This window comes from Cyprinus carpio, chromosome B4, assembly GCF_018340385.1.
Source record: "Cyprinus carpio isolate SPL01 chromosome B4, ASM1834038v1, whole genome shotgun sequence".
Taxonomy (NCBI): Eukaryota; Metazoa; Chordata; class Actinopteri; order Cypriniformes; family Cyprinidae; genus Cyprinus; species Cyprinus carpio.
The window spans coordinates 19,009,527-19,297,884 of record NC_056600.1 but is presented as its reverse complement, the minus strand read 5'-3'; the positions used below and the strand labels follow the sequence as shown (position 1 = coordinate 19,297,884).

The 288,358-nt window shown below is 36.8% G+C and overlaps 11 protein-coding genes and 1 long non-coding RNA gene across 17 annotated transcripts in view; 8 read left to right on the top strand and 4 right to left on the bottom strand.

Moving 5' to 3' along the window:
- LOC109096602 (solute carrier organic anion transporter family member 1C1-like) overlaps positions 1-12,821 on the top strand; it is a 13,562-nt gene extending 741 nt beyond the window's left edge. The window contains exons 2-15 of one of the 2 annotated variants that reach the window (XM_042722338.1): positions 367-423; positions 1,849-1,989; positions 2,161-2,294; positions 2,425-2,546; positions 3,183-3,329; positions 5,148-5,246; positions 5,884-6,138; positions 6,247-6,411; positions 8,821-9,016; positions 9,235-9,400; positions 10,277-10,461; positions 10,816-10,880; positions 10,967-11,084; positions 12,200-12,821. In XM_042722338.1, coding sequence (XP_042578272.1) covers positions 373-423; positions 1,849-1,989; positions 2,161-2,294; positions 2,425-2,546; positions 3,183-3,329; positions 5,148-5,246; positions 5,884-6,138; positions 6,247-6,411; positions 8,821-9,016; positions 9,235-9,400; positions 10,277-10,461; positions 10,816-10,880; positions 10,967-11,084; positions 12,200-12,419 — 2,064 coding nt within the window. In that variant the 5' untranslated portion in view covers positions 367-372 and the 3' untranslated portion in view covers positions 12,420-12,821. Of the gene's footprint in view, positions 1-174; positions 424-1,848; positions 1,990-2,160; positions 2,295-2,424; positions 2,547-3,182; positions 3,330-5,147; positions 5,247-5,883; positions 6,139-6,246; positions 6,412-8,820; positions 9,017-9,234; positions 9,401-10,276; positions 10,462-10,815; positions 10,881-10,966; positions 11,085-12,199 lie in introns of both variants that reach the window. The other variant, XM_042722339.1, reaches the window with a different exon arrangement.
- Positions 12,822-29,085: 16,264 nt separating this feature from the next.
- LOC109097834 (solute carrier organic anion transporter family member 1C1-like) lies at positions 29,086-42,496 on the top strand. The gene is given in 16 exon segments (XM_042722334.1): positions 29,086-29,213; positions 29,302-29,375; positions 29,988-30,096; positions 30,328-30,469; positions 33,046-33,178; positions 33,284-33,411; positions 33,646-33,792; positions 37,612-37,710; positions 37,910-38,139; positions 38,362-38,527; positions 39,040-39,235; positions 40,107-40,272; positions 40,656-40,840; positions 41,279-41,343; positions 41,443-41,560; positions 41,753-42,496. Coding segments are annotated over 14 exon segments (2,115 nt in total). The 5' UTR covers positions 29,086-29,213; positions 29,302-29,375; positions 29,988-29,991; the 3' UTR covers positions 41,988-42,496.
- A 6,032-nt stretch (positions 42,497-48,528) lies between these two features.
- LOC109047531 (solute carrier organic anion transporter family member 1C1-like) lies at positions 48,529-61,619 on the top strand. Its single transcript, XM_042722332.1, is given in 14 exon segments — positions 48,529-49,421; positions 49,622-49,763; positions 49,961-50,093; positions 50,504-50,610; positions 50,706-50,858; positions 52,637-52,753; positions 55,493-55,696; positions 57,234-57,398; positions 57,840-58,035; positions 58,369-58,534; positions 58,673-58,857; positions 59,188-59,252; positions 61,233-61,350; positions 61,446-61,619. Coding segments are annotated over 14 exon segments (2,031 nt in total). The 5' UTR covers positions 48,529-49,313; the 3' UTR covers positions 61,618-61,619.
- A 15,180-nt stretch (positions 61,620-76,799) lies between these two features.
- LOC109073525 (calcitonin gene-related peptide 2) lies at positions 76,800-79,919 on the top strand. The gene is made up of 4 exons (XM_019089631.2): positions 76,800-76,999; positions 77,315-77,420; positions 78,929-79,063; positions 79,423-79,919. Exons 2-4 carry the CDS (start codon positions 77,341-77,343, stop codon positions 79,595-79,597), a joined length of 390 nt encoding a protein of 129 aa, XP_018945176.1. The 5' UTR covers positions 76,800-76,999; positions 77,315-77,340; the 3' UTR covers positions 79,598-79,919.
- Positions 79,920-88,864: 8,945 nt separating this feature from the next.
- On the top strand, positions 88,865-94,800 carry pyroxd1 (pyridine nucleotide-disulphide oxidoreductase domain 1). Of its 2 annotated transcripts, none has more exons than XM_042722329.1 (12): positions 88,865-88,948; positions 89,027-89,107; positions 89,405-89,524; positions 89,604-89,732; positions 89,808-89,881; positions 90,521-90,690; positions 91,791-91,873; positions 91,975-92,077; positions 92,182-92,294; positions 92,774-92,896; positions 92,984-93,121; positions 93,936-94,800. In XM_042722329.1, the coding sequence occupies exons 1-12, from the start codon at positions 88,877-88,879 to the stop codon at positions 94,182-94,184; spliced, it is 1,455 nt and encodes a 484-aa protein (XP_042578263.1). In that variant the 5' UTR covers positions 88,865-88,876; the 3' UTR covers positions 94,185-94,800. The 2 variants fall into 2 exon arrangements, with proteins under 2 accessions (XP_042578263.1, XP_042578262.1); XM_042722328.1 differs by having other exon boundaries at positions 91,788-91,873.
- A 293-nt stretch (positions 94,801-95,093) lies between these two features.
- Positions 95,094-100,150, bottom strand: LOC109098158 (protein mono-ADP-ribosyltransferase PARP11-like). 2 transcript variants are annotated; one of them, XM_042722331.1, is made up of 8 exons: positions 99,542-100,150; positions 99,353-99,467; positions 99,064-99,139; positions 98,579-98,651; positions 98,369-98,502; positions 97,497-97,654; positions 97,133-97,361; positions 95,094-95,333 (listed from the first exon to the last, which is right to left on the bottom strand). In XM_042722331.1, exons 1-8 carry the CDS (start codon positions 99,659-99,661, stop codon positions 95,318-95,320), a joined length of 921 nt encoding a protein of 306 aa, XP_042578265.1. In that variant the 5' UTR covers positions 99,662-100,150; the 3' UTR covers positions 95,094-95,317. The 2 variants fall into 2 exon arrangements, with proteins under 2 accessions (XP_042578265.1, XP_042578264.1); XM_042722330.1 differs by lacking the exon at positions 95,094-95,333 and having other exon boundaries at positions 97,072-97,361; positions 99,542-100,149.
- A 2,927-nt stretch (positions 100,151-103,077) lies between these two features.
- Positions 103,078-107,483, bottom strand: LOC109098155 (protein mono-ADP-ribosyltransferase PARP11). The gene is made up of 8 exons (XM_042722327.1): positions 107,337-107,483; positions 106,840-106,993; positions 106,606-106,726; positions 106,406-106,481; positions 106,227-106,299; positions 106,018-106,145; positions 105,680-105,831; positions 103,078-104,977 (listed from the first exon to the last, which is right to left on the bottom strand). Exons 2-8 carry the CDS (start codon positions 106,990-106,992, stop codon positions 104,661-104,663), a joined length of 1,020 nt encoding a protein of 339 aa, XP_042578261.1. The 5' UTR covers position 106,993; positions 107,337-107,483; the 3' UTR covers positions 103,078-104,660.
- Positions 107,484-108,304: 821 nt separating this feature from the next.
- LOC109091842 (sodium- and chloride-dependent GABA transporter 1-like) lies at positions 108,305-142,229 on the top strand. Its single transcript, XM_042722645.1, has 27 exons — positions 108,305-108,522; positions 108,870-109,100; positions 110,005-110,139; positions 110,256-110,396; positions 111,593-111,701; positions 112,245-112,307; positions 112,995-113,124; positions 114,417-114,551; positions 117,738-117,841; positions 117,947-118,071; positions 118,900-119,034; positions 119,939-120,039; positions 120,563-120,709; positions 129,718-129,964; positions 130,548-130,679; positions 132,483-132,583; positions 134,122-134,231; positions 134,433-134,565; positions 135,406-135,540; positions 136,339-136,442; positions 136,618-136,742; positions 137,265-137,377; positions 137,959-138,090; positions 138,184-138,286; positions 138,838-138,938; positions 139,249-139,416; positions 140,748-142,229. The coding sequence occupies exons 2-27, from the start codon at positions 108,902-108,904 to the stop codon at positions 140,850-140,852; spliced, it is 3,333 nt and encodes a 1,110-aa protein (XP_042578579.1). The 5' UTR covers positions 108,305-108,522; positions 108,870-108,901; the 3' UTR covers positions 140,853-142,229.
- LOC109098152 (sodium- and chloride-dependent GABA transporter 2-like) lies at positions 119,053-122,298 on the top strand. The gene is made up of 5 exons (XM_019111774.2): positions 119,053-119,252; positions 119,325-119,427; positions 119,939-120,039; positions 120,563-120,709; positions 121,567-122,298. Exons 2-5 carry the CDS (start codon positions 119,349-119,351, stop codon positions 121,726-121,728), a joined length of 489 nt encoding a protein of 162 aa, XP_018967319.2. The 5' UTR covers positions 119,053-119,252; positions 119,325-119,348; the 3' UTR covers positions 121,729-122,298.
- Positions 142,230-142,799: 570 nt separating the features above from the next.
- LOC109095692 (IQ motif and SEC7 domain-containing protein 3-like) lies at positions 142,800-268,375 on the bottom strand. 3 transcript variants are annotated; one of them, XM_042722323.1, is made up of 14 exons: positions 267,735-268,375; positions 242,549-242,626; positions 209,312-209,771; positions 197,716-198,914; positions 190,150-190,311; positions 182,262-182,384; positions 174,849-175,015; positions 173,390-173,547; positions 168,206-168,331; positions 164,683-164,782; positions 161,365-161,526; positions 157,647-157,739; positions 155,137-155,183; positions 142,800-148,514 (listed from the first exon to the last, which is right to left on the bottom strand). In XM_042722323.1, exons 1-14 carry the CDS (start codon positions 268,235-268,237, stop codon positions 148,044-148,046), a joined length of 3,849 nt encoding a protein of 1,282 aa, XP_042578257.1. In that variant the 5' UTR covers positions 268,238-268,375; the 3' UTR covers positions 142,800-148,043. The 3 variants fall into 3 exon arrangements, with proteins under 3 accessions (XP_042578257.1, XP_042578258.1, XP_042578259.1); XM_042722324.1 differs by having other exon boundaries at positions 173,390-173,529; XM_042722325.1 differs by having other exon boundaries at positions 148,314-148,497.
- On the top strand, positions 268,275-271,409 carry LOC122137049. Its single transcript, XR_006154551.1, has 3 exons — positions 268,275-268,412; positions 270,107-270,250; positions 270,980-271,409. It is a non-coding gene; the product is annotated as an uncharacterized LOC122137049 (long non-coding RNA).
- A 15,030-nt stretch (positions 271,410-286,439) lies between these two features.
- Positions 286,440-288,358, bottom strand: part of LOC109051157 (peroxisomal succinyl-coenzyme A thioesterase-like) — a 16,787-nt gene continuing 14,868 nt past the window's right edge. The window contains exons 9-10 of the mRNA XM_042722322.1: positions 287,186-287,327; positions 286,440-287,057 (exon numbers count right to left, since the gene is read on the bottom strand). Coding sequence (XP_042578256.1) covers positions 286,954-287,057; positions 287,186-287,327 — 246 coding nt within the window. The 3' untranslated portion in view covers positions 286,440-286,953. The remainder of the gene's footprint in view (positions 287,058-287,185; positions 287,328-288,358) is intronic.

The following is a 288,358-nucleotide window of genomic DNA, read 5'->3' as shown; positions in this document are numbered from 1 at the left end:
TTTTAATCTTTTCTTTTGTTACTTTCTTAAAAAAAAAAAAAAAAACATTCCCCACATTACGTTTCATTGTCTTCAGCATCAAACCAACATCATCAAAGTTTGCCTTGCTGTCCATGATTCTTGAAAACTTTGATTTTTTTTTTTTTTTTTTTTCAAACACCCTTCCTCTTGCAGGAAATGTGGTGCAATTTCTGAATCCACTCTCAGCTCCACCCTCAGGGGTCTTTCCCCTCAGATGATGTTTTCTTACTCCCATGAACAATGGACCCTGCTGTTTGCACGACAATAACGTGATGCTGTACATAATGATCCTGGAGTTAACACGCTCTGCACTGCTCTGTCATCTGTCATTCATATTGTTTCCAGGGCATCATGAGTGTGGAAAAGAAGACGCCACAAGAGCCATGCTGCTCCAAATTAAAGGTAATTTTGACTTATCTTCTCCTGCTTTTAAGTTTCTTGTTTACATTGGCCCATTATAATCAAAGACATGAACTTGATAACAGCTCATTTAATCCCATCACTATGCAATTACTTTCTATTGGCTTTCTATATATATATATATATATATATATATCACCATTTACTTACCTTCATGTTATTCCAAGGTTTGACCTTCTTCAGTTCCATTTTTGGTCTTCTTTCTTCTGTGGAAAACAAAAGAAGATATTTAGAAGAATATTCCCGCACAATGAAAATCAATGGGGTTAAAAAAAAAAAACCTTAATTAACTGCACAAATATTAGTCAATCCATGGGGATCTTCCCATTCCAAAACAATATTCTACTAGGAATTTTCCTGACCTTATCGCCTAAAGAAAATGAGTCTCTAGAAGGTCAAGGTTTGGAGCAGAGTCACAGTTTTAGTGGCAGTTGATGATTAGTGTACTTCCTTTTATGTAAACAAATCAATTGCACGGCTTCTGACCCAAACTACAACTTTAATAGTTAACTCATGTAACGTGAACATACAATGGCAATCTGATGGTAGTACAAATAGTGAGAAAATGGTTTTACTACTCAGCAAAATGTGGGTTAAACATCTGTGTAATGTGTCACTGCTAAGCCTATCTGTCTAGTGTTGAATAAGTAGTGAATTCAGTATTTTCACTTATATTATGATAAGAACAATGATAAGGACACATCTCTTCATTAACAAAGTCATTTGTATTTTTTTTAATGGGCAACCTGTGAGTGATTGTCATTGGTTCCACAAAACTATTTATAAAAAAATACTTCAGTTTGATTCAGTTTTGGTATACAGCCATAGGATAAGATTATTATGTCATCACTGGTCAAACTGGTTTGTTGGCTTGTTTTAGGGGGCACTTTCAGGTGGTCAGCTGAAGATCAGACTGGAAAGACCAACCTACACCAACTCAGTCCATCTTAAATTATCTAAGAACTAGTTTAGACTTGTTTAAGATTAATAGGATTTAACAAAGTTCAAAAAATGTCCTAATGGAACACAAAATAACATACAAAATAACACTAATGGAAATTCATATCTATTTCACAATTTGGTGAATTGGTACATTCGTATGTAAATCTCATTAGTATGTTTTCATATGATCTACTCAAGCTTCGCATACAGAGATTGGGTTGAAATACCATAACAAGCCATTAATATAGCATGTCTCAAAACAGCATATAAAAAATTAGCGACCACTCTGAATACCCTAAAAACAGCTTAGCAACATGTTAGGGACCACTCAAAATAGCATTAAAATGGTGACTTTGTGAAAAATATAGTTTTGTGTATAAAATCATTTTGGGTTTTAGTTACATGTATTGTTAACCACATGTTTGTTTGTTTGTGTGTGTGCGTGTGTGTGTGTGTGTTCTTCAGATGTTTTTGGCTGCCATGTGTTTTGTGTACTTTGCCAAAGCATTTCAGGGCAGCTACATGAAGAGCTCTATCACACAGATTGAGAGACGTTTTGACATTCCAAGCTCACTGATTGGATTAATTGATGGAAGTTTTGAAGTTGGTGAGAAAAAAAAAAAAAAAAACATACACCTTCATACATTTTATTTTCTAAAAATCATACTTTTACATCTAAATCATGTATTTTCATATGAAATCACATTGCAATTCATATGAAATAATCATCTTCTCAAAATCTGTGATTTCAATAAGATACCATTTTTTGTTCGTTTCGGTAATCTTTTGGTAATAGCTTTTGTGAGTTACTTTGGTGCAAAGCTTCATAGACCACGACTCATAGGAGCTGGATGTTTAATTATGGCCATGGGATCCTTCATTACTGCGGCACCACATTTCTTCCAAGGACTGTAAGTTTAACTGGTCATCTACTCTTTAAACCCCTTTAGTTACCATATTTATGTCAACAAGGATATGTTTCTAGATTCAAATAATAAGACAAATAATAATATGTGCCAAATACGCGTTTGTTTTCCACAGGTACAAATACGAGACAACAGTGTCACATTTCTCTGCCTCTAATGGTACAGAGAGTATTCTACCATGCTTAACCAATGGGAGTCTTGCACAAGATGAAATTCCCACAGTGGAAATTCAAGCAGGTAAGTTGTTCAACCCTTAACCTGACCCTGAGAATTACCTCAGATAAGATATTAAACCAAAGGGCTACTGCAACCCTGTTTTTTTTTAATAAACCGATGGCCTTCATAGGATTTGATAAATATCCTCTCCAATTAAGTTTCTTCTTCCAAAAAATCCAATATAAAATCTAATAACAGAAATGTGAGATAATGGGTGAATGTTTGGGAGATATTTCACCTCATATATCATTTTTAATTTTGCACAATAGAAGTTTCCCATTTACTCTTCTCATTTTTTGGGTGATAACCCAGATATATACATTTTGTTGTAAGATTTACTATAAAACTGTCATGCACATTAGTAAGAAATGACAAATGAAAACTTTTTCAACTTAGAGAAAGTTGAAAAAGTTGAGTTGTGGAATCATTTGTCATGTTTGGCTTGTAATATGATTGTGCTACCCCCTGCACCATTGATCTGTCACTCTAGTTTGCTTATTTAGCTTCTCATTTCTGAACTTTGAACTTTGGGAAGCTTAAATCATACACTTGAAATTTACAAAAGTAGACTTTGTTCTGTTATTGAGATGGTGATATTGTAGTGTATTACACAGTCGTGTGTGGAGTTGTTCATTTGTGGTGCTTTTGTTTTTGTAGAATGTGAGAAAGCAGCCAGTTCCTCCTTGTGGCTCTATGTGTTTCTTGGGAACATGCTTCGTGGGGTAGGAGAGACACCTGTCATGCCCCTTGGGTTGTCTTATCTAGATGATTTTTCAAGGGAGGAAAACACTGCTCTTTACATGGGTATGATTGATTATCAGTTTTAATAATTATATTACCAATTCTGGCATACATTCAAGCCTATTACTGTCCTACTAGTTACACTTCAACCCCATTAGATGTCAAAACGCACCAGTTTCACTTTTACAATTTTATCTTGATTGCTTATTTTACTTACTGATTGTTATTATATTATATATTTGCAGATAATATTATATTATATATATATATATATATATATATATATATATATATATATATATATATATATATATATATATATATATATATATATATATAAAGAGCCACTTGTATTCATTTAAAGAGTGCACTTTCATAACTGTTTCTTAAGACACTGAAGTACACTTTTAAAATGCTTTAAGTGTACTTTAAAGTGCACTCTTTTAACATACTTAAAAGGATAGTTCATCCAAAAATGAAAATTTTATGTTTATCTGCTTAAACCTAGGGCATCCAAGATGAAGGTGACTTTGTTTCTTCAGTAGAACACAAACTAAGATTTTTAACTCAATCAGTTGCAGTCTTTCAGTCGTATAATGTAAGTGGATGGGAATCACGGCTTTGAGAGTCATAAAACATACACAAACAAAACCAAATTAAACCCTGCGGCTCGTGACGATACACTGATGTGTAAAGACACAAAAAAATCAGTCCGTGCAAGAAACTGAACAGTATTTATATAGTTTTTTACCTCTGATTTTCACCGCAATGTCTGAACTGTCCTCAGTGCATTCACGTCTTTTTCTTCAGCCTGCGCATGTGGCCATATAATGTAAGTGGATGGGAATCACGGCTTTGAGAGACATAAAACATACACAAACAAAACCAAATTAAACCCTGCAGCTTGTGACAATACACTGATGTATAAAGACACAAGATGATAGTTTATTTCCTCTGATTTTCACCTCAATGTCTGAACTGTCCTGAGCACGTTAGGGTCTTTTTCTTCTTCTTGCTTTACAGCAGATCGCAGACTTATAAGTGCATTACCGCCACCTATCTTAATGGACCATTGACACTCCTAATTGAGACTGTAGATAGAGTGTCAATGGTCCATTTGAGAAATAGGTGCCGGAAATGCACTTATAAGTCTGCGATCTGCTGTAAAGCAAGAAGAAGAAAAAGACCCTAACGTGCTCAGGACAGTTCAGACATTGAGGTGAAAATCAGAGGAAAAAAAAATATAATTTTGTGTCTTTATACATCAATGTATCATCACAAGCTGCAGGGTTTAATTTTGTTTTGTTTGTGTATGTTTTATGTCTCTCAAAGCCGTGATTCCCACCACTTACATTATATGGCTGACAGACTGCAACGGTTTGAGTTAAAAATCTCTATTTGTGTTCTACTGAAGAAACAAAGTCACCTACATCTTGGATGCCCCGGGGGTAAGCAGATAAACATCAAATTTAAATTTTTGAGTGAACTATCCCTTTAAGCATTTGTAAAGTACTTGATTATAATTTTAACAGTAGTGTGTTATTTGATATTAAATTTAAAGTTGATATATTTTGAATGTTACAAAAGTGTCATTAAATTTATTTATTTACATTTTTCATCATGTTAATAAGAAATTGAAAATTAGGATGTGTGTAGGGGGAGGTGGGGTTTAACTGTCATGAATATAATGTCATGCAAAAATAAAAAAAAGAAAAGAAAATGTGAGAAATATTATGCAAAAATTTATTTTTATTTTATTTTATTTTATTTTATTTTGGAACGAAATATGATTTGGGCATGTTCTCTCCTACTCTTTCTCTTATTAAGATGATGTCAGTGTGCATTTTTGTAGTGATTGTTTTTTATTGATTTTTTTCTCAGCTCTCATACAGACTGTGGGAATAATGGGGCCTATGTTTGGATTCATGTTAGGATCTTTCTGTGCCAAGCTCTACGTGGACATAGGAGCAGTGGACTTAGGTATTCACCTGTTTAACCAGTGTACTGTACTGTATATTGCAAACCTATTTTTGTAGCCATTAACTGATAATGGCTCTTTGCTCTAGACTGATCTTACATATGATTATCCCTAGGCTCATGGTCAGAAAATATGGGAAGAAAATATATAAAACACAAAATTATGTTATTTTGTAAATTTCTAGAAAACATTCCCAGCAACCTTTCTTAACGTGTTTGATGTATACAAAGTAGCCTTTGTACCTTCAGTTTTACCATATCATAGTTACTTGTTGCATGTGAATTATGTGAAAAGTGGATGTTTGTCTTATACTCTAATCGACTGGCTCAGTTCACTTGACTTCTACTAAGTAGGTTCAAAAGTTAAACTTTGAAAAAGCACTCTGTTTAACAAAGAAGATTTCAGATAATATGTCTGCAGTAACATATCATTACCTGAAGTTAGTGTAGATCATCACTGTTAATGAATGACATGACTTTATGATAACTAGTCCTTTGTTTAACTGGCTGACTCAGTTACCCTTTGACATAAGGGGTCTTCGTTCATACTGTTTGTTGGAATTTCAAATTATAAATTATTTTGCTGTGGCTGATTAATGAACAGAATGTGGATGTCTGTTTGTTTTTTTTTGTTTTTTAGATACCATTTCCATCAACCACAAAGATTCACGTTGGGTTGGTGCCTGGTGGCTTGGCTTTTTGTTAACTGGTGGAGTGATGTTACTGGCTGGAATTCCATTTTGGTTCCTTCCCAAGTCTCTTCCTAAGCAGGGTGAGACTGAATCTGAGAAAAAATTTAATGAGGGCGAGCAGGACTGTTTCATTCCCGACAACAACAAGCACAGTAATGCTCCTGACAAACCAGCTCCGGTCACCATGGCAGCTCTGGCTAAAGGTGTGCATTTCATCAAATATTTGATTTTTCACTCATAACATTTGGTCAAGATATTGAGCATACATGACCCTTGAACTTACTTACAATCATCTTCTTGATATTTTCTAGATTTTCTGCCATCACTGAAAAAACTCTTCAGCAACCAGATTTACCTGCTCCTTGTATGCACTGCATTTGTGCAAGTCAATGGTTTTATAGGAATGATCACATTTAAGCCAAAGTTTATGGAGCAAATTTATGGCCAGTCAGCATCAAAGGCCATTTTTTTTATAGGTAGGTTTACATTTATTGCATTTATTTTTGTCTGTTTAATATAAATTTTCAGATTGTTTAAAGACACATAGCGATGTCATTCTACAAAACTAGTGTCAGTTGTGTCCCTCTTATTCATGTATATAAAATAATAATTTTCACAAAAAATTAGCTGATGTCAAAAAAAAAAAAAAAAAAAAAAAAAAAAGCTTGTCCACAGCCCGAGTTTGTAAATATCCATCACTACTGTATATTTTTGCTTTGCCAAAGTGATGGCATCCACTAGCGAGCAGGTTAACCTTGTTTGGAGACAGCCTTTCCCTTCTGCTGACCCCCAATGCTGACAAAAGGCTGCTCAGAGCTTCTAAAGTTCTACGTGTGGTCTCTGTAAATGCATTTCTGTGTCATGGTCACACTCTGTGCAAGGGATGGGTCTGCCTCCTCCAAAGGTAGCACTTGCAAGTTCAAGAAAGGAATAGTGGGAACTCCAGGCTGGGGTCTCAAGATTATGAGGTGATCATGGTAAGGAGTGCTGTCCTCAGAGACAGGAATTTAAACTAAACTGACTTTAGTAACTCAAAGTGAGCTCTATCCAGAAAGGAGATCCCAAATTGAGATCCTAAGAGAGGACAAGGCACAGCCTAGGAGGATTTAACCTTTTTGTACCTCTCAGGAACCTGATGATCAGGTCGTTTCTACAGACCTGCCATCCACTGCATTGTGATGTGCTGTTTATAGCAGCAACATGCATTTACAAGGTGGAGTGGGACAACACTGATTGGGCATCTCCGGGGGTCTTCTCAGCAAGAAGAACACCACTCAGGGAACAGATTCCACTTTCAGGGCATAAGCCTGCCAAGTAGAGGGGGCTCTGGCATAAGTGATAGTGGCTATCCCTGCTTGTGACAATCCACTTAAGTCTTCCGTGTCCCATCCAGGAGCCCACTGACTGGGCATGCTTTTTCATGAGACACACAATCATGTTGACAGAGTCCAACTCCATACTGAAAAAAAGAGATGCTCTGCATTGAGGAGAGCTTGCTCTTCTTCCAGTTGACCCAAAGATTACAACAGATCCCAAGAGTGAGCTAGAATGAGCCAGTTGTCAAAATAGTTGAAAATATGAATGCTCACTGCCCTTAATGGGGCAAGGGCACCCATAGCTACTTTGGTGAAGATGAGGAAAGAAAGGGACAATGCAAAGGACTATTTGAGGACTATTTGAGGACTCTGTATGCATGACCCTCAAAAGCAAACCGAAGTAAGGGTCTGTATTGAGGCAAGATCGAGAAGTACGCATGTTTCAGGCCGAACACTGCAAACCAATCTTGGGGCAGTATGCATGTGAGAATGTGCTTCTGCATTAACATCTTGAAAGGGAGCTTGTGTGGTGCAGGCTCTATTGCGTCGTTAAACTCCTAGACCCCTTACGAGCAGGACCAAAGGGACAATCGATGCAACCGACAGCAAGGGGGAGCACTGGGGCCTAACTCGGGAGACAATACATCCCAAAGTAGAGGGGGTGTGTGGGAGGTAGCACTTTCCTGGCTTCCTGGACCCATGAGGGACTGGCTAGAGACACATGAGGAAACAGTGTTTCCTTGAGGTGTGAGCTTTTGGCTTATTGGAAATAGGGAGGACAAGGCTGGGAGTAAGGAAGTGTAACATTGCTGACTGCCAGACAGCATTGAGTACAACAAAGGCAACAAAAGGCCTCTTCTGTGGCAAGGAGCATTGTTGTCACCACCTCCTGGGAAAGATCAATCCCTTCCATCTCTGGATTGCCCCTATCTGGACTGCTTTTCCATCTGTCTGGCTTAGTGTGAGAGAACACTGCAGGTTTGGTGGAGACTCAAGCCTGATGTTCTCAGCTGCCTGGGAAAGCATGGCTTTCAACTCAGGGTCAGACTCTGATTTTGCAACCACCCCAGAAGGGGGAAGCTTAGCCAAGTTGTCATCTTGTTAGGACTCTTGTCCCTTCTTCCTTTGGAAATCTACAAACATTGTTTCAGCATGTTTAGGGCCCAAACCTAAAAGACCGCGATCTTGACCATCAGAGAAGGTCAGGAAACAACTGCATCCAGAAACACACAGACAAAACAACATCTTTAAAATGATGCACTCCCCATCTTCCTCTCTTAGGGAAACTGCTCTTTTGTGCCAAAGCCCCCAGGGGTATCGCAGCACTAAACTATGCTCTGTCAACCCTGTTACTGTTCAGAAGGCAGAATCATGTTCAATACAATTTATGAATTTACGGAATGTTTCCATGGAATGTTTCAAATCTTTTAAAGTGTATTTAAAAGTGAAATAAAATGTGTTATGTTGTGACATAAATCAACATAAATCAAAATATCTAAATAAAAAAATTATCTAATAAAAAAAATTATATAAATAAATAAAAAAGGTAACCATCTTTGGTCTTTCCAGGCATTATGAATCTACCAGCTGTGGCTTTGGGAATTGTCACCGGTGGGTTTATAATGAAGAAGTTCAAACTGAATGTTCTCGGAGCAACTAAGATCTGCATTGGAACATCTCTTCTGGCTTTCTTTACGATGCTTATTCAGTATTTCCTGCAGTGTGACAACACACAAGTGCCAGGACTTACATTGTCATATCAAGGGTAAACACTCCAAAAAACAGTAATACAGTTTATTGTGTTGTTTATCATATATGTAATTTTTTTCTGGCATCTTTTTAATGGAATTGTATCTTTTTTTTCCTTTTTTTTAATGGAACTATGTTCTGTTTGGGTCTTAGATGCCACATTCATTTTTAATGCCAATAAGTGTAATTAAACTGAATTTTAAGTGGTTTAATTATTCAGTGTATTTCTAATAGGGTTCCACAGGTGTCCTATCAGCAGAATACGCTAATTTCTCCATGTAACATGGGTTGCTCCTGCTCTCTGAAACATTGGGATCCCATATGTGCCAGCAATGGCTTGACCTATGCCTCCCCCTGCCTTGCTGGCTGCCAAAGCTCCACTGGTGATGGCAAGAATATGGTAAGCTATTCTTTCCAGACATCTACATGCCTGCTGCTAAATCAGTTTTGCCAACAGACTTCTTTGCATATATAGTTTTTTCTTTTTATTTATTTATTTTTATTTTGTTATTGTGATAAACAAAATCTCTCTGTATAAGCAGAGATACATTTGAGTAGACAAAACATAAGAAACCAATGTGAAACTGCAGTCATGTAACATATGTTTGCTTGTAAAACAGATTTTAGCCATCAAGATTTGTTTGGATTATAGACCATGGGCTTAGAAATAGTTGTATTTTGTATGTTTCTGGTTAATGGCATTTGTTTCATCAATAAAAAAGCCAGCTCAGAAGCAGAGAAAATAATTATATTTAGATTTTTGTTTTCTTCTTGAATCCTTAGGGTCCAAAAATCTGAGACCACCAGTGATGCTGTTCACCAAAAAAAAAAAAAAAAAAATAAAATAAAAAAAAAAAATATATAATATAATAAAAATTAGAATAAAAATGTACTAAAAAAAAAATATATTTCATTTTAAATATGTTTAGGTATTTACTATGTGCCCCTTTTGACAGTAGCTCTCGAGCTGCCTTGGATCAGTTTAAGTAAACCTGATGATCAATGTAATGCCAGCATAATTTGTGAACGTTCCAAAGAGCATGTTGTGTGCTTCAATGAAATCTGACCTTTTGTACAAAAAAAAAAAAAAAAAAAAAACCTTGTGACCATGGTTTGCTTACATTTGATTACTGACCTGCAGTCAGTGTTAAATATTTGTTTAACCTAAAGTTCTTCATTTAAATATCCAAAATCCTAAAACTTTTTAGTCAGACCTTTAAACCCTACTGCATTTGCTGGTGTTTTAGTAGTTGACACAATCTGACTCTTTTCAAAGGTATTCCACAACTGCACCTGTGTTGGAGATTCGCCTTTCCCATATGCAAACATGTCAGCAGTGCTGGGCCAGTGCCCTCGCAAGAGTGATTGTGACTACATGTTTAAGGTCTACATGGCGGTGACAGTTATTGGTGCCTTTCTCTCGGCTTGTGGGGCCACACCAGGTTACATTATTCTACTCAGGTAATGCATCTCCCCAAAAGTGCAAATAATAATAATAATAATAATAATAATAAAAAAAAAAAATACCTTTGAGAGACTTAAATGTCTTTAAGGAATTTTATGTAATACAGTATGCTGGTCATTTTTTGTGCCTACAGTATTTATCCTCATGACACAATAACATGTTTCTTTATTGGTATATGCAGTGGTATTGACTTAAGTCAAGTACTAATATACTTCCACACTAATAGAATCAGGGACACAAAACAAAATTAAATTCTGTCTTATGGTGTGAGAAGCTGGTTTAATATTGGGTTTAAAAATGTATATATATATATATGTAAATATATGTCCTCATGACTGCTCTTTTCTTAGATCCATAAATCCAGAACTAAAATCTTTGGCTCTTGGTATTTATACTTTGATTGTTCGGACTCTGGGTAAGAAGATATCTTTCTTTCTCAACACAAGATTATTAAACAACAGAAAAAAAGCTATCTTTAGTTGATCTGAGAAACTTTTCTAGGTGGCATTCCCCCTCCAGTTTATTTTGGAGCCTTTATTGACAGGACCTGTCTGAAATGGGGCACAAAACAATGTGGAGGGAGAGGAGCGTGTCGTATCTATGATTCTGGTGCCTTCAGGTTAGTAAACTTACACTGGCACTTGCACATATTCAACATTTTCATTCACACTTTTCCAAAATAATGCCGTTAGTCATAAAAAAAAAAAAAAAAATAATTTGTTAGATAGTCCAATATGTCTAAGTAATGTCTGTATAAAGGCCCATTCACACCAAGATCGATAAGTATAAAGATAACAATAAAGATATAGTTGTAAAAATCGTTCTCAATATAAAAGAATAGCAGAGTCAACACCACAACTACAACGACAAAGGTACAGAGAAAAGTTATCATTTGAATCACTTTCAATTTTTTTTTCTAGCTGAAGAACTATAAAAACATAGACAGCCAATCAGAATCAATCTTGCAGTAACAAGCTCAAGAATTTAAAGCGGCAGACGCGCATGCGCTTAGAATAAACAGACGATATTGTTCGCTGGTGTGGATGCTAATCTTTATAGTTATCTATATAGTTATCGTTCTTGGTGTGAATGACCCACAGAGCCTCAGTAATTATGTAATGTAACAATTAAACATTTATATGTACTTAAATTTAATTTGATGTAAAGCTACTGTGACAAACAATAATCCTTGATCTTATTTGTTTGTGTTTGAAGAAAAATATAGGATAGGTACATGATGGCAAAGGTTATCTGAAGTCTTTCTCTGATTACATGCACGTTGCCACATGGACATTCGTCATAACTTTTTAAGGGGCAAAACACCAAAGTTGTATCATACCTTGATACAACTTGAGTGTTTTTGTTGTTGCAAAACTGCTTTGTTAATGAATGACCAGAATAATTCTCAGAATCGTTTGAAGGTCTCTTGTTCAAGTCCACTTGTGCCTCCATCAGCTCAAAATTTAACTTTTCTGCAACTCTATAACATTTGGTGATACAAACACTGGTGGTGGTTGAGGAGAGACTGCCTCATGATTGTAAAGCGCTTTGGGTGTACAGCAATATACAATAAAGCGCTACAGTATATTTAAAAAAATGCCTTATTTAAAACCCTTTGTACTAGAAAAGATTTAATTACTGTCATGCTGACATTTTGTAGCCATGAAGTCTACAAAACTACATGCAAAACTTTCATATATATAGAGATTCTTTCTTTCTTTTTTTGTCCTACAGAAACGCTTTCTTGGGTCTTATTTATGGCCTATATTCCTTATCCTACATATTGTGGGGAGTCGTGTACATTAGACTGTCTCATCGTGAAAAGAAGCTTGCACTGAAGAACCAGTTAAAAACTCCAGAACAAGATGGCAATGGTGTTTCTGCAGGGAATGGCAATGCATCTTCAGCTATTGTAAAATGCGGTGAAAACGCAGACCAGGAGACCACTATCTGAAGTTATGCTTCCAAAGTCAAATGTGTGAATTGCAACAAAAAGTGTTAAAGCAGATTTCCATATTCATGTAAAATGTAAAGGTTTTGGCCATGAAACTGTGATAATTTGTACATTTATTGATTAGATATGCATATATTTGTATTTGTTATTTTTTACACATTTAAAGAACAACATTTAAGTAGTATCAGAACTAGAAAGTAATGTATAATAAAAAAAGAAAACATTAGTTATGGTTAATATGGTTCATCAGACCAGAACATCGTTACATAGAATTATCTGTTATCATGTCAGAACATTGTAAGCTCACTGTTTCATAAGAGTTACTTGTCATGTCATGATGATATACTTTGTGGTCACATATATCATCAAACTTTGTCATGTTTTGTATGTACAGTATATATATATATATATATACAGAGCTGAGTAGATTACTTATGAATTGTAATCAGTTACTGATTACAGATTACATGACAAAATTTGTAGTCAGTAATATAATCTCTTAGATTACACATTTTTTTGTAACGTAATCTGATTACTTTTGGATTACATTTAGATTACATTTGTGCTAACCCTTATTTGATATCACAAATAATGAATTAGCCTAATCTTGTGCTATTTTGACAGATAAAAATATATATATATATTCCAAAAAAATATATTTAATTCACCAACAAGAGCCACAATAGCTTCTTTTTCAAGTGCAGTGTATGGAAAGTTAATACTTAAAAAAATACTAACACTAATGTACCTTGCTGTTAGTGCTTGCTAGTAACACTGAATAAAACAAAATCACATCTTATGATTTTAAAGCATATTTACTTAGAATTAAGTAAATTTAGAAAACAGCTACATTACAAAAAAACAATATTGAAAAACATTAAATTAACAGCAATATCCCTGCTAGGTCAAATATAAAAAAAAAAAAAAAAAAAAAAAAAAAAAACACTGGAAGTGTATACGAATGTATCAATGAAAAAACATCAAACAATAGCTACATTGCAAACATGAATTCTGAAAAAGACTAAATTCACACAGAAATGACATTTCTATCCATCTCAAAACATTTTAAGTGCATAGTAACAATGAGGAAAGACACAAAACGATGTAGTACACATGCCAGACCAGCATGTGGCGCTGTAATTCTGCCGTAGAGACACATTAAGAATGGAGAAAACATGGACTATGCGCATAAACCTTGCGCTCGGTATACAAACGAACATGGAACAATACATTTATTAATTTGTGTTAATGTTAGTTAAAAAAAGACAATCGTTCAGTGTTTGTTAATGTTTTTGTGCTCTTACGTGACGTAGCGGTGTTTGACTAGGGGCGAGACGTGGGCTGATGACGTCATCGTTTCAGAAAATATACGGATTTGTGGTCCACATGAAAACGCAAAGGCGGCATTTTAGAATTTATCCACTCTGGGACCCAGTTTAAAAAATATCGGTTTCACTCTCCCAAAACGCCGGATCTGTGTGGACGAAAACAACTATACGATACAAAATTTATGCGTATACAGTGAAACGCGTCTCCGTGTGTGGATGGGGCCTTGAAGTGCATAAGGCAGTAGCAATGAGAAAATGAAATGAAAATCCCAGCAATAACTTTGCTAGTCAAAGATTTCCGTGGACAGCAAATTATCCGTGGTAGGCAGATCTTACACTGAACAGAGACATTGACTTTCTTTAAAAATGAAATTATGTCTGTACATCCAGTGATTAAAGGCTGCTTTACCCGCTATTTTCCATTATCTTTTTGCATATTTTTCTGAGCGCGATTCTGACATCCCTCCCCCTCTCCGCCGAAAAACTTGAAGAATCACGAACGTATATAAGCGGCAGGTTTTTAGGAAAAAAATATAAACGTTAAAAAAAGGAAATTTAGGAGAATCAATTAATTTGTGAACAACTTATTACCATTGTGTAAATAATATGTAATCATGTAATCCATAAAAAAGTACAGTAGTCTGATTACGAGTATTTTAAAAAGTAGTTTACTCTAATTACAAGTACTTGAGATTTGGAATCTGATTACGTAATCCAGATTACATGTAATCCGTTACTACCCAGCTCTGTATATATATATATACATATGTTGTTTTGTAAAACCTAGTGAATTTCTGGATGGAACTAAATGCAACTGCAAGTAACAGTATGTAAAGTACATGGAACAATTGAGTGTTTGGCAAAATTACTTATGAACTGTGATTTATAATACTTAAAACCCTTATGAAGTAAACAAAGTAAAGGATTAGTAAAAACTTTATTTTTAATAGGAATATCGGCCAATTTGTATGAGCACACCATTACTTTATACAAATTTAAGCATTCATTTTTGTTACATTTTGTTGGAAAAAAAAATATTAAAGTCTTTTACATGTAGAGTAATAGAACTTGTCTGTTGTCTTTCTTCATTATCGTTATGCAGTAATATCCCTTTTTTAAAATAGTGGTCTTTCTACCAAGTGATATTTTCTACACATAGTTTAACGGAGGTCTTTATTGTTCATATTTCAGAATCCTTTGATTACAAAGCACAAAACTGACTATACATTATATGGAGTTAGGCAATTTTGACCTGATCTTCAACCTCATAATATTCAACCTGGAACATTCAAAAAGTAACAGGACTAGCATTAAACATATTTAAAAACAAATAGTTTATTAACTATTGCAAGTGTCCCCACTGTGATGGGGTTGACAGCTTTTGGGTTTACTATATAAAACTGAAACATTAACATTTTAGGAATAGTGACAAAAAGTGTAGTGACAAAAAGTGATGTGATGTGACATACAGCCAAGTATGATGTGACATACAGACCCATATTCGGAATTCATGCTCTGCATTTAACCATTCCAAAGTGCACACACACAGCAGTGAACACACACACACCGTGAACACACACCTGGAGCAGTTGTCAGTCATTTATGCTGCGGCGCCCGGGGAGCAGTTGGGGGTTCAGTGCCTTGCTCAAGGGCACCTCAGTCATGGTATTGACGGCCCGAGACTCGAACCCACAACTTCAGGGTTAGGAGTTAAACTCTCTAACCACTAGGCTTCCCGAATTATAGTTGAGTAATTTAAAAATGGGCATAAAAAAGCTTCATGGTAACACTTTTCATGAACCTATATAGTCTATACATATAATATATAGTGTAAGAGCTCCGAACTGCTACTGACCTTGCACTCCGAACGAAGAAGGTCACCGCGAGTTCTCTGGGTCGTGCGATGTCCACACTTGTGGTCCAGGAATGCCATCCCTGGCCGTGTCTGGTTCATTTGAGAGATGCCGACAAGTTTGGTTCCTTAATGCCCCTGTGTCCCGGACCGGCCTCTTCGGTGACGCAGTCGAGATCCTGGCCCAGGAAGGTGCACACCCTGCCCCGGCAGGCAGCTGCTGCCTCCACCCATCCGCTTGCCGCAGCAACCCAGCATGCTCATTGCCGAGTGCGGCCCCCTGCGTCCGACCCCGTGCCGCATCCGCAGCATCCAGCAAGCGGTGCCATGGAGCTGGGTGTAGGCAGGCTGCCCCACCCGTCCTGGCCCACGGTGAGAGGAAGAGCAAGAGGCCCCGGTACGGACGACCCAGAGAGGGAGGAAGCTGCTCTTTGGGGGATGGTGAAGGCACCTCTCCTTACCCTGGAGGAGGGCCGGGTGGAGAATCTGGAAAATCTCGACGAGAGAGTGGTTTTCTCTATCTCTCTGGGTTTTTCAGCCCTTACTTCATTGTACCCAAGAAAGGTGGTTGGCCAATCTTGGACCTGCGTGTCTTGAACTGGGACCTTCATTGGTTACCGTTCAAGATGTTAATGCAGATACGATTGGTTTGCACGCGTACTTTCATGTGTCGATCGTTCCGCCCCACAGACCATTTCTGGGGTTTGCGTTCGAAGAACAGGCATAAAAGTACAAGGTCCTGCCCTTCAGGCTGTCCTGTCTCACCGTGTCTTCACGAAAATCATGGATGCGGCTCTTGTTACCCTCAGAGAGCAGGGTGTTTGCATCCTCTGTCTCGAAGATTGCCTTATACTAGCACAGTCTCGTGATCATTTGTGCGAGCACAGGGGCCTGGTGCTCTGGTACCTCAGCCTGTTGGGTCTTCGGGTCAACTGGGAAAAGAGCAAACTCTCCCCAACACAGAGGACCTCTTTTCTCAGTATGGAGTTGGATTTGATTGAACAGACAGCACGCCTCACAGAGGAACATGCGCGGTCGGTGCCGGCCTGCTTGAATTCATTCAAGGGCAGGACGACAGTCCCACTGAAACTATTTCAGAGGTCCTGGGGTATATGGCAGCTGTAGTGGCACTTACAACACTAGGGCTATTGCATGTGAGACTGCTTCAGCACTGGCTTCATGGCCGAGTCCTGAGGTGAGCGTGGCAGTGTGGCACACAACGTAGACCTCTCCAGGGACCTCTCACTGCCAGTTGTTCTAATCCCTGACCGAGGGATAACTTGGCATGGACACACTGGCACACAGCTGGCTGTGTGGCCTGTGCAAGTATGCATTTCCTCCAGTGAGCCTTCTCACACAGACGCTGTCCAAGGTCAGGGAAGACGAGGAGCAGGTCTTGCTTGTGGTGCCATATTGGCCCACTCGGACCTGGTTCCCCGAACTAGTGCTCCTCGCTACAGCCCCTCCCTGGCGGATTCCTCTGAGGAAGGATCTCCTGACTCAGAGATGGGGCACCCTGTGGCACCCACGTCCAGACCTCTGGAAACTTCATGTCTGGTCCCTGGATGGGATGCGGAGGTTCTTGGTGACCTACCCCTAGAGGTGGTGGACACCATCACTTAGCCGAAAGCACCGTCTACGAGACACACTTATGCCTTGAAGTGGAACCTGTTCATTGAGCGGTGTTCTTCTTGTCGAGAAGACCCCTGGAGATGCCAGATCAGGGTCGTGCTTTCCTTTTTGCAGCAAGTGCTGGAGCGAAGGCTGTCTCCCTCCACCCTCAAAGTCCAGGTTGCTGCGATTTTTGCGGTCCATGACCCTGTAGAAGGACAGTCGGCAGGTAAGCATGACCTGGTCATCAGGTTCCTTGTGGGCCCAGAAGGTTAAATCCTCCCCGCCCCCCCTCCATACCTTCTTGGGACCTGTCTCTAGTGCTTAACCCTCTGGGGTCTAAGGGGTTTTGGGGGCCTGGAGAAGTTTTGACATACCCTGACTTTTGTGCGTTTTTCAGTTGCTTATAAAAATATACATGGCTAAAGTCTAATAACACTGTAATCAGTACAAACTTGGCTACAATAATATGTAAATAGCATGTATGTACATGATTGTGTTTTTGAGAAAACAACATTTATGCGTTGTTAGTGAAAAACTAAAATTTTGAAGTCACTAAAAAATAAGGTCATAAAACACATACAGAACATCTGTTCACAAGACTTTCAAACATGGACCTTGTAGCCTAGAATTTTTGCTTCAAAATTATGTGAAAATCATCTTGTTTACTCACTCACAGAAAACAACAGATTGATTTAAATTTTCTAAGACACTTTTTGTTTCGAAAGGACATATGCATGTAGAGGTGATTGACCATGAATATTTGTGTGATTTACACCTGAGAAGACAAAGACCCGCATAATGAGCTGCATTATGAGCCTTTCAGTTAGGCATGTGACTGAGAGGGAAGAGTTACAATAAAGAATGCGAGGACAAAATAAATTTTTATATTTTTATGTTTGTAGTTTATTTAAAATACATTTAATTATCCCACAAAATAAGTTGAGATTCACTTGCGAGTGCAGTTAAACAGTTTATTAGGAACAATCAAAGCTGACTTTCAAAGCTTAATTTTTAGCATCATTACTCCAGTCACACGAGTCACACGATCCTTCAGAGATCATTCTAATATTCTGATTTGCTACTCAAAAAACATTTATTATTATTATTATTATATTATTTTTTATTTATTTATTGAAAGAACAGCATCGTTTGTAACATGATTATTGTATTTATCATCACTTGTGTGCTAAATAAAAGTTTTAATTTCTATATATACTGACTCCCAGCTTTTGAATGGTATAGTGTATGTTGTTACACTTGGAGTAAGACTGGAGTAATGATGCTGAAAATTTAGCTTTGATCACAGGAATAAATTAAATTTTAAAATATATTAAAATAGAAAGCAGTTATTTAAAATAGTAAAAATATTTCACAATATTACTGCTTTAGCAAATGCAACTTTCTGTATTTTGGATAAAATAAATGCAGGCTTGGTAAGCAGAAGAGAATTCTTTACAAAATTATTAAAAATCTTAATGTTCAAAAGTTTTGACTGGTATTGTGTCATGTTGAAATATATAAATGAACATCACATACTGTACCTGGCACATACCTCATATTACTTTCATATACAAACACACACAAAGACACACGTCAGAACACACACACACACACACACACACACACACACACACAAAAACATCCTGGCATCGTCAGACATTGAAATGATTTAAATGAAACTTTATAATGTTTCACTTGATTATACATTTAGTCAGGAATTATATTTTGGAAAAAGTCTAACTAGTAAAATGTGTACAAGTTATATGAAAATTAATACAAGTAGATTAATAATAAAAAAGACTTATTCATGTTTATCTCTGCTGGGTCAAGCCACTTCATTCTTCTTTTTGAGGTAATCCAAATCTTATTCCTCTCAGAGGTCTTATTGAGGTGAATTATGTCTTATTCTTCTCAGCGCGACGCGAACAGTAACATTTAAAAAATGTGAAGTACAGTATTGTTAATTGTTTGCTGTGAAGTGGGCGTTTAACCGCTACAAGCTTTACATAGACGATTGTTATATCAATAGCACGCTCGGCGTGTGGGCGTGGTCACATTAGATATAATGAAGGGAGACGTGAAAGACTGGACATCGCATTGTTTTCATATGGATTACTTTATCACAGAATATTTGGTTTTGATAAGACTTGCTCAGTTTCACGAGTTCACACTTACATACAATTGAGGGGGTAAAGTTTAATGCGTATTTGGCGTGCTGTCCGGAGGGAGGGCTCCGAGCTTGGAGTTCGGCCCGAACCCAGAGTACTCCCCCCTATGTAAGTGGCTTAGGACTAGAAGTGTGGATAAGGGGTGGTGGGGGGGATGCTGCGAGACTGTCAAATGAATTGAGGTGAGACTTCTGTATATATACCTCTTACCATTGATTGCTGAGTGCTCTCCACCTGTGTTAATTATCTGCACGTGCTCCTCCCGAACTTTGTTAATAAAAACCTCATTTCACGAGTTTACACTTACATACAATTGAGGGGGTAAAGTTTAATGCGTATTTGGCGTGCTGTCCGGAGGGAGGGCTCCGAGCTCGGAGTACTCCCCCCAAAAAGCTAAAGAGCAGAGGACAGCCGCCGAACTAAAGACCCCCCCAAATGAGTGCTGCATTTGGCGGGCTGGCATCTCAAGAAAGGGTCTGGATGTTTGGCCAGGGGGCCCATGATGGCGGCTCACTGTACCTGGACTGACGGGCCCTCCTGGCCTGCAACGGGGAGCAGTTGTAATTTGGAGCGACCGATCAGGCGAGTTTGTGCCTTTCTCCTCTGTGAGACCAATGCTCGCTGGACAGAAAGAGAAAACAGGAAAGAGGAAAATGAGAGCTTGCCCGGGAGATTTTCTCACACTGCGTCCGCTGTGAGACCAAATGCTCGCTGGATGAAAGAGAAAACGATAAGTGCTCTACCGGGAAAGTTCTCGCTGCGTCTGCTGTGAGACCAAAAAAACTTGCTGGACAGATAGAGAAAACAGGAAAGAGGGAAATGAGAGCTTGACCAGGAGATTTTCTCACACTGCGTCCGTTGTGAGACCCAATGCTCGCTGGACGAAAAAGAAAAAGTAAGTGCTCTACCGGGAAAGTTCTCACTGCGTCCGCTGTGAGACCAAATGCTCGCTGGACAGAAAGAAAAACTGGAAAGAGGAAAATGAGAGCTTGACCGGGAGATTTTCTCACACTGCGTCCGTTGTGAGACCAAATGCTCGCTGGACGAAAGAGAAAATGTAAGTGCTCTACCGGGAAAGTTCTTGCTGCGTCTGTTGTGAGACCAAAAACTCGCTGGACAGAAAGAAAAAACGGAAAGAGGAAAAAATGAGAGCTTGACCGGGAGATTTTCTCACACTGCGTCCGATGTAAGACTCAATGCTCGCTGGACGAAAGAGAAAACGTAAGTGCTCTTCCGGGAAAGTTCTCGCTGCGTCTGCTGTGAGACCTAATGCTCGCTGGACAGGAAAGAGAAAATGAGAGCCTGACTGGGAGATTTTCTCACACTGCGTCCGCTGTGAGACCCAATGCTTGTTGGACGAAAGAGAAAACGTAAGTGCTCTACCGGGAAAGTTCTCGCTGCGTCCGCTGTGAGACCAAATGCTCGCTGGACAAAAAGAGAAAACAGGAAAGAGGAAAATGAGATCTTGACCGGGAGACCAGATGCTCACTGGATGAAAGAGAAAATGTAAGAGCTCTACCGGGAAAGTTCTCACTGCGAGACCAAATGCGTTTTTTTTTTTTCCCTTCTCATTCAATAAGGGTTTGGTGAGCTTTTTTAATGTGGAATCGGTTGGTCCTGATATAGCTATGGAAAGCATCTGAGGACCATCTCCCAAGGGCTTGGATCTGCTGTTGGGAGAGGCCTTTTTGGGCTGCTGAAGTTGCTGCCCCAATACGGAATGAGTGACTTAATGGAATGCCTGACTGTTGGGGAACAGCTTTGAGGTGTTTCTGGAACCAAAAACGTGTCACAGGTTTTTTGAATTCATCTATGAATAGGGGTTCCAGAGGAGATTTGGCCTGAGAGCTTCTCCATTGCGAATATGCCAGAATTGACTGGTATGGTTGGATTGGCGATGAGAGATTAAAAATGTAGATGAAATGACTTTTTTTGGTTTGGTCGGTCTTACTTTGTTTAATCAAATAAGAAATTGATTCACCATCTAGTACTGATAAGTCTGAGATGGTGGGGTGGATTTTTGGGTCGAATTTGGAAGTGATGGCGAGTTCCGAGCATCTGAGAAAACCAAAGGCTAGGATAAACATAGCGTAGAGTGTGCGAGTGGTACTGATGGGCTGGTAGCCTGTGCAGAGGGCGTGAATACATGCTTTTGCATCCGAAAGTTAAATGCACTGCGAAATAATATTACAGGTGGGCTGGGTTCTTTGAATCCCTGAGGTTTGTGAGTTGTTTATCTCAGGGGAAGGAGCACTTTACATCAATTTATGGAAAAACTGGATGCCGCTCAAGTAACCTTTGATGGACCCGACTTGAAGGCCCTTAATGCTATTAAGGTAGGAAATAAAAGAGGTGACTGAAAGAAGAGAAAAATCAGAGAAATGCATGTTATAAGAGACATGGAATGTTTTAAAACATCTCCAAGCAGTCACGTAGGATTGGAGGGTTCTGGGAGAAACTGCTTGGAGGATAGTGTCGAGCGATGCATCAAGTAGGGGTTTTAACAGGTGGGTTATGGAAATATTAGTTCTGAATAGCGAGGTACTGGAGTTGGGAATTGATCTGCCTCTGGAGCCAGCGTCCTGAATTTCTGAAACAGAAAACGAGACAGGGAGTCAGCGATTTGGTTTTCTGACCCAGGGATGTGTTTAGCAATTATGATGAATTGGTTGCAAGCCGAAATCCAGGTGAGACACCTTAACAGTGGCATCAGAGCAGGTGAATGGGAACGGCCTTTGTTAATGCAATGCACTGTTGCGTCATTGTCACAATGCACTAAAATGCTACTAGCGGCCCATTCTTTCCCCCACAGAAAAGCTGCTACTACGAGAGGGTAAAGCTCGAGTAGAGCTGAGGATTGAGATATGTCCTGGAATTGCGGTGGCCATGGAGCCGTGAACCAACGACCTTAAAAAAAAAAAAAACCCCGAAACCAATTGAGGGGGCGGCATCTGTGTACAGTTGGATATCGATCGGGGACGAAACCAAGTTGTTATAGAAAAAGGATAGGCCGTTCCACTGGTTTAGAAATGTTAACCATAGCCTGAGTTCGTCGCGACATGCTTGAGTTATGGAAATTAGTTCCTCTAGCAAGTGAACGGAGGACGCGAGTGAGAGGGGATGCGATATGACGGGGCAGCCCTGCGGACTGATGCGCATTGCAAAGTTTAAATGTCCGAGCAGGGATAGGAGTTGGGGAATGGCGTAGTTGTTCGCCAAAATCAAACATAAATCCACTGATAAAAAATATTTCCCGAGCCGGCTGCTTTTGCATCCGAAAGTTAAATGCACTGCGAAATAATATTTCCCGAGCCAGCGAACTCCAAATAGGTGCCATGAATCTGGATGGATGGGCATTACTTTGAAAGCAGATGTAATGTCAATTTTTGCAAGCCAAGCACCCCGACCTATGATTTTGATTATGTCGATAGCCTGATCTATGTCGTGGTATTTAAGCGAAAATTCATCGAGAGGGATCAAGCTGTTTATGCTTGGGAACAGGGAATTGTGCGGGGCTGACAGATCGATTATTAGGCGTTTTTTTACCCGAGAATTTTCTTGTAGCCACTCCAATGGGGCTAATACGAAACAGATCAAATGGAGGATTGTCAAACGGGCCGATCATGAAGCCTGACTCAACTTCTTTTTTGATCAGTTTGTTTACAACTTCAGGTTCTATGAGGGCGGACTGAAGATTATTACATGTGATGTTTTGGGAGAGCGGGCATTCTAAGCCAGGTTTTAAAGCCATTTTTTAGGCCTGACAGCAGATAATGAGTGAATTCAGCGTCCGGATGATGAGCTAGTTAGAAGTGCATGCGCGAAATATTTACAGGAGTTGCCAAATAATTTTTGGATTTTTTTATTTACAGATTTGTAAACTGGACATACTGGCATGAGCGCCGCCACAAAAGCTACAGATGTGCATAAACTGGCAGCGCACTCTGTTACATTTACCATTGTTAAAATGATTACAGGGCTGTCGGCTTTCATCAAAAGGAGAGTCCTGGTTTGTGTTGGTGGTTGCTGCCCGAGGCACGTAGCTGGTGGATTTAGCGGTGTTTGTTCCCACGTAGGGAAGAGAGGAAGGGTTAACCTGCGGGCACGATGCAGTTGAGTGCGTCACTGACCTGCAATCTGCGCAAGTAATGTTTTTGCAACCTAAAAACACTCTGCTGTGGAGATCTGAGTCGAGTGCGCCCCAGTATGTGCGCTGATTCCACTGTGCGACTCGCACTGCACTTTTGGCTTGTTTATGGTACGTGTAGAAGTGCCCACCCGGATAGGACAGTGCGAGCTCGGCTATGATTGCTTGATAATCATTCAGTTCGCGCCACCTGTAGGGGAAAGCTGAACAGATGATTTCAGTGAAACGGGAAAAAGCAATTGCAAATTCAGAAAATGAAAGAACACGAGATAAGTGAGTGTTTGTGTTTTTCAGGGTAACTGAGAAATCACCGCAATCTATTCAGCGGTCTGGTTCCGCTGCGGGGAGTAGAGGGAGAAGAGAGGAAAGGTCTACATCTGCACCTGATAGGATCTGTGCGCGGATACTTTGGGATACTGGTGGTGGTTCCATGGCGACTGCGTTGGACAGAACAGACATCAGAGTTGCTGTGAAGAGAGAATATGGTGATTTAGTTTGTATGAGAGAGCTGGGAAGGGTATAATCCAGGGCTGCGAATGTCGGCGGCAGCTTCACGCTTAGATGACCCGCTGTGGCTTGAAAAGGAAAGTTAGTTGGAGGATATGACGAAAAGGAAGGATTATAGGATGAAGTCTGGGCCTAAGCTGCAAGCGGAGGTGGGCCTGTGCTTGTTTGAGCTACTGGAGCCACAGGCCACTGGAAGTGGGCGGGGTTATAACCTGGTGGATAGAATTGTTGATATTCTTGGGCCTGTGCTGCTAGTAGCGATGGCCTCGCGCTAGTGTCTCCAACGGGGGCTGTAGACCACTGAAAAGAAAAAGGGTTATGAACAGCGGGATTATAAAACTGAGTGGCTGTGGGGAGGCCGCTGGGCCCGGCTGCATGCGGCACTGCGGCAGCAGAAACCGTGGTGGAGGGCTGGGCCTCATCGAGAGGGGGATGTGGACCTGCCATGGCGGAATCTGGGGCACGGCCCAGGCTCACTGAAGGCCTGTTGCTGCGGCTCGATGGGAGAAGCGAGCCGGATCCTGTGCGGGAACACGATGGAGGTGGCTGGGCAGACGAATTTTGGGCCCTGCAGGCTTTGCTCTGCCTGTGGGTAGTTTTGGGAGTTGACTGTAGGGAAACATACAGATCATACAGCTCCCCTTTGTTCATTTTTCACGAAGCCTGTATGTCTGAGTTGCCCAGCGCTTCCCTCAATCCAGCTACGGTCCATTTCCCGATAGGTGGGATCGTCGGGACGGCCGCAAAGAAGGAGGCCGGGGAAGAAGGTGAAAGCCTTGCCGGGGGTGGTGAAGACTGGCCTCGGCGTCTTGGTGAGCGTAGGACTGTTCGGGCCGGTGTGCGGCCGCGTGAAGAAGCCTGGGGCTCAGGTGCAACGTCTGGCGTTGGAGGGATGGTCGTGGGACCGGCGGAATGCGAAGGTGCATCCTTGGTGATGTTTACGTCCTCATCGGATGAAGAGCTTAGTTTACCCTTATGAAAAAGAAGTTTATTCAAGTGTGCTATTAGTATACTTCTTTTAAACTAAAAATAGGAAAGCATGCTTTTAGTTTACTTTTTATGTACTTCTCAGAAACGGGCTTTATGTACTTCTCAGAAATATACTTAAAATGACATTTAAGTATACTTGACTTATACTTACAAAAAGTCTAAATATACTTGAACTATACTTAAGTATACTTAATAAAATAAACTTGAAGTATACTACTTTTTGGTAAGGGTAGACATGGTAGCAGAGCTGAGACCAAGAAGCTACTAACTGCTGCGAGACTGTCAAATGAATTGAGGTGAGACTGCTGTATATATACCTCTTACCATTGATTGCTGAGTGCTCTCCACCTGTGTTAATTATCTGCACGTGCTCCTCCCGAACTTTGTTAATAAAACCTAATTTAAAAGTAGACATGTCAAGCTTTCTACAGATCTATCTCTCATGTCTCTGTGTTGAGTATTTGCTGAGTTAGAGTTCATTTTAATGACGCATTTCTAAATGAAGATCACGCAGAACCAAGGTGGCAGACAGTGCACTCTGTTTGTTTTGTTGTTATTATGTGTGTATACAAATAAAAGTAGACTCTTTACAGATTCGATTGATGTATTGCTTTTATCTGTACGATCAAAACTGAAAATGTAATATAAGTTCTTTTCGGTCGTATCAGGAGAATATGCCACAAAACGCGTATCTGCGTTAGTCGACACCAGAGGGTTAAAACACTACAGCAGGGCCCATTTGAGGCTTTGCTCAGTTGAGCTAAAGATTCTTTAATTGAAAACTCTGCTCCTGCTTGCATTGGTCTCCATCAAGAGGGTAGGGGACCTGCACACATTTTTGGTCAATGATTCGTGCCTAGAGTTTGGGCCGGCTGACTCCCAGGTAATCCTGAGGCCCCGGCCCGGCTATGTGCCCAAGATTCCCACTACTCCCTTTTGGGATCAGGTAGTTAACCTGCAAGTACTGCCACCGGAGGAGGCAGACCCAACCCTAGCTTTACTCTGTCCCGTCTGAGCCTTGAGATGCTACGTAGACCAGACTGGCTCGCTGAAAGATATTTGTAGAGCTGCTTGCTTTGCAATCCCCAACACATTCGCTAGATTCTATAGCCTTCGTGTTGAGCTGGTATCCTCCTGTGTTCTCACCTCAAATTGGCAAGTGGCACTGAGAGGCCCCAGTTAGTGTTGGCTTGCTAAAACTACTCGGAACTACCCATGCGGCGGAACGTCCGGTATCAGGCCCTCACTCGTTGAATTCCATATGTGAGACCTAAGTGGATTCCATACAGTAAGTGTAAAGTCCACAGTATAGCCTCAGAGCCTGTGTTTCCCCTGCAAACTTCTGCCATTTCCAAGAGGGTTACAATTACCTCCAAATTTCCATATGCACCTAAATGGATGTTCATATGCGTATTTGCTTCGGGAAAGATGGGGCTTCCGCAAGGTCCCTGTTCCAAGTGGAACGGGTTCATTTTCCCAGTGTTATCCAATTTCACTGAGCGGGTAGTGCTACGACAACGATGAGTGGTCTTCTTGTTGCGAGCCCCGGCCTACACCAAAAAGGGGAGCAGGTGGCTCGCACAGGGCACTGGAAGGGGCAGCATCCATGGTGCTTTGGTAGGGAATCCCAGTTCGTCGGTCACCGACGTGACGTCTAGAGTGACTGACTGAAAGGGAATGTCTCGGTTACATATGGTAACCCTCGTTCCCTGAAGGACGTCATGTCGCGTCGCCACGGCTGCTGTACCGCCTCTGAGCAGCCGAGTCACCAGCTCGGCTCCTCAGCAAAAACCTGGTATGCATTGCACCTGCTGCCTCTTTATGCTCACACAGTGATCAGCTGCAGCTGCATTGGCTTGTTTAGTTTACACTCAAAGTAGATTGGTCTCTCGAAGTGAGATCCCACTTCGTCGGTCACCGACGTGACGTCTCCGTTCCCTCCTTAGGGAGTGAGGGTTACCATAAGTATCCAAGACGTTTGTCTTGTTTCCTATGTCTTGAGTGCGTTTCCATGGTAATTAATTTCTGAATAATTTCATACACCTGTGCTTCTTTTCATTGATTAGTTTGCTCTGTAATATAGCCCTAAGTTTGTTCTATTGTTTTTTTTCTCATCTACTCATATACTTTTCTCAGGTTCTGTTTGTGTTTTCCCAGTTTCAGTATTCAAAGTGGTTTTTTTTGTTGTTGTTGTTGTTGTTTTTTTGTCTCAAATTAACTGCAGTCAGTAGGCCCTGCTGACCTGATTTCTGCTGTTGCTGCAACTTGTGTTACATTGCATTGTTATTTTTATTTTTTTAAAAAGTAATCTTTCCACAATCTCCAAAAAATGAATTATAATTCAAAAATAGAAATGATGATGTTTGCGGACACTAAAAGGTTAAACAGCCTATAAAATAATCAAACAGAACAAAATAAAATAAATAAATAAAAATATTCCTATTTTTGTTCAGGAATGCGTCCATTGTTAAATCTTAATCCTCAGTTGTATGAGAGCAAAGCTGCTTGGGTGAATGGGCTGTCTGCAGTCACACACCGCCCAGGATTATTATGGTTTAACTAAAACCGTAAAAAATAAATAAATAAATAAAACAATTTGAACTAGTTGTAAATGAAGCATTTCCCATTTTCACAGGTCTATATTGAACTAAAATAACTGACACTGTATATAAATATATAAATGAACAAATAAATAAAATCTCATGCTAAAGCACTAAAATAACGCCAATTCTGCTAAATATAATAATACGACATTCCTCTGGCTTCAGCCCATAACTGCAGCAGGGCCACAACCTGACTAGACGTAGTGGGGTTTACCTGCTGTTTCAGACCATTCTCAAAGCTTTTTAATGAGGACCCAATATCACAGTTCCTGCTGCTTTGGAGCAAAATCCAAAAATCAAGCGTGTTTAGAATGTTTTAACGAAGTATTAAAAAGGCTTCATGGTAACACTTTCAGTGAACCTTGAATATACAGTAATTTATAATGCACTCTCTATTAATTATCTTAATTAATGTCAAATGAGTTGATCCAGATGGAAATCTAAAGCGGCCAAAAAATGAAAATAATCTTAAAGGGATAATTCACCCCAAAATGAAAATTTTGTTTTTAATCACTTACCCCCATGTCGTTCCAAACCTGTAACAGCTTCGTTCGTCTTCAGAACACAATTTCAGATATTTTGGATGAAAACCAGGAGGCCTGTTACTGTCCCATAGACTGCCAAGTAAGTTACACTGTCAAGGTCCAGAAAAGTATGAAAGACATCATCAGAATAGTCCATCTGCCATCAGTGGTTCAACCGTAACGTTATGAAGTGACGAGAATACTTTTTGTAAGTGAAGAAAACAAAAATAACAACTTTATTCAAAAATTTTGTCAACAGTCCCCTCTGTGTCTCTCCATATCACTGTGTGCTGTATGCTCTTCTGTATCAGCCGCGCCACAAGGATGTGTTGTTTCTACGTGTATTTAGCTTTGATTTGAAAGAAAACAGCGCATCCTTGTGGCGTTACATTAAGCATAACGTTATGGTTTAACCACTGATGGCAGATGGACTATTCTGACAATGTCTTTCATTGTCAGACCTGGACCTTCACAGTGCAACTTACTTGGCAGTCTATGTGACAGTCACAAGTTTTTCATCCAGAATATCTTAAATTGTGTTCCAAAGACGAACAAAGCTTTTACGGGTTTGGAACGACATGGTGGTAAGTGATTAATGACAAAATGTTCATTTTGGGGTGATGTATCCCTTTAAGAATACACTTTTGTTTATTTCCAGCTATATTGTGGTATATTTTGTTAATCATCCACTATGTATATAGAGCACCGAGTGATTCAAAACTTCCACTGGTACCCCCTATTTTTTGAAAATAAACAAACAAACAAACAAACAAAAAAAAAAAATAAATAAATAAATAAATAATACACTATGTAAAATATAAATATGTATATGAGAATGAAGCCTGTAAAATATCAGAATCTGAGCTTTTCTTGGAGCAAAAACAGCCTCTTTCATCTGCATGCATTGAGCTATGGGTGTCCCTTGAGCTGGCACGTTGTTGGAATAGAAATGTGCCGAGCTTTTGTGTGCATGAGCTTTGAGAATAAACCACAGGCTTATGCAGAGAGCAAGAAACATGTCTTCTCTCCAAGAGGGAGGATACTCCTTCTGCCCGTGTCAGGTACAGCACACTTTGGCACATGATTTGCTTCTCTTGGTTCCTTTGTTTTCCCAGAACCACCTATAATGGTATTTTTCTTCTGCCTTAGATGAATGCCTGCTTGAAGAGTTTCTGACTGGGAGGGGACAATTAAACCAAACTAAATCTGAGAGGATTATCGGAGTAAGTCATGAAAACACACGAAAAAGGCTTTCTCTGTTTCATGAGGTTTGCTTTTCTTAGTTTCTTTTTCGCATAACTATTTTTTAAGTCTTACATATTTAATTATTTATCTATGTATTTTCATTAAGATTTTTGCATTTGTTATCCCATTTGACTATTCTGGATATGGGGCAATAAAACAGAAGCTAACCTTTGCCTGCAGCAAGGATTGGAAGATTTCAGTCTTTCTGATTTTTAATTACTTACATATATATATATATATATATAAGGTGAGTTAGTTTTTATGCATTTATGTATGTATGTAAGTGTGAATCTATCTATCTATCTATCTATCTATCTATCTATCTATCTATCTATCTATCTATCTATCAAAGATAGAGTAACAAACTCATTCTAAATGTGATGTCTGGAAAAATTTAGTTGTGACTTGTGTTTTTAAATTTTTACGTTTTTTACTTTTGATAACACAAAGTTAATCAACTATATAATTAAATATGGAAAACATTATTAATGTTGTTATTGTTGTTATCAGAGTTGATAAATTATCCCTTTTTGTATTGAATAATTTATCAGAACACACACACACACATTTTTTTTATAATATCATGACAGCAAAATGTCTGAACCTACTGCAGAGGACAATAGAAAGCCGACCAGCCAACAAAATCTTTGCATTCCAGGAAAAGAGGCCCAAAAGGACCCCTGCTGGTCCAATTTAAAGGTAAGTTTGCTTTACTTAATGCAAGTGTGTATGTTTTTTTTGTTTTTGTTTTTTTTATCATTATATCATGGTATAATTATCATTAAACACTATTATCATTATATCATGATATCATTATTATAAAAACACCATTGTTTGATTGCTGTATATAGTGTTTTGTTTGTTTGTTTGTTTGTTTTATTTTTTACTAATTTGAATTATTGCTTCTCTTTCCATTGTAACTTTTCTTCAATTTTTATTGTGGCCCTTTCCTTCGCCTACTTCTCCAAAACTCTGTGTGGGACCTACATGAAAAGCACCATTACTCAGATTGAGAGGAGATTTGACCTTTCCAGCTCTGTTGTGGGCCTCATTGATGGAAGTTTTGAGATGGGTTTGTATATAGGTCCAAAAATGCCTCAACAAAAATTCCCTCCTAACTGCAAAAATGGTTTATTGGCAAAGTTCTCATAGACTTTGGTGTTTTGTCCCTTAAAAAGTTATGACGAAAGTCCATGTGGCAACATGCATGTAATCAGAGAAAGACTTCAGATAACCTTTGCCATCATGTACCTATCCTATATTTTTCCTCAAACACTAAGAAATAACATAGAGCTATTTACTAATTTTATTGCAATTGCTAGCTGCTAACAGTTCACACATGGCAAGTTAGAATGTGAATGTTTTCAGAAGGATCTTCTGTGTAAGAAAATATCCATATTTAAAACTTTAAAACTCTCTAGCTTTTACTAACTGTTGTACACGTTCATGAGAAAGTGGCGTTCCAGCAGATGACATAGGATATAGACGCTGTGAAAGCTCCGGTGAGAATATGCTAGTCTCACGGGAACCAAGTTTTGTTTACAGCAGAGTAAAACCAGTTTCCTCTAGGCTTATATAAAAATATATGACATTTTTCGTTGCAAATCCTAGTTTAATGCCTGTATTTTGTGACTGGTGTTTTGTTTTGCTCTCTCCTTTATGCTTCCTGATTTGTCACTTCTCACCATACCTTCCCTTACGAAAAAGAAGTTTATTCAAGTGTGCTATTAGTATACTTCTTTTAAACTAAAAATAGGAAAGTATGCTTTTAGTTTACTTTTTATGTACTTCTCAGAAATGGGCTTTATGTACTTATCAGAAATATACTTAAAATTACATTCAAGTATACTTGACTTATACTTACAAAAGTCTAAATATACTTGAACTATACTTAAGTATACTTAGGTAAACAAACATAAAGTATAATACAAAAATACAACAAATAACTTCCATTCATATACATTCTAATGTGGGAAAGCGGTAACATAAGCTCATGCGGTGTTGTTTTGCATTTCGTCCCAGAGTTCAAGTTTGGTCAATTCTGACCTGCAAAGTCATATCACTTGAAACTGTTAGACCAATAGAAGATTGAAACATCATGGCATGACCCCATAGCTGAGTCAGCTGGTCAGAGTGGGCATCTGACAAACCCTACACAAGAAACAGTCTACAAGGGAGAGTTAAGCTCCAACCCTATTCAAAAACAACTGAACAAGCTAATCAGTGTCTTCAGAATTACTAACACTACAGGCAGGTACGTTTTTTTTAATTGTTTCATATCTACTCTACAAAACACAAACATAAAAGTTTCTGGGATATAGGATACACGTAAACCTTCAGGGTAGCAGGGGTCAGCCCTACTGAGAGATGCTCTTGTAGGAATTCCAGCATTGAACCAACCAGGCAGCAGACTGGATTCATATCCTACCCTGAAGGTTTACGTTTATCCTGTATCCCAGAAGACACTGATCTGCAGGTTATGGAATAGCTCCAACCCTTAAAAAACTCACCTACCTGTAGCGTTAGCAATCCTGAAGACACTGATTAGCTTGTTAAGGTGTTTGATTAGGGTTGGAGCTAAACTCTGCAGGACAAGCAACACTCCAGGATGCTTTCTATCCCTGCTGTATCCCTTGTATCCCTTCACACCAAGATGCAAAGAGACACTACTTAAGAGCATACTGTCTCATGGTGGAATGGTATCAACGACCTCAGTCGAGAGACCAGAATAAATGAGCAGGTACCCCTCAGGGGCCAGGCCCAGACTTTCCATATCTCTGGTTGGAATTGAAATATTGACCCCCAGGAATGGGTCAGGAGGTCCCTCCTGGTTGGAATTTCCCAAGAAGAGCCTTCCAGGATAGACACTAGATCTGCAAACTAAACCCGTCTGGCCAAAAGTAGCTACTAGTAGCAGGCATACTCCATCTTGATGAATCCTAGTTAGAACTCCCAGGATCAAAGCAATCGGGGCGTACAGATGTAGCCTCGGCCACCATGGTTTCCACCCCTAACAGAGGTGACATTGGGTCAAAAGATCCATATCTTCTTGCCCATACTTCTGCCACATGGACTCCACTACTTGTGAAGAAAACCCACCAAGTATTTTTAACATTTTTAAGATGTTTTATTTGGGTTGCATTATTTTAGATGTAGTTTTACTGCAACATTATCTAACTGCAACCAAAACTGCAGTTGACTAGAGCATTTTTTTGTTTTCATATAGTAAGTTTTTGTCCAAATTACCAACATAGGCTTATATTTTGCAAAACTCCAAAAAATGTCTGTATGTATACTATACAATTTGCTGTAAAGAACACTAGTGGCAGAGAAAAAACACAAACTTTTATCCCTTTTCTCATAAATTATGATTACAGAGGCAGATAACCAGATACACTGCACTTGCAATGCAGAGCACTCTGGTACGAATCCTGTGGCACACGAGTAATAATAAAAGAGCTCCAAATTTGCAGAAGCCAGATAAAATCGAAATGTCACCACAGACATGATTTTCCAGTGAGCCTGGGTTGCAATGAATAATCAGTGAATGGACCATGGTTTGTTTGTTCCATGTTAACATCCCACACTTGCATTTTTTGTGTATTTTCATTTCCTAATTGACTTAATTCTCTGAATGACTTTCTGTAGGTAACTTGCTCTTTCTGGCAGTGGTAAGTCATTTTGGGGCAAGACTACACAGGCCGCGACTCATAGGGATGGGTTGTTTCATCATGGCCATTGGCTCAGCTGTTACTGGGCTGCCACACTTTTTCATGGGGCGGTAGGTTCATATATGCATATTATCTCTCTACATTTAGCTAGTTTCTCATTTGTTGCAAAGTTGCTCAAGTTTCTTTCTCTCTCTGTGTTGGTTTTACTCCTTCAGGTACAAGTATGACACAGTAATACAAGGCTCTCTAAACAAGACAGTCAGTATATCTCCTTGTCAGTATCCCATGGTTTCAAAGGACTACTCAAATGCGCACATTCAGCCTTCTAATAACATTGGAACAGGTAACTACTCCTCATTTAAAGTACCCCATTGCCTGATAGGCTTTTAGGAAAAAGAACATGTTTAGATTTCAGGATTTGACAAGTGTTAAACTTCAGTGTGTAACTCACTACTCACAGTGAAAATATAATTTCTTTCAACAGTCTTTCCAAACATAATTGTCCAAGATAATCAAAAATGCATACTGAAAGTTCTAAGTGCTTCATAGACATGAATTCTGCCACTTTAACCCCTAGATTGTGTGAAGGACCCTGGATCTAATATGTGGATCTATGTGTTCTTGGGTAATGCTCTCAGAGGAATCGGAGAGACACCAGTCACACCTCTTGGCATATCTTATATCGATGACTTTGCAAAAGCAGAAAACTCAGCATTTTATATTTGTAAGTCAAATTTGGATACCTTTTTAATCCCCTAGACTCTAGTACTTTAGGTCAGAAACTCTAGTGAATTACAGCATGTAGTATAATTTACATCAGCACAAAAAAAAAAAAAAAAAATAATGATAATAACAATAATAATGTTACCCACATCAACTTTATAGCTCTAAGTGAATACCAGCTATTGTGTTGATACATACAGTAAATAAAACAAGAGTCTCCAGTATGTCTAATGTGCTTTGCAACCCTTGTGGAAAAGAAGTGTGCTTAACTGTGTTGCAGTGTACTTCAAATATTACAAATACTTTAAAATGTACCTTCAGATAATATAATATTAATGAAATGAAAGCCAACTTAAAGGCACAATATGTAAGTTTTTTTATTAAAATACCCAAAAACCACTAGAACAGTGTTATATATTTTGCTGACTTGTGTACAATATCCCAAATGTTTCAAAGAATGTTTAAATTCAGAGAAATTAGCAATTTTAACTCCTCGATTTCCAACATATGGAAACACCAAAGATGAAAATTTTGTCATTAATCACTTACCCCCATGTCGTTCCAAACCCGTAAAAGCTCAGTACGTCTTCGGAACACAATTTAAATATTTTGGATGAAAACCTGGAGGCTTGAGACTGTCCCTGCCAAGTAAATAACAGTGTCAAGGTCCATAAAAGTTATGAAAGTCATCGTCAGAATACATCATCTGCCATCAGACGTGCAATCTGGGTTATATGAAGCGACGGGAACACTTTTTGTAAGCAAAAAACAAACAAAAAAAACGAAACAACGACTTTATTCAATAATTCTTTTGTCAACGTTCTCTTCTGTGTCTCTCCATATCACCGTATGCTGTGTATGCTCTTCTGTGTCATCTGCGCCACGATGCGCTGTTTCTACATGTATTTAGCTTTGATTTGAAATAAAACAGCGCATCCGTGCAGACACAGAGGAGACCGTTGACAAAGGAATTACTGAATAAAGTCATTATTTTTGTTTTCTTTCATTACAAAAAGTGTTCCCGTCACTTCATATAACCCAGATTGCACATCTGATGACAGATGATGTATTCTGACGACGACTTTCATACCTTTTATGGACCTTGACACTGTTATTTATTTGGCAGTCTATGGGACAGTAACAGGACTCCCGGTTTTCATCCAAAATATCTTAAATTGTGTTCTGAAGATGAACGGAGCTTTTACAGGTTTGAAATGACATGGGGGTAAGTGATTAATGACAAAATTTTAATTTTGGAGTATCCATTTAATATGTTGTGCGTTTTAAAAGACTGGTGACGGCCGCACAGAGTAGCATTATAACAAAACTTTCGAACGTATCTACTATGATAAAACAGTGCTACTTTTTTTTCCCACATACACACGACCGGAAGGAGCAGGTTATGACATACCTGGGTATGTTTGAGGATAAGTGAGAGGATAACCTCAGCTTTCGGTTCCAAATTCAGAGGTTACTTTCAGGGTATGTAAGTAACCATAGTAACTTGCTCTCTGAAGATAACCTGCTCCAGAGCAGGTTATGTTCCAGGGTTAGTTCACTTCAGCGCACGTGTGATCTACTGACGAGCCTTCAGTATGTGTGACAGATAGCGCACATTATTACAATATGTAATATATAGTTTTCTATCTATATATATATATATATATATATATATATATACCATATATAACAGTTATCCGTATAAATAAAAAAACAATATTAAAATATAAGTAATAATTAAGGTAATATATTATTCTAATATGGATATTTTTTTATTTTATTAGCATATATAACAGTTATCCGTATAAATTATAAAACACTATGACAAGGTGATGTTAAATTTATTATATTATATATATTTATTACATTTTAAATTATCTCACACATGGATCTGCATTTTCTATAATGTCTAAATTCTAAATCAAAATGCATATCTGAAAGAACTTAATATATAATTAGTACCAAACAAACAATATAATTTATATTCTCAGGGATGAAAGATTAAATGGGGGGAAAAAATTAAAATGATTGCACAACCATCAATTAGGTGGTGATATGCACTAAGCTTGTAAATGACCATTGAACAAAAGAAGAAGAAAGAAACAGCATGGGGCACTTTTTCGTGACTCGTCGATTCGTCGCTTTGAGTTGAGTTGAATGAACTTACTCCCGGACGTGTTTTTGGAACCACATACCTCGAGTAAGCAAGGTTTGGGGTTAATCAACCGAAAGTTCAGGGTTTAGCTGATGGTAAGTTAACCGTGCTTTCTGGAATACAGCCCAGAAGCGATTGACTGTGGCATAATAAACACTCCGCTGCTTTCGAGCCGTGTGTCACACTTGTTTAGCAGCCTCGTTTTGCTTCGATGGCTTCAGCCTCACCCTGCTTCATTCTACTACGTTAATAAATCATAAGCTCATCCATAAACATGATTTCTCCCCGAGTCCCGTCGGATTGCATCGGCTGTGGGGATGAAGACGACAAGTCAACAACTCCCATGATTCCACACTCAGTCACGGCGTCATCAAACAGCCCTGCCTGGTCTTTGTTTATTTTGAATACGCGCCCTCTCTTGGGAAAAAATTACATAGTGTGCCTTTAAGTGCATTTTCAGACAATACATAATACTTAATACACTTCAGTAAACTTTTCACTTTTCACTTTGTAATAATATCAAAGTAAAAGTTTTAATACATTTGAAATCATTGTTTTAATAGTATTTTGTCATGCTTTGAAGAAGCACTTGTTAACTTACATGTATTACTTGATTATGATTTTAACTCTAGTATGTTATTGAATGTTAATATATTTTAAGTTAATTAATATCAGTTAATATTTATTATAATGCAACTTTATAATTACAAATTTGTCATGAACAGCAAGTTTCAGTAGAAATAACATGAAAGTCTATTTTAGTTTACTATAAATGTAAGTACACTTGGCAGTACACTTACCATATGCTATACTAACTATATTTTAAAGATGAAGAATTATGAAATTTCAAATGAAATTCAGATAACTGGATTTTATGTAAATATAAAATATAAAGTAAATGTACCTAAAATGTTTAGTAACATTTTAAATGTTTTGAATGAGATTTATGGCCTTTTTCAGTAACTTCTGTTTGTTTTTTCAATAACAATACATAACTGTTTTTCCATTTTCCTCCAAATAAATTTATACATGTATGCTGCTCACATATTATTGTAGTCCATTTGTGCTGATTACAGTGCAATCAGACTTTAGCCATGTAATGTTCTGTGTCGATGAGAACACAGATGAAGGCTGACAGTCCACACAGATAAATCCAGAAAGGGAAGGCTGGTGACACATACACATCAAAGTTAACTCAAGACCCGACAAACTCAAACTGCACAGACACCATTATAAATAGATAGACCAAACAAGGATAATTAACAAGACACAGCTGAACTTAATGACGAAATTAAGTCAATAACCATGAAAACGGAAAAAGGAAGCAAAGAGAAAATCCAAACTAACCAAACCGTGACAAGCCATTTGTTTTTTATAAGCAAATGAAAAATACACCAATGTCAAGGCATATCAAAATTTCCCCAGGGCCTCAAAACACCCTCAGACCCTAGAGGATTTACTTGTAATTTTGTATGAAAACATTACATTCTATTTTCACTCCTATACGTTATTTTAAAGTATATAAGTACACTTATTTAAATAAATAAATAAATAAACATGTAAACACACACACACACACACACACATAGGAAGAGCAACCCCAGAGCAACAAATTGCAATTTTCATTTTGGAACGTTTAATGAAAATCTTTCTTGTGATGTTTAGCGTGTCTTCAGACCATTATGCTGCTGGGTCCCATGTTTGGATTCCTACTGGGTTCTTTGTGTGCTAAACTGTATGTGGATATTGGCTTTGTCAGTGTTGGTAAGCATCTGAAAACTGAAAGTATCTGAATTCCAAACTTGCACAGGGTTGAAATATTATATACTTAAGGGATAAGCTTATGGTTAGCAGCTATAAAATACTATATACTGTACATATTGTGGTGGTATTTGCTAGGTATGACCTATAATGTAGTTTAAATGTTGTATCATTTATGTATTTTTTTCTCTTTCCCCCGCAGATAGTGTGACCATCACTCCACAGGATGCACGCTGGGTGGGCGCTTGGTGGCTGGGCTTCTTTGTGTCATCTGCCATCTTAGTACTTGCTGGTGTTCCTTTTTGGTTCCTACCCAGGTCTTTACCCAAACAAGGAGAGGAAGGGAATGAAAACTCTAATGTAGATCAGGACAAAAAGGAGCAATCTGTCCTCCCAAACACACACTCAGTGAAACTGGCCGACCTTGCAAAAGGCAACTTCTTTCCCACTTTTTAACAAATCCATTATTGTTTGAACTTTCTTTCTATCCCCATTCCTTTTTCTCTTTAAAACTAACGAAGTCACTCCAATTTGTAACACAGGTAGCTTTTATAGAAGTCTTAAAGATGATTACATGCTTTACATGAAGTTAACATCTAGCAAATCTTTACGAAAAAGCTCACTTCATTCTCTGTATTCTGTTATGTAAATGTTGGATTCCTGCCTTCCCTGAAAAAACTCCTGTGCACTCCTGCATACTTCCTGTTGCTGTGTGGGATTGTTTTGAAGTTCAACTCTTTCATCGGCTTGCTCACCTTCAAAGCCAAATACATGGAGCAACAGTTTGGCCAGTCTGCATCAAGAGCAAACTTCCTTATTGGTAAGAACCCTTCCAAGTAAATGTTGAGGCAGTTGATTGTTTCATTTAATGTCTAGTCTTCAGCTGTGCTTATGAACAAACCCTACAATTTTGAAATCTATAGTATTTGTGTAAAAGTAATATTTGTAAATATACCAAAATAACAAAATGGCAATATTTTGTGTCAATAAAAACAATTATTTTACATACTTACAAAATTAAATTAAATAAAATTAAATTAAATTAAATTAAATTAAATTAAATTTTAGCAACAATTATTTTACATACTTACAACTTTTTTTTCTCAATGTTATTCCAGTTAATTCCTTGTGAAAAAGGTCCTATCGACTTATCGACCATATTTTTGTTTTTGATGTGATAGGCCATAGGCATACATAAAATTCAGCCACATTTAGTTCAAATACATCTGTCACACTGAACCCAAGAACATCCCAACCATACAGCGTAACACAATCCGAGAAGCGTGTCAGGTTTGACATTAATTGAAACTAAAGACATGTCATGTCCCGCAGGTGTCCTGATCCTGCCTGTGGTTGCTGTGGGAATATTCTTGGGTGGTTTGTTAATGAAAAGATACAAGTTAAGCGTTGTAGCAGGGGCTCAGCTCTCCTTCATCACCTCCTTCACGGCCTTCCTTCTCCTCCTCCTCCATTTCGGCACAAAGTGCGACAATGTGCCTGTGGCAGGGCTCACTGTGTCCTACAATGGGTAAAGCATTTGTATACTTGCAAGTCAGCAGTTCTCAAAATGTAGGACATATTGTAAAGAGAAATCTCATTAATTTCCTTACTTTTAAATCTCTCAAGCTTTCTTTCTTTCTTTATTTCTTCTCAAGAGTGTTTGTTATACAGTTGTATGCCTCACTTTTATGATAATTCATGTATTTTTTTTTTAAGTTTTGTTACAATAACTATCCTCTCAAGCATATCCTTATGTGTTACATGAATAAAAATGGGCATGAGGGTAAATAATAAACAATACATTAATATATAGTTTTAATTAAATGTAGTGTGTTGTGTTATAGATATTATGAAATACTAGTTTTCTTTCGAGTCTACTTGTTTTCTTTTTATTCATTATAAAGATGACCCTCTAACACTAGCGTTCTCTATTCTTTTTCAATTCTAGCTACTCGTTTTCTTTTTATTTATTATTTATTATTAAAAATATATATATATATATATATGTATATGTGTGTATATATATGTGTATATATATATAGTGTGTACCGAATATTATATATGTACCGAGAATAACCAAGACTTTTCACAATAATTACATGTTACTGTTCTTTTGTTAATTTGATTGTTCTCACTTGTTAGTCGCTTTGGATAAAAGCGTCTGTTAAATGACTAAATGTTAATATATTTATAGTATATTTATAATGACCGTGAAAATCAGTGTTGCTATTTAATAATTTATTGTGGATTAAAAAAAAAAAAATCTAGTTTCAAAGGGGGATTTGATAAAACAAAAAACAAAACAACTGAGAAGACCTGCTATAAATGAACACTGGCTCTTAGCCAGAATATTGTGTCTCCAACTGGAAACAATCCCCAATCTCTGAATTCCTCCTCAGGACCCCTGAAATATCACATGATGAGGGCTCACTCATGTCTCAGTGTAACCAGGACTGTTCCTGCTCTACATCTGAATGGGATCCCGTGTGCTCTGACAGTGGCATTACATATGTGTCACCTTGTTGGGCAGGATGCACCGCCTCCACTGGACAAGGCAAAAATACGGTATAATCTGATCTATCTAAAACTGCACTTTTCAAAACCCTAGGCACACAAGGTGTATTATAAGTATGGTCACACTTCATTTTAAGGTCAAATTCTCGCCAGTAACAAACCATTAACTACAACATTTGCCTCAATAAACTCCTAATTTGCTGTTTATAGTTAGCAAGGTAATTGTTAACTTTAGGTAGTAGGTGGGATTAGGGATGTAGAATATGTTCATGCAACATATGTGCTTTGTAAGTATTAATAAACAGCCAATATAGACATGCTAATAAGCAACTAGTTAATAATGAGGATTGGTCCCTATACTATAGTGTCACTGTAAGTATATGTTACGTACTATAATTTGCAATAATAATTTAATTTTATTTGAATGGTGGCAGGTTTTTCACAACTGCAGCTGTGTGTTAACCCCCTCACCAGTAGAGGGCAGCAGATCCCAGTACACAGTAAACTTTCACCATGATCCACCATGAACCCCAACTCTCACATCTCACAATCCGTCATCAGCCCCCACATCAACCATCAACTCTCTGGGCACTACTCCTGGATACATGATCATTATACGGTCAGTTACCTTCAGGACAGAATAGTTACTAGTCTTTTGTTAAGCAAGAATTGTGGCAGTAGCAGAGTTTTGGCAGGCAAGTACTCTCACATTTTCTTATGTATATTATTACATTTGATAACACTGTATTTGGTGGTTTCCCGAAAGTCATTTTACTGGCTATAAGTAACTTTGCAAGTACATGTCCACTCATTCTACTAACATAACATAACAGTCAACTAATACTCTACTAATACTCTAATGAGAGTTAATTGGCATGTAATTGCATGTAGAATTTCTAAAAGGGACCATCAAAATAAAGTGCAACCTTTATTTAAATATATAATTTTAGTTATTACATTTAACTTTTAACACATCGAAACTACTTTCAGATGCATTTTCAGATGTAAATAATGAAAGATGAAAAATATTTACTGTATATTACATATTTTTTTTTAGATGCATTACACCTGAGCTTAAGTCACTGGCGTTGGGTATTCAAACTCTTGTGATGCGAACACTAGGTACAAGCAATACAGTAAACAATTATTCATAAGCTAGGCAATATGTAAGTGTATATTATGTATTAAAAAACTGCATTCATTTCTAATATTTTTCTGGAGGTGGTATTCCTGCTCCTGTATATTTTGGAGCTCTCATTGACTCAACGTGTTTAAAATGGGGAATAAGGAGTTGCGGGGGCAGAGGAGCCTGTCGTATGTACGACTCAAATATGTACAGGTGTGTATGTGTGCTTTTAATTATACACCATTGTCTTTATTAGAATACAAAAATGGAGGAAAAAGCCACTTATAATTACAGTATAAAGTCTTTAAGTACCCATGTAAAATTATTGTCAGAGTCCTAATCTCACATTTGAAAAACAAATAGGATTGTATGTGTAGCATGTAATTCTTAATGTTCTGTTTTCAGAGTGATCTTCTTGAGCCTGACTACATGTTTAAGTGGGTGTTCCTACTTCTTCATCATTGCTGTCATTGTGCTTCTGCGGAAGCAGTTTAGAAAAGAAGAAATCAAAGCATTGCAGCAAACAGACAGCAAGCAAAATGAAACTGAACTCCAGTCTCCAGAGATGTGCCATCCTGACGCATCCAATACTGAGACCAGTCCCAGAGAAAAAACAGAAAGCGCCAATACTGAATGCTAGCAATGAGCTATCATCTTTGTAGCTCTTTCAGGGAATTTAGGAGACAGTGCTGACACTGTAAATCAATGGCTGAAGAACTACTAATAAAATCAATGACCAGGGCTGGGTTTCCCAAAAGCATCTTAAGCCTAAGCTGATCGTAGCTCCATTGGTTTCAATGGGTCTATGATGTACTAAAGCTTCCAATGCTTTTGGGAAACACAGTCCAGGACCATAAGGAAACTAGTGCAAGCCATGACATTCTTTCTGCTCTGCTGTATTATGTGTTTCATGATCCAGAGTTTGTACTTCTTAATAAATATATTCGAAAAAAGAAATCTCAGTCCTTTTATAGCGAATTTGCTTTCGCCAACCTAGGGAGGTGAAAGAATGTAGTGATGGGTACTCACGTCACCAATGACGTTATGATTTTTGGATCACGTGTCACTGACGGTGTGGTTATGAGTACATCACATAAGAAAGATTGGTGGGATCTCTAACTTGTAGGACCTCTTTCTGTATCATCAACACAAGGAAGACACAAGTGTAATAAAACAGATTTTATTAACAAAAGATAGAAAAGAGTAATCAACAACAGCTAAAGGAATACCATAAACGAAAAGGGAATGAAGTGAATAAGATGCATAAAATGCAAATAATTATGTTGGGCGTTGCTATGTCAGAGCTACATTATCTGGAAAGATAATCTGTTGCTACTCTGAAACAATTAAGGTGAAGAACCTTATTATGCATCAAACAAATACATGAAAGATTATTTGTTATCAACTGTAATCAGCTATATAAAATCTCATGTATATTAGAAAATCATATACTGAAAATATACAACAATAGTTACCTTCTCTGTGGTTGAGCGAGCAGTCCGGTAGTGGGGACTTCATTTCAACAGCCTTGAACACGAGCCCAGCCCACCCTTCTTTCCTGCTGGGGAACTTATTTGCATAGTCCAAACACACATTTAGAAAAGTGTCATTAAAGTTTTACCAATGTATCATTCACTTACCAAACCACAACCAGAATGCATTTCGAATGCATTAACTCCAGACATGATGGAAGAAGATTGAACTGTCATGCATGCATGCATTTGTCCATTAACAGCTGATTTTGTGCAAGATGTTGCACTACACGTCGCTGTCACTGAGAATACTTATTTCTCTGAATAAGTATAAGATGTGTGTGTTGTAGTACTCTCTGTTTCACTCACTGTTATTTATTGTTTTTGTTGTGGCCTGTTCAAATTAACTATAATGATAAACATATTAGCATCTAACTGACGATAACATTGTTAACCCTCTGGTTGTGGGTCGGTTCGGGTCAATTTGACTCAAATTGGACTCAAACTTACTGACTTTATTTACACAGGGTGTAAGTACTTCTTTTTTTGGGAATTTTATTTCAACTTGTCACACTTGTGGTATTCCCGGTCAAAATTGGCCGGACTACAAACAATTGCTTTTAAATCTCTCATTGTGCTATATTATCACTGAATATTGGATTGAATCTTTTAGTCAGCTTGTTTTCTTTCATTTTAGACTGGTTTTGTGTTTCTGTTTGCATCTGGTTAATCGTAGGCCTCATTTATCTGAGAGAAAACACATTTTTTGAGTGAAAAAAAAAGCATTATTTATGAATTATTCTCACAATATGAGTAAAAAAAAATAAAGAAATAAAAATTCAGAAAATTTGCGTTGTTTATCACACTCGTGTGCTTTAATGTTTAATCAGGAAGTTTGCTTGGAACTGCTTTTATTTTTTTTTTTAAATGGCACAAAGTCACACTTGTAGTGTTCCACAGCCATTCAAAATGAACGAGGAAGAATGAAAGTAAGAGAAACAACCAGTGTTCAGGACGCATGTCGATTATGCTCACATTTGTACATGTGTGCTTACAAACATAAAGGTCTTGGACCTGTGCATGTGTGTATGCATGCATACTCACGCTACTACACACACAAACTATTGCGGATATTACATGCTTTTGTATTTCATCCTACCCTAAACGGCATCCAATATCCTTTCATCAATCTGACATTTAAAAATCTCTGAATAAAAAAAGATAAAAAATTAAATGTGACTTCTTACTATTCTAACTTTTAAAAAAGAATGGCGCGATAAACTCACAACACAAAAATAAAGGCAAAAATTTTGTCTTTAATCAACCTATCTGGGACACAAAACGTTTGATCTCTCTCAATCAAAAACTGTAAACAATGCTTCATTCTATTCGCCAGGCATTTTGAAAGTATCTTATAGTCCAGACATAATGAGGACACTGGTCTCCAGTTTTTAAATAAACATAAATCCCCTTTCTTTGGTAACAATGAGAGGACTGCACATACACAATTTAAAGGGAGTGACTCTTCTTTAAAACAACTTAAAAATACTTAATATAAATCCATTCAAATTACATTCCAAAATTGTTGATAAAATTCAACTGGAAGTCCATCTATCCCTGGAGACCTACCAGAGAACAACTGCTGCATTGCCTCTGTGAGTTCCTTAAAAGTGATGTCATTGTCCAGCAATTGTTTTCTGGTCATTTGCTAATTTTGGTAAATCATTGAGAAATTCCTCAGTACTCTTAGTGTCACATGATTCTTTACTATATAATGTTGCATAAAAATCTACTGCCATTTTTCGTATTTCCACTGGATCAGAAGTTATAGTTTCCATTTGCACGCCGAAGATGATACATCTGTTTTTGTTGAACATTTTTTTTTCTAAATTAAAAAAAATAAGAGCTAGGTGCATCCATATCTTTAATAAAAAAAATAAAAAAAAACTTTGCTCTTATCATCGCTTCTTTTGTCCTCTCCTGTAAGAAAGATCAAAGTTCCATTCTCTTCTTTTACAAAAAGTCTTTACAGTTCCAGGGTTATCCATAATCATTTTTCTAACTGCACAATGTCTTTTTCCAGTCTTTGTATTGTTATTTTTATTTGTGATGAAGAATTGAAGGTATAGTTCTGACAAAAAAACTCTTATTTGTGCTTTACCCACCTCCCACCACTGATTAAGTTTGTCAAAAAAAAAAAAAAAAACTATTTTTCATTTTCCATTCATTCCAAAACAATTTAAATCTTTCACAGAACAAAACATCTTATAACAGCTTTACATTAAAATGCCATTCTTTCATATTAAGGTCTAAACCAACCATACGGTGATCCGAAAAAGCATTAGGTGAATGAAAAACATTCATGACTCTATCATTCCATATTTTTCCAAGATAAAACCGATCCAGTCTTGCCCCACAGACCACATTATCAGTCACTTTGACCCATGTATACTGTCTTTCCCATTTATTCCTTACTCTCCAAACATCTACCAACCCATTTTTGTTCATTATTTTAGATAATACTGAACTAGATTGATTATGAGGTTCTTCACCATTTCGATCAACAGTAAAATCTGTTGTACAGTTCCAGTCTCCCCCTAAAATAATACATATACCATCATCAATTTTTTTTTTTTTTTTTTTAAAGTCATTCAGTTTCATAAAAAAACCTCACCCTTTCTGACCCATTACTTGGGGCATAAACATAAACAAAAGCAAACAAAAAACATCAAATTCTACCTTTGTTAATAAATCCTTACTTTCTAAATGTTCTCCACAGTTAAAATATTAACATTCATGTTTTTTTGAAAATAAAATAGCAACCCCAGCACTATTACTTGAACCATGACTCAAAACAACCTTTCCACCCCACCACATGCCCCATTCTATTTCATTATTATTATCAGTATCTGTTTCCTGTAAAAAGGCAACATTAATCTGTTTTATTTTAAACAATTCTGAAACCACTGCCAATTTCTTCCTATCTCTACCCCCATTCATATTTAAGGAGCCAACCCTCAGATGCTCTATAAAAAAATAAAATAAATTAATAATAATAATAAAAGGGATAGAAACAGAACCAGAAACCAAATTAACAGAGACACCCTGTGCAGCTTAATCATTTCTTTACTTATATGATGTACGAGATTTACCCTGATGTAATTTCGTTAAAAATTTCTTCAAACAAAATCTCTTCTTCTTAATTAACTCATCATAGCTTACAGTTTTCTACTGCAATGTATACACATCACCCATAACTTGGGAACCAATTTCAGAAATATCCAAACAGGCATCGTAATCTCATTATTATTGCTCATTGCAAAGGCCTGTGATGTTTCAGGTTGTTGCTCAATTCCATTCCCACCAACCACACCAATCATTACTTCTGCACCTACTCCACTTACTTCTGCTGTGACTGCATCTTCCTCATCCCTCATCATTCCTTCTGTATTATTGCTCTGGTTTACAGTAACCATAGGCTCATCACTATAGGCCTCACATTGTCATCAACGGCAACACTGCTATCACATATTTCACTTACAGCCTGAGGTTGTACTTCCCCGACATTTGAACTGTTATCACGATCTACATCATCAACGCACTGTTGTGTATTCTCACTATTCTGAACCTTATGTGGACATGCAACCTTCTTGTGCCCTATGTCTCCGCATTCAAAACATTTCATACTTCCAGTACTCGCATATACTAAAAATGATTTCCCTTCATGCCACAGTCTGAAAGAAACATTCAACTCTGTTTCATTCAGAAACATAAACACTTGTCTTCTAAATGATAATACGTGCTTCAAAGCTTCATTACATCCAAGATAAATCATTTTAATTGGACTAGCAAAAGTTCCGTAATTCGCAAGAGCTCGTTCAATTTCACTATTCTTAATGAATGGCGGCACATTTGAAATTGTTACTCTAGTGGTTGGTGTAACCAGTGGTGAAGCGGTAATATAAGCGCCACTTACCTTAACACCGGTGCTTAAACGATTAACCAAGTTTTCTACTTTTACAAAAATAACCACTGCCTTATTCATGCGGGATGCAGAGGAAATATTCTCATACCCGATTTGCTCCCTAGCCGTCAACAGTACATCTTCCACAGTTACTACAGGTTCAGCCATACACCTGATGCCATGACGGAGAGAGAGAGATGCTGCACCCTCCTCAGGAAGGGATGCCATCTCATCTCCGTCACACCTTCTAACTCACAAAAATAACTTTTAACTCACCTCTCCAATCCAATAAATACACTTACTTCTCCATTATCACTCGAAAAGGAGAAAAAAAAAAAAAAGAAAAAACAAACAATCAGATGCACTCTCACTGTGTCAGATGCACTCTCACACGCACCCACACATTCCCAGCACTCGCAGAGAGAGAGAGAGAGAGAGAGAGAGAGAGAGAGAGAGAGAGAGGGAGAGAATTTTCAATCATCTTTATTTAACAAAAATCAAACAACAAAAAACAAACAAACAAACAAAAAAATTGGTCACATAACACATTAATCATTTTTTCACAATTTTAAACCATTTTACGAAGAGAGTGCTGCAAAATAAAGTTCATTTTCAATAACAGAACACAAAGCTCCTCTATGACACCACATTCTTTCAAAAATATTTAAGGAGTCCATAGCTTTGTAAAAACGAAAATCAATTAAAAGCCTTGATTTGATCATAGCTGTAAACACCCTTTCAACATTATAATCAATTATTTGCTCAATTTTATCTCTTCTGCTTATGTAAATGACCCTTTTGGCTTTACCCAAAATAAAATTAAGTAACTGACACTCATTCTTTCGTTTTTTAACATATTTGAAGCCCAAAATAAAAGTTTGCACAGAAAACTTCTCATTAAAACAATTAAAAAGATCTTGCAAACCATCAAATAAAGGCTTTAGTCTTGAACAATACAAAAAGGTATGAAAAACAGTCTCTCTCTGAAAACAAAAAGGACATTCATTGCTAACATCTGGATTTAAAAGCATTAACAGCAATAATGCCATGCAGAATTCGTCATTGTAGATCTCCAGCTCTTTTAGTTAACGGTGGCTTGTACAGTGCTCGCCACTCTGGTCTAACATTATTATTCATCTTAAAAACAGTACGCCACGGTGTGTCAACTCTTTCATGTAATCCCTTTTGGTTAAAAGATTTTACAAAAGCGTTATACAATTTTTTCATTATTTTCATAAAAATCCATTACTGTCACCTTATCAGCTTCCAAAAAAACCTGTACAGTAACCTAAATTTTGTGAAAGAAGCAGATTTGGAAACTGGTCATCTCCGTCACACCTTCTAACTCACAAAAATAACTTTTAACTCACCTCTCCAATCCAATAAATAGACTTACTTCTCCATTATCACTCAAAAAGAAGAGAAGAAAAAAAGGAAAAAAAAAAAAAAAAAAAAAAAAAAATCAGATCCACTCTCACGCACCCACACACTCCCAGCACTCGCAGAGAGAGAGATAGAGAGAGAGAGAGAGAGAGATAGAGTTATAATGGCAGGTTGACAAAATGATAATGGTTGCTGTTTAGGGTAGGATGAAATAGAGAGCATGTAATACTCACAATAGTTTGTATACATGAATGTGTGTGTGTGTGTGTGTGTGTGTGTGTGTGTGTGTGTGTGTGTGTGTGTGTGTGTGTGTGTGTGTGTGTGTGTGTGTGTGTGTGTGTGCTGCCTGTAGAGATAAAAAATGGTCAGGTCTGTCAGTTTCAGAAAACTGTTCATTATTGCTAAAGGTTTTTTGCTGGTTGACCAGTAAGAAAGTGATTTCTTGGCCAACATTTACCACATATTAACTGCAAGTTTATCCTAAGTTTACTTTTTAAGGCAAAAAAATTCACACATGAATGCACACACATCACTAAAACAGAGAGACTGCCAGCATACGTATTGCACCATAAATAAGTAGATATGTGTTGGTTGGTGGTGTCAATCTGTGTTCTTGTTGGTTGGTGTTTGTTAAATGTTGTTAATGTCTCATCTTATTTTAATTGTCTCTGTTTTAAAATTTCTTCAGTTTTATACATTTCGCCATATAAACACGACACAATTGGGCACATTACAAACTGTACTGTACTGGTTGATCTACAACTGGGTTAAAGGTTTACTCAGTGCTAGTTAACGACAAAATGCAAATATAAATATAAAGTCACATTTAGAGATTGCTCATTTGGGAATATTTCTGCATTTTAGTGCCTTCTCTCTTTGTGAAGGAACCTGTGGACATGTGAGTGTTTTAATATCATTAAAATATTATATTTTAATGTTTGTTTGCATTTGATTACAATGTATTTTTCTTTTGGACCACCTCTGAAGTGAATACATTGGCATATTGGGATATATATAAAGAGAGAGAGATAGAGAGAGAGAGAGATCAAAATTTAGACATATTACATTAGATACCAAGGTTTAACACAGTAACAAAATTGTTAATGCTTTCATGATTTTACACCTCTTTCATGGCCCATAGTTCATCATGACAGTGGAGGGCAGTCCGGAGAGGTTCAGTGAGCCCAGAACAATTGAGTACTCAGGTCGCAATCAGAAAACACCTCAAACTAAATGCTGTTCTCCAACTCTAAAGGCAAGAGACATTGTTTTTGACAAAACGCCACAATCTAAGTTTAACTAAACCACTATTAGCTGATAATTTGTTTTAATGGTGAATAATAATGGCTATAGCTAAATATTTCTGACAAATACTATGATAGGTTCTGATGTATCACCAACAACAAGACTATAAAATACTGACTCAAACTCTCTTTTGCCTTTGTGTCTGCAAAGATCTTTATTGGTTTACTTGCCTTCTGTTATTTCACAAAATCCCTGACGGGGGCTTACACCAAAAGTACCATCACTCAGATTGAGAGGCGGTTTGAGATCCCAAGCTCTACTGCTGGCATCATTGATGTCAGCTTTGAAATGGGTGAGTGGTGATGTGTTGAGCTCCAGTGAGAAATGAGGGAAGGGGTTCAGACATTAGAACACTTATACCAGTGAGTCACACCACTGATGCTTTAATGTGACGGAAAGGCTGTTCATACTTTAAAAATGTGATATTTTATTGATGGTATGCTGTGAAACAAAATTTAATTTGTTAAATAACCTAACACTTGCTTGCAGGTAATCTGTTGGTCATTACTGTTGTTAGCTACTTTGGCGCTAAGTTTCACAGGCCCAAGATCATTGGAGCAGGGGTCCTGTTGATGGGTATAGGGACACTATTAATGGCTTTACCTCACTTCATCATGAGCCAGTGAGTAACATTAATCAGTCAATGACAAAATGAGTGTCCGCAATGAAGAATAGGAAAGATCCCTAAAACATCTTCCTTAAAACATGTGCAAATCCTTAGAAATGCTCTATTTTTATTTATGTTCAGTTTCACATGGTTTTGAAAATCTTTTATAAAGTTTGCAAGAAAAGTTCCTGCTTAATGACTAAAAAAAGTAATCTGTAGATGCTGTAGACCCTCATGATCATTCTATCACCCTTGCATTTTGACTATATGCCACCCAAATTAACTTTAATTCAGATGCTAAAAACATTTCCATCATAAAAGAGATGTATTTAAGCCATTGTATTCATTCAAAGTTGCTGTTTTTAGGCAATAAGTATAGATAATATGTAATTTTGTATTTTCTTTTCTTTCTGTTTTTCTGACAGATACAAGTATGATACAGCTGCCGCCCACAGTAATGATGCTGATAATTTCACAGTGAGCTCCACATGCTCATCTGACAACCAGAGTACGGTTCAACAGCTTGTTTCTGGTAATATGTGGTGAATTTGTGAGAAAGCACGTGGGATACTTTAATTGTAAAATGCAGTAAAATACCTAACAGAGCACACTTTATGGATTGTATAGGATGTCTAAAAGGGGAATCAGAAAGCTCACCCATGTGGGTAATTGCACTGTTTGGAAACATTTTGCGTGGCATTGGGGAAGCCAGCATCGGCCCTCTGGGAATGTCATTCATTGATGATTATGCACGCCCAGAAAACTCTGCTTTTTACATCGGTGAGAAAATGATTGTTTTTCTTTTATATATACAGGTCCTTCTCAAAAAATTAGCATATTGTGAAAAAGTTCATTATTTTCCATAATGTAATGATAAAAATTAAACTTTAATATATTTTAGATTCATTGCACACCAACTGAAATATTTCAGGTCTTTTATTGGATTTAATACTGATGATTTTGGCATACAGCTCATGAAAACCCAAAATTCCCATCTCAAAAAATTAGCATATCATGAAAAGGTTCTCTTAACGAACTATTAACCTAATCATCTGAATCAACTAATTAACTCTAAACACCTGCAAAAGATTCCTGAGGCTTTTAAAAACTCCCAGCCTGGTTCATTACTCAAACCGCAATCATGGGTAAGACTGCCGACCTGACTGCTGTCCAGAAGGCCATCATTGACACCCTCAAGCGAGAGGGTAAGACACAAAAAGAAATTTCTGATCGAATAGGCTGTTCCCAGAGTGCTGTATCAAGGCACCTCAGTGGGAAGTCTGTGGGAAGGAAAAAGTGTGGCAAAAAACACTGCACAACGAGAAGAGGTGACCGGACCCTGAGGAAGATTGTGGAGAAGGACCGATTCCAGACCTTGGGGGACCTGCGGAAGCAGTGGACTGAGTCTGGAGTAGAAACATCCAGAGCCACCGTGCACAGGCGTGTGCTTTTGAACCAGAAACAGCGGCAGAAGCGCCTGACCTGGGCTACAGAGAAGCAGCACTGGACTGTTGCTCAGTGGTCCAAAGTACTTTTTTTTCGATGAAAGCAAATTTTGCATGTCATTCGGAAATCAAGGTGCCAGAGTCTGGAGGAAGACTGGGGAGAAGGAAATGCCAAAATGCCTGAAGTCCAGTGTCAAGTACCCACAGTCAGTGATGGTCTGGGGTGCCATGTCAGCTGCTGGTGTTGGTCCACTGTGTTTTATCAAGGGCAGGGTCATTGCAGCTAGCTATCAGGAGAATTTGGAGCACTTCATGCTTCCATTTGCTGAAAAGCTTTATGGAGATGAAGATTTCGTTTTTCAGCACGACCTGGCACCTGCTCACAGTGCCAAAACCACTGGTAAAATGGGTTTACTGACCATGGTATTACTGTGCTCAATTGGCCTGCCAACTCTCCTGACCTGAACCCCATAGAGAATCTGTGGGATATTGTGAAGAGAAAGTTGAGAGACGCAAGACCCAACACTCTGGATGAGCTTAAGGCCGCTATCGAAGCATCCTGGGCCTCCATAACATCTCAGCAGTGCCACAGGCTGATTGCCTCCATGCCACGCCGCATTGAAGCAGTCATTTCTGCAAAAGGATTCCCGACCAAGTATTGAGTGCATAACTGAACATAAGTATTTGAAGGTTGACTTTTTTTGTATTAAAAACACTTTCTCTTTTATTGGTCCTACTGAAATATGCTATTTTTGAGATGGAAGGTTGGGTTTTCATGAGCTGTATGCCAAAATTTGTATTAAAACACTTTTCTTTCATTGGTCGGATGAAAAATATATGATGCATTACATTATGGAAAATAATGAACTTTTTGAAGAAGGAAAAAATTAGCATAATTGTGATATATTTTCCATATATGATAAAATTATATCATATATTTAGATATATATAACAGCTCAATGAATCAAAAAAGTCAACCTTCAAATAATTATATGTTCAGTTATGCACTCAATACTTGGTCGGGAATCCTTTTGGCAGAGACCCATGCCATGAGCACAGTATACCATGGCAATTCTCATGTGATTTAGTTTTTATTGGATCGCTGTGTGCTAGTCTCTATGTGGACATTGGGTTGTCTGCACACACTCGGAGTGATTGGGCCAATTTTTGGTTACTCACTTGGATCGCTGTGTGCTAGTCTCTATGTGGACATTGGCTTAGTGGATCAAGGTGAGTTAAAATTGGTATAATGCCAACTTAAATTTGGTATACACGCACCTTAGTAGTCACTCACTGACAAATAAAAAAAAAAGTATCAAAAAGAAGAAAAACATCTTTAACTTTCTTTGCTATGACATGCACCATGGTAGTACTTACTCTTTAAAGTACCAGAGTACTATGTAAATACCATGGTACATGAATGTAGCAATGGAGCAGGGTAGGGTCAAAGAGTCTGTTGGGTCTGGAGCAGAGTACCACACTGTTTAGTAGTGGTCGACCGATAATGTTTTTTTTTTTTGACAGCCGATGCCGATATCTTGGAAAGCAGGAGGGCAGTTAGCCGATAAAAAAAAATAAAAAAATAATAATAATAATATTTAAGAAATTTTAAATCATTTGACAATGTATTCAAAAATAAATGTGTAAAATAAACATACTTCAGATGACAAAGTATTTTTTCCAAATTAATAAATATTGAATAAAAATATAATTAAAAAGGGAGTAAACACTGTAACCAACAGGGCACTCAGTATTCTGGGAAGTTTGTGTGCATTGGGAATCATATTTTTCAGGGTAACACTCATTTTACATACAGCACACTGAGAAAATGACATGAATATGACAGTGGGCAAATGCATAAAGCGCAGCATAATCTGAAATCACGAGTTTAAATTTTAAAGCATTCAATTCACACGGACTGACCATTACGCAGAGCACACGCGATCATGCTGGATAAAAATGCACACTTCACAAGATCTCACAGTTGGATTCGACTAAGTTTGCAAAGCTTGTGAAAATAAATGTTCATTAGTCATTCAAAGATTTTTTTTAATGATATAAATGCATATTTGCTTAATGCTGACGGCAAATGAGAAAGTATTATGTTTTCCTATTACTAATAATATAAAAGCAATCGTTATAATACTTTCTGTGTACATTAATTCCTTTGTTTAACTGTTCTATCTAATTATTAGACAGACTTCTATCCGTATTAGACAGAAGGCAGAATGTGAGCACTGTGTGCTCTGCCGCTGCTGCTCTCAGCGTCTCTAATACATCGGCCAAGTAGAAAAACTTATCGGCAGATTCCGATATTTGCAAAATGCCAAATATCGACCGATATATCGTCCTTGGCGATATATCGGTCGACCACTACTGTTTAGCACCGGTGGGGCAGAAGACCCTGGGGAGCAAGAGGCCTATGGAGATATGATGGAACCAGAAGACTTTCAGGTGGCTTAGGTAAACCCACTGGAACAAGCAAACCCAGATAGGCCATCAAACTAGGATGACTCAGGGATTTTGGCTGAGTGGGCAATGAAAGAGAAGACTTGGGAAGATTTGAACAGGAGAGTAAGACTGCTCTGGTAGCTCTGGGAAAACAGGATTCTCTCTGTTGTGAGCAGAAACCGAATTAGCGAAGTATAGCACATGAGGCCATGGAGCTGATGGAACTTGGAGTCTGGATGGAACCAGTGCAAAGAGGGAACTAGGTGAAAGCAGAGGGAAGAGTGACCCAAAGAGAGCCAATGAAAAGAGGGACCCTTGAGGAGATGATGGATGAAATGTCATAGAGGAGTTGGTGGAATAATTCAGCTTTGGTCTTTGTGGCCGAAATGAAAGGTTCAATGGAATCTCCTGTTACCAGAAAGAATATCCCACAAGTCGCTTCAATGGCTGGAAAAGGGGATTAAGGAAGACCTCACTGGCAGAAAAGAAGGAAAGATGGTTGGTTTCAGAGAAAGAGATGGTCAGGACAAAGATCAGGAGACTATATGTGTTTGAGATGAAGGAGGAAGTGTTGTTTAGATCCTGCTGATTTCTTGTCTTCATACAGTTTGATGGTAAACCCAAGTGCAGTTGGGTTTATTAATAATTGCAAGTTATTGATAGTGAACACGTATGTATAATAACAAAAGAACCTGAAAGAACTAATGGAATTAGAGGACAGCCAGTATTGGAGCCAGACATACAGACAACAGATGAAGATAAAGAGTCGCTTTCAAAGAAGGAAGACTGAGATGAATAGAAGGTAAGTAATTCTACTAAGAGCAGAGAGGTTCATGTGTTCTTTGATCAGAGATCTAATTCTAACTGTGGTGAGTAAACACGTTCTTAATAGCAGGTGTAACGAGACGTCACTCGAAGTGGGATCCATGAGCAGGCTTAATTAACAATAATCAGGGTCGGACAGGCAGTGGTCAGGATCAGCAAACACAACAGCGTGGAACAGGCAGAATCGTGGTCGTTTAACAGGCAGAGTGTCGGGGTATCAAGCAGTGTATCAAAGTCCAATAATCAATAGCAATAGTCAGAAGGCAGGCAGCAACAATCGAAGTCGGGGAACAGACAATATCAGCAACAGGTAATCAAACAGGATATGAACGCTCAGAAATGTACACTATAGTAGATACAAGACCTTGCGATGAACACAAGGAAACTGGCATCTTTATACTGAAGTCCAATAAGCTACAGCTGTAGCATAATCAGAGTCCAAGGACGGGGCTTGTGGCAAATGTAGTGTGAGTCTGTGAGTGAATGGATGCGTGTGTGCTAGTATTCGGGTGATGGAGCCCTCTGCTGGCCAGAGGAGGGAATCATTGGGTTCGTCTCCGTGACAGCAGGTGTGATTGAATAGTGGTATGAGTGATCTGTAGTTTGGGGAAAGTGGGAGAAGGGTGAAATGAAGTGTAGGTGTAATATATAACAAATATGTTGTTTATTTGACTATTTTCTTCTCATTATCAGAGAGTGTGACCATCACCCCTCAGGACTCTCGCTGGGTTGGGGCCTGGTGGTTGGGTTATGTGGTTTCTGGGCTGTTGACTCTTCTTGCTGCTTTGCCTCTCTGGTTCCTGCCAAGAGCTCTACCTGAAAACCCCCAAACCTCTAAATTAGACAACGCCTCAAACCAACACAAACACACACTCAGCATTACAGAGATAGCTAAAGGTATGTCAACCATCCACTGACCAGAAGGGTTAGATACATTTAGAATTTAGGTGTAATTAAATTACTTATATAGTGCAGGAGTTGTATGGACTACTTTGATACACTTATGGATTTTTGTGACATTTTGGAGCTTTACAGTGTCAGTATCTTTTACATAACATTTATATGTAATGATTATATAGTGGTATGGTGAGCGTAATTTAACCAAGTACAACATGTTCCTGGATCAACATCCTTGTTGATCCTGGAACAACATTCCAGCTAACCAATCAGAATTGAGGGATAACTTTTCAGGAAATGTCTGTTTTAGTCTTATGATCATGGTTAGGTGCTTCTATACCCATGTTAATCAGCTATCATTTTACACTAATTTCAGTAATAAATTATGAGGAGGGCTAGGTTTAGGGGTAGGAATTGGGTTTAGTCTGTATTTTTTTGGACAGTAATGTTGATCCAGGATCAACAAAAGATGTTAATCCAGGAACATATCTTACTTGGCAAACTCTGGGTTCGGGCCATTCCCGAGCTTGGAGCCCTTCCCCTGACAGCATGGCAAATATGCATTACTATACTTCAGCTAATTATATGTAAGTGTGAACTCGTGAAAGAAGATTGGTATGATGATGATTATGATGATGATCATTAATTATTAACTGTGCGTTCACACCGCCGCCGTCGAGAGCATCAAAAATCGCTCTGGCCGCCCTGCTCACAATGCTGCAGAAAGATTCGTGAGCACTCTGACGCTCTGACCTAGATCAAAAGCTCATCTTGTATTTAAAGTGGCCGCAAATCAAACAATCGTGTTGATCTTGTGCAGACTAACCACAAGGAGGGTAACGTTATAAGTTAACCTCATTAAATATTGTTGTGGAAGAAAAATTAAGATCCTTTAGCTAATAATGCATAAAGCCCTGTAAAAATACTCTGATGCAAGTAAAAGTCCTGCATTGAAAATGTTACTTAAGTAACTATAATCAAGTATAAACATTACTTAATGCAAGTATAATCAAGGAAATTTGTTTAAAAGTAAACTGGGACTACTGTACTATTATTTATTATTATTCTTATATCGTTACTGCACATCAGCAACTCAACAGGAACATGAACAATCTCAGGCACCTTGGTCCACGTATCATTTTTATTTTATTTTTTATGTCCCTGTACACAAACAGGGACACATCATAGATTATTGCAAACCCGCCACAGCAATAATCAACCTGTCCTCTATTGTGTTTGAGAACTAATGTGGTCGGAGCTGCTGTCTCTGGAATCCTTTCAAGCGGTGGACTTCTACGTTCCAATTGGTTGCCGCCGAACTGCGTCATAGCTCATTACCATAAAGTTGCCCTGATTTCAACTCTCCTCGATGCTCTCAACGTCCAAGTCTCACTGCGCCGCTCCTCGCCGCTGCTCGACGCCGGCTCACATTGAAAATGAATGACTTCCGGCCACTTTGATGCTCTCGACAGTGGCGGTGTGAACACACAGTGAGTGTTATGTTTGTTTTAAAATGACAATAATGCTTGTTTTCTAGATTTTGGTCCATCTCTGAAGCGTCTGCTCACCAATGGGATCTATCTCCTGTACCTGGTTTACAGTGTATTGGCACTCAATGCCTTTACCATTGTCATAACATACACGCCAAAATATTTGGAGCAACAGTTTGGGCAAAGTGCATCTAAGACCAATTTTCTCATAGGTAACATCTGCCATATATTATATATATATATATATGAAGAGTTCCAATGCAAAAGCGTCTAAAAACCATCTTGGTCACAAATGAGATAATGATACTGTGAATGCTCTCGACATAGTATATGTTCACTTTAAATACACTAAATCCCAGCCTCAGCCCATTGAGAAGTACCAGTACTTAATAGAAACCTATACATAGTAGCCAGAATTAAATGCTAATTTTAAAGAAAAACGTCAGTCATACTTTTGCATCTGAACTCTTCACACACACACACACATATATATATTATATATATATACATATATATATTTTTTTCATATATATAATATATTCAAGTTATATATATGTATATGTATATATATATATATTTACAAATACACTTATTATCTAACTAATTTTAGATTTTTTGCTGGCTGTTTAAACTAGCTGTGCTTATATGTACAGGAGTGACGTCTATTCCAGCAGCGACTCTGGGTATGTTCCTAAGTGGTTGGATTATGAAGAGGTTTAAACTGAGTTTGCTGGGATCTACAAGACTGATGTTCTTCTCCTCTGTAACCACATTGGTTTGCACCATACCTTATTTTGCTCTCAGCTGTGAAAACATAGATGTCGCTGGGGTCACAGTGCCCTATCAAGGGTATTTTGTATTTCTAATTATACTCATATAAATCTTATTGCATCATGGAAAATATACCGTCCCCTTGGAATTATAAGGTTCTATCTGCATTCCGAGTAGTTTTGAGATTTTGAGCTTCAAAGTTTTTGCATTCCATTCGACTGTATAGATACAACTTTGTTGTTTATTTAAATAAAAAAGTCCAAAATGAAAAAAAAATGTCAGATGGAACCTTATAATTCCAAGGGGACGATACACTTTCTGTCCATTCAGTCTGTCCATTTTTCAAATCGGTTGTCCTACTTAGGGTCACAGGTATATATAGTATGATAAAATAAATTATGTATGCGGCAGATCTGTTGAAGTTCAAGATATAAGCCATGGTTTACTCACTTCATGCAATGCTGATTGTGGGTGTCCTGACTTTCAATGGGATCCAGTGTGTGGACAGAACGGAGTGACCTACATCTCTCCATGTCATGCTGGCTGCAATTCCATTCGGGGGGCAGGGCAGAATATGGTGAATAACTACTTTTAACTCTTGAATATATATATATAGTCACACACACACACACACACACACACACACACATATATATATATATATATATATATATATATATATATATACTTAATTACTTTTACACATGTTTGTCAGACATTCCATGGCTGTACATGTATCCAGAGCTGGGGACTGACTTCTGGGACCTCCACGGCAGTGCTTGGACAGTGTTCACGAGAGACTAGCTGCACTAAAATGTTCTACATCTATCTGGCACTGCAGTCTCTCGCCTTCTTTGTGTACTCTCTGGGCACTGTTCCCTTCTTCCTCATCTCATTGAGGTTCTGTTTAATTTGTTTCCATCATATTGTCAGGCAGATGCTTCATTTGCTTGTTCCATATTTTCAGTTGCATTTATTGTATTTGATACAGTTTCACATATTGTACAACCTTTAATGTTTAAACAAGCAAAAAACAAACAAGCTGTGAGTTGGTTCATCGTAAGAGTCAAGATTGGCAAACCTATACACAATACATTGAGGCCAGAAACGTCATACAAAATTTATAGATTTGGAATGGGTTGTGAGATAGTATTTTATTTAAAGATAAAAATTGGGAATTGTATGGATGTTTTTTTTTTTTTTAATGTTGTATAAAATATGTTCTTGCAGGATTGTGGATCCTGCGTTGAAGTCTCTCTCAGTGGGTGTATTTCTGTTAGTTTTAAGAGTTTTTGGTAAGTTTATGTTTGGAATTGATAATGGTGCAAAGCATTGTTTTTATGAGGAGAAAGTAAAAATTATTTCACAGATTTAGATTTTTCTTGTCTTAGACACACATTAAGCCACAGCATTGTTTTTAATGGAATTTCCCTCTTTTTAACCCTCTGGAGTCGATTAACGCGTATACGCGTTTTGGGGTATTTTCTCCTGATAACCCCGAAAATAACTTAAATTACACTTTCAGTTTTGATCGTACAGATAAGTGCAATACATCAATCGAATCTGTAAAGGGTCTACTTTTTTTTGTATACAGACATATAACAAACAAAACTTTGTGCACTTATAAAATAAAGATAACAAACAAGGAGTGCTGTCTGCAGCCTTTGTCTGCGCTGATCTTCAGATACAAATGCGTCATTAAAATGAACTGTAACTCAGTGAATACTCAACGAAGAGACATGAGACAGATATCTATAGAAAGCCTGACATGTCTACTTTTAAACTAAACAAGTGCTGCTGAAAACAAATATTCTGTGATAAAGTAATCCATATGAAAACAACGCGATGTCCGTTTTTTCACGTCTCCCTTCATTATCTTATATTGCGACCACGCCCCCGCGCCGAGCGCGCTTTTGAGATTCAAATGTTTCACTGAAGCGCGCGGCTTTTGAATACGCCCACACAACAGAAGACAACACAGCGAGATTGTTCTTCAAGTTTTTATTATTTTTACTGTTTGCTTCGCGATGAGAGGAATAAGACATAATTCACCCCAAAAAGATGTGATGTGGTTGAGGATTTGAGATTTGGATTTCCTCAGAAAAAAGAATGAAGCACTTTATTCAGCAGAGATCATAAAAATGAGTAAGTCTCTTTTTATTGATTTATATACTTGTACTAGTTTTCACATAACGTGTAAACATTTTACTAGTTAGACTTTTCCCAAAGACTTTTTCCAAACTATAATTCCTGACTAAATGTATAATCAAGTGAAATATTATGAAGTTTCAATAACAATATACACTACTATACCATTCAAAAGCTTGATGTAAATAATATAAATGTACCAATAAATGTAACTGTAACAAATGTAACAATCATTGCTGTTCTTTCAATTTATCCCCCCTAAAAAACCTAAAAAAAAATATTCTCAGCTCTTTTCAACATTAATAATAATAATAATAATAATAATAATAATAATAATAATAATGATGATGATGATAATAATAACAATAATGTGTTTTTTGTAGAAAATAAGATTGTTAAAAGGATTTCTGAAGGATTGTGTGACTGGAGTAATGATGCAAAAAATTCAGTTTGAAAGTCAGCTTTGATTTTCCCTAATATAAACTGTTTTAACTGCACTCACAAGTGAATATTAAATTATGTTGTGGGATAATTAAATATATTCTAAATAAACTACAAACATAAAATTATATAGATTTATTTTGTCCTCACATTCTTTCTTGTAACTCATCCCTCTCAGTGACACAGCTGACTGAATGGCTCATTATGCAGCTCATATGCAGGCCTTTGTCTTCTCAGGTGTGAATTCATGATAGTTGACGCCTACTCGCATATGACTTTTACCAACAAAAAAAGTGTCTTAGAAAATTTAAATCAATATATTGTTTCTGTAAGTGAGTAAACAAGATGATTTTCACATCATTTAGAAAAAAAAAAAATTCTAGGCTACAAGCTCCAGTTCTCAAAATATCTGGGAACCAATTTTCTGTATGTGTTTTATTGCCTTATTGAAGTGATTTACATTTTTAGTTTTTTCACTAACCACGCATAACATTTTTTTTCTCAAAAACACAATCATGTACATACATGCTGCTCACATATTATTATAGCCTAGTTTATGCTGATTACAGTGAGATTAGACTTTAGCCATTTAGATATTTATAAGAAACTGAAAAAAGCACAAATGTCAGGGCATGACAAAACTTCTCCAGGCCCCAAAAATACCCCTTAGACTCCAGAGGGTTAAGGTGGTATTCCTGCTCCCATTTGCTTTGGTGCTCTTATTGACTCGACCTGTCTGAAATGGGGCCAGAAGAAATGCGGTGGAAGTGGCGCATGCAGAATGTATGACACTGAAACTTTCAGGTGAGCAGATCTGGCAGGACTATTCTATGTAGCCCTAATTTGAATGGAAAGAAACCCTTATTAATGTATAATTAACTGTAATTTGACTCCATCAGGTACCTATTTCTGGGACTGGTCAGCTCTCTGCGGACAATTAGCTATACCCTGTTATGGATTGTCACCATACAGATTAAGAGGAAAGTACAGAACGATAATCAAATGTCCAAGGACGGATAACTCCAACACCCCGTGCTATGTGATACAGAACAGGAAAAAATTCTAAAATAATGTTCTGCATTATACACTGAACAAAATTATAAACGCAACACTTTTGTTTTTGCCCCATTTTTCATAAGCTGAACTCAAAGATCTAAGACTTTTTCTATGTACACAAAAGGCCTATTTCTCTCAAATATTGTTCACAAATCTGTCTAAATCTGTGTGAGTGAGCACTTCTCCTTTGCCGAGATAATCCATTCACCTCACAGGTGTGGCATATCAAGATGCTGAATAGACAGCATGATTATTGCACAGGTGTGCCTTAGGCTGGCCACAATAAAAGGCCACTCTAAAATGTGCAGTTTTATCACACAGCACAATGCCAGGAGCGTGCAATTGGCAGGCTGACTGCAGGAATGTCCACCAGAGCTGCTGCCTGTGAACTGAATGTTCATTTCTCTACCATAAGCCATCTCCAAAGGCGTTTCAGAGAATTTGGCAGTACATCCAACTGGCCTCACAACCCCAGACCACGTGTCACCACACCAGCCCAGGACCTCCACATCCAGCATCTTTACCTTCAAGATCGTCTGAAACCAACCACCCGGACAGCTTCTGAAACAATTGGTTCGCATAACCAAAGAATTTCTGCACAATCTGTCAGAAACCATCTCAAGGAAGCTCATCTGCATGCTCGTCGTCCTCATCTGGGTCTCGACCTGACTGCAGTTCGTCGTCGTAACCGAATTGAGTGGGCAAATGCTCACGTTCGATGGCGTCTTGCACTTTGGAGATGTGTTCTCTTCACGGATGAATCCCAGTTTTCACTGTACAGGGCAGATGGCAGACAGCGTGTATGGCGTTGTGTGGGTGAGCGGTTTGCTGATGTCAACGTTGTGGATGGAGTGGCCCATGGTGGCCATTCATCCACAACCATCACTTTATGTTGCAGCATGATAATGCACAGCCCAATGTTGCACGGATTTCTACACAATTCCTGGAAGCTGAAAACATCCCAGTTCTTGCATGGCCAGCATACTCACCAGACATGTCACCCATTGAGCATGTTTGGGATGCTCTGGATCGTTTACGACAGCGTGTTCCAGTTCCTGCCAATATCCAGCAACTTCGCAAAGCCATTGAATAGGAGTGGACCAACATCCCACAGGCCACAATCAACAACCTGATCAACTCTATGCAAAGGAGATGTGTTGCACTGCATGAGGCAAATGGTAGTCACACAAGATACTGACTGGTTTTCAGACCCCCCAGACCTCCCCAATACAGTAAAACTGCACATTTTTGAGTGGGGTTTTATTGTGGACAGCCTAAGGTACACCTGTGCAATAATCATGCTGTCTAATCAACATCTTGATATGGCACACCTGTGAGGTGGATGGATTATCTCGGCAAAGGAGAAGTGCTCACTAACACAGATTTAGAAAGATTTGTGAACAATATTTGAGAGAAATAGGCCTTTTGTGTACATAGAAAAAGTCTTAGATCTTTGAGTTCAGCTTATGAAAAAGGGGGCAAAAACAAAAGAGTTGTGTTTATAATTTTGTTCAGTGTATCTATATCTATATCTATATCTATCTATCTATCTATATCTATCTATATATATATATATATATATATATATATATATATATATATATATTTAAAGTTATCACTTGATTACTCATGGCATTACTGTGTTGCACTGATTAATATTCATAATAAAATAAAAAAATAATAATTTAATGTATTAGTGTGATCAGTTGCTTCATTGATGCGTCATGAATTAAATAATGATCAAAAGTTTTGTTGTTGTTGTTGTTGTTAAGTGTGGTGTTTTTAACTTTGTACTCAGAATTGGGATTTTTGCAGTTCTCATACAATTTCTTGTAGCATTGAAACTGACATCAACATTTGTCACAAAAATTGGTTGTGTGAAACATACTGTTTTGTGCAACAGTATAAAAAAGGCAAACACACTGTACAATTGCAAGTTCTAATGCATTTTATAGATATTTACAAACAGTACCTCACATATTGATAAAATATATTGTTGTTATTGATAAATTGTAGGTGTGATGATGTGTGGTAAATTATGCAGTTTAGTGATTCTGTTAGTGTGTTATTATTGACACACTATTTTCCTATTTAATACTGTAAAGTGCTTTGACACAATCTGTATTGTTAAAACCACTATATAAGTAAAGGTGACTTGACTGCGGTGCCAGGCTCTGTGGAGACAGAAATTGGAGAATGGTAAGGTTTAAGGAGAGACACGTGGAAGGTGGAGTGAATTCTCTAGTGAAGAGGCAATTGGAGTTGGTAAATTACAGGATTGATCTGGTTGGTGATGGTGAAGGGGCCAATGTATCTGGGACTAAGCTTCTTGCAGGGCAAGCGTATCTCTGGTTGACAGCCAAACCTTCTGACCCGGTTGGCAGGATGGAGCTGTGGAACGTCTCAGGTCAGCTGTCATCCTGTGTCAGCATAAAGCCCTCTGAAGCTGGTGGTGAGCTGTGTCCCAAACCCTCTTGCTCTCCCGGAAAAAGTAGTTGACCGATGGAACATCAGATGTCTCTCTGGACCATGAGAAGTGCCGGGGCTGGTAACCGAGTATGCACTGGAATGGAGTGAGAACAGTGGTGGGCTGACGAAGGGAGTTCTGCGTGTATTCGGCCCAACCCAGGAACTGGTACCAAGAGTTCTGGTGGCCATGGCAGAAGGTTCGATTGGAAGCGACCTATCTATTTGATCTTTCTCTCTGTTTGCCCATTTGACTGAGGATGGTAACCAAAGGAGAGACTGACGGTCAAACCTAGGAGGGCAGAGAAGGCTTTCCAAACTTTTGAGATGAACTGGGGTCCGAGGTCAGACACAATGTCCTCTGGAATTCCGTAGAAATGGAAAATGTGGTTAAACATGGGTTCTGCTGTTTGCATGGCCGTGTGAAGGCTTTTTAGGAAGAGAAGACAACGTGATTTGGAAAAATGGTCAACAATCATCAGGATGCATGTTTTGCCATCTGAGAGAGGTGGTCCGTAATGAAGTCCACTCCTAGGTGTGACCAAAGTTGGTTGGTGAGGTTGCCTGATGGTAGATTGTGAGGACTCTTCGGGATAGAGCAGTCTGGACATCCCTGTACGAGCCTTCTCACATCCCTGGCCATGCTGGGCCACCAGAAGCGATCTCTTAGCAATGAGAGGGTACAATTGGCCCCTGGGTGGCCAGTGTGCAGAGTGAATGAGGGGAGTGCGCTGTGCTCTGGTGACATATTGCAATCCTGGTGGACAGCCCGGCGGATGCGGTGGTGGAGGCATTGGTGGAGGGAACAAAATCTGAGGACCATTGGATGGGGCTCAGAATCATCTCCTTGGGTAAGAAGGGTTCGGGTTCATCACTGATCTCATCTGGAGTATATAGGCGGGATAGAGTATCCATTTTAACATTCTTTGGACCTGGGCAATAGGAAATGGAGAAGTTGAAATGGGTAAAAAATAGCACCCAGCGAGCTTGACATGGATTGAGTCTCTTTGCCTGTCGTAGGTACTGTCGTAGGTGTTTGTAGTCAGTGAGTACAGTAAATTGATGTTTGGCACCCTCCAACAACTGCCTCCACTCCTCAAGGGCCAGCTTGATGGTGAGAAGTTCCCTGTTGCCAATATCATAATTCCTTTCCGCCGGGCTGAGTTTGCGGGAGAAGAAGCACATGGATGGAGTCTGGCTGGAGTCCTCTGCTGCTGAGATAGCACTGCTCCAACCCCAGTGGTAGAGGCATCGACCTCGACGATGAATGGTTTGTTGGGGTTAGGGTAGACGAGGAACAGTGCACTGATGAAGGCCTTCTTGAGTTGGTTGAATGCTTCTATGGCTGATGGTGTCCAGGACAGAGATTTGTTTTTCAGGAGGCTGGTGAGAGGGCAGGTGATCGAGCTGTAATTATGGATGAATCTCCTGTAGACGTTTGAGAAGCAGAGAAAGCGCTGGAGCTCTTTGATGTTTGTGGGTATGGGCCAATTCTTAATTGCAGTTATCTTCCCCTTGTCCGTCTGGATACCACTGCAGTTGATGTTGTATCCAAGGAAGTGCACTGAGGTTGGGTGGAAAGAGCACTTTTTCACTTTGAGGAACAGGTGGTATTCTCTCAGGCATTTCAGGACCTCTGCAAACTTGGTGGCGATGTTCGGCCATACTCCAGGAGTAGACTAGGATGTCATCAATGTAGACGAGTACGAACGTGTGGAGGAACTCCCGGAGAACCTTGTGCATGAGAAACTCAAAGCAGCAGGGGACGTTGAAGGGTGGCTGTAGCCTCGATGTAGAGCCTCTTCAATGTACTCCTCCATAGCCTTCTGTTCGGGGATGGATAATAGATGTATATCCTCCCACGGGGCACTGACTCAGTGAAGCAGATCAATGGCGCAGTCCCATGGCTAATGTGGAGGCAGCTTGGAGGTTCTCTTAGAGCAGAATATGTTACTGAAGGGGGCATAGCAGGATGGGATGTCAAATGACTGCTTCTCTACAGGGCTCTCAAAGGAGGTGAAACATACTGGAAGGGACTTGGAGTCTCGAGCAGGAGGATGAGGAGTTTGTCGGAAGCAGTCAGGAAAGCACTTCTCGCCCCACTTCAGGATTTCACCATATTTCCAGGAAAGGACGAGATTATGCTGCACTAACCATGGGTGCCCTAAGATCACATCAGCAGTGGAATCCTCCAGAACCAGGAAATGGAGAGTCTCTTCATGTAATAGGACGACTTGGAGCTGGGGAGGTCCGACACTATGGCGTACGTGTCTACGGCTGAGGGGTTTGCCTGTTACCGATTGGACCTGGTAGATGGTCTTGGTGGTGGTGTCCGAGAGGTTGAGCTGACGGCAGAGGGCGCCTGAGATGAAGTTCCCGGCTGACCCAGAGTTGAAAAGGGCATTGACTGGGAAGGAAACACTGGAAGCAGCATAACTACAGTGGTGAGTGGTTTCATATTGACAATGGACGGTTTTATAAAATTCACCATGGGTCTGGGAGGACGGATTGGGCACACCAAGATGACGTGCCCCGATGCATCACAGTGTAGACATAAGCCCTGGGTCAGCCGCCTCTGCCGCTCAGCAAGTGAGAGTCTGGTGGTTTACAATTGCATGGGTTCGTTGCCTGGTTATGGAGTTGTGACTCTAACTGACAACTAGATGAAGTGCTTGAGCCCAATGGTGTCATCGTATGCAGCAAGATGCAGCCGCACTCTAGGTTCTAATCCCTGCCGATAGGTGGTTTAGAGCGAGCGATTATTCCAGCCACTGGCTGAAGCGAAAGTCCTAAACTTGGAACCTTGACAAAGATATTAGAGCTGCTCACCCATTGAGGTATCTCCCACTGGTTTACCAAAGGCCTCCCGGAAATGAGTGGTGAAATTATTTAGGGACTGAGTTACTGTGCCTGCTTCAGTCCAAATGGTTTCGGCCCATTGGAGCACTCGCCCAGTCAGCCGGGAGATGATGAAAGCTATTTTTGCTCTGTGGAGTATAACTACGGCTGCATCTCCAGTGCCAGCGAACACAGAAGAAGAAATCCATTGTACTTCTCCGCCGCACGAGAGAAAGGTGCTGGTTTGGCCATGGGACTGGCGATTACCGATGGAGAAGAAGTTGCGGCTGTTGTGACGGAGGTGGTAATGGGTGGTGTGGTGGTGAGGATCCGTCGGGGGAAATCCATGATCTCCTGGAACGGATCGGGAGTATTCATGTTGTCATCAGAATTACGGAAGTACACTCAGAACACAGAGGCAGCACAGGATGTTTATTGAGAACACCGTAAGCACAGCAGGCAATAAATAACTGAAGCAAAATACTGATACTGAGAGGATACTGATGTCAGTCTTTGCCTTAGAGAGCAGCTGGAGGAGTAAAGCACACACATGTAAACACTTGCAGGTTGATAATGGAGGCACAGAGACGATGGAGGACAAGAAGAACATGATGGAAAATCACAGGAGGTAGGTAACGAGTTGACACAGGAGAATAATCTTGGAATAATCATTGGAGAGGTAGGGAATGAGTCCTCTACATGTAAACGAGACCGGACGCTGGAGTGAGGTGATGTGTGTGCTTTTGAAGCCAGTGTGATGAGTGTGAAGATGAGTGGCATATGTGTGTAGTTAATACTCTGGTGTGGAGGTGCACTGGGATTGGCTGGCATGGAAACATGACTGTTCTGTGACAGTAAGAATATAATTTACAAATCTTCAGGCAATTAACATTTGTCATTAATAATAATAATAATAAGAAGAAGAACAGAAGAAGAATTTAACCCCCGAGGGGAAAAACATACATATTTCAAGTTATCTAATAAGCTTTACATGAGGAACAAGAGATTGTAAGTGATCAGGGGTTCAGGGCATTCAATTTAAACCAGCTGCACAAGTTCTGGCTGAAGTGGCCACTCACACAAAATAAGCAGTGACGTACATCCATTAGATGAAGCAAAGTTAGAGAGGGAAGGCCATATAAACTTTGAAGTGGAACACAGCCATGAGTGCTGCGTATTTAGGGCTAATTGCTTGTTAAGTCTACTTGTTGCTGTTAATTGCTGTTAATTGCTGTAAAGCCTGCCTCTTTAATTACCAGCTCAAAGCCTAAATGTTTGATTTGAAACTCCCCTTCAATGTGTTCTGTAAAAAAAAAAATACATAGACTACATGTTTAGAAACAACATGAGGGTGAGAAAATGTTGGAAGGTTTTTCATTTTGAGATGAATTATCCCTTTATTGAGTTTCATTATAGCTGGAAGCCATTTTTGTCATAACACAACACAACAATACAGCTCTCAGTCATTACAACATGTATTTAGGACAGTCTAGGAATGCTATATTCAGTCCATGTGTCTATTTCTGATTAAAAATTACATATATGACCTTGACTGACTCATCAGTGAGAGTTGTTGAGGTAATGAAGAGGATGTGTTCATCATCACAAGTACAAATTTTATTAGCAGAGGCCAAGGCCCTATTAGCTTTTTGGGTAACATTTCACTGAGCGGACAGACTAGGGTCAAAGTTGATAATTTGGATTTAACTGTCACACAGAGGAGCACTGTGAGCAACTGATTGGGACCCTTAAAATATATAGTGTTCTGGCAATTCCCTCTTGTGAGCTATTCAACAGTACAATTCTATAAACAAATTCCCCAAGGCACATGGTGATGGAGAGGAAAAGGAAAACAAAAGTGTTGTGTTCCCCTGAAGTGAGTGAATCCGATGTGCAAGAGAATTCAAATTTCTTGGAGGAACAGAAAACGCATTGGGTGAATCAACCAAAATTATTTTTCCATCTCTCTCTGTCTCTTTTTTTAGCTGTTTATTACCATTCTTTTATTGACATATTGGCTGTTTATTAGTACTTTTAAAGCACATATTCTGCATGACCATATTCTACATGCCTAATCCTACCCAATATCTAAACTTACCAATTAGCTTACCATTAATAAGCAGCCAATTAGGAGTTTATTAAGGCAAAAGTCGTGGTTAATGGTTTTTTAATAGCGAGAATTGCACCTTAAAATAAAGTGTGACCAAAAACTCTAATCTTTCTTCTGTTCTTGTGTGTGGAAAGATCTTTATTGGTGTATTTGCCTTCTGTTATTTCTATCAATTGCTGACAAGGAGTTACACCAAAAGCACCATAACTCAGATTGAGAGGCACTTTGAAATTCAAAGTTCTTCCGCTGGTATCATCAATGGCAGCTATGAAATGGATGAGCAGGGATGTGTTGAGCTCCAGTGAGAAATGAGGGCCGAGGTTCACCCATTAGATGAGCACTTATACCAGTGAGTCACACCATTGATGCTGTAATGTGACTCAATTACTGTTGATACTTTAGAAATGGCACAGAGACTGATGATTTATTATGATTTATTGTATTACCGTTCTGTAAAACTTAATAAAACATGTTAAATAATAATAGTTGAATTATATGCAAGGTTATGTACTTTAATTCCACAGTCCCAAAATATACCTGTTGAAACACTTAGACAAAAAAATAATAAAAAAGTAATAGCTTTCTCCTTAATGCATTAATTTTTTCCCCCTCTGACAGGTACAAGTACTATACAGCTGCCACCCACACTGATGATGCTGATAATTTCACAGTGAGCTCCACATGCTCATCTGACACGCAGAATATTGTTCAACAGCTACTTTCTAGTAATGCGTGGTTAAATGTAGAAAAGCATGTGGGATATTTTAATGTACAATTCGGAAAAATACCTAACAGAGCATATAATATGATAAAAAGGGGAAAACTTGCCCACGTGGGTGATCGTGTTGTTGGAAAGCCACCATCGACCCTCTGGGAATGGCATACATAGATTATTATGCTTGCCCAGAAATCTCTGCTTTTTATGTTGATGAGAAAATGAATACTTGAAGAATGTATCAAATACAGGTACTAGCTCAGTCGAGCTTCCTCTCATAATACTCTGCGTAAGTATTATACAAGTAAGGAATAATTGATGACAGCTCTTTGAATTATTAGAAAAAATAATGTCCTGAGGGTGTATAAGGGTGCATAATTTTTCTAATAAGATACGGAATTGACTGCTGAAGCAGCAGTCTGTAGTTTTCTGGCAGTTAATCCTGTGGCTTCCAACAGCCACCCAAGGCCTAGTCTCAGCCTCAGACGTCAAGCCCACGAACTGCTGGCTGAACGTCTGATGCATACGGCACACTTAGCTGGATACACTTCAGGAGTTTTGAAGTCGTCCTTTGACTGGTTGAAGTGTACAGGATTTCCGGGAGATGTGCGTGTCGTGTTCTTTAACGTTCCACCTGGAAACAAAGAGGCTGTGACGCCAATGGTGTTTTCACCTACAACGGTATACAAGTGCCATGGCAAGTCTCAGTTAGTCTAGCACATTACATTTCAAGTTCGCAGCACAGAACCCTTAAAATACATCCAAGAGTTTTACACACCTTTCTGTTATTGTTGCGACAATTCCACGCACCAAAACGTGATGCTGAACGAAACAAGCTGTGACTGGTTGTTTGACATGTCAGTCAAATTGCCTCATGGGTGGGAATTGGTCAATAAAAGCTGCCATGGATACGCAAGGCCTGTCTCTCCAGCATCACTGAGTGGAGCAGAGGTTTAGTGTCGTTGCCTGAGCCCAAAATCTTAGTGAACTCAGCGTTGTAGCCATCTCACCAAGGTCAAGCTGGATTTAAAATTTATCCTCTTGGGTGGCCAGACAAGCTCTGCCCCACATCATTTAGATAGATGAGAGTGAGCACTTGATACATTTCTCCAGTCATTTGGCAGTGGGGTGACGTCTGCCAAATGTGTCGACCTGAGTCCTGGAGACTGTAGAAAAGGACTTCTACTTTCTTAGTTTCCACTCACCTCCTTCAGGCCATTTCCTCTTTATTTATACCTGCACTTACTCACATAATCAACACCTCTCTTCACACTGGTACATTTCCCTCAGCATTTAAGCAGGCTCGGGTATACCCACTTCCGGTATCCCTTCTTCCACTCATTGCAAAGACACTTGAGTGAGTTATGTTCAACTCTTACACTCTATGTTTCTTGCATAGAACAACCGCCTTGACAACAACCAATCTGGCTTCAAAAGCAGCCACCCAACTGAGACTTGTCTACTCTCAGTAACTGAAGCCCTGAGACTGGTAAGAGCAGCTTCCAAATTCTCAGTACTCATCTTGCTGAATCTGTCTGCTGCTTTTGACAAAGTCAACCACCAGATTCTCCTGTGTACCCTCATAAAGGCGGGCATCTCAGGATCCGCTCTTCTGTATTTAAAGCCTTACCTCTCAGGAAGGTCCTTCAGGGTGTCTTGGAGGGGTGAGGTTTCTAAGTCACAACTTCTTGCTACTGGGGTTCCGCAAGGCTCGGTGATTGGACCACTTCTCTTCTCCGTCTGCATGTCATCATTAGGATCTGTCATTCAGAAGCATGGCATTTCTTATTACTGCTATGCTGATGAGACTCAACTCTACTTCTCATGAAGCGTGATGCAGCACACTAGACACGTTGCATCCTTGAGTTCGAGGCTAAAATAAATGCTTATTTCATTACAATGAAAAAGAGAAAATGAAATAGTAACATATTAACCTCTTTGCGTTTATGGATCGTCAGCGATCCCAGATTATTGTTGTTTCACTTTCACAGCACGTTAAACATCACACTCTGGACAAACTGTGCAATCAGTAGAAAGATTAAAGACCCTAGTTTCGATATTTTACCACTTAATAAAACATTGTTGATAAAACATTGTTGCAGTAACAGTAATTTAGTAATTTATGTCAGGAATGCAAAATAATAAATCCGTATTATGTCAAATTTTGAATAGAAATTCACCACGCATTCATATTCAGTCACGTCAGCAGCGGTTTATTTGTGTTCACATAGATTCACTGAACAGCGTCAATAAGGGATTATAGTCCAAAGATGCATGTAAATGGAGATATATGGATATATTTACTAATTTTTACTTCATATTTCTTCAGACAGAATCATAATTTCTATTCATTTTCCACTGATTTACGTGATCTGATGATAATCAGATGTGTGTGTACTCCTCCGTGTTCGTGCTGTGACTCAGACAAACTCTGATTCATCCTTCGCCTTGTCAATCTTTTGTGTCTCATAACAAGTCGACATCTCATTGTGTCACATGCTTCCTTCACTCTTCAGCATTGATATCTGACCACAACAACACAGAGAAACCTCTGTACCCACGAAATATCCAAATAATAAACACACAATTACGATAGTACTGTATATGGTTTGTATGTGATTTTCTGATGGTTTATATGTGATTTTGGGGTGGCACCCTGGCCACCCCTCTGGCTCTGCTACTTGTTCTTGCTTACTTAAGATTTCTAGGTCTCAGAATTAACTTCAAAAGTGTGCTCTCAGCAAGGCAGAAGACAATTTTTCTGTGGTACAATGCGATTCACCCATGATGCAGTCACCCCGGCTGAACCCCTGCTCATGTTCAGCTGATTCTTGCTTCTGTGGACAGCTTTATGCTCATGGAAGAACAATCCCAGAAATTCTGCTGGGTCTGCTCCATATGAAGCCAATACTTTAGCTTTCACACTGTTTGCAAGAAATAAGGGTCTTGCACAGTTGCACAGTTGCTTTTGTACCCTTCTTTTGTGGATTTTTACATTTACATTTAATCATTTAGCAGACGCTTTTATCCAAAAAGTCTTACAAATGAGAACAATAGAAGCACACATTACCTCTTTGGGATAACAACGGTATACAAGTGCCATGGCAAGTCTCAGTTAGTCTAGCACATTACCTCTTTAGCATCTGGAGGGCGCACAAGTTTGAAGAGGGCGCACAAGTTTGAACAGGAGGGCCAGGGGCGGACTTACCCATTAGGCAAAGGTGGGCGACTGCCTTGGGCCCCCAAAAGCCAAGGGCCCCCCTAATGCTTTTCATATAGGAGATGCGCATTAAGCGCGGACACGCGAACGGTTGCTGTTTACGGTGTTTATGCACGTCAATCGTCTGCGCGTCCGAGTTGAACGTGCTTTTTGTGTATCCAGCTTGTAGCAAAATAAAATTTTATGCATCTACAGCTGACTGCCGCACGAGCGCGAGGTCCCTCTTTCCCAGCGCGCGCACACTTCTCTCTCTGCGTTCAGCGGCTGAAAGGAGCTGCGCTTTCAGTTAAAACACTGATATGTTGCTTCTCTAATTTTACATATAAGTATAGCTGAAATCACAGCACAGCTATTGTCTTCAAGCTTTTCTGTAGCCTATTTGATTTTTATTAGACGACGGCACGAGTATATATTTTTGTGCAGATTAACTTCTCGGAAGGGAGAGCTAGTCTTAATGGGTCGCGTTTAAGTCACTATTTCATATTCTTCCCGTTGTCTGACAACAAACAGTCAAATGTATCAATGAAAACAGTTTTGAGAATTTAGCTGCATCAAAATACAGTATGTGGCATAGAGAGGCAAACAAATGTAATAATAAATAATAAATGTACATTTTGCATGTTCAGAAGTGAGCTGCCATGTCATGCGAAAATGCAAACAGGTTTGTGTAAAGTGCTCAGTGCAAAGAAAGAGAAGTAATAGGAAGCTAGTATTTCTGTTTTTTTTTTTCATGTGTCTAATAGACATGAACAAGTTCTTTGAAAAACATCTATGACCTATGAAACATGTCTACTCTTCATGCTCTGTTAACTGGTTTCACTAATAATAAACATTTATTGCATAAATTAATTTTTGCATTACAAAAATGCCCTTAAAAGAAAGTGTTACAGGTGTGCATATTGACACAGAACAGTTTTAAGATATGTCAGAGCAAGATATTTTCAGTTGAGACAGCTCAAAACATGCATTTTTAGTCTGGGACTAGCTTAAGCCTTGTCTGTGAAACCATGGCTAAAATATTCATTTAAGGTACATTTAGAACAGATAAAAATGTGCAATTAAGTTGCGATTATTCACAAGTTTACTCATGACAATCATGCCATTAATTGTGATTATATATTTTAATTGATTGACAGCCCTAAGTTAAAATGACTAAAATAAAAATGTAGGCTTACGCTGGTAACTCACATTTTCATTTTACCTGATAAAGTACCATTTATGAGCTGAGCTGTTTTTGTTTAGAGCTGTTACCGGGGAAACCACTATATTTCTGACTCCAAAAGCACCTCCTACTGGCAGAGAATGAATGTGCATTTTCAATAATCCAGTCTGCAGTTTTTGTTCAGACCAATGCGAATATTCACTCACATAAATCTGTTTTAAATAATATAATAATTTATACTTCTGACTCATCCCAGAAATATAAAGTTTCAGTTGTGAGGTTTATCATTTTATAATTTATTTTGTTTTATGTTAAAACTAAAAAAACGGTAAATCAATTGCTATTTCGTGGTCTACAACATGAAATAATAAAAGTATCTGCTAAATTAATAAATGTAAATTAAAGAATCCCATTAGAACATGTACATAAAAAATGTAGAAACACTGGACACAACAATCTGGCAGGTAAATGTGTGCAAATGTATCATGACAAAAAAAGGACCTCGAGGGTTGATCTAGGTAAATGTGTGCAAATGTATAGGGCCCCATTCCTATATTGCCACAGGGCAGGCTACACTAACTACATCATACCATACTTTAATAACAGAGCAGACTACCCTCTTATTTATGTCATACCCTACTTTGGGCACAGGGCAGGCTACTCTCACTACATTCTAGGATGTTTGAATATGGGAGCAGACTTTCTGTTGAGACAGGAAGTTAAGACAGGCTTGGGGAATGGAGACTACGTTCATTAAGACTTCATCCTCTCTTCACAAGAAAATTTTACGCTCTTTAGTAGCTGCTCCCCATTGGTTAAAATTGAATGGAATTTCAGATGGGCCCCCCACTGGTCTAGTGCTGTGGACACATGCCCAGTAGGCCTGTGCATCAACCTGGCCCTGACTCTACAAACTGTATTTTCTATACCCTAAACCTACCCCTCACAAAAAAAAACTACTGCCATTCTTCGATCTAAAATAACATCACCTAGTATGATTTATAATCTGTTTTCCTCATGGGGACCGAATTTTATTTTTTATTTATTTTTATTTTTTTCCCATGAGGGATATTTTGTCACCATAACATACAATATACCTTAACCACACGCATGCGCACACACACACACACACACACACAAAGTTGTGTCCTTATATGTCACAAACACACACACACACACACACACAAAAAAATACCCATGTGTATAGCATAAATAAATAAATAAATAAATAAATAAATACGCCCTATATACAGTAGATACATATGTATGCCCCTAAATACATCGGTTGATTTTTTTTTTTTTTTTTTTTTTTTAGTATGCAATGGATGCTTTCTAACACGTGGTGGCAGTATATTCCAAAAATGATATTAAAGAAAAATATATTATCTTAATGTGTCTATAGTAAATGTTTTCAATTAACAATTATATATTAAAACTATCTTAACTTTTAACAAGTTTATTGAAACCTCTTTTAAATAGTGTAACCTTTTTTTCTAAAATAAGCGTCTGAAAAAATAATTAGCCAGTCCTGCAGTCCTGAGCATTGTGATTTTATACAATAGTGTTATGTTTGCAATTATACTGTAGACTAACTGCAGTGTTTGTACTAAGATCATAATAATCACTGGTAAAAATCATACATAGCACATTATTTTTGGTTGGAACAATCTAAGTAACATTTATTTATTTATTTATTTGTTCTTTCTTCATTATTTATTTATTTATTTATTTTTGGAAAATGAAATTATGTAAGGTATTGATTTTAGGCTGGTGTGTTTTGTGATGTGCCACTTTAAAATGCCTTTTGAACAAGAAAAAACACTAAATAAATCTGCACATTGGAAATCTCTTTAAACATATACATTTAAAATGCTAAGAGTAAAAACAAGAAAAAACACTAAATAAATCTGCACATTGGAAATGTCTTTAAACATATACAGTTATGAATTAGTGGGAAAAGTCTGGTGATTTTTTTTTAAAGTTGTGATTTAAAGTCACTATAATAAACTTGATAAATTTTTAAGAACAACAACAAAAAAAAATAAAACATTACATGTTATTCTAAACCCATCTTTCTTTCTTCTGTGAAACTGAATGGAGGCTTTCAAGCTTCAAAAAGCTCCATCTCCAAGAGAAAATTTCAAGAATTTTAATTTCTGTGTAAATTTGTAAGTTTTCCACCTTTTCCATTCTGTTACAACACAGAATGATTTCATGTGTGATACATTTCAATGCCTGTGGATGTTGTTAGCTTCTGGGATTTTTTTTTTTTTCTGATTTAAAATAAAGAGTGAGTCATTGCTTCTTGAATCCCTGGGAAGGGGAAAGTATTGAGCTACAAGAAGAGAAAAGAGATTCTGGCACTTTTTAGAGCATTTTGAATGGAAAAATTAATAAATAAAAATATATACAAAGAAACAAGGCCTTACTCAAGGCCTGACCTTGACCTTTATAATATTTTGAAGAAGTTGTTCCAGGTACAGCACTGATTTTTCTTCAGAAATGATAATTAAAATGAGCCAAATGTGCTCATGAATGTAGAAAATATGCCCCCCTCCCCGCCATTGTAGGAAGGCTTTACTCAAAGTCATCTGAAACATTGTGACGTAAAGGCAGTCGATAATGATGTCCACAGCAAATGTCATAATAAGCGTCAACGCAGCTTTTGACCCTCACTGTGAGTTTGAAATCTTCAAGCTAACCCCCCTCTCGATCTCTACTGGAAATGGAGGGCTATATTTGGAGGAGTGTGGTGATGTCACAAGTGGATGAGGGTAGGAGCCTATAACAGAGAGGATGGAGTGAGTGTGTGAGTGTTTGTGTGAAAAACAGAGACAACGCCGGCACCTCCAGGAGCTGCTGTCCACTGGTTTGAAACCGCTGGAAGTGAGTACTCTTACCTTTTCAGTAACATATCTGAAGAATTTTGGATTATCATTAGGCTCAGCATAATTTATAAGAGTTTGTTTTTAGTTTTGAAAGTTTAAAAATAATAATAAAAACATTTTAATAATATTAATGATGCTAAATGTCGACAAATGTAAAAGAACACTATAATTTGTCCAATGTAATACGAGTTAAAAACACCTTGAGCTTTACAGATGGAGATGTGGTGGTGCAAAACTCCAAAAATGTTACTGAAATGTCCACAAAATGCTAATGCTCATGCTAATGCTCTTTTTAAATTTTCTTTTGCACAAGAACAAATACAAGTATTCCTGTCTGCCATGTATCATCTGAAACTGCCCTCCCAGATCCTGATCTTCCTTGTGATGCTGCAATGTGTTGCCACAGTCCCTTACAACAGGCAAGTCTTTTAACTCATTGTAAAAAGTACAAATGTTCTTTTTTAGGGTGTTTTTTACAAAAAAAAAAAAAAAAAAAATCTGATTAATGATCATTATTTTTCATGCCCCTAATCCGATACTTAAAACTAAGATTTTTGTTTATTATTATTTCTTTTTTATTATTATTTGTTTAACATAATGTATTTAGGCTGATTAGGACAAAATATATATATATATATATGTTTTTTTTTCACAATTTTTTTTCATTTAGAATAAGTTAATCCAGATGGTATCATAAGTTTAGGTTACACACTTTAGGTTACCTGTCATATTGTCTATTACACTGTTTCATAAAATACAAAACGTATTGTCTATTTAATGTTTTATTTTATATTTTAAATAAGAAAGAATGATTGAATATTTAGATTTATAGAAATTCAAATAGACTTGTCTAATATCTGTGTGACTGTAGACTTGTCTAATGAGTACACTGAAAACAATGGTCACTTATAAATAGTTGTTTCATATGATGATAACATTCTACTATGCAGTCTAAGGTTAAGACAAACTTTACTAAATTTATGTTCATTTCATTATTTTAAAAGGTTTTGACATCGAAATCTTATGCCTTAAGAACATGAATGTATACTGTGCATAATTATTGCAGAGCTGTAAAAACGTTGCTAAAGCATAAAACAACCTTTATTAATGTTTCTTCCTTTATTATTATTATACAGACTTCATTTTTCAAAAAGTATACTTTTTAAAGCAGATTTCTCCTATGAAAATATTTTTTCATGTTTTATATTGTACATTATAATAACAGTGTTTTATAAATTCACTCATAGCATGCAAACTTTTTTTTGTTGTTGTTGTTATTATTTTATCTTTAAGAAAACAGTATAATATTTATTAGTTATCATTTATTAAAATGAATTACCCCCTTATCACTACCAGCCAGAAATTAAATACTGCACATCCCTTATTTAAATTAAGATTACCTGCAATATATAAAACATGTCTACTAAATAATTCCCATACCTCCATTTGTGTTATTTTCTTTTGATGACTTCACTATTATTATAAAATGTAGAAACCGGTCATAAGAAAGCATCTGTGTGTTGATAGGTACTGTAAATACAATAAAAAATAAAACTGTGCAGCTATTTCTAGTTTCAACTTTAAATATGACTCTTGCTGGTGTAATCTAATGTATTCAGATTTTTTATTTTGTTTTATTTTAGTTTAGTTTAGTTTAATATAACCAATTAATAATGTAGTGTTAACACTTCAAATAACTATTTTAGGTCACCTAACAAAAAAGTTCATATGAGGTAGTGGATTATTTAGTATCCTTGCAACAAGATGTAACAAGTGTGGAGAAGTGTGTGTAAGTGATATGACCAGCGGGCGCAAATGATCCACTTGCAACACGTCTCCACTTCAGAAGATCGTCACAGTCAGGGAAAGTGGCACTTTCTAAGCAGCTCTGGATGAGATGGTGCTTTGTGGCCTCTTTTGTCGACAGGTACTCCCTTCCCTCTGACGAAAAGCCAGATGACTCGCAAGAGGTCGATGGATGGCTGGTTACAGATCTATCTGACAATCCATTTGTGAGTTTTACAAGGCCACGGCCTCCAAGGGGCCTCACTGCAGTGAACAGGTACTTGTGCAAAACAATTAACAAGTTTAAGATGTTGCCATTTTGGTAGGTCATAGTACCATTGAAGTAGATTTGTAATTGTGTTTCTGAAGGGGAATAAATTAAGGACTGAAATTGAACATTTTGTTATAAATTATCAAAAGACAATCCACAGCGATCTCACACACACACAGAAAAAAGTTATTAAGGCCTCCTACAGTTAAATTAATCTATTATTAACTATTATGGAGTCTTTGAATTTGAATCGGTTCATTTCAAATTGTACAATTGCGATATTACAAACAACATCACTTTCAGGTTGTTTTAATTTATTGAGGCACATGAGTAATGCTTAAATATTCTCCTGAACTTCCCCACAGTCATCACATGGAAAAGCGGAAGTGTAACACAGCCACCTGCGTGACTCAGAGATTAGCAGACTTTCTCATCCGATCCAGCAACACCCTCGGCACCGTCTACGCGCCGACCAACGTAGGAGCCAACACTTACGGGAAGAGAGACTTGCTGCAGTCGCCCATTTATCTGCCCCTATAGTTCAAATGCAAACACAGTGGAAAATACAGGCAAATAAATGTAAGATGTATACTAATGATGGAAATTATTCTGTTTGTTTTATTTTTATTATTATTTATTATCATGATTATGTTTCCCCCTGAGTATAAAAGAGCCAGTGCCTTTTGGTGTAAACAACTGTTTGCAGCATTTTCAGTTTTGGGTAAACCTTGCATGTCAATAAGTGTTTTGCAACATGTTATCATGATGGCATATGAATAAAATGTATTATAAAAATGACATGGATGGCAAAGAAGAATGGACCTTTTGTTTAGATTTATTTTGGTTTCTAATAAAAGAAAGATAAAAATCCACTTCTCTGCTCAATGTTATTATAATAAGGTCAATAAACCCATTGAAGATTTTACGTACAGGTAGAAAGAAGTTCAATAGCAATGTAGTAAGAAAGGCTTACTTTTTAAACCAAGAAGAAAATAAATAATACATTACCCTCAACAGAAACTGATCTAAAAAGTGAAAGTATCCCACAACCATTAGAAAAGACCCTGCCTGACACCATCTGATTGGATGCAGCACCTCACTATATGATTTTTGATGAACACACAGATATGTTAATGCACCAACATGAAGTGGTTGCATACATCGATTATAGCCATAAAAACCACTCAATTTATGCAACATACTAGTTCATTATAGACCTCTGACAATGACTGGTCCTTGCTAAGGACCCCTGCAATACATACAAAAACACATGTACTATTTATAAAATTGAGGAGGTACAAAAATGGCAGAGAAAACAGACAATAGTACACTCGTAACAATTTAGAATAGGGACCACTTCTCACTATTAATCAGTTGCTTATTAGTATGCCTAATATTAACATATTGGCTGTTTATTAACACTTAAAAATCACATATTCTGCATGAGCATATTCTACATCACTAATCCCAATACTTAAACTGAAGTACCTTACTAAATATTAATAAGCAGAAGTCATAGTTAATGGTTTGTTAATAGCGTGAATTGGACCTTAAAATATAGTGTGACCAGTACATTCAAATCCTTTTTTCATTGACTCTTGCACTTTAACAGAAATTTACCTCAGCTCAAAGTGAAAGATAAAGATCTAGAACCAAACTTTGACCTGATTAACTTTCAGATTCTGAACTATAACTGGTAAAATATTGGAACCAGCAGATAGCTTTAACCCGACTGACCAGTTAATAGAATTCAGAATTTGAGAATGCTTGCATTCTTGTAAATATTTTGAGTGAATTGGATCAAATATTTTGCATATTGTGCTGTTTCTGCAATAAATTTAATATAAGCAACTCCCATATGATAATGATAATGATGATGATGATGATGATGATGATAATGATAATAATAACAATAATAATAATAATAATCCAGCCAACAGCAGTTATTATGCCTATTATTAGAACTGTGGCACAATTTTGTTTAATTGAAAATATATTTTTTTATATTTTTATTGTTTAGTAAACAACAGCGATGCCATAGAAGAATTATTTTTGGTTCCACAAAGATCCATTCAGTCAAAGGTTCTTTAAAGAACCATCTCTTTCTTACCTTTTTAAAATCTGAAGAACCTTCTTTCGCCACAAAGGACCTTTAGTGAAAGATAAAGGTTCTTCAGACGTTAAAGGTTCTTTATGGAACCATTTAGACAAAAAAAAAAAAAAGGTTCTTCTATGGCATCGTGAAGCACCTTTATTTTTAAAGGGGTGCTATTATGCTTTTTTACTTTTTCATCTTTAGTTAGTCTGTAATGTTGCTGTTTGAGCATAAAAAAGATCTGCAAAGTTACAAAGCACAAAGTCCAATTCAAAAGGAGATATTTTATCGAACAGAAATCACTTTTCAAAAACTAAAAATGAATGACTCGTTTTGACTACAATGCATAATTTCCGTGATTTGTGATATCACAAATATCGATGAATGGGACGAGACCCGGTTGAGCTGCACTAGAGAAGGCAACGAGTGTTATCACTATGTCGGAGACATGCTAACTTTCAATCAGTGGTTACAATCATCCGGGTTTAAATCACGCTCAAACTGATTTGATTTTGACGCAATATTTACACTAAAGCTCACAGCAGGTAGCTATGGTAAGGGGCATGATATTTCCCGACCAGGCGCTGAGTGCTGTCAATCACAACACACACTGGCCCAGCTAACCAATCACAGCACATACTGGCCCAGCTAACTAATCACAGCACATCTTGTATTTCAGAAGGCGGGCCTTCATTTGATACAGGAACTATTCCACCCGTTTATGCTAGAGTGGGGAGAGAGGTGTTGTAATAATGTAAAATATGTGAAAAGTAATGTGTTTTTTGAACAACCTAGTATGAGAGCCTGTTCTAGTACAACCCCAAAACAAAATCAAGACCTTGTAAAAGAGCATAATAGGACCCCTTTAAGAGTGTATGATACCTTACTATTGCTAAATTTTCATTGTGACTTCATTGTGACATTGTGACTAAAATGATGAGGAGGAAATCATTTTGTTGGACTGTTGGTTTATGTTCTTATGCTGAGGAATACAGTATGTGTAAAGGTTTTAAAAACTTTTATTTGATTTAGATAGTATATTGCACTGTACTGTGTACAGTGTACTGTGTAAACTATGCAAAAAAAACTATAAATGCATAACAGTGATTTCAGGTCACAGAAAAATAGTGTGAAAAAAAACAAAACAAACAAACAAAAAACAATAGTGGCACAAAAAAGTTATGTGAAAATGTATTGTCTTTTGACACCTGTTTCAATTTACAGTTATATTTTGGCCAACTCTAAAAACATCTCTGTCATCAAAAGGTGCTTTCATTTTGTCCACATTTGAACTGTCAAACACATGAACATATTCTATTCATTTTTCTTCTTCCCTCTGACGGTGAACATCCACCGGATGTTCTAATGTGGTTGCTCTAATCAAAAGATGTTATAGAGCCAGAAATAGATGTGATATATAAACGTGGAGGGGCCAGAACATGAATCAATCAAGCACAAAAACAGATGTCAGTGCCATTTCAAATAATGACATGAATGAGAGATGGACAGGTAAGACCTAATAAAAAGTTTCAGACATAAATTTTCACAAGACGGGCATCTGTATTGATAAATTAAACATCATGCACATAATTTCTGAAAAAAAAAAAAAATGTTTTGTAGTCATTTACTATTGTAGCATGTGGTGTCAAAATAAACATGCACAATTGTCCTTAAAATAATATCTGAAGCAATCTTAAATATTTTCATATTTTATGTACAAAATATATTATTTAAAAATTTTATGTAGATTTTGAGGTAAAATATGGCCTGAGCAAATACAACACTAAGCACTTCATATCATTTGATGTATCAAATATACATCCTAATTATCCTGACTTTGTACTAAACTTGTTTTTACCCTGGTGTGACATCACTTCTACTCTGATCTAAGCGTATCAAACAGCCAGGGTGTTTCTTGTATTAATATAACAGGAAATAGTAGGATTGACTGCGGTCACGGATAATTTGGCGGTTGATATATCTGTCATAATGACGTGGGTATGCATGAAGAGGTTAAAGGCTACAGCCGCTGTTCAGTGCAGTTAATATGGCTGACATACAGAGCCATCAGATCCATTACGTACACAGACTAGACAGAGAGGAGAGGATAGCTTGAGTTCAAGTGTGACTCATTTCATGTGAATAATTAACTGGTACTTTTAATTAGTGTAATGCAAACTTAGTTAATAGTGTCATTTTGTCCTATGCAACTGATGTTCCATATCTCATGCCTGACTATGTAGGTTTTTTTTTTTTTTACACTGTACTTACCTAAGAAAGTACTTATAATATAACGTAACTACATATTGGGTTAAGATTAGGTTTATGGGTAGGTTCAGAGTTATTACAGTTATTAAAATATTATCCATTGTAATTACTATATATATATATATATATAGTATATTATAATATAATCATAAATAAATCATATCCCTGTTAAAAAGACCAGTTTTGCTGATTGTTGGTATGTTGTGTTCTGGATTCAGTTGTCTTAACCAGAATTCTAGTTTAACCAGTAATTTTTGCAGGTGAACACCCCTGTTAAAAATAAGTATACTTTAACATAGTTTCTGGGTTCTGGTCCTTTTCTGTTTTTCTCCTCCACATGCTCCATGTCCTAGTTTTCCCCAGGTTTGATTTAACTGAGTAGTGAATTTAAGATTTTTATACATTTAATTGCATATTATTGCAATTAAATTAAACTGCATGTAGTTTGAATTTAAATTCAATTATCTTACATTTACAGTGTCAGACTCTGGACTTGTGTGTGTTTTGCTCCTCATGTGCCTTCCTTGCCCTTATTTGGTCCTTCCTGTTTCTGTCCGTATGCTCATTTAGTCCAGGTTTTCCCCATTTAGTTCGTATTGTTCCCAGGTGTGTCCCATTTGTTCTGTGTATTTAAAGCATCATCACGGCTGCATCCGAAAACTGAAAAATGCTGCCTTCGGAGGACGCATTCCAAGGTAGGAAGGCATCAAGGCACATCCGAATTCAAAGTTATTTTCAGTTCCTGTCTCCTGAGATGCCTTCATCTGGCCGATTTTTGAAGGCAGCATAAATGTATCCTTCACTGCCTTTGATATCCTACAATCCTGTGTGTTCCATTCTGTGACAGTTAAGCCAAAAAATAAAGATGGCGTCTGAAAGTTGCGGTCGATGGTCAGTTTGTGTGTAAATGTATGTTCCCTTTCAAGCGAACTTCGAACTGCATCCTCTAGGGGTCGCTATGGGGAACACCTCATCATGACCCGTGTCTGAAGCATACATTGAAAAAACACCAACGAGTTGGTCGGCGACAGCCCCTGACGTCACTACCGGCGCGACTATGGAAAAATAGGCGCCGGGAGAACAATTCACTCCCTCCTCCTCACTCACTGACTTTTTTAAATTGAAGCATGCATCTGAAAGAACTGGTAAGAGAGATCTTTCTCTGTCTATCATGGCAACTACTAGCAAGCTTTTAGACAGTATGTGCATCTGTGTCTGCTTTATTTGACACCTGATGACACACACAGTGTGTCATTTGTTTGGGTGAAGAGCACGCACACGATGTCTTTGAGGGGACAATCTGCGTGCATTGTGAGCATTTTTTCAATGAAAAAGCACCGCTCTCATTCGTCTCTCTTTTCGAGGAAAGAAGGGCAGCCATCTGCTTCTCACGGTTCAGGACCCACCGCTGCTGAGGCACGGAGGAGAATGAGCTTATGGGGATCACAGGTGGATCTCGCTGAGGAGTTTAGAAAGGGACTTTCCCTTTCGCGCTCGTCGGCGGTGGACAAAAGAGAGCCTTAGGAGGATGATGTTATATCTTTAACACTTTCTGACCATAGCCCTCCAGCTCAGGTGAGCCTTCCATTCCTGCCTGATCTCCATGCAGAGATCGAAAAGGAATGGAAGAGGCAGTTTTCTTCTTGCATCATCGGTTTTAGCATAAGAGTTATGTCAACATCGAGGCGATGCTTTCTTTCTGTGGGGGAGACGTCCTCTCTTAGTCTCCCTCCATGCCATCTAAGCCCCTTCAGGATACATCTCGCTTAAATGTCAAGGGATACGCAGCAGGTCAGGCTGTGACTTCATCACACGCGATGGCGGTGCTTCAAGCATATCAGGCTGATCTGCTAAAAGACCTGGATAAAGGCGAGGGCCTTTCTCCTGATCAGGTAGCCAAGCTGCGCCACACCACTGATCCCTCTCTCCATGCTATCAAGCAGTCCACATCCCCAATGCGCACATCTATGTAACAAATAGTGACAACAAAGAGACATCTGTGGGTGAACCTGGCAGACATTGGGCAGAATGAAAAGGCTTTCTTCTCGATGCTCAGGTTTCATCTTCCGAACTTTTCGGTACCTCCATTGAGACAGCATTGGTCAAAAAGTTCAGGGAGGCAAAGGCTCGCTCAGCTGCCTTCAGATCCTTCATTCCACGAAGGTCCAGGTCTGAGCCCAAACCACATGGGGGTCCTGGTCCGTCTCGGTCTGAGGATCAGAGACCGGCACAGAAGGCTAGTGTCGTGACTCACGCTCCTCCCCCACCTGCGGGTAGGGGTAAAAGGAATCGTGGGTCACAGGGAGGTAGGCAAGACCTAAGGGATGTGATCCAGACGAGGCATCAGCATTCTTGTCCGAATCAGAGCGATAATTAAATACCTACTCGTTCCTTTTGGGGGTTTTTACATCTGCCCTTATCCTCCCCTTCCTAATTCCCATGTAACCACCTGCTCTTCACCTGACCAAGGTTAGGTGGGAACTTCGTCTCGTTCCCTACTCAGGGAACCATGGTTACATTCGTAACCTGAGACGTTTTTGATCAGCATTTTGTCATTTCTAGCGAGAAATTAATATTGCAGTAATTAAATATCCACTTAGTTATCAAAGCTCTCTATATTTTGCTGTAGATCATTAAACCATTACTCTGCCTCAGAAGCCTGTCCAAAATCAGTTTCATGAGGTGCCTTTGTGTAAAACCGCTGCCTGCAAAGTCATTGCCTGATAGGGCAGCGAGGCAGCAAGTCACCTGCCTAAGTTTTCAGATGCAGCCCACATGTATGTTCCTATTAAGTTCCTGTTTGCCCTTATTTGGTTCTTACTGTTTCCTGTTGTCATTGGTTATCATTAGTTTCCACCTGTGTTGTATTAATCATCTTGTTTGTTCCTTAGTTTGCCAGTCTTTATAAGCCCTCAGTTTCTGTCTATTCTTGGTCCTGGATTAATGTTATTTTGAATGGTCAGTGTGTGTTGATGTTTATTAAAAACCTCCTTTATTTCTATTCCTTTGCTACTTCTACAACCACGACCGTGTGACTAGTATGTTCTGCCTCATGTCTGCTGTTAAATGTCATTTTGTTAGCCTGATGTCTCCCGTGTTCCCTGTTATCCCCAGCATGCCTTTATTAAAACCTTTTGGATTTACTTTATTCCTCGTCTTCTCGCTCGTTCCTGTGCTCCCAGTGTGTGTGTCGTGACAGAGTTCATGATGTACCTCTTTATATGCAATTTCATAATTACTTCTATCGCCTTGGTACTGCTATGACAAAATACATAACAATAAAAATACTGTAATGTCACTTCTATTGAGAAAAAATTTGTAATTAAATATATTTGTAATTTGCAATTTATTACATCTTTATATTATCATATTAACTTTTTGTAATAGCTAATAGCACACTTAAAATTCAAGTCCTTTATATGTGCTATGCCTATGTGTTAGTCAAAACATCAGAGCATAATGATTTAAAACACATTTTAACATAAAATGTAACTTTCGATTAATAAAAAAAGGTAACTTTTTAAAAGTGTACTTAAATGTGTCATTAAACCTAAGTCACAATTTAGTTTGGGGACCAATTCTCACTATTAACTAGCTATTAACTATGACTTTTGCCTCAATATTCTCCCAATTTGCGGCTTAATAATGGTATTTGTTAAGTTTAAGGGATCTGAAAGATGGTCATGCAGAATAAGGCATTTTGATATGTGAATATACAAGCAAAAAAGCAACTAGTAAATAGTAAGAATTGGTCCCTAAACAAAAATTAAAAAAAAGTCCCTAAACTAAAATATAAATAAATATATATAATGTATCACTTCTTTATTTCAAAAAACCAGCATAAACATATATATATATATATATACACTTCTTTATTTCACAATGGCAGCTCATGTCCAGACCAGTAACAAACCAGTATAAACCACCTTTTCAGCAGTCCCCCCCTTTCCCCTTTTCCTGAAAAGTGTTTCTATCTGTGAGTGATGTTTGAATTTAAAGTTGGGGAAAATGACACATGCTGTATGTGCCGCTAAGATTAGCCTAAAGAATTAAAAACAGCATGACACACATGTAGTTCATTAGGTTTGAATCACCCAGGCATATTCTGAGAAGAGAATATTACCATATGAACTCTCCTGTCCAATGAACTTAAGCTATCCTCATGTCCACGGGCTGCCCTTTCTGTGTGGATCAAATAAGGGGGTTGACGTGTCACATTTGGGGCAATGTTTTAACATGTCTACAGGGCATATCAACATTTTTGCCACTGATGCAGTAATTCAGATAACACTTCCACGTCTGTGTATGTTATCCTGATATATATATATATTTTTCACTTATTTTGACACATTTGACACTCTTGGTTTATTTTCATCCTGTGACTCATAAAAGCAACACTCTTCAGACATAAAATCAGAGGGCATTACATATACACCATTTCATACAGCTGTAATTACCTGCAGCACTGATATTTGGAACAACTCTTTTTTTCATATGTTATTCATTCAAGCTGCATAATTTATTGCAGGCTTAAAATGTAACCAAAGATAAATTTAGAATACATTTTAATCTAATATGTTAATTTCATTTAATTTGTTAGTCATATAGCTACATATAATATAATTAGTGTAGACTGTAGGTTGTGGATGACAGATCTTGACCTTTTAATATTTTTATATAAGTAACCCAATTAGATTGTGATATGGTTGATATATCATACATACATTAGCATAATACAACACATATATATAGATATATATATCTATATATATATATATATATATAATATAGACAGACAGACAGACAGACAGAAGACAGACAATACAACTTTATTCACTGTGGTACATTCTTTAAAAGCCCAAATTTTGTTAAGAACAAGAAAGCCCTTAAATTGACTTCTCTCTTGGATTTCTATAATTTGATTTAAAAGCCCAATTTGTTGTATTTTATTTTCGAAGCATATTTTTGTATTTATTTTCTTTGCATTTTTCTTTCTTCTGTGGTTGGGTTTATTTTAACGTTTTATTATTATTATTATTTATTTATTTTATCTGTTTTTGGTCATGCTCAACCAAGGCTGAATAAGATGTGTTATATTCTGGAATGTGATTTTGTATCTTAACAATAATAACTTTGGATAGAATCTCCTAGTCAGTAATCAGACTAAATATAGTCGGGTTTATTTTTGATAGAATCTCCTATTATAGCAAAGCGCATAAATATTGACACTTTACGCTTTCCGTAGTCCGCAGAGAAAGGTAAACACGGAAGTCCAATCAGACTAAATATAGTCGGGTTGAGGTTGCTCTTAATACGTGTCTTTTTTAGTGATTAATATGGTTATGAATCTTTAAAGAACAACAAAAAACATCAAAAAAAAATCACAAAAAAAATCATCCCAATAATGCTGACATAAAGTCTAAAAAAAAGTACATACAAAGGACTTTACTGTCTCAATGGCTTCAGATAAGCAAGTCACATTTGTGATCGTCGGAGGAGGAATCGCAGGTGTAACTTGTGCTGAACAGGTACGAACAAATCGATAACTGATCTATAATGACTGGTCTGATAACTGTCTGGTCTTAAAATTTTGAAAACTTTTGCAGATCGCATCGCAGTTCGCATCAGATGACGTTTGTCTTCTGACAGCCTCACCCTTAGTAAAGACGGTTACAAATTTCAAACAGGTTTGCTATTTAACGTTGAAATTCTGTCTTTCTTTAATTAGGAGCACTTTGGCTATTTATTGTGGAAAATTAAACTATTTTAAAACCTTTATTGTACGTCCTTAATAATCTATTTGGTTTATTAAAAATACAAATTGTACACAGATTCCAAATTAGTTAGGTAAATGAGGTCAAATGTAATAAATATAGTACAGTATGCTCAAAAATCTGGATATTGAATTTAAAAAGAAAAAAAGAAAAAAGTGAATTAAAAAAAAAAAAAAAAAACTTTTTTGTCAACAACCTTTCTTCATCCAGGTGTCGAAGACGTTGGAAGAATTCGATGTCGAGGAGCAGCCCTCCAGTGTTTTAGAAGAAAAGTATCCCAATCTGAAAGTCATACAATCTGCAGTCAAACTCCTGCGAGCTAAAGAACATGTATGTTAAGACAAACACTTTGTTTCTTTTCCCTAAAATATTCTAAATTGAATTATAATCACTCACTGAATTTCTGCAGCTTTTACAAGCAGAGAATGGTCAGACGTTTCATTATAAAAAGCTGTGTATCTGCAGCGGAGCCAGACCCAAGCTTCTCACCCAGGATAACCCTCATGTGCTGGGCATACGGGACACGGACAGCGCTCAGGTACACTCGTTAATAATGAATATTATGTGTTGAACATAACAAACATGAATGTGATGATTGATGCTATTTTCACAGGAGTTTCAAAAGCGATTATCAAAGGCTAAAAGGATAGTTGTCATTGGCAATGGAGGAATCGCATTAGAACTGGTGTAAGTATCTGAATCGTTAATACTGATAATACGGTATCTGCACAGTAAACACACACACACCAAAAAACAACAAAAACACACTATTAGTCACTTAAATGCTTGGAATTAATTTTGTATAGAAATATAATTGTGTATAAATTGATTGTTTGTTTATTTTTTTACCAAATTAAAAATGCAATTAAATGAAAGTAATATAATTTCCATACGTTTCTGCTTTATAATTCTTCTACTCCCATTTATTTCAAAATTAATCTTTGTTATTTGGTATTAAGATTATTTTACTATTATCAGTAATGTGAAAAATAATTGAAATTATGTTGGCAAGCCAAAGTAAAGAAGAAAAAAAACATTATAATATAATATAATAATGTTATCGGTTTAACATTTCCACTACATAATTCCAATTGCTCCCATTTGTGTTATTTCAAAATTCATTTGTGTTATGTTTTTTCATATTTTGATGATTTTCCTACAGATTGATGATTTTATTTATGTAATAATTAAAGCATGTGCATCCAAATGTTTGTTTGGAAGTCTAGGTCCAAATGCAAACAGAACAATGTTTTAAAAAAAAAAAAAAAAAAAGTGAGAGAGAGATGTATTGTGATATTTTATAAAGCCTGCTGTGTGCTCCTGTAGGTATGAAGTAGAAGGTTGTGAAGTGATCTGGGCTGTAAAGGATAGAGCCATAGGAAACACATTCTTTGATGCAGGAGCTGCTCAGTTTCTCATTCCCTCACTGGAGGTTGACAAAAAAGAAAGATCTTTGCCCTGCAAGAGAGCACGCTACACTACTGACAAGACTGGAGGTATGAATTCAGCTTACACACTGGTTTACACACTCACACACAGTGAGCACTGCTGCCCTCTTCTGGCAGTTTTGATGGAAAGTAAGTATATGAGTGCAACTGTAATGAAGTAAAAAGGGTAAACCTGTTTTCTCACTAATAAATTATAAATACAGTTTTGCTTAAAGGGTTAGTTCACCCAAAAATGAAAATTAGGCTGTGTTTTACTTATCCGGGGCATCCTAGGTGTATACGACTTTCTTCTTTCTTTATATTAAGAATTGTCTATGATCTTTCAAGCTCTATCATTGCAGTGAAGCAGTTCCGGGAGCATGACGTATGAGGTTTAGCATTGCGCATGCGCCAGTGAGTCTTGTGAAAAGCAACGTTTGTTTACAGGATCACAAAGGAAAACCAGTCTCCTCTTGGCTTATATCTGAAATTCTTCTTTACAAATCCTCATTTTGTACTTCTAATTAGTGACCATTGTTTTATTTTGATCTCTCTGCTGCGTTTCAGTGTGCATCACTTCTGAGCAGCGTACGTAATTCCCCCGGAACTGCTTCCGTTTACAACACTGAGCGCAAGCCAGATTCAAGTGATTATAACGTTTTGAATATGGATATTTTTCTTACAAAAATGCATCGATTCGCTACAGGAGGCCGTTGTTCTCCCCCCGGAGCCGTGTGAGACACTTTCTTTTTATGGAAGGGCGCTTTTTATTTCATGTCTTTTGGACTGAAGCGATGCAACACCCGCTGACTGCAATGATAGAGCTTGAAAGATCTAAGACAATTTTTTTATATAACTCCAACTGGATTCGTCTGAATCAAGAAAGTCATATACACCTAGGATGCCTCGGGGGTGAGTAAAACAGCCTAATTTTCATTTTTGGGTGAACTAACCTTTTAAAGGATCATAATATGTATTATGTACCAGTCCTTGTTTGGACACTTGCACTTCTTATTGCTTTTTTTGTAATAATAATACCATTTACACTGTTCTATTTCTGTAAGTCTTACAAACTACAATATTTTGTTTCATTACGAGCTGATTAAAAAAAAATAAATAAAAAATAATCAATTCTGTCAAGTGTGTCACATGTGTATGTTTCATAGCAGGCCAGAGTGGGGCTACAGGGGAGCTTGGCAGTGCCTTGGGCCCAGATTGGCATGAGGGGATTGAACTAAGGGGAACAGAGCAGGTTTGTATCCAGTATGTTTTCACAGTTGTACATTAGTCACCATACAATGGTGGATGATTGTCAGTTTTCACTTATTCCGATTGTTTTCCTTCATTTCACAGAATTCCAGTGGAGTCCATATAGAATATGAGTGTGAGGTTGACAAGATCTACACCCAGCAGGAGTTCTTGCAGTCCCAACTCGACACAAATAAATCTGAATTAGGTTTAATAATAATAATAATCATCATCATCATCATTTAAATAATAATTAATCTGCAGTATTTTACAGCTGAAACAAAATAACTAAATTTGTTTTTCTTTTTTTAGGACTGTGGCCAGCTTATGTTCAGTTAACCAATGGGAAGATTTATGGCTGTGATTTCGTTGTTAGCGCAACAGGCGTCGTGCCAAACACTGATCCTTTTCTCAGTGGCAACAATGTAAAACAATATGCATTTTAATTGGCCCATTTATTTCACTTTCATGTTTATTTATTTATGTATTTATTTAAAATATAATTTTGGTTATAATTGTATGGATAAATATGGATATGTAATATTAGAAGGATATCTGTCAATATTATATGTCCAGTGGTGCTTTTTTTCTGAATTTATTTTTTCAGTGATTCAAAAAATTATAATATATAGATATATATATATATATATATATATATATAGATATATATATATATATATATATATACATATATACAATTTTAATTACTGAAATTTTTTTTATAGCTTATCAGTATTGTCAGAGCATAACTTATAAAGTTTTAAACATATTATACATGTATTTTTTTTCTGGGTTTGTCAGGTAAATTTAGAAAAATGTAGCTACTTTCATCAATGAAATGAACAGCAAGTCGGACAATACACCAGAATTCAAGGCTTTTTTCATTTTATGTGTCCCATTTCAGTTTGAATTGGCAGGAGATCATGGTCTGAGAGTGGACGATCATATGCGGACGTCTGAACAGGATGTGTATGCGGCTGGAGATGTGTGTACCGCAGGCTGGGAGCCCAGTGCTCTCTGGCAACAGGTACAGCTGCACCTCTGTAACTGTGTTAATGTATAAATCATGTACTGAGGGTTGATTTTGTAAAACTTCTCTCCTGTTATGTGTAAGATGCGATTGTGGACTCAGGCGCGTCAGATGGGCTGGTACGCAGCACGTTGTATGGCTGCAGATGTTCTGGAGGAGCCTATAGAGCTGGACTTCTGCTTTGAGCTGTTCTCACACATCACCAAATTCTTCAACTACAAGGTGAGTCCTTTTGTTTGTGTCTGTTTCTTTAAAAAAATATATATGCTCTTCTTGTTGGTACCACACTTTCTGAAGAAATTTCAGATATTGTTTTATTCTCGAATTTACTGCCAGAGAATCCAGAATTTAAAAAAATGGGTTCCCTTTTTGTTCATGAGTCATGACTGGAATGACTGAATTTGCTGAATTGCAGTTCAAAGTAGTTTATTCAATAGAAACATTATGAACATTAATATGAGAGATGCTTCTTTAGGAGTGAAAGTGGTGAAAAAGATGTGAGGTTTAAAAAAAGGGCATTCAATTGTCTCTGGCCACATTAACACAATAATTCACACAATAATACAATAATATCTTCACACAATTCACATAATAATAACAATAATAATAATATATATGTGTGTGTGTATATGTGTATATATATGTGTGTGTGTGTGTGTGTGTGTGTGTGTGTGTGTGTGTGTAAAAAAAAAAAATTATAAAATTAATGTGTGCCGTTATGTTTCATAGATTTTTTTATAAAATAAAATAAAAATCATAATAATAAATTATAAGATTAAAATAAAATAAAATAATTTTTGTAAGTACTCCATATGTTGTATGATAACATGTTTATGGCTCGTTTTTGTTTGTTTGTTTTGTTTAATTTTTATTGTAAAATAATAAGCCTACTTGCAACCTTAATTAAAATTCATAACAAGGAATTGAAGAATAATTTTAAGAGCATTCTCAGTGGATGGCACAAAAGTAGTTTTCACATTTTGTAATACATTTTGCAACCATTTAATTTCTTTTTTTTTTTTCTTTTGTTTTTTAGGTGGTTTTGCTTGGGAAGTTTAATGCTCAAGGTTTGGGTCAGGACCATGAGCTTCTTGTGCGCTGTACAAAAGGCCAGGAGTATGTAAAGGTGGTTCTGACTGGGGGCCGAATGGTGGGAGCCGTTCTTATCGGAGAGACGGACCTGGAGGAAACTTTCGAGAACCTCATTCTGAACCAAATGGACTTATCCCGATATGGCGAGGAGCTTCTAAATCCTAACATTGACATTGAAGACTACTTTGACTGAATCGTTCTGGTTAGTCAGTGACAAAGAGATGATTAATTTATTTTAATGCTGCGTCGTGTAATTTATGCTCTATGAAACAGTTGTTTAAAAAAATAATAATGGTTTTCAAACACTTCACCAATTTTGCTCAGAAACAGGAAGTTCTACCTCAATCTGTTGCCTTTGGTCGAGGCAATATTGTCATGCTGAGCACGCAAATAAACAGATTACAGTTTTGTTTGTCACAACTAGGGGTGCAGAAATTGCACATTGTATTTTATAAAAGAGTACACCCACAAATGGAATAAATTATTCACTCACCCTCATGTTGCTACAAGCTTGGATGACTGTCATGTTTGGTACACGAAAGCCACATTGTCCATGAGCTATATTTCAAGTCATTTACATTTCATTTCTTCGTCAAGTTTTCTAAAAGCATAGCTGTCTGCAAAGAGTAGACCAAAAGGTGTTATTATTCACCAAAAATCTTTCTGTAACGCATTGTGAGCAGATCATAGAATCAGAGCATTTATTTTGAGAATCTGATCAATCTGATTCATGAGCGAGTTATTCTGATTGGTTTTGTGATTAACTGATTTATTGAAAAGATTCGATTAAAATGAACGGTGTATTCGGACGCATCTGCATCTCTCATGAATATGTCAAGGAGAACTAGGGTGGATGTCAAGATTTTCAGTAAATAATGACTTGGATTTTGGTTGGCTCCTCAATGTGACTGGTACTTTGTTCCAAATTTCTCCTTTTGTGTTCCAAGTCATATGGTTTTGGAATGATGGTGAAGGTGCATAAATGATTACGCTAAACTTTCATTTTTGGGTGAATTATTCCTTTAAGGAACTATGAGCTATTGGAAGTAACCAATGGATAACGCACATTGAGAAACCAAGTAAGAAACACACGACTACTGAGTTGCTAAGAAATAGATATATTTATTGAATCTTTATTTAGAAGGGCCCCGTTTTCACATCATGAGGCAAATAATGAAGTCCATGTATACTGTAGCGACACAAAGTATTGTGTTTAGTTTTAACATGCCACCTTTATGGGTTTTTTTGGGATACGTGTCTGTTGAGTTCCAACTCCCATAATGATCCTTTGGTGATCAATTCTCTGATCTCAACTTGTATGAATTCTTATTTTGAAATGATTCTGGAGGGGAAAGCACAACTTCAAGTGAGCTTCCGATGGTCTTTACTGTCTCTGGGTGAAAATAAATGTTACATTCATACAGTATAACAATAAATGTCCCCCAAAAAGCATTAAATACCAACCTTTTGCAAAAATATTTTCCCAAAGCAGGGCTCTAGAGTGCGACCTAATTTCTCAATGATGCGACTGAAAATAATCAGAGGTCGCACCGGTGCGACCAGCCGTTCGAGGAAAAAAAAAAATCTCCGCGACTCTGAAAGTCTCCCTGTGGTTCAACAACAGACGCTAGAGCCCTGCATTTCAGCCCAGGCCCGACGGGCCCCGACTTTTTTATGCCCCTAGAGCAGGGATTCAGGATAATTTTCATGTCATAGTTCACATGCAGGCTGGGCCTCGGGCCTGTTTTAGACTTCTCCTTACTTTTATATTTTAGACATCCATCAATTAGTGATGAAAAAAAAAGTTGCCGCACTGGTGGAAACAACACGAGACCGTGCTACCGCGAAAAAGTTTTCTATAGATATATTTATCATGTCTGTGAAGCATGTTTTAACTGAGTTTCGGTCTCTTTTTTGTACTCCTGTTAAAGACGAGAAGCTGAAAGCGCATTGTGTTTGTTTACTTTATTTCATAAAAGCACAACGTTTTGTTGATATTGTGAGTGCACACAAATAAAAGACCCTTTGCAGTTAAGAATGTTGTATTACTCTTACCTTTATGTGCAAAAATGACGGTGTATCTAATGAAAAAAAATGCAAGTGATCACGCTGGCTTCTCCATGTCCTGAAGCGTCTCCGCACAAACTATTGGATATAGTGCACATTTATCTGGGTCTAACGTTTAAACATTGTTATATGCTTGAACTTTTATACCTGAACTTTTTATATCTATAGATTTTATTTTAGACGAGTCGTGATGATTTGAGAAGGCTAAATTGATCCCTGTCTAACGTTGGCCGCTTGGTCGTTACTTAAAAAAAAAATGCTACAAACTTTTTTCTAAATTAACTTAATAAAAAAAAAAAAATGAAATATAATCCCTTTGCTATTACATACAAAACTGTACTATTGTAATAGCTGAGACAGTAGTATAAGCTGTTTAGGGACTGTTTAGCTGTACAAATCAGACAGAGCATCCCTTCATTCAGACACAGTGGATAAGAATCAGTGTAGAGGGGCCAAGTCTGGAAGATTTTGCTGCTAGAGAGAGTGTGGCCAGCTGGTTTAGCCAAGGCCAAAGATCAAGAAGGTCAAACTACAGGAGTTGGCCATCCGATGGGCATGTGACTTCAATGGAGGATAGTCCATAAGACATTGAGCCATGAGATGTTCAGTTTGAAACCCTTAAAACACTTAACTTAGATTTTCTTTTTATTTAATTTATCTTGGGATGTTTTAAGTTTAAATTTCAGCTCAGTGAAGCACTTTAAGCACCAACACTTTTTCAGTAAGTTACCTTTCTTGTAGAATTGTGTTTCAAATAAAGAACTTTATGTACAAGTCAATATTGCCTATATGGACAGCGATTTAAAAAAAAAAAAAAAAAAAAAAAAAAAAGTGAATTTGTAAAACTGCGGTGTTAAATGCAATGCGGTCGAAAATTTGGGTGCACCTAACTTTTGTGCTGGTGCACCTAAGAAAAAAAGTTAGGCGCACCAGTGCAACCAGTGCAAAAAGTTAGTCTAGAGCCCTGCAATTAACCTGTAATATATAAACATTCTGCCATTTTACACACATTCTCTAGTTCTCCCAGCATTTATTATTGCAATAAATTAGTTGCTGCGATATTCAAGCACGTACTCTGGATATATCTGATTGGAATCAAAGATAACAAAAATCTTTGGATAGAGGGCGTCATCTACACAACTATCATGTATGTTTTCATCCTGGTCATCATTAGGTGTACAGTCATCACTATGGCCTCTTTTGTACTTCCCAACAATAACACGGGCAAGCAGCAAGACTTTGGTTCCCTGCCTGGTGTTACTGTATTTAATAGCATGGGATGCATGTTTTGCAAAGTATGTTCCTGCAAAAAAACAAACAAACAAAAAAACAGTTGTTACTACATATACTATGTTACATGTTAAGTTAAACATTCATACTACGTGTTACTACATATTCATATGTGAAAACACCAAAGAAAAACTTAGTCACAGCCCACCTTTGCCATATACGTGTGCCTTTCTTTTCTTTTCTGATAGTCTGCAGTTAAAATTAAATGTGCAAATAGAGTGCACGTTTTTTGCATCTGTGCCATGAAACAGCATTTGCTCTTTAATATCCGATTGTCCTCTTATCCTCATCAACTGGACTTTTTTCCTAAGGATTCAAGACAAGTATTTAGGTAATATATTTTTAATGTCATTTTTATCATTTCACATGCAAGTAAAATTACTATTATAATGTGTAAAAACATGCATCTGGATTACACATTTTTCATTAAATGATTAATGGGAATAAGCATGAATTAGTTTGTAAAGAAATATTATTTAAAAAAAAATTGCCAACTATAATGACAATGCGTATTATCCACATCGTTTTTTTTTTGTTTGTTTTTTTAATTAAATTATTAATGGGAATTTATATAGATAATGAAAATAACCATTTGATAGTAATGGGAATAATAATAATTAAAAAAATAAAAAATAAAATATGGTCTTACAAACAGATGTAATTTTTGGTATACACATTATTATTATTATTATTATTATTATTATTACTACTATTCGTTTTATTTTAAGTTGCGTGTTCATAAGATTCTTCCAAATCACAAGACAAATTAATTGGAATACAGTATGAAAACATTGAGAATAATAGGAATGAGAAAGTGAGAGAGAATTTGGCTTTATAAACTGGCGTCCTTTTCTTTATATACAAAATAATAATAACAATCTGTATTATTAGTATTATTAATAATGATGATAGTAATAATAATATATACATACATACATGAGTTCATTTTATTTTAAAGTAAAACATGTTTTCGTGAGATTCACCAAAATGATTCTAGATGGAGCAAGACATTCTCATTACCTACAAAACAGTTCCCAAAGGTCCAGGTTCTGTATTCTTTTGATGGATATGATGGGATCATGCAGTAAGCCATCACCCCTGACAAATCTCTCCACTATCTGATATTCACTGCTATCTTTTCTCAGAGAGAATATCTGATTGAGATAAGAAAACATTTTCAGAGACTGTCCAAATATGAATGTAACACTATGGATAAGCACTTTCTGTTACCTGATAAGGCGTTTCGGAGTCAAAATCATTCCAGTGTGCTGGTGGAGATTGCGAAATCTCATCACATTTGCATCTGTTACACAAAACATGTGCACGGTTGGTTTCACTTGTGTTTCATCGAAAAAGAAATGGACTGGAATGCAGGTACTTGACTGTACTCGATGTCGATACTTCTATGTATTGTGTATAGACCTAAAACATATTTACACAAACTAACACCAATTGATTTTTAATGAATTTATTTATTTTTTGACTCATTTTGGAAGTGACTTGGTTTGAGGGTGTTTTTAGTAAATGTATGAAGTACGTTTCCTACAAATGTTCACACAGTTGTATTACAGTAACTATGTATGAGTTCCAAATCCTTCCTTTTTTGTTCTTTCTTTCTTATTCAATCTCAGAAAAGGTTTAGAAGGATAGATAGATAGATAGATAGATAGATAGATAGATAGATAGATAGATAGATAGATAGATAGATATCTCACCTGAATCCAGTGTCAGTCTGAAATGAGCGTTTAATCCGTTTTTCTTTCCCAGTTTTTAAATGAATTTGTGTGCTTGCTAAATTTGAACATAATAAAAAAAAAAAAAAATAATAATAATAACAGAACAGTGACTGATAATGACATGAACACAGATGTTGGTATTATTCTGTTATGGGTTTGTACAACATCGCTGCTTATATTTATTTTATGTTATATGTAGCTACTTCAAAATGCAAATTAAAGTATTCCTAAATGATGTTATGATTGTAAGGGTATTATCAGTGTTTACCTGCAAAGTTAATCTGGATCTCACCTCCAGCAGTATTCATGATTATAACACCTTGTGGGTTTCTGTGGTAATATCTCTCCAGATCATCACTGGACATAAAACTCTTTGGGTCATCCTAAAAAAAAGCATTTTTAATAAATTCTAGAACAAACGGTTGAAAGTGAATATATTAGAAAACTAAGGATTTACCTCAACCCTGTGCCAGACACCACACTTTGCCTTGTAGTACCAGTACCAAGGAGTCTCAGATGTGTCCATATATTCCACTTCATCCTCCAGCGCCAAAGCAGCCAACTCCTCACACAGCATTTTAACAGGTAAAACAATTACTCCAATGGGAAAACTTTCAAATAAAAACTCAACTAGAAACCCATATTTCTAAGCTAGTAAAAAAGGGTAAACAAATAAGAGTTGCATTTTGACAGACAAACTGAAAGTTGCTAAGCGTAGACGATTGAAAGTCGCACCCAAGAAAACCTCAGGATCATAAATTCGCTGACGCAGAAGTGGGAGAGAAAAGGAAACTCAAGGTTGTATATACAGTATTAGTCATGAAAAGGAGAGACGTCAAACATGACAGCAGATACTGTAGTACATACACAAACGCGTCATACCTGGGACGAGTGAATGAAAGATTGGCAAGCGCTCAAGGGGCGTGGTCTCGGTTTTCTTGTTTGTATGAAAAGCCATACTAAATCGTAATTAAAAGATGATGTCAATATTAAGTTAAAACGTCCAAATACACAATTTTTTTATTTTATGAATCATGACTTAGTATATGATGATTATTATCAATCAAAGGCCCCCTATGTGGCAGAAATGTGTTTCCATAGAAGTTTATAGAGAGGAGGTTCAGTGAAAAATCGGCAGCTGTGAGGAGGAAGTGGCAGCCCACAGTTACTTGCAAACCGGACATCAGCTGCCGCTTGACAAGAAGACAAATTAAATGATGTATCAATTTATAACAACTGTTAAATCTAAATGTATTAGTCAGTAGCCTTGTTTTTTAAAAAGGTTTATGAAATATGAAGAAGAAAATTATAATTTGACTAAACAGTATTCCAAATGAATATGTTTATGTAGCACACACACACACACAGAGAGAGAGAGAGAGAGAGAGAGAGAGAGAGAGAATCATATTTTGCTGTAGTTCAGTTTTACATTTGTAGTGTTTCAAGAAACAAGATTGTGGTGTTTTTGTTTAATAAAATAGTATTTAAATTGGGTTGGCATGTTGTCAAAGTCAAAATGCTTCTGACGCTGATGTGCAACACACTAAAATGTAACTAATTTCCAAATATTACTTGTTTAAAGTGGATTTTATTCATATGTTCACATACACTTTCCACGTGTCATAAGAACAGATTCACCCACCAGCTCCTATGGGTCATAGGCAATCTTGCTGAAAAGCAAAAGTTAGATTTGGAAATGAATGTTTAAATGCCCAAATACTTTTTATCAATATGGAAAAGGAAATTATGCTTTGCTTAGCTGGGGGAAGTCAAACTCCCTGTTAAGTGCCGGATACAGTACTGTCAATCACATTTTTAATAATTTTGAATATAAAACTGTTAATTTCACAAGACCTGAAAATTTATAATATCACTATCTGTAGAGTTAACAGTATTTATATCATACAAGCACAGGCAGAAGTAGGAAATGGTGTTTGAGGCTCGGAAATGGTGTCTGTAGACTGCTCTGCATTCTTACACTTTCACTTTCTCAATAACTGAAACCGGAAACTCTTCAGTTCACGGGAACCCACATAAAAAATACTATAGTAAATTTACCATAGTTACTCAATTACCATAGAAAATGTAGCAAAATCAGTCACAGGGAACCCTACATGTAGAATGGTAATACTGTAGTTCACTGAATATAGACACCCTAAAGAATCAGAATCAGGAATTTATTGCCAAGTATGCAAAATGTCTTCCAGTACACAAAAGACAAACAAACACACATACTACAGTAAAGAATTTTAGAACCATAATGGAATTGGATTGAGTAAAGGTGTACTACCTGAAGGGGTAACAAATAAAATATAAGGATATTGCAATTGTTATTGTATATGGTTTAATTCACTGTTCCTGTGGGAGGAGTACTTCTACTGACTGTCCTGGTATTGCGGCTATAAGAGTTTCAAAGATGGGTAATTGAGGTATCCCAGAGTTTCTCTGAGCCCTTTTTCCGTCACTCTATGTATACAGTGAAGGTTAGTAAATTTTCTAACATTCCTGTAGTATGTCGAGGAGTGACGAACCAAACTACAACATGACAGTCATAACAGCAGCTCCTGTGGCAGGCTTCATCAGTAGTAGGACATAACAATGTAGAGAGAGATGCACAGACTCAGATCTCTCTCTCTGGATGACAAACAATATCTTATCAATCCCAATTATGTACAGTTCAGATAAAGATGAGGAACAGAATCACATATCACTCCCATCACGAATTAAGGTCACACTTTATTTTACTGCTTATTAATAGTTAGTAAGGTATTTGTTCATTCAAGGTCCTACACTTGATATTTTACTGCTTGCAATCCCATTACATCATCCCCAGACACTGTATAAGCAAGTAAGGTATTTGTTAGGTTTAGGTATACAATAACATTACTAACAAAGAATATAATAATTCAAAATATGGCACTCTAAAAATAAACTAGCTAAAAAAGAGAAAAGGTCCATATAAAAAACATCCAAATAATCATCTTTATAATCTGAAGCTGTTTGATTCTGTTATTGCATATGCTTTTCCTTTCTTTTGGTTCTTCCTTACTACCTTCGCACACATCTTCCGAATTATCTTTCTTGATCCTCTTTATAATCTGAAGCTGTTTGATTCTGTTATTGCATATGAAAGTTCCTCACTATTTCAGCTTGTTTTTCAATGTTGATTAATTACAATAATTTTTAAGAAGTTTTTTTCAAGAATTTGAATTATTTTTGAGCGTTTTCTTTTTAACAATCTTAAGAAAAAAAAAAACATTCATGATTTCTTTCATTTATTTAGGTTACATAAAATATTCAGTGTCATGTACAAACAGTCAATTTCCATCAGCAAACATCGCAAATAATTGGTAAATGATAAATTTCAAAGTATATATTTTGTAATATATCTTTCATTTCCTCCAGATTCCCGTCAGTTCAGTCTGGATCCAAACGCAGTGAATAAACGCCTCCGTCTGTCTGAAGGAAACAAAATGGATTCTGACGCTCGCATGATCCAGTTGATCGTACTCTTCAGGTGTTGTGTGTGTGAAGAGTGTGTGTGTGTGTGTGTGGTGAGCGCTGTGTGTATGTTTGTTACAAATGTGTGTGGACAATGGTCATGAGTGTATCATAAAACAACAACATAACATAAAAAAAAAAACATTTGTGTTTGTTCAGGTTCACACAGAAAAAATCCTCTCTCCTAGATGATGTAGGTTTGTTCAGTCCCATCCCATTCCAGCTGTTAGTAAGGTATTTGTTAGGTTTAGGGTTTTGGGAGGCTAAAAAACAAGTGATTAATATGTTCATGCTAATACCACCCAGCTGCTCTAGAATAGGATGAAGTTCTTCAGGTTGTCTTTCTGATATATTACACAAGAATTTGAATTATTTTTGCACCTCTTTTATCCATTCATGATCTTCTTTCAGACCAAAATATCTGCTCAAACAGTATCCTGGGAAAATTGCTCTTGTGAAAAGTGTACTAAAAGTGTACAAAATAACATCACAATCAACTGTAAAATTGTTCTTGTGAAAAGTGTTCTAAAAGTGTACACAAGAATAGTAGAAGTTTTAAAGCTGATATATCATACATACTTAACTAATACTTAACATCACAGAAATGTTAAAAACTCTGAATCCTTACTAACACTTAAAAAATGTATTTCTATTAATCTTGAATATGTTGCATACCTGTATATACTTCCGTTCTACTTATTGGCAACTGTATATCAATACGTTTGAGATTGCATTTTAATGTCATTAGTATTTTAACAAGAATGAAAACAGTATTGAGTGCATGAATATCTAGTTATATACTAAAGCTATAGCTTTTTATGTTGTCTGAGTAAATCAAAGAGCTCTGATTTTCTTTATATCAGCCATGAGGAGATCACAAGAAAAAGTACTGTCATAAAAATTATGAAGTGGTAAATCAGGTCTGAAGCTAACAAATAAACCCTTTGGAAATACATGGATCAGCATATTGGACTATGCATAAATTCATTTTGATTTTAATATTATTTATTCATTTTTTTCCATGTCAGAAGATCTGAAAAATTGATTTGGCAAAAGGATATTAAACATAGTTGCGAGGATCACACTGTTAATGCTGGTTTGAACTAAATTAGGCAAATTAGGCAAAATGTGTAATCAATGAATGGGCAGAGGATATACTTTTTATTTTTATTTTTTTTATAGTAGCATACTTTTTAAATGTGTAGTGCTAGAATTTCATGATGTGGTTTTTTTTTTTTTTTTAATGCATGTTATTCATCTAATTTTGAATGACTCATCCATGCATGTTTCATTTATTTGTTTTAAATATTTTTAATTATTTATTTTGACATTGTATTAAAGAAACAAATAAATAAATCTTATTTAGATCTGCCTCCATCCAATCAACAACCAATGGATAGAACCAAGTCCCACCCAACATTTTTTTCTTTTCCAATAATCCGCTTCACTCTGATGTACGTCAGAATATGGAAGAAATGATCTGTCGCTATGTCCATTCCATCACAATTTAAAGACATAATTCAATTTCCATTTTAAATTATGGGTGTTTAAAAACTCTTGGCGATCAGTTTCTTTGTTGTTGTCTTTAAAAAAAAATGAGAAGAGGTAGAATTGTGGAGAGGTAGGCTATGAAAAATAATAGTAATAAAATGTTACATGTGCAAATTTGAAAAACATAACTCAGGGTACATACTTTTCAAGGAATCACATTCTACCAGCACCTTTTTTCCACAAAGCACGATTGCTGGAAATGACAAAAGTAAATAACATAAACGTTACGCCATTTCATGCAAACAAATTCCAAATGATTTTTTTTTTTTTCATTTCATTCCATGAATGAATTTTCATATGTTTTGTATCATAAATGAATATGTTATAAAAAACATAAAATTGATCATATCCATATAAACTATGAATATGTTTTAAATCTGCCCCCTAGACACAGTATGTAGTCCATTTTCACCAAAGGCACTTTTGCAGTAACCAGCCACAGCCACACAGAGCAGTACGCTCATCAGAATGAAAACGCTGTTAATTCTTTTGAAAATTCACTGATTTCCTTTCGGTCTCTGTTGTCAGTAAAATTCAATCAGGTATTCCGGGTAGATCTGGTTGCTGTCGAAAATAACAAAGATCTTCGGGCTCATCATGTCATCCACACAGCTGTCGAAAAAGTTGGCAATGCTCATGTCTTTGGATGGTGGTCTGCAGTACTGGGGGTGACCCAGCGTGTATTCCCCAACTAGAACCCGTGCCAGGAACATGCACTTGTACGGTGGGTCGCTCTGGAAAACAGGGGGCGCTAGACCATGTCTCTGTAGGATAAAGTTGTGCTTGCTAGTCGAATGACAAAACTTGCTTGAATATCTTGCGTCGCGTGCAAAATAACTTCCTGTGAAGACAGAAATTGTATTTAAATAATATAAAATGTTCTTATAATTACAAATCAAAACGAAATCAAATAAAAAGTAGCGCTATGCTTACAATAACTCTAATGGCAAAAATAAAAATGTTCAATTCCATCACATGAGGAAAACAAAATCAATTAATAATTGATTAATAATAATCAATAATTAATAATAAAAAGTCAATTATGAATAACAAGTCAAATAATGAGATGATGACATTCTATAATCTTTAATTCTTAGCTTTTTTATCTCAATTATACGAAAGTCAATTATGACAAAGTTCTGTCATAATCACGACTTCTTTTCTAATAATTAGAGACAAAAAAAATGGAATTATAAGAAAAAAAAGAGGCATAATTAATGCAAAATTTTAGACTTTTTGTCATATTTACATATTTTTATCTTATTTCGGCATTGTATTTCATAATGACTTTTATGCCATAAATTCTACTTATCTCCTCATTATGACTTAGTATCTCATAATGCACAAATTTAATAATATTCATAAATCATAATTATGATTAAAAAAAACTTTTATTTTATGGCAAAAAGTGGGCTTCTATAAACATGTCTGTTGTGTACAATGGAATACAAAAGTCATACTGGTTTGGACTGACAAGAGGATACGTAAATTATGACACCCTTCTCAATTTTAGGTGAATTAAAGTAAACATTCTGAACTATACCTTTGCCATAGACGTCACCGTGGCTTCCTGTGAGACGCCAATCAAAGTTGTATGTGCATATGGCCTGTATGTTACTGTGACCGGTTCCATGAAAAAGCATCTTTTCTTCAACATCTATAACACGTTTTATCTTTCTCAACTGGGCCTTTTTCCTGTAACACATTTATTCATTTTTTGTTATTTATATATATATATATATATAATATATATATATATATATACATAATATATATAATATTAAGAAGCCTTGTAAAAAGCTCAAATGTATACAGACGGACAGACAGAATTTCCAAATAAACCTCTTTAAGACGATTTCAAATATTGAAAAAAGAGCCAACCTGCAGAAAAACTCCCACAAGTCCAGGTTCTGTACTCTTTGAATGGATCTGATGGTCTGGCTCATGGTTCTCTCATATAACCGGGCCACTTCTTTGTACTCAAACGTATCTCTGCATAAAGCAATAAGCTGGAAGAAAACTCTCATAGTCAAAAGTCATTCTGTGTCATTAAAAGTAATTATGTTTAACTTCACTTTCTCTTTGTATACCTGATAGGGTTCTTCTGTATTAACTCTTTCCCAGTGACTGGGTACAGGAAGGGCTGGGTTATCACAGATAAATCTATGGAACACGAAATCGAAAAACATTTTTTTTTAATAATAATTTAAAATAATAAACAAAACTGATGTACAATATATATTTTACATTTTAAAAAGCTGGATCTTACCTAAAGTCAGTAGCTGAATGCAATGCCCGTTTGATTGGCCGTTCTTTTCCAGTAGTCACATTAACTTGTTTCATAGCTAGTGATATGATTAAAAAGTTGAAAAGAGAGATGACAGTAATGACACATATCACACCCCCAAGCCATGTATTACCACAAATCTAGATAAATAACACAAATCTGTGTTTTGTTCGGGAACCAACCAGAAAAGTCTAATTTATATGTATATTTAGCAGTATAGAAGTCCATTGAAGCATGCTGATTCTTGATGTAGTTTTGTTCAATTTGCTCATTGGTGACAGAACAGCCTGTGCTGGGAACTTCCTGTAAGTGAAAAGGAAAACAGCATGATGTGATCAGCAAAAGATCAATTTATGAATTGCCATTGATATTAGTCTAATCTATCAGACTGCAGTTATTTAAAAGGTAGTGCATACTTCAAACATATGCCAGACGCCACACTCCGCAAGGTAGAACCAGCGCCACTTGGCCTCTGATGTGTCCATTTCTTCCTCACATGACTCTTCATCGGTGGGCTTCTGGAGGTCTTCTGAGCTCTCCAAATGCTTGACAGTGGCCTCACAGTTCATCCTCAAAGCAAATACACAAATATGTATATCTGGCAACCTTTTAAGTGCATGACAACAGGCTTTCATAATGACTAGCGATGTTATGATTTGATTCCAAGTCGCGATCTCATTCAAGCAAGATCTTATCTTTCCTAAAACATGCTGAACTGATCAAATATAGTTAGACATTTTATTTATGTTCAACCCATTAAAATCTACTCATCTATGACATTAAATTTATTTTCACCGGTCGCGATCTCATTCATGAAAGACATTTGTATACCAGTTATGCTGGGATGATCAAATTTAGTAATACTTTTTACATTTAAATTCTGCATTTAACCGTATTAATGCATTGTGCATACCTTTTGAAGAAGCCCTTTTCCTCTTGAAGTTACAAATGATGTTGGCTTGATCTAAATTCGAGAAAACATCTTTTCTGTCGAGATTTCTGTTTATGTTTCGTTTTCCTCAGTCTCTAGTTGTTGTTCGCTCTACTTCCGCATTCGCCGTCCCCCGTCCCTGACGTCATCATGCGTCGTTCAACTACGATTTATTTTTTTATTTTTATATAATCTTATATATATATATATATATATATAGTTAAGTATATATATATATATATATATATATATATATATATATATATATATATATAATATATAATACCAAAGGGAGGGGAAAAGAAAGAAAGAAAGAAAGAAAGAAAGAAAGAAAGAAAGAAAGAAAGAAAGAAAGAGATGCGTTTTTGCATCTGGAGGAGGCTACTCTGCAGTGGAGATAAGGAATTTTAGCACTGGGGTAAAACTGCAGCCCAGACAAATAAAGGTTACAATATTATCAAATTCTTTATTATCAAATTCATCATTAGGCAAATAAATAAATAAATGAAGGTAGGTAGGAAGGAAGTTAGGAACATTTAAAGCTTATTTTTGAAGTAACATTTAATAGCTACTTCTAATAATTACTAGGATATTTAATTTACTTGTGACTGTTGATTTGGGGAATTTTTTTTTTCTTTTCCTTTTTTTTTCATGAGCATCATTCGGGTTTTTGATGCCCTATTCCTCAGTCCAACGCTAGATGTCAGACACCTATATACATTACAGAATTCAGCGTCCGTCCAGACTATCTAATCTATCTATCTATCTATCTATCTATCTATCTTAGTCATATATACAAATAGCGGGCTTGTTACTGCATTTAAGATAAAATATAATGAAACTAAATTTAAAAAGATGAAACTCATAAAAATATAATGCACAAAATATTATTGTTTTGACCGTTCCAATGAACACTGTAACTATATTGATTATATTTTAAAAATTACAATATTAATACTTTTATAATGGTTACAAACACGAACACTTCTAAAATTAGATTAAAAAAAAAAGTATTTATGTTAAATATGTTAACATGGCGTGTAGTCCAGAGTGTAGCGCTACACGACACCCCATACGTCACGCCCTCTCCCACTTCCCGCGATCTGCTCACTCACTCAAGAACACTGCGCTCTGCACACGCATGTGAGAGAGCGGGCCACAAACTTTGGTAAGTCCAAGGACATTTTTGTCCAGATTTTAAATTATTATACATTTGTGAACTGTTTCTGGTATGTATAATTTCTCTTTGGGGTATGCAATTAATTTAATAATTTCATGTAAACATTCATTAACTGCCATTTCTTGACAAACAGTTTGTTTGCAGGAGACTTACACATTCTACACTTAATGTTAAAGTTATTATTATTATTATTTTTTTCTCCAAATTTAAGCATATTTGATGCATTAATTTGACTGAAATTGAAACAAAAACACATAATTCTTTGCAAGAACTTATTGTTCTGCATGCTGATGGACTTTTAATAAGCTAACTTGTAATAAACTGAATGCTCACAGAGAGGCACATATACAGTAGATAGATAAAGGCCATGGAGGAGAGTAGAGATGGAGGCATTGCTAACGGGGAAGCTATGGAGACAGAGAGCCAGAAAGGGAGCACTGAAAAAAGACCCGAGGCCAGGGAGAAATGGACCAACAAGACTGAATTCCTGCTGTCCATGGCTGGAGAGATCATCGGCCTGGGGAACGTGTGGCGCTTCCCTTACCTGTGCTACAAGAATGGAGGCGGTAAGTGAAAGTTTGTCAAAGAGAAAGAGGTTTGTAAAGCAGGACTGGTGAAGAAGAAGTGTAACATTGAAAGAAAGAAATACGCCAAGCTCTGCACAGAGAGATGGATTTGACCTTTAAGATTCAGCACATCAGAACTGAAGCCCATGGTTTTGAACTCAATCAATAGACCACTGTTCTTCTGCAATGCTCAGAACCAATTTTTGTTACACATCATGGCTCTCTTCCCCCAAGCACATGGTTCTTTTTTTTTTTTCTTGAGTGTTACTTTTACAATTGCTCATACTTAGGTTTAGGGGGTTATTCAAATCTTAATGCCAATAAATTAAATTTTGGCAGGGAACTCATCTAACCTATTTGTGCTTTAAATATTGTTATTATAATTGTTATATAGGTGTTTTTTTTATGTTTTAGCCACTAGTAGCACTATTTTGCATCTCTGTAAACTCAGAGCTTCTCTCAGCTAATTTATATATATATATATATATATATATATATATATATATATATATATATATATATATATATATATATATATATATATATCAAAACAACCAAACTGGTTGAGATTAATTAAAATGCACAATGAAAAAAACATGATTTTTGAAAATGGTTAAAAATGGAGTTATCTGTGTTTGCAAATGAACTCTTCGTATATACTTATTAAAATAAGCACAAGTTATATTTGTTTAAAAATGAATTATGTAAATCAAAACAGTTAAGTTAACGTGTTTGCTCAAGCTCAAGCTCCTTATTCAAATGTGATCAAGAGAAGCTACAGTATAACATTGCTTATTTAATGATATGTTATTGCTGTGTTCTTTTACAACCCTTAAAGTTAATGGAAACAAGATTTTCACCTTAGATTATGACTAATAACTGATTTTTGTTATGGCCTCTCCAGGTGTTTTCTTCATCCCTTATTTCATCTTCCTCTTCTTTTGTGGAATCCCAGTATTCTTCCTTGAGACGGCATTAGGTCAATACACCAGTGAAGGGGGCATCACTGCATGGAGAAAAATCTGTCCCATGTTTGAAGGTGACTTATGCTTTCATAAAAATCTATGTATTGAATTGCTGGAATTAATTGTACTGTGCTTTGTGAATTATTTTGCACCTGCGGCATTTCTCACACAGTGTGGTTTTTGTCCACAGGTGTAGGTGTTGCCTCCCAAGTTATAGTCATTTATTTGAATATATATTACATTGTGGTCCTGGCCTGGGCTCTGTTTTATCTATTCAACTCTTTTTGGGGTACTCTACCTTGGACTTCCTGTGACAATTATTGGAACACAGGTGTGGTTTAATGTATTGTGTATTCATAAACTCTATTCATATAAGCTCAAGACACTGAATAACTGTCAAGCAATTTCAGACTTGCCCAGTGGCACAAATATTGCAGCTTTGAATGTTAATAATGTCAATAACTGTTTCTTGCTTAGACAAGCATCACAATTGCTATTGTACAAGCTTATTTTTTATTTTTTAAATTTTGGTTTGTAGCTCATACTGCAATGTTTGTGCTACAGACATGAATATTGGGCTACTTACATGTGATTTGTTGAGGGGAATTAGCACCTTTCTATGAATATGAAGTCATATTGAAAGATACTGAACATTTCAAAAAATAAAATTGGAATTGTGAGATACAAGGTCACATTGTAAGATATGAAGTCGCAATTACAAGAAATAAAGTTGTAATTACAAGCAGTAAAGACACAATTATGAAAAAAAAGTCACAATCATGAGAAATATAGTGCCAATCATGTGGAATACAGTTGTGATTGCTAGATATAAGTTGCAGTTACTGTACAAGAAATAAAGTCACAGTTTATGAGAAATGCAATTTATACTCACAATTACAGGAAATAAAATTACAATGAGAATTAAAAGTGCTTTTGCAAAAATACAAATATATAAACAAAGTCACAACTACAAGAAATGAAGGCACTATTATGGGAAATAAAGTTGCAACTGTGAAATATAAAGTTCAAATTACAACAAGGAATAAAGTTGCAATTACAATAAAAAATAAAGTAACAGTTAAAAATACATTTACAATTGTAAGATTGTAACTCTCAGAATTACGAGAAATAAAATTGAGAATGCAATGAAGTAAATTTGCTAATGTGAAAAGAAAAGTTGCAATTGTGACATATAAAGTTGCAAATACCAGAAGCAAAGTCACATTTATTATAAATAGAGTTATAATTGTGAGATATAAAGTTGAAACTACAGGGAATAACAATACAATTACAAGAAGTCACAGTTACTTTTATTTATTTTTTATTTTTTTACTCTGGAGCAGAAACAGGCTTCCATATATATATTTATGTATTATTATATTTATTTATTTTACCCGTTTTAAAAAAAAAAAATCTCTTTCTTTAGAAAAATTACAACAGTTAATTAGTTAAAAACAGTTAAAAATCTCCTATTGTTTCCATTCCAGATCAATTTTAGCTCACTTTGATCTCCCGTTTTATCAACAGTGAACTGCCACAATATAAGTGCTGCCTACACAGGTTTACACAGACCTGACGCTGACTGGTCTTTCCTCTACAATGAAACGGACAAATATAGTGACAACTACAGCATGAGGTAACCTCACTTGACATCCGAGTAAAAAATCAAAACACTTCTGTTGTTCTCCCGGATGTTTACAGGGTCATAGAAGATGGTCTTTGGATTCAGGCTTTAGAAGATTGCAAACACATTTGTTGGAAAAGTTGCTTGAACAAAGACCCTTTTGTAATGCATTTATTACTACAAGAATCATTTATTCTTTGTTTGGACTAACCTAACAGGAAAATGAAAAGAACACAGACTAATGCAGGTGTTTTTTGAAAACATTGTTTTTTTTACATTTCACTGAAATCCGTTAATGTATGTTCTAAACCTAATATTATATAGCTCTTCATATAATAAGCTTTGTGTTTTTTTCTGTTAATGTGCTACTGAATGCAAATCAGTTAAGGTTCAGTTACATTATTTTGCTTTCTACACTGTGTTTCAGAATAGAAAGACCAAGCTTTCTAGTGTATCTAACTTAGCATAACACAGAAACATCTGCTTTTGGTTGAAAAGAATGCCCTTGAAAAGCTGTGGTGAACTCACAATCTCCTTATGTATTTCTTTCATCAGTTTTCAAAATGAATCCGAATTTCCGCCTTTTAAATTGATCTCCCCGGAACAAGAGTACTGGTTGTAAGTTACATTATTTGCTACTTTAGCATTTCAAATTCTGTTTATGCATTAGTGCTACACATTTCTTTGAACAATTTGAAACTGTGATTGTTACAATGCAATTCCTTACTTATTTATTTGTTTGTTTGTTTATTTCCAAAATACTATAATTACATTACAGGTTACAGTCATACAGTGTCAGGCAGCTATAGCTCCTTATAAAAAACACATACATATTTCCCACTTTAACAACACAGAACATGCAAGAAATTAGAGGATTTTAAATGAAAGGATTTAGTAATGTCAGAAAGCTCACATAATTTAGGGTTAGTTCTCTTCTAAGTGTTGGACTGTGAGTGAGATAACCTCTACTCTTAAAAGGGTGAGGAAAAATGAAAAACATCCAACATCTGTTAGACAAAGATTTTTAATGTTTCATCAGGCAGACACGGGATATTGAGAAAACTGGGCTGAACCACATAGCCAGTGAACTCAATGAAAACAATATGTTTATAGTTTGTGCAGTTTCCTAAACTAAAACCCACAAAACTAAATAACAGCAAAGATACATCTGTATCTAGCATGGGTTGCCTATATTTGGGTTTCTGGGCCTAATCTAAGACTTGGAGACTTTACATAAATGGAACTAAAAAATTAAAAATAAAAGTGTTGTTTATAATATTTGTGTGTTTTTATGTGTACCCTCAGCCATCGTATGTTGCGGGTGGCGAACAGTGGTGGTCTGGGGAGTGTAAATGCAGATCTTGCCATGTGTCTTCTTTTGGCTTGGGTCATCTGTTATTTCTGCATCTTTAAAGGAGTCAAGACCACAGGCAAGGTCAGCTGATACTCATGCACACTGTCTGCTGGTAAACGAATAAAGAGTAAACAATGTCATAATTGTACTTATCATAAACAAACACTAAAAACCCATAGATTTACACTGAAGGACCTGATCCATAGTTAGGGACTGGAATCTTTGTACTTGTTTGAGCAACCATCTATAACACACTAGCAACCACCTTGCAATTCCCAATCAACACACTTACAACCAAATGGTAGCATGCTAACAGTCACTCAAAACATTTTTGCAACAGCATTGCAACCACACACACCATCCAACAATGTAGTAGCACGCTAAAAACAGTCCAGAACACCTCAGCAGCTGCATAAACACTCAAGAAACCACCTAGAACAACAGCCGTCAGATCTTAAAGTAAAAGTACAGTAACATTTCTGAGATTAGTTGCAAGAAAAATATCATTAAAAACATGTTTTATGATGTTTTTTAAAACCTGATTGAAACACTTCACAGATCTCATTTGTATCAACAAATGACTGAAGTTGACTGAAGTTTCTCCATGATTTTAGCCAAGAATGGAAGTTTTGAGATTTCTCTAAAATTAGCTAACACACTCTTATCCAAATTTGATTTCTTCAAAAGGGGTCGGACCACTGCATGTTTACAGTAGTCAGGCAAACTCCTATTAATTATAGACACTATAAAAGGGCCAACTGAATTTAAAACTTGCTTTAATAAATTGGTCGGAACAATATCTTGAGGAGAAGTTGTAGACTTTAGTCCGAGTATAATATCCTCAGGAAAGATAGAGAGAATTGCCTCACAGTCGGAGAAAGTAACACCAGATACCGATTGCTGAATGACATAAGAACAATTACTAATGTTATTACGTACATCTGATGTTCGATTTATGAAAAAATAAAAATAAAAAAAAAGGAATTGCATAAATCTGCAGACAGGTCTCCTAGCTCCTCTAATCTAGGATTAATAATGAAAAGAGAAAACGGAACCATAAGATTATGACGATTTTTCTCAATAAGATCTGCAAAGTACCTCAATCTAGCATTTCTTACAGCCCTTTGGAATTTGGACAGAGAATCTCTAAACATTTCATAATAAATTTGTAATTTATCTTTTTTTCCATTTTCGTTCCCATCTTCTACAACATTATCAGTTAGACTTAGGGGAGTATGTTATTTTCAAACACTATTAACATTTTAGCACCATTCATCGGCAACAACCAATGTACTAAAATTTTGCCAGTCTCATGTTCATCTTTTTCAGATAAAATACATGATATGTATATGTTGTTTGTCATTGTTTTGCAGGTTGTGTACTTCACAGCTACGTTCCCCTACTTAATGCTGTTCATCCTTTTCATCAGAGGAGTGACTCTGCCAGGAGCTGCAACTGGAATTACTTATTATCTGTATCCTGATATCAGTAAACTCTCTAATCCTGATGTGAGGGCACACAATCCCTACTTCTCATTTTGCATGCTATCTGTCCTAAAAAGTATCCGAGGTTAGAATTGATAATGTCCCGAATACAGCACACTTAAATTACCATCCCAACGATCTATTATTTCTTGTGGTGGTATCTGATGGAGACACATGATCGCTTTAATGTATTACAGTGCGACAAAGCAATTGATTGTTTCAAGATGCAATTTTATGGCATGGAAATATATGCCAAAACCTGCTTACTTGCCTGATCTCTAAAAAGCAGGTGGCTGGATGGCAGTGGGGGGTTTAAAATAAACTGGAAAACATAAATTGGCAAGAATGAAAGATGCAGAAAGATGTTTATGATACGGATCACATTTTGAATTAGATTACCAAGATAAACATTTTCAGTTTTAAATGACATGCACTTTTTGGAATGATGTGATTATACACAATAAGACCAGAAATATGCATTTAAAAGGAATCTGATTTCACATTTATACTTGTCTTAGTTCTGGAACGGTGGTAATTCCAAAATGGCGTTCTGGAATAGTTGGATGTCAGTCTGGCATTCTTATATAGTTAGATGTGTCATGTGTTTTTCATGTTATGTCTAATTCATGGAACAGTGCATTGCTGTGATGACTCGTAAAACAGTAAATATTCTGTTTTGTTCATGTGGCATGTGTAGAAAAGTCAAATGTATAAATCTGGGTCATATGGGTGGTCTGGTTGGATCGTAATCCAAGAAGGAGCATTCTGTTTCCATGAAAATGACCTATTAATGGTCTTAAGAACTCATTGACTATGATGACTTTGTAATGATTCCAGACAAGGAGGTTTGTTTCTCTGAGCCTCAGGCATAACGGCTATCACTGGGTCTGTATATAGAACAAGATGGAAAAACAGATGCATATGGACACCGAAACATGTAACTTTTGTTTTCTGAAACAGTTTCTACATGATTTTTTGTAGGGGAGCCACGGTTGTGTTGTGTGGTTTGTTCTGGATATGCAGTACAGTAGGGAAGTGTAAAAACTAAGTTTGTTGGAATTATACACGGCAGCTGCAAACATGGGGCAGGGAGGCAGCAGAGAAGAGCTCTTGGAATTGTGTAACAATCACAGGGTTGTTATAGGGTTTCCTCCACCCCTCTACTATCATCGGTTTAGCCTGGTAGACTTCAGAAATGAAGAAGCAAAACCCCCACTCTGTGCTTGTTGTTTCTGAAACTAATATGAATTCATGTTTATACTATTTGATATATTTGTAGCTTTTGGCATTAGAATTAATTTTAAGATAAAATTGAATTAATAGAATTGACTGGCCATCTGTCCAGGGTGTCATCAGCCTGTGGCCTGAGACCAATTCTTTCTAGTCCTCGAATCTGATTGGCTGAGAGCCTTCTCCAGGCATACAATATTCTAGTCACAACAGAACTCCAACTGTTCTGTATCCAACTATATCACTCTGCTTGTGGTATTTTTCACAGCGGATGTCAATGGCAGACACCCAAATCCTGAGACTCTGAAATAGGCTCCATCCCTGCGACCCTACAGAGTATAAGAATGGATGGATGGAATAGAATTGTTTTTATATAATTATATGAGCAATATCACACAAGTAACTAAAATCAACATGATGAACACACACCGTTTCTGCGTTTCTGAATAATACTATTATTAATGAAATACTATTATTTATATAAAACATTATTTATAGAGTAATAATATTTAATAAACAACAACAACCATCATAAAAGTTGCTAGGCAATTCAGTCATATGTACAAAGGCAGCGCTCTGATATACAGCATTAAAGTTTTATAAAATATAATGTGATGAGATTAATGAGGCCGAAGACTGCATGTTAGATTTACCCAAAACAAATTATATGTCATGTTTAACCTCTATAGAGACATCAGAGGCAGTGGAAAATTCCAGAAGATCTGGTCGAGGTGAGGCTGCTCTCAGAGGGTTAATGAGCGTTGAACAGAAGCTGACAACCAGAAGCTCCGAAAATGCTGAAGCAAATTTTTAAATAGATATTATATTTATTAACAAACCACATATTTTAAGTCTAAACAACTACATTCTTGTCTAAAAAAAAAAAAAAAAAAAAACTATTAAAACTACATTCCATGACACAAAAAAAGTATTATTTATAAAATTATAGTGGATTTGGGTGTCTGCCATTGACATCCCCTGTGAAAAATACCGCAAGCAGAGTGATACAGTTAGATACAGAACAGTTGGAGTTCTGTTGTGACTAGAATATCATATGCCTGGAAAAGGCTCTCAGCCAATCAGATTCGAGGACTAGAAAGAATTGGTGGGTGTGTATATTTATTAGTTTCTTTGCATTTATAGCTCTCCGTTTCTGTTACTTATTATCTGTCCTCTTCATTGTAAAGTTAGTTTGCTTTTTGTCATGCTTGTCTCTTTGGATTATCTTTTGCTCTTCAAGTTTTAATAAAACTGCTTGCAAATAGATCTAGCCTAAAATCCTCCCTGCAACCAACTGTGGCACATGTATGGTCTAGTCCAGTTTTTGTTTGACCCAGTACACACGTTATATCAGTTTAGCATACGCACTCAAAAAGTTACGTGAAGGGCTGCGCCCCCAGGCATTTTTATTTATTTATTTATTTTTATTTTTTGGTAGAAGATACTGTACATCAGAATCATTGCCAGATTTAACTTTCTTCTAACTCTGAAATGACAGTTTCACCTCTTTTGGGGCCTCAATAAGAACACAGTGAGCTTAAGAGAGGCATACAGATGTTGCCATCCAAACTGCATCTACTGGTGTCACTGTAGGGCAGTATAAAATTATAAAAGTGAATAATATTTAGAAATATATTTTGTTTTATTTTTGTACTGTTGATTATTTTCTTTCTCACTTGTCTTGTCTTCTCAGAGACAATGTACTCACACAGGAAGTGTGTATAAATGTAGGTGGATATCATGTATATAGAGTCTAAGAAAAGTGAATAAACACTAGCATTACGAAACTGAATTGAAGGATGTCAGCCCTCTAACCCTGCTTATATTAACCAGATGTGCAGACTAGAGGCCCATTTGAGGAGTGCATTGTCCAAACTGGTCTAATCAAAACTGGATGTCTACAGTGAATTTGTGAATCTCATAAAGAAATGTCCAGGTCAAATTACATTTCATTTTGCATCTTTATCTCATTTTCTGCAGGTGTGGCGTGATGCAGGCACTCAAGTGTTTTTTTCTTATGCAGTGTGTCAAGGAGTCCTAACAGCGCTGGGCAGTTATAATAAATATAACAATGACTGCTACAAGTCAGTGACCTCCTGCATTCACGTTCTGCACCCCACCCATTGATACATATCACAGTCATCTGCATTTCATCATTTAATGTTATTTCTATATTCTGTGTTCCACAGGGACTGTATAGCACTCTGTATTCTGAACAGCTCCACAAGCATCTTTGCTGGATTTGTTGTCTTTTCTATTCTGGGGTTCATGGCACATCAGTTAGGTTTACCCATGGAAGACATAGCATCATCAGGTAAATGTTGTTATGATGAGACTATATAAGCTGTCTAGATAAAATATAGTACACTGGATTATTTATGAGTATGCATAATAAAACATGGTGATGGAACTAAATATGAAATATGAGGAAAAATTATATTTCAGTGATTTTGGATTTGCTTACAAAAGTACTACATTCCCCCATGGAACTTTGTGTTCTTTCACAAAACATTTATGTTTTCTCACAAAACTATAGAGAATATTTGCGTTCCCTCACAAAACACTTGTATTCTCTTCAAAAATGATTGTGTTCCCTCAACAAACTTTGTGTCTCCTCACAAAACATGATTTTTTTTCCTCCCATTTAATTTTCTATACTTTAAGGGGCTCCATATATGGGTCTACATTATGCATGGAAAAAAAAAATATGTGGACACTGCCTTCTAATTAATGGGTTACAGATGTTGTTTCAGTCTCTTTAAACAAAAATTTACAGTGCAGTGAGGCGTATCAAAGAGCCTGGTGACTTTTATGCCTCTATGAACATCAAGTACTGATTCTATCGGGAAAGACCTGCACACATCTCAGATCTGAACCTCACTGAACACTTTCAGGATAAATTGGCAATCCATCTGCAAGCATGGCCACTTTTGACCATGAAGTGTATCATAATCGCTTGCTATGTTGCTATCCACCACAAGAGAGCATCTCAGGCCAACACTTGTGGCCTATGAATGTCTGAAAGTTACTTTGAACACAACATAATTGATAAGTAAATGTAATTTATGAATAAAATATATCAGCTTGTTTAAATGTTTTAGGGTTATGCAACAATAATGAAAACATTTTCTTTTCATTTCAGGTCCTGGACTAGCTTTTATAGCATATCCTAGAGCCCTCTCTCTGTTACCTGGACCCCAGTTCTGGTCTGTTCTTTTCTTTTTTATGGTACTTCTTCTGGGCCTTGACAGCCAGGTACAGTTGTTCAACATCACATAATATGTTATTTTATGATATTTTTTTTTCCACGAGTCTTATGTCCATTTTGATGAATGTGTGAGGGTTTATATTCATGTCTTTTGATTTGTGTGTGTGGAGAGTTTAGCCACAGCTCTCACAGACCTATTTCCTGGAGTTCTAAGGAAGCGGCGAGAGCTTTTGGTGTTAAAAATCGCCGTCATCTGCTTCTTATTGGGTCTGCCATTCATCACAAAGGTATAGAAAAAAAAAAGAAAATAGATATTAGATATTAGATATTTTCTAACTTTACAGCATACTATATTTTAGGGAGGATTCCATCTGTTTACTGTGATGGACACCTATGGCCCGAGTGGAACTAACCTGCTCTTTATCGCCTGCTTTGAGACGATTGTTGTCGCATGGGTTTATGGTAAGAGACGCTACAATACACATACATACAATACACAGTAAAGTGTGCTGTTTTTAAAATTCTTATTGAATAGCTTGTTTCTCTATCACACATTATTAAAGTAAAATGGGTTTTGAATGCTGTTTCACTGTGACTCTAAGAACATATTTCCACTCAATGCAACCAACTGAAAAATAATAATAATAATTTACATGACAAAATATTATTTAGTGTATATCAAAAAACTTTTAATACAATAACTTTTCTAAACTACAGCAAGTAATTACTTGTTGTATTATATGTTTATTACAATGTAATTACATTATAATATGAATATCAATTATGGGTGAGTATTGAACATGTACATACTCTTAAACTAGTTTTAAGTTGGGTGAGATAATCGTTTAGCCCTATACTTTGTTCATAAAACTTCCCCTGGAGCTTAAAGTTTGCTACTCAAAAAACTAACACTGTGTATGATAACTGCAATAAGACAAACGTTTTCAAAATCACGCAAATGGCTGGTTTGCAGGTGCAAACCGTTTCTATGACAACATTGAGGATATGATAGGATACGCACCATTCCCTGTGCTGAAGTACTGCTGGCTCTTCATTACCCCTCTCATCTGTGCTGTGAGTTCACATTCCGTCTCTCTCTAGCTCTCTCTCACTCTTCTGTAACTGTTTATTTGTTTCAAAATCTGCATCGTTTTCTCATTAGTTCATCAGTGATTGTTCATCATGTTTCATTTGACATCCTGCTATGCATCCATTCCTTCAATACATTCATTAATCCGAGCTGTTTATCCGTCATGGTTGGGAGCGTTTTTTGGAGTCTTCTGTCTCTTTATTTTATAGAATTTTTAACACTTAAAAAGAACAAGTGGCAAACTGTAGCTACTTAAAATAGATATCCATTTAGAATTACTTTTTTTTCGCAGACAGATTTATCCATAAGCAATTTTCAAATGATGAATTTAATGATTCAATGATTATTTTGAGTGTTGCAGAGCTCAGGCTCCTCAAGGTCTTTACACCAACATGGTGCATGTACTGTAGTATCCTCAGGATGTTGTATATATTTTGTGTCATAAATTAAGTGTTGGATCGAATTGAGAAACCATTTTGAAAGTACAGGAATTTGTACCCCCCTTAGGCAACTCTGCTGTATAACCTGATGGGTAGTAAATCTCTGTCTTCCGCTGATCAATTTGTGCCGGACTGGAGTTACAAGTTGGCACCTTTGCTCACACTCATTCCTATGGTTTGCATCCCAGTCTTCTTGTTCATCTCTTTAGGAACGGTGAGTAAAACCCATCAATCCATTCAAGCCATCTGTTCATCATTTAGTCATGCATTCATTCAACTTATCTCAGTCAATTCCATCCATCACAGCATCTGTCCTCCATTCTTAAATACAGACACTGACTTTTTACCATTTAACATAGAATTATGTGTGTATATATTGTATAATAAAAGAAAACCCATAATTTAAATAGCAGGATGTTATAATACTCAACAGTGATCGCCTACTTTTTCAGCTGTCTTGGTTCTGGAAGTATTTTTCCCCATTCATTTCTCAACTGTGATTTCTAAAGGATGAACCAAACCAACCAACATAATCATGATATTGCATTTAAAAATAAAAATAGAAAGTATGTAAAAATTAAAGACAGTGTACACCTTAGAATGAACTTGAATATGCAGTATACAATATTTACAAACATTATATAATACTTTTTAGTAGGGAGAACAACTCAATCACATAATTGTAATGTTTTGCCAGAGTTTACATTTCCATGGTAACAGAGTCTTCTCTGATTGGTGGTTATTTGTTAGGGATTGTGGGTAATGTAGTTCTTCACTGTGAATTGGGCTAATGAACAAGATTTTATAAAAATGCACTGAAACCATGGTTGACTTCAACAGAAGCATATATTAACAATCTCAGAGCCTATGGTAGGTTTATCTTGAAATATTTATATGTAATTGTTCAAATCAGTTAATTGTTCAAAATACATAGTTTTTCGGAATCAGTTTACTCCTGGAACCTTACTGCGATCTATAACAGCACATAACTGTTCAAACACTCGTCATGTAATTTTTAGGAAATTTATTGTACAATTAATGTACAAAATGGTCTTCTTTCAATCTCCTCAGGGTCGTGGCATCATCACTCCCTCTAGTGACCTGAAGCAGCTCCGACCAAACAGTCCACGCCTCACACTGTTTAATCGCTTAATCATTAAACCACAGAGATCTCGACACATTCAGGAAGATGGAGAAGAGAAAGCAAACAAAGAACACACCAGTAGAGTTTGATAAGGCAGAATAATGATTTTATTTTGGGTTATATATTATATATAGGACTTTATATTAAATATTAAATCATATCTTTGATTTGAATAAAATCAATCTAAATATAAAGTATATATATTAGATTTCTTGACAACGCATTTCATTACAGTGTATGAGACTGCTCATATGAAATACACATCACTCAGGATGTTTTTTTGGGTGAACTATCCCTTTAAGGGCACTGAGTGTTTTTGGTATAAGTCTTCATTCTGTTCTCAGGAGAAATTAAACTGTTTGTATGAGTTCAAACTGAGGGTTAGTGCAGCTGAGGAAAAAAATAGCAACTCGATTTTATATATGAAATTTATATGACAACTCTATGAGAACTCATAGAGTTCATTTTAGTGTAAATATGATAATTTGTCTCATTTACATAAATGTCATCACTTGACTTTTTTTTGTAATTTCAAAAAATGTGTCATTATATTGGTGACTGAAGCATTCTTCAGAACCAAAGAACCACTCTTTATATTTTTAACTAGACTTCTCTATAGCACTTTTCTATCCCATGTCTGTAATACAATGTAGTTTTTGATACATTTTATCACAGTAAACATACTGTTCTTTCTTCCTTTTTTCCAAATATATTTATCAAAACTTGGTTCAAATAGTCCATTCTTTGTTGCTACCTATATGATATATTACTATTATATTATGTGTCCAAAAGTAAATGGACTTCTAATTACAACTCTGAAACAGATATGATTTACTAAGAACAGTTTTAAATACAGGTGCACAATTAAGATATTGCTTGAATTTTAGTAAAATCATAATCCCTGTACAGGGACATCAAAATCTCTTTGTCTTTCAGTCAGTCATTGGCTGTTCTCATCTGAGCCTCTCATCCATGTAAATCTGAAGGGACATTCAATTAACAGATAATGTCATGTGATGGCTTCAGGGTCTATCACTGCCTGTCATAACACAAAGGGGCGGGCTTAATGGAGAAGTTTACTCTGGGGAACCAGTTAGGGAGCAGCTCTCAGTTTAAGGTTAATTATCAGCCTTATAGGTCAATATTTTGACACTGTTATTATAGAATAGGAATTACAACATTTATTGATAGTCCAAAAATAATTAAATCCAGTTTACTTGGATAGGTCAAGTCACCTTTATTTATAGAGTGTTTCATTCAATACAGATAGTTTCAATGCAGCTTTAAGGAAAATAATGATTCAATGATGCAAACACAGATCAATTCAGCTGTAAAGCAGCTCTAAAAAACAAAAAAAAAAAAAAAAAAAAAAAACAATAGTGTCATTGTTCAGTTGAAGTCAGTTCAGTGTTCATTCAGTTCTAAATATAAAACAACATAAATGATTAAATTTCCAGAACACATGGAATCCAGTGAGCTTTCAGTAGATTATCTGCTCAACACAACTGGCTAATCAATTGTTTCTTTGATTGTTTCTATACCATACCTTTAGAAGAAATGATGGTTGCACTTTATTTTACAGTACATGAACATGCATTGTATTATGCACTTACAGAACATGCACTATATTACACTTAAAACAAGAAATAGAGTAATATAAGGTAGTTAATAATATATAGTTTATATAACTATATAATACAAGCCAACTATCCTTGGATTTAGTACCTGTCCAGGACTGTAAAATAAATATTCCTATAGTGTAAATTAGTGAAATTGTTTTTGAGGTCATTGTATGTTAGTATACTATGATGTCATAATTTTATAATCTTCCATCAGCACTCTTTCCACTTCTCTGTGATTTTTCCCAAACTGGGATTCATAAAGGGATTTGTAAGTTTAATGAAAAGGTAGTAATTAAATAAATTATAAAAATGTAAAATTAAATAATTTTAAAATACCTTAAATCAAAATAAAACACTTTGATATATATATATATATATATATATATATATATATATATATATATATATATATTAGGGCTGTCAAATGATTAATCACGATTAATCACATCCAAAATAAAAGTTTTGTTTACATAATATATGTATGTGTACAGGGTATATTTATTATGTAGCCTATATATAAATACACACACATAAATTATATATTTAGAAAATATTTACATGTATATACATTTATATATTTATATTCTTATATGTTATATTATATATAAATATATTTAATATATAAAAATAACATATTCTTCTTAAATATATACATGCATGTGTGTGTATTTATATATACATAATAAATATACACAGTATACACACATATATTATGTAAACAAAACTTTTATTTTGGATGTGATTAATCGTGATTAATCATTTGACAGCCCTAATATATATATATATATATATATATATATATATATAATGTCCACAAAACTGGAAAAACTCTTTACAAACACCATAAAAATGAAAAGACCTTTTACAAACCCCAACTATACTGGAAGACTTTCTGATTGTATATAAGTGGTAGGCTATTTTAGAAAGGAACATCTGAATGTTAAAAAAAGAGGAATTAGGGAGAATTAATAAATTTTGAATAATTTGTGGCTATTGTGTGAAAAATATTGAATCATGCAATCAAAAATAAAACTGATTATGAGTATTTTACACTCTCTTCAACTAAGCATGAACAAAATAGGTAAACAATTATTTATTTATTTATTTATTTATTTATGCAAGTACACAGTAGTTAAAGACACCTAATATAAAGGGGAACAATAAGACTATAAAATGCACTGATCGCTCTGGATCTTTGTCTGAATCCACTGTAATCTCTGGGTATTGTATCCTTAATGCAATTTTTATGACTTAACTCTACAGTGAGCAATTCGTTTTGTTTAAACTACACTTGGGGGCATAATTCTCCTTCCATAGCTAGGAAATTTTCTACAAGATACTTGATCTCAAAGAGCAGCAAGAAATTGGAATTCCACTCAATGAGGCTCTTAGGAGGGACAGTTTGCTGAAGGTGCAAATTTGCTGCAAGGTCTGAGGCAAATCACACAACACTGTCATCTGAGCATCTTTCATCCCCTCCCTCTTGTCTCTCAAATACACACACTCTCTTTCTCTCCGCAGGTCTTGTGATGTAGATTTATGTCCCCTGTCACAGTGTTAAAAGATGGAATTCCTCAATGTTACCCTGCTGTCTATGCATGCCAGGGACCCATGCAGCTCAATAACCTCTGCATTGATTTAACGCATCGCTAAGCGTGACTTGCATTGCCACACATGCACAAAAAGCTCTACACAACCTTTACTATAATCATATTCTTAATGAGAATTTTGTCCAATAATCGAGGTGAAGTATCTAAAAATCCTTGAAATTATGAATTTACTAAGTAAAACAGCATAGTATGAGCATTTGAAAAATATCCCCATACATACAGTACATAAATTCACTGCAAAAATCACTAGTGGCAACGTCTCACAGTGATTACATGGGAAGACTGTCAATTAATAACAATTTATTTTTGCGTGGTTTCTTGCACAATACTATCTTCTGACATTATATCACTTTTACCATGATATGTAAAGTAATACAGTTTGACATTTTCATCACATAATCAGCTCCATATGTAATGGTTTTCTGGCATAGTAAACTTGCTCAGTAGCTCACCTGATACAGTACTGTGCTTGCGATGTGGATCAATCGAGTAAAAGTCAAATACTTGTAGAAGCAAGCTAAAATGGCGTGGTTGCTTCAGCAAATGCACTTTTTTCTATGTTTGCTCTTGTTAACACTGTCAGCAGGTTTAGGGGAAGGTTTAGTGAAATTAGTACGTTATTTTAGATATAAAGCATTACATATTTAGTGCTACTTAGGGTGTGTTCACACTTGCAGTTCGGTTCGTTTGGTTCATTTTGTCTGGACCAAAAAGGAAAATGATACATTTGGTCCTGGTCCACTTAGCGTTCACACTGGCATTTTTGACAGCGAACCAAAAAAACCCAACCTAAAGGCATAGTGATACATTCACAACCTGATTGGTCGGCTTGAATGAGGTATATATTGTGACGGAACTCACCGAATACCCCAAACAAAAGGTGTGTTAGATTTAAAGACGAACACACCTAATATCGTCTGCTGGACTAAATGCGCTCATTCTTGCATGTACAGTACATATAATTTCATTTTCACCACCTGGAAACTCTCAAAGAGCTCATAAAAGGCACTTTACCTCATCGTTGCTCCACATTTGCCCTCTGTTCATTTAGTTTTGGTTACACCGCGTCGTCAAATCATGTCGCATAGTGGTGCATCTTGTCATTACTTCCTGTTTTTGGTTCGTTTAGAAGTATTTGGTCCGTGTTGTGTTCATATATCATTCGAACTGCACCAAAGTTCGTTTGGTAGCGGACTGAGACCTATTAGCGGTCTCGGTCTGCTTGTTTGGTGCGCACCAGGGTTCGGATGGCAGTGTTCACACTTACTCAAACGAACCACACTAACAGAGCAACCGAACCAAACATGACAAGTGTGAACGCACCTTTATTGGACATTTTATTTCTGAACTGCAGTGATACGCACAAAAACCAACATAATAAAACTTTGCTAGATTCATGTTTATCTATTTTGGATAAATTAGTTTAATTTAAAATATATTCTCTGAAAACAATTCTTAATCTCTCATACAGCTTTACTTCTCAAGTAAATTAATCTTGTTTTCATTCAATTCAGAGATCAGTGTTTAGCTCTTTGTTCTCATTGACGTGAACAAAACACAAAGTGTTTAAAGTGTGACTTTATTGTGCATATATCACAATTATAGCAAATAAAGACACAAAAGGAACATTCACAATGGCTGTTCGTGCATGACAAGACATAAGCAAACTGAACAGGTAGTGCACCATGTTTGATAGTACTGTATGTTCACAAAGTTTCCTCCTAATGTATGTAAAGGAGTGTGTTAACTTTGTAATCCTACTGTGTCACCACCATGAGCCACTTAGGTTCATTGTGGGGTGTAATTAGCTTCTATTGATTTGAGGGCACACACAACGAGTGATGAAAACCAACTCTGACAACTCCAATTCTGTGCCTGTCGCTTAACGATTGCAGGCAATGACAAACCTAATGTAAGTAACCTCTGATTTACTGTTGACATTGTGGCTGCATTAAAACAGCGATTTGGATTTTAGTCTTTTCATTCCCAAGACAAGTGCAAATTAACTGTACGTCATCCAAAACACCCACTGCTACTTGCATATTTGCTTTGTCAAGTTGTCTACTGGTCTACTGGTTTCTCCAGTCATGCTTCTCTTGGCATGCAGTGTTGATAAAGATAAAGAAACTACTAAAATGCGCCCTTGAAGTAACTCAGCAACTTGGCTAGCTCCATGTTTATGAATATTCAGTTAAAAATACATCGATCCAACACTCTTGATAGCTTTTCCCTGTTTTCACACAATTCATCATGCTTCCACTCTAAACAGCAGCAGCCTCTTTAACCTGTAAAGATTTTATGTTCATATGTAGTCAGTTTGATGTTAAATTATAATGTTTGGCAAGAGCAAACATTAAAGTGCTTCAATAAAGGCAATTAAAAAGTTGCCATTATGTGGTATAATATTATAACACACAAAAAGGGAGGATTTTTTTATAACAAATATATGCATTTCTATTTACATATGCATTTATATTTACTTATAGAAAAAAAAAATACTGTGTTAAAATCTCACCAGAAGATTTTAATTTTACTCATACAGCTCTTTTACAGTTCAAAACATATAAAGTAAAAAACAGTTGTTTTTTAATCCATTGACTAAATGTTTTTACTGTTTAAATACTGAATAAAATGAAAGAGGCCTGTGGGTGAAGCATGCTTTAGGTGAAATATGCATGGCATTGTCATGGCAACGGTTCGTGGCCACGTCAGATTACGTCAGTGTTTCATCAGCCATTTCACACTGCTCAGATATTCCACGACCCAACAGACGCTGATTAAGCATGTTCAGTCAGGTGAAAACAAACTCTAACCAACACCAACAGATGCCGACTGGGGTAACACACTGATCCAACAAACTCCAACAGACTACTTTGTTGGCGTTTGTTGGCGTTTGTGTAGTGTAAATTGGCCTTAAGAAGTGCTTGTAAGGTTCGGACCTGATATATTGCCTATCAGTTCTGGCTTTATCACGCAACAGAATCCTCAAGAATCCAACAGAAAAGCTTGTTAGGTGTCTTACATAACTATGTTCATCTTGGCAACAGAGCAGTTAAGTTAAGTTTGATCATTAATGCATCAAACATTTATTCATTTCAAATATATATATATATATATATATATATATATATATATATATATATATATATATATATATATATATTACAAAACAATTATAAATGTATCAGTCATAAATTATGGGACTTGACTGATAAAGTCATGCCTTTGGTGTTTGGTGTTTTTGGGAGACGTCATGCCGTCTGTATTTTAGGCACTATGCCTGCTTCATTTTTAAATCCTAACAAGCTCTTTCAATGCTAGAACGGAGCACTCTTCTAAGGGCATATCCCATGGCAACCAAACTGGCACAAGAATCGTTGCACACAAATTCACACACTGACACACAATTAATACACACATGCACAAAATACCAGAACACGGCAATTGACTCTCGTTTGGTAGCCTCAGGGTCTCAGTGTGGTAAAGCGGTAATCCTGTCAAACAACAGGTCGAAGTTTATTATCTGCTGCTCAATACCAGCCACAGGAACACCAGGGCATAGAGGGCCCCTCCAGATACATGGAACGAGAGAGAGAAAAAGAGAAACTTTTTTGTCCTAGTTGGGACATCGGGTCAGTTTCTTTTGGTTCTGTTGTGAATGAAGGCACTGGGTAGTTGGCACAGTTCAACAGTTAAAATCTGTTAAGTCACTTGTGGATACGTTTAAGTTCACCTCTACCTGGTGACATCTTGACTCACCTGACTACAGAATAAAGACGTCTCAGAAGTAAGTTTTTTTTTTTTTTTTTTGCTCTCTAAATGTCTGGTAGTTACCATAAAAAATGAATGAGTTGGGAACTCAACTGTCTATTAATTCAAACCTTATGCAATAAGTCTGTATTCAGTTTCCTCTTAAGCTCATAGCCATTTAAAAGCATTTAAAGGATGCAAAGGAAATTCCGGAGATTTTTCAAATACTCTAAGAGCCTAAAGCAAACTTGACTCACACTGAATTGCTTACTTTGAATTGCTGTTTTAATGGTACTGTTTCTAAATGTATAATGGCTGTTCGTTAAACGAAAACAATGAGGCAGCTGAGAGTGGTTTTGTTATGCATTAGCATGCAGGTTGGAGACTTTCAAAGCAGTTAGTCACAAATAAAGTTGATGGATTCATCACATTAGTAGGACATGGATAAGAATTAGTGTCTCCATTAAGTCAGTCTGATAATCGGCACGTCTGTCAGGAAAGTTAATGATTCTCATGAACTGCACTTTGTCTGTAGAAAGCAGGTGGTTTAATTAACTTTAAAGAGGAATTACATGGGCGAGTAGAGCAAGGGCACTTTACACAGATGCTATAGGTAAAATACAAAAACAATAGGTAGTTTTGGTAACACTTATTTTAGTGACCAGTTCGTACTATTAAGTAGTAGCATGCACTAAATGTGACTGCAGTTTTTAGTATATGTATTACAAAGCATAGGTTGCCAGAAATCTATTAATCAATTACAATTAGGCTATCTCATATTCTTAGACATTAACTGTAATTGTGTGATAGCTATTATGTTATAGATGTTTTATAGCTATGTTATAACACCTTATTTCATTAGAAATATTATACTTTTTCTGTACTATAATATACAATACAAGAATATTAGTTCTGACCAATATTTAGCCTGGATTGATTTCACAGTAAAATTCTAAATGCAGTATTTATTTATTTTTATTTTTTAAAGCCCACCTGAAGTATTGTGTTCAGTGGACCTGCACTAGACAGCTGGACAATACAGTACTGGACTGTGGTGGATTTCTATCTGTACTATAGTACTATCTGATTGACGGTTGTTTCTGTGATGGGGAAGACTGGGCAGAGCACGGTGGACCTCAACTCACCCTCAGATGTGAAGCAGGCTGTCCCATTTGAGGACCTGGATCACAACAGTGTTCCTGTAGAAGAGGAGAAGGAGAATAAAGTACCAGATAGAGGATCTTGGAAGGGAAAATTTGACTTTCTACTGTCCTGCGTTGGATACGCCATTGGGCTGGGAAATGTGTGGCGATTCCCTTATCTATGTGGAAAGAATGGAGGAGGTGAGAGAAGACAGACAAAGCCATTACTGTTAGGCTGCTGAGAAGATCCCTGGTGGGATCAATATGCTTTCCATGTTTTTTGTTATGAAGGACATTTTCCTGACAACATTCCTGCAATCAATCAATCAATAAATCAATCAATCAGTTTTTTAAGTAGGTTTATTACAGCAATATGTATGTATGTTATTTGCAGCAATAATTGAGTCTCTAAATCTGATTAATTAGCTGAATTGTCAGTGACTGTTATAAAATATCAGACATGTTGAAGATTAGCAGACAGGGTGTAGATTCATTAAGTGGTAAGTTGTTTCCTCTCAAAAGTAGTCTGCTTAAAGTCAGACTTCCATTAAAAAAAGCACCCATTGTCTCCCCCCAGTGTACCAAAGCATTGCACCCTTTTTTCTAACCTTGGAAACTCCTATTAAAGTGGCTCTGATGAGACTGTTCACATGTTTAATGTGAGCACTCTGAGAATTCGATAAAAGAGTATCAAAAATTGCTTCAACCTTCATGCAGGTGTTTTGCATTTCAAGACTGCATAGAAGTCTGAAATCTAAAAACCTTTGTATTACATTGGTTTTAGGAGCTTTTCTCATCCCATACTTCACTACTCTGGTCTTTGCTGGTATTCCACTGTTTCTGCTGGAGACGGCATTAGGACAATACACGTCAGTGGGGGGGTTGGGAGTATGGAAATTAATACCCATGATGAAAGGTAAGAAATATTCACATACACATTAGCTATTTGGGGACTTCTTAAAGGGGTCATATGACATTGCTAAAAAGAACATTATTAAAAAAAAAGAACATTTATTAAAAAGAACATCATTAAAAAAATGATTTTCTAAATACTGTACATTATGGTTGCTCCTTTATACACCGCCTTTCTGAAACGCATCGATTTTTACAAAGCTAACCATTCTGAAAAGCGAGGTGTGCTCTGATTGGCCACTTAGCCAGTGCATTGGGATTGGCCGAATACCTTTACCTGATGGAAAACCAATAAAACCCATTACAAAATGCATGCATTGGGGACATAATTACTGATTATAATGACTTATAATGTATTTTTGACACGTTGCGTTGCATATCGCACCGCGTAAACATAAAACCATAACTGCATTTGTGATCGGAGAAATGACAAACAACAAGCGCTACTCTACACTGCTCAAAACTCACGTTTGAATCAGCAGTGGCAAATTCTTTTTATTTGTTTTCTTTTTCAGTTATGTGTAGCTGGCACTATTGACCAGCATTGGTGGGCAGTATAATAGCCTTTATGCATGTGTTTTAGATTCATTCTTGTAAGATTTTTGGAAGATGGGGAGACAAATCTGTACTTATTTTGGAAAGTATTGATGATAGTGATATGAGTGCATCAGAAAATCAGGTTGTGGTAATAAAACATGTTGTTAAGGACAAAGGAGGATAGAATTCTAAGCATGATTCATGCTTAAGCAATGAGGGTGATGGCAGTGATGAAGAATAGGTTGTTGTGGAAGTCAGGCATTTGGATACATTATCGTATGCCAGTTTGAAAGATATGATCCATACAACAACCAGAGGTCAGGAAAGATGCCAATGTATATTGTCATTACAATACTGACAGGCAGCGATGCTCCAATGATGACTACACAAGTCAACATCTACTTATGTGTGGGTTGTGTGGGGTACACTGAAAAAAAAAATCTTGTTGACTTTCACATGTGTTAGGAGAATTGATTTGAAATTCCAATATGAAACACAATGTTAAAGTTGTTTTAATGCTTTTGAAACGCTAAGACATGGTTCTCAGGCAGTGAAATTGCATCCGAATTTGTGTCAAGTTTTAGACACTTTCACTTGCGAGTTCTAAATCAAATATAGCAGCACAAGAAAAAAAAATAAAAATAAATGAATGTTCATAAAGATTTTAAATAGTAAGAGCTTTTCACTTCTTTTCAGATAGTGAAAAAGCATTTGATTGTGTGTGAAGTTTCAGCTGTAAATTCACATTTAGTCCTATAGACAGCTAGACAGGTGGAGCTGGGGAGGTGGAGGGTTTCAGATTAACTCTAATAATGTACTGCAAGTCTAGCCTACAAGCAAGCACATTGGTTGCAGAATCAACAGAGGTCAATCAGCTCATGCCTTGTAGTAAATTATGTGATTGCTAGCAGATGCATGTATAGAACCTAAAATACTACTTTTGGCATGTTTAAATACTAAATAAAGATACTGGATAAATTCTGAATAGCATACTTTTTCTGCCATATAAAACGAGTAGTATGCTAGTATGGTATTTTAAATTCAGTAATAACATTTTATAAAACTTTTGATTTATGCGACCAATGTTTTTTTTTTTTTTTATGTACCTGCTATTGTAGGTTGTGTATGTGTGTTTAGATAGTTTTCTGAAAAACATGTTCAGCCTGTTTATACTACAAGAATTTCACAAGAGTTTGGCAAAATGAGACTTTTTTTTATTATTTATGCTGTATCATCCAAAGGTTTCACTCTTAAACACCTCTTGTGTCAGGTGTGGGTCTAGCTGCTGTAGTTTTGTCCTTCTGGCTTAACATCTATTACATCATCATCATCGCCTGGGCTCTCTATTACCTCTTCAGCTCTTTCAAAGCAGTAAGTGTCCTTTTTTTCCAAAAAACATTCAAAGTGCTCCAACATGTTTTATTCAGTATCCAGTTTAAACATTAATCATCATATACAGTTAAGGGACTTCTCATTAGACAAAAAAAAAAGCAGGTCTTTAGAAAATGTGGAGTATTTGCTGCTATTTTGGTTTCCTTAATAATTTGATTAACACAAAGATTTCTTACTTGCAATCATTGGTCAAATATTTTTTTTTCACCCCACCATGTGTGTCTTTATCTAGCCCACTGGATTCAACTACACTTGTCTTAGACTTTCAAAGAATTTCTCAGTGTCTACTCAGAATTGCTTATTCTTTCAAGCTCTCTCTTCCTCCCTGTTTCTCTGCATCTCTCTTGACCCCCTTAAGCTCTCTGTGGCTCTGTCTTTGCTCTAGAGAGTGTTTTAAAGGCTCCACAGAAATAATAACTGCCTCTGTTTTGTGGAAATCGTACTGCAGTTTCTGCCATGGGAATAAGAGTGCATCTTTAAAGCAGTGCAGAGGGAATTGGAAACAAAACAAGCCTTTGTTTTATGAATGCACTGTGCTATTATTTTTTAATGCTTTTCATCCATGTATTAAACCTCTAATATATATATATATATATATATATATATATATATATATATATATATAAAAAAAAAATCTTTGTCTGCTCTTCTACTATGTAAATGTATTTTTGTTTAGTAACCACAAAAGCATGTGACGCTACTACTCAAAACATGATGAAACTGCATAGCAGCCACATAGTAGCCAACCAACTAAAAAAAACACTCAGAATATCTATTAACTATTAGCATCCTAACAGACACCTTAGCAACTGCATAGCAACATAATGTAAGCCACTCAGATTACTTCTGTTGTCTTTGAAATATTGTAAATGTATACTGTCAAATTTACTAACCTGCATTTATGGTAAATTAAAATTTACTGTAAGGTTATGTCAACTGAAACTTGTTTGGCATTTGCACAAAGGTTCATTTGCAATTTAGTAAATTTAAAAAGTATTAGCTTTAAATATTATAAATATCGAATACATGACAGTTAACATGAATTATAGATTTAGTATGTTAGTCAACACATTAAAATAAGTGTTCTTTTTAAAGCATGACAAAATATCATTAAAACATAATTTTAAAGTAAAAAATTAGACATTACACAGTGCACTTTTAATAATATATAAGCAAGTTATGAAGCATATTCATAAATTTTTCACTAAAACCTTGTTAACTAAATTAAAATGTGTTGTTGAAAAGTTGTTCCAAACCTGTATGAATGTCTTTCTTCTGTTGAACAGAAAATAATATTTTTTTGAAGGATGTGTGTATCTAAACAGTTGATGGTTCTTATTGATTTCCATAGTATTTTTCCGGTGAGTACCATCAACTGTTTGGTTTTATTTTAATAATATTGTAATATTTGCAGTACAGTATTTTTTTTTTTTTTAAGCTTTGAAGTACACTACAAGTGTTTTCAATATGATTAACTGCACCTTTTTTACTATTAAGTGCACTTTCTCTGTCTTTAGGAGTTACCATGGCAAACATGTGATAACCCTTGGAACACTGATCGCTGCTTTTCCAACTACAGTCTGCTGGACACCACCAACCTGACCAGTGCTGTCACTGAGTTCTGGGAGTGAGTCAAGAGAATAGGGATAAGAATATTTTAGTAAAATATTTAATGAAGTTGTAAGCTAAAATCCAGTTGCACTGATCAAGTAGTTATTTTCCTGTCTGAGCTGGTAAAAGCATTTGCAGACAGTATAAAGTATACAAACTATTTCAACATAAGCACAAGTTACATTACAGTCTAACTAAATAATTGTTTACTTTATAGGAGGAACATGCATCAGTTAACAAACGGTTTGGAGGAACCAGGGGAATTGCGCTGGCCGTTGGTTGGAACGCTAGCGTTGTCTTGGATTCTTGTCTATTTCTCAATCTGGAAAGGAGTGGAGTGGACAGGGAAGGTGTGACTGCTCATTTTCTTTCTATTCCTCATACAACCCCCCTTAGAAATGTTTCTAAAAACTGCCAAACCTTTACCGTATACTTGTCTTCTCATTTAAGCAAACACTTACTTTTGGATTCTTTTGGTTCTTCCATTTCCAGACAATTTCAGACGAAAAATATATTGCTCAGAGGTTTCTTTAACATTGCTCAGTAGACGTCTTTGAGTTTTAAAGGATGTTTTATGTAACTTTGTTGTTTCATTCTTAAAAAAATAAATAAAATAAAAATAAATGTCAACTTTGGGCTGTGCACAGCTTTGGGATCTTTTCAGAAACATTAGTTGATGTGAGATAACTGGTGTGTTTCTGCCATTACTTTCTAGATATATGAGATGTCTATATTTTGCATATTATGCATTATTTTTCTAACTTCATTTGGTAACATAAGTGGTGCAGAAATTTCACAGATTAAGCACTATGATGAGTTGCCAATGGCCATGTCTTGACATTAAATTGTAAGCAATTTTAATTATTTATTTATTATTATTTTTTTCCCACAGCGAATAAGGAAAATTGCTTTCTTTATCTGCCCTTTCTCTGAGGATAATTGAATTTTAATGTGATCCTTGCACTGGGCAAGAAGAAATACATTTTCTGGCAGTCTATAACCTTGATGGACATCGCTAATTAAGGGCAATCATTATCCTACACAGAAAAACCATGTTCCTACCAATCATCGAACAGAAGCCAGTGAAAGCATTACACTAACAAGTTAATAATGTTTTCCTCTACACCTACTTTAAAATGATTTACTCAATAACTCTCTCTTTCTTTTAATTTATCTCTTGTCCTCATTAGGTGGTCTATTTCTCCGCCACGTATCCTTACTTCATGCTCTTTATTCTGTTTTTCCGTGGAGTCACTCTCCCTGGAGCGATAGATGGCGTCCTCTTCTATATCACCCCAGACTTCAACAAGCTTTTGAAATCTGAGGTAAAATAATGAATACTGAAATGCGTTTGATATTTTAAATGACATTTGTTTTATTAAATGATAAAATCTCAAATATGAGATCTTAAAGGGATACTCAACCCCAAAAAGAAAAATTTTCATTAATCACTTACCCCCATGTCGTTCCAAACCCGTAAAAGCTTCGTTCATCTTCGTTCATCTTCGGAACACAGTTTAAGATATTTTGGATGAAAACCAGGAGGCTTGTGACTGTCCCATAGACTGCCAAGTAAATTACATGCTCAGAGTCCAGAAAAGTATGAAAGACATCGTCAGAATAGTCCATCTGCCATCAGTGGTTCAATCTGAATAGAATCTGTTCAATGCGTTCAGCAGATGTTCTCCAAAATGGGGCTACGGTGATGTGGAGGGACACAGAGGAGACAAATTGTTGAATAAAGTCATTATTTTTGTTTTCTTTGTGTACAAAAAGTATTCTTGTCGCTTCATAAAATTCAGATTGCTCATCAGAGATATCAGAGATAACTCATAGACACTTATAGAACACTAATTCATAGATATACAAACTTTTCATAGTAAAGACACTGTATTGTGTAAAACTGATATTCTAATGTTAATAAAATAATCACATTTATGAATTTATACACTTGTAAAAGGCATAAATTACCCTGTTCTCTAAATTGTCAAGCTACACATTTAAAGTAGAAATCTGTTGGTTTTCTAAAGGATTTGAAACGGATTTTGTAATTAACAATAATGGCATCATGCATTGACATTTCTTGTTACTATCAATATTTCTTATCATACGTTTCTTCTCAGGTGTGGTTGGATGCTGCCACGCAAATCTTCTTCTCTTATGGTCTTGGTTTAGGTTCTCTTATTGCTCTGGGCAGCTACAACTCTTACAACAATAACGTCTACAGGTAAGAGCTACTAGTTTCTGTCCAAATGCACAGAAATTTTGTATTGACGATGTTTACATGTCATACAGTCTAATGTGCAAACTGTCTTTAACACAGTGCCTTTTCTATGAAATTCTGTTAAGTTTACTACTGTTTCCCTGTGCTTCAGTTTATCTGATTCTTGTTCCTTCTATAGAGATTCTGTCATTGTGTGCTGTATAAACTCCTGCACCAGTATGTTTGCTGGGATAGTCATATTTTCCATTGTGGGCTTTATGTCGTACATCACAAAGAGACCCATTGAAGAACTGGCTGCCTCAGGTCATTGTGTTTCTTAGACATTATCAAATTTCATTATTGCAAACGTTTTAACATACTTTAACTTATTATGGAAATAATACACTTTTTGTTTCTGTAATGCTTTAACTGAATGCAATGTCACTTAAATGCATATTAAATACAATTACATTACAAAGATTATAGTTTAAATTACTATTACATTATATTACTATTAGCCAAACTGTAGAGTGCCTTTTTGACTAACATATAGCTATAGTACATATAGCTACTTCTGTTGTCTTTAAAAGATGGTTAGAGTTTACTGCTGAATGTATGTCATGCATTTAAATATTGTAATGATGAAGTAGCAATTTTGTACATTTTAAATGTTATATTGAATAAAACTATATGTAAAATACTTTATATATGCTTTAGTAGCTTTAGTACTTAAGTCTATTTCAGTAAAATGTACTTTAATTAAAGTATTTTATAAGTAATATTACTGTCTAGAGATATGTTGAAAGGATTCATCTTGACACTTATGTTTAATGATTTAAATATCAGGTCCTGGTTTGGCATTTCTGGCTTATCCACAAGCTGTCACACAGCTTCCCATGTCTTCTCTCTGGGCTATTCTCTTCTTCTCAATGCTCATGATGCTGGGATTGGACAGTCAGGTATTACACATTGTTGAGAGAAAAAAAATTATTCATATTATTTTTCAATCTATATGAAGAGTCTAAATTATTGTTTGTAATAGTTGACATGTTGCCTCAGAGACTATGGAGTTATTGATAGAGCTTGTATTGAACCCACAATACTCCTCTAATGGTGCAGCATTGCACCATTACTCTTCTATAGATTTCAGAGCTTAATGATTTTTTAATGATTAAAACTAAACAAGTTATAAATTATTCATGTGGTGTTACTTTAGTTTTGTTGTGTTAGGTAGGTGAAAAGTAAAGCCAAAGAAGATCACAAGAGAATTTAGCACATTAAAATGAGTCTCTTAAAAAAAAAAAAGACCATGAAACCATTTTAGCTAACATGTTAGAGAACATGTGAAAACATAAAAACTATAATCAATTATTTGTCATGTTATTAAAAATAAGTAACTCTGTGAATATAATAAAGTACTGTACTCCAGTTGTAACACCATATGTTTTGATCTTTTTTTGTTTGCTATACCCTAGTTCTAAAGTAATGTGATTTTACTTTAACGCTTTTTATTTTATATTTTTACACTTGTCTGTGACAGTTTTGTACAGTGGAAGGCTTCATAACTGCTCTAATGGATGAATATCCCACAGTCCTGAGGAAGAGAAAGAAACTCTTCATCCTCATGGTCTGTATTATATCCTTCATCATCGGTTTCTCCAACATCACCCAGGTAAGATGCCTAAAAAGCTGTTTTATTGAGTGGGACGACGTACTGTTTTCTTCAGTTTCTAATGTGTGTGTGGGTGTATATTCTTTGTTTTAGGGCGGTTTATATGTGTTTAAATTGTTTGACTACTACTCGGCCAGTGGAATGTGTCTCCTGTACCTGGTCTTTTTTGAGACAATCTCCATTTCCTGGTTTTACGGTACATCTCCTATACTATAAACATATTTGAGAAGAGGAGACGAATATATGCAATGTGAATGTGATGTGAAGTTTATGAAATCTGAAGAGTTCAAGCCAACCTTTATCCAGTTACGTTAACTTTCCCATATGATTCCCTTCTGGTAGTGTCAAAGGTTTTCAAGTAATTTTGCCTTGTACCAATAGTTTATAAATGTAAACACAGCAGTTACAATACACACTAGTTACAATAATGCACTTACTATGGCATGAAAAGGTAAAACAATGTTAGACAATGATTTACTGTGTACATATGAAATTAGAACAATGAAATTAGATGGAAATTTTCAGTTGAATTTTGTGGCCAGAAAAGTGCACACTGTAGTGATGAAGCATTGAATGTGTCCCCTCAACATGCCCAAAAAAATAATAAAAAAAAAAAATAGGCTAGGTTCCTGAACCCTGTAGATAAAAGTTTGTTTTGGGACAAGGTAGAAGGAAGAAGCTCTTACTGAGTCTAGTAGATCTAGTTTGCTTGATAAGTGTAAATATCCATCTCTTCTCTCTCTTTAGGTGCAGAGAAATTCTATAAAAATATCGAAGACATGATTGGTTATCGGCCTTGTGGCTTTTGGAAATATTGCTGGACTTATTTTACTCCAATAATCTGTTTGGTAAGTACTTCACCTGCAAGCAATGAATCAAACTTAGAGACTACAGGCTGCCAGTGTAACACATTGTTATTGTTAAATGTACAATAAAACTAAAAATCTTTAAACCTAATTCTAAATCATATAAGATGTGTTTTCTAAGCTCAATAATCAATCAATTAAAAGCCCTAAAGAAACAAAAATGTTTTACAGTATGTCACTCCTTTTATCCTTTGATTGAACTATAAGATGAATCGAGTGATTGATTATACAATTAAAAGCCCATGTCCTCAATGAACTTATAACTGATTTGACTTCTGTTTTCTGTTTGTAGGGTGTTTTCACATTTAGTGCCATAGAAATGACTCCTCTGAAACTAGGGAAGTATGTGTACCCGACCTGGGGTCAGGGCATCGGCTGGCTAATGTCCCTCTCTTCCATGGTTTTGATTCCTGCATATATCATCTATATGTTCTTCACTACTAAAGGCAGCATTCGACAGGCAAGACCGAATTTAATGTTTCTGATCAAATGTTTCAGAATGTTTTTTTGTTTTTTTGTCACAGTGTCCTTCCTGCCCTGCTTTCTCCCTTCTTTCCATCTTTTTGTATTTCTAAACAGCAAAATGCACTTCCCACCTCATAAACAATCTTGGTAACACTTTATTTCGATAGTCCACTTTAGACATTCTACTAACAGTAAGTAACTTTGCAACTACATGTCAACTAGCAGTCATAGGTTTTTTAGTAGACTGTCCGCTAAATGTCTTCTAATACTTTATTTTGATGGGTCCACAACATACAACATACTGACTATGAGAAACTTTGCAAGAATATGTCAGCTTATTCTACTAACCCTGAACCTGCCCTAACAGTCTACTCTGAGAGTTAGTAGATATGTAGTTGCAAATTAATGAGAATTGGTTGACATGTAGTTGACAAGTAGTTACAAAGTTACTTACAGTTAGTAGAATGTCTAAAGTAGACTATCAAAATAAAGTGTAACCACAATCTTTACTCTTCCTTCCAAACCTCCTTCTTTTGAACTTGCAAACTTCCTTCCTTCCCATTCTGGAAATTCTAAATTTCCAGCTGTATTTATTCCTTATAAACTTTAATAGTTCCTTCATTTTTTCCTTATGAATTTCCAAACAAACTTCTGAATATTCAGATGTACTTATAAACTTACTTCCTCGCTTTCCTCCTTGTTTTTGAACAAACTTGCAAACAAACCCTTGAAAAGACTGTAAAGTGTATGCCTTCTTTGACTTCTTTATAAACTCTCTTCCTTCCCTATTTTCTTCAAAACTTTGTTCCTTCCAAACAAATGAGCAAACTTCTTAATATCCAAATGTACTTTCTTACTTCTAAACTTCCTTCCTTACTTTCCTCCTGCTTCTGAAGTTCCAAATGTACCTCCAAAGATCCTTCCTTTCGAACCTGCATACTTCCTGCCTTCCTTCTGAACAAATGAAATCCCAAATGAACTTACTTTATACTGAACTTCCTTCCTTCTTTTCTCCTTCCTTCTAAACAAAACAAAAAACAAAACAAATCACCCTCACTAAAAAAAAAATAAATTAAAATAAAATTCACCACACAGCGATGTCACAGAAGAGCCATTTTGGTTCCACAAAGAACCATTCAGTCAAAGGTTCTTTAAAGAACCATCTCTTATCTTTTTATTTTCTGAAGAACCTTCTTTCGCCACAAAGAACCTTTTGTGAAACAGTTCTTTATGGAACTATTTAAACAAAAAAGGTTCTTCTATGGCATCGTGAAGCACCTTTATTTTTAAGTGTACTTGATCATTGTTTTGTTTTGTTTTTCTCAGCGTTGGCATAAGATGACCAAGCCCACAGAACCCACAACATCGGAAATCAGTGATTCCACACAACAATCCACACGTATAGGAAGTACAGATGAAGCTTCTGTCTGACATCTTGTTTTTTTTTTTTTTTTTTTTTTTTGTGCAATGGCCATTAAAGACCAGTGGCTAAATATCTTTTCCTCCATTCCATTCTTTTTGTCTGTTGGAGAGCCTATAACAGATGGAAGCGGACTACGCACATGTTCATCGGTTTTCTCCCTTTTTATTTTATTTCATGGCTCTCTGATCTTGCATCACGTAACATGATGGGCCTGCAGACCCGTGTCTGTCTTCAGTGGAAAAAACAATTTCAGTCACAGCAACAATGTCAGTGATCAGTATAAATGTAAATGCAACCCAGGCAGTTGATTGGAAGATCTACATAACTGTTGCATTCCTGTGCTATATTAAATTCCTCACAGTATGTACCTCAAGCTGGGGAGTGAATGCATGTATTTAGTGGTCTAATTTATTTAACAAAATTTACTTCAGGAAATCTTGTCCATTTTTTTTTTTTTTTTTTTTTTTTTAAATCAGCATTAAAATTTTAGGTTATATGAATGTATAAGAAAGATGGCATATATTTTTAAACATCATTTCTTTTTTCACCATTTTAATCACCTTTTGCCTTTACTAGCTCATTTTATATGTCCCTGTGTTCTGAAAAAATTTGCATTACAACTACAGTATTTATGTCTTTGAAATATGATGTGATAAAGATTAATGCATAATAATCATAAAGGAATTAGAAAAGTTCTGTTCTCTTAAACTAGATTCAGATAAGCATTTGTATGTCATACTGTAACATTTATCAGCTTCACAAAAGTAAGTGGTTAAGGTCTCATGAAACCAATGCGGTATCATATAAGACTGAAATGAAAATCTATTACTTGACAGATAATAAAATTAGCTTGAAAAACTTCAGCATAGTGATATGCTCATGTAAATGAGTAATTTTTCAATTTTTCATCTTACACCTGTACTTACAAAAGCTCTAAATGTTTTTTTTTTTTTTTTTCTGTGAAATGTGAGGTTCTGGGTTTTGTGCATCAGTTGTGGGATGCCAATATTGTTTTAATCAAATTCAAAACAAGAAGATAGTGTATCCACACATTGATTTCCATTTGCTACTGTATATTAAAGTTCATAATTTACATTACAGTATTAGTGTTAAAATAGTAAGAGCTAAGTGATGCTAATGGACATAACTCTTTATAAGCATGCTTGTAAATACATGTTGTTAGTATTATTTACATATTGTAATTAATTGTACTTACATGTAGTATGTGTGGCATATAACCGACAATGTGTTACAGCAGACAACATATTTAATTTGAAATAACTGAATACATGGCTATGGGAAATAGAACAGTCTGTAAAATCCATTCAACTCCCAATGATTCAGTCAATATGTTTTTCCATTTTTTTTTTTTTTTTTTGTAACACTTGAGCAAAATTAGACATGACTTTGAAGGCCTGACAGCATGTTTATTTATTTATTATTTTTAATGTGTTGACTTTTTTTTTTTTTCTGTTGAAACAGGAAGTTTGGATAGGACATTATTGAAGGGCTCATCGCTTTCATAGACATGATCATAAACATGAATCAAAACTTTGAATTATTGCTTCTTTAACTTCATATTTTGAACTTTGTTTCTTCATAGCCTCTTTTCAATTAGTGTCAAATTAAATATGCCATCTGTTCTGAATGTCCATGTGAGTTGTTACCAAAGCTACAAAGAGAGCTCTTATTTTGACGATTGTACTATATGCTTTTATCCTCACTAAATATTTTGTTGATTGGTTTCAAATGCAATAAAGGCAAAAACTGAACTAATTTATGAGTCCAAACAAGAAACCCTATTAGAAATGTATGTTAAACTTTCAGGTTCACTGATGCTTCAAGTTAAACACATTAAAAAATCGATATAGATTATACTAGATAACATCAGCCATGTAATTTAACTTTAAAGGATAGCGATTTAAAAATGTTAGTAATTAAACAATAAAAATGTCTTGAGAGGAACTACGGTCTTACTTTATTCTTGCATACTTTGACAAACACTAACAAACCAGCAGGGCATAGCAGCAGCAGCATATAAACCAAAAAGCAATATGCACAATAACTGCCTTCCATTTTAGCAGCAGTTCTAAGAGGAAAAAATAGACACTATTAGTTAGCTGAACTCTTTTAGTGACCCTTGACCTGTGTTGATCCATAGCTCTGCATTAAATTTGAAAAAGGCTCTATTATGTGTGGATACAACAAACCATTCATGTCAGTCTGAAAAGGACAGTAAATAAATAACCAGACCACTCATGTAGGTCTGGAATAGACAGAAACATGTTTAATAGCATGTAAATCTATCATACAGACAAGAGTAAAACCCACAATTGGATAATGGGACTGACTTTCTTTCAAACACACATAAATAATTCGCTAACACACACAATAACTTCCTGTGAAAATTAGCGCTCATAAACGTTAAACTGTCTTCAAGTTCTCCTGCGATGTTTTTTTTTTTTTTTTTTCCTAATCAGTTCTGTAACTGTAAGTACAACAAAATATAAGTTTTATTTGTTTAGAATAAAACTGACCCTTTATTAATTTACTTTTATTCTGTCTTTTCTTAACACAACTTTTTAGCGCTACTGCTACAAAACAAAGGCGAAAGAATGCACATTAGTGTGTAATGATGCCTTATTCATGTGTTTGTCAACGTTTTATCACACAAGAATGCTAAAAAACACCTTTTCATCAACTTTAGTTAACTAGTTTAACAGATCAAAAGATGAATATAATAGTGTCTCATAAATCTCATAAATGCCATCATTCTGAAGGACTTGAAGGCAGCATAACTCATCAGTGCAATAGCCCTTCTGCAGGCTAAACCAAAGTTAGCATTAGCATTAGCATAGCCTTTGGTTGTGTAAAGGGCTTAAATTCAACACTCATCTGTTGGGTTAGATCACATCTTATTTGCTAGCCAGGGCACAGTCGCTCAAGCATAATAAACTCTTCAAAACCAGGGTCATGCACAATTCATCTGGCTCCCTGTTTCCATCACCTCCACGCCAACTCCCTCAGGGGCCAAATGCAAGGCGACGAAAAAAGAAAAAGACAAAACGTGAACTCCTGTCACTCAGTATTTCATAGAAAGGAAACTGGTGCTGATTCTTTCACCATTTTTGGAGCTGGTTGTGTAATTCACCTATATTTATTTTTCCAGACTAAGCTATACTGCTGAAATTTTTGATAAAGGAGAATTATAGATCTATGCGACAGTTGTCTGTTACTCAAAGGCTGGATCTTTATAGGATTCTGTCATTATTTACACACCCTCATATCTTGTATGCTATTATTTTGTATGCAGGAGATATTTTGAAGAATATTCACTATGTTCTTTCTGATACAATAGTGACATCTATGAAAACCAACACAAGCTCATTGGAAAAATGTGTCTCTATGTACAATTCACAGCAGTTTACAGCTAAAATGGAACTAGTGGCTGTATAAAACCTGAGTTTATATATATATATATATATATATTACAGACCCGGACCATAAAGGTATACTAATAAATACTTTTGTGTGTGTTTGTGTGGTTCTTTGGGCATTTTCTATATTATGTTAAACACAAGTCATGATGCCTGTTGATAAAAGAGCTCAAAGACTACTAGGAGTAAGCTAAACTGGCATGGTTGCTTCAAGAAAAGCATTTTTATCTTATGTTTGTACACTATCAGTTCGATTTTGAGTAGGGTTCAGTGAAGGTGGTATGTTATTTCCAAATGCGACAGAGCATTAACCTTTTAGCCCCACTCACTGGACATCTGTTCATCTGTTTTGGAGAAATTTGAACATGCTGGACATTTTACTTTAAAAGTGCCATGAAACATCCAAGAAGGAACCTAATAACAATTTTAGAAATGTTGTCGCATGCACATTTTTCCTGTTAGCCTGGGTTGATGAAAATAGGAATAAAGTAACAATTATTGTGATATATTACGTGGTAATTTTGTCACATAAAGTCAGAATTGTATTTAATATTTTACCGTGACACAACGACAGGCTTCGATATGAAGTAGATTAAATAATGACAGAATTCCAACTATTTGTTTACCTTAAACGTATGGAAACAAAAGGATGCAATATTCATTAATTGAGAAAGGCTGGGCAGTTCATGGTTTTTTGGAACAGATTTTAAGAAGAGAGGGATGTACTGTACAATTTGTTGATGTCCAGGTTGTGCATTCGACTCATGTGTTGAGTTTTCCACCAATATATATGATGGACCTGGTGTCCATCATCCAAAATTATCACCATACATGGAAATAAAGACACAATGGGAAGAGGAAACAAAGATCAGATTGGGAGCTCCAAACAGCAGCGATATAATTATGAAACAATCATATAAGAAAACAGAGGAAATAGGACACACAGCTACTTATGACACGCCAATGGTGTTATGATAAATCCTAGAGCTTAAAGTCAACATGAAATCAAATTAATACACATTCCTGGCATCTGTGCCGCTGAAATGACTTTCTTTTTCCCAGGCAATATTACCATGGCTGTGAGGGGCAATAGCCAAATAGCTTTTTTGGCAATGTCAGATTTGCTCTGGAGGGTGAATTTCATCTTTGGCCTCCATGTCCCTTGGATTGCTGGTAAACCAGAATTTATGTCTGGCTCCACTACTCCATCCACTTTCTAATATTTAGTCCCACATTTTTCATTAAATATCATGTTTCACTTTACACACCCTTAACACATTATATTGTGGATGCAAAATAGGTGGTGAATTATGTTTCACGTTGACTTTAATTATGCTGATGACAACCATTATTAAAAATGGTTGGATTGTGGGTAGTTAACATTTTTCAGAGCTATTTCATTGCTGCTTTATATGCTGATATATGATAGCTACATACAAGCTTAATAAAAATAAACCGTTAATCAGTTTTCCATTCAGCTGATAAAATCAGACCAAACCAGACAGACATTCAGGTTAAAGTGTTTTGTGCCAACAATGTGCATCTCAGTTGATGTTTCAAGTGTCACTTGGCTCTCGAAAAGCTTCAGACAAGAGTTTTAGTAGTCAAACGGCAGAGATAGTTTGATGGTGCTGAAGGGTGTCTCTTGGGAGTTTTATATAGTTGTGAGTATTGATGAAGGAATAACACTATGAAACCATGTTACATTGTCTGAGTCATGTGATGACAGTGATGCAACATTCTGCCATCTTTTCACAGAAAGTCAGACAAACACATATTGTGTCCAAAGATGGTTGCTGGGGTCAAATGGCCTTTTCCCAAGGGCCTTATACGTTCCAAGTTGCTACATAAAGTTCAAGTACAAGCATTTAAAGATCTCAGTCTTCTTTCAGGTACTCTCTGAAATTCCTGAGCGTGTGAACAATAACCATTCGCTGGCTGTAACCGGCTCTTTTTCATCATTGAGCTATGATACGTTGCAACATATTAAAAGTCCATTCACATGACTCATGTCAGGGCTTTAACACAACCCTCTATGAACTTTGACCTTCAAAAACTAAAGCAAATTTACGAGGTTGCTAGGTAGTAAATAGTGAACTTAGTGAGAGCCAATGGAAGAAGTAACACATATTTGAGCTTTTAACAGGATACAATTCCCACTGTTTGCATCGCTACATCATAGAAAGACTTCTGGCATTTCAGCAATTTCACTCCACAGTTAGCACAACGTCAGCATTTCATCACAAAAACCTGTGTCTCATTCACTAACAACCCAAAATCCAGATTAAATTATCTCTATATGAGCTGGTTTAGAACCATGTGCATCTAAATTAATGTAATTATTTCCGTCACTTCTATCCAATTGATGCTTTTCATAGAATGCAAGTAATTTCCCAAAAGTTCATGCTATTTGCTGCAATTGTACATTTTTAGAGATCAAGGCAGCGATAATTTAGCCATAATGATGATCAAACCATGGTGAGGGGAGTCATAACTGGCCATTTATTATTAATCAGTCAACTGGAGTCAATTTAGTCCAGTGTATCACTGTGGAAAAGCAATGGTGTGCTGAAGCATACCATATTGTGGAAGTCCGCTGGTAACATTGTGGCATAGAAAATGGGTTTGATACAATTTTTTTGGCAATGTTTATGCCAAGGTACTAAAACAATTAAGACAAAGTCAAGACATGCCTTTTGATGTTGTCTTGCTCAATGTTTCTCATCTGTCTTGTTTTCATTTTTGCATTGGCACTGCTCACATGAAGATAAGTCATGCAAATAGTCTGGTAATTGCTGGTTATATTTAAAAAGATCAGAAGCAAATGAGGTCAAAGTTGAAATCATCTTAATTCTGAGAGTCATGTTGTAACATTTGACCTGTGTGCCAACACATTGGGGAATGTTGACGTGAGTCATATGAAAGAGCCTTCATACTTTCTACATTCTCAATTTACTTATATCCATTAATATGAGTGACATAAAAGACATTTTCAAAGACAGGTGATAATTAGGAAGTAATTCACATTTCACAGGAATACAACATCGGCCACATAAGAAGTGGGGGAAGAATCAGTTTGTGGCTAATGGTACCGCTTATTCCCCTAGAGGGAATCTAAATGGTCGTTGATATAAGCACAAATGTTTGCTCTAGCCCTAAGCGTTCAACAGTGCAAAAAGTCCACGGTGGAGGGAGTCCTCATTTTGGCACGTATATCATTTTCCAGTCAAAAGCATACACACACACACACACACACACACACACACACACACACACACACACACACACACACACACACACACACTAAATAGACTCATCAGTAGGATAATAAAAGCCAAAAAGGGTGATTTTGCAAGTAAAACCAGCTCCCACACAAGAGCAAGTGTCGGTGGAATTGAAATGAATGTTGTCGGGTGCCTTATTTTTTCGTGAAATCATTTTGTCTTTAAAACAAAATGCACCAGAGAAATCCTGTCAAGAACAAGTACTCAACGATATAACCTCAGAGAGAGTCCAGAAGGACAAAAACTGTTATAGAAATTTGTTAAAACTACATAACATTTCAAAATACACAGCAATTAGGTAAATCGTATTTTCTTATTGGTTGTTTCACATATCCGCAAATTCAAGAAACGTCTCTTACCTTAAATATATGCATTTAGATAGTATTTTTTTTCATTATATTTCTTTCATATATATACATATGTAGATAAATACTCTCAAAAGTGCGCCTGGAGTGTTTTATAGTTATCGGTTTGAACTCTACATCAGGCTACGAGAGCCACTTGGGGTCCTCTGCAGTGCAAGGCGGGGATCAGGGGGTATATACTGGTGAGGGTGGTTATACGGTGGTGGAGGTGGAGGCAAGGGAGGTTGTGAACCGTCGTTGTTTCCCCCCTGGTTGCCTCCGCCATCAGGTGAGCGCACTGGTGTGGAGGCGACAGACTGGATGAGCTGGTGATGAGTGGGGCTCTGGCTGAGGTACGCTTCCATGTGTCCGTGACCGCCTTTGTCCAAGACGATGACCTTGACGATTTGCTGGCACTGGATGAGTGTGTCGGGTCGTATCTCGGCCAGGGCCACGGGCTGGTAGGAGTGTGAGGGTGTGGGGCTGGCGCGTTGCAACGGAGGCTGCTGGAAGAGCTCCCTCTGGTGGTTGAGAAGGGCGGTGGTCTCAGGGCTCTGCAGTGCCGCGTTGAGCTGGTACGTCTGAAGCCTGTTGTGAATTGACACCTAGTTTAGAAAACAGTCAGAGATAGCATCATATGTTATAAGACTGTTCTCCTTCTACCGCCATCAGCCCTCCGGTGAACACACACCACAATAGACATGTGCAAAGTGTTGCGTGTAGACGTGGCACAAGGGGTTTGCTCGGTGTCTTGCGACTCGGAAAGAGGGTGGGAAGCTGGAATCGGGGATGCATATGTGGAGGGTTTTGGGGACCTTGTGTTTGTGTCTATAAGGTGTGTGGTGGTTATTAAGAGGACACTGAGGGCCCCTGTGTCTCCCTTGGAAACCACTAAAGCATTATGGGTATAGAGAATAAAGAACACTTCAGGGAAGAAGGGGGACAAGAAAGGGGGGACAGGTTTAACAATGGAAAGGGGTAATTGGACAACTACAGACGACACACACCGAAAGCATGCCATCAATGTTTCTCATAAGGTTTGGGACTTAAAGGGATAGTTCACCCAAAAATGAAAATTTGATGTTTATCTGCTTAACCCCAGGGCATCCAAGATGTGGGTTACTTTGTTCCTTAAGTAGAACACAAATTAAGATTTTTAACTCAAACCGTTGCAGTCTGTCAGTCATATAATGGAAGTGAATGGGAATTAAGGCTTTGAGAGTCAAAGAAATACACAAACAAAACCAAATCAAACCCTGTGGCTTGTGACGATACATTGATGTGTAAAGACTTACAAGTGCATTACCACCACCTATCTCTCAAATGGACCATTGATACTCTATCTACAATCTCAATGAGGAGTGTCAACGGTCCGTTTGAGAGATAGGTGGCGGTAATGCACTTATAAGTCTGCGATCTGCTGTAAAGCAAGAAGAAGAGGAAGACGTGACACACACCAGCTGAACTGCACTCACCACAAATGCACTCAGGACAGTTTGGACATTCCATGATTCCCATTCACTTCCATTATATGACTGACAGACTGCAACGGTTTGAGGAAAAAATCCTCATTTGTGTTCTACTGAAGAAACAAAGTCACCTACATCTTGGATGCCCTGGGGGTAAGCAGATAAACATAAAATTTTCATTTTTTGCGTGAACTATCTCTTTAAAGGGTTAGCTCACCCATTAATTACTCATTAATTACTCACCACTATGTTATTCAAAATCCATAAGACCTTCGTTCATCTTCGGAACACAAATTAAGGTCTATTTGATGAAATCGGAGAGCTCTCTGACCCTTCATAGACAGCAATGCAACTGAAATGTTTCCAGACCCAGAAACATATAAGGACATTGATAAAACAGTCCGTGTGACATCAGAGGCTCAACTTCAAATTTTGCAAATACTTTTTGTGAGCAAACATTACAAAAATAACAATTTATTCAACAATTCTTCTTCTCGAGTTACCATTTTCCGCCATTTTGGAGAGTAGCATGACACATAATCAATGCTTAATCAGCATTGTTTATGTTCAGGAGAAAGAGTGCGCATTTGTTCGAATTGTTGAATAAATTATGTAATTTCTGTTTTCTTTGTGCACAAAAAGTATTCTTGTAGCTTTGCAAAATTGTAATTGAGCCACTGATGTCAAATGGACTGTTTTACCAATGTCCTTGGAAACCCTGGAAACATTTCAGTTGTGTTGCTGTCTAAGCAGGGTCAGAAAGCTCTCGGATTTCATCAAATATATCTTAATTACTGTGTTTCGAAGATGAACGTAGGTCTTACCAGTTTGGAACAACATGAGGGTGAGTAATTTATGACAGAATTTTCATTTTTGCATGAACTAACACTTTAAACAAGAGTTTGCCTGGACTTGTAAACAACTCTCTTTTTCTAATCATCTCCTTGGCTCTTATAATGGCACATATCCACAATTGTCTGTGGGATACTTCCACTGCCTCTGGGATTGATGTGTTTGAGGAGTGATGAACACAGTTCATAGTTCAAAGTGAGTTAATCTAACTTGATCTCAGGATAGATACTGGCACTTGAGGGTTGGCTTGATGGCTAAAGTGAGGGCACTTTCCTCTGAATCAATCTTCTTGACTGTTGGAGATAGAGCACGAATTGACTGATGGTGAACCACTTTGTCTGAGAAAAGAGTGTGTAGAGGGATTTCAGTTGGGTTGAAAAATTGGTTGGTGACATCACAAGATTCTAGTACGGCAAGTGCAAGTGCAACGGTCAGGTTCTGGAAGTAAAAACGCCATTCATGTTCTCCATAGGCAAATAGATTTTTTTAAACAATAACTTATGTTACCTAGTATGTGTTTTGAGGTTGTTAATCCTATGGCATGAAGACCTTACTGTATATGCATTTGTAGGAGTTTCTCTTTTAGATCTAAAATTTATGTTTTAAAAATCTTGCTTAGTGATTTACTAAGGTTTGTGGCTGTCAACTTAATGGTATGCATGCCATTGTTTAATGCCCAAAAAGCAAGTCTTAAGCCATTTCGCACCTGTGATGTTAATCAATGACCGGCACTTAATAATTTGCACTGATTATGGTAGATTGTGTACATTATCAAGAACATTATATATCTCAATCTGTAAATTATAATTTGCACATTATAAAACAATCAAAAGCCAAAAGTTTGAAGTTTAAATTCTAAAATTTGAAAATGTACTTTAGAATAGTTTGTCTTTTCCTCCATTATGTTAAGTTTGTGTTTTTTTTTGTTGTTGTTGTTTTTTTGGTTTTTCAAAACTAATAAATTAATTCACATACTGCTAAACTTACTGAATTAATTAAACATTAATAAAACATTTCCAGGTAACACTTTAGTATAGGGACCAATTCTTTCTATTAACTAGTTTCTTATTAGCATGCCTAATATTAACATATTAGCTGTTTATTAGTACTCATAAAGCACATATTCTGCATGACCATATTCTACATCCCTGATCCTACCCAATACGTAAACTTAAATTACCTTACTAACTATTAATAAGTAGCAAATTATAAGTTTATTGAGGCAAAAGTCATTGTGATGAGTGGGGCGGTGCCGAGAGCCATAGGAATGGAGCGAGGCCGGTGGAGTTAATGATGATGAGCGACACCTGCACCACTCACCAGTCTCGAGTCCCATGGAGGAGCTCCGGAAGGATAAAAGGAGGGGTGACGACAGTGCAAGACGAAAGAGGACCAGGCCTGGACTATTTTATGTTGTTTTGGTTTTGTTTGTGTGCAGCAGTCATCCTTGAGGGGCTCTCTCGCTATTTTCAGTTTTCTGTTTGTTTATTTGTTTATTAAAATTGTTTAAATGTTCGCCGGTTCCAGCCTCCTTTTTCCTGTGGCTACGGACTTTGTTACATTGGTGCTGAAACCCAGAAGGAAGGAGGGACATGCTGTCAGAGAGCCCTTGCAGTTGAAGGGGATCGTGGTGCTGAGGAGGTCGGGCAGCAGGAAGAAGTGGAGACTGCGAGTGGCTGTCTGAGGCGGTGGTACTGGAGTGATTGAAGACTAATGGGGGACTTGCTGCCGGCTGCCCTCAACAGGAGGCAGTGCAAGACAAGACCAGGCCTGGACTATTTTATGTTGTTTTGGTTTTGTTTGTGCATAGCAGTCATCCATGAGGGGCTGTCGTGCTATTTTTAGTTTTGTGTTTATTTTATTATTAAAATTATGTTTAAATGTTTGCTGGTCGCCGCCTCCTTCTTCCCGGTCTACTAGCTTTGTTACAGTCATAGTTAATGGTTTGATAGTTGCAAGAATTGGACTTCAAAATAAAACATTACCAAACCTTACAACAAACTAAACAATTTTCTAATCTTAAAACAAATCAAAAAACATCTCAAGATTCCATAAAGCCCTGAAAAAAGCTCTGACTAAACTAACACCTTAGCACTAAATATATCTTTTATGTACATTCAAATAAGAATCAGAAATATATGCACGAAGGTTTTATGACTTTACTTGAAGGTATGATTATTTAATGTTACATGATAAAGTGTTTTTATTTATTTATTTATTTTTAGTCAGTTATAATGCAATTGTCATCTGGGCATATTTCAAATATGGCTTATATGAATATATGTATGGCTTCAGCTGGCACCTTTTCTCTCTCTTCTCAATGTCTATGTCCTTCTTAGCACACTTTTCAGGTCATGTCCATCTCAGCCTAACATCCCCTGTCCAGCTTACATGTGCCAATCACTGCCATCCATAACAGCTAAAACACGTTTTAAAATGTATTATGGCAATACTGCCATGTTTAAACTGGCAGGTGGCTCAACTAGTCTATAATAGTTGGACACCTTGATTCTCTCTCTTTCTTTCCCTCTTACTCTTTCAGGATATGGCTGGCGTTTCCTCTGACCCCGGTGCTGCCTGCGATGTGTTCCGACAGCCCGTGCCCTTCAGGGGTTCGCAGGGTGCTGACATTTACATGTGGCATGATTAAGGTGAGGGTTTTCAGTGCCAGACAGGAAGTCGCTGCCACTCTGATCATGTTCAGGCTAAGAGCAGTCCACTAATGTGCTACATCTAATGCTAGCAGAACTGAAATTTGCCTGCTAAACAAAACATGCAGACAGGGCTGGTGGATTTAGAACAAATATTTTTTTTTTCTTTGTAACACTTTATTTAAAGAACCAATTCTCACTATTAACTAGTTGCCAATTAGCATGCATGTTAGTTCTTATTAATATTACATATTACATCTTAATGCCTTCTACTTTAAACTGTAATAATAATAGTAATAATTGTTGTTGATAATGTTGTTGTATGTAGTATACATTTTTCTAAACAAAATAAAACCTTTAGGATCTTTTGTTGTTGTTGTTGGTGAAACTAGATTAGATAGATAGATAGATAGATAGATAGATAGATAGATAGATAGATAGATAGATAGATAGATAGATAGATAGATAGATTTCAATGAACAAAGAATTATTAATAATAGTTTTAGTTATCAATAACAACTCTGTTTGGTGTTTTTACTAAAGCCTTCTACAAACTGCACGATTGTCAGCTGTCCCAGATGAAAGAATGACATCGTAAAACAGTCGTGGTGATTACTGTGATCGTGGCTCCTAATCAGAGCTGACAATTTTGACAATGTCGGAAATTCAGCATGATCATCGCACAGTGTGTTTACTGCTATGACTCACATTTACTGACCAGTCAATAAAAATGCGACTTGAAATGGCGTGTTGATCAACGTGTAATAGCGCTTAAACTTTAAACTGCTTACCTCAAACTCTTTTAACTTCCTCTTTCACAGCTTCATCTTTTTATCAGCAAACATAAAAAGTATAGTTGCCAAACTATGCTTTGTCAAATTCTATTTGTTTACCACTAGGGCATACTAATGACCTTTTATTCTTTAATAGTAACTTGCGCCGTAGCCTACGAGTCACTACGTGACATCATCGTACAGTCTGCATGCACGTCATACCCAAGTTTATTAGATCCATGTTGCACAGTGTGATTTGCAATGATCTTATAGGATTGCTAAAACGGTGCAGTCTGTAGAAGGCTTAAGATAAAAGCTGTCAGACATCATCCTTTTATTAACTTGTTGCTATTTTAATCTTTTTGATTAGCCTTTTTTTATCTTACTGATTCCTAAAAAAGGTCATCAGTCAATGTGCTTCATTTCATTTATGGGTCTATGCCAATTTGCTGCTTTCTGAGTGTCAGTTTTAAACCCCCAATTCTGAAATATCTGTGTAAGGCTACTGCATTCTCACAATTTCCATTTTGCACTCCATGAGCTCTATTAAGGTTTTAAGACTTCAATGGAACCTGCCATGTCTCAAACAGAAGCAAGTGCATCTGTTTAAATAAAGAGCACCGACACAGTGCCTCTTTGCTGTTGTGTCCTTGAATTCCCTCACATGCACAATACATATTGTTACCTCATGATGCTAATCGCACGGCCCTCTGGGTAATGTATTATATGTAGGGTTTGTCTTTTATCCCCCTGCAGAGAGGTGATGATGCTTCATCAGATTAATGTTAGAGATCACTTAAACTTGATATGGTGGCAATATGATGAGCACAGCATGCATATGTACTTTGATTAACAATTCTAGGAACTGTATTTCAAGATTTCAAGTTCAAGATTTCCATGTACTGTAATATTTATATTTTGTTTTATTTCAGGTTTATTTCAAATGATGGAAATTATTTTTAATAGTTTTACTTTTAAACAGTAACAACTCATTTTATGCATGCAATAACTTGAACATAAAGTCATCTTTGAGAGATTAGTAAACTGTTTGCATACTTTTTACATTTTGACTTTGACTTTTATTGAAATGCTCCACAAATATGGAAAACTTACATATAATTTCTAATCTCTTCTATCTGCTGTCTGCTGAACTTTTTTTTCTGATAATTTCTGAATTCTCTTAAAATTCTCCTCCACACTATAAAGTTAATTTAACAAGAGGGGGCAACAGTGCACAGATGAGTTTTACCTCCAGGGGGCTGCTGTCGACTTTGGGTTTGGCGGCGATAACGTTTCGAATTACTTTAGGGGAAGTGGAAGGTCGTCTGGTTGAGGACACTGTGTTTTCACTCCAGCAGGAACATATGGCTGTTGTAGCTTGTTTATTCCTGTTCACTAGCTTTTTGTGTCCTATAGGCTGTAAGCTACTGACGGATGCTAGGGGTCTGTAGGGACTTACCTGCGAGAACACTGAGCTCTTACCTCTACTGCATTGTGTCCGCTCTGTGATGCATTCATTTCCTGTTTTCCTAGTGAAGAAAAGAAAAGAGTACAAATCAGACTAAAGATTAAAGAATGGGTGAATATGTACCGTGGATGATAATTTGAGTAAATATGCTTGAAACTACGTTTATAAAATCGCATACACATAAAGTTCACATTTTGTGGGGAAAAAAACAAAAAAATAAACAAAAAACTTCTGTCATGCCAACTCTCGGAGGGATTGGCATGGTAATGTCCATGATAATATTAATGTGTTTGGTCTTGGTGGAATAGATCTGGTATGCTGCTGCAGCAGAGTAAGTACAGAGACTTGCTACTGCCAATACGTCCTCAACATGCTACTGTGAGCATCTAAGAAATACTGCTGCACATACAGTATAGCATATATGAAATAACTCCTATATATACAGTATAACATACATGAATCACCCCGTAGAGATCTATACAGGTGGAGCTGGGGAAGGTGGAGGGATTCTAAAGCTTGCTGCAACTGCTACAGCAAGCATTAGCATAAGCAAGTTAGTATTTGAATGTTGAGCAGCGAACTCATTGACTGCTGATACGAAAAGAACCAATCAGCTGCACCATGTGATGATGTCATTGTGTCAGACTGAGTTTGATCTATCGGACTGTGCCATCTAGTCCCTTGCCATAACTTTGGATGAATGGAATACAGGTCCTTCTCGAAAAATTAGCATATTGTGAAAAACTTCATTATTTTCCACAATGTAATGATAAAATTAAACTTTCATATATTTTAGATTCATTGCACACCAACTGAAATATTTCAGGTCTTTTATTGTTTTAATACTGATGATTTTGGCAAACAGCTCATGACAAACCCAAAATTCCTATCTCAAAAAATTAGCATATTTCATCCGACCAATAAAAGAAAAGTGTTTTTAATACAAAAAAAAAGTCAACCTTCAAATAATTATGTTCAGTTATGCACTCAATACTTGGTCGGGAATCCTTTTGCAGAAATGACTGCTTCAATGCGGCGTGGCATGGAGGCAATCAGCCTGTGACACTGCTGAGGTGTTATGGAGGCCCAGGATGCTTCGATAGCGGCCTTAAGCTCATCCAGAGTGTTGGGTCTTGCGTCTCTCAACTTTCTCTTCACAATATCCCACAGATTCTCTATGGGGTTCAGGTCAGGAGAGTTGGCAGGCCAATTGAGCACAGTAATACCATGGTCAGTAAACCATTTACCAGTTGTTTTGGCACTGTGAGCAGGTGCCAGGTCGTGCTGAAAAAACGAAATCTTCATCTCCATAAAGCTTTTTCAGCAGATGGAAGCATGAAGTGCTCCAAAATCTCCTGATAGCTAGCTGCATTGACCCTGCCCTTGATAAAACACAGTGGACCAACACCAGCAGCTGACATGGCACCCCAGACCATCACTGACTGGTGGGTACTTGACACTGGACTTCAGGCATTTTGGCATTTCCTTCTCCCCAGTCTTCCTCCAGACTCTGGCACCTTGATTTCCGAATGACATGCAAAATTTGCTTTCATCCGAAAAAAAAAAAGTACTTTGGACCACTGAGCAACAGTCCAGTGCTGCTTCTCTGTAGCCCAGGTCAGGCGCTTCTGCCGCTGTTTCTGGTTCAAAAAGCACACGCCTGTGCACGGTGGCTCTGGATGTTTCTACTCCGGACTCAGTCCACTGCTTCCGCAGGTCCCCAAGGTCTGGAATCGGTCCTTCTCCACAATCTTCCTCAGGGTCCGGTCACCTCTTCTCGTTGTGCAGCGTTTATTTGCCACACTTTTTTCCTTCCCACAGACTTCCCACTGAGGTGCCTTGATACAGCACTCTGGGAACAGCCTATTCGTTCAGAAATTTCTTTTCTGTGTCTGACCCTCTCGCTTGAGGGTGTCAATGATGGCCTTCTGGACAGCAGTCAGGTCGGCAGTCTTACCCATGATTGCGGTTTTGAGTAATGAACCAGGCTGGGAGTTTTTAAAAGCCTCAGGCAATCTTTTGCAGGTGTTTAGAGTTAATTAGTTGATTCAGATGATTAGGTTAATAGCTCGTTTAGAGAACCTTTTCATGATATGCTCATTTTTTGAGATAGGAATTTTGGGAGCTGTATGCCAAAATCATCAGTATTAAAACAATAAAAGACCTGAAATATTTCAGTTGGTGTGCAATGAATCTAAAATATATGAAAGTTTAATTTTTATCATTACATTATGGAAAATAATGAACTTTTTCACAATATGCAAATTTTGAAAACAATTTTTTCTAAAATCAATGATTCTCTGTATTGTTTGGTACTTAACTTCACATAAAAATATAACAATAAATAAATAAAGCACAAGCCACTTCACTTAAATTCTCTGTATTGTTTGGTACTTAACTTCTGATAATATTTTGACATTTACTTTATAGCTGTGAGTAAAAACTGCTTTATAACACCTAAACAGATATTGAATGCAAATCATGTATAATACAGCAAATAGATGTGTTTCTGACTGTATTGTACCTGAAGGAGAACCTTGTCTTCCCTTCAACTCAAGCTGAGTCCCGTTATTTTTGATGGAGTGAGTTTTTGCTCCCTGTTGTTTCTCCAACTCCCCTAAAAAGACAGTGAAAAGAGAACAGGAGAGGTTTAAGTCTATGACACACACACACACACACACACACACACACACACACACACACACACACACACACACACACACACACACACACACACACACAACAGCATGCTCACATCCTCTAAACCTTGAGTCGTCCGTCTCTAAACAGCAGAGCTCCAAATCACCATACTTACACTCAGGGCTTGATGATAATTGCCTGCCATTTCTAATCAGGCTACAAAAGAGCTTTTCCCTCTTCCAGAAGAATTGTAAGAAAGCTGGCTCTACATTAGGACTCTTTTAGGGGAAATATGCCTTCTGATTTAACGAAGCCATAAGAAAGGAGTAAGCCTTGATAAAAACCTGTGAGTGCACAATGAATAGCTGACAATCAGTCACCCGGATACTAAAACACAGCGTGCTACCTAATTAAACATATTTATTACAGTAGTAAATTCAAGGATAAAAGGAGGGGAAAATGTGTCCTCTTTTATTCCAGAGAACTGAAAAGGTGTGCATACAAATTGGAGTAAAATATATCAAAAATGATAAGGGTGTTTTCATTTTTCTTTTTCTTTTTCTTTTTCTTTTTCAACTGTAAAACATTTTCAAAACTTTTTAAAAATGGTTGAAAAAAACTTTAATATAATGAAATTGAAAAATGTTGATGTTCATATTGATAAAAAAAGAAAAAATGTAATGTGATGTAATTCATGTAATGACAGAAAGTCAAAAGTAATATAATTAGACCTGTCAGTTTGCCGATAAATTTAGATAAATAAATAAATAAATCCATGCAATTATTAATTCTACTGTTTTATTCCCTCTTTTATTCACTAATTCACTCTTTTATTATTTATTTATTTATTTATTAATGATTTAAAAATTATTGATGGTTTTTGTTGATTCACGAGTTACATTATTTTCATTAATAATACTAATAATAATAACAATTGTGTTAAAAATAACAAAAAAATATATATACATCAAGTTTAAGTTGTCATCTTGGTTGATCCACATTTGTGTGTATTTTTTTATTTTTTTTATTTAGTTAAAAGTAATTATGTTAGAGCTGCCAATTTAACATGCTAATTTAAATAGTTAAACATTAAATGTTATTATAGGTTATTTATAATTATTATAGGTTAATAAAAATGATTACTTATAGCTCTTGCACTTGCAATATTTATTTATTTATTTATTTATTTATTTATTTATTTATTTATTATTGTTGTTGTTGTTGTTATTCCATCAACCATTACTGATGTCAAAAAGTATTATCAAATATGGATAAACAAGTACTGTTATTTTGTTAAATTTTGCCCCTCTATTCAATATTTTTATTCTTGAAATATTCTCCAAGAAACATCCGTTTATTTTTCTACATTTCTGTCATTTAGAAAAGAGTAAATTTGAGAGTATTAATCCATAACAAAACCTCCAGAGCCCCTTTGGATAACAGGACAGCAGATTTACCTGCCTCAGTTCAACACACATTAACTGCAAATGAGGATTACCTTTATTCTAAAATAAAGACAAAGACATGAAATGCAAGTAAAAGTATCAATGGACAAAGGCATTTATTCATGCTTGGATTGCAAAGAGAATTTCCTTTATGTGGAAAAGAAAAGATGTGTGGCTGTGTAGATGACAGCTCTCAGTTCACCAACAGCTGTATTCCTGAAAGAGAGTAAAGGTGCTTATCTCTCTTTTCCCGGTGAAACTGCTGACACAGATACATATACAGCACAAGACTTCCCATGGACCCTTGCTCTCTCTAGCTCAGAATGTAATAAAAACCAACCGGCCTCGGCAGAATACATGCTTTGATGTCCACTGGCACTCAGCCCTTTCTCATCGTGTCTCTCTTTTTGTTTTTCTCCCTCATGGTAACCAAAGACATTTTTCTGTTCCTGCTTCCATGTCTTTCCTTCTCAGTTCCTTCAGAGGATATTTGAAAGCCTGAGAACACTGTGCAAACGAAACATTTAATTTATTATAGAACATCAAAAAAGCTCAGTGAGAGTCCTTAAGGACAAACGCACAGGGAAAGCAAACGTATACACACCATGTTTACAAAAAATGCAGTGCAAATAAACTGTAGAGCAGCTAAGACCGCAAAATGAGAATGGTATTACACAGAAATTAACTGGTCCAATAAGCAACCTTCACATTTGTAAACAGAAATACTGTAGGGTTGAAAAGTGGTGCATTCTGTTTTATCTTTTTAGACTGATGTTTCAAACATAATAATTGCATTTACACTGAAATATGATGCATAAATATTTATGAAATTGAATAATTATTTAAAAACACTAACGTTGAAAGTTTGGACATTTTGCTTTTGTAGGAAGTATTTTATGCTCACTAAATAAAATAAAATAATAATTAAAAAATTGTTAAAATGATTATTATTATTATTTTATTTATTTATTTATTTATTTATTTATTTATTTATTTATTTATTATTATTATTATTATTATTATTTTAAAGCAGCCCATTACTCCAGTCTTCAGTGTTAGATTATACTGTTATTATTATTATTGTTGTTGTTGTTGTTGTTGTTGTCATCAGTGATAAAAATAGTTAAAAATCTGTTTTTCTTTCTTTCTTTCTTTCTTTCTTTTGGAAAACTTTGATGTATTATCTTAACTATTTTTAATGAATAAGAAAAGCATTTTTTTTATAATCTAAAGTGTTTACTGTCACTTTAGATCAATTTAATGCATACTAGCAGAATTAAGTTTATTTTATTTTATTTTATGTTAGAAATAGAAATAGAAATAGTTTCTGACCCCTAACTTTTGAATGGTAGTTGGCGACTGTGCATAAATGTTAAGGAACTGTATGTAAAATTACTTATAATGTATTATATGTTTAAATGATTAAGGTTTGTAATATTTAGACAATACATTCAGGTACATTTCAACTAAGTTTAATAATGCAGTGCTGTAATACCTAGAAGCAAATTTCTTGCTGTTCACACAGTAGATCATGGCACTAGTATGACCAAGGTTATAGGTTTGATTTCAAGGGAATGCATGAACTTTATTAAAGGCATTTCAAGCTATGTGATAAACCATGTGTTAAATGTATAAATAATAACGTCAATTCTGCAGCAACACCCTGGAAACCAACACCAACACCCTATACACTAAAATTTTCTTCAGTTCATTTAAAAAAAAAAAAAAAAAAAAAACCTATTAATCATAGATGTCTCAGCATCTGTTTTACTACAGTTGCCAACAACTGGGTTACTTCTGCAAACCCGGCAAATGGGCAGCATTACCCAGAGTTACCATGGAAACACTGTCCAAAATTCAAGAGATGACTGCTGATTCACATCACGAAGCAAGAAAAAAAAATCAAGTGAAAAAGTATCTTTTCACTTAATTGCTTACTAGCTCAACTCAAAAGAGCCACCCACAAGTCTATGATATTCTGTTCTCTTTAGATATGGCTCAGGTCATTGCTTCAAAAAAGTCTTGCTATAAAGAAAAGTGTTTTGTAAGTCAGATGAAAACCATTTGCTTAGAAAAGTAACAACAGACATTATACATGAATACATCTGTATTCTCTTATACACATGCACTTCTTATTTTGACACACAGCTTACTTACATTCAATACGTATCTGTTCCATCTCTGACACCTCGGAGATGGACTCCTTCAGGTCCTCTACGAACTTGAGCAGCTCCTCTGCGCTCTGAGCACAGAAATTCAACACCTGCTTCTTATCAGAGCCCGAACACGGAGACACAATAGTGATGGCGTGAGGATAGTCTGAAACAAAACCAGACAAAATAGAAACATTACCTTAGCAAAAATGAAGGTTTATGTTGTTATTCACTTACAATCTTGGCAATTTTGTTCTGAAGGTCACATCTAGAATGTGTTCACTTCCGGATTCAATTATTGGTCAACTTCAATGCTGTCATAGCATGAGAAATGGAATATGTTTGTTATAACCTAGCATGACACAATTTTGATATATTGATTAAGAGTTATACAGTATGAGCTATATGAGTTATGTGAGTCATGCTATACTTGTTTGTGTGTATTTTGGAATTTTTTTGGAAGCTTGACAGAAATGGTCCCTTTTGGAAATTGTCACAAATAAAATGTGTGATGATTCTTATAAAAAATGTGTTCCTTTGTGTTTGACATACATTTGGAAATGTTTAAACTACATGAGAGGGGAAGTGAAAAGTGGAGGAATTTAAAGTTTTTAAAAGTATTTACTGTTTCTTAATCATTTGAGCATCAATATAACTATTCATTTTTGGTAAAATTTTATATATATATATATATAAACTCAACCTATATTACTCTTTAATGTGACATTTTTCCCCAAGTAAAACAGAATATTCAATGGAGAGAGAGAGAAAAAAAAAAGATGACTTGGTTGACCTCGATTTATATTCTGGATTTCAATATGAGTTTGCAGGCTGGCCAAGTCCACCCTTGGAAACAACTCAGTGTATTCCAGGTGGTGAAGTTTCTTTATAAAATCAATTGTTATCGCTTATTATCATTATTTCCATAATCTTTTAAACTGTCATGAATTTGGAAAGATTTTAGAAAGACTGTATTACGTCCAACAGTAGCTTAAAACACTGCCTAAATTGTTATTTATTGGTTGTTGTTATTGGCTATTACTGACCAGTAGCCCACATCAGAAGTGATGTTAGCAGAACAGACATTTGAAAAAACTATGCTAAGATGATATTTTGTTAAAGTTCTGACTGGCTTCGAAACTTCTTACATTGTTACAGCATAATATATACCTTTATAACACATTCATAACACATTAATAACATTTTTATAACACATTTATAGCACAAATTCTCATTTCTTGGGGTATTTACATTTATAAGCCTTACAAACTCCATCACTAGAGTGACTGTCAACTCAGCAAATATTTAGTATCTTTTATTTTCATGGTCATGGCTGGAAACATGTTTGTTTTTCTGCTGATTTACACATTTGTGTCTCTCTTATGACATCCAGTCAATCATTACAGAATCAAGTGGGGTGAAATACAAGCGTGAGCCATAACACTCTCATCTCGCTTAATTACAGCACAGCTGCCATGAATGTTTGTGTTTATGTGTGTGTGTGTGTGTGTGTGTGTGTGTGTGTGTGTGTGTGTGTGTGTGTGTGTGAAAGCGAAAGAGTGGGAGGAAAAGAGAAAGGCTTGTGGCTACCTTAATTGGAAAATGAGAGGGTGCCTGTCATCTTCATTTATCATGTGGTATTCTTTTTGTTGGAAGGGAGTCAGTGAAGTGGGTGTTTGAAAGACACATAATTGTCTGGATTTGTATGAAGTTTTTCTTCACTCCACAGTGATCAGGTTACCTACACTACCATACAAAGGTAAAATACAGTACTGCACAAAATGTCTTCAAAGTTTATACAGTAAATTGGATTTTGAAAGATCTGAAAACAGTTTATCACAGTGACAATTTCTCTGAATCTGCGCATAGTTTTAGTCAAAACCGAATCCAGGGAGACTACGAGTTACTGCATTTGCATGACAATATGATGTGGTCTAAAAATTCTGAGACCTCCAGTGAAATGCTGATTTTCATTCATTCATTCAACATATGATAGTTACTTCATATTACATTGCATACTGTAATTATATACTAAATGTAATACATTACTAGCATAACACTAAGTAGGTTAAATAAAAATAAAATAAAAAGAATTTCAGAATATCTCTTTGGAAAAACACGTTTTTAAGTATCAGATAACTAACTAAACACTTGAACATATAGTAAATCAACATGATAAAAACTGTGTAAAATGACAGAAACCATCTCTGAAAAAAAATATATAAACAAACAAACAAAAAAAATAAAAAATGGGGTTATAACCTATACTGCAGCTAGCCACCAGGTTGTGATCAAAATGTTTTGGTTTCACTTATTTTTTCTTTTCCCAAAACCAACTATGGTTGCAAGTTCCATCATTACTAATACAGTTTAACCCTTAAATGCACAAATGTTTTGCAGATCATTATTACATATTCGGTTCTTTAGCGACCCGGACCTATATACCTAGCACGGATGGATTTCTAACTGCTGCAATAGCATAAAACTCTTCTAATATTTTAATGACAAAAGAATTTAATAAATAAAAGTTCATTACCTTTTGAAACTAGGAAGGCTTCATATATTTATATTTCATTGTGTACAGTAATTATGCTGCAGTAAAGCCATTCAAGCCAGTTCTGTTTTTGCTGATGATATTCTTTTATTTTATGCCTAAGAATAATAACGAGAGAAACATCAAGTCATCTGTGTAAAAGTGCCACCTTGAGGAATAAAGGTGAATTGCACTTGTTGAGTCAACAGATATTTATTTATTGGTGCACAGGAAATAAATAAATAAATACTTTCACCATTACACACCTGGGGTCATTAGTAGTAACCCTATACACTTTTTTAATTAATTTGGGGAGGGGAGGGTGGTGAATGATGTCCCGGGTCACTAAAGATCCAAGGTATACGTTTAAGGGTTAACAGAACTTAGTAAGCTAACTACCATAGTTAGCCATGCTTTTGGGAACCGCACCTCATAACCTGTGCGGCACACTTGGAGGCAATGTTTTATTATATTGGTTGCTGTACATATCGAAGCAATTCAGAAATGTCAGGTAAAAAGCCATTTATATGTAGCTGGTTATGTGATGCAAATATCAAAATATGTTAGCTTACAAATAATGAACTATGGTAAAAGTAACTTGAGGTCATATCAGTATTTTAGAAAGAACTGCATGAAAATAAATCTTTATTAGTAAATAATCAATGTTTTGAAAAATCTCAGGTAGAAACTGTGGTGAGTTATATATATTTTGTGCAAATTTTCCAAATATTTAGGCAGATTTTCAAATGAGCCTAGGGTGGATTTACCACAAAAATGGTATGATCTTACATTCGTTTTCAAACAGGTGGAACTGCATGCCCAGCAGCCCCACGGCCTTGCAAAAGGTGTATGCAGCTGAACTCTTCTTCTTTGGGCACAATTTCAAAATCTGTGAAGGAAGAAAATAGAAATGCTAATTAGATTCACTGTCACTCATTAGAGCAAAAGAGTAAAAATGGTAAACACAAGCTCTATTCCAAATCCTGATGAACTGACAAGCTACCATAGTTACTTCTAAGGCAGCATACTAACTAAAGTGATACCTTATAAGTGATTTCGAACTCTCTACATTAGGAGCACGCCACACAAATAGCATTCCTCAAGTCATCCATTTTTTTTTTTTTTTTTTTTGCTACAGTACATTAAATTAAATCCAGGAATTGAACTCTCAGCTGACATTCTCAATTCAATTTTGAATGGCACACACTTCAACCCTGAAGAGAATCTGTCTTTCAGTGTTAGATTGTAAGTGTTTGAATGTACGTGAGAAATAGAAGGCCACACAGATTAGTGTAGTGTTAAGAGTCTACTTACCAGACTCCCTACTGGTTCACTCAAAATACCACAATATTGAACCTATATTGCATTCCGCCACAAATTTAATGGAAGCGGGAGACCGTCATGAATAAGAAGAACAATCTTTGAGCCAACTCATATCTCAGCACAATTAATGCCAAAAATCTCTGAGCAAGAGAAGCAGATATGAGAATCGATATTGCCACAAAAACTTAATGAGTTATTGCCTGATATTGACTGGATATTTGGATTTTAGACATTTCTCAGTATACCATTTCATATACAATGTGAGGAGAGTGTTTCATTTCGCAAATGTCATTTGTATATTTAAATAGCCTTATTTCACCCAATTTTACCTGTGACTGTAATGGGAAAAGTAAGTTTTGTGGTTTTTACTTCCTTTTTATATGGCCAGATTAACATGAGCTCTTGCAATTATGAAAATAGTTTAATACACTGTTGTGATAGCCTTTCAGTCAGTCTAATGCCCTCCATTAATTATAACAGACATTTAATCTTTGATTAATTTCAAGGGCTGTACTTTGTGGCTTTGACCAAATTATGTGAGCAGTTGTGGGAAAGAGGACTTCATTAGTTTGCATTCACACAATGGGGAACAACTCTGTAGTGCAAAAGAGCATGGAAATAGAAGATCAAGTTGAGTGCATTATTCTCTGGATATGGAAAATGTTTACTGTGCACAGCATATGTAAGAGTAGTATGGCAGTATGCTATTCTGAACATAATCTATGGTGTTCACCGTGATCCACAACACTAGGCATAGGACTAAATTTGTTGTGTTCTGCAAATTTTGGCTCGTTTCCATTGTTTAGCGGCTTGTTTCCATTGTGTTGTGCTAATTTTGTTGTGTTGCTACTTGTTTCCATTGTGTTGTGATAATTTCATTGTTGCAGCTTGTTTCCGTTGTGTTGTGATGATTTTGTTATGTTGTGACTTGTTTCTGTTGTGTTGTGATGATTTTGTTATGTTGTGACTTGTTTCCGTTGTGTTGTGATAATTTCATTGTTGTGACTTGTTTCCGTTGTGTTGTGATAATTTAATTGTTGTGACTTGTTTCCGGTGTGTTGTGATAATTTCATTGTTGCGACTTGTTTCTGTTGTGTTGTGATAATTTTGCTGTGCTGCAACTTGTTTTCGTTGTGTTGTGATAATTACATTGTTGTGACTTGCTTCCGTTGTGTTGTACTTATTTCAATGTTGTGACTTGTTTTCGGTGTGTTGTGATAATCTCATTGTTGTGACTTGTTTCCGTTGTGTTGGCAACTTTTGCTGTGTTGCGACTTGTTTTCGGTGTGTTGTGACTTGTTTTCATTGTGTTGTGATAATTTCATTGTTGCGGCTTTTTTCCGTTGTGCTGTGATAATTTTGCTGTGTTGTGACTTGTTTTCGGTGTGTTGTACTAATTTCATTGTTGTGACTTGTTTCCTTTGTGTTGTGATAATTTCATTGTTGCGGCTTGTTTCCTTTGTGTTGTGAAAATTTCATTGTTACGGCTTGTTTCCTTTGTGTTGGCTACTTTTGCTGTGTTGCGACTTGTTTTCGGTGTGTTGTGACTTATTTTCATTGTGTTGTGATAGTTTCTTTGTTGCAGCTTTTTTCCATTGTGTTGTATTAATTTTGCTGTGTTGCAACTTGTTTTTGGTGTGTTGTGATAATTTCATTGTTGTGACTTGTTTCCTTTGTGTTGTGCTAATTTTACTGTGTTGCGACTTGTTTTCGTTGTATTGTGCTAATTTGATTGTTGTGACTTGTTTCCGTTGTGTTGCGATAATTTTATTTTTGTGGCTTGTTTTTGTTGTGTTGTGCTAATTTTGTTGTGTTGCGACTTGTTTCCGTTGTGATAATTTCATTGTTGCAGCTTGTTTCCGTTGTGTTGTGATGATTTTGTTATGTTGTGACTTGTTTCCGTTGTGTTGTGATAATTTCATTGTTGTGACTTGTTTCCATTGTGCTGTGATAATTTCATTGTTGTGGCTTGTTTCTGTTGTATTGTGCTAATTTTGCTGTGTTGCAACTTTTTTTTATTGTGTTGTGATAATTTCATTGTTGTGACTTGTTTCCGTTGGGTTGTGATAATTTTGCTGTGTTGCAACTTGTTTTCATTGTATTGTGATAATTTCATTGTTGTGACTTGCTTCCGTTGTGTTGGCTACTTTTGCTGTGTTGTGACTTGTTTTCGTTGTGGTGTGACTTGTTTTCATTGTGTTGTGATAATTTCATTGTTGTGACTTGCTTCCGTTGTGTTGGCTACTTTTGCTGTGTTGTGACTTGTTTTCGTTGTGGTGTGACTTGTTTTCATTGTGTTGTGATAATTTCATTGTTGCGGCTTTTTTCCGTTGCGCTGTGCTAATTTTGCTGTGTTGCGACTTGTTTTCGGTGTGTTGTGATAATTTCATTGTTGTGACTTGTTTCCATTGTGTTGTGATTATTTCATTGTTGTGACTTGTTTCCGTTGTGTTGGCTACTTTTGCTGTGTTGCGACTTGTTTTCGGTGTGGTGTGACTTGTTTCCTTTGTGTTGTGATAATTTCATTGTTGTGGCTTGTTTCCTTTGTGTTGTGCTAATTTTACTGTGTAGTGACTTGTTTTCATTGTATTGTGCTAATTTGATTGTTGTGACTTGTTTCCGTTGTGATAATTTCATTGTTGTGGCTGGTTTTTGTTGTGTTGTGCTAATTTCATTTTTGTGGCTTGTTTCCATAATGTTTTGCTCATTTTGTTGTGTTGCAGCTTGTTTCCATTGTCTTGTGGCGATTGTGTTGTGTTTTGGCTTAGTTCTGTTGTGTTGTGCTAATTTCGCTGTGTTGTGGCTTGTTTCCATTGTGTTGTGGAGATTTTGTTGTGTTGTGCACTATTGGGCCACTGTAATAATCAGATAATAATCAGATTAACAATGGTATAAGTAAAGAACAAGAAAATGGAAAATTAAGAACATAAAACTAAAACTAAAAATAAATTTAAAAAAATCTACATAATGAAATGTAACTTGTAGTTACCACAACTAGGTCATTGAAGAGGAAGACCTCTCTCTGGTGAGCAGCTTGCTTCTGGGCTTTGTTGATGTCAGTCACTTCAAACAGCCGACTGCAGCACACCAGTCTCCTGTGAGGCACTGACAGAACCTGAGGATGGACACGTAAAATTACTTCTCTAAAAGATACAAATTGAGTGACATTTCATTTGTTATTTCAAATTACATTTTAAACAGTCATTTAACCTTTTGTCCAACACTATATTCAAAGAAGACGGTGGAGATATTAAATTAACCATGATTCATTCTGTGATTAGAGATCATTTGTTCTGCATTCCACTACTATATGTTCTTCAGTGAAACCAACAGTTAGTGAGTAAATGTGTTGCGAGTGAATGAATAAATATTTTTAGCATGAAATTTTTTCAAGTTAGATTATTTCAGTACATTAAAAAATATATTTATATTTTTGATAATATATAATTTAAATACTTTTAAGTAATCCTGTCGTCCCCATAGAAACTTGATGTGCCCACTATTGCCCCAACCCCGATTGAGAACCACTAGTTTAAAATAACCCTGATATTGATTCATCACGCTTAAAACCAGCACACAACAACTTCATAAATTTTCTTGAGCATTCATAGTGCATGTTATTTTTAGCAAACATATTAGCTGTGTTCCAATAACTAGTAAGCTGCCTTGCTGTCTAAAGACTGAAAAAACTGAAATGCAATCTTATATGTGACTGATTTGGAAACGCATGAGAGAGATGATGCCCAATTGATTCTAGTGATGTTTGCCGTTAGCTTGTTGCTAAGCTAATTAATGGGAACAGGATTAACAAAAATCAATGGAAAAGTGTCTCTTGTAATTTATGTTCGTCCCAAAAGATGCATTAACAGCTCTTTCTTCAAATAAAAATTTTGCCACACCAATTTTTTGCCTTAACTCTTATGTGCTTATTGTGTCTACAATTCATAAACCACAAAGATATCTCCTAGAGGTCCTGTGGCACCACAACTTACATTTAAATGAACAAGAATGCTAACGGATAGCCTTTTCTAGGTATTATAGATCTACTTGTTTTGGCATTATGCTTAGCTAACAACATGCTGCTTTAATTAGCATAAAAGTAAATAACAAACAAACATAATCATATTTTAATTAGAGATCTTAGAAGGAAGCATAATTTAGTTGTTGAAACCTTGCGAAATAATGAGGACTGCACCAGTGATGCCTTCTATATGGATTTTGAACAGACCTGTTGTCATTCTGTGTAAATGTGGACCACATTAATCATAAATATTAGATAAATGTTACCTAGGACCTCCTGTCTAAAACAGTAACATTGCATTTGATGCATTCTTAAAAAATACAAACAAAAAAGTTCTGGGACAATATCAGAATCAGCAGGTAAGCTCCACATCTGCCCTTCTGCAAACTTGGGATGTGACCTGCAAAAACCCTGGTGGCAGCAAAACCAGAAAAGCCCAATCAGGCAGAGGTTGGGAGAAGAAGAGAGAGGTGATGAATGAGATATGAAGGGAAAAGAGAGACCAGAGAGTGTCAGCAGCATCTTTATCAACTAAGGGTTTGATTACAGACAGAACTAGATTTCCACGTTATTTGGGTCGGTTGAATTCTGCATGAACTGTGGCACAAATCAAATTTGCTACAAAAATATAATAAAAAAGCCTACTGAGGTACCCAATTATGACATGTTCTGTAAGAAGCTTATTCTAAACAATTCGATCCAAAAATCGCACTTGTGAAGGAACTTTTTACTATTTACCAGTTTCATGAACATGCAAAGGTCCCCTATTCAAAGACACTGAAGATTTTTTTAAGAAGAATAAATGTGTTAAAAAATTTTTATACATTGTCTCGTATTTTATATGGATCTAAACTGTAACTGTCATTGCAGAACCCGTATAATAAATAAAATACATATTCCTTTTGATAAATAATTAACATTTTGTTAAATGTTAGAAATTATTCTCAAGGGTTGATTGTAAATAGTAATGAAAGCTGCTGCTGGCAAATTAATTATTTCCAATTTCTTGCAGTCACATACTTAAATTATTACCAATGCACATAGTGTATTAAAAAGTAATATTTCCCCTATAAAATATATTAATCACAACATATCTCATTTCAGAACTGGTTTATTTGCTTATTCTTTAAAGAAGAATTTTAATCTATGCACTCATTCTCAAAAAAAAAAAAAAAAAAAAAAAAAACCAGAATTTGTAAAATTATACTTTTATATTTATTCTGATAATCCATTCATGTCTAGGAAATAAAAATCCAATTCTATTTAATTTCTATTTATTTAGCTTTCGTTTCGGATAACCTTTAAATCCTGTCTTTCAAAGCTGTTTGCTTTATAGTCCAAGGTGAAAAAATATGTCTACTGGCTATAAGAGAATGAAACATTTTTGTAAGCCAGGTAGAGTTATGCTGGAGGTGAATGTGAAATGATTTCACTAAATCAAAGTCCTTGACTTCTATGATCGCTAAGTTGCTAAGCACTAGAAAAAGACTGCATTGCAGCAAATAGAAAACATCTTAAGTATCAGAACCTTGAGGGAGATTGACTAGCAACAGAAGGCCTTTCGTTCGACATTGAATTTATTTATATAATGTGGGAATCTGTTTGCCAAAATTAAAAATATATCTAGTAAAATGGTTTCAAATAAACATTTGTCATTAAGTTACTAGTCATCAGCAAGCTGACAATGTGATATTTTAAAGGGTTAGTTCACCAAAAAATGAAAATTCTGTCATTGATTCAAGTAAAGTAAAGTCAAGTCTGCTTTACTGTCAATTCTTCCACATGTACATACATACAGAGAACTGAAATTGCGTTACTCTCAGACCCATGGTGCATACAGATAACACTAACAGTAGAGCCTAAAAATACAGATAGATATAGATTAAATATAAAATACAACTATACACATTACTCACCCTCATGCTGTTCCAAACCTGTAAGACCTTCGTTCAACTTCAGAACACAAATAAATATATTTTTGATGAAATCTGAGAGCTTTCTGACCCTGCATAGACAGCAATGCAACTACTGTAGTCTACATACCCAGAAAGGTAGTAAGGACATCATTAAAATAGTCCATGTGACATCAGTGGTTCAACCGTAATTTTATGAGGCTACAAGAATTTTTTTTTTTTGGTGAATTGTCCCTGTGATTAGCATAAAAATACACAGCCCACTTACAGTAAAATTATAGTACTGTATAAAGTACTAAAACTATATAAAGTGCATCTGCCTAAGCAGGCAGCTCACTAAGTTTTTGGAACAAAGCTTACGATATAGGTTGCACTGGCACCAGTGATTGTTGCAGTCTACTTAGGCTTACAATGCTGTTGGGAAACGCTGCCCTGAGCAACATTAGCTATCTAGCAAAACACGCATGCAATAAAAATATCATACATGATCCTGAATTATATAACTAGATTCAAAACAAAGAGAAAGACAGAGAAAAATAATTGCATTCTAATGAACAGTTTCTAGAGGACAAATTCTAGCTGATCACACACACACACACACACACACACACACACACACACACACACACACACACACAGAGAGAGAGAGAGAGAGAGAGAGAGAGAGAATGCATTACTGCACCTATTTGTGGATTAAAGCATTGTCCTTTACCAGACATTATGAAAAATAAACAATAAAGCTTTTAAAATGTTTTTTTTAATGACAGCGGCAGGTGTTCTCATAAATCTGCTAGATAAAAAATAATAATAAATGAATAAATAAATAAATAAAAAAACACAGAGAGATAAATCTGTGCAAAGGGATATCGGGATAGACTTAAATGATCTCTAGTGAAATAACTTTTTATCTTTGAATTTGTACTGGTGAACAGATAAGAAATATGACAGAAAAAATGAAAGAAAAAAATGTTAAGCTGACAGCATTTAACTCTAAAACCACACACACACACACACACACACACACACACACACACACACACACACACACACACACACACACACACACACACACACACACACATATATATATATATATATATATATATATATATATATATATATATATATATTTTTTTTTTTTTTTTTTTTTTTATAAATAAATATAAATCAATTTTATAGTGTTGCTACTTTTGGTTATTTATACAGTTTTAAATGTGGAACATAAAGCAATATCACAGATTAAGAATCAAATTGCAAAGAGCAAATGAGAGTTATGGGTTTTAGCAAAATTGAGCAGGCTGCATTTACATGATTTACCACTACATAAAAAATCATGAATACACATGCCAGTGAATTATGCTGAGCTTTACTGATGATGTAAAGTGCTTTAGGGACATTTATCAAACTTTATTTATAAGCTTATGGGCTACAAGACCGCCCTTATCAGATACATCAGGTAAGGAGTTTACAAATAATAATAATAATAATAATAATTGAAACAAAAGATACATTTACTTGAGGGGCAAAACTGTGCAAGACATGAAAATTTGTTTTCAGATAATATATCTTGAATGAAATTTATTTTTCCTTCCAAAATAGTGTCTATAAATTTGTATTTTATACATAAGTCTTAGAAGAAAAATGTACAACACCCACACTTAGGACAATCTTGTGAAATTTCGAAAAATGCTCTAAAATCTTAACATGTACTTTTACATCTCAAGTAAATTGAGCCTTTTACTGGCAAAAAAAGGACAAAATTATTGATCAATTTTGCAGTGTGGGTGGGAAACGTGACAGTGAGGGGTTGATCTGAGGTAAGATAATGAATGAAAAACTGTGAGGTTATTCAATGTCGCTGTTCTTCTGTTGCAGTAATGAGGAATGGCAGCAATGCTACAGGCATGAGCCGCAATGAATCACCAACTGCCCAATGAATTATTATATTACACCACTCCACGCATACAACGTTTAGAGATGGCAGAGGTGAAATAACAGAACACCGATGTTATAAAGATACAGTATATTCATATTTTAATATGGTCCCAGTGTGGTATACTGTATGGGTATTACATAAATATATACATACATACATAACAAGCAATATTCAATTATGATGAAGAAATGAGTGCAATGATACTCTGACTGTTCAGTTGTGACAAATTAACAGTAGAATATATTTGGATGAAATATGACATGAATATTAGCTGTAAAGAAACCCCCAAACTGTTTCACTCACCGATTTCATTCCCACAATGCTTTGCTCCACCTTGGTGACATAAGTGACATGGTCTTCATTCGAGCGTAATTCCCTCAGCTGAATACGCTCATATATTCCCACTACCATGTCTCGTGGAATATCTGCGCCATCATCAACTCCTAAATAAAAACACAGATCTAAAGTGCTGAATATATACACATAATAAATAAATATCATATAGAATATTAAATTAATCACAGTCCTATTGTATTACTTCCATGTCCTCCATTGGTCAACAGCCTTTGACACACAATGTTACACTTTTTTTTGTATTAATTTATTTACACTGTGTCTGGATGAATATTTATATTTTTCATTGTATGATTTTTTTTTCTTAGGAGAAAGTGGTTTATCTAACCACCAGGCTAGATGTGCATTATGAATATAATATGCTGCAAAGCAGATTAAGACTAATGAAATTTAGGAAGACTCAAGGAGTCACGAAAACATCAGGGGATGTTATGCAAAACCAGATGAGGAGATGAAGAAGATGAATATGGAACATACATTTTTTTTCTTACCCTATGAGAGTGGATTGAATGTACGGGGGATTGTGGGATTGACATCAGAGGGGAGCCAGTGTCAGAAATTTGAGAAAAACTTGGCTTGATGGAAATGAGAGACAAAATATGCGGAGCTGCAGCCAATTACTGTAAGGTGCAGGCAGCAAATGCATTTAGATGATATAAAAATATTGTAATATTGGTAACACTTTACAATAAGGCCCCAACATTTAATGATATTTCATGTAGTGCATTAACCAACAATGAGCAATACATTAGTTAGTTAATTTTAAGGTAAGGTAAACGTTGTTAGTTTTATATTATTTGAAAATAATGTGTTTCTGTATCTGATCATTTTAAAGGGAAAAAAGTTGTAATTTTATGAGTTCAGAGACAAAAGTACAGCAATGCAGGGAGCCACAGTAAGATCTGCTCGTGTAAAGAGAGTTTCTGTGTCACAGAGTAATGAAAATGAAAGTTTACACTGTGAGATTAACAGAGCACTGATGTCACTGGCTGTTTTCATTAAATTAATGTGCTTTAGGGCCCTTTCAATAGCATTATACTTTGGTGCTTAATTAGGTTTCGCCCACTCACTTAGTCAAGTGAAATGATCCTGACCTAACTTATGATGAAGGGAAAGTGTAAAGTTATTTGCATCTTGCTGTTGGAAAACTAGAACTGCATTTACTGAAGGAAAGGCAGCAAAGGAATAGTGTTCGGTTTCATTTATGCTTAAATGCTAAATGAGAGTTGCTCTGTCATGACACTCGACAACAGCAAGGCATGAGAAAACAATTAGGAAAAAGTACACTTTAGTACATTTTAGTTATAGGTTGACAGGTTTGGCTTTGTGTTTAGTTGTCCCTTCATGCATTTCAATAAATTCAGTCTCGCTTTTAACCAACTTTCTTTTCTATTTCATCTTGTCTCACCTCTAAGGTTGCGGATGAAGTCTTCCAGCATCATCTTACGATCGGGTTTGATGTTGGGACTGTACATGTCTGTGTTGAGGAGGATGATGGCAAATGCAAGGATGAAGATTGTGTCAGGATTGTGGAACTGCTGCACCACGTCTGGGTTACACATGCAATAACGCTGGCTGAGAAAAACAGGATACAAGAAACAGACAAACAACAGCTTTGTTTAATTAACACATTTTCATAAATAGACACTTCTGTTGCTTATCTTTCATAGTCATGAATCATTTGTAAATATGATGGTACTTGTGTAAAAACTGCTTATTAAAAGTGTTATTTATTTATTTAAAAAATATCTCTATTACCTGACAGACACTACTGAAATAAATGTCTGAACATTAAAAAAATGAAGAAGAAAAAAATCATAAGGTCTTGAAAGACTTGATGCTTTATTAGGATAATTGTCAGTTAACTAATTAATGTGTACCTCATACATGTGTTACCTTTAGACTGTATCATCTATTATCTATCGTAAGATATTGGGTTTTTAAATGCCCCGTTGAAAATGAAATGTAATTAAAACTGTCAAATATAAAGTCATCACAGTAAATGCATTCATTGTAATTTGTCGTAAACTTGTGGAATTTTGTATGTTGTAAGGAAAATGCAAGTGGCTCCAGGAATTGGTTGATAATATGTTGCTATATGGTTGTTTAAGTCAAATGATCCCACTATTGTAGGACTGATATTCTGCAAAGGTTACTTGATATGTTTTGGCTCTTTCCTCTAATGTAAGTCAGAGGGGGATTTTCTGTTTGTTTATCCTCTGCCAGGTGAAAATCCCAAATTTAATCACTTAGACAAGTAATAACAGTAATCATTAAAATGGATGATTTTAGACACTATTTATGTAATACTATTTATACCAGACTCACTGTGAAAATGTGCCTGTAGCAATATATCTGCAGAATTAAATTTAGCCGCTTCTTGCACTTATTGTGACGCTTTTAAAGTGAAATGTCTAGTGAGAAGTCCTAAAAAGGTCTTTATTTTTATCCAAAACTGATACATTTATCTGAAACAGTAAAACTGGCAATGTTTTATTGCGTTGGTTGTTGTACATATTGCTGAAGTTTGGAACTTAAATGTAATCCGGTAAGTGGTGTTAAAAGATAAATGGACTATTGTGCAGAGTTTAATGTTCTAAGCTAAACCTTACCCTAAACATAACTGATATTGTTAACAAAAGCACATGTGAGATAAAAAATGTATTTGCTGAAGCAACCATGCCATTTAGCTTGTTTCAATGCTTTTGATCCTTTTTATTTGCAAATTGTGTAAAATGAGTTATGTTCCCATTGCGGAAAGATGATCATCTCGGAGCTGCGGGCCAGGCTCAGTTTCCTCTAAAAAAAGGTGGTGGTGGTGGTGGTGGTGGTGGTGGTGGGGGGGGGACTCTGTTGCCTCTGCCGCGATCTAGTGCTCGTCCTGGCGACTGCCAGGCGAGGGCTATTTCCAGCAGTAGCACGGTTGGTTTGAGTATTACAGTGGTGGAAAAACCCCTCAGAGAACCAACCCTCGGTGGACCATTGTTATTACAGTGGTGGAAAAACCCCTCAAAGAACCAACCCTCGGTGGACCATTGATCCACTAGTGCTTCGCAACCACTTGAGCCGACAAAGGTATGCGCTGGGCTCCCATTAATGAGCGTACCTGTGGTATCCTTTGGGACTCCTTCCGACGACCAGATGTCGATCACTGCATCGGAGGGAGAGCTCTCTGGAGAGGGAGATTCGGCTGCCCTGCCGCCCTCCGGGATGGTGGCAAGGCCTTAAATTGGATCCAGAGATGTCGGCTATGCTTTCCTGGGCCGCCGAGAGGGTAGGGCTCAATTGGAAATCTCCACCGCGTCCCAACCCCTCGAGGCTGGATGACTGGTTTCTTGGGGTGGCTCGCACTGGTTCTCAGTGCCCTGCCTCGGTGCCTTTCATCCCGGAGGTGCACGAGGAGCTCACCAGGTCATGGATGGCACCTTTTACTGCCGAAAACCAATCTGCTGGTTCCTCCTCCCTCACCACCCTCGACAGTAATGCAGCTAGGGGGTATATGGGGGTCCCCCGGTGAAGTGGTCGGTCGATGCAGCTGTGTCCTAATACCGCCTCCACATGGCAGGGCGAACCGTGCCTCCCCTCCCGGGTCTGTAGGTACTTGTCTGGCCAGCGATGTTTATACACCCTGTTGAGAAGCTGCCTCTGCCTTACACGCTATGGCGTTACTGCAGGTTCATCAGGCCAAGGGCACTGAGGGACCTGCACGAGGGTGGTCATGATCCGGAAGTTCTGAAAGAGCTCCGAACCACTACTGACCTCTCGCTACAAGTGATGAAGGTCACCGCGAGTTCTCTGGGTCATGCAATGTCCACACTTGTGGTTCAGGAGTGCCATCCCTGGCTGTGTCTGGTTGATATCAGGGATGCCGACAAGTTCAGTTCCTTAATGCCCCTGTGTCCCAGACCGGCTTCTTCTTGGCCCAGCAGCTCTCGGCTGCACAGAAGCAGACTCAGGGCTGCAGAGAGGAAATGGCATAAATCAAGAAACTCTACCGACCTCAGTGTGTATCAGTCTCTACTCTCTTCCGTCTCTGCAAATGTCTTCACTGCTAAAACATCATACTACCACAACAAAATTAACAACTGTTTTGACTCTCCCATACTTTTTTAAAACTTTCTCTTCTCTTCTAAAACTTTCTCTTTACCCCCACCTCCTCCTTCATCGACCCTTACAGCCGACGAATTTGCAGTTTTCTTCACAAATAAGATAAGAACCATCAGTGACCAATTCTCCACACCGCAGACTGATGATAACTTCATAACTACTAATACACACTCTCTCTCCTCCTTCTCTCCACTCTCAGAGATGGACGTTTCCAAACTTATCCTGTCCAGTCATCCACCTGATCCTATCCCCACTCACCTCCTTCAAGTGATTTCTTTTTCAGTCATACCTTCACTTACTCACATTATCAACACCTCTCTTCACTCTGGTACATTTCCCTCAGCATTTAAGCAGGCTTGGGTAAGCCCACTGCTTAAGAAACCATCTCTAAATCCAGCACTTCTAGAAAACTACAGACTGGTATATCTTCTTCCATTTATTGCAAAGACACTTGAGCGAGTTGTGTTCAACCAACTCTCTATTTTTCTTGTACAGAACAACCTCCTGGACAGCAACCAATCTGGCTTCAAAAGCGGCCACTCAACTGAGACTGCCCTGCTCTCGTTTACTGAAGCCCTGCGACTGGCAAGAGCAACTTCCAAATCCTCGGTACTCATCTTTCTGGATCTGTCTGCTGCTTTTGACACAGTTAATCACCAGATTCTACTGTCCACACTCAGAAAGATGGGCATCTCTGGAACCACACTCCTGTGGTTTAAGTCCTACCTCTCAGATAGATCCTTCAGGGTGTCTTGGAGGGGTGAAGTTTCTAAGTCACAACTTCTTGCTACTGGGGTTCCTCAAGGCTCAGTACTTGGACCACTTCTCTTCTCCATCTACATGACGTCATTAGGATCTGTCATTCAGAAGCATGGCTTTTCCTATCACTGCTATGCTGATGACACTCAACTCTACTTCTCATTCCAACCAGATGATCCTAAGGTAGCTGCTCGCATTGCAGCATGTCTGAGTGACATTTCTAGCTGGATAAATGACCATCACCTTCAGTTCAACCTTACTAAGACAGAGCTGCTGGTGGTTCCAGCTAACCCATCATTTCATCACAACTACTCTATACAGCTGGGTTCATCAACCATAACTCATTCCAGGACAGCCAGAAACCTAGGAGTTGTGATGGATCATCAGTTAAGCTTCACAGGCCATATTGCTACAATGACCAGGTCCTGTAGATTTGCCTTATACAAAATTTAGGAAGATAGACCCTTCCTGTCAGAGCAAGCCACCCTACTTCTTCCAAACTCTTGTTCTCTCCAGACTGGAATATTGTAATGCTCTCCTGTTGGGCCTTCCTGTATGTACTATCAAGCCTCTACAACTGATCCAGAATGCAGCAGCAAGGGTTGTCTTCAATGAGCCAAAAAAAGCTCACATTACTCCTCTCCTCATCAGGTTACACTGGCTACCAGTAGCCGCTCAAATCAAATTCAAGGTACTGATGCTTGCCTACAAGACGACCACTGGCACGGCACCAATATTCCTAAACTCACTAGTTCAAACTTATGCACCCTCCAGAAGCTTGCATTCTGCAAGTGAATGGTGCCTTGTGGTGCCATCCCAAAGAGGTTCAAAATCACTCTCACGGACCAAATCTCAATTCGAACAGCCAAGTCTATACTCATTTTCGAAAAAACATCTAAAGACTCATCTTTTTCGCCAGCACTTGACTAATACTAGCACTTACCCTTTCTTGTCTATCCTATTCTTGAAAAAAAAAAGAAAAAAAAACATAGCTACGGGGTCTGTGCTAGACTAATTGAGACTTGTCATGGCACTTGTATACTGTTGTTGTTCTCTCATTGGTCTGATTGCTTCTATTGTTCTCATTTGTAAGTCGCTTTGGATAAAAGCATCTGCTAAATGATTAAATGTAAATGTAAATGTAAATGTCTTCACAAAAGTTGTGGAGGCAGATGTTGTTCCCTCAGAGAGCAGGTTGTTTGCACCCTCAACTATTTGAGGTGGCCTTTTATCGATTGGCTTATACTAGCACATTCTCGGGATCAGTTGTGCGAGCACAGGGACCTAGTGCTCCGGCACCTCAGCCTGTTGGGTCTTTGGGTCAACTGAGAAAAGAGCAAACTCTCCCCAACACAGAGGATCTCTTTTCTCGGTATGGAGTTGGATTCGGTCAAACAGACAGTGCTGACCTGGTTGAATTCATTCAAGGGCAGGATGGTGGTCCCACTGAAACTATTTCAGAGGCTCCTGGGGCATATGACAGCTGCTAGAGCTATTGTATATGAGACTGCTCCCGAGGTGGGCGTGGAAGCACGACACTCACCAGGTCCAAGTCACACTGGCCTGTTCCTTAGGGGGCCAGAAGGTTAAATCCTCCCCGGCCCCCCCCAAACCATCTTGGCACATGTCTCTAGTGCAGCAGGGCCCATTTGAGCCTTTTGCTCAGTCAAGAAACCAGAAAGTTTCTTTCATTGAAAACTCTGCTCCTGCTTGCACTGGCTTCCATCAAGATGGTAAGGGACCTGCATGCATTTTCGGTCGACGATTCATGCCAAGAGTTTGGGCCGGCTGACTCCTAGGTAATCCTGAGGCCCCGGCCCGACTATGTGCCCAAGGTTCCCACTTCTCCCTTCAGGGATCAGGTGGTGAACCTGTAAGCACTGCCCCCGGAAGAGGCAGACTCAGCCCTATCTTTGCTCTGTCCTGTCCGAGCCCTGAGATGCTACGTAGACCTGACACAAAGCTTTAGGACCTCAGACTAACAATTTGTCTGTTTTGGAGGCTGGGAGAAGGGGAAGGCCGTCTCTAAGCAGAGGATGGCCCACTGGATTGTGGATGCCATCACCCTGGCTTATCAGGCACAGGGTGTGCCCTGCCCATTCCGCTTGCAAGCTCACTCTACTAAGAGTGTTGCATCCTCCTGGGCACTGACTCGTGGCACCTCGCTGACAGATATTTGTAGAGCTGCGGGCTGGGCAAAACGTTCGCTAGATTCTATAGCCTTCATGTGGAGCCGGTATCCTCCTAGGTTCTCACCTCAAACGGGTAGTGGCACTGAGAGGTCCCTGTTAGTGTTGGTTTGCTAAAACTACTCCAGAGTGTCCATACTGTAGACCCTGTTGAGCTCCTCCATCCCCTCGGCAGCCAGACACGGTGGAACGTCCGGCGCCAGGCCCTCACTTGCTGAATCCTTGAGAACCGGTAGAGGGCTGGTTTCCGTATGTTCCACGTCGCCATGTCGTGCTTTACCACCGCTGAGCGGCTGGGTCACCGGCTCGGCTCATCAGCGAAAACCTGGTATGCATTGCACTTGCTGCCTCTTTATGCTCATGCTGTGATCAGCTGCAGATGGATGCAATAATTGCATGCCAATGTGCATTGGCTCGTTTAGTTAACACTCGAAATAGATTGGTCTCTCAAAGCGAGAATGCAGAGTCACTTTTTTCCAATGAGCCTATGTTGCATTTATGTCTATAGGGCAATAGTCCAATATGAGTGGTTCAGAGAAGTTTAACATTCCAGGTTTATACAAAACTCTCAGTATTAGCAAGAGTAATAGTGATGCTTACTAATTACTAATAATGATGAATGGATTTTATTCATTAAAGTATTATTATTAATGATGGTTATATTTCATATCCATTTACCCCTTCACTTGCTCTCTTTTTAGGTTTGGGTAATATCAAAGGCAATCCAGGAGAGACAGCCGGAAACAAACTGGATTGTGTTATGCAACCACAGTTATTTATAAACCAGTGTCTAGCAGACAGATGCAGACGTGTGCAACACTCTCTCACACACACAACAGCATAAGGATCATCACCAGTCTTGTTATTTCCAGTGCTGAAAACAAAAGCATGTTTGGCTATCACCCTAGAAACGTTGATAGCTGCAACTGCATTATGATTCAGAATTGCAATAAGAGCCTCTACTGCATATGAATGGAAAGTAATTGTTCTAGCAAGATGATTATTTTGATTATCAGGCCAGCATTGTCAAGTAAACCTAGGCTAACGTTTGTGCTACAGCAAAAACAATCTACACTTGCAAATATTTTAAAAAGTAAAAATGACACATGCACATACAATTAACTTTAATTAATTTCAAAACTGAAAATTAAATTTAACGAAAATTTTAAATAAAAGTTCAAAACATTCATCAGTTCAGAAGAAAAATAATGAAAGTTAATAAATAATTAAAACATTTTAAAAATGTATATTTTAAGGTTAATTCTATGTGCATTTATGAGGGAAAGTATAAATTTTAAGTGTTGTAACATTGCAAAATTTTTGTTTGCGTTTATCATCATCATTTTTTTTTTGCTCTTCCTAGTTCATTTAAAATGGTCTTGAAATGTGACAGACAATAAATGTACAAATTAAGGTTTTCAATTAATATTAGCTAATTAAATTCACATTGAAAAAAATAAAAAATTAAAAAAATTAAAAATTAAAGTTTATGTTACTCTGCTTATACATTTCCAAAAATGTTTCATGTCAACTACCCAACTGCTTTTCAAACTAATCCTTTACTTCAACGTAATACAGTGCTGTATTTCTTGAGAATGTGGTTGATTTATGGAGAGCATTCAGCGTGCATTTTTATCCTTCAGTACAGAGAAAAGAAAAGTTCATAAGCACTGGTATCCCATCAGCACCGGCTCTTATCTTCCCCTCACATATGAAGGTGGCTGGAGCATTTATGTGTGTGTGTGTAACAGAGTCTGGAGTCTCACCTGAATGCCTCTATCAGTCTCTCCACTTTCTGCGCTTCGCCTTGCACACGGATATGAGCCTGAAACTTCCTCAGAGCCTCATCCAACTCCATCCCCGAGAAATCCATCTCATCCACCACACAGCTATCAAAAAGAAGGAACAGACAGAAAATGAGAGAGGGAGAGAGAGTGTGTAGGAAAAGCAAGGTATTAAGCAGACACATAAGATGAAAGCTTACATGGCTGGTTCTATGGTCAGTGGATATTTGAGGTTTAGCCCAGACCTTTGTGGAACTGTTTGGGGGCATCCTTTGATGATGATATTTTTTTTATTATATCACTACTGTATTACTACTGCTGTATTACTACTGTATTACTACTGTAATACCAATTTAAAATTCGGCTAAGTAAATTAATACTTTTATCCATCAAGCATTCATTAAATTGATCCATGCTTGATTGATAAAATTGATTAAAAAGATGATCAAATATGACATTGATGACATGTATTAAGATTACTGTCAAATAAATGCTGTATTTTACCTTTATGCATATTATTTTGCATCATGTTTACATAAAATACTGAGCAGCACAACTGTTTTCAATATAGATGATAATAACCATTATTAATAATTGTGAACCAATAGGAGTAATAGGAGTAATGGCTTCCAAAAAAATCAGATATTTTATTATTATTATTGTTGTTGTTGTTATGTAGTTTGTGGAGAAAAAAAAAAAGTATTTATTGACATTTCACTTAAAAGGTCCCATTAACTTCACTCTCAGAATTAGAATTTGTAAATTATTTAAATGTCTTTTTTTTTCTGTAAAAGTACAACTATCCAATACTTAAAATATCTAATAATTATAATATCTGTATGGATCAAATTTGTTTGCAAATAGCTTTTTCAAATCACTAGGGGGTTGTCATTAGGACGGAAGGCTCTGCATTAATTAAATGCTATGTTTGCTTTTACTTTGCAGCAGAATAAATTACAATATGCATGAGATTTTATATCGGATAGTCACACATGTGGCTTTTATTAATAATAATAATGACACATGAAATCAAAAGCCACTGGTAGTGCCCAAGACTTTTGTGAAGTGAATCTTAACATCACCACAAATACTGTACAGATAGAGTTATGGGATGTCAATAGACTTCTGGAGACATCAATCACAGATGATTTCAACCCACAACCAGGCTCAGAGTAATCACATCTCAGCTAACAATAGCAATGAACTCCCACTTACATGAACAACCTTAAGGTTTATTTCAAATGAATGCACCAAACTGCCTTTATAAGGGGTAATTCAAACAAAAATTATGCAATTTATTTCCGTGCCATTGTTTCAGTCTTCAGTGTCACATGATCCTTCAGAAATTGTTCTAATATGTTGATTTGGTAATATATGCTAATATTTTTTATATCTTCATGACTCCAAACTATAGATTTTCATATAGCATATAAACTTTTACAATATCACTTTCACAAAAATAGCTGGTAATTTAGCACATGAGTTAGTATGGACTACTTTTTGTGGTGCTCTTTGGATACTGGTGATTTCTTTACCATGCAGGTTTGAAATTACATAAATGATGGCAGAATTTACATTTGTTTGGGGAGGGGGGGGTGAAACTATTCCTATAATGTCAAACAAAGTTCACAGCCCAAGAAGTCCAACTGAAGCTTCACTCCATATAGACAGATTCAGAACCACGGACATGTTTATTTCGATAAAATATATGTGGTCTGTATGGAGGCGATAAATAATTGATAATTATTTTTACTTCCACCAATGTTTGCATGTTTATTATGCTAAGCTGCCAGCTTAGCATAACGGCTGTCGATTTGTACATAGAGCAGGTGCAGAGAGAGTAAGACATCTCCACAGGGAAATACATATCCAAGAACAGTGAGACAATCTGTTCCTCTCTCCCTTTTGGTAAAGTTGCTGAAGAATATCCTTTCAGTATGAAAATCAGACTGTTTAAAGCTGAATAACTGAATGAACATTAGTGTGCAGTTTATACACACACAGATAACATAAAAACATGCAAGAATAAATGCACACGCCATTATTTGCCTTGAAATGTACATGTATTTCTACTAGAGTCTATAATTTACATATCTTTCATATGAATGGGAGCATGATTATAGAATGCACATGTAGAGAAAGTCACTTAGTAGTCACTATAAAAGCATACAATGCATATAATGCTTGCTTGCATATTGGTTTCTTATTATTGTTAGAATGCTTCATTTTACAATCTTTTGATCAATTAAATGTGATGTTCCTAAATAAAAGTAAATAAAGTGTTCAGGTCTCACTTGAGAGAGTGTTGTTGCTTTAGCAGAACCAAGAGTTTAGAAAAATCTTTAAAAAAATACTAACTAGAAAAACACTGGAATATCTTTTTTAAAAGCCTGCTCGCAGTGATGGACGTGCTTTGTATACTAAGGACTTCACTAAACTTTAACTCTAATTTGAGCTTTTCCCGTGTGTCTGGAAGCACTGGGTGCTCATCTGTCAAACTGGTTACATTATCAACAGAAGAATCTAGTGTTTCTGCATCAAAAGCAGAACACTCCTTAAGCTCATTTTCAAAAAGACAAGCATACAGATTCTTACTTTCAGGACAAAAACTAAAACAGTGCATTTTTGCCAATGTCCCCATTTTTTATTTTATTTATTTTTTTCTCCTCAGCAAGAAACTTCAGAACGGTCAAAACGTACTCAGATACCGCACTGCAGACAAATGAATGTAGAGTGTGCACAGACATATTGTACAAAAAATATAAAAATAAAAACATCCATTTCCATTTCCCAAACTGATGCACTATGTAGAATCCTGGGGGCTACATCAGCATCTCAGGCCAATAAAAGTAGAAAAACGCCCTGGATGGATGGACAATCCATTGCAGGGCTAACAAACATTCATTCAAACCTCTAAGCAATTTTTTATATCTCCACTTCATGTATCCTGTATGTCCTTCAATACCTGAAATGGATGTGTTTGGTTTACGGGATACATTCAAAATGTGTACTATTAGGGGTACTCCAAGATCAAGGTTGGGAACATTGGTCAAATAGATCAAGGAACAACCTCTCAAACGTCTTCATCAAATGAGAAACTGATTTACAGTCTTTAGGGTGCTATGCTGCCTTTTCTTTGGTACAATAACTGCAAAGTCTTGCAGTGTTTATGGATCATCAGGCTTGAGGAAAGAGAAAAGAAGTAGTAAACATCTCCAAAAAGCTGGTTTGCACATTTTCTGAGCTCCCTGTGGCTGATTACAAAAGACTCTGGAGCCATGCCTGTAGAATACACTTATTATGGAGACAATACAGTTGGAGCAATCTTGGGTTAAATGTCTTGCTCAAGGGTACTAAGAGAATACTATAGATCATGGCCAGGTCCTTATGAGCTTAATCCTGAGCTTTAGTCACTGTGCCAAACCAACTAATGTGAATACACCCAGTAGACCTATTCAGGTTTCCCAGTAGCACATTACCTCCTGTGTATTATTCTGCTGAAGATTACTGTACATCACCGCTTGTTCCTAAGGATGTATTACGGTCTAGGCTAATGGGATCAGTTCCTGAAGAGCTTCTGAATGCCAGGGGCCTATAGTTGATCTGTAGTCTGGTCTTTGATAGTTAGGGGATATTTTATTTTGTAATTGCACTGCCTTGATTAAATGACCTTAAATGCTTTCAGCAATTTCCAGAAAATCCATTTGTTCAACACCTTCAGTCACTTTTTTGGCATTTAGCAGGTGAGGAGATTTGTGCATGGTAGACAAAGTAGAAGTAAACGAGTCTGGTAAATTTATACTCTATGCATCATGACCATATGGCTGGTACAGTGTTTTTTTTTTTTTTTTTTTTTTTTTTTTCTTCTCGCAAGCTCACTAATGTGCAATTAATTAACTTTGTGAATCTTCATTTTTGACTGCTACAAGTATAGATGCGTATAATTTCAGTTTTGAGTGTCGATAAGGATGTCAGGATGTGACACGATTGATCACCCAGTCAACACCCTCAATCGTTACAAAAATTTTAGATGTTTATCAAACCATTTGACATGTTGACATCTTTGACAAACGACTTTTGATGTTGCGCAGTCTGCCGTGGTTTCTAACCAAAAATCTCACGGGGGTCATTTTGTATAATCTGACAAGAAACAATAATATTTTTTTTCTGTACTCCTGCTAGTGCTTCTTTTGGGACATGTTATATGAAATCTGTCAACTTGTCTGGTATATTTCTGCAAACTAACTTTTTAGAAAGTATGCACGATTACAATGTAAGTATTACTATCTGAAAGCCCACTTTTACTATCAACCTTATATCGCCGCTATGTTTCAACAGTTCTGTAAGTTTTGATTCGTTAAATATATCGGGTGCATATATGTCAGTGTGTCAGTGTGTCAGGTGTATAAACAAAGGATGCTAGGCAATAGTTTTTGCTTATAACAGGAGAGAAATGCTTCCACTTCTTTCCATCCATAGCTGTTGCAGTAGGCAGTTATATGCTAAGGCAAACTCATAATCAAGAGAATAGTTCTCTTTATCTTTTTACTTGAGTATTTCCCCTATCTCCAATATCTTGAATTGAGAAAGGAAATGTTTGCAATGAACTAACGTTCAAGTTGATTTCATGTTGAAGCTTACAGTCCCCGCTTCCCTCTGCTACATTAATTCCAGTCTGTATCTCATGCAAAGATTTTTTGTAAGGCTTCAGATGACTTGGTAAATGGCACATTAGTCGTATAGGATACTTTGATTATTAATGGTACTATATATTTTATTATTATTATTTTATTTTTGTATGTAATTTCTTGAGCTTGACAGCCCCAATATTTTAGGCGACACTTTTTTGTGTCCTTGTCAGAGTGTAATAATACATTTAAGTACTGAGAAATATCAATTAACTACATGTACTTACTGTAGAGTTAGGGTTTGGCTTAGGGCTACTTGCATGTAATTATGCATAACTTATTGTTATTAGAATAGCAATTATATGTAATGTGTAACAAGGTCACCTTAAAATAAAGTGTTACCATATTTTATGTGCAATTACAGTGTAATTACAGTGTACTTAAGACAAGAATGTACTATGCAATATAAGGTGATGCAAGCTGGAAGCTATTATTATTATTATTATTTTTTCATTCTAGCATCATTCAGGTTTTGTATAGCTCATTTGGTAGAGCATCACATTACATGACAATATGCAATCATGTGATCATGGGTTTGATCCCAGAGAACGTGTGTGCTCATAAAATGTATATGCACTCTAAATCACGATTTCTGTAAGGGTATAGGGGCGGGGTTAGGTGTGGTCATTCGTACCTAGTAAAATATGTACAAATTGTGTGAGATCGGGTTGGGTCATGTAAAAAGTCCACAAACTGAATTTAAATACAGTCATACGTCATTTCAATACGACAGATGCAACACGACATTGTCATTATTTTTACGCCCGCTAGAGGGCACTAAACTTTAAACGACCTATAGGGAGGACAGTCTGTAATAGAATGAGTTTCCATGCCTAGCTTTGCATGACTTTGTCAAGGACCTACGGCATCTAACATTGCGTGGGCAATATTGCTTCTTTCGCTCTGGAGAAAGGTGCATGCAAGCTTGGAGTGTTTGCTCTGTTATAATTTGGGGATACTGGGAATAAATGCTCTGCTTGTGCAAATAAGAAACAAGCCACTAAAGAACAAAGCATGTCTTCTGGAAAACAGCATAAACTGATAGACAGGTTGCCTTCTGAGCCAGCAGACCCAAAGAAGGAATCTAGTTTGATGGTTTAATCGGTGCTTTTTTAAAACATTTTTTTTTTCTTTCTTTCCTCTTTATGTGTGTACCAAAGCAAATTTAATAGGAATGGCATTTGTTTTAATATGCAAAGGCTTGACTTGACTTGAGGGAAATAAAAATATTAGTGTCCATTTATTATATCGGCATGAAATATTCATAATATTCTGTTTTTGGCTACAGCAGAAAGTCTTTAATTTGTTGTGTTGCTTGTTATAGCTCACGTCTTAAAGCAGCAGAAGTGCAGTCTTTACATAAAATGAGCTGTACAGTTTCTTTTTATGCCTAAATGTTTGGTTTAAACATGCTTATTAATGAAATATTAATGATTTCCAGCCAAGGGCAATGTGTTGTATACGTTTTCTTGTTAGTACTGTTATTAATATTCCCAAATCACCATTTTTTTAAGTAAATGTAAAGCTCTGTGGTGAATGAAATTAGTAAATACCACATGCTTTGTTTTATGCCAATATTAGTTAGTAAAGCAGAAAAGTTTGATTTTAGACTTTATCAATTCGAGAAAAGTGTTTGTTGTGCATGAAAGTGATGAAAAATTGGAGAATAATAATTTGAAGTTATAATTAGCCTGAATCTAGTCAAATTTTGCCTATTGCAGCTTCCTGGAGCTGATAAATGAATTGTCAGATGAAACAACGAGAAAGGCTGTTGGGGAATTAGGGAGATTTTCCCCTGACTTGAAGAAGTTTGTTGAATTTATATTGAATGCGCATATATAATACCAATTAGACGAGAAGCAAAAACTGTCAAGGTAAATTGCTAGCCTAGAAGAGGTCATTTAAAAGTGCCAAGTTAAATATGGCTTTTTTTTCTGCTCTGCTGTTTTTGCACATCACTGTATTATTATTTTTTTTTTCTAACATCCTGTTTTACTAAGTATATGTCCTGGAGTCCTTATATGCAAATAGGGATTAATAGAATATATTATATTTAAGGAAATTTATTAAAAATAACAGGTTTGTGGTGAGAGAGTATGCTTTTTCAGCTATTGAAACAAGTTATATCAAATGCATTTGTGGTAATACTTATATATATGAGTATGTATTTTTTCTCTCTGTATGTTGGGAAGAACAGAAAAAAAAAAAAAAAATACAAGCACTAGGGATTGATGGATTACCACAGCATTATAAAGCCTTCTGGGGAGTATTTGAAAGACCTTTCCAGGGTTCTACAGGAAAATAATAAAGCTCCCAAATGCTCCACAATCTTTCAGGGAGGAGTTCTTTCTTTACTTTCAAAGACTGGAGACCTTTGCATACTTTTGGTGCATCCAAAAATGTAGCATTCTTGACTTCTTGTATTCCATTTAATATTATGCTCTAGTCTTTTTAGTCATATAATGGTCAATGTTATTTTAGTATTATTTATATATAAATAGTACTTATTAAAATAAACATACAAATTTGAATAAACTTTTATTTTTTTATACTTTAATTTTTATTTAAGTTTAAGTTTTAGTCAGTTTGTTATGTGCTTTCGTCGTTCATTCATTTATTATTTTGTCTCTGAAGATTCTCTGAAGTACACATAGGGCCTTATATAAGTGTGGATGCATTTACACATTTAAAGAGATAGTTTACCCTAGAATGAAAATTCTGTCATCATTTACTCACCCTGAAGCTGTTCCAAACCTGTGTGAGTTGATTTCTTCTGTTGAACATAAAGGAAGATATCTTGAAGAATGTGGGTAGATGTTGGTGAGTAAAAGATCACAGAATTTTCCAGTCTAGAAGATGCATCACTTCAAAAACCTCATATGTACTGCACTGTATACACACACACACACACACTGACTCTGCTAAGAGGTCTCAAGAGTGTATCATTTCCAAGTGCAAAGCTCTGCAGTTAGACTGCGGGAGCTCAGCAGCCAAGGGAGATCTCATTAAAAGATGCCATGACTCTCCAAATCCACAGAGAATAAAACAAACAAAAATGCTACCATATGAAAGTGTAAATATTCTCTCTTTTATGATATTGTTCTCTTTTTCACACACAGTTACAGATTCTCGTTGCTCTTTTTTTTAGCTATGGATACTAAGAGGCATTTTCATATACTCACTCTAACACATCTCTGTTAAACGGCTTCTTGCTGTTGCCAAGAAACTCGCCGATCATCTGTCGGCTCAGCCCCTTCCTCTGGAGCAGGAAGTGTGCCACACCTATAGGCGTATCCGGAATGAACCCACGAGAGATGAGAAACTGGAGGCCTTTGTCTGGATTTCTGTTTGATGCACAGAGAAAGAGATAAACTGTCAACACAGTACATAACTACAGTATTGAATAGGCATTAACTTACAATATGAATATTTTAATATTACAACAGGATTTGTATTTTAATTGCATTGGATTGTACCAGAAAAAAAGTAAAAAATCTAGCAGATGTTTGCGATTCTGTTTGGTGGCAAAGTTTAAAAAAATAACTACTTGTCAAATGAACTGCAAAAATAGCACATCAATAGCATTTTTATGTCAAAGACACAATAATTTGATTTAAAAGAGAAAGATTATAAGCATATTGGTCTAGTCACTGCACAAAGCTATTGTATGACTTCACAAGGTGGGCAAAATAGTGCATCAGTTATAATTTTATGATGCTCAATGGTATTTTTTTTTTTTTTTTTTTTTTGTCATTTTGGAGCTTGACAGGACTAATACTTATTATACAACAACGATATTCTTTTCAAAAAATTATGTGTTCCAAAGGAAAAAATAAATACATAAATAAAGATGATAAATATTTATGTATTAATTTATTTTAATTGAACTAAATCTTTACTTTTTTTTATTATTATTATTGGATTTAAAGATGTAAAATATACATGACACTTGAAAAAAAAAATGCTTTGTGTCTCTTGTTAAAGGGGTTTCAATCTCATACAGTCCCTCAGACACTTTCTCATTCCACAGAAGCCAAGTGGGCATTAATAACCGCAATTTTTTCTATTCAGTGGCTTATCAATAACCAGAATGTCAACGCTTTCCTGCCTTCAGACAATAAAAGTGACAACGGGGGACAGAAAGAAGCTTCTCGGCTGTACTTTATAGAGTTGCTTTATTCCTTCAGTCAGCATTCTCATCGCTAAGTCTTTGCCCTGGGAGTAAAAAAGTACATGGATTTATAGAGGGTCCACTAAACTTTCATTCATCCACATGCTGAGAGAACCGTCTATTTCTGGTTTGCCTGACTGCGTTCTACAAGCTCCCTATTTCACTCTATCTTCCCTATTCATTACAATGATTTACTCCTCATAATAAATGTACAACCCCTGCCGACACTGTCTAGCTTTATTGAGGGGAACATAATGTAGATAATGCAGATACAATAAAAGGCATGTCACTATGTTTTATTTTAAAGGAATTGAAATGATATGCAATAGTGTGATATGTGGTTCTGAATAGGTTGTGCTGTTTTTATTTGGTCTATTTATCATGACGGAAAACAGTGTAACGATGGGCTCATTCTTAAACAAGTTAAATGGCCATTAAACATCTTTAATGTGCACCTGTTTTTTTTTTGTTTTGTTTTTTTGAAAATGGTTGTAATTCTAGCAGAAAACTATTGTACAAATGCTGCTAATTGGATTAAATTCGACACATGTAATTTCATTTTAGAAAGTTTAGCTCCTTCCATTTACAGAAAATGTCCTGTATGTGTTTAAAACCCAGAATGATTTTTTCTTTCTTTCTTTCTTTCTTTCTTTCTTTCTTTCTTTCTTTCTTTCTTTCTTTCTTTCTTTCTTTCTTTCTTTCTTTCTAATAAGCAAGAGCTTATTTAATGTCACTTTAATTTGCAATTGCATTGCGTTGATTGACTTGACCTCTGTTATATGGCGCTATTCATATTAATATTCATCGCTTTTACTTTTTGCTTCTAGCAGGTGAAGAAACTTTTCTCATGGGTGGCAGAAGTCAGAGGGAAGTGTAGTGCTGAATTAGGACAAAATTAATTTTCGGTAAGCACAGCGAATCTTAAAACTGCTGCAAATGGGTGATAGGATAATGAAGAGCACATCTGAGAAGGTTGTGTGGAGGTTGATGTTACCTGTGTCAGAAAAAGTGTGCATTATCCCTAAAATGTTTGCCTAATTTAAACTTGTTTGTTTGTCTCGGGCTAAAGCCACTTGATATCAACAGTTTTTTTTTTTTTTCTTTTTCTACATGGAAGCTTTGCGTTTAGTGAGCTAATACAATATTTGAACTCAAAAGCTAAACATCTGCTCATCAGATCTTCAAAGATGAAAATCCATAATGAATGGTAAACATTTCAGCATTTAATGTGTGGAATTTATCCAAATCCGGTGGCACTTTATTTTAAGGTGTCCTTGTTACACATTATTATAATAAAAAAATTATGCATAATTACATGTAAGTAACCCTAAGACAAACCCTAACCATATAGTAAGTACATGTAGTTAATTAATATTACTCACTACTTAAATGTATAGTCATAAAAAGTCATAAAAAGTCATTTCAACCATATGTTATTATTACCGATGACACTATTTATAATAAATGCACAACAAGGTACAGTAGATGTAATTTTGCAATAGAAGATAGTGATTTATAGAATAAATGTAAATAGAAACAAATTTAATCTTGTTCACATTAAGTGAAAATAGTGATAAATGCAATTCACCTAAAATACTGTTTCTTAGAAGTACTGTAATATGCTATTTGAACTAAGGGTAAACTGTCTGAGCAAAGATGGCTTGGGGCAAAAATAGCCTTTGGCAACAAGCTTGTCTGTTTGCACTTAGTGTGAAAAGACACCGCCATTAAATAAACCATTGAAGGTGTGAACAGTTTTAAGGGATTGTATTTTCTAAAAGTACACAGGGCCAAAAGTGCTTCCAGTTGAAGAAATACCTATCTTCACATCCAGATAGACAGAAAGAGCTTTTGCGACAAGTATAGCTACATAAAGTTCACCTGACACTCAATTAACATCTGTGCTCTGATTCTATTCTGACTTTGTAAGAAAAAAGGGGGCAGATGAACTGCAGGTATAAGCCCTGCATAAAACATGACACCTGCATGACAGACAGAGCACAGCTTTTTGAAGACACCTTACGATCATGACCAGTCTCCTATATATACACATTAACAGAATCTAACATCTATGTTGAATCCCACAAACATTTTCCTTGCTTTCTTTTTTCCTCTCGCCTGCTGTTTTCCTCTCTTTTGGGGGAAAAGAAACATTCCCATTCTGTTCACTAGGCAGGTGAAAACTCAATTTAGAGCGTTATACTCCCTCCGCTTACCAACCATCCTTTGTTCACACATCAGTGTCCTCTATATGTCCTTTACATGCTCTTTCCAATATATACACGCTTATAGAGACCCCATAATCTTCCTCCTTTCGTAATTATCTGTTTAGGAAAAGCACATTCCAGTCCCCAAATCTCTCTGTTAATCCAAACTCAGATTTCAGTATCTTGTCACACACACACACACACACACACACACACACACACACACACACACACACACACACACACACACACACACCTGCTTTAGATTCAGTCTGAGCTGTCACAGGTATTAAGGCTACCCTGCAGAAAATGAACTGCTGGAACTAATGACAACCCCTCTCTCTTTTCACTCACTCTCTTGGAGCAAAACCTCCATTTGATTAAAAATTGGCTTATCCTTATCTGTTGGGGTGTTTGAGGCGATGAAGTCTGGGTAAGGGAGAGACTGGTTTATTTTTATTTTGCTTTATTTGATAATGTTAAAAGTAGGGCTGTCGATTAATTAGCAGATTTAATCAAATTAATTGAAACAACTGCAAGTTTAATCAAATAAATTACGGATATCTGTATTTGATGAGAAAAGCCTCCAAATGAAGATAAATCAAAGAAAAACCAGCCGATCTCACGGCAATTCGTACATATTTTACGAGGTGGCTAACTCGTATAAATTTGTACGACCTCACTCGTACAAATTCAAATGATTTTTGCTAATATAGATGTTTGCTTATATATTATAAAAAAGTAGGAATAATACAAGACCATTTTGTTATATGTGCACTCTAGATGCAATGTTAAATCTGGCTTTTCAATAAGATGTACTTTTGATTTAAGCCTCACCCAAGCTTGATTCTTGCCGAATTAAGGTAGAAACAGTTAACTTTTTCAGATAACATAATGGCTTCACTGCACACCCCTAGTAAATTGTATAATAAAATATACAAATGGCTTTAGAAATCAAAATATTTTTGTTCAATTTCCATGTAATTGAAAATAAACACTAGTCCACAACAAACTCTCTCACAAATTAAGTTTGTCAGTCTTTCTGGAGGGGATCACATAATATGTTCTTGCATCCCATCTGCAATTTTTGTTAAATTGTTTGTCAATGTAAAAATGTGTTACAGTACATGACGGTCTTTTTAGCGTCTCGCAGCATGAGCACCCCATTTTTTAAGAAAAGTAAAAGTCCACTAATTATGCCTATACAATATAAATACATTTAATGATGCCAAATGAGATTAATATAAATTTGTGTAAACTTAATGCTTTATTTCACAAAATATTAATTTAAACTTGAATTAAAAATAAATAAAAACCTGAAACCATAAAACACTTACAAAACTCATATGGTTTTGAACAACATGAGGCTGATTTAGCGATGAAAGTATTTTCATTTTTGGGTGAACTAATTCTTAAATGACAGATGAAGCTGAGTCATTTGAGGGATTTAACCATATGTTCAAAATTCTCACTATGTACTTCCCTTTATTTAAAGGAAATCTGATGAGTGGGTGGAAAATAAACAGCCTCCCACTCAGCTTGGCAGCCGGTATCGCCCTCCCAGCTGATTCATAATCAAGTGCACACATACATTCACTCAGCCCTAGAAAACAGATGAATCCCTTCTGTTACATTCTACCATGAATATTGTCGCCATCAACACAGGGCAAAGAAGGTTTCACTTGGTGAAGGTGGAAAATAAATGAGTAGATTATGCACCTTCCCTTTTGCAAGATGGATAAAGAGCTGCAGTGAGTAAATGCAAGCCTATTTGTCAGCTATGTAAGTTACTACATCAGGAACATGCTGTTAGATGCTTTCTGGAAATGTGATTTTGAAGCTTTTTTTGTTTTATTTTGTTACCAGTCGCTCACGACTCGTATCCTCACATTTTGTACTTTTATTTGTCTTTGCTGTCACACGATTACTTTCAGTACAAAAAGCATTCATTAATAGGTAGGAACAATCAGCCGGATCTCACGGCAATTCATACATATTTTATGAGGTGGCTAATTCGTACGAATTCGTACGACCACACTCGTACAAATTTATAAGATTTTTGCCAAATCGTATGTATTTTACGACTTGCACAATTCGTACGAATTTGTACGAATGACCTACACCTAACCCCGCCCCTAAACCTACTTGACACTGGGGTTTAGACAAATCGTATAAAATCATACGAGTGAGGTCGTACAAATTCGTACAAATTAGCCACCTCGTAAAATACGTACAAATTGGTTGTGAGATAGCATTGGAACAATGCATTTCTCCTTGGACTTATGTAACAGCAATGAAAGAGAAAATAAACAGAAGCTAGCGCATGGAGAGCTTGGATAGTTTAATATACTATAAAAAACACTGCTTCATCTGAATCAAATTTTAACTTTTTAAAGCCACATTCCCCTAATGACTTACTAGTTGATTAAGAACTTTTAATTAGCCCTTCTAACTCTAAGAATTTTTCTCTCATTTTAATCTGTTATGTTTATGATACATAGTCCAGCACAGTCCTGATTCAACCTTTCCCATCATGCACCTCTGTGATGTTTTGCGTATAGAGAGCTCTTATCAAACTCTGCCTCAGTCACTCTTGGCTGAACATAGAGAATAGACATGCGGGAGGAGAATTTTAATTGGCAGCGATGTGACACTGCAGAAATAAAGCCAACAGGATTTGTAAAGTGGAGTTGCAGCTTTGAAAAACAGATGTCCTTGTTGGAAAGATGCACCTGGGTGATAGGATAGTTACAGGAGTGGACAGTTCTTTGGAATGCAAATATAACCGATTTATAAGCAGCAAATAGAAAAAGAAACAGACATCTTGATGGAATATACACATTAGTACATGATAAGCAATGTGAAATGAATAAACACAGCTAAAAAAAATTCAAAACAAAATTATTTAACTAAAATAAACATTAAATGTATTTCAAATTCAAAAGGTGTTGAGGAAAATTTTATATGTTATCATATATAATATAATATACATAAATATTTGTGTTAACATAATACATTTATCTTAAAAACCATCCCATTTTACTTGAATTTACCCTATATGCAAGTTACACAAGATTATTTAAAATCAGACACTTATTGTGATTTCTGGGGGTGCAGCAAAATAATATTTGAATGCCTTCAGGGTGATTGCCATATTGCAGTCATGCATGAATTTTCGAAATGATGTTCCTTGCTAGTAAACCGACATGATTTTGATGTTATCTAATCCTTATAAAATCCATTATGTATGAATACAGGAACAAACTGGTCCTGTATTAAAAAATGAAATCTCAACAAAACATGTTTCAGATTACGCCTCTGTGAAATGAGCTTGAGGAAATTAGCCATTTGGATCAAAAAAGTATATACAGTGGAGAGAAATGCAATGTATAATTAGGTATAACAGTCAGCAATGCAGGAAACAGGATAGAGAAGTGATCTCACCCTGCTATAAAGATCTTACTTCAAAATAAATATCAAAATAATAATATTCAACATTCAGTAGCTGCAAGCTGTAATTTCACTTCATAACTCTGAATAGTTGGTAGTCACCATTTATGTGGTATTCTTGTGACATTATGACAAGGATACCTATTGCTTTCCCTTATCTGACACACCTGATTCAATTCATCAGCACATTAGACTCTGTAAGACCTGAAATGGTAGTGTCAGTAAATGGAAACAGCAAACAGAGACATCCAAATGGGAGCCTTTAGGACAGGTTTGGAAAGCACTGCTGTTTAGTGTCAAAATGCATTTTTTTGTGGCAAGCTCGTTATCTGAAGAGTGGTGCTGGATACCAAATATGGAAGCAAAAACTGCACAGTACATTTCTATACATCCAGAAATGCTGGAAATATAGAAAACAAACAGATATAATATGTTCCCCCTTTCATTTTCCTTATGCACACAACCCAGATAAACCTAATAGTCTCATTATTGTAGTGTGCTTTTAATTAGACAGCTAGTACAATTTTTAAAATGCCTTTATGTTTGCAACTGAGCAAGATGAGATTAGGGAAAAGGGAGTGAGACAGCACTTTAAATAAAAGCAGTGCTATTAATAGGGTCAGACAAACCCAAGGTGACAAGCATCAGGGAGGGGGTGTTAGCCACAGCTGGAGACAGAACAAGATGACAGGAGTGAAACAGGGAAGCAAGACAAAGAGAGACTAGAATTTGGGGAAGTTTTGAAGAGCAGCCCTCATGCGGCTATAATAATGGCAGGTGAGGACAGCTTGATAAAACGAGAGAGAAAATGGTTTTATAGCTTTAAAATATCTGTGATTAGCCACTTCAAGCAAGTATGATGTAAAGAGTTCTGCAACCATAACAATCAACTGGAGATAAGAGGTTCTCAGGGTACTCACATGTTGAAGAGGTTGAGGCCAATACGATATAGGCGTTTTCGCATGACGTCAGTGGAGAGGGTAGGAGATTTGCAACTGGTTGGGTTTTCGCAGTGGTATCGGGGCAAGCTAAGAATCATGGCCTGTAAAGCCTCTTTGGACGAGACCTCAGAAGCCGATTGAGCTGATGTGGATGTACTGCTGCTACTCATCTGCTCTGAGCTGTTGTCCGCTGTGTCTGACTCAATTCGCTTAGCTTCCAAAACCTCTACAATTGGGGTGACTGGCGTCTCTGCAACCTCTGGTGGAGGCAAGGTTTCAGAGGTTATTGCTGTCTCTACTGGAATTGCTGGTTCTGGAACTTCCTGTTTCTCCATGACCAGAGGTGGAAGATCCTCCCCAAGCTCCTCCTCACTTGGTGGAGGAGCTGGGAAATCGCCATCTGGTATTTCCTCAGGATCCTGCTCTAGGGGTGGAGGAGCTGGATCCTGTGGAGATGGTGGTGGTTGTCCTTGTTGGGGTTGTTCCTCTGCATCACTGACCAGAGGTTGCTGTGGGCTCTCAGTAATTATGGCCCCCTGCTGGACACAATTACCGAGAGAAACAGAGGTGGACATGTGAAAGTTCTTGCTGTCAATTTGAACTGTTACATCCCGGAAGGCCATCATCAGCTTGCTGGCACTCCGGGCTATGTTCTCAGAATTGTCTACTTGGCCTGTTCCGCTATGGAATGTGGCAGGGTCCATGGGGCCACCTTCTCGGACTGTTCCTGCCAACCCAGATTTGCCACCAGCTGTACTAAAGGCCTCTGAGCTAAACTGGTAGGCGCCACCTTCTTGGAGTGAACACATGGTCTTCATGCTCCAGTTGCTAAGTGCATCATCAATGGATTTGGCAAGAGACTGGACTTGCTCATTGAAGGAATCTTCGAGGTCAGTGAGGGAGCCACCTACCGTGGTGGGCAAGGATGGGGACCGGACAAGGGGGATACTTGCCAGATTGCAGCCTTCAGCCAGCGCCCGTTCAGCTGAGATACCCTCTGTATTTTGCACCCGCACTTTTCGCAGGGAGATACGGCGTGGCAAACGACTTTCAAGGAGGGAGTTTCGGATCTTCTCAAAGTTTTTGCTGAGCTGATACTGGCGAAAAGCCGTCTGGATCTTGCAAGCAGCACGGCGTGAGATGAGGTGGCCCCCATATTTGTGCTCTAACATTTCGATCTGCAAAGAAAGAGATATGAAACAAGGTCAGATAAACCAACATTATGACAAGCACAGACAAATATTCACAGTAAGAGATGACAGCATGAAAATCAATAACAAGACTTACTACATATTGCTAAATATCATGACATGCTGAGACAAAGTCCCCGACTGCCTTTCATGCAAAAACTCTTAATGACATTTGCCAAAAAATGCCAATACACTGTAAATAACAGTGAAAGCAATTACCACACTGTGAAAAAAGAAACACTGAAGTACATGTGTTAAACTGTGCATTAACAGTTGTGTTAATTATACTGCATTTATGGCTTGGGTATTTAAAATCTGTTTCAGTCACTTCCCAAAATTATTTTTGAATAAACTTTTGATTAAATAATTTATGTACATAGCAGGTAAAAATATAGTCAAGGCAGCCAAACTGTGATAGGACCTTGCAGAACAAGAATACCCCTTATTGGAGTGCATGAGAACTTTGTCTAGACTTTTGTACAGCCAAAACTTTGATATTGCTACACACACACACCCTTTAGATTTTTCCATACCATGTGTCCCTTGAAAAAGAACATTCTCTGGGAACTATTTGGCTCATAATCCAAAGGTAAATCACCCTCAACTAACACTTTCAGAAATGGTTAGATTTTGAGTACCCATGTGGTCAGTCAGAACAGACTTGCCTTCTATCCCTTCATCTATTTTCTGAATTGTTTTTTCTAAATAGGGTTGTAGGGATTCTGGACCCTATCCCATCCTCTCAGCCATAGGGTGGCCATCACAGGGCCTGTTAAACTGAAATGAAAGAGCACGGCATGCAATGTGCTATTTACAGAGTACACATTTCCTGCTATTAGAGGCACATTAGGCGCTGTCATCTTTTCCAGTCATTTGGTTCTCTATGCCACAAATAATTGTCTAATAGACTATGCTATCTGCACATTTCAGTTGCAAGATGGCAAATGACATATAATTGTCAAGTATTTTTTTTATTTTTTATTATTAGATTGATAGACATTTTTCCTGCCTGTTCCAGACCTTCCGGACTATTATACCTTTAAAAGCTACAAGATAATGTAAAAAAATACATTATATATATATAAAGAGTTGCTAATGTACAGTAAATGCACATTTATTCATCACAGCCAGATGAAGGCATTACTGTATGGTCTCCAGACAATCTATGAGGAATTCTGATACCATAAGTTTCCATCTGTAGCCCCGACATTACCTTCCAAACTGACAAGAGTAATAATTTGTTCTGTCAGTCATGGATTCTTTCTAGAAAGTGAATGCAAGGTCCCTAGCTGATATCTGAAGCTGAATTTCACCTGCTAGTCTTCTATTGTGCTCCCATCAGCTGTCAGTGGTCTTGTCCTTTCCTGGGTGAGCTCAGATTAGAGGTCCTGCCGTTTCAAACAGTGTGATAAGAGAGAGTGAGCTGATGCAATCAGTCTTTGTTACGGATTCAAACTCCCTGAGAGAAGTTTGAATAACACCTAAAAGCCATCTTATTTTAGCAATCTACATTTGTCTCACACTAGGTTAGAAAGGAGAGATATGTCTGGGGAATATAAAGTTTTGAATAGGGTCTGGGATCTGAGCTACACAGTTTCTTATCAGAAGAGGCTTGAGCTGGGAATGCTGCTGCTAGTTCGCAACCTGCCTTGAATATTCATTGTTTTTACCCAGAATGTTCCATTGGTGCAGACATACAACACTGGACACTCTGTTTAAAAGTAAATTAAAAGAAAGAAACAGGCTGTATTTGAGCATGAAGACTCACACCTGGAACCTTATCAATAACAAGGGATGAAATAGCAGTGGTTGCCTTGGACACAAGATGGGATTTCAAAAATAATGGTATAGTTGCCAAGGATGTCTTTTTTATTTTCATACACTATGCCTTAAAATATGAGAGCTGATAAATCAAGGATGTCGCCACTGTTTCACACAGCAGATCTATGTGACATTCAGCGCTATTTATTTTCTGAGCTTTACGGAACGTAAAAGAGATAAATGAAAGTATGGCTGAAACACAATGAGATGACCTACAGAGAGGATACAGGGACAAATTTGATTTCTGGCATCACAAAACCGCAAAGATAGCCGTGATCTCTATAACCCTGAGGTGTGGTAAAAACACCAGGTGCGCAACAGAGCAGGGGCATGAAAGAGGGTGAGAGCAAAAGACAAAGAGACATGAAGGCGTGTAACGAATGCAGTCCTGCTGCACATCCACCCATTAGCCAGCTGTCAGGTCAGTTTCCGATCACTTCACTAAGCGGCGCCGGGGAGAGAGATCATTCCGGAACCACTGCAGCCATAAAGGAAAGGGGGTATAGCAATGACACCACTCCCTATCAACTCAGCCCAGGCAAATCAGACTTGACAGCTGGATCAGCACTCTGTCCAAGCACACTTCTTCACCACCCCAGCAGAAAATGACATAGCATACATATCCAAACAAGACAGGCTTACATAAACTACACAAGAAAGGTGATAGAGGTGAATGTTAAACAGAAATCCTACCCCGTTGTTAAAAACCTACTTAGTCTCAGTCCTTGGACCATTGGCTGAACGTCTGATGCATATGGCACATAAAATTGGAAACACTTCAGGAGTTTTGAACTGATTGGTTGAATTCTACTGAATTTCCGGAAGACATATGTGTCATGTTCTGTAACCTTCCCTCTGGAAACAAAGATGCCGTGGCGCCAAACCCCCTCATGGAGGAACAAAGCCGTTGTGTTTACAACTTTGATGATGAGCACTTATCAGTGTCAGCTAAACACTAGATTTCTAAAGGGACATTTCCATGCCTTTAAACATGACGCGGCAGAAATTGAAACATGACTGGTTGATTTATGGCCTCTTGGACAGTCCTTGGCCATTCAAAGCGGCCAAGGTTTCCAGACCTTCTGCTGTTACTCTAACGGTCTGGCTACACGAGACTAAAAACCTACTAGTCCCCTAAACTAAACGTTTATGGGGTTTTCTGATTGAAAATTCTAAAATATTTTGGTAATCCAACATTTTTTGGCAATTTGTTTTGATTATACATTAGCTTACAATTAGCTAGGCTAAACATACACTATGCAAGCTATTACATCTAATAATAATACTAATTAGCCTTCATGAAAGTCTTATCGAACTAGATATTGCAAAGTCCTGTATTTAAAATAGTAGTTTATTCATTCATTAACTTTATTTATAAAACACTTTACAACTGCACCTGCAGACCAAAGAGTTGTAAAAGATAGCTGATAGTCTATAATAATTGTATCTCTGCATTGTATAATGCTGTTGGTCTAATGTGTACATTCTTGATACATCAAAACACAGGCTTCCTGTTGATGATGGCATATGCCATTAGTACCTGCCTGTGTCATAACTGATCATAATGCATCAAGTTGATATTTAGGAGCTACACAGAGAGGATTTTCAGTGAATATGTATGTTTGTCAAAAAGCTGTCTGTTGTTGTTGTTGTACTGTCCAACTGTGACTGTGTAAAGATGTGACTATACATTTTGCACGGGACACACTATTGAAATCAAAAGGGCACCTGCTAGAAAACATTGCTCTGTATATGCAATCTCATTGGCTCAATTGATCATAGCTGCTTTTTGTCACATCATATTTGGTATATCTGTTCATATTTGGTGCTTGACATTAGTCTCTCATTTGCATTGATTTGTGTCTCAAAGATACATGTATATTTATGAGGCCATCAGCATAAGACAGGATAATCAAAGGTCTCTTTGGGAGGTTAGGCACACCTTCATTAGCATAAAGAGGCAATCACACAGAAGAGGTGCTGTAGTAGTTATCTGTGGAGCCATCAGCCTCCAAGAGATCGTGTCTAGAGTAACTAAAGCCAGATTATCAGCACTCAGACACCCTCTGAGGGAGCTGACTTTGCTGACAGTGGATCATGGCTCATAGCATTTAGCTCAGCATTTCAGCCTTGTCAGTCAGTATAGTTCTTAAAGGATAGAAAGTATAGCGATATATGCACACCTGTGACTGCACATCATTGGAATTCCTAAAAGATGTTCCAGTGTTGCTTGGCCATTTGACAATAGACAATTATGTTATGTTGGAATTACTGTAATTATGAGATTTTAACTTGCAAAAAGCATCCAAATCACAAGTATATATCGTGAACTCAGTTTAGAGTCGTCATTAAATATACTTTAAGTATAATTATGAATATTATTTATATCAAAAATTGTATTATTATTAATAATAAATGTAATTTATCAATCACTGGATTTTATCATACTACTGATTAATAAAATAAATAAGGATATGTTGATATTAATATTAATTGATATTAATTTTATCCAATACTCATTCACTGAAGACTACAATTTTTGCCATTTTGAGAGATAACAAAAATGTGACCAAAATAAATATTGTATATATATTTGTATTGTTTTTGTACCAAAAATACAGAGAAAAATCTATTGTATTATTCTTATTTATTTCTGAAGATTGAAGTTTTGCATGCAATGAAAATTCTACTTAAAATGTGAAAATTAGACACTGTACCAAGAATGAGTAAAGATCCGGAAAAGGTTTTGATGTGCCCATTTTTCAAGTTATTCATCTCAGGGTGGTAAAAAAAAAAAAAAAAAAAAAAAAAAAAAACACACATTACATATATATTATATAATTATATATATAATTACTGTAAATAAAACATCAGAAAATACTACAACCAAGAGAGGGAACACAGGATAAGATCTATTTTCACTGCTTTCAACATCCATGTCATGTCATCAAATTTGCTAATCCACTTTTTTTTCAACTGCTGATGTTTGACTTTTTTTTTCAAAACGCAGTTCAGAAACGAGAGTGTACGTAAACACATCAAACTTTCCTGCATGCCGCTGCTTGGTAAGTCTGTCAGAAAGTTTTGCAGAGGGGATGCGGATTAGTTCAATTTATAAAACCTTAGGCTGAGATATGGACCCATTTCTCATGAATACCCATTTTTCATTAGCCTGGGTTCTCTGAGTGATTATAGTAAGAGGAAGCTCACCCTAATGCATCACATGTTACAGATTATCTGCAATACTAAGGAAAAATGGATAAACAGTGTTTGATTTGTACTTTACGACCAATGCCCTGGCTTTCGTGAAAGACTCTGGAGTACTCGTGTAAACCAATTACTCTGAGAGTGAACAGGAATTCTCTAGAAGGGGTTGTGAAGATGATCAGTCAGTAATGTCCTAATTCTGAATGGCATTGGACTTGAAATGAAGTTCTAGCGCGCTGACTAATGTGTGTCACTGAACACCTGGATAGACTGGCTGGATAGATTTATTCAACAGCCAGCTATATGTACTTGTAAATACATGACATGATATGAATGCATTTACATTTAATGATAATGCACATGGTCAATGATAAACTAAACAAAATGTGACTAAAATTGGCAGTTTTAGATGTACAACTGTAATCTGATCATCATTTTTCAGATTATTTCTGCACAGGCCTATATGCATCAAAATGCCAGCAGCCTCAGCTCCGGTAATTTGTCAGCTCTGGGAGTTGGGAATATTATGTGTGAAATTGGCAATAACAGTAACAGTTTGAGCATGTGCAAGTGTAGGACACTTTAAAGAAGCTGTGTTGCCAAAAAGATTGAACCAATCCGAGCTGATGCTGGGAGATTTCTCCCAAATGACATATTGGTGGTGGAGTGGAAATAGCAATGTGAATTAAGCACAGCTGTGACTTTCTGACTTCATACCAACAGTTGAATACTTAGTTCAACGTAATGTTTTGTAATGTGGTATTAAATTCACCTTATAAATATAAATAAACATTTAATTTAATTTAATTTAATTTAATTTAATTTAATTTAATTTAATTTAATTTAATTTAATTTAATTTAATTTAATTTAATTTAATTTACAATTTTAAAGGAAGGTTTTAACTTAAGACTTATTTTCAAATATTAAAAATATATATATACTATTGGTATATATTTTGTTCATTCAATCGTTTGTTCGTTTGTTCTTTTTCAAATTTAGCAAAATTTGCCCCAATATTTTCCACAACTCTAGTTTGAAAACCACCGAATAAGGAACTCTACTAAAAGGCATTTATGTTTCGGATAAAATCTGTGTGCTTGTACGTGTGTGTTTGTGTGTCTCCCAGAGAGAGATACTAGTATTCTCTAGTACTAATCCGCAGTGTCAGACTCTGCACCCTTATCTGCCTTCAGGAGAGATTTCACACCTCTACAGACAGAAGATCAATAGCATAATGCAGACACAGAGAATCTCACAAGTGAATGCATATACTCAACTTCTCAAGCACAAATGCTGGTACACACACACCTCTTTATGTAGCACAGTGTCTCACACTGCAACCACATTCGTATCAACATACTGATTTCAGTACATCACTTTGCAAACCAGCTTAAAAAAAAAAAAGTTCTCCAAATAAACATTAAAAAGTAAACAGAATTAAGAAGTGTTCATCCATCATAGTTAATTCAACAAATTTGTTCAAGAAATGTTAAAACCGTGCAATGTTTTGCTCATTTCTCTTTTTAAACTTCAGTGACAGGGGTTCCTGATACTGATGAGAATGAAAATCTAAAGGCTATCTGTCTAATCTAATTTAGAAGTGTGTTACTGATTTTGTGCAATTGAGATAAGCTTTTCTGTGTGGCACAAGGAGAAATGCATTAAATTAAATCATTTGAATAATGGAATTGAATAATTGTATAATTTCTTGACTTAATGGCCAATACAGCATTGGCCATCCAGACTATCTTGTCTGCATTTTTTAAACTGAATGAGGTCCACACACATTTAAAGTTTTGAGGGAAGTACATCCAAAGTATGAGGGAAGTCGTTCCCTCATGTCTTGACAAAACGGCCAATAAACTGTATTGTACTGTAATGTTTTATCTGACCATCCTGAGGGCCAGATATATGATCTTCTTGAGGAGGTGGACTTGTAATGGTTGATGAAATAAAAAAGGAATAAATTCAGCAATCATCCAATAGAAGGAACAAGAAACCTTTTCTCTTCATGCAGTCTCTTATGAAACTCTAAGGAAAAAGAAGTGATGCATTTGGTCAGGAAACTAAGACAGGTTTTGGACAAGCTGGATGATTAAGATTATTTAATACATTCAAAATATTGTAGTATTGACAGCTTCCTAAATAGGCCATTAATTTAAGCTTGCATTTCTTTTGCATATGCAATTGAACTTGATACTTTTAGTGATAATTATGTGATATTTTGAATTTGTTGTCGAATGTAATGTTATTGTGTTACAAGAACACTTCAAGGAGACCTATTACTAAAAGAAAGCCACATGGCTTTGTAACAACATAAGTGGGAGTTAAAGATTTTGAGCGAACTGTCCCAGCAGACATCCCTGTGTTTCATTTTTTATATATACCCTTTCTTAAATACCCCTTTATATACAATTTTTTTAAATTCCTTATCATGTTTATAAACTACATGTATTCAGTTAATTTACACAATAATAATATTAATAATTATTGAACTGGGATCAATTTCACCGTAATCCTAGAAAAGGCCATTGTTCTTTGATATCATAGATCTGCCAGCAGCATTTGCCTACTTGTTTGGTGTGATGTATGCACCCGCTTCCTGATCCTGAACCTATAACTCCAATTTGAACCTATGACTTTCAAAATCTGAATTTGACTGGGATGTATAACTTAAGGACTAACTTAAAGATTCTATAATACATGGTTGATATATATGAAATAATGTATCATGTAAAATATATCCAAATAATCAAATTATAAATAAGCCAAAATACATATCAACACATAGTGAAGGTGGTATATGTGCTATTTCTATCAGTCCATTTTGCAAACTATTTGTTTTATTTGGATGAGGGGTCAGAAGGTAATGGCTTTAGTGTGGATGGTGCTAACCAATTTTCTATTGGATGCTGATATGTTTCAACACAGTGTCTGAGCACTTTATCAACCTAAAAGTGGCAAATGCGAATAAGAGCAAGTCTGAAGGGGTTAAAAAAACTGCCAAATTGCAAACAAGTTCTTACATTCATTAGCTGGGTATTTTGTCACACTACATGGTTTAACTTGTCACAGTGTGACCCTGCCAATACCAACTTTTTAGCAATACTTAACTAAACAGTAATAAAATGTAAAACATTGCATAGAATGTATAATAGTAAATCATTTTAAATTTTAAATTAATAGCGACAACTTACCCCAATAAAAAAAAAAGAAAGAAACAATTTCAACATGGAAGTAAAGAAATAAATGTAATTAATGAATTAGATAAAAAAATAAATTAAATATAACGTTTTGATTAAAATTCACTTTGGCTGAATGTATTGTGTGGTATTAGCATGTTTCCTAACAGCTATTATGTTTGTGATATTAGATTAACTATATTAAATATATTAAATTAGGAATATTTATAACTTTATAACAACCCCAGCTATATGTAATCATGTTTGTTTTTCGCCCAAATTATCTGTAACGCTACTCTTTCAGAATTTATTTTTATTTAAATATAATTTAATTGTGTACTTATATTAAAAGCAGAATAAATCACTGTCAGTCATTTTGCAGTGCAAACATAATTGTATTAGATATTTCTGAGCAGAAACAATGGGGGATGGGCAATGCAATTTAAAATATGAACACTCAGCAAGAAAATGACAAAAAATGAAGGATGAGGATTTTAAGAGGACCTCTGTGTTACCATGACAACACAACCTTTTCTCCTCCTCTCCTCCCATCCATCTCTCTTGCTGTCGCTTTTCTCTCTCTATCTCTGTCATCTCAATCTACTTCTCTCCAATGCACCCCTCTCAGAAACCTCTGATAGCCCCTGAATGAAGCTGCCTTGGAGTTTTCTGTTCAGCCATAAAATTCTGTAAAGAAGCATTTCTGCGCTCTAATTGAGCCCCAGTATAGATATAACTCTCTTCCAGAATAAAGTGAGCTGCCATGTAGTCTACTGCCTACATAGGCTGTATTCTGGAACTTAACAGGTGTCTAATTTGGAACATTCTACATAGGCAGCAATTCTGAACAATACACAAAAAGGAGATTCAACTCACAACTGATTCTAATAATGCTTGAGGTAACATTTTAGTACAGGAACCAATTCTCAGTATTAACTAGATGCTTATTAGCATATCTATTATTAACATAATGGTTGTTTATTAGCACTTTTAAAGCACATATTCTACATGAGCATATTCTACATCCCTAATGTAACTATTAATAAGCAGCAAATTAGGAGTTTATTGATGCAAAAGTCATAGTCAATATTTTGTTAATAGCAAGAACTGGATCTTAAAATCAAGTGTGACCAAGTTTGACATTAGCATGTTGTTAAGCTAATAAATGTGATACTCTAATACGTGTAAAAATACAGAGCCCACATAAATATTGGTAAAATAGTTCAAATAGGTAAACTGTTTAAATTACTGAATACAATTTTTTATTTACATTTTACTTGACTCATCTGCCATCTTGGAGCTTGTTGCAATGTATTTTAGTATTTGGCCAAATGAGGCTAACATAATATAGGCATAATCATGCTGCCTACCTTCTGGAACAGCAGCTGATTTGTGTGCATACCTATGATTTCTTAAAATGTTGATTAGGTAGGCAGTTAAATGGGTTTTGGTACAGAATTAGAGAGTTGCAAATCACTAATCGGTTGAAAATCAGTCCCCAAACAATGCAATAAGAATGACAGGCAGGCCTGCACAGAATCTGTGAGTTTCACAGAAAGCTCCAGATTTCTCCTGTCCCTTACATTTATTGTGGCTAATTTGAAGTGTATCTGCCAATTTAACTAGAATGTGCTCTTGCATTTGTTTTTTTCATCGTTGACTTATGTAAACATCCACTAGACATATGTTTGATCCTGAATGCATTATCGCTAAAATGTTGTGCCAAATTAAAAAGAGTTTAAATGCTTAAAAATTGTTCTCTTTTTAATGGTGTATATTAGCTAATATGGCTATACATACACCTTCGGTTCAATTTCATTTGGGTGTTTTTAATGCAAGAACACACCTTGAGTGAATGGCCTCCAATACTCTTCAACTCCATTTCACACTTTTTACCATAATTCCAAAGAATTCAGTGCAGTTTCCATGTAGGCCTTGTGATAGGTTAGAAAGCTGATGGAGATAGTAATGGATGTGTATGAGATGAGGATGGATGATCAACCTGTAAACATCCCATTCCAAAAAGGTCCAGCGGCCTTTACCAATTTCAACACATTCCAACACACTCAGCCACTAAAAGCAACCATCGGAAGCACAACAGCCAGTCCTCAAGAGCCTGAAGCATACATTCACACGTCCTCAAGACTGCAATCCCACAGCGCCTTGCTCCCTACCTGCTTGTTTTTGAGGTCGAGCGAGAGTTCATAGTCGGAGGTGGTGGAGTGGCTGCATGCTCCATTCCTCTGTACTCTGATTGGCGAAGCAGTGTGATGCAAGCTTGGCCTCCTTCCTGTGCCTCCCGTACTTGCTGTTTCCTTTTCCTGCTCCTCTGTCTCCTTCTTCACCTCTTCCTGCACTGGTTGTGGCGGTTGATCCTGGGGTTTTTCTTCCTCCTGTTCAATCTCTTGTACTCTCACCTCTTCCTTCTCCACTTCTGTACTGTCTCTCTCTTGCGCTTCACCTTCATCTCGAGCCCCATCTCCCCCTCCTGAATCAACAGATGTCACGGTGCTCCCTGCAGCCAGAGGTGCCACCTGGACCTCGGGCTGGGTGGCACTGGTGGAAGTCACCCCAGGTGATGGAGATGCAGCAGGTGAAGGTGTTGTAATGGAAGAAGGAGGAGGTGGCTCTTCACTGCAGAAAGGAGGAGAAAACGAAGAGTCAGCCTGCAGCCCAGGCACCATTTGACCTTGTCCTCCAGCTCAGGGGGGTGTGGCCTAGGGGTGGGTCAATGTCAATCTCTCCCTCCCTTTTCTCTCATTAACTGGGCCCTTCAGGGCAAAGAGAAAGAGATGAAGCGATTGTCTTGGGGCCAAAGCCCCTAATGTCCATTCCAGGATGGACTCAAGAGTTACCAGACAACCAGAGGGGGTGGGTGGGACACACAGTGATTTGCAACACCCAACATGTGACACACACACAGACATGACAGACACAGTCATGCAGCTATCAGTGTGGTACATTAACTGCTCATTATTGCTGTGATAATCTGTGACCTGATGTAGCGATGGAATTGTTCAGGCTAACTCTTGCAAATCTATTGGACCCCCTGCTAAACTTGAGGTGGAGCCCCATCCACAAACTATTATGAATTTAGTGTCAGTTTAGGCATAACAGTGAGAAGCTTATGAGCCTTCTGAATGGTTCTGTCAGAGAAAGCAATAGTCAGCTGACTACAGATGTTAGAAAACTCAGCATGACACACCATAATTGTCACAATTTCTAACATACCTAAAAATATGCCAAGAAAGCTTTTAAATTATTAGGCTCCATGTAAATGTAGCTACTGTAAATACACCTTTGCGTGGTATTTCACACTTCTGACAATGAACTTTCTCTGCAGTGTACAGAAGACAAATTGTACCAGACTATATTGAGCGCATTTTCCCATGAAGGAAAGCAGGGTTGTCCCATATACCAGCGGTCTACCTAAAGCCCCAGATTTAAGACTCTTCAAGCCTTTGGGTTGATTGATGTACTGTAGATGACAATCAGGGCTTTTATTTTACTTTTAAAGTGGTAGGCTAATATTAATTAGAGACTGTAGATCTCTCGCCTTTCATCACCCTCTCTGTTTTAACTTCTCTATTTCTCCATGTAACATTGGATCACTCTCTTCATTTATACCCATCCCTGTTTTTCTTTCTGGGTTCTACCTTTTCAGTCCCTTGTGTCCCCTACCCACTCACATGGTTCTTTCTTTTAGCATGAGTGAGTCTGATTGTGAATGTGCGAGGCAGAGAGAGGCATTAGGAGCACTCAGGGCCTGTATGCATTTGTCTAAGCGCAGTCTAATATCACAGAGTGCTAGTGGACCAGGACAGGTCATAGTCAGAGTTCTGCACACAGACAGGCTTTTAAAAGGCTCCGTTGGCATCAATGTATGCATGAAACAGTGAAACTCAATTATCTTTCCATCCAGATTACACGGCAATGGGGGCGACAAAGCAAAAAAGCTGCTGATTGTAAATGGAATTGGATTTGATGTTTGATAGGCAATGTTTTCCCAAAGAACAGCAAGCGAGGATGGCACAGAGATTTGGAGGGAGAGGAAGTATTTTAGCAATTTAGTATGAATTAGTGGACAAATAAAAATGGCAACTCCAAAACGTAGTGAGATGCCTAGCTAGAAAACATTGTAAGGCATCATGAACGAAGTCCATTGGTTGTACCCAAAGGTAAGATCTTCTAAGACACTTTTTTTAGCCAAAAAAAAAAAAGGCAACACTGCATTGGGGAAAATAAACCCAAATTGGCAGACAAACTGAGAATAAATTAAACTTAAGATGCTAGCATGTCTCCCAATGCTTGTTCTTCAAATGAGGAGTGCCATTTGCTATGTCCAAAATTGCTGCCAAGTAGAGTGTTTGAAATCAGTTACTTATGAGGCTCCATTGTATTTAGGATGCTGCCTTCAAAGCTAGTTGTCTATGTAAGCACTATGCAGTACTGTAGATAGCATTACAGCTCACAAAGTTTGGAGCAGATTTCTGTGCTTTCTCTAGCAAAATAGAACTGAGTTTTCACCATTTAAAAATTACATTTTTTTTTTTTTGGTGAACACCAGTCAATATAGAGTGCAGGGACACCAAAAATAAAACATCCCACTAGCTAATAAACCAACATACTGAAGCACAACAAGGATTTAAAAGCTTGTATCCAGGAATTAACCTAGCAATACTGGGAAAATAGGACTCAGAAGACTCTCATGTTAAACATGGTTTGTGGTATGAGCACTGCCTGTATCTTATTTCAACATGTGTTTGTGGCCTCGCCGGTGGGATTGAAAGGGGCGATTAAGATCAACTCCTTGCAGAAATGGCTAAGGCGATAAGACAGGAGTCAGTGAGCACGAAATCAGAACATTACAAGCAGCGTATGCAGCGTGGCACACGCACACAGGATATCCTCAAGGGGGAAAAGGATTGAAGGAATAAAAGTGAAAAGCGGAGAGCTTGTTCAGGGAGAAAATACTGCTAATCCATTCATCCTCTGAATACAAGAAAAAAGAAAAAGCACTTGTTCAGGCTCAGCAATGGATAATAAGTTGAAAGATGAAGACTTGTGAAAATAGATAGGGCCAATTTCTTCAACTATAAATATGATAGAAAACAACCAGGGCTGGTCAGTAGTGCTCTGTTTGTTTGAGCATCTAAAACATTCCAACAAAGCAATATTAGCGCAATCAATGGCAATTTGGGATAGAACCACCAATTTGGCCAACCAATGCCATAGGTCTGTGTGGTGATGCTATAGGGTGCAGAAATTACAAACTTCACATTTAAAGAGAAATTGTGCTCCATATTTTATGATTCCTAAGCACTTAGAGTCAGTCCAGTGGACTGAAGAAGAACCGTGTAAGCTGAATCCATTCTATCTGAAAGTTCCAAAGAAGTGGAAGCTGTGAATAATAGATGTTGAAATAAAGCTTCCTTTCAGCAGGTGGCAAAGCTAGGGAGCAAAAATAGACAGTGCTAAAAACATGGAATGCTTATTGTCTGATAAAATGTTTGGGTCTTGCCTTTTTCTTTTTTTTCTTGTAGGTTTTATGTTTTCAACTGCTGAAGCAACTGGTTAATGTTTATTTTCTTACTTTATAATTTCTCTTTTTTTCATTGAATGCAGCCACATTGTTCTCTTGAGAACAGACTGAGAGAAAACAAAGTGTGACAGAAGGGGTGAGAGGATGTAAAAGCAGGTATGCAGTGTCGAGAAGTCATGGGGCTGCTGGGAAATCGAAAAACAAAGCGTGTAAACAAGACAACTCACAAACAAGCAATCCAAATGAGATTATAAAAAAGGCTAGCGCCATGCCATGCTAGACATCCACAAGCACACACAATGTTAGAGACAGTGTGTGTAAATGTGTGTGTACAATGGCAATAAAAGCAAGTAAAGTGCTGTGTATATGGGTTGAAGCTGCAGTTAAACTTAAATTAATCCCTCTCTTTATCTCCTTTTCTATTTTTATGCATTTTTTTTTCTGTCATCGACTTTGTTGTAAATTTTAATTTTTTTGTCATTTTGACCTATTCTCAATTCTCAGCTGGCTTAGCAAAGTATCAAAATGTTCTTCTCTTCTATTGCTTTCATCTCCTTCTTATTCGTTTCCCCACTGTGCTCCCCCTTCCTGTTCTTCCCAAATGTTCTTTTTTTTTTTGCTACAGCTTTGTTACAGTCCTTCAATTTTACTTCAGTTACACATATTAAAAATGTGAGAATAAAATAATAAACTAATTTTAAAAATTGCGAGATTTTCTAGCTCAAGCACTAAAGTTTCCTGAGAATCACAGCAGAGCAGATGAACTTTGAGAAGAGACACAAACTGTGGAGAGGTTTAAAACTGGCAAAGTACCCACAGTAATTTTCTGTGTTTCCTCAGATCACAGCAGAGACTGTAGCGGCAGCTCACCACTCTGAAAGATGGGAATTGTGCATATTGCACCAACTACTGCTGCCTTTACTACTGCGACACAGTGCAGGCATTAGTGAGCATGTGGGGGATGAATCCGTGCTCCTGTAGTTCTGAGGGGTGTGTGTGTGTGTGTTTCTGCGTGTATGTGACTCCCTGCTGCTCCTGCCCCCGCACTGTCACAAAAGCAGCTCAAGTGCCTGCAGAGAAAGATTTTTTATTTATTTATTTTTTACACAATCCCCTATCCACCCACAATAAGTATGACTTCAACTACAACTGCACTCTTGGCAGCCTGTAAAAATAATAATTATTATTATTATGAGACTGTGGCTGTTGGGAGGAAATTTTATCAGCCCTATACAAGCACCAGCTCATCTAACATGTAATTCCTTACAAATCCATACAAAAGAGTTCAAGTGTAAAGACCATTTGTAACATGTAAATGACACATCATTTCTGAAGCTGTATCCTGCAGTTTCAACAGCTGCAAACATGTCCTAAAACTGCTCGACACAGTTATCTACACCATATGTTTCAGAAAATTTTGCAATTTGTGACACAGGACCTAAGCCCACAAATTTCCTTCCCAGAGGTCCTAAGTACCAACCACACTCTTGGATGGGGCACTCGTTTATTGTATTAATCTGGAGCAGAATCTTTGTTAAAGAAGGAAAGATGTACCCAATGATTTCGGGGGGCCCACCTGAGGGCTGGGAATGGAGGGTCCATCTTTTAGTTTAGAACAAAATTATGGTAAATAACAATAATGTTTTTTTTTTTTTTTTTTTTTTTGGCGAACTATCCATTTAAGGTTTTTGAAAATGTGTCATTTGTGGCATATGCCCTAGGGCCCCGCTAGGATGGGGAACTTGTTTATTTCATTCCAACTGGCAGCTGGTACTTTGAGAAATATGATTATGCTTTCAACAACCTCATATTTATTCCTAAAAAAATGACCGGCTCCATATCGGACCCATATGTTTCTGACAATATTGCAATTTGTGGCACATGTCCTCAAATTTCAAGGGGCCCCAACTACCAACCACCCTCTATGATAGGGCACCTGTCTATTTCAGTGATCTGGAGCAGGATGGTCACTAAGGGGGAATGATTTGAAGGGCCCCTATCTCTGTAAATGACATGATAATGAGTAAGTGATAATTTTTTTATTTTATTTTATTTTATTTTATTTTATTTTATTTTATTTTATTTTATTTTATTTATTATTTGCCACTGCCAGCTGGTACAATTTGTGGCACATGCCCTGGGGTTGCATATATGCTACAGAGGGCACCGTACTCCAGGGGCCTATTAACAGAGGACTTTTATCATCCACTGTTCTTAACCTCAACCTTTACAGAGATGTCAATCCTATGAAGGGCCGCTAAATAATTGCACAAAGGCAACATGTTTTGTGTGGGTTTGGAGGGCCTTCTGATGTTTATGCCCCAGGCTTCATGGTTCTATGATTCAGCCCTGTGAAATCAAAGTGAAATGGCCTTGCATGATTATTAAACTGCAAAAGAGACTCTTACAATAAGAAAGAATCTGTACAATCATCTAATTGTGTCTTTTTATAGTGTGTGGCTTACCACTTGTAGTTAAATTGAGTTAAAGTCAACCTGACACAACCAATAGCTATTTTGTTGGCAGGATGAGGATACCATAGTTTGCTGCAATTGGTTCTAATTTTCAAACTCTTCAAAATAGGCTTTTAACTTTATAATATATATATATATATATATATATATATATATATATATATATATATATATATATATATATATATATATATATATATTCCAAAATCTAACATGTTTTCTCGTCTTTTATTATTTCCCATAATTTCCTGTCATTACCATAACCTACCTTTTTTCTCTCCAAATTTGACCTTGTGCAACTTTCTTAAAGCTAGTCATCCTCACTGATTGACATCCAAAGGTCTGCAGCTTATTCTGCCCAAGAAGCCCCCGACAATAACCGACCAACCACATAAATTATGCATCTTTTTTTATTATGTGAAATGTAGACAAACAAATAGGATAATACAAAGAATGCACTTCCACAAGTCTAATTGTGCTCCAAAAGGTGCTTTTAAATTTCTATAACCGAAATACATAATAAAAAAAAAAAAAAAAGTTAAGTTAAAAAGATGAAAAAAAAGACCAGAGGTCATGAGACTGCAGAAGGATCAACATATTGACATTCAACCTAAGGTCCAGAGAATGACTTCTCAGTGCTGTTATTAGTAAAAAGTGCAGACATCATTAGTGATTCATCTTTCTAGATACTGTAGATTACTTTTGAGCATCATTCATTACATCTAGGGAATAGATACATTTTTAAAGCCTTGACCCAACAGGATGCATATTGACTAAGCAATAACATGGCTCAAAGTGAATTCATTCACCATCCAACCCTGAGGGAAATCCGGTGAATGCAGAATGTGTTTTCATAAAGGTTTACTATTTATTATGCTACACATGTGCTTTCAGATCCTCTCTAACCATCACAATATTTGTAGTTCTCTAATTCTTTGAACAACTATTTGACATGAATGAAGATCTAAGATCTCCAGTTATAACACATCTGTAATAACTTGTGCTTGATAATGAACCATGAACAAAGTGAATTAAGAAAATAAATTTAAAAAAGCAGACGTTTGACTAGATGGCAAAGTCTGAAACATTTTGGAGCATACTATATGGAAACCCATTTCTGTTTTCAAAATTCCAACTCATTACATAACAATAATAACTAACACAACATAATTCAAATACAAAAAAACATCTTGCAATTCTGACTTTATTCTCTGAATACTTTAAAAACAACAATCATGACTTTATAACAAGTAGTTGTGAGTTTATATCCTGAAATTCTGACTTATAACTCGTAATTGCAAGCAACTAGCTAATTTTCAATTACATTACATATTTTATTTGTCAATTGATGTTCAGCTGTTACTTTTAATAGTCAACGTGTTTCATCATTCATAAAAGCTCGGCAAACACTGTGGGTGTCATGATGGTCACATAGATTTAAATGTGACATAAAGTGATGATATCTAAGTGGGTGTGTTGTTTACTTAGTCTTCCCTCAACACCATCATTTAATAATTCACACCAAAATGCGGACATGGAATGTGCACGGATTGGTGGGATTTATCACCAAATCAAAACCAATAAAACAAATTTAATCAAATCACAGTGCAATGGAGCTATTGTCTCCTCTCATGTGACTTTTCTCTAGTCAATCTCATTTGCCGCCCACCAAACCCAATGTATGCTTTAAGAGATTGTTAAAACTCAATAGGCTCAGTGGAGGAGAGAAACATGGCCTCCGGCTGTAACTTTAATGCCTGGTGTCACTGTTAGACACTCTCATTTTAGAAAAAAACAAGTGATTTAAGTCATATTTCATAATATTTGCATTGTTCATTTTTGTACTGTGGATTACTGTATTTTCTCACCCAGTTGTTTTGAGGAGCCACTGCCTCTCTTGCGTCCTCAGAGGAAACAACCCTGATTCTGATCCGCATGTAAAGCAATCAGTCAAAGTTTGTTTGTTGTTCCTATGTACATAATCCAATAGAAAAACAAATTTAAATAATGATGTGGAAGTCATAAACCAAACTCTGAAGATTTAATATTGTTAACTTTGCAAACTTTGGCAAATTCAGTGATTATTTCATCCCCAAAAGCACTTACTGAATCAACATAAAAGTCCTAAATATGACATTTTTTTTTTCAGACAGACTGGGAAAAAAGTGCTCTTACTCCCAAAAGTTGTGTAAAGTCAGTCACATTAGAGTTTACTGCTTTCAAAGTCACTGAAATGTCTGTAGTGAATATGCAACCCAGTCTCATAAGAAAACATAACTGTTCTACGAAGTGGCAATTTTGTATGATTTCGTATAATGTTATTTGCACACAAACATACGTTTTTTGTTTTATTCATATATATTCGAACCATCAGTGGGACGTAAGCAGATCAAATGTACAAACGAGATCTTACAAGTTTATATAAATTAGCCACCAATTTGCCTAAATGTGAGATAGTTACGAATTGAGTATAATGTGCGCACATCCAAAAAAAATTTGGGCAGGTGCTCGATCATATGAAACCCTTCACAGTCAATAAACAAAAATCGGCTATAAAAACGTTCCTAGTTTGGGAAGGAGGATGCGGGAACCGTGAACATTCAAACAAAAACTTTAATAATAAAGTAAACACAAAATGGTGCGACAGCCCCTTGAGGATGACTGTCGCACACAAACAGAACCAAAACACGAAATAAAATCCAGGCCTGGTCCCCTCTCGTCACATCAGCACACTGCAATTACTGCTCTCAAAAATTTATTAAAATCACAACCTTTCAAACCTAAGGTCTTTGTTTGGCAAATCACTGCCGATTTTTGTTTATTGACTGTAAATAGTTACAAATTGCCATGAGATTGTGTTAGAATATACATTAGTAGTATATGTACTCTGCTTTAAAATATCAATTGATTAAATATAGCTGAAAGTGATTTTAAAACTTGCCATCGCAATGTTCAGTTTGTTCTTTTGAGATGACTATTAGCTCTTTTTCATTAAATTAACCAAACAGGATCGCCAAAACCTGAATGATTCATTAGTGAATAATTTTTAATCTATAAATGATTGTTTGAAAATCCTTAGCCACTAATCACAAATCATTGTATGAGTTGAATAGTTTTTGCAAGTGTTTCATCTGTCTTAAGTGTATAAAATACAACATTTGAAATTACCAGAACTTCCTGTTTCAGCTTTTTCAGTATATCAACATTCATTTCCACTATTATAACAGTTACAATGCACAAAACAGTGGAGCTCTGACTGTGTTCAAACAAGAGACAGATGCATAGACAAGGTCGTCTTGAATTTACCATTATGCAGCATTAGATAGCATAGAGTCTCATATGTGAAAAAAAGTACCAGGGGTCTTCAACCCTGTTTATTGAGAGTTACTATCCCACAGATTTCAGCTTCAACCCTAATCAAATGCACCTAAACTAGCTAATAAAGCTCTGCATGGTTACTTGAAAATAACTGACAGATGTATTCAAGCAAGATTGGAACTTAAGCCTGCAGGAAGGTAGCTCTCCAGGAACATTGTTGGAAATCCCGAAAAAGAGAAACAGTTGCGGGGTTGATTGGTGGATTGACGGATGAAGGTCGAGCCCTTGACCTGACTGATGGCGAATGATGTGTAAATGAGACGAACTGCATCAGTAATGAGCATGCTGAAGTGCGGGCATCAGCGTTATGGTAATAGATGGCTACGGCAAGCTGCCAGGCCCAAAAAATAAATAACCTTCATTAAATAGTCTTCATCAAAGCGAGACCAGGATGCTGTTATTTACAGACTAGTGACATTTCACTGGAGTACATTATAAAATGTTTATGTTCTACTTACATATAGTAGCTAAATTCCGACACATTGCATACACACACAAACACACACACACGTTTGTTTTTGTGAATTGTGGGGACATTCCACAGGCATAATGGTTTTTATACTGTACAAACTGTATGTGCTATTGCCCTACACCAACCCTACCCCATACAGGAAACTTTTTTTAAGCATTTTTACTTTCTCAAAAAAACTCATTCTGTATGGTTTATAAGCGTTTTGAAAAATGGGGACATGGGTTACGTCCTCATAAGTCACCCTCTCCTTGTAATACCTGTGTCATACCCATGTCATTATACAAAGTCGTGTCCTGATACGTCACAAAAACACGCGCGCACACACACACACACACACACACACACAGACACACACACACATTTGAATGACATGACAAAGTATAATGAAGCACATAAAATACCTCACATGAGCACTTTCACACAAAATCATTGGGCTGTACAGTTTTTGACACAAATAGAGCAATGCTGCAAGTCTAATTATTCTACTTTTTATAGCCACTTCTGCTCTATTATAAATAGCATGGCTTTTTTCACACTAAGAGTCTGCATCTAGTACTCCTGAAAAAAAAAGAACAATAAAAGGCTGAAAGATTAAAGGTTAATAAGATTCAGATGAGGCTCATGTTTATAGTGCAGAGGGTTCTGAGACTGATACATTGTTTTGCTGAGTAACATTTGGATTTATTTATTTATTTATTTTACTAATAAAGAAGATATTTTTAGTGAAGTTATTCTGACCTATCCCAATTTTTTTTATTTATTTATTTTTTTATTTTTTAATAGAGTAAAGGCAAAGAAAAACCCTAGACAAATAGCAAGGGTTATAAGGAATAGTTGACCATTAATGAAAGTTCTGTTTCAATTTACTTACCATAATGTAACTCCAAACCTTTTAGATAATGTTTTTCTTTGGAAAAATACTAAATGAATTCCAGTTGTGATGATGGTGACTGTGTCTGTCAAGCTCCAAAAAGTGCATCAGTATCAAAGTATCAAAGCACAAAAAGATAAAGAGAAGATCATTAAAGATAGAGCAGCCCACTGGTTAAGTGAAATCTCTAAAAATAATCTAAATAGGTTATCAGACTGAATGTGATGCTCAAACAAACAGCAATATTTTAACTTAGATGTACTATATTCTGCAATTTAAGAACGTTTTATTAATAGAAAAAAAAAATACTCCCAACACAATTAAGGAAAATAATTCAATGTGACCAACATAAGACATTCAGCTGTTTGGTTTTTGGAAGGATTTGGCCAGTCTTGGCACAATGAAGGTTGAGTCGAGCCAGAGCAGGTGCAGTCCAGGCTCAATGAAACAGTAGGGACTTATAACTTCACAATTTACATACGAGTCCATTTGTAAATAACACAAGATGTGCAGCTAAAGGGGCTATTTCTGGCTTATGAGCTAAAATATAATAAATGATCTAGAAAGAATGGCGATGCAACCTTTTCTCTTGAGTTTATATCAAAACACTAGACAGAAGTGGAAGCCATTAAGACTGAAGTAAATTATGATAAAATGTTCATATTTGGGTGAACTACAATATCACTAATCGTATTACAGAGATTGAGTTTTGTTTTTAAACTCTCAATACTCAAGCACAGCCATTATTAATCAACCTTTGTTCATTCAAATGTCAGGATACACAACTGCGCTAGGCTATTTTTTGCTCCTCTACACTCTAAGGGAGGGAATGGGCTGCTTCTGTGGGGGAGAGAAAAAGACAGGAAACGTGATTTGACAGTCTGATTATAAGTCAGGAAGATTGGAGGAAGAAAACCAGCAGTTCATACCTCAAATAATCAACATACGAACAACGCACTGAAAAAAAAAACATACATTCACTGTGTTTTCCATCTTAAATGAACTGTAGTCAGAGTAAAACACCTACAGCATTTATTCCTTTTGAGGCAAATAATCATTAAAGTGGCAGATTATCAAACAATAACATGAATGAATACATTTTGACTTTGATTAATAAATTTTGCATCTCCATATGGCTTTTCTGACATTGTAAACTTGCTCAGTAGCCCACCTGGTACAGCACTGCACATGCAATGTGCAATCCATTTCTGAATTGCTGTGTTATGTACAACAACTAATGTAATCACAGCCAGATTCATGTTCATCTGTGTGCTATATAACTGACCATGCTTTTAACGCCATTGGAGATGGACATTTCACTGTGAAAGTGAAGCAAAATGTGAAAGAAGTGACATAATATAATTTTGCCTCAAAAAGCTCTGTTGGGTTTTATGGATTTTGGCATTTTTATGCATAGAAAAGGGTGTATTTAACATAATTTATTTTATTATTATTGTATATTTAGTGGTTTCTAATAGATTTAAGGTCAAAAACTTTCTGTACGTTCCATCAGGTGCATGATTACTGTCTGCTGTCATAGTAAATACACTGGCAGGTGGCACATTCCATACAAACAGGTGGTACATTCAACTGAGAGCACATAAAACACAATCCAATCAGCTCTGCCTCTATCGCTGCAAATCACAAATCACAGAGAGATCAGTCGTGTGGGGTCACAGTGGGAAAAGAAGAAAGAACCGCAAGTGCTGAAGGGATGATGGAATAATGAGTAAAAATAGCGAGAGCCATACTGAGCACAAAGAGCCGGGAATTAGGGAAGCTACAAACACCAAAGTGAAAAGCATTCAAAAAAGAGGATAAGGAAATGACACACACACACACACACACACACACACACACACAAAATTGTTTAAGGGGAAGGTTTTGTAATGGAAACACAATCAAGATTGACTGACAGATATAAAAGTCTCCAGTATTTGCCATATGCCATTTGCAAAAATGGTAAATGAAAAGTAAGGATGTTTAAGAACATGTTTAAAATACATGTGCCATGTTCTTTTAAATTAAATACTTTGTATTTATGTTGGTTTAGATATGTTTTTAATGACATGTGTATATATATATATATATTCATATTATTCTAAAGGTCTTGTGATTATTCCATTTGACAGCCTGAAGTAACTTTGCCATGTCATAAAAAAGTTGTTGTTGTTTTTTTATTAGATATTCTGTGTTCAAGTTCAAATTGGAAATTTGATAGATTGATTGATTGATTGATTTCTAACTACAACATTTCTTATTTATTTTTCTGCCACAGCATTTTAGACTGTTTTTTATTTTGTTTTTATTTATGTTTTTTTTTGCCTACAGTAATTGTACAACCTTATTATTTAATATAATCCACTTTTTCAAAAATTGGTACATGCCCCCTTGTACTTTATAAGATTACAAACAGAGTAGAAATTAAAGTGGTAATCAAATATTGCTCTAACAGAAACTTTGCTTTTGTCACAGGTGATCTTTGTGTTTTTCTATGTACTGTGGTTCTTTTTAAGTGGAAATAGTTATGCATACTTATGCATACATGCATACTTAGCCAGGATGTGTTTAAAAACCAAAGGACCCAAGTGACGTGAAATCCCTAGCCAGTGAAAAAAAAAAAAAAAAAACATTAATTCGGAGCTATTTTCTGAGCAAACACTCCTACAATAATAATAATAAAAAAAAAATCATTTCAAGTCTCTCGGATGGTGTATTCAGGCTTGTAACATCTTGTCACATCTTGACAACCGTCTCCTTGTGACAGAACAGGAAGTGACATGTTTAAGCAACTGACATGAATATCCAACAAAGGCATGGCCCAGTGAGAAAGTGACATTACATCAGCACATGTTGGAGCATCTTTGATGAACACCAAATCAATAAACAGCAGACAATCACATTCTCAACTTTTATAAAAAAGCAGATGCATTTGGCAGGCTGTGACTCAACAATTTATTAGTGGGTTTGAAATGCAGTTGGTGTGTCATACTGGGGTAAAAAGGACACAATCATGAAAAGCAGCACAGTGACTCACAGTATCACAAGCAATTCTGTTGTCTCTATGCGAATTTCACATGAATGTATAGTATAATGATCTATGCAGGCCTGGCACTGAGGTTTTTGATACATGGGGCAAATTTTAAAGTATTCCCCTTTCATTCCTATAATTTCTTAATACACATTCCAAAACTTAGTGTGGTAAATGAATGCCAAGCAAATAAAATAATAGCAAACAAACTTGCATTTGACAAGAATTGGCCTAGTATTAGGATACATCAGAATGCTGTCAAGGTGAAACTGACCTTGACTTGACTTGAAACACCCATCTTCTACCATCCAGTCAATACTAGTTAGATAAAATGAAGTTCTGCCCAAATTTTGTCTTCTGGAATTTCCAGCTTTACACTGACATATCAGATAATAGAAGTAAAGCAGATTTTGAATGCCATCTCATGTTTAGTTCAATCTGTTGTAAGTGATGATGTCCTGTTAACTTTTGCAAGACTTCAAACATGAGCTTTCTACAAAAAAAAAAGAAAAACCTAAAGAGAAGTCAGCAAAATCAGTGACGTGCAGAGAACCACCTTCAGTTTTTCTGACTGGCGGAGTGGAACACGCTAAGGGCTATTACAAGCACAAGTGTGTATCCTCAGAACATCTATTTTACATAACATTTATTAATTTAGCAGATACATTCATCACTGGAAAAATGTGCCTCTACATACAATTTTGCTAGCCTCTTATACAATCAATTCACTGCAGGGTGACTGAAATAAACACTAGAGGCAGCAAACCAGCAAAAACGTTTATTCCTTTTCACAAAAAACTAACATTGATCAATGAATACTTTTTGTTCAATTCTGTGCACAATACTATGTTAGCTCATTAGAAGTAGTGCATTTTTTGCAAAATAATACATTTTGATGTTTGCATCACAAAACCATCTCTATATGTATGGCTGAATTAACTTTGCATTATATTTCACCAGGTACAGCACTGCACTTCCATTGCAGAGCATTTGAATACAAAGCTTTTGAAACACAAGTCATGACATTTAATAAAAGAGTAAAAGCTTGTAGAAACAAGCTAAAATTGCATTGCTGCATCATCAAATTCATTTCTATCTCATGTTTGATTTTGTTAAACTATCGGCTAGAACCGGTTAGAACATTTTGTTTTCAAACTGCCACAATACCTACAACTATCAACATAGTAAAATGTAATGAGCAAACAAATTAATTTGTTTCAGATGACTTGTTACGCCACTTACTGGACATTTCACTTTGAAAGTGCTGCAAAATGTGCAAAAATCGATGTAATATCATTTAGCAGAAATGTTGGCACATTTTTCGATTGAGTCTGAGTTGGTTCATTCAGTTAATAGTAATCACTCATTTAAAGCTGTCGTGACATCATTTTTCGTTGACTCCAGATTGATTAATCACATGACATTTGCAGCTCAGGTGATTGGATTAAAAAATGCCAATGTCCTGAGAGTCAACCAAGTAACTGCACTTGAAATGATTGAAAATGTAAATGGACAGCTCTCTCTTTATATATCTCATTGGTCCTCAGTGAACTTTGTCACAATATGAAAAGCAATACACTTGCAGAACACTTTAACACTTGTATTCCAGTGTGGTGAAACATATTTTCCCTACTATTATTTGACTGATGGTACCATAGCAGCTCTTGACTGGCACATTTGCACATTATCCATGTCAGCTCTACTTCCTTGTCTATCAGTTCTTCCTCTGAGAATAGGTTCTCATTCCATTTTCAATTTGAATTTGCATAGGGCTCCACAATACTTCCTGCTGGATTATAGACTTCTGTTGTTTGCAGAGACTTTGAGGATTTCAATTATGATCCACTGCCTGTTTCTGGATCCTGTCCTAACGGGAAATGTGCAGACAAGCCCAAGTGGACCCATTTCTCATATTAGTGTGGTACAATCTGGCTTGAGTTGGCAAACACAAGGGTAAGGATCATTGCACTTCTCCAAAGTATTTGTAAATGTGCCACACATACTGCGGGGTAGGTGGCAAACATGCCTGACAAATTATTATTAACAGATGCCATTCGCAGTTGAAAGGCTGCAACAAGCAGAATATAAAAACAGCCAAGCCAGGCTCAATGGAAAACCTGCCCGTGGCAACATTATTGTAAAATTACATTGAGCTATATGTGTGGCAGCAAATTGTATTCATAGATATGTTCATGGTCACACACACAAAGGTTTAAATAGCCTCTATAATCATTCATTTATAATTTATTACACAAGTAATTATGCCTACAAACTCCAAAAACAATCAAAAAAAAAAAAGTTTTACTACTAACTGCCTAAAATAACACTTAAATACCTTTACAACATTTTTTTGTCATAAATCTCTTGTATTTGGGCAGATTTATCTACTAGTGGCCTGACAACTGGTAAATATATCTTATATAACCACTGATCCTTATATTCAGTTTATTATTAATAGTAGTCTTAAAAATGGTTATGGTCCACCATTTTTTTTAAGCATGCAGTGATAAACCCTGTACTTAAAAAGCCTACCCTTGATCCACAGTTTTTTTTTACCAGACAATTACCAGCCTATGTCAAAACTCCCTTTGCTTATAAAAAGTACTGGAATTTTATTTTATTTTATTTTTTATCAACTTTCCGCCTTCTTAAAGAATAGTGACATATTATACAAGTTTCAGTCTGGGTTCAGAGCTCAGTGTAGTACAGAATCTGCTCTTTTGAAAGTGTTAAATGATTTGCTATTAGCTGTCGACTCTGGGAAATGTGGGTTATGGTCCTTCTGGATCTAAGCTCGACTTTCCAGACTATGGATCATTCTGTTTTATTGAGATGACCGAAGGAATATGTTGGAATTAGGAGGACAGCATTAAGATCGTTCTCTTCCTATCATAAGGGGAAACGTCTCTAGGTAACGTATGTAACCCTAGTTCCTCGAGGGAACGAGACGCTGCGTCCAACTCTTTGGGGAACGCGTCTAGCGTGAGCGACTCTAAATATTGTGTGTAATCACTCCAATGGAAGAGCGTGACGTCACGGGCGGGGTGACGTAAGCGACCAGGAAGCTAAAAAGCACGTGCCGTGCAGCTGGCGTTGGCTTCGAGTACCAGCAAGTGCCGGCAGGGGTGCCGGGGGTATGGCTTCGAGACGCAGCGTCTCGTTCCCTCGAGGAACTAGGGTTACATACGTAACCTAGAGACGTTCCTCTTCAGGAACTCGAGCTGCGTCGAACGCTTTGGGGAATGAGTACCAACGCTCCCAGACTACCAAACCCCTGCCTAGTGTGTATCCGAAGAGCACAGCTTAGGACGAGAGGACAGAAGCGCCTGGAGTGACTGGCATATCTAAGCCATAAAATTTTGCAAATGTAGAGGGCGTGGACCACCCCGCAGCGTTGCAGATGTCCAGCATGGATACACCTGCTAAGAAGGCCTTGGAGGCCGCCATACCCCGAGTAGAGTGAGTCTCGGCTCCCAGCAGCGGGGGAAGACCAGAGCACTCATAGGTGGCGTTGATAGCCTCGACTATCCAATGACTAATAGTCTGCTTAGAAGCAGGAGAACCCCTCTTGGGGGGACCGTAGCATACAAGCAATTGGTCTGTTTTTCTCCACAGGGCAGCTCTGTGGACGTATGCGTCCAGTGCTCGAACTGGACACATAAAATTTAGCTTCGCTTCGTCGGGCTCCCGAAAGGGAGGAGGACAGAAGGCCTGCAGCACTACAGGTTGTGGTGTGACAGAGGGGACCTTAGGAACATATCCCGCTCGAGGGTATATGAACGCTTTGGTCATGCCAGGTGCAAAATCAAGATAGGTAGGGGCCACTGAGAGGGCCTGCAAATCTCCTACTCTCCTCAGATAGGTAATGGCCAACAGAAAGGCGGTTTTAAGCGTCAGATGTCTGTCTGAAATATCTTGAATAGGCTCAAACAGAGGTTTGCACAACGCCTCTAACACCACAACCAAGTCCCACGGGGGAATACGGTGACCGTACTGGAGGTCTCAGCCTCAGCGCACCGCGGAGGAAATGTGTAACTAAGGGGTGTCTTTCCAAAGACTGACCATCGAGAAGGGCATGGTAGGCCGCAATGGCCGCCACGTAGACCTTCAACGTGGAGTGGGTCAACCCTGCAGAGAGCCTGGCCTGTAGGAACTCCAGAACTGTACCAACTGGGCAGTTTGCTGGGTCTAGCTGGCGGTCTCTGCACCATGAGGTGAAGAGTTTCCACCTCAGGGCGAACAGTTTCCTCGTTGAGGGAGCTCTAGATTGGAGGAGGGTCTCAACAATCTCGGTTGAGAGACCGGATGCTAATAGTTAATAGTTGTTAATAATTGATGCTAATAGTTAATAGTTAATAGCAGTTAATAATGGCCCCTCAACACATGGTGACCCCGTTAGGTCTGGGAGGAAGTGCTTCAGTGCACGATAAACTGCTAGCATTACTAGACAATTGATATGCCATGTCAGATGGCGATTGCTCCACAGACCACGGGCAGGGTGGCCACTCATGACCGCACCCCAACCAGTGAGGGATGCATCCATCGCTAGTGTTACACGGCGACCAGGAGCTCCCAGCACCGGACCCTGATTCAAGAACCAAGGTTTCTCCCACATGTCTAAGGCACGGAGGCAGCACCGCGTGACCTTGATAGTTTGAAGTGGATTGCCCCTCGGGGAAAATCCCTTGGTCTTGAGCCACCACTGTAGGGGTCTCATGTACAGCAAGCCAAGAGGTATCACGTTGGACGCAGCTGCCATCAGACTCAACAATCTCTGAAATTGTTCGACAGTGAGTGACTGGCCTACTTTGACTCTCTCGACTGAGATGAGGATCGACTCGATACGAGCAGGGGTCAATTGTGCTTGCATCGCTCTAAAACCATACAACACCCATATATATGTTTCTCTCAACTAAATAAAGAAAACACACCCTTCCTTTCATTCACAAACAAACCCACCCCCCACATATGTGCGAGAACAACATCTCGATGCCGAGCCGCAATCTGCTCCGACTGAGCTCAAATCAACCAATCGTCGATATAGTTGAGAATGCGGATGCCCTGCATGCGCAGGGGGACCAGAGCCGCATCTACACATTTTGTGAACGTGCGGGATGAGAGTGCAAGGCCGAAGGGAAGTACTCGATATTGGTAGGCTTCGCCCCTGAAAGCGAACCTCAGAAACTTCCTGTGTTGTGGAAGGATGGATATGTGGAAAGTATGCATCTTTGAGATCTATTGTGACAAACCAGTCCTCGGACCTGATCTGAGCTACAACATGCTTGATCGTGAGCATTTTGAACTTCAATCTCATAACTGATTGAATTAAGACCCGCAGGTCCATGATCGGACGCAACCCCCCATCCTTCTTTGGAACTATGAAATACCGGCTGTAAAACACGGATTCCCTGTCTTGAGGAGGGACCACCTCGATGGCCTCCTTCTCTAACAGGGTTTTCACTTCCTGTTCCATAACCAGACCCTGCTCGGGGCCGACTATCGTCAGAGTAACCCCGTTGAAATTTTGGCGCTGCAGAGCCGAACTGAATACGGTAGCCTTTTTCTACTGTGTGCAGGACCCATTGAGATACATTTGGCAGTAGTTCCCATGCTGCCAAATAATCTACTAAGGGAATCGGTCTCTCGAGACTGACCTCTGGTATAAGAGGCCATGCAGGGGCGGCGAGCGTCTCAGCCCCGCTACGCGCACGGGCGGAAGATGCTGAGAACGATGCTCGCTGGGGACCGCTGCGCCCTGGAACACTGGCAGGGTTGGCAGATCGGCCCACAGAGGGCGCTGAGGCGAGACGGGCACAAATTTGTGTACAAATCTATGGCAGGTTTGTTACCATCTTACCTGTCTGATCTCCTCTTGTACGATGTGACTAACAGGCCTTTAAGGTCATCAAATTCTTTATTGTTGTTGGTACCTATGATGCGCTTGAAACACAAGGGGGGCCATGCTTTTTTCGGTGGCAGCACCTAGGTTGTGGAATATTTTGCTATAGTATATAAGATCAGCCTCCTCTTTTCAGGTTTTTAAATCATTACTTAAGACTTTTCTTTTTAAAATGGCTTATGGTCCGGAGTAATTGCTGTCTAATATCTTGTTATGTGTGATATTATCTTTGTCATAAATTTGTTATCTGTTTTATATAGTTACTTGTTGTATTTATTTATTTATTTTCATTTTTGTGCAGCACATTAGTCAACCCTGTATCAATAAACTTAAAAAAAATAAAAAATTAAATTTATATATATAATTTCTCAGTTGTTTCTTAGACAGCAATTAGAGAACAAATAAAGAATTTCTCCATAGATTTTTCCTGTCTCAGATATTTTCTTTCTTTCATGAGACTTGCAAAAGTTGGCTCTGTAGATTTCAATTAAAATCACTAGACTGCGTTGTCCACATTTACAGGTATTTTACAGCTATACACTCTTGATGTATGTTAACATTGACTCTTTAATTTCAATTTTTATGTCCCCTTAAGAATATTTAAAACCACCTCTGGGCGGTTATCAAGCTCTTCCAGCACTTGCAAGATCAACTTCATCCAAATCAATCTTCATTATATCCATATTGATTTAATCTGGGTGAGGTGCTTGGCCACAGAGGGTCCAAACCACCACTGTTCCCTTCAGTGTTCAACATTAACCATTAGACAGCAGTGGGATGATTTATCGACTCACAGCTTCCTCTCTGCGACTATAGCTATGAGTTATCTCTCAACAGGCCATTAGAAGGAAAGAAGGAAGTGTAACGGATAAAATGTAAACCTGCAGATAAATGAGGCATCTTGGTGACTGGGGACATTGAGCTTTAGTTGGAGGACACTTCACTGCAGTAAAAGTGTCCTACTCATTATCTTCACTTTCCCACATGAGATCTCTCAGGGGACCCCAATCTGAGACTGATAAATGGCAAAATATTAGAATATCTCTCTTTTTTCTTCTTCTTTTTTTTCTGTCTGTCTCGTACTTTCACACTTCTCACCACTGTTTATCAGCTATCTTGTCACAAAGTTGCACTTAAATACCACAGTAATTAAGCTATAAATAGTTCAGTGCTAAAAAGAGCCAGACATCCATTTGGAAGACGTCCATTTGTGATGTGATAGAAACATTTTCTACAGTAACAACAACCCCAACTCACTACATACTTCTGGAAGTTTCAAATACAAGTTACAAAAGACAAATGAGTTTCCAGGGTACAGAAAAGGGTGACTTGTTAATTATACGATAAGGTACTGTACAAATGAGACTCTATGATTTTAGCTACCAATGCAATAAAATGTAAAACAGCTATGAATTGCCAATGATGGACCTTGCTTGTCCCTGTCCCTAAAGCAAAACTCACTGTTAAACACACTTCTTTCTCATGTTCAAAATATTTTCTTCAAATTTCTAAGAAGAACACAAATGGAGAAGAATGGAAAATGGTGAATTTGAACATGGCTTATATATATTTATATATATATATATATATATATATATATATATATATATATATATATATATATATATATATATATTTTTTTTTTTTTTTTTTTTTTTTTTTTTTTACATAGAAGGAAGAACTTAAGTCAGATCTAGAGATCATAATATCATAGAGACTTGGCGGCAGGCCAGTAAGTGATCTTGAATGTGCAGCATCAGCTACATTAAACGGTTACACTTTTGTACACATACCATCTGCATTAAAATGGCAGAAGTAATTCCAAACAAACAACTCAATTCAATGCAAGCAACCACCCACCCTCTATCTATCAATCATTCAACCACTTTTCAATTGGCTCCCAAATCTCTAGACACTATGTGAGTGAAAGATTTATTCAAGGCACTAAAGAAATAGCTATTGCTTCCCAGGTGCATTCTTCCATCAGTGGAAGTTTATGAATAGCATCAGTATGCATTGGCTCACCAGATCAGACAAGGATGTTGGTAAACTTGCTTTATTTTTCATACACCCTGGCCGCTATGTGTGTTTGAAGAAGTTGTCCAAATAGCACATCATCTAACCAGTATGACAGCATGGTAAGAAACTACAAAAGCCAACCATTTCTGACTGGATGTCATGGAGTGTTAACCTTGCATCCATTAACAACTGCAACTTTTAAGGTCTTTGCACACAGAGTCTGAAATTTTAGTCCGAAATTTTTTCACATTAAAAAATAAATATGATCTCATGTTGTGTCAATCACGTTTACACATTGCCTCCGAAACTTTGGTCCATCATAAAAAGACATTTGAATCAGTTTTGATTTTCTGTGTTTCTGCATCCGTAGCATGCATTTTGATATAGAAATGATGGCGAATACGAAAAAAAAGAAACAAAAAAAAAACAGTGTGCAAGGACCTTCGGGGTTATTTCAAAGCTTTGTCAATCCAACATTCAAAGTCTTGATTGGTCAAAATCTATGGATTTTTATAGTTTAGTTATCTGTCTTTGATTTGTTCATTTCAAGAGTTATTCTAGAGACATGACTGAAGTTTCACACCAGCCTTTTCAGTTGAATCAAAATTTAATTTAGATCGAGCTTAGGTAGATTAATTGAGGTGTTAATCTGATTAGGAACCGATTACAAGCATCTCACTAACATCTTGAAATAACACCTTATGTTTTTTTCCCCAAAAATCACACTGAACACCCTGTACTATATAGATAGATAGATAGATAAAAAAAAAAAAAAAAAAAAAAAAAAGATAGATCACAAAGACAAAGATTCATTATATATATAGTACTGTGCAAAAGTTGTAGGCAGGTGTGAAGAAATGCTCTAAACTAAGAATGCTTTTAAAAATAACTTATATATATATATATATATATATATATATATATATATATATATATATATATATATATATATATATATATATATATATATATATATATATATATTAATCAATTTAGAAAATGCGAAGTGATCGATCAAAAGGAAAATCTAAATCAAATCAATAATTGGTGTTACTAGCCTTTGCCTTCAAAACAGCATTGATTCTTATTGGTACACTTGCCCAAAGTCAGGGGTTTTGTAGGATTATAGTCAGGTGTATGATCAATGAATTATACCAAACAGGTGCTAATGATCATCAATTTCACATGTAGGTTGAAACAGTCATTAAGTGAAATAGAAACATCTGTGTAGGAGGCTTAAAACTGTGTGAGGAACAGCCAAACTCTGCTACCAAGGTGAGGTTGTGGAAGACGGTTTCATGTCACAGGTCTTACACCATGACAAGACTGAGCACAGCAACAAGACACAAGGTGCAATACTGCATCAGCAAGGTCTCTCACAGACAAAGATTTTAAAGCATACTGGGGTGTTAAGATGTGCTGTTCAAAGTGTTTTGAAGAAGTACAAAGAAACGGGCAAAGTTGAGGATCGTAGGCGCAGTGGTCAGCCAAGGAAACTTAGTGCAGCAGATGAAAAACACATCAAGCTTATTTCCCTTCGAAATCGAAAGATGTCCAGCAGTGCCATTAGCTCACAACTGGCAAAAACCAGTGGGACCAAAATACACCCATCTACTGTCCGGAGAAGTATGACCAGAAGTGGTCTTCATGGAAGAGTTGCAGTCAAAAGGCCATACCTCCAATATGAAAATAAGGCCAAGTGACTCAACTATGCACGAAAACATAGGAACTGGGGTGCAGAAAAATGGCAGCAGGTGCTCTGGACTGATGAGTCAAAATTTGAAATATTTGGCTTTAGCAGAAGGCGGTTTGTTCGCTGAAGGGCTGAGGAGCGGTACAATAATGAGTGTCTGCAGGCAACAGTGAAGCATGGTGGAGGATCCTTGCAAGTTTGGGGCTGCATTTCTTCAAATGGAGTTGGAGATCTGGTCTTGATTAATGGTGTCCTCAATGCTGAGAAATACAGCCAATACTTATCCATCATGCAATACCATCAGGGAGGTGTATGATTGCCCCCAAATTTATTCTGTAACAGGACAACAACCCCAGACATACAGCCAATGTCAAATGGAACTATCTTCAGCGTAAAGAAGAACAAGGAGTCCTGGAAGTAATGGTATGGCCCTCACAGAGCCCTGATCTCAACATCATTGATTCTGTCTGGGATTACATGAAGAGACCGAAGGATTTGAGGAAGCCTACATCCACAGACGATCTGTGGTTATTTCTTCAAAATGTTTGGAACAACCTACCTGCCGAGTTCCTTCAAAAACTGTGTGCAAGTGTACCTAGAAGAACTCATGCTGTTATGAAAGGGTGGTAACACCAAATATTGATTCTGATGTACATTTCTCTTCCGTTCATTCACTGCATTTTGTTAATTGATGAAAATAAACTAACACTTCCATTTTTTTAAGCATTCTTAGTTCACATATACATGTGTATATATATACATATAGTGAATCTTTGTTCATATATATACTTTTTCAAGAACAAGGTGGAAAGGCAAATCGTTTTTGAAGCAGACATGGTAACTCTTGAACCAAGAAACAGTGGGCAGATGTTTTCACATTTCTAAGCATGACTAAGGTCTTTTTTTCTCACTTTCTAAACGCATTCAGCCACACACACACACCTGAGATTGTCTTTTATTTTTAAAGCCTGCCTGCGAAAGCGGGCATGTCTGCACGTCTTCCCGCTGCGGCCTCTGTTCCCATGACAACAGCACGACAAGCTAGCAAGGTCACAGGTAGCAGCAACACGTGAAATCATTTTGAGATTGTGTGCAGGTCAGACAGAGAAATTAAAGTAAAAAAAGGGAGAGTAAATGAGAAAAATTAACATGCGGGGTTCTAATTACTAGTGCATTTGTGTGTTCATTAACCTTTGTGTCTTGAGTGGGCGTTTCACAGCACCTAAAAAATGACCTTTTCACTCTTTGTAATTGCTCTGTTTTAGTCTAACACCTTTTAACACCGTATTATTACAATAGACAAACTGTTTAACTTTTACCTGGTCTTGTTGCAAAGCATTGCAGACTGCACACTGCACATCTATAAATGTTGTATTGTTTATGGAGTGTAATGGATTTGCACAATTATTTGCATGACATAAGCCAAACTGGATTTTATTTTATTTTATTTTATTTTGCATATTTAGTTTGGATTTAATTTTATTGATTGATTGATTGATTGATTGATTGATTGATTGCAGAGTTTTTCCTTCAATTTTGCTATTTAAATTTGCATATTTAGCTTGGATTTTATTTAACATGAATTTAATATTGAAATTAAATATAGAATTTAACAGTTCTGCAAGGTTTGCAAATTTTTCAGTAATTGTCCTTACAAATACATTCTTAAACTGGATTTTATTTTATTTCCTTAGGAAGAAAATGGTAAGCTTGGGTGTTGGAATTTCAAATTGTCTTCAGAACAATTTTAAGAAATAGGACAAGAAAATTTTACACTACACTTTAAATAAACACTCCCTTTATAAATTTAAATAAAAAATTAAAAAACTAGAGTAATATTAATTAAGTACATGTACTTACTATGGTTAGGTTTAGGGTTACTTGCATGTAATTATGCATAATGTATTATTACTATAATAGTAAGTACATATAACGTGTAACAAGGACACCTTAAATTAGTGTGACTATTTGATTTCTTCGGTAATGTTAGCAAAAATTCTTCATGTTCTTGGAAATATAAAGTTAGAAAATGGGGGGGAAACAACAGTTACCAATACAATATAAGAGAACATTAAGAGAATTGATAAAAATGCTAAACAAAAAAAAAAACTGTATTAACATATTCAATTCATTCAACTGGGTCCTAAGAGTAAATTGTTTGGGTATTTATTAAACTGGTGGTACTGTATATTTTAGATTTAGTAGGATCAAGATATTTCTCAATTTTTTTAAATAAAAACTACTTATCTGTTCCCAAACACAGTCACAATCAGTTAGTTAAGAACTATAACTATTGTTAAAATTCTGTCTTCAACATGTACCTCCTCAGCTTTCTGTTTCAACAGGAAATACATCTACACAAGAAAGAAACCTGCACATGTCAATTCATGGGGTCTTCAAAATGTTTCTTCCTGGAATCTAGAAACACACGACTTTTTTAGCCAAAATAGTGTTAATTCTGTACAGAGCAGTTGAACTGGCTTATTGTTTCTCTTTTAGTATTCTTTTAGCACTCAGTATGGTTATACTAATTAACGAGCTGTTAATTTCATTAATTAACAAAACTCTGCAAGCCCAGCACATTAAGTGAACCAACTGTCAGAGACAGCAGGTACAAATGTGTTGGGATTATAATCAGACTGTGCTAAAGCTAGGCCCTTTTGGCAATAAATCTAATTACATTTTTTTCTGCCATTAATAGTGTTAAAACTAGAAACTGCAGAAAAGATCTGTTGAAATATGTTAATTCCAAATTTTTAAACACTACTGACTACTGAACAGAGATCAACCAATCAGATGAACCCATGGGAACTGATAAATAAGAGCTTGCATCGTGAATGATAGTGATTACTCTAAAACGACTTTTTTTTTTTTTTGTATTTATTTGTATTTCGTGCAATACATTTTAAACATATTGTATTTTATATTTCTTTAATCAATGAATATATGTTACAGACTTGTATTGTATTGTTTTTGTCACCTGTTTTTAATATGCACTGACGTTAGTGAGAGTTAAATGACTGATTATCTGTTCAGTTACTTGGATCATTATGCTAGAATGTGCAAACTAATTAGCATACTACATCTCATTAAAGCGTGCCTAAGTGCAGAGAGGAAGTGGTATTCAACTGAGAAAGTCAAGAATATGAGTACTGTCATGCATCTCAACAGTAATGAAGTGCCATGAAGAACTTGTACCTAATTTACAAGCTGATAGAAGAAAATACATTTTCATTTTAAATGTGATCTCATGAATATGTAATATTCATACGTAATTCAAGTCCTATCAATAACGTGTAGCTCTAGCACACAATCTGGAAGTTGTAAATGAATCTCTTTGGGGAAAATTCTTTTTTTAAGGCAAAATATTTAATGAAATGCTATTGATCTTGTTTAAATTGTTTTGTGTTTAAACTTGAAATATGGTATTTCGAGGTTTATTCATTGTTTTTAGTGTGATCCTCACTACAGATTTTTTGAGTTTGTTGGCTATTTTTATGATGGTTTTAGCTACCAATAACAGAATGCTACTATATGCTACTGTTTAATACCCATACAAACAGAGCACACATTAACCCCAAACAGGCCTTGACCTAAAACATAGTGATCTCATTAACAGCCCCAAATGGAATCTGCAGATTTTCATTTATTTATTTATTTTTCTCTGTATTTTGTGGAATTCTAGGGGAAGATGTTTAAACATGGTCAACTATGTTAATAAACCTTTAACACTTAAAACACTTAAAAATAAAGTGTTAAATTGTGTTAACATATCCCCCCCCCCCCTTTACAATAATTAATTATGTGAAATTTTGCAGTGATGAAAACATTTACATTTATAGATCTGGTAGACACTTTTATCCAAAATGACTTACTTTGCAGCCATACACTTTATCCATAGACTATGTGTGATTTCATTTGTTATCTTACAGACAAAAGCTGCTAGTGGCTTGTAATAAAAGAGCCCACATGCTACTCCTGTCCCCTTGTATGCCATAATGGCTATGCTGTGTGTTTTTATAGGAGAGCCGCAGCTGCTGCTTGTCATGGTGAGTTTTCTTGAAGCAAATTTTCTATCTGTGATTCCCTTCGTCCTGGTCTTGACAGATAGTAAACTAACAATACCTCTCACAGCAATCCCAGACCAAAGAAAAAAGCTGCAAACAGCATCTCAGCTGCAGCAGTGGAAAGAACATTATCTGAAGTTTCTCTAAAGTGGAAATAAATAAATAAATATTTTAATTATTATTATTATTATGCAATACAAAATATCTAAAAATAAAGTATAAAAAGGTTTCGTGACATGTAACACTTTTGATTAGTCCTTCATTTACAGTTGTTTTAGAGAAAGAAAAAAAAATATTATATAGATATAGATGATATAGATTTAAATATAGATAGAATGAAGCCCACAATATGTACATTGTTGTTACCAGGGCTGCCAGGTCTGCGTAACAAAACCACCCCAACTGGTATTCAAAACTAGCCCAATCATGGCTAAAACTATCCCAATCGCATTTCTGGGGACAATGGCTATACATCTGCATCAAAATTGCATTATGGAGGGTCAAAACCTCATTCCAGGGTTTCCATCTCAGCTTTTGGTTGGCAGGGGCCTTTGCTTCAATCTGCAGCATCTTTATAAAAGTAGCCCAATTCCTCAGGAAAACCGAAGACTTGGCAACACTGGCTATAACATACAGTACATGCCTAGTAAAAACTGCAATGAGTGGAAAAAAAAAAGGAAGGAAAAATATACTATAATGAGGTCTTTTAATAAAACTGAAAGGCACATTTTCATCGTTGTGATTACCATAAGAAGCAAAACTTCCCCACCAAGCAAACCCTGAATTCACTATGAGATATTTCTTTCTTCTTCAGGTTAAATAAAAGGCACATTTGTTGATGATTATTTGCTAGAGTGTGTTGTAAATGACTATTTCAAGACTGCAAGAAAAGCAGACACACAAACACAACAAGAAGCCACTACTCTACGCCATAAACATGCAGAGACACCATAGCTAGTTTCCCCTCAAAGCTGACTATGAATGATGAAACATGATGTTTATGATGTGTAAAATGACTAAACTGGAGATGTTTTTTTATGCCGATATGCTGATATTGTAAACACTTGGGGTAATGGTTTTTGTCAACATTTCTAACCCAGGACCAAAATGTCTGATTCTGGCTCCTACTCCAAACTTGTCATAGTATTTCAGATTGTTTTAAGTCAACAGTATCCTTTTTTCATTGTATAATCAGCTGGACTGACATAATCTATCTATCTATCTATCTATCTATCTATCTATCTATCTATCTATCTATCTATCTATCTGTCTGTCTGTCTGTCTGTCTGTTTGTATATCTATCTATCACACTTTAGGTTTAGCTAGCTGTATCAGAATGAGTCTTGTGTGAGAATCCTTTACTTCATACAATAGTGCTGTTATTACATAGTAATAACATTGTTATAACACAAGATGAAGTGGTGAATTATGAGTGCACAGAAGATGGCATGAATGAATTGGTGTTTCTGAGCGCAGCGGTGTGATGAGGAGAGAAACATGAACACTGACTCATTGACAAACAGTCAAAATTGACAGACAACAGAAAACGAGAACTAATTTTCTCGAAAAGCAAACAACCAGCAACTCAAGGACTCCCGTCACTGCCCTGTCTGAAGTGGTTTGCTTCTCTGTACCTGAGAGGTCCTTGGATTTGGTACTGAATGTTCAGCACTCTTTCTACAGGAACCGTCTTTTTATTTTGAAATACAAAATTAACATTTAGTAAATGGGGTTATCTACCATTTATTTTAAATTATTATTATTATTATTAAATTAAAATAGGCCAGCACACCCTCTCATTTTAAATATTTTCTTCTTTTAAAATTCTTCCATATTCTGTTCCATTTAAATATGGTAATATCTAAAGAGCGCCAGAGTAATGTTGTGGTTAAACAAAGCAGTAGCACTTTACAATAAGATCCCAGTAAGTACATTACTTAACAAACAAACACTAAATAAATAAATAAAAATAAAGCATTGTAAAAAATTAATTAATCTCAGTTGATGTTAATTTCAACATTGCATAATTAAAATAAAAAAGTAAATGTTACTTAATGATACCAACAATAAAGGATTGTATTTTGTTAATAAACAGTTACAAAGATTAATAAATACGGTAACAAATGTACTGTATATTGTTAGTACATGTTAGTTAATGAATTAACTAATGACAACTAATGAGACCTTACTGTAAAGTCGAAAGTAAGCTCAATCCACAGTGCACAAGTGGAAAGGAAGCACTGTAACAGTTTATTTTATGCAGTAAAAAATAACAGTTTGCGCGATAGCCCAAAATAGTAATTCATGATGTAAAATAAACTGAATGATTTTAATCAAGTCAAAAATATAATGAAACACATAGTTCTGACACTAAATTGGGATTGAATGAGCCATGTTTGAAGATGCTGTTAAATGGCAAGTTGTTATTAATCTGCCAAGCTGATATATTGCTTGGAAACCGCAAACAGCCTACAGGCTAATGAACTTCATTACTTGCCAGCCAAATTCATTACCATTATTATAATTATTAAATATAGCTATTTACTGATAATTGGTGTCTTCTAAGAGGGACAAACTGCTCTTTGATTTGTCTTGGAAAAATATAACGCAAGGTCTCGTGTTACCTAATTTTTTTTTTTAATTGAATATGAAGCAGACATTCAGTTTTGGCAACAAAATACATTTTTAAGAATCATGCCTCCTTAAGCTAATAATTTGTGCAGCTGGAGTTATTGAATCTTCTTTCTCCGTTAACACCCATGAGTGGCCAAGGATTTGAAGCTCATACAAACATGTTCCAATGGATAAATGCCATGTTATTTCCACCTCTGCAGTACACACTGTCAAGACAAACCTAAGGGAGATGTGTGATTGCATTTTTCTTCTATCTTCCAGTCTGGCAATCTTTCCAGGTCTAATACAATAACTTGTGCCCTCTGTGGCATTTACAGTGAGATTTAGAGGGGTCTCAGTGGGCGACTGCAGTGTTCCAACCAAACTAACAATGGCCAGTGCTTTGGGAAAGAAAGGCCATCATCAATACCAGTTTGCTTTAGTTGCTGTGCTCATCTCTTCTTCTTCAATACAACCTTTCCAAACACCCAAGATCCACATAATATGGAGTGCTTTCTTTAATGACTATTGATTAAAGAAAGCATCATGGTAGTCATAGCATCACGGTAGTCATGCTTTAATGACTACCGTCCTGTTGCACTTACTCCCATCCTCATGAAGTGCTTCGAACGGCTAGTCATGCACCACATCAAGTCTGCCCTCCCTCCCTGGACCCATTCCATTTTGCATTTCGGTCCAACCGGTCGACCGATGATGCCATCTCAACTACCCTCCACTCAGCACTCACACATCTAGAGGAAAAAGACTCATACGTCAGAATGGCTGTTCATAGACTTCAGTTCAGCATTCAACACAATCATCCCTCAACAGCTCATTCACAAACTGGTCGAGCTGGGGCTCAACACTTCGCTGTGCAACTGGCTGTTGGACTTTCTGACTGGAAGACCTCAGGCAGTACGTGTCGGCAGCAACACATCCAGCACCATCACATTGAACACTGGGGCCCCCCCAAGGTTGTGTGCTGAGCCCCCCCCTCCTCTTCACTCTGCTGACCCACGACTGCACACCGTCACACAACTCCAACCTCTTTATTAAGTTTGCGGATGACACGACTGTGGTGGGTCTCATTAGCAACAGAGATGAGACAAACTACAGGAGCGAGGTGAGCCGCCTGGCCGGGTGGTGCAGTGACAACAATCTCTCTCTGAACGTGGAGAAGACGAAGGAGATTGTTGTGGACTTCAGGAGAGCGCACACTCAGCATGTTCCTCTGACCATCAACGGTGCGACTGTGGAGAGAGTGAGCAGCACCAAGTTCCTGGGTGTGCACATCACAGAGGAACTCTCCTGGACCGACAACACCGCAGCACTGGCCAAGAAATCACAGCAGCGTCTCTACTTCCTCTGCAAACTGAGGAGAGCCAGAGCCCCACCCCCCATCAGGTACACCTTCCACAGAGGCACCATTGAGAGCATTCTGACTAGCTGCATCACTGTGTGGTATGGCGCCTGCAACGCGTCCTGCCGGAAGACTCTGCAACGCATAGTGAGAGCAGCTGAGAAGATCATTGGTGTCTCTCTCCCCTCCCTCCAGGACATTTATGGAACCCGTCTCACTCGAAAAGCCCTCTGCATTGCAGGTGATCCCACTCACCCGTCACACAGCTTCTTCAGTCTGCTGCCATCAGGGAGGAGACTGCGGAGTCTCCAGGCCAGGACCAGCAGACTGAAGGACAGCTTCATCCATCAGGCTGTCAGGAAGCTGAACTCACTCCCGAACCTACCCCCCCCGTCCCTCTTCTGCCTCAGGCACCACTGAACTATGAACCCTCCACCCCCCCCCTCCCTCTAACATACGAATGTCATGCACCAGTCACTTTGTGCAGCAGTGGTCTGCTCACTACCTCATTCACCATGGATCTGACATCATTCTACCTCCTCATCAGTCAGTTTAATAAAATAACTGCTCTGAGCCCTTTGTCACTTTGTCACTTTTAATCAGACTGAATAAGCTATTTTTTTTGCACTAAAAATCTTTTTATCTGCACTGTTTGTTCATTGGTTTGCACTCTATCTGCCATGTGCCTTGCGCTGCTTTTATTTAACCTTATTTTTATTTCATTTTTTCTATTATGTCTTTTTTTACATTCCCTTATTGTATAGTTTTATCTTATATTTTATATTTGATCTAGATTTTTAGGCTCTACTGTTAGTGTTATCTGTATGCACCGGGGGTCTGAGAGTAACGCAATTTCGATTCTCTGTATGTATGTACTGTACATGTGGAAGAATTGACAATAAAGCAGACTTGACTTGACTTGACTTGACTTGATGACTTCCCACCAATTCAAGCCACTCTGAAAAGCTGCACAACAACAGGAATTAAAGGGTTATATATATATATATATATATATATATATATATATATATATATATATATATATATATATATATATATATAATAAACCTAATAGACTATATAATCAGATAATATGAAAGTAGGCAAATAATGTTATCTGACAATGGTTTTAGTACCTTAATTATGAATACATAATAATACGTCATACTACACACCATAACTGTGTCTACACAGTTTGTCAAAAACTTGGTTTACATTTTTGCTGTGTCACCCACTGGTGTCGCCTCACTGGTTATCTTACATAACTATATATAAAACATTTACATTATTCATTTAGCATATGTGTTTACCCAAAGTGACATCAAATACAGTGGCTGTTATTGGCTGCTTCACACAGCATTTTTGAACAAACAAATTCCTTCTCCTCGGAAACTTACAGCGTACAGCAACTTACTTACTTTTATATATTTGAATAATTACTTCCAATGCAGACAAGATCATAATTAATTGCCTTGCAGTTGTTCTTGATTGTTGCTCTTAGTTTTGTAGCCTTTAAAAAAAAAAAAAAAAAAAACTTCAAGTGACTAAAAAGGACAGAGATGGGAATCTCTAGTTGATTGATTTGAGCATTCAGCGCAAAGCAAGATACTTATCGTGATACTTGTGTAAACATGGTTATGCTAACAGAATAGGGAATTACTCTGACCAAGGTTTTTGTAGCCTCTAGCCAAGCCAGCTGAGCGGAACTTATGCCTACCGACAAACATGGCAGTTAAACATTAGATACACGTTTTTCTTTTCGCCTGATTTAGAGGGAAATCATACCAGTTTTTGCTCTGTCAAGGTCACAGCTTACTGCGATAATGGGGACTGAATTTACTGTGAGGAGACAAGGCATGAAAAGACTCACAACCACTTCAAGACGGGTATAACTAGAGAGGCAGTTGTGTTGCCTAGCACCATCAGAAATACAGTCTTTACTGTGGAAATTGAGTTTTTGGTCAGGAGGGACCAACCAACCCCTCCCCCTACCTGGGTAAACAGGCCTGAGAGTCAGACTCAGGGGCGTCTGGAGCAGGACAGCAGAACTGGTGTAGAACCGTCTGGTTCCTGTAAGAAAAGAGATAGGGAAATGGTCACGCTAGAGTGTAAAGGCTTTTTCCTAGACTCACTATTAAGTAGAACAAACGTGGGTCATTACAGTGAGGGGACTGAATAAGCAGACTTTTGCCAACACCTCAATCCCCAACAAGAAAATAGTGTGAAAATACTGTCAAACATGAATAATTTGTTATCTATTGTCAAGGTAGGAAAAGTTTGCAGTATCATACTTTGGCTAGTTATGCTAATTCAAGTAATGGTTTGGAACCAAAATAATTGGGAAAAAAAAAAGGTTTCTCTACATGCATATTTGCATACCCCCAAACACATACCTTTGACATGAACACTAGTGGCCGTAAAACACCAACAAGTTTGATCCCTTTTTACACAAATTGTGATGATGGAGCAGATTATTGATTAATAAAGACTTATTTTCATATAGTTTCTACAACAATACTATGGTATGACCTCTAAACACTTTTACCATAGTGCATGATTTATAAACTAATATATTTTCATGTTTTTGTTACATACTGTAAACAGCTCCATGTGTGCAGATTTTTTCTGATTTTCTGAGGTTTGCTATTGTTAACACTGTTGGATATGTTTAGGGAAGGGTTAAGTGTCACTGGAAAGTTATTTTCATGCAATGGAACATTAACCTTTCATCACTCACAGGACAATTTCTGTCTGCAGCGATATGTACAACTACCAACTTACAGCGTTGCCAGATTCATGTTTATCTCTTTCAGATACTCACATTTCTTCCCCTCACTAGACATTTCACTTTTAATATGTAACATCCAAGAAGCAACATATTACAATTCTGCAGGCACGTTTTTTTTTTTTTTTTGTTTTTTTTAAGGAGCCTTTGTTGCTTTAAACTTAAGTGTCTATTTTATAAATTCTCATCTGTTACATGCTTATTGTAAAGGCTTGCAATTCATCAAGACTTTTTTCAAATATTTAATTGGCTTTAAAATAATCAAAATATATCATTGTTTGTGTCACTTTTTCTATTTCACATAACTGATACATAGCTAAAGCTATAGTTGATTTAAAATGAGTTTAAGTACTGATAAAATAAATTAATAAATAATGCAAAGCGATCATATTCAGTTTTGGACCATTGAATACAATATAATAATCTAGTTCCAGATTATACTTAGTGGTGTGCTACTATGACACAAATAGATTAGAAGCTGACCTAGAACAGCTTCACACAGAAGGATACTAGTGCATCTGTCTTTGCACTGTCACAGTTGACTGTCCTGTTTACTGTGTAATGGAGTGTTAAATGAAGTCATCTATTTGTGGCAAATCACAGACCAGCATAGCAACGCTCACACTGTGAGGCCAAATATAGCAGACTAAATACATATAAATGACATCATTATAGACTGAACAGTTAAAAAATTAGGTTGTAATAGTTTATTGTGCTATATCAGATTAACCTATAGAAATGTAGTCAGTGTTTTTTGTTATGTTGCTCTTGCAGAAATGGCAGTTGCAATCTTACAGCTGGTGACATAAATGTAGTCAACCCATGGATAAACTCCATGTAAAATAATAAAAAAAAAAGTGTTTCAGCTATTGATATGATACTTTATCTCATGTGATTATAAAAGTATTTAAGCATTTAAAACCTTTAAACATTTAAAAGCATTTTAAGCATTTAAAATGTAAGCATTTTTGCTGAATTTCACACACAAGTGAATCTTTGCAATAAAAGATTATGGGGCACAATAAAGTTTAATGAGTAACAGAGGGTCTTTACAATCACTCTAGCAAAAAGTTCTTTTTTTTTTATCATGACTAATATGCCAAGAAGCATTACCACTTAAATTGCTTGCTCCTTATTGTCTATGAACTAACTGTCTATTACAGGCCATTTAACAAAACATAAAAACATTACTTGACTGTTAAAACTTTGACAGTTGATTTTCAATGTCATAATGTCAGTTGAATTCACATAATAAACTACTGTTGTTTAAAGAGAAGTTTATAGTTTTATAGTGGGTGAATATGGACTTGTGTGTTGTGTGAGAACTTAGTGTTCACTATATAATTGTTTGATTATTCATTGCTTAATGAATGTGTTTGACATAATATTAGAGAAAAGAAAAGAAAGAAAAGAAAAGAAAAGAAAAGAAAAGAAAAGAAAAGAAAACGAAAAGAAAAGAAAAGAAAAGAAAAGAAAATGAAAATGAAAAAAGTAGTAATTTCTAGTTCATTGAATTTATAAATCAAATATTCAAGCACAAGAGTGGATTTTAATCTTCGGTTAGATCTCAAGTCTGAGTCCAAGATCATGTTTTCATGGTCTTGATCTTGTCATGGACTCAACACAGGTCTCAGCCTCAGAGGAACTGGACTCAACCACCAAGACTGACCAAAATTTCCTACCTGACTAGTAAAACAGTACTCATGGAGTGAGAGTTTGGCTGGTTTGCATGGTCCAAATATCCCCTGATGGTAGATGTAATTTCTCCATTGTGGGTGCAAAAAGCTTCTTTTTCCATTGCCAGCTATTTAAAATTAGCCAATAGATAGCTTTCTACAGATACGATTGTCATACCATTTAATATTTTCTTGTGAATGAGAGACCACTCATAGGACAAAAGCTACAACTGTAGGCACAACAGGCCAAAATGGTACATGAAGATACAGAGAGATAGATGAAAAGACAGTTATTCTGAAAGAGACCTGTTAAACATGAAACCCCAACCTCAAAACTTCTCTAAGCAGGACCACGAAGGACAATCTGCCAAGTCAATTCAAAAGCCATCTCACACCCCTCCGTCCTCTTCCTAATACAAAACACAAAGCATCTGCCACTCAGCTTACTGCTTTAATCTCCAGATATGAGGGTGCCATTATAAATCACATGTCCATAAACACCACCGCATCCTCCAACACACCAAAGCATCTGCTTCCTTTTTTCACCCTCAATGCTGCTTGTCCCTACAGTCCGTCAGAGCAAATAAAAGAGGATTTGGCACAAAGAGGGTAAGTAGCATTACTCAAGATGTCATATGGCTGAGTTAATAAAAGTTATGCCGTTATTTTAGCTCTACAGCCTTTGGACATGTAGGGGGCAGAAATCCCATTTGCTAAGACAGATCATCTCGTTTTCTCCTCAACCTCTATTTCAACCCTTTAACTCTTCTCTGCAATTACTTGAAGAGTAATTCAGAGTGATTCATTCTGGTCCCTCTTGGAGAAGTACCACTGGATTTAGAGTCAACTCAAGGACACAGCAGCAGGAGGTCAAGAGGTAATGGAACCATGCCTACTATACCAAAGGCCAGAAACCATATTGGCATAAAGTGGAATTTTTAATCTCTTTCATTAATATATGTGTGTTTATTGCTTCAGTTCAGTTCACTTCATCCCAAATGGGAAATTTGTTTGTAAACAGAGATTTTTTTTTTTTTTAAATAAAACCATAAATAGATACATGAGGTCATGCAATTATTGTTTAACAAAATTTTGTGGTTGGATCAAACTGAATGTTGCAGAAGTTCTTGCAAATGTTGCATTTCTAGGTTCCTTTGCTTTCACCCTTCTACCCAGTTCAGCCAGCTCCATGGGGTTCAAGTCCAAAGACTCTACTGTCCATCATTCCATAATTTGAAGCCTTCAAGTCTTGCCATAGCCTGGAGGTATGTTTTAGGTTCTTATCTTGCTGTAGGATGAAATCTGGACTAACTATGCTAGAAAGTATTCAATGGCACTGCAAAATGCTGTGCATGTCTTTTTGGTTCACAGTGCCAGAAAGTGCAAGTTGCTGACTCTGGATCCAACAAAATCCCCAGACCAGCCCACTTTCTCCACCATTTTTGACAGTTGGTGTTACGAAATGAGGAATCATCCTATTTGGTGGAATACAAAAGTGACAGTGTCAGAACTTAATTTGCCTATACACAGTTAGCAACAAGACATTGCAACTCAGATGACTGGCTCAAAGAAAACTAGAACTCAATTTCAGCATGAAGGTTATATACTATAACAATTGAGCAACTATTGATATGTGAATACTAACAAACATGACTACTTTCCAGCCACCTGTTTTTTAACAACTAAATTTCATAATCCAATGTTTAAATTATGAGGAAGTAAACTTCCCCAAAACTTGAAGACTACCTCAATATATTTCAATACAGTTGGTTTCTCATTCAAGCTGGTCTGTATAAGGTTATGGTTACAAAGAAAAGCCATAATGATAAATATAGGGCTGGCAATTTGATATATTACTCAGGATTAATCTCTAAATTAGCAATAAATTGTTTTAATTAATTTTAATTGAGGCATGGTTAACCCCACTTCTGGAGTGTTACCTTCCTGCAGACTTCAGATCCAACTCTACTTTAATACACCTTCCTATTAGTTTCCTGTAATCTTGAACACAATGATTAGCTGGTTGTTTGAATAAGGCTGGAGCTGAACTCTGCAGAATTGTCCCAAATGACAGACTTCATGTGCACTTGTGGTCTTGCCGCCACATGTGCATATCCATTAAGTCCACAAAACCCTAGGGTGTTCATTCATCATTTCAACTTTTAGAAGTATGCCCATGAGCACTCACTTTGCGACTGATATGGGCCCTCAGTGCACACGTTTGCTGAGCCCAGCAGTCAAAATGGCATTACGTTATAAAAGTTTGGATTCAGAGGAAGATCGCAAGGGTTTAGAGTGCCATTTGGGACAAGGCCATTGTAGCCCTACAGAAGCAAGACTGGCTACCCCTGAATTAAGTTTACCCCAAATGAACATTCTTAGTCTCCATCCATACACAAGTTATTTAATATGCAATTTGTCTACCATTTGAGCTATTTTTGAGGTATCACCTAATGCAAAGCAGAGAAGTCAGCACAACCCTAGGCATTGTGCCTCACCAATCAATGTCCATTCAGTGTTTGGAGACTCTTCTCAGTAAATATTGATACATGAATATATATTATTTATTTATTTATTTATTTACATTTTTATTATTATTATTATTATTATTTTTATTATTTTTATTTGAAACATAAATTCCCATAATTTAAAATATTTTATTGACACCCTGAATGATAAAGCCACATGGCAAAAAAGATTAGCAAGAGGAGGTAGGGGTAAAAGTGTGGTGGTAAAAAAATTGCTATTGTTAATGGTCCTTGTAATTGTGTTTTTGTTAACGGTTGTGACTTGACACTGGATTGTTAATAGATTATGTACACCCTAGGCCTCAAATGGAAACAGATTACTAGACCAAAAATTACTGCTGTTGACACGGATAATGACTTTTTGAATAGAGGCGACATAAACGTGGATTTGGTCAATAGGCTCAGTGAATTAACAGCTGTTTAAATGTAGTATTAAAATCAACAACCTTGAAAAACACACCTGGCCATTATTTAACATTCCAAAGCAAATGTTACAATTCAAAAGGATAGCCAAGGTATGCTTGAAAGAAATAAACAGTAACTTTCAACAGGATGATTCTGATTAAAGGAGAAAGACATGCATGAATTGATCAAGAGTGCTGTAAAATCTGATTCAGAATAAAATTATATATTTCAAAGGACCCTGAACTCATAGGCAGCCCAAGGGCTTTTGAAAAGATGAAAGTCATGTTTCTGACAGCACAAGAAGAAATTCATCATTTTAAAAGCATAAACACAACATTAGATCCAAGTTTGTACAGTTGAGGTTTTATTGCTTTAAAGTTTAAATTGTGTTTGATTAGTTTAAATTAAAGTTTAAAGTTTTAAATGTATTTAAGAAGTAATAACCAACCAAAATCTTAAAACTTATGTTATATCAAGGAAACATTACAATTTCACAATATAGTTATTTTTTGCTGGATATTCATTACAAAATGAAATACAACACAACTCAGTTATTTTGAGGCACTATACAGTATCTGTTAATTTATAACATTGTGGTGTTAAGGAATGGCTAAGACACATTTAAAAATTCTATTTTAGTTAAAAACTTTTTTCTGTAAACACCCCCTAGAAGATGCATATAATACTTCAGAAAGGATTACAGTAGTTTCGATGGACTCACTCCAAAATACAGATGTTCAAAAACAAACTTCTTCAAAAGGCAAGAGGCATGTTTTAGCCCCATCTTACAGAGGATTAGGCCTGGTGAGTGGAATCATTTGATTGTGTGTGTGTGTTGATGACAGGGGTCTAAAAGTATATCAACTAATCCAGATTTAAGTAAGCTTAAGTATACAGCACTTTTCCAGGCACCCTAGATGACATAACCCAAAATTAGTAAAATTTTATTAAAATAATATTTATTTCATGCTTTTCCTGATGCCAGAGGGCAGGAGACTATGAGAATAATCCACCTTATTCTTCCCGTAAAAATGGGCACGGCCATTTGTAAATTGTATGGGTCTTGCTTCCGGTCTCATCCGCGTCCAGCTATTTTTAGCTATGCAAAACTGCTTGTTTTCCTGCTTGATATTGCAAATCGGTGTGTCTTACCATAATATTTTAATGCATTATCTTAATTATGAGCACACTGGTTTGAAGTGCAAACAGTTTTACCGTTTACATTGTAATTCTTCTTTTTATTTTCATACAGTGGCTAATGAACCGGAAGTCTCACCCACAGGCTTACTTTTGCATCAAAGAATAAGTTGGATAGCATTTTACAATAAATGTGGTTGACAAATGATCAAGACTAGACATAAAACTTGTTTGTCTACCTAGAATACCCTAGCAAAACCAAAGCAATTTTATGGTATTATTTGGTCTTCTTTGTGTATGCTTTTTTAACTCTCAAAGTGACAATATGTGCAAAGAATATGTGCTTTATATGTACTAATAAACAGCAAATATGTTAATAATAGGCATGTGCAACTAATTAATAATGAGAATTGGTCCCTATACTAAAGTTGTGCCAAATCTTCTTTACTGTTCTACTGAAGAAAAAAGTCATCTATATCTTGGATGGCCTGAGTGTGAGTAAATTATCAGGGTGATATATCACATTATTTTATTTTATTTATTTTTAAAAATGTGTTATAATTTTATAGTACAATTGCATCAAATTCAACTAAATATTATCAAGTATGAGGCAAGCATTACTTATTTTCTTTGTTAAAAATGCATTAACATACTTAATATGATTCGCCTGATGTCATGCACTAAAAGCATCCAAATAACTTACATTTCTCTCTTTTAAGAAATGCTTTTATTCTAAAAGCCTCTTTTCAACATAAACATAATTTTTGTCCATATCTGCAATGAGGTCATCGCCCTGTGAGCTTGTGACAGACCAGCAGACCTAATGACAATGCAGCCAAGCATTAGTATTCCAAGTTAAACCAATAGCACACACAGTGGACAATGATCTCCAAAATGTTTTGCCCCACCTTCCAAGGTTAAACCTCTAATTCCTCACTAAACAAATGTATGAAGCTCCAACTGGTCAACACAAACTGTTCAGAGCCTTAAACTTCCCACAGCTCTGAAATCATGTCCTGTATTCATTCGCTCCTGACAAATCATTCTTTTGAGTTGGTTCTTTTCAATGAACCAGGAGAACTGGTGTGGAAAGTGAACTTCAGAATTTGTTCATCATACTGATGCAGTGGGATTGTTTCGTGAGTCAGTCTTTTGCAGATTTCTAGCTCATATATGACCCATATCAAGATGATTTCGCCAGTGCTATTTTGACAGCTATAAAACGAAATGTCGCAGAATATCTTGTAATGTAATTTTGTTTAGTTGTTTTCAGGTTAAATGAAACAAAATTTTCAAATAGAACAAATTTGCACAAATGGTTCAGACTTACAGGTAAACAACAGTTATTTCTTTAAAATTAATGCATATTCAAAATAACATGAGGTCAAGACAAAGAGATTCATTAGCATTCCCTAAAATCAATTTCACACTTTTAGAGACCTAAAAAAAAAAAAAAATTAAATAAATAAATTGGTAAAACATTTTGAAATGTCATTATATTTAAATATTTTCTTTGTTGTTGTAAAAGAAAAAAGTAATCATTTTGAATGGCCATGGGTCAATATGCACCTAACAGATAAAAGGGGCAAAAATTCATGGGGTAAATGTTCATTAATTAAAAGGATAAAAAAAGTAAAGAATAAATCCAAAGCAATTAATAGATTTGAAATCAGAGAAAGTAGATCCAGATCATGTTAAATTATCTTTGGCCTTTCTTGTTCTCGTTCTAACTGTGGCAGTTTATTATGCATTTACTTGCCACTTACAAATTGGTTGAGTATTTCACAAGTTGACTGAAGAGCCTGTGTGGAATCTTGTGACGACGTCTTGAATCAAATCAAAATCCACTGTTGTGGAAAAATTATGATTATTTGGCATCACTTTGATTGATTGTAATAGGAATCCAATTATTAAGCTAAACCATAAGTATCTTCAGGACACCAAAGAAGAGAGAAATATCAAGATGACATTTACAATCTGTCCTATCCAGACACAATGCGACTATAATTTGTCTACACAAACTGCAGCTCAGTGTGACACACTGACAGCCACTATGAATATATTTTATTTTTAATACAGATTATTTCGGACCAATGAGATCTTGAAAATTGATATCTTGTACCACTTTATTGATTTGGAAGCCTGGGTTTTAGGGATGTACTCAAAGACAAATACCGTAGATTGCCCAGACTATTATTTTCACGCAGACTCAGGCCCCGTCCACACGGAGACGCGTTTAGCTGTATATGCATAAATTTTGTATCATATAGGTGTTTCGTCCAGACGGATACGGCGTTTTGGGAGAGTGAAACTGATATTTTTTGAAACCGGGTCCCAGAGAGTGGATAAATCTGATAACGCCACCCATTTTCGTGTGGACTGCGAATCCGCATATTTCCCAAACGATGACGTCATCAGCCCACGTCTTGCCTGTCAGACACCACTACATCACGTAACAGCAACAAAAAAGATGAACAAACACTGAACGATTGTCTTTTTATTAACTAACATTGACATAGATTAAAAAATGTATTGTTCCATGTTCGTTTGTATACCGAGCGCTATGTTTAGGCACATAGTCCAAGTCTTCTTCTCCGTTTTTAATGTATCTCTGTGGCAGAATTACAGTGCCAGATGCTGATCTGGCATATATACTACATCATTTTGTGTTGGTTTTGTGGTTTTGTGTGGACGCAGATATTTCTTGAGACAAGGGGAAAAAAAGATTGGATAGGGTAAGCTCTGGTTTTCTGTGGACGTAGCCTCAATTTAATTTTTTTTTTAAAAAGTTCAGAAAACAGTCCATCTAAACAAACAAACTAAACTAAAACAAATAGACATCAGACTCTAGCATGAAAGCATCTTTAAAGTACCATCTGCCACGGCTCACATTCTCAGACGAATTTGACCTGTTGAACAGAATATGATGCATAAATCATGTAACTCAGTCCATAAGGTGGATTAATCGTTAAAAATAGTCAAGAATAGCATGTGGATAGTCCTGTGGGGATCAGCTTTTAAAAATAGACTTAGCCCCATCTCTCAAATTCACAAACGTACAAACACATACACTCATTCAGTATTAAAGCACTAAGCCTCCTTGAAAGGTTTGCGTCAGCAGGAAGGCTAAAGCAGTGTCGCAAGCTTCTGCATTCTCCCCACAACACAAGCAAAACAGGGTAGGTGTGAGAAACGACCAGAAAGGGTTGGGACCTTAATACTTTAAGAATTCAGGAGATGGTTCAAGTTTAGTTTGTGCCTTTTACACACTGTGCTGTGACGTAGGTTTTGTAAGCATAGTTTGGAAACCATCTTCTTAATACCTCCTGGATATTTTCTAGATGCGTCTAGATTTTTATTTATTTATTTATATTATTTTGTTGCTCTTAAAATACCTCCCAACTGGGCCACTAAAATCTGAAGGTAAATGATAAAGGTTATTTAAGGTAATGAAATGTAAAACATTTTATAGTGCAAATTTTAACAAATTTTTAAGACCATTTTTATAACCAATCAAGAATAAAAAATATTAAAATGACACCAAAAACATTCAATCTGAAAAGAAAATAAATAAATAAAATAAAATAACATTTTTAAAATGTAATAAAGTCAAATGCTTTGACTTTATGCAGTAGAGAATTGATGCTGCAATTCTAAAAATTAAAGTCGCAAATGTAAAAAAAAATAAAAAAATAAACATGCAATTGTGAAATGTAAAGGCACAATTACAAAAAAGTTGCAAATGTGAAAAAAATATGCAGTCATGAGATATAAAGCCACAATTATGAGAAAAAAGTTGCAAATATGATATAAAACTGCAACTTGAGATATGAAGCACTATTGTTAGATTTACACTTGTAATTAAATGAACTAACTTACAGATATAACTCTTTTCTAATCAAACTCTCTGTGTATTTCTTTTTATTCTAAATTACAATAAGAAGCAATACAAGCAGTGTTGATTCAGATATTTTTCGGTTTGAAAACAAAGTAACCTATTGGCATCTGTTCAATGCAAAGGCAGCACAGAATCTGCTTTGGCTTACATACCATAAAGTAAGTGATAAGTGACGTGATATACAGCCAAGTATGGTGACCCACACTCAGAATTCTTGCTCTGCATTCAAGCCATCCAAAGCCCACACAGCAGTGAACACACACACACCGTGAACACACACGCAGAGCAGTGTTTAAACGGTATTTAAATGGTGTTTAAACAGACTTTCTAATGCACTACCACATGCTCACGCTATTGATTTTTGGTTGACAGTGACAACGTCTGACTTGGTTTTCAAATATTGAATACTTTTTAGGAACCAGCAGACACACTGAATGTTGTCAGAGCTTCATCCCTAAAACTAAGCTGATCAGTTGATAGCAATGTTGTGCTAAAACCCACAAAGATGTTGATCCCTGCACATGTCCTACTTGGCGAAATAATGCTAAGCCTTTAGCACTACATTCACAAAAGACCAGAACACCCACACAGACTGAGACCAGCCACATGCAATATCGACGTAAGGCAAATTATGATGTTACAATTGCAGATGCGTGGGTTTCCTATTGATGCCACTTGTTCACCCTTCTGTCAAGCATGCGGGATGCACACAGCTAATTACATTTGTCCGTCACTTTTATTTTTTTCCTGTTAACAGCTGTGAGACTGCAGAATTCAGGCTGATGTGCATTAAACCTTTAGGGAGAAAAAATAACAACAACAACAGCCACAATAGATAAACACACGCAACTGTCAGCCAAGAATGGTTGGACTTGGAACATTGTTTTTCTTGATAAACTCATTGTTTCTAATTAATCCATCCAGGACATGTTCAACAACCAACTAACAATGATTTAGAAAAAGGAAGAACTGATTCAGATAATCTAATCGCAGTATGCCAGTGATTGGTCACATGGTACCAAGGTTATTAACAATGTTTCATTTTAACAAGCAAATAATTGGCAAGATACAGCAACACTTCCTGTTTGTTGGTAAGTTAAATGTAAATGCTTTGTTTTGTCTCCAGAACAATGGAAAAGTCTAAAAATTGGAATTGAAATTCTTACAAATATTGAAACAAAGGGAATTTGAGTTTTTATTTTTTTCCCTCTACGCCACAGTTCAAAAGTAAGCTAACGCGGCAACATTTTATAATAAGGTTTCATTTGTTAACATGAGTTAACCAAATTAGTCATTTTTAACATCAAAAGTTGTATCTGATAACATTAATGTATTGTGAACTAACATGAACAAACAATAAAAGATCAATTACCATTACTAAAGGTTAAAAAATGCAGTGAGAAAAATATATGGTGCATTATTAGTTCATGTTCACTAATGCAGTACCTAATGTTAATGAACAGACCTTATTGTAACCGTGTGTTACAGCTAAAGTGAACTTTAAACCATAGGCGGCACTAGAGAGCTTGAAATATAGAGCCCAAAATTAACATATTGCACAGTGAGCCTCTCTGCCTCTCTGTTATGACAGTGTCAAATAATAAGACAACTAATAGATCCAGTAGGCACCTTCATTACGGTATTAAGTTGCATGTCTGAGTGCTAATTTCTTCAAATGCCTATAGGCTCGTTAAACAAAATTGCAATAAAGCTAATTATTTGTGGTTTAATGTTAAGGACATGTTCAGACATGCACTGTTGCAGTTTAAGCCCTGAGTCATCTCCACATGAACTGATGACGTAACGAAGAGTTCTGTAAGGTCAGAGCGCTGAGGGCGATTAGCACTGCATAACTGCACTGCAGCACTGACCACATGTGCATGCAATCCACAGCTGCAGTCCCTCTCAGATGTCAACTGAGATGTTGCTGAGATTTTTCTGGAGGCTAACTCCATTCTCATAAGATTAACTTAAAGAGTTTCATCTCTTGGCCATATTTTAATCCCCCATTCTATTTTGGTTAAGATACACATACATGCATATATATATAAATATATATATATATATATTTAAGTTTATATATATATATATATATATATATATATATATTTAAGTTTTGTTTATATTTGTAAAAATATTTATACATAATATAAATGTAAATATTTTCGAAATACATACTGAATATGTGTTTATTATATATATACATACTAAATATACACAGTACACACATATATATTATGCAAACAAAAACTTTTATTGGCCAGTAGGCAATCGTGGGCCCCCCAGATCTCTGGGCTCTATGCACCCTGTCACCCTTCCTCCCCCCCTTTGAATGCAAATATATATATATATATATATATATATATATATATATATATATATATATATATATATATATATATACATATATATATATATATACATATATATATACACACATACATATATATATATACATACATACATATATATATATATATACATACATATATATATATATATATATATATATATATATATATATATATATATATATTTAGATAAAAGTGGTACCACAATGTACCCTGACACTTATTATTCGTGAGTGAGTCAGTGTGCGGTCACTATGTACAAACATTTGGTCGCACTGCCTTTTAGAATTCCAGTGCTGTGCCCCCTTTCCCAATCGCCATCTCTCTCTGTCTCTCTGTCCATTGGGTGCAGCAGGGAGTGCTGCAAGTGTTTGAAAGTCACCTTTGCATAGTCACCTTTTCACACCCTTCCCCCCACATTCCTGTCTCTGAGCACGTACGGCTCTGACTAATGACGTGCAAGGCTTTTTCAGATGCTGCTGCTGACTGCACAGACACGGAAAAAACTAAAAAGAAAAATGAAGCAATCTAAAAGCACTCAATAGAAAATGTGATATTCATGATTTGGGTTTCTGCCACGCAAAAAGCCATAGCCAGTCACCCTGTCATAACCACACAGACGTGTCTGGCATCCACACTGAGAATATCCTAGCACCAGCGCTAGGGTTGAGAATCGAGAACCGATTTTTATTCCATTTTGTGTACAAATACTGGAACCGAATGATTTTCATGATGTTTGGTTCTTGAGTGTCTGCATTTTTCTGCTGGTGTCGAAACAACGGCATACTAAAACACTATGACAGTCTTCTCCACAGTAATCTACATTTGTAAAAAGACCACGGCAAAAGGAATCATGCTTTAGCTTAGTTGTGACCTTGCAGTCTGAACTGTGTAATGAGAAGGAAAGGATGTCACAAAACAATTAAAAATACACATTGCATCTTCCTTTTGCAATGTGTCGCAAATGAATCGGTCAAAACAAATCACAAATTAGCTCACTCACTTGAATAAGTCTGAGCAGTTTTTATATTAACTGTATGTTAATTAGTGACTCATTCAGTGAAACTCAAGTCTTTCTTCTGGTCATATCTGAATCAAAATAAACCAAAAACTATTGCTGTTGTGTTGTAAAGGTTTGTCAGAATTCCATGTAGTAACTGACTGCTTGTTCATATGATATATATATATATATATATATATATATATATATATATATATATATATGAATAATACAGATACACAAGTTTAAGTGTAATTTAACATTTTAATTTCATATTTAATGTTGTAATAAAGTATACAATATTTAATAATATTTAACAATGTATAAATTATTTAACAATGTAAAATAATTAAATGTTACAAAATGAATAGGTTATTATTATTATTATTATTATTATTATTATTATTATTATTATTATTATTATTATTATTATTATTATTATTATAAACCTGAATCCAATATGGTACATTGTATCCATAATGTGCTGCAACATAGAAGTAAGATATTTTCCAAGAATGTGCAATACTTTTAATGCATTATTCACTATAGGTAAATAACTAGAAGAATAACAGTACTATTTTCACAACAAAGTAGTATGTTTATGACTGTGATAATAAAAATAATATAATTTGCTATATCAAACAGCACAGCAGACTGTTTTTGTACAGCTAAAATAACTGGAAGTGGCTGACACTGGATGCCTCGCACATTCAAGTTACAAATGGACAAGCTCATTCTTATATTAAAAATATGGTGGATGAAATATCTGGAATTGAAAAAGTACTAAATAAATCATAGAAACATTAAGTGGAATATGAATGGCATAGCTATGTCTTCCCTTCATTTCTATCTAGCTTTACAAGTCTTGGCACACACTGCTATCCTGTAGCTCCCCAGCTGCAGACAAATATGGAGAGAAACAGGGAGCCAAATAGGAGCCAAGGAGGAGATAGGGAGTTAGTGTATGCCAGGCGGAATATGCAAGTGTGTGTATTCATATTTGTAGTAGATGTCTATGTGTGTGCTCAAAAGTGTAAGTCAGATCACTTGGGCGAACACCTGCGTGTTCTAATTGAGGTGAGAGCTGGAACTGTTGTGGGTCGCACCTGAGGCAGCACTTCAGAGCCAGAGGGATGCCCAAGAGCAACCTGTACCTCAAGAGCCCACTCCACACACACACACACACACACACACACACACACACATAATCAAACAGTAATTAGAATTAGAAGCAGTGACTGAAATGGAAGGTAAAGTTACAAACTGTGAAGGAGGTTTGCAACTTTACAAAATGTACAGATCTGCATATGTTTACCTCATGATTATATCCCCAAAATGGTATGTTATATTTTGTATTAAGATAATAAAGTTTATTTTTAAGATCATTATGGTTATGGCCATGGCTCCTGTAGTTAATCAATGGAACCTTATTGTAAAGTGGTACCAATACCGGTTGAAAAATATAAATAAATTAGCCAATAGTCCTCATGTGGGCAATGCAGGTTTGATCCCGACCCATACCATGGACTTATCTTATTTGTCCTTTCTTCTCAATAATTTCCTCTCCCTTCTTTGCTGTCTGTACCAATAAAAAATGGAAGAAAAATTAAATGAGTCCCACAAAATCAAATTACCACACCAATGATTAAATTAAGTCAAATTAGGACAAACTTTCATCTCCTGGCTGTCATCACTCATCAGGAACATTCTGAAAACCCGGCATCCTCCACCTTCCCTCATGCCCTTATATCTTTCCATCACATCAATCCCATTTCAAGTAGAAACCTTTCCTCCCTCCCTGCAGGGACATGTGTTCTCAGCAGTACAGCCAAATTAGAAAAACAACTTGTCCTTATTTGAGACAAACTCCAAAGCGGACTTGTGACCCTGTGTCCCCGGCAGAAAGTGAAGACAAGAAGCTGTCTGGAGTTGATTCAAATGCAGCTTTCAGAGCTGATGCCACTCGTAAGGAGAAGAGAACAAACTTTGAGGACATCTTTAAATATTCAGTGAGGAGAATCTGGAACTGACAGTGCTTTTTTAACCTTTATAAACTTTTAGATGGAGTGTAATTTCTGCATCACTAGTGACACTGAACAAAACTGCTAAATTAATGACTACAGGTATATATATAAGAATAAATAAGTATATAAGTATAACAAATAATAACTGTAATTACAATATTAATGAAATGAAAGCACTCCTAAGTGTTCTTAAAGAGAGTATACATGCATGACTGTTTCTTACATTTAAGTACACTTTTAAAAGGTGCACTAATTAATGCAAAATTTCACCTACAGTACATTTAAATTACTTTTAATTAATAATATTTAATTGTGCTTTAAAGAAGTACTTAATTATAATTTTAACTATAGTGCCAATATTACATTTAAAGTTAATATATATTTTTAATGTACTCAATTGCAACATTACAAATGTGTAATATCATTTTCAATAGAAATTACATTAGTGTAATTTAATTGACCAAAAATATTTTTCAGTACGCATTAACCATATTTCAAAAGACAATAGAAGTAATTATTAAATCACATATGAAGAGGTTTAAGTGCTACTTAAGTGGGTCGATAAAGCACTCTGCATTTAATATTAATTTGTAAGTGTCCACAACAATCACTTACAAATTAATTGTAAACAATCAGGCCAAATTTTCACCAATTGTCTGTACTAACTTGTGTATACCGTCATTGTTGGACTCTTTACTTACCTACTTGGTCTTACCTGACTCTCCCTCATTGTTCTCCTTGTTGCTACCTCATCTCCGCTGTCACCTTGTCATCTTTTGAGTATTCGCTGTGTTATCTCCAAGATACCTGAAACCATATACTGCCAGTTACTCTATGACTGTATTATCACTGTTTATCACTGCAGCATCAGTAGTCGCCCTTTTTCTGTTATTACATTTTGTTTCAATAAAAGCCAAATCAATGGCATAAGCCCAAACCAACATTATGGATTCAGCAGGGCCTTCACGCAGTGCACCATTATCATTACCACTAGCTTTACAACCATTCTCCAGAGCCCCAGATACCAGTGTTGATACATAAGATCCTCCAGCCTCCTTTACTACCTGATCCGCTAGTCCCATGGTCAATCCAGCACCCTACTGTGATGCAGCGGAGGATTGCAACATATTTTTTTTTTAATTCAGTTTTATCTAGTCCTTAAGATGCATTCACAGCAGTTCCCAACTAAGTGGTCCATCATATATCTGCTCACTGGACATGTGAAGCAAAGCTTAATAAAAACTTTACCATCTTTGTCAAGGAAAGAAATCCATCACTGATTATTCTTTACAGTCGTGTCCACAGCTAAAAGGCAGGGCCTTGGACCATTCCTCTGGCTGTGTTTCACAGCATATAACAACCAGATGGAATTGGAGAACTTTATTCAGCTCTCCATCAGGGTGGGTCATCGACTGCAGTCATAAAGTATTAACAACAGCGCTCTGCAATCCACCCTCTTTGGTCACCCTCCAGAACCATATTTAGAGTCCATGAAAGTGGACTTGTTTTGCCTTTCCCCACATGAATGACATATGACGGAGAGGCTGTGTCTGTATTGAGGAGATGGTGGCCATGTCAGCGCAGAGTGTCCCATGAGATCTTGCTGTCATCATCATTCAGCCACTTTCTTAGATAAATTCATGATTACAGACATAAGTATTGATTTCCTAATTCTGTCTCACATACAGTTACGGCTCCCCTTGATTCCTGAGTAGCTGGAAAATTCATCTCCAGGAAGCTCTGCTGCCAGCTCTCCCAATGATCCCTTGCATTTTGAAACTCTCCATCCACTCCATAGTGGGCAAACCCCTGGACCGTGGTACTGTTATCCACTGTGCAGCCACATTCCAATTTCAGCTAGGGTGTACCCATCAGGAAAATATCTCTTTTCTGGTACTGGAGTTCTTGACTATTGACGTAATCCTGGGATGCGCTTGGGTTAAATAACATTGTCTATGGTTGTTGTGGGCTATTGGAGAGATCGTTGAATGGGGTGAACAATGTTGCCAAACATGCCTTCCTCTGCCTTAGCATCATCCTGCGGAGAACCAACCCTTCTAAATCAGTGCTAGATCTGTTGCCCACATGCTGAGAGTCAAGCAGAAGTCCCTATTAAATATTATCCATACCTCAACATCTTCAGGCAACAAAGGGCCTCCCAACTTCCTCCACATACCGTGCCAGCAATCTCTTGCCATGTCTACTCTTGCCCAGAGGACAGGTCTCTCCCTTGTCATTACCAGACCAGATGGCCATGGAGGACTACATGGAAGAGGCTATGAAATAAGGATACATCCACCCTTCCACACCTCGTGTTGTTTCAAAATTCTTATTCCTGCCTAAGATGAATGGAGCCCTGTATGTATTATTGAGCTCTCAACAATACTACTTTCAAGTATTTATATTTTCTAATTTCATTATTACCATTGTTTTTCTTTCTTTCTCTCTCTCATGTATTGGAAGGTACTACAAAGTTTGGCTTGTAAGAGTTGGCTTGTTATAGCGACTTCCACTGATCAATTTAATCAATTGTTTACCCAGCCATTTTGATGATCCACAAATTGCAGATAGTTTAAATAATGATTTTGTTAGTAATGATTGTGTGTCAAGAAGGCTATGTCAGGCCAAAACACTTAGATCAACTTTTTTAATGTTTTTAGTGAAAGTGAAGTGACGTATGGCCAAGTATGGTGACCCATACTCGGAATTTATGCTCTGCATTTAACCCATCCAAGTGCATACACACAGTAGTAAACACACACAGCCATAGCAGTGGACAGCCATATAGCTGCAAGGAGCAGCTGGGGGTTCGGGGCCTTGCTCAAGGGTCTCTCCTCAATCGTGGTATTGAATGTGTAAGAGAGCACTGGTTATTCACTCCCCCCAATGACAATTCCTGCCGGACCTGAGACTCAAACCCACGATCTTCATGTTACAAGTCCGACTCTCTAACAATTAGGCCACTACTGCACCACTTGGGGCACTTGTTGTCATCCCACTTGGTGACTTATCCCAGTTTACTTTGTATGCTTAACAACACGCAAGTGCCTTGGAATATTTTAGTTATTTAATTTAATATTACAATCAAGTTCCGTAATCCACTTCCCCTAGCCCCTACTGCATTGGAACAATTCCACAGGGCAAGAGCGTTTTCAAAGATGTACCTATGGAGTGCATACAATCTTGTTTGAATATGGAAGGGTAACCAGTGGAAGACCACTTTCATCATACCAATAGGACACTATGAATACCAGGTGATACTGTATAGGCTGGACAGTGCCCTCCATATTCCAGAACTTCATGGATGAGGTGTTCCAGGAGTATTTCCATTGGTTTGACATCATCTACTGTACATCAGCTATATCCTGATCTACTCCTGGAACCTGGAACTGATCATCATCACCACTTCACTCTTGTTTTGGAAAAGTTGAGAGAACAGCAGCTGGTTGAAAAATGTGAGTTCTACCTGCCATCCACACACTTCCTCAGATATATCAACACCCAAGTGGGAATTCAAATGGACCAGGGGAAGAGGCAAGCTGTTCAGTCCTGTCCACAACACATCCCACTACAAAGACCTCCAGTGTTTTCTAGGATTTGCACATTTTGATTGTTTCATTCACAATTATAGTACTATAGCTGCCCCTCTCACTTTATTACTAAAATCCAAGCCCAAGTCTCTGCCCTGGAACACCCAGTGCTTCCTTTCAAGTCCTCAAGTCCTGCTGCACCACTGCACCCGTTTACATTCATCCTGACCCTGAGCTGACTTTTGTAGTCAAAGTTGATGCATCTACCACAGGAGTTGGGGCGGTATGTTTTCTGCAACAGGGGAAACCTACCAAACCTAATCCATGTGCCTTCTTCTCTAAGAAAATTACCCTGGCAATCAGGAGTTATTGACTATCAAGATGGCACCGAGGAGTGGTGAAGCTGGCTAAAGATTTCTCATCATCCATTTGTGGTCATCACAAACTCAAATACCTGAGAGATGTTCAGTGGTTGAACCGTTGACATGCCCAGTGGGCCCTCTTCTTTATGTGGTTCAACTTCCATGTCACCTACCATCCAGGGTCCAAGAATACCAAGGCAGCCACCTTCTCAGGAATCCATGTTCCATCCATACCACCCTTTGAGTTTCAACCCATCCTGACCCTGAGCTGACTTTCATAGGCAAAGTCGATGCGTCTACCACAGGAGTTGCGGCGGTACATTTTCAGTGATGGGGGGGAACCTCCCAAACCTTACCCATATGCCTGCCTATTTTTCCAGGAAAATTACCCTGGCAAAGCAGAACATGTTGGCCATCAGAAGTTACTGGCTTTCAAGCTTGCACTGGAGGAGTGGTGCCACTGACAAGAGATTTCCTTTTGTGGTCATCACCAATCATCGCAACCTCAAGAACCTGAGAGATGTCCAGTGGTTAAACCCTCACCATGCCCAGTGGGCCCTGTTCTTCTTACAGTTCAACTTCCATGTCACCTAACTTCCAGGGTCCAAGAATCCATTTTCTTTCCATACAACCTTTGAGCTTAAAACCATCCTTCCAAGTTCCCTGATTGTAGGCCTGATTCAGTGGTCCCTGCACACCAGAATTGATGAAGCTACCACTTCACTCCGCTGTCAACTTATAGATTCCCTGGGCTTGTGCCATCCTGGCAAGCAGCAAACCCTCTCACTCATCCAAAACCGTTACTGGTGGCTCAGTATGTCCCAGGATGTCCAGTGATTCTTATAAATAGGTTCCAGCTGTAAACCCTGGTTAGAGCAGTGTGAGAGGGTATAGGACACAGCCATCTGAACTTACAATCCACCTCTGCCACTGTTCATGGATGATGGGCTGCTTTATGCTGTCTGTAAGACCCTGTATGCCCTGCGCCATGTGGATGGGGTTGGCCCCAGCATCAGAGGCTCTAACCTTCAGGAGTGGGGTTGTACTGTCATGGTTACACCAGGCTCCCCCTTCCTATCACAGTCTATTTACCATCACACTCACCCAAATTGTCTTTAAGGATAAGAACACTATAAACACTTAAGGAAAATACTCACTTATTGTCTGGACTCATTATGTAGGCTGTCATTGTCTGACTTTATACTTACCTGTTTGGACCTACCTGATTCTCCCTATTTGTTCTCCTTTACTGATCCATCGTCTCCTCAATGCTCGAGTATTCTGTGTTCTCTCCACACTACCTGCAACCATATACTGTGTTACTCTCCACACATATCACCACTGCTTATTTTTGACTGCTCCATCAGTACTCACCTTTCTTCTGTTGTTATCATCTTTTGTTTTTCAATAAAAGCACTGCTCCTGAGTTCACCTTCAGTCTTGTTTTACATCTGTGACAAGTATATTTTTCTAAAGTATACTATTTCTGTGTATATATATATATATATATATATATATATATATATATATATATATATATATATATATATATATATATATGCTGAAGTGTGGTCTTTTTCACAAGGGGAACATCTTATCTATTGCAAAGAAGAAAAAAGTAATCTAAATTTGGAAAAACAATCTCATATCATCAGTCAGTTTTGGTTGCATAGCAAAAGACAGATGTATAATTCTAAACGGCCACAGGATTTGTCCATTTAGAAAAGTTACCGATTTTATATTAAATTTCTTGGTATTCAATGCTAAAAATCTTAGATTCTGTCTAGGGTTTTATGGCATATTTGGAGATGATGCTTAACAGCATATTCTTAGCATTCCAACCATTCTGTGTTTCTGGATATTTCAGCAAGCACAGATGCCAAATACAACAGATGGCATTCAAACCTGAGCGTGTGTATGCTTTGAGGTCTGTGACATCAGCTGAGAAATATATTAAGCTGCTGAATGGAAAATATTGGCCTGCAGAAATGTAGGCCTCAACTAATAATTAGCATATGCATTGTTCAAATTAAGTACTCATCTAATTCAAGTTCTCTAAATGCCTCTATTACACAAACCTACAATCAATGCTATAAAGAATAATAATAAATACAAGCATACAGTACATACATACACAAGATCACTGCCTTATAAAACAAGCTGGCAAAAACATGCAAAAGATCCTATGGATATTAGTTTTTTTTTTTTTTTTTTTTTTTTTGTTATTGTTGTTGTTGTTTTTTTATTTTAGTTTTTTTGGACATGCATTCAAAAATTTTACATCTTTCTGAAGTATGCCATCTGTCATTCAATGTGTAGTGCATGAAAATCACATCTTCTCAGCAGTTACACTAGACTCTCACTGAGATCTTAAAAGTTTTGGCCTTCAAAATGTCTGTAGATAAAATTGAGAACTACTTTTATCATCTAATAAAAAGTGAGTACATGTTGTTGTTAGATACCCAGATGTATGAGATACACACACACACAAACAGGTTGGACAAAAGTCAATTCCCTGGATGCATCCAGCCTAACCGACATTCCCTGTGACTTATTTATTTAATCCTTCCATTTTAACCTTCGAGTGTGATTTATGACTACCATTAATCTTAGGCTGCACATTAATTCCACAGCACACAGGTTCATCTGACCTGTGCCCTTTCAGATCCCAGCTGCGGTGACTCACTGTGTCATCTGGTATATGTAAATTTTTTCCATATTCTTCTTAATTGGAAGGTTTTAAGGAGATAAAGCCTCAAATCAGAGATAGAGCTAATTTCAAATCAACTCAGATGTGTCAGATTCATAATGCAAAGCAAGTATGTGTTGAATTCTCAGTGCTGCTGAAAGCAATTCTACACTCTTAAAGGGATACTCCACCCCAAAATGAAAATTTTGTCATTAATTACTTACCCCCATGTCGTTCCAAACCTGTAAAAGCTCAGTTCGTCTTAGAACACAATTTAAGATATTTTAGAAATAAAAAGGATGTGCTGTTTCTACATGTACTTAGCTTTGATTTGAAATAAAACAGTGCATCCTTGTGGCGCGGATGACACAGAAGAGCATATACAGCATACGGTGATATGGAGAGACACAGAGGAGAGTGTTGACAAAGGAATTATTGAAATAAGTCGTTATTTTTGTTTTCTTCGCTTACAAAAAGTGTTCTCGTCGCTTCAAATAACCCAGATTTCATGTCTAATGGCAGATGGAGTATTCTTATGACGACTTTAATACCTTTTCTGGACCTTGACACTTATTTACTTGTCAGTCTATGGGACAGTCACAAGGCTCCCAGTTTTCATCCAAAATATCTTAAATTGTGTTCTGAAGACGAACGGAGCTTTTACGGGTTTGGAACGACATGGGGATGAGTGATTAATGACAAAATTTTCATTTTGGGGTAGAGTATCCCTTTAAAAATAAAGGTGCTTCATGATGCCATAGAATAACCTTCTTTTTCTTTTGTCTAAATGATTACATAAAGAAACTTTAACATCTGCAGAACCTTTCTATTTCACAAGAGCTTCTTTGTGGTGAATGAAGGTTCTTCAGATTATAAAAAGGTAAGAAAGAGATGGTTCTTTAAAGAACCTTTGACTGAATGGTTCTTTGTGGAAACAAAAATGGTTCTTCTATTGCAGCGCTGTAAAGAATCTTTTAACCACCTTTATTTTTAAGAGTGTATACGAGTGTTTTTGTCCTGTGGCTATATTATTGGAACAGTGAGTATTTTACAGTTTATGGACTCTTCAGCAAGTACCCCACTGTAGACAGGTTTTTTTTCTTTTTCTGCTTCTTCTTCTTTTATTAAAGAAAAGGAGTGACAAGTCAAAATCAGCTATTGTTATAATCAACATTATGCCGCAAGTGCTGTCGACTAGGCTTATACTGAACTTGGAATATCCCTTTAATTTATTCTATTACTCAACTGATTTGGTTTAATAACTTTCCACAGTATTCACTTTATTACTGTCCTAGATTTTATCATAATCAGGTTGCAAGTTAATACCTAAACACAATTATTTTACTATAATCACTTTCAGATTGTAAATGTCATCAGTCCAGTTACACCACAACATCATAGCAGGATAAAGTCTGGATATTATTTGTTCAGCAGATTCGTAGAAAGAGTTCTAAAATAAGCCTTTGATATTAAAGAGGATTTGCTGAGGCAATCAGCATGAGTTGGTTTTCTGTGATTTAGGTTGGGGAAAGCCAGTCAGTGTGTTAAAAGACCCAGAAAATCTATTGAGTACACTCACATCCAGTTGATTGTCTGTGTTCATTAATATTCATTATTCTGAAGAAGCTTGTTTAAAGCAATCAAATTAAATAAAATATCTCTAGGTCTTTGTTCTAGGGTACATTAAAGTTTCCCTCTTACTCTGTAATTGCACATAAGTACTGAATAATAATGAAAATGGTGTATTAATATGTGATGCCTACCTGTATTGGAAAATAGCCCTGCTACAGGAAATCACTGGTGTGCTATGGAGATTTTAAAAGGTTAAAATTTCATTCTAGATGGATATCTTATCCCCTTGGTGGTCATAATTGCCATATTGCTTCTAAAAAAATACCATTTATTCCTTTGTGTTATTTAAGAGCTCTATAAATTCATCAAAATTGTGATTGATAGAATCTTTAAATAGATTTATATGAAATTATAATAGGAATTCTGTACACTTTTATACATTTTCTACACTCTAAAATGTCGTGTCAGGTATAGCTGTTGCTAATGCTTCATGTGGAAGTATCTGAATATATTGGTTATTCAAGTAAAATCTATATGACAGAATTGCCCTGAATACATTAAAAAAAATTAAAAAAAAAAATTAAAAAAAAAAATGCCATTTTAAACAGTCAGATCAGGTAAAAATAGGATCTTAAAGCTCCAACTTAACATCTAGATTTAAAAACTTACGGTGATTTTTTTTTTTTTTTTTTTTTTTGCATCTATATGTAATGTCCATTATACATATTCTCTGTATTTAATGCTATATAAAGGCATTTATGATATTATTCTTAGGCCATAATGTTAATACACTGTAATACAATAGATGTGTATTTAATACCCTGTTATATGTAATACATACTGTAATACTTTAGTTGTTTGCCATTTGTTTTTCACTCTATCACTCAATTTCATCTACTATTGCTATAGGCTATAAAGAATTTTGAGCTGCATTCAAATGCTTTCAAATGAAATGTAATATTAATATTGAGAATATAAAATGTATCAGTGAAAATGTGAATAACTGTAGTTATAGTTATATAATAGTTAGATAATATTAATTAGACTGTATTATTAACTATACGTCATATATATCTTTGTATGTACCTTTAAAATTGGTATCATTGCATTCTGCTTTTTGCGTTTAGACGCTGTAATGTTCCGATTTCTAAAAGCATACAAATGCCGCATGATCACCCGCGTAATAGAGTGTGTGATGAACTGTTCGTGATTTTTACTCACTCCGGTTTCCTGGCGAGTCCAACGGACCGGCACAATGTCGAAGGAGTCTGCGGAACCAGAGACTTGCAAGACGGGCTCCTCTTCTCGTCCTCCGCGGACTCCGGGCTGGACTGGCTCGCTTTCAGAGTCGGTGGGGACGTAGGCACGAGCTGCAGATGCTGCGGGTGATGGATGGGAGCTGCCGGAGGATGCTGCGGCTGTTTGGACGGATGCTGCTGCGGCTGGCTTTGCCCGTGAGTCGCCGGATGCTGGTGCGGGTGAGCGGCCGGCTGAGGGCTGCTGGTCCGCGGGGATGGGTGGTGATGGTGGTGCGGATGATGGTGATGATATTGATGCGGATCTCTCAGCTGACGGTTCTCGCCGATCAGATCCTCAACCTTCCTCTCCAGCTCGTCGATGCGCTGCCGCTGGGTTTGAATTAGACTTTGCTGATTTTGTACAATAGTGGTCAGTTCTTTGAGATAAAGCACGGCTTTCATTGGGTTATCCAGCAAGCTCTCCATAATCGCAAAGCTTCAAGCCTGCTGTATCAGGATGGAGTAGGAGTCTTCTGGATGCAGAGAATGTGCTGTAGCGTGCTGATGCTCTAAGGATGCAAGTGATGGTCCTGATGCAGGGGAGACTGGGGGAGGAGCTGCGGAGGGTGATGATGTCAACGCTCTGACCAATCACTGAGAAGTGTGTTTGCATGCAGTACACACTTTCCAATATAAAGATTCACTAGAAAGTTTTTTTTTCCACATTAAAAGTTGTACACCTGCCTTGCCTCCTGTGCAGTAAAAGTCCCCATCGTATTTACCTTAATATACCCTTGTGAAACGGAAGTATAAAGTATTAAAATAAGCTACATCACATTTCAGCAGTAAAAAAAAAAAAAAAAAAAAAAAAAAAAAAAAAAAGGTATAGGCATTTAAAAGATTATACACCTAAACCAATTGTATGTACGTTTGTTACCTTGAAATATCAGTTTCAAAGTCATTGTGATGTTAGCTGATAGCTCCTAATAAGACGAATGTCTGTTTCTTTCACACGTTGGAAAGAAGGCTACGGGTATTTTTTGAATGGATGTCAATCAGGGGCGTTTCCTCCGATGAGGCCAGGGAGGCAGTGTCTCTTCTCTTCAAAATTGGATGAGAAAATAATCGATATTACAAAAATAAAGCAACCCAAATATGACTAAATATGACATTAAAAGTCTAAAGTAACTCGTTTTTATAACGTAACACTGTCCAACAGCGACATCCGCAGGTAAAGTTAAATATCTAGGCTACCTGCCTCCTCATTTTAAAACACCACTGCACGCCACTGAGAGGCAAAGCTTAAATACGCTTTGCAGAGTGCTCTTGAGACAAAACAGCTTATCACTTAATGAACTGACAGCCTTGGCTATACTGCATGTTTACCATTGAACATTCTTTTTGGATGGTCTATTTTTAGCAACAAATCTTAATAGGTCACAGTAGTAATGCAGAATATATATGGTAAACCTAAATATACTTTGATGTAATTTCTATTGAAACCTGTATGTATTGAATATATTTGTAAATATACATACTCATGACATAGTTGCAATTTAGTAAATGCAATAGTAAATAACGGACTACAGATAAAATTATAACCAAGAACTAACCTGTGATTTATTATGTTAAATATATCAAAATATGTGTCTTTATTTTAAAGCATGGCATAGTATTTTTAAAACATAACTGTTTATACATATACTTTAAAGTAAAAAAAATAATAATAATAATAATTTGGCATCATTGCAAAGTGCATTTTTAAAACTGAATTAAAACAAAAACACAGTCTACACAAATACTTACACACTGTAATAAATAAATAAATAAATAAATAAATATCTTCTGTTTATCTTCACTCTCCTATTTACTGCTTAAATCTTCCAGAGCTTAAATTTGAGTCACTGACTCTACCAGCTGCTGTTTGATTATGAGGCTCAGCATTATGAATCATCATATCATCAGTGTGAATGGAAATTCCATGAGTTTATCACTGTAACATATGTTTTCTTATTGCATGTCTCTAAATACATTATTCCAGGCTGCATTTCCCAAAAACATCATAAGCCTAAGTTCATCGTAGAACCATTGTCACCAATTGTTACCATGCTTTTGGGAAACACAACCCTGACTGATCAACTGCAGCATTTTTTTTTTTTTTTTTTTTTTTTTTTTTTTTACAATGATTGCAAAACTGCATATTTCACCATTCTTCATGACAATACATGTTGATAAAAGAGAACTTAAAATGAAGGAAGGCATTATATTTTTCTTATTATGTTAACATTTACCATTCTAGGTACACAAATTATCTTCTATCCATCAATTTTCCATACCACTTTTTATTCTCTGCAGGGTCAATGGAGCTTATCCCAGCATCTCGGGTCACAGGCGGGGGACACTCTGAATGGATGGCCAGTCCATCAAAGGGCTCACACATATTCGCACCTATGGGAAAGCCATGAAACCCATGTAGACACAGGGAGATCATACATACCTGTATGTACACAGAAATTCTTCCTGGCTCAGCCGCGACTAACCCACCATAAAATGATTGCTATATGACTGACAAGCACTATAAGAAAATAGGTCAGATGAATTTAAGAACTTAATAAGTTTTAAATTATTTTGACATCAAAGTGAGTTTCTGTTTCATCTATTGTAAAAGCATTACTCAACTGCATTAGTTTGAAACTGTTATGACCCACTACAATTATTAATCTCTAAATTTAACTTTAACTTGGCTCTTGGGATACATAAGTGTAAAAATTGCAGGCATTGCTTAATCAGCTTAATGTCAGCAAGTTTGGGAGATTAAATACAGAAAACTCTCTCTGATATCCATGATATATGCATAAACAGGAACTAACATACATGATTGCAAACTAAGGGCTTGTTGACCAAAATCTGGTCCCTACTAAGCTATTGCTTTTGCTGAGTACTAGCTTAATTTAAGCTATATTTTAACCCTGTTACACATGCTGCCATTTTTAATGGTGTATTTAATTTTGATATCCGTTCATAATGATGGTACCAAATTCATGGTCCCGATCAGCATCTCAAACGATCTCAAACGATCAACAATTTATGAAGGTTAAGCATCAATTTTCGGGCCACGTTTGGCACCCAATGAACATGCCTTTTACTCTTTCTTAAGGAATTACACACACACTTATGAATACTTTGAAATAGAAAACTCTGTTTCTTTTTTCTTTGTCGGATCTCTAGAAATAATGGCAAATGCTGACAGACATCCAGGAGAGCTGAATCATAGATGCTCACCGACCTTGAAACTCACAGCAAAGGAAAGACCAGCCAGGCCTGTTTCTCCATGTGATCACTCCAGGCTCATAAAGAGAAATTACAGAGTTGTCCAGCCAACAGAATATCATTGTTGAACATATTGGGCCAAAAATGCTTTTTGCAGTGTTACCGGAGAATAGGGCCTCTAACAGGACATGAAAAATTCTGTCTAAATTGAGCTGTGATTAAGTTATGTCCACTCTCAGGCAATGGTCATTTAAAGTACACTTTGGCTTCAATAATTGATGTTGCTCAAAGAAAACTCTATGAGCCAAAAGTGAACTGCTGACTACTGAAGTTTTCAAATGAACCAACTTAATTTAATAAATGACAGTATATACTTTCACAAAGTGCTCAAAAGAAAATACACAAGGTTAGTCGTTTTAAACGCTTCATATATTAATGCTTATTTTATATATTTAAATTAATTTACATATAGTTATATAGTATACATATAGTATATACATATACATATAGTTTAATTTTAATTGCCAGTTCATATAATAATGTGAATATATTATTTAAATGATAAATAATTATAATTCATATAATACAAATATAATAATTATTAGCAGTAACAGATGGGCAGTCAAAATTGTTTACTGTAAACTTGTAACAGTCTTCAGCCTGCTACTAGTTGAGTGCAGCTGCAGTTTTATTCCTCGCTTGTAGGGGACAGCCTAACCTTCGGTTGATCACGGATAAATGTAGTAGCTTAATAGAAGAAGAGGGTATGGATACCCTTTGGTAGTGTGCCAATGTGCCTAGTAGCACTGTTTGTGCTGATGAACTGGGTTTGGGGAAGGCCCTTGTTATGCACTGTCACTATTTACCCAGCCGTAAATAGAGGAGGGGTGGGACAAATACTTAAACATCCTACTGTACTTGTACAACGACTGCCTACAATGATGGAGAAGTCAATATTACTGATCACTGATTTATTATATTTATTAAAATTCTTAAAAATTAGATACTAGTAGGCTAATACGTTGCCGTCGTTAATATTCCATACCAAAAACACTTTGGTGGTCACGCATTATTGAATATTTATTGATAGGCATATGGCCTAGTCTTTTTTGCATTGATGCAATATACTGGAGCCAAACCTGAGAAAGTAGACCAGAATATTCCACTGCGTTCTTGGACATGCAATTTGTGTAGCTGTAATTCATAGGCAGGGATTATGCTAATTGTGAATGAGCGTGCACGAGTGCTCTATTTACGAATGACTGGAATTCAGTATCATAGACGTTTAACTATCAAATCAGACATTTACGAAGAGTTTGTGAATCCGGAGGAGAGTTTTCGGAAAGGTCTGTTTTATGTGCAAAGTACTCAGAATTCACTCATATATTTATGCAAGTTTCATGAATGAGGCAAAACATTTCAAAAGTTTTTTTTTTTCTTTTATTTTTCTCTTTCGATGATTAGAGCTTACAGCTCATGTTTATCTGAAAAACAATGTTACAGTCAGTTATTCTCATTTGAAAATGTGCCTTCTGGGCCGGGATGTCAATCTTTGTTTTGTTTTGTGAAACCAGCCCACTGCCAGTTTACCCAATTGTATTTCAGCACCCTGGGTTGCCAGTTGGCGGGAAACACAGCATATTTCATTTCATTCATCATAAAGTGCACTCGTTCCTGTTTGTTTCATCAATCTGCCAACCTGTGTGTGCTTCAAGTCTGAGGAGGAGGGGCCGGGTGAAAAAAACCCATCTCCAATATTTTGAATTTGGACTGCAGTACCTAGTTCAATCACTCAGTGTCAATCCTACATACTGTACAGCACCTTTAATAAATTATTTAATAAAGACAAACAAATGATGAATGTTACATGTTTATTGCAGGGGTGGCCAGTATCAGTCCTGCAGAGCCACAGTCCAGCAAAGCAAAACTCTGCAGGACTGTGGCTGTCCAGGACTAACGCTAATATAGTGCATGTGTTCAGCGTGTCATTCAAGGTGGTAGCACCCTATGTAACCTACTAGCTCTTCTATGCCTAGAAATGGCCCTGCAAGCCAAAACCTGTTTTATACAATGGATAATAATAATACTGTTTTATTAATATGTATTATATGAGTTTTATATACTTATTTTCATTTCATCTTATTCTACTCATCAGCTCATTAGTAGGGATTTCACGACCTGAAATGGTTGTGGTTGGGTCTTTTAATAATAGTGCAAATACCACTAAACTGATTACTGTAAGCCTTAGTAAATCTAATGATGTGAATGATTCATTTAAATACTGTCCTCCCATAAATTTTGCAGCTTGAAAGGGAAACTTCAATAAATGCATATGCCATAAGGTTACTGGCAAAAATAATTGCATTTTAATCACTTATTTTTCACGTTCTTTAGTAAATCCTGACAGTAGTCTTATTTTTTTTAAATGCAAAAAGAGATGTTTCACTGGTGCAACTGGTGAAAGAGATGCTGTGGCCCACCAAGAATTGAGTTTGACACCCCTGCTTTAGAGTCACTGCTCTTAAAAAAAAGACCTCCTAGACACATTCAAGGTATTGCATAAAACCCTTAACGTATGAAATCACCATTATTTGCCAGGGTTCTGTCACTTCGGTCTAGTTTTTTCTTGGTTTTGTGACAGAGCCCTAACACTCCTGTATTGTCTTGTCCTTGTTCTTGCCTTTCCAGTTAAGCTGCGAGTCTGTTTCCCCTATGGTAGGGGTGCCCAAACTGGGTCCTGGATTGCTGGTGTCCCACAGAGTTTAGCTCCAACCCCATTTAGACACACTAAACCAGCTAATCAAGATTTTAATAGGCATACTAGAACCTTCCCAGCAGGTGTGTTAAGGCAAATTGGAGCTAAACTCTGCAGGACACTGGCCCTCCAGGACCAAGTTTGGGCACCTCTACCCTACAGGAGGAGTTTTTGTTTTGTTTATTTTCTGTTTGTTGTGCTTAAAGCCCAGTTCTTTCTGCATATTGAGTCCTCGCTCTGTCCTTCACCCATACCCTGACATTATTGTGACACAATTCATTGTGACAGAGACAACTCATACTTTAAAAAATATAGATTTAGCACATTTACTAGCACATTTATATAGACCAAGATGGCGGCGCGAACACATCGCGAGGCTCAGCGTCTTACCAGATTTCGGATAATAGTGTTACTTTACCTGGTTATTTAATTCGTGTTCACGCGATTCAGTTATGCGAACTACAGCTATAGTAAACAGTCACTTTTGGACATCAACAAACGGTGTTCCAACGTAGTTTTAGAGCATCCTTTCGACTTCAGCGAACTCCAGCAGGAGCTACTGAGATCACTGCGGACAATCGGATCACTCGCACCGACCGGAAGTAAACAAAGAAGGGGAAAGCGTGGAGGGCTGCATGCTAAGCTAAGGCTAAATCCACATCGACCTGCCCTGCCCAGCATCTTCCTTGCCAATGTACGGTCTCTGATGAACAAGATGGACGAACTAAAGATCTGGACCCTCACACAGAAATGGCCTATGGACTGTAATGTTATGTTCTTCACTGAATCATGGCTCTGCAACGATGTCCCAAACAGTGTGGTGCATATGGATGGACGCTCTTTCTTCAGGGCTGACAGAGTAGCAGCAACCTCTGGTAAAAACAAGGGTGGTGGAGTATGCATTTATGTAAACAAATCATGGTGCACAGACTCTGTCATTGTTGATACCTACTGCTCTGCTGATCTGGAGTTCCTGATTATCAAGTGCAGGCCATTCTATCTACCACGTGAGTTCTTCTTGCATTGTTGCTGCTGCAGTTTATGTAACCTCCGGACGCTAATGCTAACGTGGCTCTGAAAGAACTTTGTGCTGCTATTAGCAAATTACAAACCCTGCACCCGGATGGAGCCTTTATTGTTGCTGGGGACTTTAACCACTGCACTTTAAGATCTGTTCTCCCTAAATTTCATCAGAATGTCTCCTGCACTACAAGGGGACATAAAACATTGGACCACGTTTATACTAATGTGACTGATGCCTACAAAGTCACACCCCTCCCCCACCTGGGTCAGTCTGACCACCTCTCTTTGTTCCTGCTCCCCAATATACCCCGGTCATTAAATGTGTGAAACCTACAATAAGGACTGTTAAAATCTGGCTGGAAGGTGCTGACTCCACTCTTCAACATCAATTACAGCACACAGACTGGAGTGAGTTTGCTGCCCAGGCCACCACAGACTCTCGAATTAACATTGACATTTACACCAACTCTGTCTTGGAGCACATCAACAGATGTGTGGGCAGAGTGACCACACACAAAAAAATAAAATTTTTCCCCAATCAGAAGCCCTGGATGAACAGAGAGGTTCGCCTCCTGGTCAAAGCAAGAGATGCAGCCTTCAGGTCTGGAAACTGGGAGGCTTACAGCTCAGCCAGAGCCAACCTGAGGAAGGGTATCTGCCAGGCCAAACTCGCACATAAACAGAGGATTGAAGAACACTTCAATTCTTCAGAACCCCGGCGTATGTGGCAAGGCATACAATCCATCACAGATTACAAACCACCTAACACTGTGCCCCCCTCCAGCTCTACCTCCCTCCCTGACAAGCTCAGTCACTTTTATGCTTGTTTTGATAAAAAAAATAAGGAGATCTCACTCAAAGCTGAGCATCAACCCAGTGAACTGCCTCTCACACTCTCCACCTCAGCTGTTTAATCCACTCTGCGTAAGGTGAATGCACGGAAGGCAGCTGGACCTGACAGAATACCTGGTCGTGTGCTTAAAGCCTGTGGGGAGCAACTGGCTGAGGTCTTCACGGACATTTTCAATCTGTCCCTGGCCCAAATAACTGTCCCCAATATCTTCAAAACCTCCACCATCGTACCAGTACCGAAACACTCCACTGCCTCGGTCCCTAATGACTTCCATCCTGTTGCACTCACCCCCATCATTGCCAAGTGCTTTGAAAGGCTGGTTGCATCCCACCTAAAATCCTGTCTCCCTGCTACACTAGACCCATTTCAATTTGCCTGTAGCCGCAATAGGTTAACAGAGGACGCCATCTCAACGGCACTTCACTCTGCCCTCACCCACCTGGACAGTCAAAACACACATGTGAAAATGCTGTTCATTGATTTCAGTTCTGCATTTGATACTGTAATCCCTCCCAAGCTGATCTCCAAGCTCAGCCAGCTTGGAATCAGCACATCCATCTGCAATTGGATTCTAGACTTTTTGACTAACAGACCTCAAGTTCTTGGCATCCACATCTCTGATGACCTCACCTGGTCCCATAACACCTCCACCCTGGTCAAAAAGGCACAGGAGCGCCTTTACTTCTTACGGAGCCTTAAGAAAGTTCACCTGAATCCCAGGATCCTTGTGGAATTCTACTGCTGTACCATTGAGAGCATACTCACAAACTGCATCTCAGTATGGTACAGCAATTGTTCCGCATCTCACTGCAAAGCACTCCAGCGTGTGGTGAAAACTACTCAACGGATCACCGGCACCCAGTTAACTTCCATTGAGAACATCTATCACAAGCGCTGTCTGGGCAGGGCAAGAAACATCATCAAGGATGCCTCTCACCCTAACCATGGACTTTTCACTCTCCTTCCATCCAGCAAACGTTACAGGAGCCTAAGCTCTCGGACTAGCAGGCTCAGGAAGAGCTTCTTCCCCGAGGCCGTGACCCTTCTGAACGCCACACCACCAATCTAACCGGCACCTACTTTATTACTGCACTGGTCAAAGTACTTTACATACATGTATTTGCACTACTCATATTTTGCAGAGACTGCATACTATTCTAGTTATCATACTGTAAACTAAGTTGTTACTGTACAAAGCACAGTAAACTATTCTATAAAAATATAATTTCACTACTGTTATTTTACATAGAATTCATTTTAACAGTACTTTTGCACACTCATCCAACTGTATTTATTACCACTGTTCTCACATTGTTGCTGTTCATAATGTGTATATATAATCCTACATTGCTCTGTTCATAATGTACATACAATCCTACACTGCATTACTATTTATATTCTGTATATACTTTGCTCAATACTGTATATAGCAACCCCACTGTACATTCTGTAAATAATAGCTTCACTTACTCTGCACTTTTATGTATATAAAACACTATATTCTTGCACTTCTGGTTAGATGCTAACTGCATTTCATTAGCTCTGTACTTGTACTCTGCATAATGACAATAAAGTTGAATCTAATCTATTCTAATCTAATCTAATCTAATTTAACCCTCAATAATCCATTGGGCAAATTTGGGCAAAATCATTTTGTTTTGTCTTTTAAAAATAGTTTCCTTAATCTGAGCGGTTCAAGACTTGGCTAATTTTCGTGAGTATGCCACCTGAACACACACACACACACACACACACACACACACACAAATGATTCAACAATGTTAAGTGGTTGGAGAAAAAAAGAGAAGAAAAAAAAAAAAAAAACTTAATTTGACCTTCGTGCCCAGAAATTGGGCACCCATAGGAAATAAATGGGAAATACCAAAATTCAAAGCATTTTTTTATTTGTCTTATATAAATCAATAAATCCAACACAATGCAGATCAAACATACACAGAAATAAAGGTTTGAGCCTGTACAACTGTGACGAATCCGTCTTGCACCGAACCATACACAAACAGTTTAACCAATCACGAAAGAAACGAACTGACGTCACAGAATCGTAGTTGGAGCTCTGTAAATAAAAGAGGAAATGGAAATGGAATAAGAGGGGGTTCAAAGAGTGAGCTGTACGTGGCGTGATAGTGGGTGCTGTCTACCTTGACGTTGCTGCGGTCACCGCCGCCAAGTGAGTCACGTTGTTGAATCAGATGCACAAAAGGTTTACTAACGCTACAGATTCTTCCTGATACAAACTGCAGAGCGTGGCCTGGTCATTGAATGGAGCTTTGCCTGTTCCTGGAACGGATACATGGATTGTCTGCCGGGCTTGGTCTGACTCGCGTCTCCAACGCCGATGCCACCTGCAGCATGTTGTCAGATCTCATTCGGGTTTCCTAACCCAAGGCATGTTCCTCGTTCACTGTACAAAGACGGAGTATTCACTGCACTTTCAGCTCTCTTCTCTCCACATCCTGATTCCAGAAGCGACGACGACTCAGGTACTCTTTAAAAACCCACGTCCTCCTCTGTGACTTCCCACAAGTTTCCCAATGCAGCCGTCTGGCAGCATCTGAACACACACACACACACACATACACACACACACACACACACACACACACACACACACACACACACACACACACACACACACACACACTCATTCCACACACACGAACATGAAGCAAACATAAATTTACACATACTTAAAGTTTTGTTCGTGATGTTATTTTTTTTTTTTTTGAGAACTGAGAACTGATGATTTTGAACTTGTGATTTTTGAATACTGTGATTATTGAAACTGAGGGTCCAATACTGCTACGTTTCCTTGAAGGTTTTTTTGTTTTTGTTGGAAACTAACGTTTTTTTTTTCTCCCACAAATTAGGGGACTCTATTGAAGTGTGAACAGTGTGATTCATTGTGAAAACTGAACTGTTATTGTTATAATTGAACAATATATTCATTACAATTTAACAGCTACACCTTTGTATGATTCTTTTAGTTTGTGTTGACATTTTTTGTGTGCAATCGGTGGTATCAGTTATCCTGGTTGGAAGCTGGCAATGAATCCTAATTCTAAATTTTAATCGGTAGCCTGAATTCTACCTGGTGCCCGAATTGGTAATGTAATATTGTAAGGAATTCATCTTTAAGTTAAAATTCCTATTTTTTGGGTGTGCCACCATTACATAAGTGGTGCCCGAACAGGGACTAAAAAATAAAAATAAAAAAACTTGACTTGAACAGGAAAAAATAAAAAAATAAAAAAAATAACTTTTTTGAATGGGATCACCTCAGTGATTGGCTTTACTTGAATTTTGAACTGTTTCACTTTCAAAAGTGCTTGTGGAAAAGAAAATGTGACATTGTGAGTTAATGGTACATGGAGATGATTAAGTGGGTTAAACTTTTTGCAGATTGAAATTTTTGTGCTGGCTAAATAGTAAACCTCTTGTAAGTTCTGAACATACTGTAGTTGGTTGTGTTTTTTTTTTTTTCTTTTTTTCTATTCTTCTGGTACCCCTAAATGCCAACAAGAAGAAAAAAAACATACATTCCAGAATTTCCTAACTTTGATTTTATTTGCCTAACATTTTTTATTGCCCATAGATTTACACACACTGCAAACATGGCCACTACCCAGTCATCACCTTTGAACCCCCAGACATAGAAATGGATCCCCCAGACATAGAAACTCCAGCTTGGCCACCTGAACCCCCAGATATAGCAACTCTGCCTCATGTTCCAGTTCACACCCACTCAGTTCATCAGTCCCCATCCCAGGTCTCAGGTGCACTTTGCTTACAAACTTCCAGGGGGCACTGTTTCATACCAGCCAGATCCTATGCAACTCTGCACCTCCACTGAAATTTCACCACCATCCTCAGAGTCATAGCATCGCTTGCCAGGCCATCTTCCCACACCTGGAAAGGAAATGCATCAGCTTACTGCTAATGTGCAAAGGAACTGGGATTGTTTGTTTGATTGCTTGAAACAGCAGGATAAAACTGTGAAAGAGCTTACTCAAGAAGTTGAAAAACCCTCCCCTTGCATGACACTCAACTTGCAACCCTGAAAAAAAATGAAATCTAACCATCAGCAACTGTTGAACACAATAGCTGCTAATAAACAGGATGAGGAAGGAAGCACAGATCAGTTGATAAAGAGAACTCCAGAAGATTGAAAGTACTATAATTACCAAAATTAGTTTTATGGTGGAACAGCTTCAACTGGAGGTACAGTAGGACATTAACACACCCCAGAACATTCTTCAAAAAGATCAGGAACTACTTTCTTCAGATATTGCCAGAAGTAACAGCATGATGGATGAATTGGACAAAAAGGTATTTGAACTTCAGCTTGAAATGAGCAAAAATGTTAAAGTTTCTGAAAGAATCAATGCAGACGCAGAGGAAGATATTGTGTCATTTGCTGTACCACCTTCCATACCTGATCCACCAGTTAATAAGTCCTGCACATTCAGCCCCGGCTGTCATTAAAAGTGACCACCTAATGCTGACCTTTCCTACTTTTGAAAGAGCATGTTATGACAGTGACCCATTATTATATTTAGAATGATGTCAAGATTTCTTAGCTCTGCATCCTCTCACAGACAAGGACGTTTTGGCTACTTTTCGTACAGTCTTATATGGTACAGCACAAGACTGGTGGGAGGTTGCCAGGTCTACTGTAACCACTTGGAATGAGTTTGAAACCACCTTTCTTTCTGCCTTTCTATCAGAAAATTATGAAGATGAGCTGGCAGAAAGAGTCCGAACCCGTACATAAGGAGAAAAAGAATCAATCCGAGATTTTGCCTTTACATATCGAGCCCTCTACAAGTGCTGGAAACCAATGTTAACAGACACAGAGATAGTCAAGTTAATTCTTAAAAATATCAAACCTCATCTGGCTAGTCAGTTGCGCAGCCGTGTTAATACAGTGGAAGAGCTGGTGAAGTTGGGTCATCAATTAGAGAAAGATTACGAACAACAACCGTATGGAACTTGTGCGAGTCAACAATCATTCTCTAATATGCCACAAAAACCAACATGTTGAGTTGTTGAAAAATTTATTTTGGTACGATGCTGGAGATGCAAAGGACATCATGAGCCCAGAAGCTGTCCCCACTATTCTCCCAGTCAAAACCAGTTTGAAAATTTGCATCGGACACCCAGTATCAAGAGATAATTTCCACAAACTAAACAAGGGACAAGTCTACCAGCAATGCTGTAACCGTGGTAGTCACAGGAAAAAACAAAGTAAAACCCAAGAAATTAACTTCAACATCTTTCCCTTCTCCACCTCCTCCAATTATCCTGCCACAGTTAATTGTGCCTGTACGCATTAGCAATTGGACAGGGAAAGCAATTGTGGATACAGGAGCAAGTTATACCATGGTTCATGAAAATCTGTGGAAACAGCTTACCCCACCTGAGAAACTACAGCCTTGGAGTTTGGGGCCGTTGTATTTAGCAAATGGAGAAGCAGAAGTTCCTGTTGGACGGATACAACAGAGAATTTGTCCATGATTATTCATTTAACTTACTTATTGCTGTCCTTTCTTCCAAATCCCTGGCCTATTCAGTAGTTTTGGGTTTGGACTTTATTTTTTTAGTGGCATGCAAATTAACGTCATTGACGGATGATACTCTTTCAAGTCAAATCCAGGGGAACAACATTTGTTTCAGTCTGGAAATGCAACTGTTCCTGCAAGTAGACCACAAACACAAAACAAAGAAACCAACCAACAAAAGAAACCTGCAAACAAGCTTAAGAGTTTGTCATTACTGAGTGCACTACCTCTGCCTCAGTCCATGAACCTGTTGTCACCTCATGACCCCATAGATGTAAAAGCTTTGATTGAGAATATTGTGAACAATGCCCATATACCGTTTGATGGTAAATGTCAACTGCAGCAACTGTTGGAAAGGAACACTCAAGTATGCATATATACTAACCAGCCAGTACCTATTAAACAGAAGCCATATCATATGTCTCCACTCAAGCAAGCTTTGGTAGAGGAACAGCTGGAAGAAATGCTGGCCAGAGGAATTGTAGAACCATCATGCTCGGGGTGGGCCTCTCCAGTCATTCTTGTTCCCAAGAAAGATGCCAGTATGCGTTTCTGTGTTGACTACAGGAAACTAAATGCCATAACAGACAGTGATGCTTACCCCATGCCAAACATCACAGAGATTCTTGAATCTCTGGCAGGGGCAGCAATATTCTCTACAATAAACCTTAATAGTGGTTATTGGCAAGTGGCCATGGACCACTCAAGTAAAGCCAAGACTGCCGTTATTACTCCTGCAGGTCTTTTTCAATTCAACGTTATGTCATTCAGGCTTAAAAACGCACCAGCAACCTTTCAAAGGTTAATGGAGACTGTATTAAGAGAGTTGAAAGGAAAACTGTGTTTTGTCTATATTATTCATCAAACTTGCCACAGCATTTCCAAGATCTGCAAATCGTCCTACATAGACTACAAGAAGCAGGGTTGACCATTAGCTTAAAGAAAAGCAAATTCTGCCTCCAAGAAATATCGTTTTTAGGTCACGTAGTGACCACTCAAGGAGTTAAAGCCGATCCAAGTAAAATTGAAGCCATCTGGTCTTACCCTGTTCCTACCAACCTGAAGGAGGTACAACGATTTCTCGGACTCGCTGGATGGTACCATCAGTTCGTCCCAAACTTTTCAAAAACTACAGAACCCATGAATGTTCTGAAAAGGAAAGGGAAAACATTTCATTGGTCAGACCAATGTCAACAGGAATTTGAACAACTAAAGTCATACCTTACCTCACCTCCGATACTTGGTCACCCAAATCTGCAGCAACCCTTCGCAGTATACAGTGACACAGGCCTAGGGGCTGTGCTAACTCAAAAAAGAGAACAAGGGATGAAAAAAGTTATAGCATATGCCAGCAGAAGCCTAAACCAAGCAGAAATAAACTACTCCACCACCGAGAAACAGTGTCTGCCAGTTGTTTGGGCCCTAGAGAAGTGGCAATACTATCTCGAACATCGACTGTTCACAGTAATAACCGATCATTCTGCCCTTCAATGGGTAATGACCTCTACCAAAACCACAAGCCGTCTCATCCAATGGGCCTTGAAGTTACAAAAACTTGATTTTATTATCGAATACAGGAAAGGAAAACTAAATGCAGTCCCAGATGCCCTGTCCAGAATTACCAACTTACCTGCATGCAACATGCTCACCAGCCAGAAGAATGAAGTTGACTTACCTATTACTGCTGTGGATCTGTGGGAAGAACAACATAAGGATCTTGAAATTGAAAAGATTTTCAAAGCAATCGCTGAAGATAATTAAGTTACCCCAGAACAATATGCGGTTGTTGAGGACAAAATGTAGCTTAAGACCCAACTGGATAAAGGACAAGTTCAGTACAGAATGTACTTGCCCAAGAGCCTTATTTCCACAGCCCTCCGGCATTACAATGCCCATCCTCTGAGTGGACATGGAGGTATTTTTAAAACTTATAAACGTCTGCAGAATGTAGTTTTCTGGCCCAAGATGTGGACAGATGTAAAACACTATGTGAAATGTTTCAAGAAGTGTCAAACTTACAAACATGACAATAAAAAAAACAGCAGGAAAACTACAACCTATTACAACCACCCGGCCAAATAAAATAGTAGGAGGACATCATGGGACCGTTCCCAAGCAGCAGCCCACACCGCAGTGAGTATCTTTTAGTCTGTGTAGACTATTTTACATGGTGGGTTGAAATGTTCCCGATGCGAAATGCAACTTCACAAACCATTGCTCTGAATCTGCGAAAGAAAATACTTACCCATTGGGATGTGCCAGATTTCATTTTGTCTGATCGTGGAACTCAATTTGTGTCGTCACATTTCAAGGAGCCGTGTTCAGAATGGAACACTGCACAAAAGTTGATAACCCCTGTACCACCCACAGACAAATATGACTGAGAGGGTAAATCATACTTTAAAATGTATGATCACATCATATGTAGAGGAAAATCACAAAAAATGGGATCAGTATTTACCTGATTTCCGATTCACTGTTAATTCTACCATTCAAGAAAGTATTGGAATGACCCCTGCTGAACTCCAACTGTGCAGGAAGCTCCAAGGTCCAATGGACAAGGTGCTCAAGTCAGGGGAAACCTCCATTTCACCATCGGATACATTTTATGATGTGATCACCCATCTGACTCACCTGAAGGAGAAAGCAAAAGATAATTATACAAAAGCAAAAACACGACAACTGAGGAATTACAATAAAAACAGACAAGATGTGCTGTTCAAGGAACAGGACCGTGTATGGTTTAGAAACTTTCCACAATCCAGTGCACCACAAAGTTTCAGTGCGAAACTGGCTCCAAAATGGAAGGGACCATATCGGGTAATCAAGCAGTTGGGATCACTTAATTATCAAATAGCCTTGGAAACCACAGGCGAAGATGTCTGAGTTGCTCATGAAAAGGAAAAAAGGAAAAACTCCAAGAAATATTCAATGAAACCTCGGATGAAGAGGAGGAATTTCTGGGTTTTTAAGAAAAGAGGAAAAAAATGGTATGCAACACTCACAACCAGGTGGTTGTTTTTTCCCTGGGAGAGGGAAATGTGACGAGTCCATTTTTCACTGAACTGTACACAAACAGTTTTACCAATCATGAAAGAAACAAATTGACATTACAGAATCGTAGTTGGAGCTCTGTGAATAAAAGAGTAAACAGAAATGGGATAAGACGGGGTTCAAAGAGTGAGCTGTACGTGGTATGATAGTGGGTGCTGTCTACCTTGACGTCGCCAAGTGAGTCACGTTGTTGTATCAGATGCACGAGAGGTTTACTAACGCCAAACAACTTGCACGCTACAGATTCTTCCGGATACAAACTGAAGAGCGTGGCCTGGTCGTTGAATGGAGCATTGCCTGTTCCTGGAACAGATACATGGATTGTCTGCCAGACTTGGTCTGACTTGCGTCTCCGACACCGATCCCATCTGCAGCGTGTTGCCAGATCTCATGCATGTTTCCTAACCCAAGGTGTATTCCTCGTTCACTGTACAAAGATGGACTATCCGCTGCATTTTCAGCTCTCCTCTCTCCAGGTACTCTCTAAACTCACGTCCTCCTCTGCGACTTCCCACAAGTTTCCCAATGCAGCCGTCTGGCAGCATTTTAACACACACACACACACACACACACATGCACATTCCACACACAAACATCAAGCAAACATACATTTAGACATACTTAAAGTTTTGTTTGTGATGTTTTTTTTGTTGTTGTTTGTTTGTTTGTTTGAGAACAAAGAACTAATGATTTTGAACTTGTGATTTTTGAATAATGTGATTATTGAAACTGAGAGTCCAATACTGCTACGTTTCCTTGAAGGTTTTTTTTGTTGTTGTAGGAAACCAAAGTTTTTTTTTTTTTTTTCACAAATTAGAGGACTCTATTGAAATGTGAACAGTGTGATTCATTATGAGAACTGAACGTTTATTGTTATAATTGAACAATATATTCATTACAATTTAACAGCTACACCTTTTTATGATTCTTTTACTTTGTGTTGACATTTTTTGTATGTAACTGGCGGTTTCAGTTATCCTGGTTGGAAGTTGGCAATGAATCCTAATTCTAAATTCTAATCGGTAGGCTGAATGAATAATGTAATATTGTAAGGAATTCATCTTTAAGTTAAAATTCCTACTTTTTGGGTGTGCCACCTTTACACAACATTTGCAATGTGTCACACACACATGCACACACCAACCCACCCACACACACACACCCAAAAAACAAGCCATTGAGTACTACACCCAAATAGTGTTATTAAAATGTTTGATATTTTTATCCCATCATATGTTACCAGATGGCACCAAAGTCACCAAATGTTTAGTGAAGTGAAAGAAATATTAAATATAACATAAAAAATAAGCGTATTTTACATCCTTCTGGACAAATTTGGGCAAAATCTTTATCTTTCTATTTTTTTTTTTTTAGGTTTTCTTAATCTGAGCGGTTCAATACTTGGCTACTTTTCCTAAGTTTGTCACCTGAACACAAAAAAATAAAGGACTTGATTCAACAGTTGAGTGGTAAAAAAAAAAGAAAAAAAAAACATTAGGACATGAATAAGAAATACTAAAATTAATATATATATATATATATATATATATATATATATATATATATATATATATATATATATTATTTGTCTAATAAATCCAACACAATGCAGATAAACACACACATAAATGAAGGGGTGAGTCTAAACAACATTCTCAATGTCAAACAATAACACTCATTCACTCTCTCTCTTTCTCACACATGCACACACACACACACACACACACACACACACACACACACACACACACACACACACACACACACTCACAAAGCCATTGAAGATTACTGTCAACTAGTGGCTATTGATATTTTTAATACTTTGATATTTTTATACCATCATCAGCCACCAGATGTCACCAAAGTGACCATTTTTTTTAAGTTTTGACTGTCTGAACTTACTGGAATTTTTTTTATTTTATTATTATTATTATTATTATTATTATTATTATTTACTGAAGTAAAATAAATATTAAATATAGCATAAAAATAAGCATAGTTTACATTAAAAAAATGGTACTTTTAGAGGTAAATAAAAATAAAAATAAAAAAAACAAAAACTTGCATCAATTCATAGATTTTATTTTATCAGAGGTGGTGATATGACATTTAAAAAATAAATAAATAAATAAATAAATAAATAAATAAATAAATAAATAAATAAGGTTTTAAATAAAATTGGGATCACACCTGAGACCTTCATGCCCAAATTTGTCCACGAAGGACAGATTAAGGGCTGTTATATGAAGGATGCTTGAGGATTAAAAACCCTTTTTATAGATGAAAAACTTAAGAAACGTATTACAGTACATCCTGGCATCATTTCAGATTTTAATCCATTAATAGATAATCAAATTCATTGTCAATTAATTTCAATGTCAATTCATTTTTGGTTTTTAATGATTACTTATTATTTGGTGATATGGACGCAGTAGCATAAACATGGATAAATGGGTGATTGTATCAGCTTTCTGCTGTTTGTTCATCACTTGGAAGAAGTTACACTGAAACCAAACTCTGAAATAAAATCTTTAAATGTATTTCTCAACAAAACTTTCTCTTTCTCAAGATGGCTACCAACAAATTTTCCAGAATCATAATGTCATAATTTAAAAATAACCCAGAGATTTAAACGGTTACATTTAAATAGGTGACACATAAAATGAAGTCACGGTGCTGACAGGTGCTGCCACAGAAATGCTAATATCTTCTTCCATGCGTCCTCTTGTGCGTACGCGTGCGGTTTGGTTTGTCCACCCCACAGCATGACAACTGCAGCAACAATTACAACACACATTCACAAGTAAAATACAATCACAAATCAAGTCAAAATATAAAATTAGAATTGACATTGAGTAGGCTTATAAACACCAAGAAGAAATGAGAGCATGCATTCATACTTCTCTCCTTTGTCCACTGTAGTTTATATTTAGTTGCACGGAAGTGAGGTGAGTACGGAGGTTCAATAAGATGACCTGTATCAGGATACGTCAGGATTTCCAACAAGTGCCTATTTCCTGCTTTGTCCATCATCATCGCCATCTGGGTTTAAAAGGTCAATAGAGAGGTGAACATGTAGATCTACGCAGAAATCAAACAATAAAGACAGCTCCGAAGACAACAAGATACTGTAAAGTGCCAAGCTGTGGAAAAACAGTCTCTGCATTGTCTTCCTTCTGATCCCAACTTTAGGAAAAAGGTAAATGAACTTTTATTTTTAATAAAGTTCCAGACCGCATCAGTGATAACTTGGTTCTTTGTTCACTTTTTTTTAGTGCAGATTTGTTTACAAAAAAGGCACAGTATGACACAGGATTTTCAGAAAGATTAAAAAAGTAAAAGATGATGCTGTGCCGACTATATTGGATCCAACAGTAATTTCGCTTTGTCTGTAATTACAGATCATTTGATATTTACTAAGTATTTGTGCATCCATCTGTCAAACATACACAAATGTTAGCCAATCATAGCAGTGGGCATTTACTTCCTAGTCTACAATCTGCCATGCCTATTCAAACAGAGTGTTCTGATGAGGGGGGTCAAAAACAGCACAATAAAATAGCCCATTACTTTTGTTTTGTTTTTTATGTAAAAATTTTGATAGCATTATAAGTAGACCTCAGAGAACAGTACAAAATAATAAAAAGCCAATTCATGACCCCTTTAAATAAACGTTGCGTACAGTATGTGTTGCTTAGCCAATCTGCTACTGTACATTGCTTGATGGAAGAATAATATATTTTATCAATATCATTAAAGCCTAATTACTATTGGATGATATGTATGACTGCCATGATAAAATGGTCAAATGGTGGACTTGTAATGTGCACTAACAATGTGCATAGTTGGCAATGCAGGGCCGGCCCAGGCTCTGTTGGTGCCCTAGGCGAGATTTTAGATCCCCTTATAATATATACTATAATATAACATAACATAAATACTGATAAGTATTAACATAAATAAGTAGTAAATAAATGGAGATGTTGAAGCGCCTTGTAGGTATATGAGTGAATCTGTTAAAATAGCATATTGGAGAGACCAGATATTAGCTATTCCTACAACTGTGTAACAGG

What these genes read in the sequence shown, in the direction of transcription:
- LOC109098158 (XM_042722330.1), bottom strand. Translation starts at nt 99,661, where the DNA reads ATGCTGTGTGAGGAGTTGGCTGCTTTGGCGCTGGAGGATGAAGTGGAA. An exon ending in CAGACTGACACTGGATTCAG is followed by an intron (nt 98,652 to 99,063) that starts GTGAGATATCTA and finishes TTTGTGTAACAG; the next exon opens with ATGCAAATGTGATGAGATTT. An exon ending in GGCACACGTATATGGCAAAG is followed by an intron (nt 97,362 to 97,496) that starts GTGGGCTGTGAC and finishes GTTTTTTTGCAG; the next exon opens with GAACATACTTTGCAAAACAT.
- LOC109073525 (XM_019089631.2), top strand. Translation starts at nt 77,341, where the DNA reads ATGTATCATCTGAAACTGCCCTCCCAGATCCTGATCTTCCTTGTGATG. An exon ending in GCCACAGTCCCTTACAACAG is followed by an intron (nt 77,421 to 78,928) that starts GCAAGTCTTTTA and finishes TTTTGTCGACAG; the next exon opens with GTACTCCCTTCCCTCTGACG. An exon ending in GGCCTCACTGCAGTGAACAG is followed by an intron (nt 79,064 to 79,422) that starts GTACTTGTGCAA and finishes ACTTCCCCACAG; the next exon opens with TCATCACATGGAAAAGCGGA.
- LOC109098152 (XM_019111774.2), top strand. Translation starts at nt 119,349, where the DNA reads ATGGACACCTATGGCCCGAGTGGAACTAACCTGCTCTTTATCGCCTGC. An exon ending in TGTTGTCGCATGGGTTTATG is followed by an intron (nt 119,428 to 119,938) that starts GTAAGAGACGCT and finishes GCTGGTTTGCAG; the next exon opens with GTGCAAACCGTTTCTATGAC. An exon ending in TTACCCCTCTCATCTGTGCT is followed by an intron (nt 120,040 to 120,562) that starts GTGAGTTCACAT and finishes TACCCCCCTTAG; the next exon opens with GCAACTCTGCTGTATAACCT.
- LOC109095692 (XM_042722323.1), bottom strand. Translation starts at nt 268,237, where the DNA reads ATGGAGAGCTTGCTGGATAACCCAATGAAAGCCGTGCTTTATCTCAAA. An exon ending in GGCCTCAACCTCTTCAACAT is followed by an intron (nt 190,312 to 197,715) that starts GTGAGTACCCTG and finishes TGCATCAAACAG; the next exon opens with AAATCCAGACAAAGGCCTCC. An exon ending in AGACTGATAGAGGCATTCAG is followed by an intron (nt 175,016 to 182,261) that starts GTGAGACTCCAG and finishes TGTTTTTCTCAG; the next exon opens with CCAGCGTTATTGCATGTGTA.
- LOC109098155 (XM_042722327.1), bottom strand. Translation starts at nt 106,992, where the DNA reads ATGAACTGTGAGGCCACTGTCAAGCATTTGGAGAGCTCAGAAGACCTC. An exon ending in GCGTCTGGCATATGTTTGAA is followed by an intron (nt 106,727 to 106,839) that starts GTATGCACTACC and finishes TTTCACTTACAG; the next exon opens with GAAGTTCCCAGCACAGGCTG. An exon ending in TTGTGGGAGTTTTTCTGCAG is followed by an intron (nt 105,832 to 106,017) that starts GTTGGCTCTTTT and finishes AATGTGTTACAG; the next exon opens with GAAAAAGGCCCAGTTGAGAA.
- LOC109091842 (XM_042722645.1), top strand. Translation starts at nt 108,902, where the DNA reads ATGGAGGAGAGTAGAGATGGAGGCATTGCTAACGGGGAAGCTATGGAG. An exon ending in GAGTGGAGTGGACAGGGAAG is followed by an intron (nt 134,566 to 135,405) that starts GTGTGACTGCTC and finishes TGTCCTCATTAG; the next exon opens with GTGGTCTATTTCTCCGCCAC. An exon ending in TTACTCCAATAATCTGTTTG is followed by an intron (nt 138,939 to 139,248) that starts GTAAGTACTTCA and finishes TTCTGTTTGTAG; the next exon opens with GGTGTTTTCACATTTAGTGC.
- pyroxd1 (XM_042722328.1), top strand. Translation starts at nt 88,877, where the DNA reads ATGGCTTCAGATAAGCAAGTCACATTTGTGATCGTCGGAGGAGGAATC. An exon ending in CACAAATAAATCTGAATTAG is followed by an intron (nt 92,078 to 92,181) that starts GTTTAATAATAA and finishes TTCTTTTTTTAG; the next exon opens with GACTGTGGCCAGCTTATGTT. An exon ending in CCAGTGCTCTCTGGCAACAG is followed by an intron (nt 92,897 to 92,983) that starts GTACAGCTGCAC and finishes GTTATGTGTAAG; the next exon opens with ATGCGATTGTGGACTCAGGC.